Genomic DNA, 256,353 nt, shown 5'->3' with positions numbered 1-256,353 from the left:
GATGGAAGATCCAGTAACATAAATAATTCCGATTTCACATGTTTAAGATGCTCTTCATAAATTCTGACACTCATTGAAAGTCCCACCGCTTATATACTATCGCACTTCACTACAAAAAAATAAAGTATTTTGGGACAAAATTAAGGACGAATTTTTTAAAAAAAATTGTTGCAAAAAATTTAGGGGCAAAATTTGGTACGAAAATTTTTTCGTCCCAAAATGGTTGATGCCAACTTTTGGAACGAATTATGGATTGTTACAAATTTGGGAACGAATTTGGGGACGAATTTGGCGACGAATAAAATTTTCGTCCCCAAATTCGTTGCAAAAAAGTATACAAATTTGCAACGAAATTTTTTTTTGTTGCAAACTTAGGAACCAATTTGGGGACGAATTCACATAAATTTTCCGCCAAATATATCTCTATTTTTGCAACAAAATTGGGAAACGAATTTGGTGACAAATTATATTTTGTTGCCAAGTTTGTCCCTAATATTGCAACAAATTTGGGGACCAATTCGGTGACAAAAATTTTTTTGTTGTCATTTTTGTTCCTAAGTTTGCAACGAATAATAAATTTGTTGCAAAACTGGCAACGAATTTGGCAACAAAGACTTGCCAAATTCTTTGATAATCATAAGATAAATTTTCATCCCAGAATTCGTCCCAGAATTTGGGACGAATTTTGTAGATTCGTCCCAGAATTCGTCCCAGATTCTGGGACGAATTTTGTGGATTCGTCCCAAAATTCGTCCCAGAATCTGGGACGAATTCTGGGACGAAAATAATTTAGTCCCAAATTACGATAGAATTGGGACAAATCATTTTCGTTGCCAAATTCGTCCCTATATCAAATATTTTTTTCCAGCTTCAATTTATTTCTGCAATACCATCTAAATACATAAAAACCAAATTCAAATAACAAATAATATGCATTCAACACATCCTAATTTAACATTCAACACATCAACTCATAATTCAAGAAATATAAAGATTTCAACAAAGTTTACAAGATCCATCTTGTTCAACAAAGTTTACAAATTCAACAACCCAATGTTTTATATGTCCATCATCCATCCAACAACACTAAGAATACATATAATCATCTTCGTGTGCCACAAAATCTTTGATCCCCATCAAATCTCCTTTGCCTACATAACAACAAACAAATAAACTAGATTATGTGTAACAAGAAAGATTGTAAATATTATACGATATGGCCATGTAAAAAGAATAATTGGAAACAAAACATAAATGTGAAATTCCTTAAACATTCTAATAAAAGCTCTAATTCTAATAAAAGTCATATTTACCAATGATATGAATCATCCATGTCATAGCAACGGTAAATAAAATTATAAGCATTATTTTGAAGCTAAGTACATGTATCGTAACTATGATGCAACCTAATATAATTGGCACATCATATAGAGAGAAAGAGAGAGAGATCTTGTGAAGTATGGTATTAGGGTTCAAATTTTCTCACTTAGTTAACTTTATTTTTCATTTTAATTTGATGAATTTATAGTTTTGTCTTTGGTTGGTATTTAATGTAAACTAAAGGATGTTTAAAATAATTATTCCTTTCATTGTGTTAGAGCATCCACATCAGTTTCCCTATCACTATATCTAAAATTTAGAGTAAATAGTGTTAGGATCGTTCGTACTCGGCTAGAGAGGGGGGTGTGAATAGCCGACCCCAATCTTTCGCGTTTCTTCCTACGATTAGGTTAGTGCAGCGGAAATACAACGTAGAAAGAAAACAGGAGAAGAAAGACAAACCATATAACGAGGTTCGGAGATGAACTCCTACTCCTCGGCGTGTCCGTAAGGTGGACGAAGCCTACCAATCCGTCGGTGGATGAGTCCCCGGAAACCCGGCTAATAGATACTCCTTGTGGGTGGAGAAACCTCGCCACAATAACTCGCAACAGCAAGATAGAATACAAGGAATACAAGAAGTAAATACAATAAATGTAACAATACAAGCTTGCCTTCTTGTCGTCGACTGAAGTCCTGGAAGCAACAACTTCACGGACGAATGCCAACAAGCAGCTCAGCCGGGAGAAGCTGCGGGGCTTCGAAGTGAGCTCAACAAAGCTCGGTCGAAGCTGAAACTTCAGCAGGAAAAAGAAAGAGTTCTACACAGAAGATGCCCTCGTCTCCTTATACTGCGAAGAGACAGTGAAGAAACTAGCCGTTGCGTACCACGTAGAAGATCTGTGTAGCGTTTGTGGTCCTTCCGATCGTTCCGAACGCTTTAGTATATTCCGCTACACAAACTAACCTTGTCGAGAAGAAATCTCAATTGGGGGCAGCCTAGCTATCCATCCTCTCTTCTAGTTGGCCATCGATCTCCTACCGATGAGTCTCATCTACCTCATCCACACTTGTCGATCGGTCACTGATCGGTCACCAGACCGATCAGATGAGCCATGTATCATTGGATCGGTCTGCAGCCCGATCCAAACTTCTCAGCCCTAAACCTAAGGCTTCCACACCAACATCCGGTCAACCTTGACCTGTTGGTACATCATGCCTAGCATCCGGTCACTCCCTTGACCTGCTAGCACTCCCCGCTAAGTGTCCGGTCAATCCCTTTGACCCACTTAGACTTTTCCACACCAGATGTCCGATCATCCCTGATCCATCTGGATTTTCCTCTTCGTGCCAAGTATCCGATCATTCCCTTGACCTACTTGGACTTTCCAACACCAGAAGTCCGATCATCCCTGATCCATCTGGATTTTCCCTTGCCTGGGTTCACTCACCAGGACTTTCACCTAGCTTCACTCACTAGGGTTTTCACACTGCCTAACATCCCAGTTAGGACTTTCTCACTGCCTGGCTTCACTCACCAGGACTTTCCAACTGCCTAACATCCCAGTTAGGACTTTCCCACTGCCTGGCTTCACTCACCGGGACTTTCCAACTGCCTAACATCCCAGTTAGGACTTTCTCACTGCCTGGCTTCACTCACCAGGACTTTCCAACTGCCTAACATCCCAGTTAGGACTTTCCCACTGCCTGACTTCACTCACCAGGACTTTCCAACTGCCTAACATCCCAGTTAGGACTTTCCCACTACCTGGCTTCACTCACCAGGACTTTCCAACTGCCTAACATTCCAGTTAGGACTTTCCCTCGTGCCAAGCTCCCTGCTTGGACTTTTCCCGTGCCAAGCTCCCTGCTTGGACTTCTCCAGTGCCAAGTCTCCATACTTGGACTTTTCGCGTGCCAAGCTCCCTGCTTAGACTTTTCCAGTGCCAAGTCTCCATACTTGGACTTTTCAGGTCAACAAGGTCAACCTTGACCTAGGGTTGCACCAATAATCTCCCAACCATCTATTCTTGTCTCACATCAAGAATAGAATTCTCTCACGAGTGTCAAACATCAACATGCAACTCAACTAGGTCAACCTTGACCTAAGGTTGCACCGACAATCTTCCCAAGTCAAACATCAAAATACAACTCGAGTCAAGTCACCTCGAGTCGGGTCAACCTTGACCTAAGGTTGCACCAACAAATAGCTCACTATATTAAATTTAGACAATCACTTTTCACTACACACTACATCAACTACCCTAAAATTTCCATTATCTTCAATTTTTTATTATTTTCTTCTCTTTCTTCTATTTTTTATTACTATATTTATAGAATGAGTGGAAGGAGAGAGAATGAGTGAAAGGAGAGAGATTGAAAAGAAATATTATTATATATTTAGGGTAGAGTTTTCATTCCCTAAATTTAGAGAATCACTATTCATCAAATCTAAATTTAGGGAATAGATAGGGTAGCTGATGCAAAGGTTTTTTAGCTACCCTATCCAAAATTTAAGGTAAAATCTTTAGATAGGGTAGCTAATGTAGATGCTCTTAACTAGTTGACAATTTCATATGAATAACTTTAGCACATTTTTAACAACTCTTTGCAAAATATTAAGGTAGGAGGATGCATCGTTATCTAGTAAAGAATTTTAGAATAGTGTGATATAATTCTAGATGAAATATAGAACTTTTATGTATCTATATAGTTTTGAGACTGTACATAGATCAAATTCAGAACTTTTATGCATCATTATCATTGAAGACAAAACAAGAAAGAGCAGCTTATCAAAAAGAAGGAACACAATTAAACAACTATTTAAAGCTAACTTTAACATAATTATTTAAAGTTAACTTTATATAATTAAACAATTATAACATAATTATTTAAAGCTAACTGTATATATAGATCAGTAAATGCATATTAATGAACTTAGGAATACCGAAAAGAGGTGAACAAATACAGCTGTCTTCAACTACAGTGAGATCACACCAAATTGAGACCTGCACAAACAATATTATCAAATCAGGATAAAAATAAAGTTAGAGTATTAGAGACTCCATTCATATTGCCTAGTTATGCTTTAATTTTGTTACTGGTACACAACTAAGAATCATATAGATTAGTCTACGTCAAAGATAAGTCATCTCATACATTGACAGTGGAACAGTGCAAGAAGGCAATAGACTTAACCTACAAATGGCATAGTTGAAAAGTTAAAAAACCATTGATTAATGTGTAAAGCAGTAAACATGAGAAAAAAAAAATCATCATACATTATTAAAATCATCAAAAATCATCACCGCCATCATCGTTATCATCGTAGGCATCATCATCGTCGTCATTGGGAGGATTTTGACTTTGAGCGGAGCTCAACTGAAGGTGTTTCATGATTAATTCTTGTTGTCGGCGCATATCTCTAATATCTTTCTCCAAATTAGCTCGTTCTAGGTCTCTTTGCACCCTTTCTTGGTCTCTTTGCGATATTATTTCCTTCAGATGGCTAACCTCATCAGTCAAGGTATTTATTTGGGTCGTAAGTGCTGATGTGGAGGAAGAAGTTCCAACTAATCTTTGGGTTCTACTCAAGGAACCCATCCCCAATATTCTTCCCCCTTTTGGTCCTCCATTGGCCTCTAACCATAAACTCAAATTATTGCCAACAGACTCCTCAGACCCCTGACTATCGATACCAGCTTGTGAGCATGTTTGAGCTAACTCGAGTTGATCATATTTTTCCTGTTTTGTAAAACACATACGATATTGATTAGATATAATAGAAACACATATAATATTAAGACAATAATGGTAGGTAACTAATTAAATTTAAACCATATATTAAGGTAAAATAAATATTACCTTGACTGCTTTTGCTCTCGCCCCACTCCATGTGTTATATTTTTTTTAAAAAGTGCGAGTGAAAGTATCAATGAAAGAAGGCTCCTTCCCTGTCTCCCTGGTCTAAAAAAACATTATTTCAAATAATGAAATAATTTGATATATATTAAATATTTGTGAAAGAGTGAAACAATTACCATTCTCCGTTTATGCTCATCTATGTTAATGGAGCCTCCCGCATATATAGCACTTGAGTCACCAGAATTGTGAGATTGATTCATTCTATTCAGGTCACTCCTTTGTTTACTTTCCTCCGTTGCCCAAAATATAGTGATCCTCTCCCAATTTTCTTCAGTGATGAAATTTGGCTTTTTCCCCCGACTCTTTGCGTGACTTAATACATGTCTAATGTGATCGCCACATTTCTTTTTAAATATTCTTCGTATCTCCATTTTGTCATTCGGGTCCCAATTATTTAAGCGCTGAAATAGAAATTTATTTTATTATATAATCACTGTAAAATTGAAGTAAACTCAAGAAAATATACTTTGAACTCGCTCCACCAAAGTTGTTTTGCGGCTGGTGGAGTGCTTGAATATGTCAAAGAATCCCCTCCCCAATGGTTGTTCACGATTCTATTTATTTCTCGAATAACTTGTACCGGATTTTCAAAGCTGCATTAAATTACAAAATAACGATGTTAAATAATTAAGATAGGTCTAAAAATAAAATATTTTATAGTACTTACGAATCACCAATGGGGACTAATGGAGCTCTATCATTCCTAAACTCAGCAAATGAGTTTCTTGCTGAGTCAGGAGGATCTGAGTGGACAGGTAACTGCTCTGGGTAAGGTTCTTGTGGCGGTGAATATGAAACCGGTGCAGAAGGTACATGAGATGGGCCCGGCTGATGAAGGGGTGGCATAGGTACACTGGCAGGGGAATATGATGCCGGTGGAGAAGACACATGGGATGGGCCTGCCTAAGTAGGGGGTGGCATAGGTTCACTGGCAGGTGATGGATGTGTCTGGTCCTGTGGTCGCCGTCTACGTCCACCACGTCGAAATATATGCTGGAAATTTCAATAATTTAATAAAATTAATTACAGATCTGATACATAACAAAGGATAATTAAAAACTTACCATTTTTATGTAAATATTATGGAAAAGGGTGGAGGGGAAATTTATGAAATGTGACCTCTGATGACCTGTAGGACAAATAAAATGTGTTAACAGAGAAAGTAAATCAAATTATAAAAGAGACAGTATATACAATAAAATATGGGAAATTTCTTTAAATAAGCTAACAAAACTTACCCATCATCAAAAATCAAAGTCATCATTGTCATTATCATCTTCCTCTTCCTCTTCCTCCTCCTCCTCCTCTTCCTCCTCCTCTCCTTCCTCCTCCTCCTCCTCCTCATCATCATCAATTTCACTTCTATCTACGTTGATTACTACACCTTTGGGATCTCGTAAAGTTGGAATAATATATTCCTCAGTCTGAAAGATGTTTGAAACTTCCTCTTGTTGATATGCAATGTTTTCCCAACGTGCCTTAATTTTTTTTCGTGCTTTAGTTTTACAAACAGCCCACCAATCAATCTTATCGCGTTTCAAACTCGGATATGAAGAATAGAATACTTGAATTGCTTGTTGTGCCAACACAAATGGTTCATATCTCTTATAAAATCTCTTATGATTTATTTCAACTAAATTATAATGTGGATGCACTTTCATCCCTCTAACAGGGTCAAACCAGCGACACATAAATAATATAACTTGCATTTGTGGTCCTGGGTATTCTACTTCTATAATTTCATCCAACAAACCATAAAAATCATTGCTTGCACCTCCTTCATTGGATGACGATACGCACACCCCACTATTCATGGTATTCTTGCCCATTCCATAGTCTTGAGTATGAAAATTATATCCATTTATGAAATATGCTGGCCAAGTGCGTACGCATGAATTTGGACCCCATGACAGATGGATTAGCCATTCTTGCTCAAGGTGAGCTTGATTAGCTTGAACCTAAGGTCAAAACACAAATTGTTAAAAGTATGCATATGTATCAACAAAATATAGATTTTTTACTTACATATGATTTGAACCATGCAGCAAATTCTTCTTCACAAAATCGATCGAACTCTTGTGTCGATAATTCAGAATATAAGTTGGTAAATATCCTACTCAAAAAAACATATTGTTACACAAATAATTGAAAAAATAAAAAAATAAAAATAAAAATATATACTTACTAGTAATGTGATGATACTTCTGGATAATTTAGTAAAATATATGTTTGGGCTACCCGCCATTCTTTACCAGTTAAGTATCTTTGTTTACATGGTCCACTTGGTCGACCAAGGTAGTTAAAAATTTATTTATTAAAAAAAAAAAAAAATTGGACGCCTTAAATACGGACCTAGAGATATCGGAATTTGATGAAACAAGTTTCTATGCGCTCGTATCATTGTCCTGATCGTAAATCTATCAATAAAAATATTTTTTACCAAATATATATATTTTTGGAATTTTTTAATCCCAATTTGACCTAATTTGGTGTTAAAAATTCCAATCACTGAAAATATTAATTAAAAATTATGGATGATGACGTATTTACGATCAACTCAATGATACAGACGCATAGAAACTTATTTCATCAAATTCTGATGTCTCTAGGTCCATATTTAAGCTTTCGGACACTAATTTACAACAGTTCATTACACAACACCTTTTTAATTAGTTTCAACCTATATATGTTTTAAAAATTACATACCTAGAGACATCGGAATTTGATGAAACAAGTTTCTATGCGCTCGTATCATTATCCTGATCATAAATCTATCAATAAAAATATTTTTTACCAAATATATTTATTTTTAGAATTTTTTAATCCCAATTTAACCTAATTGGGTGTTAAAAATTCAAATCATTGAAAATATTAATTGAAAATTATGGATGATGACATATTTAGGATCAGCTCAACGATACGGATGCATAGAAACTTGTTTCATCAAATTCCGATGTCTCTAGATCCATATTTAAGCCTTAGGTGTTTGATTTTATTTATTTAAAAATATTTCCAGTTTTGGGACGAATCCAGGATTCGTCACAAATTTTGGGACGAATCCAGGAATTCGTCCCAAATTTTGGGACAAATCCAGAGATTCGTCCCAAAAAAATTTTTATTAAAAAATAAAAATAAAAATTGGACGCCTTAAATACGGACCTAAAGACATCGGAATTTGATGAAACAAGTTTCTATGCGCTTGTATCATTATCCTGATCGTAAATCTATCAATAAAAATATTTTTTACTAAATATATTTATTTTTAGAATTTTTTAATCCCAATTTAACCTAATTGGGTGTTAAAAATTCAAATCACTAAAAATATTAATTAAAAATTATGGATCATGACGTATTTACGATTAGCTCAACGATACGGACGCATAGAAACTTGTTTCATCAAATTCCGATGTCTCTAGATCCATATTTAAGCCTTAGGTGTTTGATTTTATTTATATAAAAATATTTTCAGTTTTGGGACGAATCCAGGAATTCGTCCCAAAGATTGGGATGAATCCAGAGATTTGTCCCAAAAATTTATTTATTAAAAAAAAAACAAAATTAGACGCCTTAAATACGGATCTAGAGACATCGGAATTTGATGAAACAAGTTTCTATGCGCTCGTATCATTGTCCTGATCGTAAATCTATCAATAAAAATATTTTTTACCAAATATATATATTTTTGGAATTTTTTAATCCCAATTTGACCTAATTTGGTGTTAAAAATTCTAATCACTGAAAATATTAATTAAAAATTATGGATGATGACGTATTTACGATCAGCTCAACGATACGGACGCATAGAAACTTATTTCATCAAATTATGATGTATCTAGATCCATATTTAAGCTTTCGTACACTAATTTACAACCGTTCATTACACAACACCTTTTTAATTAGTTTCAACCTATATATGTTATAAAAATTATATACCTAGAGACATCGGAATTTGATGAAACAAGTTTCTATGCGCTCGTATCGTTATCGTGATCGTAACTCTATCAATAAAAATATTTTTTACCAAATATATTTATTTTTAGAATTTTTTAATCCCAATTTGACCTAATTGGGTGTTAAAAATTCAAATCACTGAAAATATTAATTAAAAATTATGGATGATGACGTATTTAGGATCAGCTCAACGATACGGACGCATAGAAACTTGTTTCATCAAATTCCGATGTCCCTAGGTCCATATTTAAGCCTTAGGTGTTTGATTTTATTTATTTAAAAATATTTTCAGTTTTGGGACGAATCCAGAGATTCGTCCCAAAAAATTTTTTATTAAAAAAAATATAATAAAATTGGAAGCCTTAAATACGGACCTAGAGACATCAGAATTTGATGAAGCAAGTTTCTATGCGCTCGTATCATTGTCCTAATCGTAAATCTATCAATAAAAATATTTTTTACCAAATATATATCTTTTTGGAATTTTTTAATCCCAATTTGACCTAATTTGGTGTTAAAAATTCAAATCACTGAAAATATTAATTAAAAATTATGGATGATGACGTATTTAGGATCAGCTCAACGATACGGACGCATAGAAACTTGTTTCATCAAATTCCGATGTCTCTAGGTCCATATTTAAGCCTAAGGTGTTTGATTTTATTTATATAAAAATATTTTCAGTTTTGGGACGAATCCAGGAATTCGTCCCAAAAATTTTTTTATTAAAAAAAATAATAATAAAATTGGACGCCTTAAATACGGACCTAGAGACATCGGAATTTGATGAAACAAATTTTTATGCGCTCGTATCATTGTCCTGATCGTAAATCTATCAATAAAAATATTTTTTACCAAATATATATATTTTTGGAATTTTTTAATCCCAATTTGACCTAATTTGGTGTTAAAAATTCAAATCACTGAAAATATTAATTAAAAATTATGGATGATGACGTATTTATGATCAGCTCAACGATACGGACGCATAGAAACTTATTTCATCAAATTCTGATGTCTCTAGGTCCATATTTAAGCTTTCGGGCACTAATTTACAACCGTTCATTACACAACACCTTTTTAGTTAGTTTCAACCTATATATGTTTTAAAAATTATATACCTAGAGACATCAGAATTTGATGAAACAAGTTTCTATATGTTCGTATCATTGCCTTGATTGTAAATACATAAATAAAAATATTTTTGACCAAATAAATTTATTTTTATAATTTTTTAATCCCAATTTGACCTAATTGGGTGTTAAAAATTCAAATCACTGAAAATATTAATTAAAAATGATGGATGATGACGTATTTAGGATCAGCTCAACGATACGGACGCATAGAAACTTGTTTCATTAAATTCCGATGTCTCTAGGTCCATATTTAAGCCTTAGGTGTTTGATTTTATTTATTTAAAAATATTTTCAGTTTTGGGACGAATCCTGGATTCGTCCCAAAAATTTTTTTATTAAAAAAAAAAAAAATTTGGACGCCTTAAATACGGACCTAGAGACATCGGAATTTGATGAAACAAGTTTTTATGCGCTCGTATCATTGTCCTGATTGTAAATCTATCAATAAAAATATTTTTTACCAAATATATATATATTTGGAATTTTTTAATCCCAATTTGACCTAATTTGGTGTTAAAAATTCAAATCACAGAAAATATTAATTAAAAATTATGGATGATGACGTATTTAGGATCAGCTCAACGATACGGACGCATAGAAACTTGTTTCATCAAATTCTGATGTCTCTAGGTCCATATTTAAGCCTTAGGTGTTTGATTTTATTTATATAAAAATATTTTCAGTTTTAGGATGAATCCTGGATTCGTCCCAAATTTTGGGACGAATCCAGGAATTCGTCCCAAAGTTTGGGACGAATCTCTGGATTCGTCCCAAAATTTTATTTATTAAAAAAAAAAACAAAATTGGGCGCCTTAAATACGGACCTAGAGACATCAGAATTTGATGAAACAAGTTTCTATGCGCTCGTATCATTGTCCTGATCGTAAATCTATCAATAAAAATATTTTTTACCAAATATATATTTTTCTAGAATTTTTTAATCCTAATTTGACCTAATTTGGTGTTAAAAATTCAAATCACTGAAAATATTAATTAAAAATTATGGATGATGATGTATTTACGATCAGCTCAACGATACGGACGCATAGAAACTTATTTTATCAAATTCTGATGTCTCTAGGTCCATATTTAAGTTTTCGGACACTAATTTACAACCGTTCATTACATAACACCTTTTTAATTAGTTTCAACCTATATATGTTTTAAAAATTATATACCTAGAGACATCGGAATTTGATGAAACAAGTTTCTATACGTTCGTATCATTACCCTGATTGTAAATACATAAATAAAATTTTTTTTGACAAAATATATTTATTTTTAGAATTTTTTAATCCCAATTTGACCTAATTGGGTGTTTAAAATTCAAATCACTGAAAATATTAATTAAAAATTATGGATGATGATGTATTTAGGATCAGCTCAATGATAAGGACGCATAGAAACTTGTTTCATCAAATTCCAATGTCTCTAGGTCCATATTTAAGCCTTAGGTGTTTGATTTTATTTATTTAAAAATATTTTCAGTTTCAGGACGAATCCTGGATTCGTCCCAAATTTTGCGACGAATCCAGGAATTCGTCCCAAATTTTGGGACAAATCCAGAGATTCGTCCCAAAAATTTATTTATTAAAAAAAAAAAACAAAATTAGACGCCTTAAATACGGACCCAGAGACATCGGAATTTGATGAAACAAGTTTCTATGTGCTCGTATCATTATCCTGATCGTAAATCTATCAATAAAAATATTTTTTACCAAATATATATATTTTTGGAATTTTTTAATCCCAATTTGACCTAATTTGGTGTTAAAAATTCAAATCACTGAAAATATTAATTAAAAATTATGGATGATGACGTATTTACGATCAACTCAACGATACGGACGCATAGAAACTTGTTTCATCAAATTCTGATGTCTCTAGGTCCATATTTAAGCTTTCGGACACTAATTTACAACCGTTCATTACACAACACCTTTTTAATTAGTTTCAACCTATATATGTTTTAAAAATTATATATCTAGAGACATCGGAATTTGATGAAATAAGTTTCTATGCGTTCGTATCATTGCCCTGATTGTAAATACATAAATAAAAATATTTTTGACCAAATATATTTATTTTTAGAATTTTTTAATCCCAATTTGACCTAATTGGGTGTTTAAAATTCAAATCACTGAAAATATTAATTAAAAATTATGGATGATGACGTATTTAGGATCAGCTCAATGATACGGACGCATAGAAACTTGTTTCATCAAATTCCAATGTCTCTAGGTCCATATTTAAGCCTTAGGTGTTAATTTTATTTATTTAAAAATATTTTCAGTTTTGGGATGAATCCAGGAATTCATCCCAAATTTTGGGACGAATCTCTAGATTCGTCCCAAAAATTTATTTATTAAAAAAAAAACAAAATTGGACGCCTTAAATACGGATCTAGAGACATCGGAATTTAATGAAACAAGTTTCTATGTGCTCGTATCATTATCCTGATCGTAAATCTTTCAATAAAAATATTTTTTACCAAATATATATATTTTTGGAATTTTTTAATCCCAATTTGACCTAATTTGGTGTTAAAAATTCAAATCACTGAAAATATTATTTAAAAATTATGGATGATGACGTATTTAGGATCAGCTCAACGATACGGACGCATAGAAACTTGTTTCATCAAATTCCGATGTCTCTAGATCCATATTTAAGCCTTAGGTATTTGATTTTATTTATATAAAAATATTTTCATTTTGGGACGAATCCAGGAATTCGTCCCAAAATTTGGGACGAATTCTCGATTCGTTCCCAAATCTGGGACGAATTCTCGATTCGTTCCCAAATCTGGGACGAATCAAGGATTTGTCCCTAAATTTGGGACAAATTTTTAATTCGTTCCAGATTTTGGGACGAATTTAGCAACGAATTTTTTTTATATTGCAAACTTGAAACGAAATTTATTTGTTGCAAGTTTTGTTGGTTATTTGGGTCGAAATTTATTTTCGACCCTAAATTTTTCCCAATTTTGGGATGAATTATTTTCGTTCCAAACTTTTGTCCCCAAAGTTATGTTTTTTTGTAGTGCTTATGATAATAAATTTTTAAAATCTAATTCATTAGAGATAAAAAAAAAAAAAAGGTGATATCATCCATTCCAAATAATATAGTATTATTGATCCCACGGCAAGATACAATCACATAAATTACAAAAGACATTTTATCTTAGTACAGCGGCTCTTTGTATGAGAGAGGTGAGACACCCAATGAAATATTTTGTATCCGTTGAAAATTAACCCTAAGATTTATTGGAGCAAACAATCATACATGTACGTGAACCCATGGAGACCTTAAAATTTAATTCATTGAAGCAAAATATGATAACATTCACCCCAAGCAACCTAGTATCATCGGCCTCCCGACTACATACAGATAGATAAATCACAGAGAGCATTTTGTCCTAACACAATGGTTCTTTACATGGTGGAGATCAAACATCCAACTAGACATTTTGTAATTTAAAAATTGACTTCAAGATCTATTTGTCCAACCTCTCATGTAGTTACGTGTTAATTCACGGGCCATTAAAATCTAATTAATAAAAATAATAATAATCCTAGTCAGTCTCATTGACTATCCATAGAATGATTGGTCTGGTCCTACGAAAATTTTCCACTGACCACGAGGATAAATCTAGAAATACACACGACGGCCAGTAGAAGCCCAAGATGATATCTGAGTGACAATTTAGATGTCCTACCACGACACTATAACCCAGGAATAAAAATCTAATTTATTGTGGCAAAAGGAGATTCGTCATTGTAGTTTAGTTGTATCTTATTTTAGCCTTAGAAATCACTATTCTTACACATTTTAATATGATAGACATTATTTTGAGGGTAAAATAGTTCAAACGAACTATTCTTTAAAATCCCAATTCTTCTTTTATCATAATTAGTTTTCCATTTGAACTAAAATAATGTATTTTTAAACTAATATTTTAACTAAAATATTAAATAATGTCTGATTGTCTGTACTTAAGCTAAGCTCAATAAAAAAAAACTTAAACAAATTTAATAAGATAATGAATAAAAGATGTGCATTGAAAAGTCCATCGAAAGGAAATGGCAGATTTGTTTCACAGAAGAAGGAAACTGACAAACCTAAAATCAAGTGGCATTATAATTACTATCCTCACCGAGAATTAAATGGAGCTCATAATAATAATGAATCTATACAAGAAAGTAGCTCAAATTGTTAAGTTGTTAGATCACTTTTACAACTACCCAAATGCATAGCCAGCAGTGGAGCAGAGTTTAATAAAGGAAGCTTTGATTCCTTCCATTCCCTGCAGTGGAGCAGAGTTTAATACCGTAAGCTTTGATCCCTTCCATTCCCTGCAAGCAATAATTTACAGTTGAAGTGAATCAATCTCAGCAAGTTCCAAGCGATAGTTTGCAGGAGACTGAGCTTGTCTTGAGATGATTTCAGTATTAATTGGACAAGCTGAAACAAAGAAAACCCCAGGGCTTTAGTATTGAATACAGGAAAGTATCAGAATAAAATTTATATATGGTAGGAAATGAATATACCAGCGGATCCACCGAGTCAATCACTTCATCATTGTCAGATGTAAATATGTCAACAGATGCCAGAATTGCAGTTTTGCAGACAGCACTTCTTGAACTTTTCAGTGACTTCACAATCAATAGAATCACAGATCCTCAATCATATAAGATAAGGAAAAAGAAAATAATAAAGAAGATGACTACTGTCACTTGAGAAATGTCTACTAACTTAATTACACAAAACAAAATCACTGTAGTCTAATAATACTTGTAAAAAAAATTGAGTAAATGACCCACAATTGGCGCACATTATTAAGGGCTTCACATACTGAAACCCAGTCCTTGGAGTCTAGCATAGCTAAAAGAGTCTACATAATAATAAAACGTGTACTTCATTAGGTGTATGATAAATGCACTAGTAAGAACACAGGAAAAGGATGAAAACATACATCAAAGCTGGCATTGACATCAGGTAAATCGACCAGATTTTCTGATTCTATATACTCTACTTCTGAATTTCCCATCTCTGTTCCATTGCTCACCACAACATCACCATAAATAGATGGAATAGGAAAGCAGGAAAGACTTTTCTTCTGTATCTCAGACTCATTGTCAGTGATATTCTCATTAAATGACTGTTAAATTTCCTTTGCCATCAATTTTCTTTTACAATCCCAAAGATACATATATATTGTGATCCCTGAGAGCTTTGGTCGATATTACATCTACCAATTCAGAAAAAAAGATGATAAGATGAAGATGACACAAAACCAAAATCAAATATGGTATTTGATGCGGTGCATAATGGTAGGGTCCGGTCGTCAGAAGTCAAGGAAGTGTGACAGTCAGAAGTCAAGGGGGTGTGACAGTCAAAAGTCAAGAGAACATGACAATCAGAAGTCAAGGGAGTGTGGCAGTTAACATACAGAGTAGGACCACCTAGGGCCATCCGGCGTATAAATCCAGGACAGGGTCGACTGGTCAAAAGATCAGGTCTGCGGCATGACGCGTGATCAAGGAGAAGCCTGACCTATCTTCACCGATCGGGTTTTCCTTAAGCTAGCCCGCGTAAATAGACTTGTCATTCTCGGTCGAGTCTGCATCATAAAGGCAGGAAGAGATGGACTCCGATCGCACCCCTCCATCTATCCAGTCTGAGCATCAACACTTAGCGGATCGACCCAAGTTGTCCCGAGCACACCCGGGCAGGATTAGGATAGAAGGCGCTACGCGACAACGGGGCAGAGAATCGTAACCACCTGTCAGAGAATAGTTGTTGCATGTCAGAGAATATTTCAACAGTTGGAGTCATCTACAAATAGAACATTCCTCCAGTCTATATGAGAAGACCACGTGTCCTCCACCGACAAAGTCTTGACACCCAACACCCTCTGGCAGGAGTCAGTCTCCAGAAGGTACGCACTGTCATATAAAAAGGGGTGTCCTCTCCCTTGCGCAGGTATGCTCTCTCGCACATTCGCACTTGTCTGTTACTTTTTTTCTTCTTCGTACACTGTTATTCTGAGGAAAAAGTATCTGACTTGAACGTCAAAGGGTCTATTCCGAAGACTTTTTCCCTGGTTCTCGGCCTCTAACATTCCGAGTGCTTGTCTGAGTGTCGCGGAGTCCTAATATCGCCGGCTCAGGCCCAGCAGTCCTTCAGGACCACATGGGGGTCCATTCTCTAAAGCCCATGTGATCACAACATCATAGTCTCCTCCCCCTCAACGCCTACAACACTTCATTCGACAGGTTCAATATTCATTGAATAATGTGGAATCATTGAAATATACACATCTATTAAAATTTGTGTCTAATGTAGGCCTATAGAAGCATTATCAGCTACGGACTTCATTGGACATACAACTAAATATGTATAAGAATAACTGAATTTATTGAAACAACAATGAGACAAGTTTAAATTCCCAACATCATGGATAGACAGTGATACATTGATGAGGAGAGGCCTCACCCCACTATCACGGTGGAGGACAATGGAGGTCAGAATCAAAACTGTCAACGAACGGATGGTCTTAGCTGGTCGGGTGGGGCATATCCCGATCGGGGTTAAGCATCGACCCACCATCTCTGACACGGAGTAATCAAACCGATGCTCAAGGGACGTGTAGAAGCCAAGCCGAGTGGCTCTCTCGCTCGGCACAACGGTGGGCGACACAGACTGAGGACTTTTAGCCGAGCGGCTCTCTTGCTCGGCGTGACAGTGGGTTTCCGGCCGAACGACCATCCTGCTCGGCCTACCAATGGACGACACTACGACACTTGGACCGAGCGGCTATCTCACTCGGTGTGGTAGGGATATCAGTCCTGGCCGAGCGGCCATTCCTCTCGGCCCAAACAACGGACACAGCGAGGTGTCCTTCGACATCCTTTTGGGAGATGTGCCGCTGACAGGCGGCATGGTCAGACAGACGATCGTACAGCGGAAGCTTCCACTGTCACTTCAGAGATATGCTTGACCCATTAAAGTAATGTGTCAGGGACACTTTACTGAAATGTCTCTTCAGGAGAAACTTGGGATAGCGTGCTCGCTTTAAGAAGCGTGCACACATGCTATAGAAGTCCTATATAAAGGAGGGTCTAGGCATCGGAGGAGGTATGCTTTTCTCGTGATTTTTACTATTACGCTACAGTTCTCTTTGCTTCTTGCCTCGCTGGAAACTAACTTGACCATCGGAGGAACATCACAGGGGACCTCTTCCCTGGCTCAACACTGATGTCGTTTATGTTGCAGGCGAGCATGAAGTTCATAGGAGGTCAGCAAGAGCGCCACGATCCCAACATTCGTCTCTTCGACTTTCGGACAGGATCATATTTCGCGCCATCTGTGGGAACATCACATGAATCCGAGCCGAGGAAATGGAAGACGTTGGACAGCTAACCACCGTGGCACTCACTCAAGAGGAGTTGGAGATGCTCGTGCAAGTACCGGCGGCAAAAATGATGGAGCAACAATAACAACAAGTGATAGTCAATCGGCTAGCACCGTAACCTGCGACCTCAACGGTCGATAGGCGAGTGGGGTAAGAGAACCGAGCGGAGCAACTCTCCGTATGAGTGTTGGGACCAAATATGGAGCTAAAGGGGGGGGGGGGGGGGGGAATAGCTCGTCGCGTGCTCGTGGTCAGCGTTGTTTGTTTCTTCAAAGATGTGCAGTGGAAATAAACAAGAAACAACACACACAACGCTAACAAGTAGATTTACTTGGTATCCACCTCCAAAGGAGGTGACTAGTCCAAGGATCCACACACTCACGCACCCTCCACTATGAATAACATTCCTTTATGGTAACTACCAAAGTCGGAGAAGCCCTACAGTCTCTCAACACAAGAAGAAACCAAGGGAAAAACAAATACAATAAATCTTACAGGTTTCACAGCTGAAAACCCTAACCCTAGCATTTCCTTCTTGTTGTGTTCTCGCCTCTTGACTTGGATGTCTCTCCAAGATCCTTCAAGAACTGGCGATCTGAACCTCAAGAGATGCTGTGGAGTCGCTGGTGAAGATCAGAGATGAAACGTGTAAGCTCTGCTGAAGTTCTACCGATGGAATCAAACGCTTGCAGCTATAAACGACGCCAACGGTCGGATCCCGATCTATTGGATTGCTCCCAATCGATCGGGGAGGCTTTGGATCGATCGGCTGATCGATCCAGAGCGCCTCTGTGCTCTCAAGAATTGCTTGGATCGATCGGTTGATCGATCCAAGGCTTATCGTGCGAAGATCGCACTCCCCAATCGATCCAGGGATGTTCAGTGCGATCGTGCACTCGTCCCAATCGATCCACTGATCGATTGGGAGGAGGCTTGTTGCGAAGACTCCCCAATCGATCGGTCGATCGATTGGGCATGATCTAATCGATCGGCTGATCGATCCAGATCTTGATTTTTGCCCAAAACCAAGTCCAAAGCCCCCTTAACCAACATCCAGTCAACCATGAGTTGTTGGTACATAAAACCTAGCATCCGGTCACCCTTGACCAGCTAGGACTCTCTCACCAAGTGTCTGGTCAATCCCTTTGACCCACTTGGGCTTTTCTCTTCTTGCCAAGTATCCGGTCAATCCCCTTTGACCTACTTGGACTTTTCTTCCTCGTGCCAAGTATCCGGTCAATCCCTTTGACCTACTTGGACTCTCACCAGATGTCTGGTCAACCCTGACCCATCTGGATTTCCCCTGCTTGGCTTCACTCACCAGGACTTTCCCAATTGCCTAGCTTCACTCACTAGGTCTTTCACCTGGCTTCACTCACCAGAATTTTCCTCCTGCCTAGCTTCACTCACTAGGACTTTCATCTGCCTGGCTTCACTCACCAGGACTTTCGCCTAGCTTCACTCACTAGGGTTTCCTTCTGCCTGGCTTCACTCACAAGGACTTTCACCTAGCTTCACTCACTAGGATTTCCTTCTGCCTTGCTTCACTCACCAGGACTTTCACCTAGCTTCACTCACTAGGATTTCCTTCTGCCTTGCTTCACTCATCAGGACTTTCACCTAGCTTCACTCACTAGGATTTTCAGTCAAGTATCCAATCAATCTTGACCTACTTGACTCTCCTTCACAATCTTCCCATATGAATAATTGCACCTGCAATCTTCATGTGTTGTCTACAAGTATTGTCAAACATCGAAACTCAGTCATCAAGACTCAAGCTTGACTCACTTCAAGCCCAGTCAAACAGGTCAACCTTGACCTAGGGAATATTGCACCAACAATCTCCCCCTTTTTGATGTTTGACAATACCACTTGTTAAGTTAGGAAATTAGGCTAATCCCATAGTCTCAACTCCCTTCATGCCAATATGTGAATGATGGTTCCTTTCATTCTCCTCCTTTTCTAGAGGGCAAACTCCCCCTTTAGGTATTGAAGGCCTAACTTAACCATGCATTCTCCCCCTATTGGCACACATCACAAACATGCCCCCATCTTTGAGCATACATCAAAAATAAACTCTCCTCCTGAAGAGTTACTCAACGTTGTTCACAACTTCACTCGTTGTGATCAACCCGATAACGAAGGTCTCATACCCTTCATTATCATTAAATGATCATCCTTGAGCATTAATCACTTGAATAACCCAAATGAAGGTCTCATACCCTTCATTTGTATCGAATGCTCATCCATGAGCAAACACCACTTAAACAATAAGAATATCCACTCCCCATTAAATCCTAATGCCCAACCTTGAGCATTTTCTCTAAAAGAAGGTTAACCACCTTCCAAGGTGTATGAAAAATAATTTTCATGTCCTTAAAGAATTCCTCCCCCTAAAAACATGATCGTACCTTCTGTCATTGCACCAACAATGACTTGGAATCCCTAAACCTTTAGGAAACCCAAATTCAGAAGTTTAGAGGTTCAAATGTTCAAAATTTTAGGCAAACCTCAACCTAAACTTCAATTTAGTCTTCCTCAACTAATCCATCCTTGTTTTCAACATGAAAACACCTTGTTTATGTATACAAATGTATTTCGAGGGGTTAGGAATGACTTCCTAGACTAAACAAGGGTAAAACCACTGAAAATCAGCTTTCCCAGCTGAAATCAGGTTCCCCAATCGATTGGAGTTGGGTCTCAATCGATTACACTGCCTTGAATCGATCCACTGATCGATTCAGCCAGGCTGGATCGATCGACTGATCGATCCAGCGAGCTTCTGCTCGTGAGAATGACCTTCTCAATCGATCGTCCGATCGATTGAGGCACTCCAATCGATCGGGTGATCGATTGGAGTTCTGATAGTTGCTGAAATATCATTTCAATCAACTTCAAAAATCCCTAGAAAATTCTACAAAAATTCAAAAATTTTGAAAATCGTTGTAGACATTATTTAGGGCATAAAGTATCATGGAAAAAATAGTTTTATAAGAAAATACATCATATTTTCAAAGATTGACACAAACTTGAAAACTTGTAAAAACTTTAGTGTTTTCTTCAAGTTTGTGCTCAATTATTCAATGGTGATTACTATCAAAAGATAGCCTTCACCAAGGTTTTCCAAAAACATTTTAAAATTAGTTTTCAAAACCAATGTCCCACCATGTTCCTTGGGCTTAATGCACATGACTTATACATTAGCTTTCCCAATGATGGGAAAACACATACTTATGTGTTTTGATGAACTTAAAACTCAAAAGAATGCACTAAATCAACATCTTGAGTTTTGTTCATCTCCCTAACATCTCACTTGTATCTAATGTGTACGAAAACACATACAAGGCACCTTATAGTTCATTGTGAGATGTAGACTTTGGTTTTGCCCTAATCTAGGGATCATGCATATTTATCTAGGCATTTTTGAATAATAGACATCCACCAAGGATGTTACTTGTTAATTAATGTCATTAGTCCTTAATAAAACAAGGAATTAACTGTTGGTGCGGTTACGGTCCTACATTAACATGACGCATGATGATGTTATGGCATACATTAACATGAAATAATTTTCAAAAGAAAATTTCCTATAGCTATATGATGTATGGATGACATGACATGGTATTTTATATTTTTCATAATAAGGCATGAGTGCGAACACAATTAAATAAATATGATGTCATGACATTTGATGGGCAAGCAAAGCATGGCAAGTTAGCATAAATAAAATACCTAGATTACCTACCTAAGTATCCTTAACCCTTAGCTAACTTAAGAATTTAAACCCTAGATTGTCTCATTTCCCAAGAAAATGTCAAAAACCAAATTTGACATTTCTTTTGTTTTTCCTAATTTGTGCCAATTTAAATTAAGCATATTCCTCAAATTTTTGGCACAATTCACTCTTTCAAAGAGTAATCATTTGAGTTAAGGCTTAAATTTGCCTTTAACTTCCTAAGAACATACCAAAATCCCAACTTGGTAGTTCTTATGATTTTCTCAAATTGTGTCATTTAAACTTTCATCCAAATTCTCAAAATATGACACATTTTACTCTTTCCAAGAGTAAACCTTTTATCTTTTTCATTTTCAAATGTTAATAATAACCTTGAAAATGCTCCTTGAGTGTCAACTTTATCATGATTGGGTTAACTACCTTTCCACTTAGAGTTGACACTCTCTTACCCATCTATGGGGTAGAGAAGATGCTCCTAGGAACCCAAAACCTATTGGTGCTCCTTGGATGTTCTAGATACTCACTAGGGATAACTTCCCTAGATACCTTCCTAGTGACCTTGTTTGGCTTCTTAGAAGCCTTTGTCACCTTTTCTAGGTCAACCCTAGGGATTGCTTCCCTTGTGACCTTCTTAGTGACTTTCTTAGACTTCTTAAAAGTCTTAGTCACATTTGTTACAAAAATACTCTTAGGGATGACCTCCCTAGTATTCATGACTTGATCACTAGACCTAGGGTTGGTTCCATAACTATATGAAACCCTATGGTAAGAAATTACATCCTTCTTGGTTTTAGGTTTGTATCCCAAACCCTTATGACCATTGGATGACTTTGATACTTCTAGACCTAGGTTTTGACTCTTTGATCCTTGTGTCATATTTGTTATTTTTCGAAGAGTCCTCTCTAATTTGTCAAGTTTTGACCTCAAGACTTGATTTTCCTTCCATAATTCTTCAACCTTAGGTTTTTCACTAAAACCTTGATTTTTCATCTTCTTAGACAAATACCTAGAATCCTTAGGGTTCTTGCCTAAAATCCTATCTACCTTTCTAAACCTAGGTTGAGAGGTTTTAGCATGATAAGCTACATGATTTTCCTTAACCTTATCATTGTTAGGATCTCTTCGTACGGCTAGAGAGGGGGTGTGAATAGCCGACCCCAATTGCTCGCGTTTCTTTCTACAATCTAGGGTTAGCGCAGCGGAAACTAAATGCAGAAAGAAGACAGGAGAAGAAATCAAACCTCAACGCAAGGATGTAACGAGGTTCGGAGATGATACTCCTACTCCTCGGCGTGTCCGTAAGGTGGACGAGCCCTATCAATCCGTCGGTGGATGAGTCCCCGGAGAACCGGCTAATATCAACTCCTTGTGGGTGGAGAAACCTCGCCACAATCACTTGCAACCGCAAGCTAAGAGTACAAGAGAATACAAGAAGTAAATACAATGAATGTAACAATACAAGGTTGCCTTCTTGTCGTCGACTGAAGTCCTGGAAGCAACAACTTCACGGACGAATGCCAACAAGCAACTCAGCCGAAAGAAGCTCACGCGGGGCTTCGGAAGTGAGCTCAACAAAGCTCAGTCGAAGCTTAAACTTCAGCAGCAGAACAGAAGTTCTAAGGAGGAAAAAGGAAGAGTTACCTGCACAGAAGATGCCCTCGTCTCCTTATACCTGCGAAGAAGACAGCGAAGAAACTAGCCGTTGCGTCGCAACGGCTAGAACCCTGATCGGTCTGTGGACCGATCAGGGAAGAAGCCTTCGCTTCTGTTCCGTCCCTGATCGGTCCATGAACCTCCTGATCGGTCCACAGACCGATCAGGAAACTTCCTGATCGGTCTGGGGACCGATCAGGCTTTGTGTTGATCGGTCCCCTGACCGATCAGCCCCTCTTGCGCCTCGCTCCTGTTCGGCTTCTGATCGACTCCTGGTCGGTCACTAGACCGATCAGTTATCACACAGTATGCTACTGATGTGTTACTGATCGGTCACCAGACCGATCAGAATATTCGTGGTATCACTGGATCGATCACCAGATCGATCTAGCTCATGGTTTTCGCCCAAACCAAGTCCAAACCAACATCCGGTCAATCTTGACCTGTTGGTACATTGCGCCTAGCATCCGGTCACTCCCTTGACCTGCTAGGACTCCCCGCTAAGTGTCCGGTCAATCCCTTTGACCCACTTAGACTTTTCTCTCCGTACCAAGTATCCGGTCACTCCTATGACCTACTTGGACTTCCCATCACCAGATGTCCGATCACCCTTGATCCATCTGGATTTTTCCCTTGCTCGGCTTCACTCACCAGGACTTTCCATACTGCCTAACATCCCAGTTAGGACTTTCTCACTGCCTGGCTTCACTCACCAGGACTTCCCAACTGCCTAACATCCCAGTTAGGACTTTCTCATTGCCTGGCTTCACTCACCAGGACTTTCCACACTGCCTAACATCCCAGTTAGGACTTTCCCACTGCCTGGCTTCACTCACCAGGACTTTCCAACTGCCTAACATCCCAGTTAGGACTTTCCCTCGTGCCAAGCTCCCTGCTTGGACTTCTCCGTGCCAAGTCTCCATACTTGGACTTTTCCAGTGCCAAGTCTCCATACTTGGACTTTTCCAGTGCCAAGTCTCCATACTTGGACTTTTCGCGTGCCAAGCTCCCTGCTTGGACTTTTCCAGTGCCAAGTCTCCATACTTGGACTTTTCCAGTGCCAAGCTCCCTGCTTAGACTTTTCCGTTGCCAAGTCTCCATACTTGGACTTTTCGCGTGCCAAGCTCCCTGCTTGGACTTTTCCCGAATCAGGTCAACCAGGTCAACCTTGACCTAAGGTTGCACCTACAATCTCCCAAACACCTATTCTTGTCAAACATCAAGAATACAACTCTCTCACGAGTGTCAAACATCAACATGCAACTCAACTAGGTCAACCTTGACCTAAGGTTGCACCGACAATCTTCCCAAGTCAAACATCAAAATACAACTCGAGTCAAGTCACCTCGAGTCGGGTCAACCAGGTCAACCTTGACCTAAGGTTGCACCAACAATCATGCCTCCTATTTTCATGGTAAATAGCATTGAAATGATATAAATTAGAACTATCATGCTTTTTACCATTATTTAAGGGGATATGTTCAATGAATGATACCTTCCTTTTTACCTTGGAGGCTCCCCCTTGAGTTGTGCTTCCTCCTTGAGCCTTGACCGCCTTCCTCCCCTTGGGACATTGACTCCGGTAATATCCCTTTTGATTGCACAAAAAGCACACAATGTGCTCCTTGCTCCTTTTTGTTCTAGGAGCGGTCTCCTTGGGCTTCTCCTTGCCCTTTTGTGCCGCTTGGCCCTTCTTCTTGGCCAATTTAGGGCATTTACTTTTGTAATGCCCGTGTTCCCTAAATTCAAAGCATATGATATGATTTTTATTGTTAATTGACATATTTATACCTTCATGTGTAGGGATGACACTTTCTCCTTTTGATCCGGGGGATAGAGACTTCCTCTTAATCCGAAATTGATTTCCCTCCTATTGATTTGTCTTGACTTGTGGAGGTAGAAGCTTCTTCATCCTCTTCTTCTCTTAACCCGGATGTGGAGACTTCTCCTTCTTCTTGATCCGGTGTCACTAAAGGTTGCTCCTCCTTAATCCTAGAGGTGGAGGCTTCCTCATCCTCATCTTGTACATGGAACAAAGAGTATGCTCCCTCTTTGTTCCCTTCATTGCATTCCCTCGAAGATGAAGCTTCTTCTTGGACTTCTTCTTCGGAAGTTGAGCATCTCTCAGCTTCGGAATTCTCCTCCTCTTGGTCTTGCTCCAATGAGTCACCTTCTTTGGATTTTTCTTGGATTGATACAGTGGAGGGGATCTCATGAATGGTTGTCAATTTGCTCCAAAGCTCCTTGGCATCTTTGAATTGTCCAATTTTGCATAGAATTGTGCTAGGCAATAAATTAACCAATAGTTTGGTTACCTTGTCATTTGCTTCGCACCTTTGGACTTGCTCCGGGCTCCATTTGCTTTTCTTGAGGACTTTGCCCTTGGAGTTTGTTGGAGCTTCGAAGCCTTCCATAAGAGCAAACCATTGCTCTATCTCCACCATCAAGAAATTCTCGATCCTTGATTTCTAAAGATCGAAGCTTATAGATGTATACGGTGGAGCCACCCTTGTGTCAAATCCAAGTCCATCTTGGAATTGCATCTTGAAATTGAGCTTCTTGAATTCTTTGACTTTGATAATTTTGCTCCAACTTCTTCACCCTCTAGCTCTTCTTGTTATGTTTGCCCCTTCCGACGATGATTCCGGTGAAGAGCGGCCTCGCTCTGATACCACTTGTTGAGACCAAATATGGAGCTAGAGAGGGGGGGGTGAATAGCTCGTCGCGTGCTCGTGGTCAGCGTTGCTTGTTTCTTCAAAGATGTGCAGCGGAAATAAACAAGAAACAACACACACAACGCTAACAAGTAGATTTACTTGGTATCCACCTCCAAAGGAGGTGACTAGTCCAAGGATCCACACACTCACGCACCCTCCACTATGAATAACACTCCTTTATGGTAACTACCAAAGGCGGAGAAGCCCTACAGTCTCTCAATACAAGAAGAAAGCAAAGGGAAAAACAAATACAATAAATCTTACAGGTTTCACAGCTGAAAACCCTAACCCTAGCATTTCCTTCTTGTTGTGTTCTCGCCTCTTGACTTGGATGTCTCTCCAAGATCCTTCAAGAACTGGCGATCTGAACCTCAAGAGATGCTGTGGAGTCGCTGGTGAAGATCAGAGATGAAACGTGTAAGCTCTGCTGAAGTTCTACCGATGGAATCAAACGCTTGCAGCTATAAACGACGTCAACGGTCGGATCCCGATCGATTGGATTGCTCCCAATCGATCGGGGAGGCTTTGGATCGATCGGCTGGTCGATCCAGAGCGCCTCTGTGCTCTCAAGAATTGCTTGGATCGATCGGTTGATCGATCCAAAGCTTATCGTGCGAAGATCGCACTCCCCAATCGATCCACTGATCGATTGGGGGCCCTGGATCGATCAACTGATCGATCCAGGGATGTTCAGTGCGATCGTGCACTCGTCCCAATCGATCCACTGATCGATTGGGAGGAGGCTTGTTGCAAAGACTCCCCAATCGATCGGTCGATCGATTGGGCATGATCTAATCGATCGGCTGATCGATCCAGATCTTGATTTTTGCCCAAAACCAAGTCCAAAGCCCCCTTAACCAACATCCAGTCAACCATGAGTTGTTGGTACATAAAACCTAGCATCCGGTCACCCTTGACCAGCTAGGACTCTCTCACCAAGTGTCTGGTCAATCCCTTTGACCCACTTGGGCTTTTCTCTTCTTGCCAAGTATCCGGTCAATCCCCTTTGACCTACTTGGACTTTTCTTCCTCGTGCCAAGTATCCGGTCAATCCCTTTGACCTACTTGGACTCTCACCAGATGTCTGGTCAACCCTGACCCATCTGGATTTCCCCTGCTTGGCTTCACTCACCAGGACTTTCCCAATTGCCTAGCTTCACTCACTAGGTCTTTCACCTGGCTTCACTCACCAGAATTTTCCTCCTGCCTAGCTTCACTCACTAGGACTTTCATCTGCCTGGCTTCACTCACCAGGAATTTCGCCTAGCTTCACTCACTAGGGTTTCCTTCTGCCTGGCTTCACTCACAAGGACTTTCACCTAGCTTCACTCACTAGGATTTCCTTCTGCCTTGCTTCACTCACCAGGACTTTCACCTAGCTTCACTCACTAGGATTTTCAGTCAAGTATCCAGTCAACCTTGACCTACTTGACTCTCCTTCACAATCTTCCCACATGAACAATTGCACCTGCAATCTTCATGTGTTGTCTACAAGTATTGTCAAACATCGAAACCCAGTCATCAAGACTCGAGCTTGACTCACTTCAAGCCCAGTCAAACATGTCAACCTTGACCTAGAGAATATTACACCAACAATGAGGACAGAATCGTTGGCCGACTAGTACTTAAGGGAAAGCGTCGTCCGTGTTGATCCTCTTCCACTGGACTCTGTTCAAAATCATTAAGTCACAAATCATTGTAATTCCTTTATTAATTCAACATTAAGAGAATATAGCAAATACTTTATTATTGATTCAACGTATTTCAATGTCAGAGAATATAGCAAATACTTTATTATTGATTCAACGTATTTCAATGTCAGAGAATATAGCAAATACTTTATTGATTCAACATTAAGCCAGATCCATGACCCATCTATTTGATCTGGCAAAAGGTGTTTCGTTAGCTCTAGTGTTCCTATCATTCTATTTTTAGGTCAACATAGAAGAGGTAAATTATGGATGACTATTAGTCATTAGTGTAAGTGGTAAGACATGGGGAGGAGGCATGTTCGGACGCGTCAAGTTTCAACCCCAATACCTCATGTGGTAATATCCCATGTCTTAATCATCGCATCGCCCCGAGGAGATCAGACCCACCTTTCTGAGCTCATGCTTCTGGTTACCAAATCAATGTGATTCCTTCTCTATTGCCTTAGATCTTCTGGACATCAAATGATTGTGATTCCTTCTCCAGATTTTCATCAACTCTATATAAAACTACATCTTTCTTGTAACTTGCTTTTGTCCGCTTCCTGGATATCGAAACTTCCTCGTTCCATGTCAATTTCATATTGGACTTCCGACCGCTAAGTATCCGATTACTTTTTGACCCACTTAGACTTTTCAATTTGTCTAACTCTATTAGGATTTCTTCATCAAGCGTTCGGTCCACTTTTGATCTACTTGGATTTTTCCATTGTCTAATCCTGCTAGAATTTTCATTGCCTAGTTCTCAACTAGGTCTTCAACCTCTTAACCTCGTTAGGACTTTCATTGCCTAATTCCCAACTAAGCTTTCAACGGCCTAGTTCCGCTAGGACTTTTACTACCTAGTTTCCAACTAAGTCTTCAACCGCCTAGCCTCGCTAGGATTTTCATCATCTAGTTCCCAACTAGATTTTCCACTACCTAGCTCCACTAGGATTTCTTGTTGCTTAACCTCCAGTTAAGACTTTCTAGATAAGTATTCAGTCTTCCCTTGATCTACTTAACTTCTTTTTCATATATTGTTAAGTATCAAAACTTAAGCTCGAGTCAATCTGAGCTTAGCGAACTTAGTCAACCTTGACCAAGAATGATTGCACCAACAGCGGTGTCAAGGAGATGGGACGTCAAGAGGTTGAGGGCGCCAAGAAGATGAGAGCTCTTTGGAGTCACGGCACCATGGAGTTGGGGCATCATGAATGCTCCGGGATCATAATCGATTCAACTTTTCTCCTCATCACTTCAACTAGACTACTAATCTCTATTATCTAGATGGTACTCTTTTATTACCTCTCAGGATTAGAAGCAAAAATCAAAAAGGAGAAACAGAGAAGGTAAGAACCAGAGTGGTGTTTAGACTCATTTTGTCTATTGAGCTCTGCCACTTAGAGGTGGGCATGCAACCCAATAAACCAAACTGAATTACCAAATTAAAAAATTCACCTTTTTCAATTTATCAATTTGGTTTTGGATTGGAAAGTAATCAATCATTTTAAGTTTGGTTTGATTTTAGTTTGGGCCAGACACAATTGATTAGCTATAAAGTTCCTGTCTTGATCTTGTGCATAGGGCTGTAAACGATCCGAGGTCTAGGCTCTGTTGACTTATTTTCAACTAGCTTCATCTGTTTTATTTTAATTGGGTTTAATGACTTCAACTGGATTCAACGGGGTTTAAGATTTGGCCTTCATGGATGCAATGAGTTAGTTTTATTGATTTGGATTGATCTCGTGCTCAATTTAGGTTCAGTCTCAGCTTCTACCTGGGGTTGAGGTACTATTCTAAATTAAGCTTGGATAAGTTATTCACAGATGGTTAATTTTGATTTAGTTAATAGGGATGGAGAATCTGATTGATCAACTGCGCTCTTTGTTTTATTTATTTATTTTTTCCACTGCATCCATATAAGATCTAGTGAGAGACAATCATCACATGGCATCAAATGGTGAGAGTTGGAGGAGATGGTCAATGCCTTTTTGTTCTTCACTTATTTATTGGTTTATGGATAAAAATTATAAGATGACGAAGAAGATTTAACCACCTCGAACTCCTTTTTTGGCACAATATATTTCATACTACAATTCTTAGAAAGATCAATGAAAATTCATAAAGTAAATAGTTTTCACAGAAACCACTACACGATTAAGTCATAAAATAAAATAATTTCAACAGAGAATTTCATGTTTAGACCCTACAAAATTGAGAAATTGAAAGGTACTTGATCAAACAATGTAAATAACAAACATGTAAATTTCTAGTAAATGCAAAGGAATCCACGGAAAAAAAGTACTTTTAGCACGCCCTGATCGAAGTTAAAGATCACATTCTATCCTCTCTTTTTCGCGGAGCACAAGTTATGATCTCATCAACCCTTAATATCATCTCGGCTGCCTCAGTTGCCGACAACAGAACAGCTTGCTTTACTTTGAATGACTCTGATATCCCTAGCTTCTCCATATCACCAACCTGAAACCCAGCCAAAAATTTCAAGAGGAAAATTTCAGTAAATAAAAAGTATCATTGGGAGAGTTTATCCTCTACTTACACCACCAGATATGACATCAATTCCAGCATTAGTTATTTCCTTGTGATGCTCAGCTCGAAGCTGAGAGATCAGCTCAGCACTGTCCAACCCAGCATTGTCCGCTATGATCGTGGGTATCGCTTGGAGTGCATGAGAGAAAGCTTCAATGGCATGAGATCTCTTTCCAGGAGTCTTGCGAGCAAGTTCGTCAACCTCCTTGGACATTATCATCTCAGGCCATCCACCACCAAACAAGACCCTACTATCATTCACTGTCTGGGACAGCACACACAGGGCATCGTGCAAGGATCTCTCCGCTTCATCAAGCACATGAGAACTAGAGATAAATCAGCAAAAAATTAACAATCATTGTTTCTATAAGATAATGATCTCCCAAAATTTCAGCTTCTGGTGAAACAAACGTACAGATACAAAAACCTAGCAGAAATTAGATAAATCTTCCATGAAACTTAAGCTTAAATCACAACTATAACATAAATCCTAAAACAAAGATGGAAAGGGTGGGGGCATGAGCAGGACAAGCAAGAATAACAATATATCAATTCTTGTATACAGAAGGGTGAATGAAAGGACATGCAATGATTCATAGAAGAGGGCATAAGAAATCCAAATTACTACCTTATCGGTAAGCACGGATGAAACCTATAACTTTATGAATATAACTGAAACAAGATAGTTTATTTGAGAATCTACCTATAAATACAATGGCAATCATAAATTAAGACTAATAATAGGTAAAGATCCATTTCCTCCAAAGATGAAAAAGTGGAGGGATGAAAAGTGAGAAAAAATGAGTAAGGATGCAAATAAAAAAAAAGAATATTCTGTATACATCCTCTCATTTTCTCACGTTTAAAATGATATGGACATGTACTTAGGCGACCAATAGATACCCCAATTAAACAATGTAAGACCATGACAAATCTGCATATTAAGAGGAAGATACCAAAGAAGGCTTGATTACCAACAATAAAATAGAATAAAATCAATTTAAATATAAATGATAATATAGTATTGGATCAAGTCCAATGGCATAGAGAGATACATAAATGCGACCCCATTTAGTGGGACAAAGACTTAATTGTTGTTGTATGAAAATATCTAAACCAATTTTATGCAAGAAATAAGGATGGATGAAATCACAATGAAAAATATTTAAGTTCCTAATTTTTAAATGAAAAATATATAATAGCACCAATACATTAGCTTTTTCCATTGTTACCTTTAATTTATTAAAAAACAAACTATGAAAATATCTGAATCAATTTAATGCAAGGAATAAGGATAGATGAAATTTTCCTATTACAATGGGAAATATTTGAATTTCTAATTTTTTAAATAATGACCATATAATAGCATAAATACGTAAACATATTTCTTGTATATTTTTATTTGATCTCATCTATTTTTTCATATCCTAAGGATATATATGGATTTTTTTTTCTTTTCTACCTTTTCCGGTGGAAGACATTTGATTTCCTAATTTATAAATGTTAAATATATACTAACCCCATCGAATTTATATAGTTCTTGTGGCTATTTCCTCTATATTTTTTGAGTCAAGGTTTTCTCATTAATGCCTTATTTCGTAGGTTTGAGTTTGTCTTTAGATTTATTTATTTTTTTCCATTTTATTACATGTCAATATGTTATACCAAAAAACATCAACACAAGCTTTTCAGTAACTTTTAGGTTTCTTGTGCATACCAAACACTTGAGTGTAAGATTATTAATAATTTTTATGGCAATCTATCTGCATGATAATCCATACTAATACAAGATAATCTACCAATGAAGCAAACAGAAAGAAGAAAGCATGAACAACAACAAAGATGTCATTGAAATGTGGTAAAGGGAAAAAGTGTACCAATTGATAATGTAGAGAACAAACATCAAAACAAGAATTAAACACGGCATCAAATCACACTAGCACAAATTAATCATGCACAGTAAACATCTACAATTTCAAGAATAATACAAACAAGAATGAAAAAACATAACTTTCTCAAAAGCAGTTAATCAGAAAGAAAAGCAGCAAAACAAATTCAAAATGCCAACCAGAAGGTTGGATTAAATGCAGTGGAAAGATAGAAAAGATCATTATACTGGTTAAGTCCAAAGACATACCTAGCACCTCTTAGAACAATTGTACATGCCTGACCCATTTCGACCCCAGAAAAATGAATCAATTTGTCTTCCCCAATCATAATTTCCTCAATGAGCTTGCAATGTCCAAGCTTAACAGACTCAGGGTTGTCAAAAGTTGATGCAATCTCACCTCCGGTCACTAAAGCTAACCGTTCAATTCCATCAAAATCAGCATGCTCAATGGCAAGAACACCAGCATCAGCAAAAAGTTCCTCAGGGAAGTTGTAAATCAACTGCCTGTTGACAAAACAATTTATGCCATGATTAATGATTTTCTGCACTTTATCTTTCATTTTATCCTTCTCAGCTCCTTCAATCTCTGCAACTTTAGCCATAGAATCAACACGAACTCGAGCCCCATATATTTTAACTTTATCTGTGTCCATAGCAGTGTTTGCCACAAGAATCTTTGCATTTTCAATACGTTTAGGTTGGCCAATTCCTATTTTCTTGTCAAGTATAAATCTGTCAAGAGTAACAAGAGATTTCATGTTAAGATATAACAAGTAACGCCTCAAGATTCAGGGCTAGAAGTCTGAGATTTAAAATGTTTGTGAATATAGTACCTCGTACACACAAGGAGCCACAAATTATATATAAACAGGACTAAGAGCATACCATATAGTCAACCATACAGATATTTAATTGTGTAAAAAAATAGAATAAAGCATTTTCAAGAATGTTGAAGTATATAGAAACTTTTAAAGAGCATTGGAGAATCCCCGAACTGGGATAATCCTTTGTTTTATGGTTAGATACAGCATAATGGAATGCATAAAAAAGATTTTGCTAAACACCTAGTACAATTTTCTCACTTCTTACCAGAGGGGTCATTTGGAGTAGCATATTGAAAATCTCAACCCAGATAGACCATGACAGAACTTGGATAGAAGACCCCGATGTGCTCTAGAGTATGACACTAGACCACTTTGCAAAACTATACCGCACGGAGATGTGCAGAAGAAGGGAGAAGCTAGAAGCTGAGTTTCTAGCTTAGAGGAGCAAGCATTATCCTAGATAACAAGCCGGCCAATGATGAAGAGATCACGGAAAAGCATGGGGCAGCTCGAGGCCCTGAGTCTGATGGATTTTAGTTATTTTCCAACAACAAATTTGGGGAATAGTAGGGCTAGAAATTATCAGTTTCATCAAAAAGATGTTAAGATGTTTAGAGGCAATGATAGTTTGAAAGCCATAAATCAAACGCTCACACGGGCTGAAACTAAGGTTGATCAATTTGCGCAATGTTACTTACAAATTGATTGTGAAGGTTATAGCGCAGTGCCGAGCGTCATTGCTTTGTGAGTTAATTTCCCCAAGTTATTCTAGTTTCATTCCAAGACAAAATATACAAAATAGCATCATCATCATGAAAGAGGTCATGCACCCGTTCAAGTTAATGAAAGAGCAAAGGGCTTTCTAAAGATGGATTTTGATTGAATTGAGAATTCTTGAAGGAAACACTAGAACTTGCAAAAATACAGAACCTAATCTGCAACCTAGCCATGAAGTGTCTAACTACAACATCCTTCCAAATCTTATGGAATGGGAAGATACCAAAGAGATCAAGAGTTCTAGAGGGTTTAGATAAGGATGCTCATTGTTACCCTATGTCTTCATCCTTTCCCTATAAAGGCTTTCTCACTTGATCCAAATGGCTGTGGATGAAGGAAGTAGAAGACTTAAATTTGGGAGAGCAGGAGTTGTGACCCACATATTCTTTGCTCATGATATAGTCTAATTGGAGAAGCCAATGTAAACCAGATCAAAACCATGCTGGAAACTCTGTGTGGTTTCTCAGATTCTTATGAACAAAAAATCAGTATCTACCGGTCAGAGATCATCTTTTCAAAAAAAAAAAAAAAGGTGAAGCTGAAGTGAAGCAAAGGGAATTAGGGTATTTGGAACTTTTGGGCTCAAGGAAATGGAAAGCACCATCAGGTACTTGGGAACCTATGTGAACAAAGGAAAAATCCTATGGAGCAGTGCACTGAGATGCTAGCAAGATGAGGAGAAAAATGGCGGGATGGTCATCCAACTCTCTTTCACATCTCCAAAGACAATGATAATTTTGCAGGAAATTTATTTGGAGTGATTCAGGTAAAGAGCTTAAGTGTCATACTATCAAAAGGGAAGTTATGACATGGTAGATGGAGGATTTGTAATGTCCAGAACTTTGCACTCAAGTTTTCTAGTCTTCCCTCCTGTTGGTGATGGAAGCACCAGCTAATCAAACTTGTGTTTTGATATTGGCAAAGGTTCAAAGTTAAGTTGTGTTGTTTGTCTAACAAGTTGAACTGAGTATGCAGGAAAAGTCCTAACTGATCTCAAGTAAAGAAAAGTACAAGTTGATGCTAGGCAGGTGGAAAACCCTAACTGCGATTAGGCAACGAAGTCCTGATCCGGAGGACTAGGCGAAGTCTTGATGGATCAAGGACTTTGGATGAAATCCTACAATCAAAGATGCTAGATGAAAATCCTGGAAGTAAACTTCAGGTGAAAGATTGGACAAGTCGTGGATCGGACGTCTAGCATGAAGACCTAAAATCTCGGACGCTGAGCAAAAATCCAGACGGTATGGAGGACCGGTCTGGCAAAAGGTAAACTCTCATGAGAAGAGTTTGTGAGGATGCGTTTCCCGAAGAGAGTAGTAGGCGTCGGTCTGACCTAGAGTTTCAATGAAACTCAGAGTCATGACCGAACAGTCTGAAGACTGTCAAAACTTATTACTCTATATATTATTGCATGGACTAATCATATTTTGCAGAAAGGAGTTGGCAAAAAAGTGGTCGGGGCGCCCGGAGGGGTTCCGAGCGCTCGAAGGGGGTCCAGGCGTCTGAAGTTACTCCAGGCGACCTGCAACCTTCGGTGAAGCAGCACCCCTAGGTGGGTGCCTGGGCAGGCACCCTAGTGGTCCGAGCGCCCGGAGATGCTCAAGGCGCCTGGACGGCCAAAAGTGATCGGCACACTAAGCTGGAGCACGACGACTGGCTGATCCACGTCTACAGTCCAAACGCCCGGACGTAGATAAACTTCAGGGATGAAATTTCAACAAGAGCTCACCATGTCAGCACGGTCTAGGCGCCCAGGAGGAGATCCAGGGGTTGGACGAGGTTATAAAAGAAGACTTCGACCAGCAGCTTCATTACAACTTCCGAATATCTTCCGCTTCTACGCGCTACTCCGAAAAGGTCTCTACGACACCCAAAAGCTGCTCCAACAACGACTACACTGAAGATCTGATTCTCCAAATCGTCAGTGTTGTTTTTATTCAAATTACTTATACTAAAATTGTAATCATTCTCATAATCTTCGAATTGATTAGTATTTGTCCACCGAAAGCACTCTCACGTGCGGGCCTGTAGGAGTTGTCACAGGTTCTGAACCAAGTAATTCTTGGTCGTGTTAGCATTGTTTCTTTCTTCCTATCTTTATTCTGCTGTCGTTATTCTCAAGTTTTAAAACGAACGTGAAAATCACGAGCACTATTCAACCCCCCCCCCCTTAGCGCAACGATCCTACGCCTCCGGTCTTTCATATGCTTGTGGCGAGCTGAAGTGTGATTCTTTTAGCCCCAAATGGTCAGAATTGGAGAGGAAGTGAGGCCCTTATGTGAAGGGAAGCATCCCTACTAAAAGAGCTAATCATTTCGGGAGGTTTGGGACTGACAACAATCACTACGTGCATGGTATTCAGCCACTGCATTCTACAAAAGTTCCTGATATTATATTATTTGAAAAACAGATTTTCTAGACCTCTTTTAATTACATTATGCTCAATTCTGTTTAGTCTCACTTTTAGTCCTTACCCAATACCTTAAATTTTAATTGATTTTTTGGTATGAAAATTTATAACAGAGTTGAATGCATAAGAATCTTTGGTAATGGATTAACTATTGCAGATTTCAATATGTAATGCATAAAAATAAAGGAATGTAATGAAATGAATACCCTTCATCCAGAAATGAATCTTTAAGGGAACCTCCAACCTTCTTAATTATATGGATCGACTCCAGGTTAGTGCTTCCCTGAAATTATCACAATATGAAATATTTAGGTAATAAGTTTAACTAGGAATTACTTATAATCCTTTATATGTTTACAAATTATCAAAAAGTGGAGGAAAAAAAATAGAGAACTATCAAGCATTACTCACCAAATAAATCACTGTCACATACTAATCTTTTGCCATTATCATTTTACTTATATGTATAATGCTGGATTAGCACTGAGCCACAGTTGCTATGATAACATTTTTTTAACTAAATTATAAAGACAGTCTTGTCTCTTGTTGAGCTTGGTAAAGCTCAATAAGCTATTCAATAGCCATGGTTGAACCCAAAATACTGAGCTAGATTAATATTGAGTTTGGCTCAAGATCATTTAGCTTAGCTCGGCTTGGCATCCCTAACAATCCTCACGACAAAACTGGAATATACTTTCCATGTCGGATCTTGAGGTATACTATCTACCTGGTATATACTAGCCATGTTGGATCCTTTATAACAGTTTGCCCAAGTGCGATACCTAAGAGATCCGGTAACCCATCTTGTATAAAATTTTACAAAAGCATGTGAGCAATTGACATAGCAAGCATATTACCAATTGTTTAGTTCTCTGTAAAATTAACAAAGTTGAGCATCAATAATTGTCATCAATGACAGGCATTTTATGTTTATGCATACAAGTAGAATTATAAGATTGAAAATTCAAGCTCCACTTGATATTAAGATTGAGAATTCAAGCTCGATTTGATATTAAGCTTGAGAATTCAAGCTCACTTGGATACTTTTAGCAACTTACCCAAATAAATACGACTAAATTAATTTCAATCTGCAAAAAGTACTGTTATTACTTCAGCAATCAGCAAACAACAAGAAATCTTAATTTCTTTTTTCAAGTTCCTTATATTCTGAATCCTCCTAAATTCATGGTTAACCAAATGCTATTACCTGGAAAATAATCTAACGCCAACACCAAACATATAAGAAACCAGATGTTCATCATTCTTATATTCCCCTCCCCTGAGCACACACAATTCGATACATAAAATACTTGACAATGAAAATCATCAAATAACGAAGAAACGTTTAACCATCTTAGGCTAAAAAAAAAAATCTACAATATAATCCCAAAAAGTCAAATTGATTCAATCGTGTTCTGGCACAATGACAGTGTCTCAAAGAAAATGCTGCCACTGTTCACTTGATTAGAATAAAAAGAAAAGTATATTACCTTCAGCCTTAGCACAGCATCCACTGCTAGTTTAGCAAATTGTTCTTTGTCCATAGAGAGAATTTTTGAGCTCAAGGTTGTCATAGCAATTTTCATCAAATCTGACTTGAATGTATCTGTATCATACAAGAAAAATGATTATATAGATTGGACACAAATTCATCACTCAACGTAAGAGTTGTATTTTGATTTAACCATTGATTTGAATAAAGCTAATGGGAGAACCTCAACCAATACATATGCTCCACATCAAAACTAGCACCGCCCGCATAAACAGAAGCACAGAAATAAAAATATACATATTTGTTCTAAGTTGCACATGCACGACTGCAGGTATTAAAAATATCCAATACCTGGATCTTGTTTGTTATCCTTTGCCTTCTGCAGCAATGCACTACGTGCACACTCAGCAGCCATTCTATATCCTACAAAATCACAGGGGCATTATATAGATAGTACAACTAAAAGCCTGTCATTCAATTAATCAATTTGTATTCAAAAATAACAAGTGAACTTCCAGATTGTAGGACACCATCAATAATTGTCCTGTAACCTGACAGTGTAAATAAAAACATAATAATTAAAAAAAAAAAGGTAGCCCGGTGCACGAAGCTCCAGCTATACGGGATCCCGGGGAAGGATCCATTGTACGCAGTCTTACCCTGCTTTTTTCCAAAAGGTTGTTTCTAGGATTCAAATCTGTGACCTTTTGGTCACAAAGCAACAACTTTACCGTTGTGCCAAGGCTCCCCTTTGAAAATAAAAACAATAACAAATACTGATTTATAAATTGTTGACCAATCCGACGAACAATAGTTTAATCTATGATATCCCACATTATTGCATCCTCAAATTTAAAAGAATACTAAAAAGCACTACCTGCAATGATCGTCATTGGATGAATTTTTTGATTTACTAATTTTTCAGCCTCTCTGAGAAGTTCTCCAGCTAAAACAACAACAGAGGTTGTTCCATCACCAACTTCATCATCTTGCACTTTGGAAATATCTGAATGGAGAGTAAAAGAGTTCCTTTCTATAACATAACTGACCAAGAGATATTAACTTTAGACATTGGGAGGTCAATTACAGAATACAGGAGAGAAACATGCATAGGATGTTCCTAAAATAGAGGAAAATAAAAATAATAAAACATGCTGAAGGATACCAACAAGGACCTTAGCAGCTGGATTGTCAATATGAAGTGACTTCAAAATTGTGGCACCATCATTAGTAACGGTGACACTATGTCCTCTACCAGTTGACTGCAATATCTTATCCTACACAGATCCCCAGATAAATTTCTAAGAGGATTCAAGAAAAGACAAGTAAATAAACAGACAAATAACCCACCATTCCTTTGGGGCCTAAAGTTGTCTTGACGAGATCTGCAATTGCCATAGCACCAACAAATGATGCCTGCAAAACATAAAAAGTTAAGCCACCAACCAGCAAAAGAATAGTTTTGTTAAAAAGATTATATGAACATGCATTGTACAAAGAATTGATCTTCGCTGGTCTCGAACAAGTAATCACACTTCCAGCTTCAATCAATTAATGAGTAAAACGAAAATAGATTGCCATTGTCCCGAGGTTTATATGCTCATCTACTCGTGATAATGCCAAAAAACTTAACATCACATGCTTGGTTGCAGGAGCTATTTGGAAAAAGGTTTCCATCCTCATCAACATAGTTCCACTGAAATGTGCCACGAGTTGTTACAACAACAACAATAAGCCATGTAATTACTGACTGAGGAGATAAGACAAAAGATGCTGATTTTACTAAATTTAAAATGCAAAAAATTCTAAAAGTTCGTAGCGCCAATAGTCAAGCTCAAACTGAGGTTCATAAGCATACAGCAAAACATCAAAGAAAGAACATATCAAAGCTGTAGAGTAAGCTCGGCCACACAAATTGAGACTATCGTCAATATCACTGATTTTTTTTCTACTGATTAAACCGAGCCCGTACCATTCTCGCACGATCTCCTTTCTCCTCGGTAGCTTCATCTTTAAGCAGTCTCGCATTCTGAACATCACGATAAACACCAGAGGATAAGATCGAAAAAATAAAGAGGGCAATCTTATCATCAGCAACCGTAACTGATATTACAAAGAAAAGAAGAAGAAAAAAAACAGAAACTCAACGTACCACCATTATGCTAGACCGATGAATCCGAGAAATCCAGCCAAAGTGTAAATGCGGAGGGAAAAAAAAACACCAAGATGGGTCAAATGGACTGGCGATTACACACACTTAGGTTCCTTGGCGACTTCACGAAGAGTGGGATCAAAAACCCTAGGAGCGACGAGCGGGATTCTAGATTCTTCCAGAGGAGGAAACGAAGGCCCGAGCCATAACTGAGCTATAAATGAATAGGCCGAAAGCCCATTTTTGTGGCTTACAGTGTGCTTCCAATGCAACATGAAAATCGTGCAGTGAAATTTTAGAGATTAATTTTTGAGTAATTTTACTGTAGTCTTTATTAACAAATAAATCTTTACATGCAATCTCTATTCATGAAAATTTTTGTTTTTACTCCCCAATCAAACATCTTTATCTAATTATCCATAATTTTTTTAGGTACAAAAAGTCTAAAAATCAGTATAAATCCTCTTAAATTGAGTATATTAACTTAGAATCTAGTATATTTTCTATCAAATTGAGTATGATTCTTTTTTCATCTCAAAATATACTCGATTTTAGTTTAATGTGCTGAATTTAATATGAATTATACTCATTTTTAGACTATTTGTACCGAAAAATATGAGGGTTAATTTTGATAGAAAATATACTCGATCCTAGTATAGAGTACTAGATTATAGTGTAAAGTGTTGAATTTAACATGAATTATACTTATTTTTAGATTTTTTATACCTAAAAAATAAGAGGGACAATTTTGATAGAAAATATACTCGATTTTTAATATAAAATACTGACTTTAAGAAGAATTATACTAATTTTTGAACTTTTTGTACTCAATTTTGAAATTTTTGTACCTAAAAAATCTAAGGGGCAATTTAGGTATCAATATTTGCATGAGAGAGTTGAAACAAGTAATATTTTGCATGTAAGGAGTGGAAATAAAATTTTTTGGACATGAAATCGCATGCAAAATTAACATTGTGATTGGAGATTTTTCTCTAATTTATCGTTAATTTTTACAAATTGTATTTTAAATTTAACTAACTAAAAAAACATATAAACTTATTTATTAATTTATATACAAATTAATCATATTTTTAAATTTTTCATCAAAAATATAGTAATTTATAAAATTATGTAATTTAAAAGTATTTATAATAGATTAAAAATAAAATTTAATATAAGTTTTATATATTAAATAATAAAAAATTAACCTAATTTATAACTAGAATAATACGATTGGTCGAATATAACTCTAATAAAATTTGTAATAAATAATTTTGAACAAACTCCATATAACTGGATAAGTAAATAAAATAAATTTGAATCAAGTTAAGTTCAGCTAGAAGGGACTAATGGATTAGTTTATGAATTACAAAACGTTTGTCCAGTTAAGGTTAAGGTTAGGAATCGGTTGCTTCTTTGGTTTGTAGAAGCAGAGCTCATCAAGTAGGTCGCGAGTGACCCTTATCGAGTCAGATCATACATGGGGATGGATCTCATTTATTAAATAGGTAGAATCCATCTACATCAATTAATGAATGTAGTGGCCACCGACCTTCTACTCCGAGTGTCTCATCGAGCTCGGTTCAAATAAGATCATGGTTGTCCGAGTGTCTCGTCGAGCTCGGATCTCAAGTCCGGCAAGCTTAACTCGAGCTCGATCATGAGTCGGAGTGGCTTGATCCGAATTTAGTCAAAATTGACCTGACTTCGCAGCAACTGAGTCTTAGACCTCCAGTGCCACGTGGCCCTAACAGTCCCTGCCATCAAAAGCTTTTAGGGAAGTAGAAGCATCCGCCTGCACTCTGCAAGAACAAGAGCAAGTGCAAACACAAAGATAGCAGCGCTCATTATTCTTGATCGTGCTCGAAAAGACTGGCAACGGGAAGCATCGAAGAAACCATCCGCAGAGAATCTCAACCTTCGCAAAACACCAAAAAGGAAGCCCGAAAACCAGATGAAAACATCTCATTGTTACAGATCATAATCAGAAATAAATATAATCCCTCCACTTCAGTTATCCAGATCTTTCACTGCTTATCCAGATTTCGGCCATCTTAGATGTCACTTGTGACTTCAGCGTGCGCAACAAGACGACAGGTAGACTTGGAAATCCATGATTAAATCCCTCCTCAAAACCTGGAATTATTTTCGTTCCTTTCACCTTGAACCCTCGATCACAAAATCGAGAATCCTTTTTAATGGCGTCCCTTTTGCTTGTGCTCCTAAAGAACATCTTTTACCAAAAGAGAAAAAGCGAAGTCGCCATCACCGTAACCTAAATTTTTCTCTTTTTTTATTATAAAAAAGACATGTCAAAGCAGAGCATAGGAAGCTTGAGTCCAGTTCACGCTACTTTGCCGTCGCCCTCTGCCGTTCTTTTGCTATAAAGAACAGTTCCCTTTCCCCCACTCTCAAGCAACCCGGAACTTCAGTCTCCTCCATTAATGGCGAGGCAGAGGAGGACCTGTGAAGCTTGAGGTCGAGGAGGAAATGGAGACTAAAAGGCCGATTAGTTTCATCAGAAATGGAATAGTGAGGCTGCCTCCCGGGTTCAGGTTCCACCCTACTGATGAGGAACTGGTGGTGCAGTACCTCAAAAGGAAGGCCTTTTCCTGCTCATTGCCTGCCGCAGTCATTCCCGAGATCAATCTCTGCAACTTCGATCCCTGGGATTTGCCAGGTGACAGCAATACATATTTGATTTAGCAAGGTTAAATCTAATCTGTTTGATATAATTCAGGTGAGGGCGAAGGAGAGAGATACTTTTTCAATCTGGTAGATAGATCCGCCTTCCACCGCAGCATTAGAGCTACAGGCTCCGGGTACTGGAAGGCCGCCGGAAAGCCGAAGCCGGTGGTGGCGACGGCGAGCAGAGAGCTGGTGGGGGTGAAGAGGGTGCTCGTTTTCCACAAGGGAAAACCACTGCGTGGCTCGGCGACCGATTGGGTCATGCACGAGTACTGCCTCCCTTCGAATCTCGCACAGAGATCGAATTCAATCCGTGTAAGAGAAATGAATTCTATCCATCGTAATTACACATGTATAAATGCGGTGATTCAGTAGTGTTTCGTGGAGCAGAGCAAAGATTGGGTGGTCTGTCGCATATTTGAGAGGAGGACGGATGGAGTAGCAGAGAATAGAAGAAGGAGGAAAAGAAGGTTCGGCAATGGCAGAGTCGAGCTCGATCCTTCCTGTTCTTCTTCCTCAAGCTGCGTGACTGATCTCGAGGAGGAGGAGGAGGGAGAAGAAGGCGATGAAGGCAGCAGCAAAGCGATCGATTCGCCTGATCATGTTTAAATCTTGTCTTAGAGTTCTACAACGTTAAATCTGGAGGTAGTGAGTGATCTCTGCACCATGTTGGTTACCTCCTCTACTGCCTTGTTCTTGCTGGTTTAGTTTTATCAATCAAGAAAGCGATCGAACTTTCGTTTCCATAGAAATCCGAAGGGGAGAGAGAGAGAGTCCAATGATTTAAAATGATAAGGCAACACTTTGTGTGGTTTATGATAAAACAAGATAAGGTTGAGCAAGGGAGTGGCCTCGGGGTCCCCCGACAAGAACCCAAATTTAGGCAACAAAATCTAGGGAAGATCTCGATCCGTGTCGGTTGCTCCGCAGCTGTTCTCCGTGTTCATATTTTGGCGGTTTGACGACTGGTATGTGGATACAAGGAGTAGTGTTGAATGATCGAGACGTGGACTTTGGTGGAAGGAATTAAGGGGAGTTGAACGAGAGTGCCTTTGTCAATGTTTACCCGCCATGGATTCCTTATCCGAAGCTCCTCTGCACTGATTGGTTGGTGCAAGCAACATGATCGCCGAACAGTGTTGATCTCTTGTCATTTAGCCGTCTGGTCCAAGATTCCTTTTGGTTCAAGGAAAAAAAAAAATTAACATGAATTGATTGGCCTAGTTCCCTGACGTTGAATAAGTGAACCGAGAAGAAATGGAAGAGAAAAAAAAATCTATTATGAATTGAACTTTAGTCTCATATTAAAAGTTTTAAAGTATTTTTGTTGATTTATATTGATTCATATATATTGAGAATATGAATAAATGTAGGGGGAGAGGTTCTCTTTCATGCGTGAGTACGTAGGGGTGGAAATCTAGGGGCTTAGATTGCACTGAACCAAGTTGACCCGTGTGCAAATGCGACTTGCGCATACGAATGTCGAACCGATTGGGGTAAAATTTGCCCAAGTGGAACAATCAATATTTAAACGGACTTGTAAGGCTCGAAGCACAGCCGGAGGTGACAAACTTCTCTGCCCGCTCGGGATCTTCGTCCGGCCTGTCTGCTCGACCCGACCGACCTATCTGACAGCCCGACCTGCTTGCTTCACTCAGCTTGTCTGCTCGACCCGACCGACCTCTCTGACAGCTTGACCTGTCTGTCGCCCGATCTATCTGCTCGACCCGATCGGCCTCTCCTGTTAGGTCTGTCTGTCTCGTCCGACTGGCCTCTTTGATCGGATGCTCTACTCACTCAGTCACTCTGAGGTTGACACTTGGATAAAAATCAACCTCTGCTGGCAGTCTGAGATCATCTACTCAGGCTGGCTCAACTGTAAGTTGAATTTAAATTCTGTGTAATTTTAAATTCAACTAAGTCGTCTACAAATCTCCGGCAACAGATTATTTGTATTCCAATACTTAAGGTGAATCGTGAATCGAACAGTGGTGATTTTGAATTTTAAACTATAACCATTAAAGATTAAAGATCGATTTGTTAGAAATCGTCTAACTGTCTATTTCGAACCGTAGTCGGATCTATATCTACTTAATATTTTGCTCGTTACTCAACTCTATATGAACTTAATGCTCAATGAATAATCAATCCAAAATGGCCTAACTACATAAATTATTTTGTACCCTCTAATCTTGTCGCGTTGGTCGTCCGATAGGAAAGCCAAGTTTGATACGACATGAGTTTAGAAGACTAATCAATGTTCTAAGAAACTCTATTTTATGTTTAACTCTTATAACCTCCTTCGGAACCCGTAATTATGTATTGGCATCAAAGATTAGCACATGTTTTCTCTTTGTAATTTTACCTACCAAGTCATTTTAAAACTTCTCTTAACAAATAATTTTACAAGTTCAAATGGGCTTTTCAATCATGGGAGATTCTGAATTTTCTTATTCTGGTTGGCATGATGATGACTTCCATGATCTCACACTTGACCAGATTTAGCATCTCCCTCATCATTCAAAGTCTCATTGATTTGTTCCAATCTTACTTTAATTTTAGACCATCAAGTGCTCCAAATTTTTTTAAAATATTATAAAAAAGAGAGCAAAAATAAACACTATTCCTATTTGATCACCAAATTATTCCTCCATCATTTTCATGGTGTTTCTGTGCAAAATTAAGGAATGATTGGGTTTGAATAAGGCGGTTTACTGGATTCCAACCTACTATTTCATGGGGAAGTCTGATGCTGATGCCTGAATAAGAGGAAAGGATTTGATTAGGGTTCATTGGCAGTCAATATTTCATTAAAAAAAGAGGATGATGACAGCCCACCTATCTAATGATTTAAGAGATTCACAAGTGCTCATGCCTTTAATAATTATCCATTTAAAAAAAGTTAACCATCAATCTGCAGGTTGATGGTAAGCAATCTAGCGATAATAAGTAAATATAATTTGAAAGAGTTTTGACTTATTTTTCTAAATAAAGATTAAATTAAGTGGAAAAAATTACGTTTTTAGTTCTGTAACTTATATTTTTTTCAATTTTAATCCTATTATGAGTCAATTTATATTTTTAGTCTTGTAACTTATAATATTTTTCAATTTCAATCTTTTTTCCTCTAAAATTAAAATTTTTCAATGGAAAATAATGAATTGTAAATTGAATTTGAGGATTTTGATTTTTTATGACTCATGTGTTTTTTATATTCCAACCATAAACTACATTTTACGTTGAAAATTTTCAATTTTGAAGGAAAAATAATTGAAATTGGAAAATATTACAAGTTACAAGACTAAAAACGTAAATTAACTCATAACAAGATTAAAATTGAAAAATATACAAGTTACAGAACTGAAAATGTAATTTTCTCAAAATAAGTACTAGTAACCCGGTATTTTTATTCGATTGTTGTAGAGCATATTTTTATTTATTTATTATTTTACGATAACCCATGTATTTAATTTTTACGATCTAATTAATTCTAAAGAATATATCACTCTGAACGGCTGAACCCATAAAAATTTTCTATCAATAGAAGAATTATAATAAACTGTCGGTAGCTGATCCTCACAGTTTTTACCATTTCTGTAAGAATATTGGGGAGAACTCAAAATTTAGGATTGTTTTTTAATTATATTTTATTAACAAGTAGTTTTCATGGACAATTGAATTATATATCGACAAAAAAAAAAGTGTTCATCAGCCTTAAAAGAGTAAAAATGATCTTTCACATATAAAAAAAAAATAGTTTTTCCTAAACTCACCAACACAAATTGATCAAACAAAATCATCCCAATAAATAAATGTGGTTGGTTTGATTCAATCAACTCAGTTTCTCATGAGTTGAGCTAATCATCTAAGTCAATGTTAATTAGCTTTAATATTTAGGTTCCCCAGGACCACATACCCAAGCATCACGCAGGCATCCTGCCTAGGAGTGTAATCGAAACGAGAACAATTAGAAGGCTCGAGCTCGAGCTTAGTTCTTTTTACTTAAGTTTAAGTTCGGCTCGAGATTTATTCAAGTTTTAATCCTTAAGCATGAGTTTGGTTTATAATAAAATTAAATAGTTCACAAATAATTCGAGCAAAATTTTGAAAATGACTCATTTAAAATTTAAATGAGGCTAGTTTAAACTCAGTTTGAAAATGACTCGTTTAATTTAAAAGTTAAATGAGCTTACTCTAAACTCAGCTCATTAATATATAATATTTATAATTCATGTTTTATACATGTAGGCCTTATCTTACGGAGTCGTCCGAACTTGACTCGGGGTGTCTGAAATTGATCCAGGCTCCCGTGCATATACTAGTACAGGTGTCTATAATGAATATAGACGCCCCGATTCATTACAATAAGTTTTTTTTATTTTTTTTTTTCTTGTTTTAAGGTATATTATATTATTTAAGGTTCAAGATTTTAGGATTTAAAAGTTGGGTTATAATGAGTTTGAGAAAATAAGATTTTTCATCTAGGATTCAAACCTCCCTCTGGATTATAATGTTTAAGCTTAAAATTTAAAACTTGGGTTATACTTTATATATAGATAAGTAAGTAAAATAACTCTGTACAAATATAGCGGTTCGTGTTTTATTATCCACTTTAAACCTATGCCCTCATGACTTTACTCTTGGGCACTCTTCAAAAACCCTTATGCCAATGTGGGATTTTGATTAAACCCCAACAATCTTCCCCTGACATGCTCTGGGCCTCCCTACGAGCATCTGGTCACACCGACATGCTTTGGGCCTCCCCGCAAGCATCCGCACCCGATGACCTTGACCTACTTTGGGTCTCCCTGCAAGCATCCGGTCACCCTAATCTACTCGCCTCCCCGTGAGCATCTGGTTAACCTGACCTGCTCCAGGCCTCCCTGCGAATATCCAATCACCCTGATCTGCTCCAGGCCTCCCCGCGAGTATCCGATCACCCTAACCTGTTCCAGACCTCCCCGCAAGTATCTGGTCACCCTGACCTGCTTCGGGGCCTTTCCCACAAGCATCTAGTCATCCTGACCTGTTCCGAGCTATCCGTGAACATCCGACCACCTTGACCTGCTTTGGACCTCCCGAGGAGGCATCCAGTTATCCTTACCTACTCTGGGCCCACCCTGCAAAAAGATGTCCACATATCTCCACAATGGAAGATATTGTCCACTTTGAATCTAGACCCTCATGATTTTGCTCTTGGACTCTCCCCAAAAGGTCTCATGTCAATGGAGATATCATGAATCATTTTAACCCCATGATATTTATCAAATCTTTCTAACATGGGACTTTGATTGAACTCCATCAGATTTAAAATTATCATAGCAAATTTAGTGACCAAATTAATATCGATTGTTAAATTAATGACAGATTTAAAAATTTTATTATTTATTTATGATAGAATTTAAATTTTATCGCTAAGTTAATGATGGAATTAAAATTTTCGTCATTAATTTAAAAATGTTGTCGTTAATTTTATGATGAATTTAAATTACTATACTTAATATTTATAAAAATCTTTAAAGAATTACCATATTAATAACTATCAATATCAATATCAATACCAATGAAGTTCCCTCGGACTGTGCGATAGTTGTTGAGACATAGAGTGTTATCATATTAAGTCATGGGATAGAAATTTGACGTGTTCGAACATACCTTCCCTCATGTATTGGCCACTTGTATCAATGACTAGTAACCACCCATTATTTATATCATCCATATTGGCCTAGAGACAGGTTGATGGAGGTGCTAGGGGCAAACGAATCGCCTTTGCTATAATATCAATACCAATGAAGCCCGGGACAATAGTGCAATGGTTAGACCCTCGTATAGATAACTAATAAATCTTAGTCATAATGTGATCAAGCCTGTTACTTTCAATCTCACGGAGGAAAAAAAACCGATTAACATCCGAAATGATCCGTCTTTAAACTTTTAGTCGTTAATTTTATAGATAAAATTTAAATTCAGTCGTTAAAGTTAATGATTGAATTTAAATTTGATCCCGAATTTTAATTCGATCGTTAAATTAGCAATCATTATTAATTTGATCACTAAATTAACAATCGATATTAATGCATCCGTCGTTAATTTAACGACTGAATTTAAATTCGATCTTCCATCAACCATGTCATAACTTCATGTTTGATAGTATGCTACTTGTCTCTTCACCCGAATCACCCCAAATAAATTTCTTACGAAATTATCATTGTCTTTAGAGATGCAAAAGAGAGCTGGATGACCATCTCACTATTTTTCTCCTTATCTTGCTAGTGCACTGCTTCTTAGGATTTCTTCCTTTGTTTAGATAGGTTCCCAAGTACTTGATGGTGCTTTCCACTTCCAAATATCCTTTGATATGACTCAGAAGTGATATAGAAGTCAAAGTGAAAGTGAAAGTGAAAGTGAAAGTGAAGTGATAATTAAAATTAAAATAAGGTGGCAGTCAGCGTGTCATTTTCATCAGGGCTTAGCTTCTTACTCGACGCTAAGATCTTTGATATAATAACGGGCGGCTTAAAGGTCGATTGTAATTGAAGGATCTAGTGCTCTACTTGTGAACAACCGACAGGTACAAAGGTCTGTCAAAATCATGACATGTACCGCATAACTCTGTTATATATCTATCCGGCCCAAAAGTCAGCCGGTTATATTTAAGCTTAGTGTTCGCTCTCAATATATGGCTGAACGTCCATGGAGCCAAGTAGGCTTAATATACCTATCTCTCCATTCAGCGCCAAGACATACAGACAAAACCCGAATGATCCTACAGTCGATTAAACATATGGAGTTTAGTTCTCCACTTCTGTAATATTACTTTCAGCTTACAGATGTCGTCCCATAGTGCAATACAACCCTCAGTATAAATCAATCCGTCATAAGGTTAGTTGTACCTATAAGTCTGAGCACCTTGTTATCCACTAATTAGTTTGGAGTGTTGCCGTATTAAGTCATGGGACAGAAACTTGACGCGTTCGAGCATACCTTCCCTCGTGCCTTGGCCAGTTGCATCAATGATTAGTAGTCACCCATGATTTACCTCCCCCGTGTTGGCCTAGAGACATATTAGTGGGGGTGCTAGAGAGAATGAATCGCTTTTTGACACAATATTAACACCAATGAATCCTGAGGCATTAGTGCAATGGTTAGACCCTCTAATGAATAACCAATGGATCTCAATCATAAGATAATCGAGCGCCGCTTTCATTACTTTCAACCTCACATAGGAAAAAAAACTGATTAACATCCGAAATGATTAGTCTTTAAACTTTTGATCTTTAATTTTATAGACAAAATTTAAATTCGATCCTTAAAGTTAATGATTGAATTTAAATTTGATCTCTAAAATTAGTAGTCGAATTTTAATTTGATCGCTAAATTAGCAATCATTATTAATTCTATCACTAAATTAGCAATCGATATTAATGCATCCGTCGCTAATTTAACGACCAAATTTAAATTCGATCTTCCATCTACCATGTCATAACTTCACGTTTGATAGTATGCTACTTGTCTCTTCACCCAAATCACCCCAAATAAATTTCTTACGAAATTATCATTGCCTTTAGAGATGCAAAAGAGAGCTGGATGACCATCTCACCATTTTTCTCCTTATCTTGCTAGTGCACTGCTTCTTAGGATTTCTTCCTTTGTTTAGATAGGTTCCCAAGTACCTGATGGTGCTTTCCACTTCCAAATATCCTTTGCTTTACTTCAGCCTCAAACTTTTTTTTGGGAAAAATTATTTATAAGCGGTAGATACTGATCTTTTGTCCCAAAGCATTTGATAAATGATGCATTCTAATCTGGTTTAGAGAAGCTTATCCAAATAAGCTGTATCATTAGCAAAGGATACATGGGTATCCATTTCCATTTGGATCAAGCGAGAAAGCCTTTCTAGGCAAAGGATGAAGACATAGGGTGGCAATGAGCACCCTTATCTAAACCCTCTAGAACTCTTGATCTCTTTGGTGTCTTCCCCTTCCACAAGATTTGGAAGGATGTTGTAGTTAGACACTTCATGACTAGGTTGCAGATTAGGTTTACTTCAAGAATTCCCAATTCAATCAGAATCCATCTTTGCAATTAGGAAGCCCTTTACTCTTTCATCTCTGCAATACAATCATGTCTCCTCCAAGCTGTAAACTCAGCTCCTAGCTTCTCCCTTCCTCTGTACATCTTTGTGTTGTTGCAAAAGGTGGAATTGCCACCTTAGCAGCCCCCTGAGTCTGGCCCCACAGATATCCAGAGGGGGTAAATCACGGTTAAGCTAGTCAGGAGGGGTGACTGGGGGTCGAGTGGAATTTAAAGCGCAGCAGACCGAGATTTTACGCCCGTGTGAAACTAGCGACCCTCGACCCCTGAACCTCCGTTGCAAATGTCAGACACCCTTCCAGCTTCCAGCTGATCCAGCCCATGGGGGTTGTACATCTTTGTGTTGTGTAGTTTAGCAAAATGGTCCAGTGTTATATCAGGGTCTTCTATCTAAGTTCCCTCTTGAACGCTAAGGGTAGATTTTCAATATGTTACTCCAAATGACCGTTCTGAAAAGAAGTGAGAAAATTGTATTAGATGTTTAGCAGAATCTTTTTATGCACTCCATTATACTATATCTAACCATAAAACATAGGATTATCCTAGTTTGAGGATTCTCCAACACTCTTTACAAATTTCTATATACTTCCACATTTTTTAAAATATTTTATTCTATTTTTTTTACACAATTAACTATCTGTATGGTTGAATATTTGGGATGCTCTTAGTCCTGTTTATATATAATTTGTGTCTTCTTATGTATTTGAAGTACTATATATTCACAAACATTTTGAATCTCAGACTTCTAACCTTGAATCTTGAGGCATTTGTTATATCTTAAGGAACCTCTGGTTACTCTTGGCAGATTTATACTTTAGTAAAAATCAGATATAAAGATGACAATTAGGATTGTTATTTACATTTTTAGAGAATTTTAAATACAAAGAACCTATAATAAGATAGTTTATTAATAAACAATCAAATGAGGTACAAAGTCAACATATTTCAACTAATAATTAAATATATAAAATTTATGGATAAAAAATAACTGAGGATAGTTCTATATTTAGGTTAAGAAGTACCTTCGAATGAGTCTAATGACTAACATATGAAGTGTTGTCATCATGAAATCTGGGGTTTGAGTCTCGGTAAAGTCGAGATAGATGTCTCCCTTATGTGTTAGCCATTATTCCAAAGGTTAGTAGCCGTCTGTGATTTACTTCCTTCGTGTTGACCCTAGGATGAATTGACGGATACGTTAGGAATGAACGTATTTATCTTTTACCATCATATTTAGGCTAATTAAGAAGAATTATGATAAAAAATTTATTAGAACTACTGAATTTAGAATATAGTAAAATAGCTCTGAGCTAGATAACTACATCAATAATGAGAGTCGCTATCGTCCTATTTGTGATATTTCTATTTATTATTTTAAAATTTTATAATTTTTCCGTTTTACACCGACAATAGGAATTGACCAACCTAAACGTATTGAAAATGTAAAGATTCTTGTAGCAAACACTGCTATGGACATGGATAAAGTGAACATATATATGGGGCTCGAGTTCCTATTAATCATATGGCTAAAATTGCAGAATGAAATATAGAGTGCAGAAATCATTAATTATGACATAAACTGATTTGTCGACATGTAGTTGATTTATAACTTCCCTGAGATACTTTATACTGATGCTAGTGTTCTTGTCACTGATATGATACAACAATTGGCCATTATAGTTTTTGATATGATATAATAATTTGATAAACAACAAGAATATTATAAGATAATTAAATTTTTTTCATAAAAAGGCAGAAAATGAACTTTAAAAGATCTATCACTAATATTTTCCCTAGTTAGATCATTTTCTTTGTTGAAGGACATGTTTACTCTTGGATGTAGGACAATTGCAGGCGTAGCACATCAAGTGGGCTTCAATTGCTTCATAGGTCTGCCTTACACTATAAGAAAACAGAGCTTCAGATATCTCAAAGTCATTTTTTTCGTCTCTAAAGAAAATTTGAGATAAAATATTCCGTTTTAAAAATTTGTTAATGAAAACTCTGTGACTAATTTTAAGACAAAAATATTTCATCTCTAATATTAGAAACAAATATAAAATCCATTTTTAAATCCGTTATTAAATTGATCAAATTAAATTAATATCAAATATTAATTTTCTCTCTAATTTTGATTTTGTTTTAAGTTCGTTATGAATCCATCTCAAATGACATATCAAATATAATTTTAATCTATTTATAAATTCGTATACATTTCTATTTATAAATCTGTATATAATTTAATCTTTAAATTTATCACTAAATTGTTATTATATGCTATTTTTATATTTCTCATTTACATAATAATTCACAAGAAATCATCACACATTTCAAATAAATTAAAAATATTTAAAACAACTAATTTCTAATAAAAAAATACCATACAATTAACATCGAGATAAATAAATATTTACATCATCCAAATAAATTTAACTATTAATCAAACTATAAATAATTAATAAATTTTCAAATCTCACCATAAGTAATTTAATCTTTATTTCTTCTATCACGATGCTCACGGAGACCAAATCCTCCTTCATTATAACTCCGTTTGCTCATCACCTAAATGAGACCTAAACTCTGAAAGGTCAAATCAATTTGACTTCTTAATGTAGTTGTTCGAGCAACACCATCATCTATGTATGTACTTGGATATATGCTTTCAACTTTTGCATTAACTGACTTTGTGTGTACAAGAGAAAGCGGTTCAAACTTGAGATGAAATAGTTGCCAATCCATGGGAAGACGGGGAAGGTGTCCTTCCAGCTGCTACATTCTTCTTCATCTGAATGTAGAAATAACAAAATCCAAATACAATAAACATAATATTCATCGTGCTATAAAGGAAGCATTTTGAGGAAATCCTACAAACCTGAGCAAGTCCATCTCTAATATAAGTTCTAATTGCTTCACTCGCATTTTGGAGATGGGCAAATATATTTACCTATAAATAAAACCAGGAGTTTCAACATGCATACTACAACAAAATATGCAAATGAAAGGAACAATATTAGTAGTATTTGGAACAAGGAATTCACCTTGGGATAGAGTTGAGTAATTCTATAGAATTTATATAAGGTACGATCACTACCTTCAATTAAGCATGTTGAGAACCATATCAGCAGTGGTCAAAGGAGAGAACATGAAAGTACTAATGTATTCATAATTTATTTTGTTAGATATTACACTTCATATTTTGCATTAATTATGGAAACTAAAAATGACCACGGGAACAGAAAGTTTATAGTTGATTTTGAATGACATTGTATCAAAAAGAAATTGATTTCATTAGTATCTGATGAATACCTAGGTTCTAAAACTCTGCAACTTTGATAAGAGGATTATTACAATCAAGAAAAGTAAATCCAATCGATAATATGTAAGGGTTAATGATATACAGTATACAATAAACAAATGGGCATTGTTTTTATAGATGTAAGAAATTATATATCTTAAATGCTACATAGCCTGTCATATTCCTTTATCAATGAATATTTAAGATCATAAATATTACAAAATATACAGCTTTGTACGGGATCCACAGGTAACACATTGAAAGAGTGACATTCCATCATATTTATCCCCTAATCAATATGTACATCACAAGTTTTATAGAGCATGCAACTAATTGGATAGCTTAAAATGTGCAAAGATATAAATTTCATTAAATACATCAAAAGAACAAGCTCAAAATGTGCTTAGATTTAGTATTAGAGAGAAAAACATTGGGTATGCTGATAAAATTTTGGAACTTAGGAATTGCTTGCCTCGTTCAAGTAAGCTAGCTAGCCAATTAGTATTTGTATCGCAGGGGCATAAGATGAACCGTAGAAAAAGAGCACAATTTCATATATCTAAGACAAATAATACAAGAGAATAGAACAATATCGAATCTACCAAATCAAAGCGCTTTTAGAACAATACAAGGCATAGTCAACCCCATACTGTGGAAGGAATATAAATGTTCATCTAACCTCATCGGAAAAAAATAATAGACCATATAAATCAAGAAAAATTACCTTTATTCCGCTTCGACCCAATGTCGTTTCTATTGTCGGCATCTTGCCTCTCCCATCATTGTGATGGCGAGTGGATGTAAATCACTGACGATGCAATAGACTAGAGGAAAGCCGGCGATAGAAGAATGATTTAGAATCGATCAAAACCCTAATTAGGATTTGCATCAGAGAACAATGTACGTTACTTGCCCCGTGTGAGGCAGCTGCGGGCGTCCCCGTGGTTGAGGGAGGCGACCTCGGAGCCGCCGCGCGAGGCGGCCGGGGCGTCGTCGCCTCCACGCATAGGGTAGCGGGTCGGCCGTTGATGTCCTCACCAAAGCGTGAGGCGTGCGACCTCCGGATTCGGGAATGCTCTATGGGAGGAATTGAAGTTTAGGTTACGCAGAAGGGAATTAAGCTAAGAGAGAGAAAAAAATGTATTGGGAAAAGAAATTAAATAGGAGTAATAAGTTTAAAGAAAAAAATAAAATATTTATATTTATTTTTAAAAAATATATATGAAATATAATTTTAAATCTATTATATATATTTCATTTATTTTTTAGATATTATTTTTTAAATAAAATATGTTTGCATTTATATAGAAAATCTAACTCATATAAATCTTAAATAGTTTTAATCTCATATACGAATTAAATTTTATTTTATTTTTACAAAAAAAACAAACAATATCAATTTATTTTATAACCCACGTTTATTTTTATTTATAGAAATTTATATACAATTTCGTCTCAAATTTATTTCATATTCAATCTCAATTTTTTAAAATATTATATTTTATCAAAGTGAAATACACAACTAATACCATAGTAATTCATTTCTGATTTAGATTTTTTTTTTAAAAAAAAAACTTTCTCTAATTTATATAAATTTGAAAAAAAAATTCTGACATTTCAAATTCATCACTAATTTATATAAATTTGAAACATATTTTATTTTTATCTTAAAAATTTATCTCTAATTTATATAAATTTGAAACAATTTTTTCTGTCTCAAATTTTATTAAATGTTAGACATTTTTTTTTTATATATAAATTATATTGTTTCAAATTTCATTTGTAATATGTATTTATTTTTTTTATAAAAATGTATTTTCAATTTCGTTTCAAATTCATTTTAAATTCCATTTCAGATTCATCTCTTATTTCTATAAATTTGAAACAATTTTTTTTCGTCTCAAATTTTTATTAAATTTTAAACAGATTTTTTACAGAAATTATATTATTTCAAATTTGATTTATAATTTATATTTATTTTTACTTATAAAAAATTATTTATAATTTCGTCTCAAATTAATTTTAAATTTTGTTTCAAATTTCTTTTTCATAATATATTTTATTTAACTAAAACGGATTATCCATTTCTGATTTATTGAAATCTGAAACTGATTTTAATTCAGTTTCAGATATTTGTTTCTAAAACTCTATTTTCTTGTAGTGTTATTCTTTTATGGTGCCGCAAACGAAAAAAGCCCCGGTTATGGGTCGTTAAACTTTTTGTCATTAATTTTAATGATAGAATTTAAATTCGGTCATTAGAAGTACTAATTGAATTCAAATTGAGTCCCTAAAATAATGATTATATTTAAATTTGATCATTAAATTAGCGATCAATATTAATTTGGTGTCTAAATTAGCCGCCAATATTAATGTATTGGTTGCTAGAATTTAGTGATAGATTTAAAATTTTCATCGTTAATTTAGTTGCCGAATTAATTAAATTAATTAATATTAGTTGCTAAATAAAAGATATTTAAAATTTTTATCTCTAATTTAATTAAATTTCATCGCTAAATTAACTACTGATTTAAAATGTCTATCACTAATTTAGCACAGATTTTAAATTTTTATCGCTATGTTATAATAAATTTAATAGAGGATATAACTTAATATTTATAAAAACTTTACATAATTATAATATCAATGATAAATATCAACATCAGTAACAATCAAAATAATATTTATAGACTATTTTTGTATTTTAAATTATTCTTTAACCACGTGTTATATTTATAACAGGTGGAATATAGGCATATATGATGTTAACAACATGTTAATATTTGAGGATTGAGCATATATGATGTAATATTGGCTTTGGTAATTGATTCTCTGTTTGGTGTGAGTGTTATCCTTCTTATGCATTCAACTCTGCTATAAATTTTCATACTAAAAAATCAATTAAAATTTAAGGTATTAGATAGTGAGATCCAAGAGAATTGAGCATAATGTAATTAAAAGAGGTTGTTTTAAATAATATAGTAGGATGAATTTAAGGCAGAAAATGAGCTTAAGTTACTTTGCTTTGATTATTCTATGGGCAATGCGACTTCTATCATTTCCATCACTGCTGAGGAAAAATGATGATTAACATCCAAAATTATCAGTCGATAAACTTTTGGTCATTAATTTTAACGACGAAATTTAAATTCAGTCGCTAACTTAGTGATCGATATTAATTCGGTTGGTAAATTAGCAACCAATATTAATATATCAGTCACTAATTTAGCAACTGGATTTAGATTCAATCCGCCATCTACCATCTCAAAACTTCCCGTTTGATAGTATGTCACTTAGGTTCTTTACTCGGATCATCTCAAATAAACTTCTTGTAAAATTATCAATGTCTTTGGAGATGCAAAAGAGAGCTGGATAACTATCCAACCATTTTTCTAGCTCTTTATCTTGCTAGCACCTCAGCACTGCTTCTTAGAATTTCTTCCTTGGAATTTCTTCTTTGTTCAGATAGATTTCCAAGTACCTGATTGTGCTTTCCATTTCCAAATACAATTTGGTTCACTTTAGGTACACTTTATTTTTTGGAAAAGATGATCTCTGACCGGTAGATATTGATGTGTTGTTTAGAAGCATCTAAGAAATGATGTAGAGTTTCCAGTATGGTTCTGATCTGATTTAAGAGGCTTATCCAAATAAACTATATCTTGCCATTCTGCTCTCCCAAATTTAAGTCCTCTACTTCTCTCATCTACTTTCATTTGGATCACATGAGAAAACCTATCTTGGCAAAGGATGAAGACATAGGATGGCAATGAGCATCCTTATCTAAACCCTCTAGAACTCTCGATCTCTTTGATGTCTTCCAATTCCACATGATTTGAAAGGATTTTGTAGTTAGACACTTCATGGCTATGTTGCAAATTAAGTTCTGTTTTTTTTTTTTTGCAAGTTCTCATGTTTCCTTTAAGAATTCTTAATCCAATCAAAATCCATTTTTACAATTAAGGACATCTGTAGTGGGAGGTTTATAGCATATAATTTATAGTATAAACCTCTCAATATAAACTTCTCCCCCACTGCATAGGTGGGGTTTATAGTTTTTTTTATAAACCTGTATCAAAATATTAGGACCAGGTTTATAAAAAAAATAGCGGAGAGAGAATAGAGAAAGAATTTTAAAAGAAGTGGAGTTTTTAAAAGAGAGAGGTTTTATGATAATAGAGAATAGTTTTTAAAAGAAGTAATGTTTTTAACTTTTGATGTGACAATGATGTGACAGAGTATAAACCTTTTTAAAAGGTTTACGATTACGGATGCCCTAAGAAGTCCTTTGCTCTTTCATTTGATTGAACGTGTGCTTGACCTTTTTCATGGGAATGGTGCTATCTTGTATGTTCTAAGTTGGAATGAAACTAGATTGTATTGGGGAAATGTCCGTACCATGCCAGGGAAGGAGTCTTGGTGTTGATCCTCCGACGCTCAAGTTAATCATCGGAACAGTAGAATAAAGCAGAGTAACATTAAACACAAGCGTGAATAATGAATAGCGGGTGAAAGATCTCTCGGGAGAATCATGAAAGAGCTCTCAGTAGAGATGGGTGTCCGCTTCCTAGCGAGAGAAATTCCAACTTCTCTCTAGGATTTTCAATCATCTTCCGCACGGTGAGGTGAGTGATTTCTAGGCCATTTCTCCAACGACTTTGGGAGAACTCTCCTCGGGTTCTACTCTTCTCCTTAGTGGTGGTCATCCACTTGTGGTTGACGCCATTTCTCTGGAGGTTCTCGGGTGGAGTAAGAGGATGCAGAGAAGATATCCTGCTGGCTATATCGGAGTTTCTTCTCCGGTATAGAGGTTATCATCTCATTGGCGTTATCATACATCTCTCCGGTAAACCTGTTCCCCTCCCCTCCTCTTCTACTTCAATTTTTTCTTTTGATTTTCTTCGATTTTCTTCCTCTCCCATTTCCCCTCCTCTGTCCTAGTGCCTGAAGGAAAGCTATGATCGGTCAGAGTCATATTGCTTTACGCTTCACCAGTGGTTCGCCGGAGTTTCAAAATTCCGACTGGCACATTCCATAGAAGGCATCGTTTAGGCTCATCACTCAACATTAATGAGCATTAATTTAAGAGCTTATTGGCATTAATTGTGGTTCCCCCTATTTAGAAATCTTTGTTGGCATCCGATTTGATTTTGGCATGGATTAATTGGAGTCTTCTTGATTTGGAAGTCTTGGTTGGCATTTTGAAATTGACTTTGATATTGACTTGGACGACAAATCAATTTGGTGGCTGCATGTTGCTCTCCCATTTGACTTGTGTTTGACTTTGGCTTTGTATTTTTGGTTTTATAATTCCACGTGGATGCATCAAAATGGAAAAGAAAAAGAAAGACCTCAAATATTCTCCTTTAAGTCTAACCAAGGGGCCACATCTTATGTCATTCGAAAAAGATAGATTTGCTACTATGAAAGATACCTCACAATTGGCGAATGAAGATGAGGTGACAAATGAAGTATCCTATGTGGCAAGCGCATGTGGATAAGTGGGCAAACCGGACACTGCTGAGTTGGATGAACATGTTGATGTGGCTAAGGAATCTGATGATGTGTCAACCCCACAACGTGTAGAGGCTTCTCCTTAGCCACCACAAGCCCAAGGAAATCCTCCACTTTCACCACCACTAGTGGAGGAGGGGGAGACCTTGCCGGAGATGCAAGAACAGCAAGCTCCGGCGCCTACCAATCTACCGGACCGAAAGAATGATGCTGTGAACAAGGAGAGGACTGATCAACCACCAAAGAAGCAAGATTGGGCTGGACTCTTCAAAAACAACCGCAAAACTAAGCTTGCTATGGATTTAGACCAGTACGAAGCAAAAAGAGAAAGATTAGCTTTCCGTTTTGAAGACATAGACAATGTGGAGGATGCAGTGGGGTTTTGCTTGGTTGGATGCTTCATGGTTCGTCATCTGGCAAATATGGAGTCCGATACATTGGTTCTCAATGGAAGACACCTCACAAATTCTTTCTACACAAGAGTGGTTGGATAGTGTACAAGTTTGATAAAGAAGAAGACTGCCAAAAAGTTCCTCAAGGAGGACTTTACTTTGCCTCCGGTGTTCCGATATTCTTGAAGATTATGTCCAAATATTTTTTATTTAATTAAGATAGACGCTTTGTGTCGGCGTTGATAAAAATCCATGGCCTCCCACCGGATTGTTGGAGTCAATTTGTGCTAAGCAAGATTGGATCGAAAATTGGCAAACTGTTGTACACCGATAATTTGACTAGGACAAGGGAACGATTGGAGTATACAAGGCATATGGTGGAGATTCAACTATTAATGAATATATTCACGAAGTCCCCATCACCCTACCTGCTGGTGTTCAAGTGGATTTGAAAATCATATATGAAATGATCTCGGATTTTTGCCAGACATGCAACAAATTGGGTCATCGATCGGAGAATTACCGAGGAAAGACTACACCGGTTGGGCAACAGTGAAACAACCCCCACACTGATATAAATGTACAAGGATATGGGAGGGCAATATCTCAATCAACTAGATGTCGCGGGAGGACAAGAACAAGATATAGAAACCATACAAGCCAACAATAGAGGTCAAAGCAACAAGGACCAAATGTTGAGGTGTCGGTTGATCAACAAGAGCTTGCAATTATTGTTATGAACAACCCTATACCAATGAATATAATTCTTCCCAATTGTGAATATAAAGCCCACCACGGAGAGGATCAAATGCTACAACAACAACCCCCTCAAGAGGTGGAAACAAACGACGAGGTGCCTAGAGAAACCGAGCAAGTGCAGCCACCGAAAGTTGTCCAGAAGTCGACAATTCCAAGTGAAGGGAGCTCATCCTCCTCTACTTCTTCCTCCAGGGCATCACAAGAAGATAGGGCAGCAAGTGAGATGATTCATACGGTATCGAAGGCATCAACATCTTCCTCGTTGCCCACTATTACATCATCTATGAGTGGGGATACGACTAGTAGTATACCTGCCCTTATGATTGGTACAAGACAACGGGTGCGAGCAGCCCGTAATGGTCATAAATGAACGTTGCATCTTGGAATATTAGGGGCTTTCACAAGCCCCTAAAGCATGGAGGGGTGCAACATCTCCTTCAGCAAAAATACATTCAAGTTATGACATTTATGGAAACAAAACTCAATGAACACTCAATAAGTCCTGTATTACAAAGGAGGTTCTCAGGTATGGGGTATGCACATAATTTTAACTTATCTAATCATCGCCATATATTACTTCTTTAGGATTTACATAAGGTTGATTTAGATATTATTATGACTACAAATCAATATATACGTTGTCATATTCGATGTCGTATCTCTAGCAAGAACTTGTAACTTTTGTCTATGACCTTCATTCATTTGTCACAAGAAGACCTTTATGGGAGTCACTTGTAGATTTGGGAGATAATATTGCTGATGCTTGGGTGATTATGGGTGATTTCAACTTATTCTTATCTATTGATGAAAGGAAAGATGGTTCTTTTGTCATAAATCATTAGATGAGAGATATGCAGATTTTTACACAAACTTGTGGATTGGTGGATATCCGTTCTATTGGATGCCACTTTACATGGTCTAATGCAAGCTAGATAGAGCTTTGGTTAATTCTTTTTTATTAATGACAGATTTCGATGCATATGCGGAGTTTACGTCACCGGGGTGTCTCTCAGACCATTCATGTATTATTGTGTACACCTTGTCCAAAGACCAACCTCCGAATAGAGCTTTTAAATTTATCAACATGTGGGTATTGCATGAAGACTTTGAGAAGATAGTGAAGGACTCATGGGCAACCCCTATCTAAGGAAACACTTAATATGTTCTCAAGGCAAAGATGTTCCGCTTGAAAATGTGCTTGAGGGAGCTAAACAAGAATAAATTTGAGCACATCTCCGAGAAGACAAAGAGAGCAGAAGAAGAATTAGTGGAGGACCAAATAAACATTCTAGATGGTGGTCCAACTCCTATAGAGTACACTCACATAAGGAAGAAAGCAAATCTTTTAGCCGAAGCGGAAAGACAATTCTACCAACAAAGGGCCAAGAATGTATACTTGAAGAGTGTGGATAAATGCACAAAATTTTTCCATGATGTGGTAAATAGGAACAACAAGAGGAATGCAATCATCACACTCAAGAAATGCAATAGGGATTAAACCACAAGTATAAGTGAAGTTGCGGAAGAGTTTGTTGACTACTTTCATGGCTTACTTGGTAAAAAAGAGGCGTGCACATTTTTGGACAGCAGTGAGATCGTTAAAAGGAAGCTCACATTGGGGTAAACTGAGAATCTAATCATGTCGATAATGCTAGAAGAAATAAAAGCCACCTTGCATGATATTGGGTGTGGAAAAACCCCGGGTCCGAATGATTACGGTTCAAAATTTTTCACCTCATCTTGGGATATTATTGATAACAATTTTATTGTAGCTGTGCAGGAATTTTTCCAAAATGGAAAACTATTAAAGTAATAGAACCACTCCTTGATCTCACTTGTGTCAAAAAAAGACCATGCGGTGGGGGTAGCGGACTATAGACCGATTTTATGTTGTAATGTATTCTACAAAGTTATTTTCAAGATACTTATTGGCTGGTTATTGGAAGTTATAGATTTCTTATTAGATCTGGTTCAAGTAGCGTTTATAAAGGGGCATTCCATATGCGACAACATATATTTGACTTAAGAATTGTTCCGGAAATATGCAAGGAAAAAGGTTTATCTTAGATGCATGATCAAAGTTGATTTGAAAAAAGCTTTCGACATGGTGGATTGGGATTTTCTTATGTCGGCACTCGTTGATTTTGATTTCCCCCAACGATATTGCAATTGAATCAAGGAATGTGTCACAACGGTCTCTTACTCAATCTCTCTTAATGGTGGAGTTTATGATTTTTTTCAGTGGGCAAAGAGACCTTAGGCAAGGGGATCCCCTCTCTCCCCTATTGTTTGGATTTTGTATTGACGTGTTATCAAGAAAACTCAAAGTCACCTCTAGATTGTCATCATTTCATTTCCATCCAAAGTGCAAGGAGGTGGGCATCACCCACCTTATTTATGCAGATGATCTTATGTTATTTTGCCGAGCGGATACATCTTCTACACAACACTTAGCAGATTGCTTGGATTTATTCGGAAAGGCTTCGGGACTAAAGGCAAATCCACAAAAAACGTAGATTTTCATGGCCGGTGTAGAAGCAAGAGTGAAGGCCCAAATTCTTGATCTTTTGGGTTTTTAAGAAGGTTCTTTCCCCTTTTGATATTTGGGCATTCCATTGGTGGCGAAAAAATTGAGGATTGCTAATTATGGACCGCTCCTAGAGACTATCACAAAAAAGATAAATGTTTGGCCCAAACACACTTTGTCATATGTCGAAAGATTGGAATTGATAGGTACGGTTCTACAAGGAGTGGAATGCTTTTAGCTTTCAATGCTTCCAATTCCTAATGGAGTTGTAGACAAGATTAAAGCACTTTGCCGTATGTTTGTTTGGTCCTCCAAATGTCCTCCTATATCTTGGGAAAAAATTTGTCTACCAAAGCAAGATGGGGGATATGACCTTAGAGACCTACTTGCATGGAATGAGGCTTTGTTGAACAAAATCTTATGAGATATCAAGCCCAAAACAGATTCTTTATGGATAAATTGGGTACACCATCATTATATAGAAGGTGCAAAATTTTCGGCATGGGAAAGCAAAGCTTCGGACTCTCCTTTGATCAAGAGGCTTATAGAAATTCGGAACAAGATCTTGAGAACCTCAAATGGTGTTGAAAGTGCAAATATGAGGATGATGGATTGATTTGTTGGGATATAAAATGGAGTTAAAAATGCATACAATTTCTTCATGCCAAGGGGCTGGAAGTAACATGGAAATCTATGGTGTGGAAACCGGAAATCATGTCAAAGCACCGCTTCACATTATGGATGCTAGCTCATAGTAGGTTGAGGATCAAGGATAGAATGGAGTATGAGACAAACAAGGATTGTGTCATGTGCCAACAACAAGAAGAATTAAATCAACATGTCTTTTTTGAATGCCCGACGGCTTGTGAACTTTGGTACAAGGTGAAGCGATGGATGGAGATCAAGCACAACTTCAAATCCTTTGAGGAGTTACATCAAATTTTTGTGAGATATTACAAGGGTGGTGGTAGAAAGATGAAGGCCCGACATCTAGCCATCTCTAGCTCAATGTATTATATGTGGGAAGCCAGAAATAGGTACTGGTACCAAGGCATTATGCCGTATGTGGATTGACTATTTCAGAAGGTCCAAATATATATCCACCGGTTTGTGGACTTGGAACATCCTTAGTGCTCATCATTTGAAGTTGAATGCCACTATTGGTTGGTGTAGAAGGTGTCATGTTGACTGTACATGAAGGAAATGGAGGCTACAATGCTGTTGTTGCTATTTTTTGGAGCTCATTGTGCTTGTTGTCTGAAATTTGGAGTTCACTGTTTTTGATGTCCATGTTTTTGAAGAAGCCTCATCTACTATACGTGGTTTTGAAGCTTCATGGCTTGTGTGCACATGGAAATTATGATATGGATGGAGCAAAGTTTAAATCGGTGGCACAAGGGAGGATTGACCAGATTTCACATAGGTGGCACATGAAGATTGGTTTGTTATATTTTTGTTGTATATCTTTGTATTTATCTTTTGATTTTGCATGTGAGGCATGGGAGAGGATGATGGTGAATAGATTCACCATAATTGATCTATCTAGTCTGCAGCAAATGACTCGTGGTAAAGACAGTACCAAATCTGTTGATGGCTGGGGCTTTGCCAAAAAGCCCAAGAGAGTGAATAGATCCACCATAATGATTTATCTAGTCCGCAGCAAACGACTTGTGGTAAGGACAACACCAAATCCGTTGATGGCTGGGGCTTTGCCAAAAAGTCCAAGAGAGTTCATAGATACACCATAAGGATTTATCTAGTCCGCAGCAAACAGCTCATGGTAAAGACATGATAAATCTGTTGATAGATGACCACTTGCTAAAAGTAGGACGATGATCTATGGAGGGATACTTTCCATTTGGAGTTCACTGTTTCTTCCAATCCAAGATGTGCAGGGTGGCCTTTGCTTGAATCTGTAGATGGATGTGCTGTTGTCCGTGTTTTGAAGCCACTGTTCGTGCAATTGCTCCTGTCCGTGCTTTGCTATGATCGAGTATCACTTGCTCCACATCTTGGTTCTGCTTGTTGTCATTGTTTGATTGCCACACCACCTATTCATCATATGTAATCCATGTCATGGTGTTGTGTGATATTATGTGAGTGTGTGATTGATGGTTGGATCGACTTTGTTTTTGTTTGTGATTGTGTGAGTTGCATTAAGTGCATGATCATGTAAGTGAATTGTGTGATGATCAAGGGGTTTACGTCGACTATAGAGGATAAACTCCTAGCTATGATGTATATTTTGACATTCGGTTTGAGAGTCTTTACCTCTCAAATCAGTTTTTATATATATGTACTTATTTCCGTGAATAATGAATAGCGCGTACCTCCGCTGGTGCATGAATCCCTCTTATATAGTGCCCCGGTGGGTGATGTGCACTCTTCTCAAGGTACGGGCACGCTTTTACAACCATCCTATGAAAGAACATGTTAGATAAGTGTCTCTGACACCATACCTTAACAAGGTATGCAAATTCCTAATGAGACAGTAAAAGCTTTTGTCATATGATTCACCTGTTGGCCATGTTATGTTATTAGCGACATCGCATCTCAAAAGGATACTAAAAGATACGGGAAGGGTCCTATTGTTCGACTGAGTGAGGTGATCGATGAGTCGGGACTCCTCCGCTCTGTTGATCGATGACCGATGAGTTCAGTAGACCATTTCCGTTCGACCTGACAAGCGCTCTCGTCGCCCTAGCGTTCCTCCGATCTGAAATGAGCATATGATATTCTTGCCAAGTGTTCCTGGTTGCCTTAACTTTAACTTCTATGTTGAAGTCGGTAGTTGAAGTCGACCTCCGCTCGATCTATTTTTGGTGAGTCTGTTGATTCTCGAACGTTGATTACCTCAACTTCTACGTTGACTGTTATCTCTACCCTTAACCCACGCTAGATAAGATCCTTTTATCACCACATCATTGATTAAGTATAATGAGCATCTAATCTACAAATCAGTTCAAATTTTAAAAAATATTATCAGATTATTCTTAAACATTAAATAACAATCTACAAGTATCATGAATTAAATATTATAATTAATAAAAATCTACAAGTATCATGAATTAAATATTATAATTAATAAAAATCTTTGGAAATTAGTATGTTATGTCTAACTTTTCATTAAAAATATGAAGAATATGGAGTGATAATTTTTATTTATGTAAGAAAAAAATCAAGTTGATTTTTTTTTATAAAATTAATATTCTATTTTGCATCGAACGGATAAAGAACTCTTATCCCTTATTCTCATCAATAACCAAGAAAAAGAGCGAGCAATAAATATTACGAATGAGAGAGAGATTGACGTTCTTTGAGCAATAAATATTACGAATGAGGGAGAAGAGAGATATAGAATCACTAAAAAGGAAGAAAAAGAGTGCAGAACATGGGAAAAGATATGAGATCATTACTGAGGATCTATATTTTGACAGATTAAAAAGAGTTAATTAGGTTTTAAAAAGATAACACACATAATTAAAAATAATAATTACAAGATCATCTGAAATAAATAAAATTAAAATAATTTGGGATTAAAAGTGGATATGTTTTTTTAAAAAATATATAAAAATAATCTTAAATAATTAAGAATCATGGCAATCAGGACCCTAAGCATAACACTATCTTAAGTCCATTTAAAAATTTAATTTTAATTTTGATAAATTAACGGACGAATTTTGATTAATAGATGTGGAAATTATATTTCATATTTTTATTTGTTAGGAGAGAATTTCAACTGAGCATCGATTGAAAAAAAGTTTTTTTTCTATAAAAAATGGTTCCAAAATAAATGCTAAATTAATTTAATAATATCAAATTGTTCTTGAATAAAAATTAAATCAGTTCAGTAACACAGCTACCTCTGAATAAAAATTAATCAGAGGCTTCGAGGAACGCCTGCCGCCGCCGACCTGGTCCGCTGCACTCATCTACCGCGCGACGAGCGTGTCAACCCCCGTCGGATCCCGTTCTCTCGTCCTTCGATTCTTCTCGCAGGTGCACTTCTGCTCTTTCCCCACTTCTCCTTGTCCACATCTCAATCGGAAGACAAAGATCTGTGTTTTTGCTTCAACTAATGATCTTCTCTCTCCATGGCAACGCCAAAATTGTAGGTATCTCCTCTAAACCCTTCCCTTCGCAACACAATCTTTTCCTAAACTAATTGGGTTAGGGTCGTGGATTTGATTGGATGCATGTTCCTTTTTTGCACTTCTGCAGGATTAAGTAACTATGCTTCTCAGTTAGTATAAGCAATAGTTGGACATAGAATAGGGCATAAATTCACAGTCATTTATGGGTGAATAATAAGTTATTCAGGTTAATGCGTAGTAATGAATGGTGGATAGTGTGTTAGAATAGCCGCGTGATAAAAATTTCAAACTCCTGGTTATTTCCTCGTCACCTCTTGAAAACCCTAGTTTTGTACCTTGCAATTTAGATGTATTGAAGTCTGTAGAAGCTTACACAATTGAATGCTAGTTGAACTGCCTATTCTAGCATTTGCCCAGTATTTGGTATTAGTTAAGATCATCTTGACTGGATTCTTAGGACTAAGGATAGTTTTGATTCTTGGTAATGAAAAAAGAATTAGGAATATAATATTCAAGAAAAGTCAAGCCATTAAATGATAATTAAGCTACAAAACAAAATAAAAAAAATGTTTAAGCGAGCCACTTATCAAAGTTATCACAACAACATAGCATCATTTTGCTGATGTTGAAGACGATCATACATACAGCTAATTTGACCCTGTTACTGCTCTTACTAAAGAGAGTACGATAAGTCAGAATAAGTTTATTGAATAAAGAGGTGAAATTTTAGGTGGATTTTGGTTTGCAATTTTTTTTTTTTGTGGAGTTTTTTGTCTTTTGTTCTCAATTTTTGTGAACTTTTTTCCAGAAAGATGAAATTGTTCTGCAAAAATAAAAAATAGAAACGAAAAAATGTGGAAAATTTCATCAAACTATCCCCAAGAATAACTCTTTTTTTTAATCAGTTTGGACTGCCTTCCTAGATGTGCCATTGCATTTATTTTAATTATAGTCAAGACAAGTTATCTGTTAAAGGTAAGACTTTCTGAAGAAAGAGGTCATATTTATAAAACACTAAATTTAGTATAGTAATTGATGGGTAATTATTTAGCAACAAAACAAATTATAAAGTGAGATTTCAAATTCATAGGAAAATTCATTGTTAGCAATGAAACAACAAAAAATCTTGTTATTTGTGCAAGCTCGGATTTGGATAATTAAAGTAATGAAGAAAGCTGCAAAAGTTACTTGCTTTTTCTACCTTAGATCTTATTCCAGTGCACTTGGCTTTTTAAGTGGCTTCTCTAATTTGTTTCTCCTAAGAGAATAGCATATATTAGAGGATTTCAACTGATTCTAATCATAAGTTTACTACTGAACCATTTTTCTATAAAAATATTCTCAGGCTTTTTTGGAAATTTTTAGTCAAAGCATCTATAAGTTTCTTGACTATTGATGTGGTTTTTTTTGACTTGCACATCACATTTATGCTTCTTCTTCTATTTTATATATCCCCTTAAGTAACTTAGCTTTGAGGGAAGTACCTTGCTTAGTTTGAATCAATCTTTCTCCACAAAACTATCCAATCTTTTCACATAGAAATAATCCTTCTCACCATGAGAACATTTGGTTAGTCTAATGCTAAAAGTTCATTGTTTTTACCACTAAAACAACAACAACAACAACCAAGCCTTTTTCCACTAGAAAGAAAAAAAAAATACATAAGGGTGAGGTGGGGGAGAAGAAGAAGAAGGGGGGGGGGGGGTAGGTAAGGATAAAACTTAAAGAATGTCCTAGGAGATCGGTGTATACCTGGTAAATTTAATACGGTGATTATATTCAAATTCAAAGGTTTGTTTAAGCAGGGGATTTTTTTTTCTTCAATTGGGACTAGCTTCAATGTCTTCATTCCGGTGGATGAGTCACTAGAATTGATCTCGAGTTGCTTTCATGGTTAGGCACAATGTTTAAGACCCTTGGGCTCAAGGATCTTATTGCCTCCTTCCCCCACGGGTGTGGTGCAGTGGTAAAGTACTCAAGGGACGAATATTCTGGAGTCGGATTCTAAATGTGCATAAGTTGTGCTTCAGATTTATCCGATAGGTTAACCGGGGGAAAGGTCGTCTACCTTTAAGATTAGTAGGGAGAAAGCCTGGGATTATATAAAAAAAGGATCAGATTGCCTCCTATTTTCAATTATGGTATGAACCAAGATCCTTGAAGTGTTAATATGAGATGCTTCCCTTCCTTTAGGGTCTTTATTTGAGAGATTCAGTCCTATGCCTTCTGGTCATAGAAATACATATGATCTCATAATAAGCAAAATTTTTGCTTTATGTACACTCTTCGAGTTTTTTTTTCTCATTAAGAATTCTACCTTTTATTCTTAGTCATTATTAGGTGTGAGTCCACCTTGGCTATCGTTGTATCTCCATATGACAAAATTTTATTCTTCTATGGCATCATGTCTATGAGGATTGACTCTCAACCTTTATACTTTTGTCTCGTAAGTCATAACATAAATTCATGCTTTCTTTCTTCTTTTATAATGATTTTGGTTAAATTTCTTATATGTCGATTCTAATTTTTTTTTAGTGCATTATATTTACTTTTTAATTGATTATATTGAACTTTTAATGTATTTTCCTTTTTATTTTTAGAAGCATATAAAATATATATGTAAGAACCATACCATTTTGCATGTGGTTCATAATGTATCATGTGATATGAATTATGAATCATAAAATTTTGGCAACTATGGCATGCACATTAACTAGAGCTTGTTTTGTGGTGATTTATTGAAGATTGTTGTGAAATGACTGGGTAACATGGAATTTAGAACTTTCTTGATGGTTCTTTATTCTCCCCTCCCTGGCTTCAAGACTGGTATTTCTTTGATGTAGTGTTGTATGCTCAGTATTAGTTGTAAGTAAATGGGTAGTTTAAATACACTTTGGTACTTTCATCCTAATACTTTTTTTTTAAAATGATTATGCAATATGTCGTGAAGATGGAAAGGCATAATTCGGACGTGTCATCTGCAAATGCTGTGCTTCTAGGTGCATTAGCTTCTGGTGTTAATGTGTGTTCTAAAGCTAAATCACGGTTTATACTGAACTCTTTTTTTATTTATTCTACCTTAGTGAGGATTTGGCTTTTTTGGGATTCTCAACAATCTGTAGGTTCTAACAATCTGTTGCCATTTTGTGCTGGTATATAGGGGCCAACATGGTTTGTGGTCAAGGTTACCTTCTTGCTGCTTGGATTATGTCTTACAGCCATGCTTGCTTTGGCATTTTCATCAAGTGATTTCATTATCGTTGGCCATGTTCTTTTGCTTGTTACTATAGGAGTGGTTCTTTTTCTACTCATCGACAGGTAGTTCTCATTCTTTCTTATTTATTCTATTGATTTGAAGTCTTTTACTATTTTGACTTCTAAACCTTCATCTAAACTACTTTATGAAGTATGTTGGTTTTTTTGGGCTCACAAATTTTCATAAGACGCTGTCAAATTCTTGAACTTAATAGTTATGCCACACTTTGCAAATTAACTTGTTGCATTCAATTGCATTGTGCGTCAACTTTCATCTTATTTGAGCCTAGCATAAGATGGTTAGGTCTTGAAAATTGAGTCAGGTCAAATTTGCTTGGTATGATATATTTGCTAAATATCGTACAGAATTTTCAAAATGCAATTTCTCATAAAATTATTCTATGGTAGTTTGTATTGCTGCTACTTTTTCCCCCTAAATTCACATCAAATTGCCTTACCACCTTCTTTGGAGGTAGAGGGTGGGTTAGCTTTGCCATCAGATCACTCAATTCTGCAATCTGGGTTCAGTTTAAAACTCCTAATGCAACATTAATTTTTCTTTTTCATAATAGAAAATTTGATTCAAGTTTAAGGTGTGATGGGTAATGGCAGACCAAAGAGTTCTACTGAATATATTTAGGAGAGGTTGTAATAATTTAGGTAGACTTGTATGAAGCTCAATAATGGAATTAGATTCATATATCCTCACCCAACTAGTTGGGATACATTAATTTATTTCTGTTGTAGGGAACTGCATTTTGATCAGGGCGCAATCAAATATTAACTGGTGAATGGAAACCAACCGTGTGTTGGTCATGTTAGCTTTGTTCGTTACATAAGGAGGTTAGTAGCTCCCTGAGCCAATTTTTCTTTACTAATAACCATGGCTGTGAGAATCAATATCCTACCAAAGAATGCCGAGAATAATCTTATAGTATTAGATCATAGGACATAACATTTAATCCTACATATGTATTGACTTTCAACTCTTAGTATCATTATGAAAATTTGGTACTTCACATCATTCTATATTCTTGAAGCGGTTGAAGCATAATTAAAGGCTATTCATATATGCAAATATGTTTTAAGTTTGTATGTAGCAATTTACCTTTGTAAGACGAATGACAATAAGAGAAGTTAACTTTCTACTCATAAGTTGAAAATCTGCCCAAAATTTTTCATAGATGAAAAAGTATTTATTTAGATAATTTGGGTAATGCTAAGGTGTTTTCTAATTTCCAAGGTTATTTAGGAGATTCTCAGCATTTCCTACAAGATATTGGTAGACAAATTTAGTTTTTAGGACTTCCAAACTTAACTGTTGAACATAGGAATATAATATACCTGTCATTTAACAACTGAAATATTACCTTTATGGGATATAGGTGGTAGTTCTGATGAGAGAAATCATATCTGCAACGTGCAGCTCAGATTATAACCCACAACCTGTTCAATGTTTGCCCTAATAGTTTCATTAACTGTGTTCCTTCATTTAATTACAAAGCTACACGTGTCCTTTTCATGATTAGTGTCCACTAGAGAAGAAAACAGAAAGATGTAAATGAACTTTTTTAGGGTAATTTGATCTCGTTGCCTAGGTTGTTGGTATAATTAAAACCTTCTCTCTTCATTGATTGCCTTTTGATTTTCTTTAGATATGAGGCATTTATGGAAAACGTTATTCTCAAGAAGCTGACCAACAGTTTTCTGAATTTGTTTTGCAGATTTATAGCAGAGACTGGTCTGGTGTCAGTTGAGCAGCAGATGCACGAGATGGGTGTTTCAGTCAACAATGAACAAACTAAGAAAGACAAAAGAACATAATGGCATGTGCCTTATACTCAAACACCACTACTTAACATTGTTAAAAGCACTTTTACAAAGAGAATTTGCAACTAATAGCAACAACATGCTTCTTCTTACATGAGTTTGAAACTAATTGAATCTGCTGCAGTCATTTTTGCTTTGCTTCCTTCTCCTTGGGCTTGATCTTGGTGCTCTTCATGAAGCAGAAACACGAGCAGCATGGGCTCTGTACTAAGAACTTCATGGTTGGCTTCTTGATTCTCAGCTGAGCACTCTGAGGTGTGTAAAACCAAGTAGTCTTTATGTCTTGCAGATCTCTCCTATTTAACCTGCAATTGATTCCTTTTCTGTCGTTTCTTAAAGAAGATGTCTATTACCCAGCTCTAGTGTAACTGTGCTTTCTTAATTGACAACCATGTGCTTTGGTATTCTTTTCTTCTGTGGGGCCATGCTGGCCAATCAAATAAATAGGCTCCTGTTTCTCGTATAGAATTTTCTGGGAGTCTAGAAATCTTGTCCATCCTTATTTTTCTGTTCATGTCGGTCAAATAATTTTTTTTTCTTGGTATCCCTTTCTAGAGTTTTTTGGGTGGTAAAAAACATAATCCTTTCAAACTATTCCTGACGTCCTCTCGTGAGTGATCACTTTGAAGTCTTGCTGTTTGTTTACCCCTTTTGTTTGTGGACACTTTTTGGCTAAGTTTGCAAGTAGTAGGACAGAAGATGCGTCAAAAATTCAAGGAATGGGGCATTGGTAATTTGTAATTGTTCATGTGACATGTTCTGCTTGAAACTTTTTGATATGACAATCAAAATATCCTTCACTTGGTAAACTAGGTTAAATTTGGGCAGGACAAAGCATTGCTAGCTTTATTCTCGTCCGTTGTGAACGGGAAACCTAAATAGATCCCTCTTATTCTCGCTGCACTTAATCATGTGGGCTATGCTGTATCCGGCCCGATCTATTAGGCCGTCAGGCCGGTTGAGGGGCAGTTAGGCCTGACCCAGTCTTCGGGTCAGGCCGGGATGAGGGCAGTTCGGCTTACGGGCTGGGCCAATTATGATTCGGTCCTAAGCTATGTCAACCGTGTGCATGATTCAAAATAAAATTTTTATTTTAAAAAATAAAAAAATAATCATGTCAATAAAAGTATAAGTTTAATTGTAAATATACAGAATAAATTTATAGTAATAAGATAAAGTTTTTAATAAAATCATATTTCATTGAATTTTGAGGCAATATTTAGAAAAAAAAAAGTACAAATCCATGGACAGTGCACCCACCCTTTTGGCCCCACCATAAATTTCTAACAAAACTAATGCAGCTCATGATGGCAAGCCCATCTGGTTGTTCGTTTGTTCAAATCAATCTTTGAAGTGAAGCCAAGTCAAGCATTAAACTATCATTACTCCCTAACAAACATATCACCAAAGACACACAAGCTAATCACCTACTTTTTGACACCTACACCTTTCAATTTCACCAAACATTTAAGTCAACAATAAATAATCATCCACTGTTGTACTAATTAGCTTTCCAAACAGCAGAGTAATCTAAACCAAATCAATTAGCCTAGTTCATATGAAGGAATAATGGAGAGTTTCTTTTTCAATGAGTTACTTCATTATTCGGTTTTTCTTTAAAATATATTGATATCCATTTTGGTAAATTAGAGAAAAATTCTCAATCATAATGTTAACTTTGTATATAATTTTCATGTCCAAAAAATTTTGTTTCCACTCCCTGCATGCAAAGTATTACTTGTTTCAACTCTCTCATGCAAATATTGTTACCTAAATTGTCTCTCAGATTTTTTTAGGTACAAAAAGTCTAAAATTGAATACAAAAAGTCTAAAAACGAGTATAATTTTTCTTAAAGTCAGCACTTTATATTAAAATCGAGTATATTTTCTATCAAAATTGTCCCTCTTATTTTTTAGGTATAAAAAGTCTAAAAACAAGCATAATTCCTATTAAATTCAGCACTTTACACTAGAATCCAGCACTCTATACTAGAATAGAGTATATTTTCTATCGAAATTAACCCTCATATTTTTCGGTACAAATAGTCTAAAAATGAGTATAATTCATATTAAATTCAACACATTAAACTAAAATCGAGTATATTTTGAGGTGAAAAAAGAATCGTACTCAATTTGATAGAAAATATACTAGATTCTAATTTAATATACTGAATTTAAGAGGATTTATATTGATTTTTAAACTTTTTGTACCTAAAAATATCATGGGTAATTAGGTAAATATGTTTGACTGAGGAGTGAAAATAAAGATTTTTATGGATGAGGATTGCATGCAAAGATTTGTTTACCAATAGGGACTGCATGCAAAATTACCCTATCCATTTTGATTTAATTAATTTATTTTTGGGTTAATAACTTTAAGCCCCCCTGAATTTTATAGTGAGTTACATTTTGCCCCCTTCTATTTAAAAAACTGCACTCAACCCCCCTTTGACATGAAGTAAAAAAAAGAAAAAAAATAAATGACCAAAATAACCCTAACCTAAATCAGATTTTTAAGAAGAAAATGAAAAAAAAAAAAAAAAAAATCCCATAAGACCATTGAAAGCTTAACCTTAACCAAATCTGATTTATATATAGGTTCAAAATTTTACTTGTTTCTAGAAAAAATATCTTAACAAAATTCATACATGCACCAGTATAAATTTACCTCTTTCGTGTTGGCCATGAGACGGGTTGGCGGGGGTGCTGGGGGCGAGCGCATTCGCCTTTTTCTTATGCCACAATACATGCACCAGTATAAACAACAGAAAAACAACAACTCTAAAGTGATAATCAATCAAAAACTCATTTTACCAAATAAAAAAGAGCTAAAATTCTAAATTAATGAATCAAAGTTAAATGAAGATGGAACAAAATTTATCATTAAAAAATTAAAATGAAGACCCTTTACGATTTAGAAAAAAATCACTCTTTTAATTTTTGTCCAAATGTAAATTTTCATTTCAAAGCAGCTAAAAATACTTTTCGTTTCAAAAAGCTGTTGTTTTGAAATGAAAATTTACTTTTGGGTAAAAATTAAAAGGATGATTTTTTTCTAAATCATAAATGGTCTTCATTTTTTATTTTTAATGATAAATTTTGTTCTATTTTTATTTAATTTTGATTCATTAATTTAGAATTCAGAGTTACTATTTTTCTGTTATTTATGTTAGTACATATATGAATTTTATGAGGATATTTTTCTAGGAACAAGTGAGATTTTGAACTTATATTTGAGTTAAGGTTAATCTTTTAACGATTTTATAAGATTTTTATTTTTATTTTTCATTTTCTTTTTAGAAGTCATTTAGGTTAGGGTTATTTTGGTCATTTATTTTTTTTCTTTTTTTTTACTTCATGTCAAAAGGGGGTTGAATGTAGTTTTTTAAATAGAGGAGGGTAAAATATAACTCGCTATAAAATTTAGGGAGGCTTAAAGTTATTAATCCTTTATTTTTTTCATAGAAAAACAATGCCGGAATGACGTCACGATCTTACGCTCTCTCTCTCTCTCAGTCGGACTTGAACCAGCCAACTAATTTAGTGTTATACTCACCGACGGTAGCCGCATCCACTACAGCGTAAACATCGCTCTCCTTCCGCGCGTCGAGTGCTTCGCTGCCGCGCTACATTTCCCCGTGCTCGAGCCCTCTCCGCTTCCGCGGCGGTGGGAGAAGGCGGCTCGATGAACCGGGAGGTGGCGATGGAGCGCCTGCGTGCGGGGAGCCCCGTGTACGGACGGCCGCCGAGCGGGGTGCCGAACAACGCCGCCTCCTCGTCTCCTGGGATGTCCCCCGCGCACCGCCGCTCGCCCTCGGCATCGGGCTTCTCCGCCGTGAGGCGGACGCAGAACGTCGCGGCGAGGGCAGCCGCCGCGCGCCTCGCGCAGGTCATGGCCTCGCAGAGCGCAGCCGCCGAGGAGGAAGAGGACGAGGAGCTGGAGGATGAGATCCCGTCCGCTGGGGGAATGGGGTTCCGGAACGGCGCCTCCCGACCGGCGGCAGGTAGCAATGAGAGCGCGCCCGCCGGCGGGACTTCCTTATTGGCGAGGTCGAATAGATCTCCTTCGCCTGCGGTAATTTCCAGAATGCCAAGTGAGCTTTTTGTTGATTTGACGTATTTGGTTGCTATGAAAGGAGGCGAAGATTTTTCTTATTCGTAAATGTGCAATAGACCAACTTCCTGGAGAAACAACCAGATTCTTTTTCAGTTTGAATTTAAGATATTGGAGCTAATTATATTAAATTGACCTTGTTTGGGCAAATCACAATGGATAGTGAAATCTGCTAATTGTATTAGACCTCGATTAGGACTGTTGACGAGGGTACGCTGAGATGAGAGGAGCTAGTTCGAGGTAACTATGGAGTCAACTTGTCTTGGTTGAGCTGCTAGAATCTCTGAAAATGGAGTGAAATCGTCCAAGTTGGTTAAGGTGAATAGGGGTTGGGTTGAATTTTGGTCTTGGGGTTTGTTTTGTAGGTCGAATCTACACTTCAATACTGAGGTGGAATGGAGTAAAATAATGGAAAGACCCGTTATTCTGAAATAGAAATAACAAGGAAGACAAGCATGAACCAAAGTGGTCACGGTGACAACTTGTCATTTGGGAATATCATCTGGAGCCCTTATTGTCACCATAGCAAGTCTCTGAAAATTCCCTTCAATGTTGCCCTCGGTACCCTTTTGTAGGTCTTTGCTGAGTGCCTAACATATGGTAGAGCTCCACATGACTCAGCATCCAGGTGGACCTTGGCCATTGGTCCGCTTGATTGGACACGAGGCTCCTTCTGAATTGCAACTCAAGCCCTCGGATTAAACCCCATTCACATTGTTAACATCCCAGCTGTGCATTGAGTTATGTGGGTAATTTTAACTGCAACTGATTGACATCTTGATTGTGAAGATTATCTTGAATGCCTTTTAGGAGGTGTTTGGTTCAAGTTATCATGTGTAATCTTAGTTATGTAATTACCAAGTAATTATATAACCAAAGTTATGGGAAATAAAATATAACCAAATGTTGTTTGGTTTAACCCAGGTAATGCAACAAAAACTTGTTTGTTTGAAGGTTTTAATGAATAACCTAGTTTAATATTTTACCATGTTACCCTCAGTTATAAAACCAATCATATATATATATATATATATATATATATAATTGTTATGCTACGGACTCTATCCTGGTGGATGCTTACGGACTGACTGCCATGTCATATTATTTTATTTTTTTAATATAATATTTTCTCTTTCTTTTTTTTTTCTTGCTTCTTCGTTATCGCTGCATGCTCACCGCGCCTCGCTGCACCTCGTCACCGCCGGCCACCCGCTAGGCCGCTGACCACCCGCCCGGCCACCGACCGTCTAACCACTGCTGAACTATGGGAAAGTAATCGCGTCCGTGGTGGTGCTCACCGCGCCTCGCTGCGCCTCGTCACCGCCGGCCACCTGCTAGGCCGCTGACCACCCGCCCGGCCACCGACCGTCTAACCACTACTGAACTATGGGAAAGTAATCGCGTCCGTGGTGGGTAGGCGACCGGATTCCGGCCGCCTGCCCAACACAGGCGCGGTTGCGTCGGATTCTGACGTGGTCGCGTTTGGATTCCAGCGCGGTCGCGTCCGGATTCCGACACGATCGCGTCAGGATTCCGGTCGCCTGCCCAACACGGACGCGATCGTGTTGAATTCTGGCGCGGTCGCGTCCGGAATTCGTCGTGATCATCGCATGCCCAACACGGCCGCTATCACGCCGGATCGCGGCTGTAATCGAGGCGCGGCCTGGCGGGTGACCGGCAACCGGGTGGGTGGCCAACAGTGACGAGGCGCGACGAGGCGCGGTGAGCATGTAGCGAGAACGAAGAAGCAGAAGAGAAAAAAAGGAGAAAATATTGTATTAAAAAAATAAAATAATATGACATGACAGTCGGTCCATAAGAATCCGTAGGATAGAGTCCGTAGCATAACAATTCTCTCTTTCTCTTTATATATATTATTTACCCTCTACGTTTTTTTCACTTTTTTCTTTATTTTTATGTGTTTTTTAATTTTTTTGACCTTTTTTTTAAAATTTTTTTTACATTTTTTTTTTTTAATGTTTTTTAATTTTCCCCTTTTTTTTCTACTTTTCCAATTTTTTTTTTTAAAATTTTTTTTATGTTTTTTCTATTATTATTATTATTATTATTTTTTAATGTTTTTTACATTTTTCTTTTTTATCACATTCTTTTAATATCCGAAGGTATTTTGGGTAAAAAAATTTCGTTAACCCCGGAATCAAGAAAAACCTCCGTTTTCCGATTCCAGATTGCATACCCCTTTTGCTGACGTGTCGGACATGGAACATTACTCGGGAATCATCGATTACCTAAACCAAACAGAGTTTCGTTGATAACCTTGGAGGGATAACTAAAGTTATCAAGGATAACCTCCAATCAAACGCGCCCTTAAAGTTAATAAACAAAGTTGCTATCTGACAAAAATGATTTTTGCAATTTTGTGCTCTGTGATTCCTACTAATCTGCTATCACACTAGCGTTTAGAGTTAACAATTGATTGATTCAAACTGCAAGGTTTGGCGAATTAAACAAATAATAACTTTGTTATAGAAAGTGTGATTCATTTGCAAGCACATAATCATATGCCATTTGATTTAATATGAATATTCTTGTGTAGATACATATAGCTTTTTAATTTAGATGATTTCCCAAAAAAAAAAAAAACAGAAAGAAAGTGTGATAAGTATACAGGAAGAATTATTTGATGAGTTTTTACATATATTTAAACATTTGGTTGATATTTACATTCTGTTAACCATGTTATATGTGTAAATTTCTTTTATGTATTTTATTTTGATTAAACACATAAATAAGTAACATCTAATCAGAACTTGTGCTATCATTGTTAAGATTTTTTTTTTTTCAAATAATATCACATGTTTCTGTATATATGTTTGTATAATGCATATATTATGTGGTGACTTGGCCTCATACTGCTGGCATGCATGTTTTATTCTTATGTTTTTCCTAGTCTCTTTTACTATTTTTGGGATTTGCTCACAATAAATTTATTTTTGGCAGTCACTTTATTATTGCCTATTCAAATTTGGAGCATTTTTTCTTTGTCACTTCTTTCCCATCCTAACAATAATAGCTTTATTTATTTATTTTGGCATACAGAATCTTGATTCTTTATCTCTCTTGCCAGTTAAACATTGTCTTGTAGCTTTTGAAAAGTTAATAGGCAGTCTTTTCTTCTCTTATTCGTGAGTATGTATCAATTTACTCTATAGTGGAAAGTTCTTTAGGAATTCCAGTTAATTCTTCCTCTTTTTTTGATTAGTTAGGTCAGAACTTTGCAGATCATACTCCTTCAGTCTGTGCGTCTTCAGCTGGAAGACCATCAATTTCTGTTCATCCAGTGCCCTTGGTGCCTCCTAGTAAAACAACCTTTGCGACCCAAACACCTATTCCACCAACTGAACCTCCTGTAGACATGTGCAGCGAGAAAAGGTGGTGACATTTCTTGACATATTACATATGTTTTCATGTCATAACATTCGAAACTCTATTTCTATTCATCCACCAGAAATTTAACTTCTTGTTCTGAGGGTAACTAAATAATTCATGAACATGATGCTCCTTCATTGCATAATTTTGAACAATCTGCCACCTTTTATATAATTTGATGATTGTGTATTTGGTTGGATACATCACAGTAGTATTCTTTAACATGGTCTAGACATTGCGATCAGTTATTTCTCACCATCAGTTCTGCGTGCCTTGGACTTGATGAATAACTCATTAGAAAGGATCAAAGGTGTGCAGAAGAGAGAAGATGGGAGGACAGGGAGGAGGAATGAATTCTCCAATTTGAGGAAGTCAAAAATCATAATTAATGATGGAGAGGAATGTACCAAATTGTGGATAAATTTTCGTACGCTTTTTTAAATAAGCTTCCAGACAAAAAGAGAAAATCCTTGTTGCAAGTGACTGACCAGAAGGGTTACCTTTTACTTTGGGTGCAAAGTGTCTTCATGCTTTGATATTTTGGTGAATTTCTGCATTCCTTTTTGAAAATTTCAATATGGTTAAGGACACAACTTTAAGTGTTGTTGGAAATTGGTTAACATGGTGGACACATGTTTATTCTTATCGTTGATCAATACTGATATGTAATGGCATGGGTAAATTTCACATTGCTTCTGGTGCCGATATAAATCAATTGGTATTGGCCTTCCATGATGCGTCATGTCCCTCTATTTCTTTTGTTGTTCATAAGGAGAGATGAAACAGTATAAAAATAGGGTAGAAGAGAGGAAGCACCAATTGAAGCACTAACAATAGTAAAGAGGAATGACATTTAAGTTAGAAAAATTTGAGATATATCCATATTTTGTACCTCTTTGTACATTCTAATTATGTCAGTGTAACTCTTAGTGATTAACCATCGTATATTAATAAAAATGTGGAAAATAAGTACCAAGGCTAGATGTCTTAGAAGCATTATTTAATTAAGTCTTACAAAATTATGAGAACAACATCACTAGAATGCTCTATTATAACTAATGGTCTTATAGATATAGTTATTTTGGTATAAGGTATAAATCATTCGTTGAGATGCTTGTTATAAAATTTCATGACCTGGTGCTTAAATTTTTTAATATAATTGGATTGTTATTGGTATAGGTTTATATTTTTAAGTAAACAATCTAAGTGGAAGTGATTTGTAAGATTAAAATTCACTTGAGTTACTCTCGGCACACCTTAAAATGTGTTGGTTGTCGAGTGTTGGCTTGGCATAGTACCAAACCCGAACTATTTCCTATTAGAGAACTTTAGCATAAAATGATACTTATAAACCTCGATTAAGAATATGAGTGTTAAATCGGTTCCTTTCCTATAGGTCTGCTTTTGAGATGAGTAGTTAGCTAGTTTAACCATTATATCACAGAAGGATATCATACATTTAATGAATGTATCAATTAGATGGCCCTGGATAAATTAAGTTCACATGAGGCTATTCCATTCAATTTATTGGTGCACTAGTGGGAATGCTAAGACTATACATATATAAATTGATCAGTTTCGTGATAGTTTAAACCCTGGATTATATTTTTCAGTAAGTATTGCCTGATATGAGTGATACTGATATGTATCAGACAATGGATCAAGACAAAAAACCAAGTTTTACCTATATAGCCTCACCGCTTTAAATTAGTCTTGTATCACTTCTGTTGAGATATACTGGCATCCGTCTGTCCATAGTGGGCAAGACGGTGAGACATATTCCAATATCTAGTGGTTGTTTGACTTAATGACTATTACCAATAAGCTAAGCATAATACTACAGAAAGAGAAGCAATATCATTATGGAATTCAATTATTATCAATAAACAAAACAAAATCGTGTAATATTAAAGAAAGAGAAGCACTATCATATTCTATCAGATTTTCAATTTTTGATATTTAATTATTGACTCTGCTTCTTATAGACATTCCCACTAACTATTTCTGAGGGATACAGAATACTACATGTCAGGAAGTCACAATTGACACTACACAATTATGTAGAATCCTATGTAACCATAAAGAAACTAGAATTTCTGCATGCTTCTAGCAATTTAGCAAACTGATTAATAATTTGCCTATCCAAGTTTTGCACCAAATTAAAATTAAATTGAATTTTGAATTTGAGTCTGATCTGATTGAATCTCCTTAGTCAATATCTAGCCCCCGTAAGCCGACATCAAAAGGAACTAAAAATGATGTTACTGGAGTTCCTTATTAGCACCATTTGAGGTTGTAAAACCAACAAATGACAAAGTAAAGTAAAAAGACACTGTATTCCTGATGTTACTAGGTAGGCCATTAGGTTGTCTGAAGGGCCTATGGTAGAAATTACTTAGAAATTATTTAATGAATAATCATGTAGATATTGCTTCTAAAAAGAATAGGTGGATACACCCAAGAAGTAAATAGACTAGGTTGATATGATATAACCTGTATCAACTCCTATCATGTTTCTGTGTAAGCTGACATCTATACTTTATTATTCCAAATTCAGATTGGAACGGTGTTGACATCAAAATTTTAATCCTTGGCTTGTGCTATGGCAACAATACCTTACTATTCCAGCCCGAGATTGGAAACAGTATCAACGTCGAAATATTGGTCTTTTGCTTGAACTATTGACTATGTTGACATAGTCTGACCCATGCCAAACCATATCATGTGTCTATATGGGTTGACACCTATTCTCACTATTTCAACTCATGTATAAGCTGTTTGAAATATATTGCAGATTTCCATCAGATATGAAACATTTGAACCCGAGGGGAACAGGAATTCATCGACAAGCTTCTTCACTTCAGGATGAGGTATCATAGTATTGTCATACTGTTTTCCTTTGATATAATCAACTCTCAAAAGTGTACTTAACTCTTCAAGAGAAAGGAGACTGATTTTGCTTATTGTACAGTTAGATATGCTCCAAGAAGAAAATGAGAATATTATTGAGAAGGTATGCTTCTTTAATATCACCATAAAAGAAAAAGATTTAATGTTCTTTTGGTTCCATTAAACTGCTAATTTTTTTTTCATCCAGTTGCGACTTGTTGAAGAGAGACGTGAGGAAGCTGAGGCCCGGGCAAAAGAGCTTGAGAAGCAGGTCAGCATTGTTAAAGTTAATGTGTTGACCATCATTATGAGGAAGTTGGACCATCACTCTTCCATCGTGCATGCAATTGTTGTATGAATCAAAGAGTCACCTTGATAAGCTAAACGGTTACTTACCCTCTAAGTTTCTTTCAAGTCTATATAATGGCTTTGTAATCAAAAGTTTAAAATATAGAAGACAAAATATCTCTTTTTCCTCAAGAGTTCTACCAAAATACTTCAATAGTTACTCCAGGTTCTACCAATCCAAATCCATGGCCAGCTCGAGCTTAACAAACATCAACCATCTCATCCCAGAGTTTAATGGCGAAGACTATGATTTCTAGTACGTAAAGATGAAGACCATCTTTCGATCTCTTAACCAATGGGAGATTGTGGAGAATGGAGTGCAAGAGCCCGAGGAAACCACTGCCCTCAACGAAGCCGGTCTGAAGAAATTAGAGAAGTCTCGACAAGCCGACGCAAGTGCTCTCTCAATCCTTCAAAGAGCCGTCACTAAGGCTATATTTCCCAGAATCATGCGTGCCGACACTGCTAAAGAAGCATGGGAGATCTTGCAGAGCGAATTTCAAGGAGATGTGAAAGTGAGAGCGATTAAGCTCCAATCACTACTCAAGGAATTCGAAAATGCCAAGATGCAGGAGAAAGAAACACTCATGGAATTCTCAACCAGAATCTTTGATTTGGTCAACATAATGAAATCTCATGGTGAAGATATTACAGAGACTGGTACGAAAGATTCTCATCTGTCTTCCTGAGAAATATGATCCCATTGTTGCCGTCATTGAAGAAACAAAGGAGCTAACAACACTCACAGTTCAAGAAGTGATGGCGTCCCTAAAATCGTTCGAGCAAAGATTGTCCAGACATTCTGAAAAGCCAATAGAGGGTGCATTCCAATCAAAGCTCAAAATTGGTAACAACGAACGAGAGGGCCAATCACGAGGTGGATGGAAATCAAGAGGACGAGGTGGACGTAACTCAAAAGGAAGAGGAAAAGATAACTCATCGATTTGCAGCAACTGCAATAAGCCAAATCACTCCGAGAAGGACTGTTGGTTCAAAGGTCAATCGAGATGCAAAATATGCAATCGATTTGGTCACCTCGCCAAAGATTGCCGAAGTAGGAACTCTTATCAGGCAAATCAGGTTGGAGAAAATCAAACAGCTGAGGAGACACATGGAACATTCTATGTATGTCACACAGCCACCAACAAGGAGCAAGGAAAATGGTTGCTAGACAGCGGATGAAACCCTGAGGTTGATCTACATACACTTCTTCCTTCAATTCACCATTGAGAAATGCTGACTTGACATTAAGCTGATAAAGTTTCCACCCTTTGCTGGCGGCGAATGCAATTATAGCTCGGATTGTGTCAAGCCGAGCTACTGGGGCAAACGTCTCCAGCAAAGGGTGGAAACTTTATCAGCTTGATGTCAAGTCAACATTTCTCAATGGTGAATTGAAGGAAGAAGTGTATGTAAATCAACCTCAGGGTTTCATCCTAAAAGGAAAAGAAGGAAAAGTCTACAAACAGCTTTCTTAAGTTTGTAGACTTTTCCTTCTTTTCCTTTTAGGATGAAACCCTGAGGTTGATCTACATACACTTCTTCCTTCAATTCACCATTAAGAAATGCTGACTTGACATCAAGCTGATAAAGTTTCCACCCTTTGCTGGAGACGTTTGCCCCAGTAGCTCGGCTTGACACAATCCGAGCTATAATTGCATTCGCCGCCAGCAAAGGGTGGAAACTTTATCAGCTTGATGTCAAGTCAGCATTTCTCAATGGTGAATTGAAGGAAGAAGTGTATGTAGATCAACCTCAGGGTTTCATCCTAAAAGGAAAAGAAGGAAAAGTCTACAAACTTAAGAAAGCGCTATATGGACTTAAACAATCTCCTCGCGCTTGGTACAGTGAGATCGACAACTATTTCAACCAAACAAAATTCGAGAAGAGCAAGAGTGAACCAACTTTGTATGTCAAGGAGCAAGGTAATGATGTTCTTATAGTCACTCTTTATGTTGATGATCTAATTTTCACGGGAAGCAACAAGAAGATGATCGAAGAGTTCAAAAATGACATGACTCAAAAGTATGAAATGAGCGATATGGGTCTACTTCGACATTTCTTGGGCATGGAGATCTACCAAGAAGAAGAGATAGTATTTATCTGCCAAAAGATATATGCAAAAAAGATTCTGAAGAAATTCAACATGCTGGGATGCAATCCTGTCTCTACACCACTCATTTTGGGGGAGAAATTGAAAAAGGAAGATGGAGGAAAAGCAGCGGATGTCACTCATTACCGTAGCCTCATTGGTAATTTGTTATACTTCACAGCAACTAGACCTGATCTCATGTATGCTGCAAGTCTACTCTCAAGATTTATGCAGAGTCCGAGCCATTTTCATCTCGGTGCAGCAAAGCACGTGTTACGATATGTTCAAGGGACAACGGTCTAAGCTATCAAAAGAATCACGCACTTAACCTTGTCGGTTATTGTGACAGTGATCTTGGTGGATCCTTAGACGACATAAAAAGCACCTCGGGGTACTGTTTCTCTTTTGGTTCAGCAATATTCTCATGGTTGTTCAAGAAACAACAAAGTGTTGCACAATCGTCTGCGGAAGCCGAGTACATCTCAGCATCAGTAGCCACTTCACAAGCAATTTGGCTTCGAAGAATCTTAGCTGATCTCGGTCATCATCAGATTGAAGGAACCGTGCTATACTGCGACAACAAATCTGCAATCGCTATGGCTAAGAACCCAGTTCACCACAGCCGAACTCGACATATAGCACTCAAGCATCATTTCATTCGACAGGCAATTGAAGATAAAGAAATTCAACTTGAGTTCTGTCGATCTGAGGAGCAATTGTCTGACATCTTCACAAAAGCACTTCCGAGAGAAAGATTTGAACAACTCCGAGCCAAACTTGGAATCCGACAACACATTAAGGGGGAGTGTTAAAGTTAATGTGTTGACCATCATTATGAGGAAGTTGGACCATCACTCTTCCATCGTGCATGCAATTGTTGTATGAATCAAAGAGTCACCTTGATAAGCTAAACGGTTACTTAGCATTTAAGCTTACTTACCCTCTAAGTTTCTTTCAAGTCTATATAATGGCTTTGTAATCAAAAGTTTAAAATATAGAAGACAAAATATCTCTTTCTCCTCAAGAGTTCTACCAAAATACTTCAATAAGCATTCATGGAGTTTAGCTGTAGTTTTCTAGTTTGTTATGTCTGTCAACCTATACAAATTTGCAACTCCTTGATCCTAGGATGCTAGCAACCTAATTTCAATTGTTTTTTTGCTTTAGACCATGATCGATCCAACCACCAGGATGCATGTCCTAAATGCATAAAGCATAATGCTAATTCGTAAGCCAAACAATTAGGCTTCTTTTGCTACCTCAATGACAGAATTCAATATCTGAACATTTTCAATCTTTAAGATCTTTGTTGAACATTTGGTTAATCTTCAATTATATTCATACATAAAAATGGAAATTTCCTTTTGCATTTTGTCTTTGCAGGTTGCTGCCCTTGGAGAAGGTGTATCTTTGGAAGCACGATTATTGAACAGGTAGTAACAGCCTTTTCTCACATCATAACCAAGTTCTCTATGTCGAAACTATAATCTTCAGCTGATTATTGGCAGAAAGGAAGCAGCACTCCAACAAAGAGAGGTGACTTTATAGCATTAGCTTCATTGCCATTACATCAAAATTCTGTCATATTGCTTTGCTATTATAGATTTCAAGGAAATATTTGTGTTTAATTGCCTAGTAAGTCCCTTCTACCTACATATATATATTATTCATCAATTTAATCTTACATCTAGGCCCTTGTAATATATGTTATTTACAAATAGATCCATATAACCATATCAAAGTCTCTAACACTTTCCCTCAGGTTGACTTAAAAATAACATGAAGATTAAGCTTATCATAAATATACTTGATCCTAGGACCTCTTAGGAGTTGGTGCAACGATGTTCCTAAGTCATCAGGTTTGTACATCTTGTTTTGATGTGGCTAACAAAAATTTTAAGTTAAGTTTTTCTATGGTACTAATATATGCATCAAATTTACAAAGAACTGACAGAGTGCACATGAAGCTTGCAGAGCTCGTGACTTGATGTAGTCAAGTCGGTTGGATTTATGCTTAATGGTTCAAAGGTCCAAAACAAGGTGGAATCAGAGGTGATTAGAGAAGAATTGTATGGACATTTGAATGATAAAAATTTCCTTGTGAGGTGGGCTCTAGGATGAGGAGCATGAAAAAGTTGAAGATCTAGAGAGTAAAAATCTTTAGGCAACATCATTGAGGATAATATGCAGGATAAAGATTTGGATGCTGGTGAGTTGTCAGAGATTACTAGTGATTGTAATTCTGGGGTTCACCATTTTAGGCAACGTCATTGAGAGATGATGTGTATGGCTGGCTAGGTAGAGGCTGCTTAGAGACTTATAGAGAGTTCTGAGTCTTCTGACCATGGAATAATAGATTTCTGGTTATAGTTGGCACTGGACTTTGATCTCAAGCTTTGCATAGGCTTATGAGAGTAAAAGCTGAGTGAAGTTGATATCTCCAAGTATATTCAGTCGACTTTATGTGAGCCTTAACAGGCAATTAAAAACTCTCTGTTAGAATAATATAATGTTTCTATTCTGACTCCAATTAACTGGACCAGTGATCAGTTGTCTGTTGGAAGGATCTCTAGTCGATTGGAAGCCTTTCTAGTTGACTGACTAAAAGACCATTGGCTATGCAAATGTCTGAAAAAGTTTGATCGGTCAACTGAAGCATATTTTAGTTGACTGGTGAGTTCAAAAATTAACCATTGAAGCTGGTTCTATATACCTTGATGGTTTTTTTCTGTACATGTACTGCATGAATTCCCTTGTAATTTGCATGATCTGGTCCTCAAGTTAAACGTCTAAGGGCTCGAAAATCGAAGGGAATGTCATTCTCTATGAGCTCTTGATAACTCTTCTCATCTTTTTGTATTTGCATATATCTTTTGTTAGAGAAGAAATTCTTCTGAGGCTTTCTTGACTCTATGGAAAGGAGTGAGTTTTGGGAGTCATTCATCTGATGAATCACTATACCTTGGAGTAGGAGTGGGATCCAGAACTTGTTATTTCTCTGCATATGCAGCTATTATTTTTAAGAAATAGCTTCAATTAAACTTTATCTACAAAGTAAATCACAGAAGGCACAAACAAGCAAATTTGGGAGATTCATGTGATGAATCACTATACCTTGGAGTAGGAGTGGGATCCAGAACTTGTTATTTCTCCGCATATGTAGCTATTATTTTTAAGAAATAGCTTCAATTAAACTTTATCTACAAAGTAAATCACAGAAGGCACAAAAAAGCAGATTGCCTTCACATTTATCACAGTGCAAGCACTAAAATGAAAACACCAACTAAATCTGATTCAATCAGATCAATTAGTGGGTTAGATTTCATGGGGATGCAATCTAATTAAAATGATCTGGGTCTTCTGCTGTCCGGAGGAAAAATGTAGAAAAGGGGAAGAAACTGGAAAAAGAAATTTATCACTCAGGAGAAGAGGCTGAAGGATCAACCACCCAGAGATGCTGGATGAGGTGGCAGTGATAGTCTTATGATGCTTATCCAGTTCTCTGCCTGATCATTTGCGAGGAGGATGACAAAGTCGACAGTAATGGAGGAGAAGAACGCTGTAGGCTTCACAAGAATGCTGTAGTAGAATGCAAACTGCAGAGAGAAGGGATCAACAACACAGAGTGAAATTGATGATGTTGTTGTGATCAAACAGAACAAAGAGTTTGTCAACCTTTGGTGGCTCTGATACCATATAGATTTTAGGGAAATATTAAAGCTTAATTGCCCTGGTAGTCCCATATAGATTATCCAATGCATTCTTACATCTAGGCCCTTGTAATATATGTTATTTACAAATGGATCCATATAACCACATCAAGTTCCCTAACACTAATCAATGAGACCATTAGGCGAGAACTGTTTAGTTAGTCTGTTAGTGTAACTGATGTTGGCTAAGGTGATTAATAACTTGTTTATAATTGTAGACAACTTGTTATTATATGATTCTCACGTCAAAAAGTTCAGTATACTAAGAGAACATTGATGAAAATTATTGAGCGAGGCATGGGTTTAACATTGGAACAAATATTGATAATCTTGATTAGACCATCAAATTTGATTTACTTCCATGTGGATAGAGGCATATGCCACTGTATGTTTCCTGTTATATTCTGCTGTTTCAAAATATCTATTTCATCCCAGGCTGCACTCGAAGCTACCAGGAAAAATAAAGATGGGAAAAATGAAGAAATAGCAGCAATGAGGAAAGAAGTAGAGGTGTTATTGTCAATTTCATTCATCGCTTGTTTTAGGTGTTCTTGAGTTGATGTGTAGCTGCTAGATGGTTTGCTAATCAATTCTTTTTTCCTTGGCTTACATGTCGTGAGTAGTCTGCTAAGGAAGAAGTTGTAATAGCAAAAGAACAGCTCAGGAAAGCTGAGTTAGAAGCAAAGTCTCTTCAGTTAATGACACAAAGGGTGATTTTATCCCAGGAGGAGATGGTGTGCTTTCCCTGATAGGAATATTGGCAATCTCTTTTATTTTTTCACTTATGAAAATCATTGCAAGCATGTGTGGTCATCATGGTTGCTTGTGTAATGATATCTTATGTCAATATACATGTTCGATGTCTGCAGGAACAAGTTGTCTTGAAAAGATGTTGGCTTGCTCGCTACTGGGGCTTAGCAGTTTATTATGGTAAATCAGTTTGTGTATTTGCAATTATAAATATATTTTATTTTGACTTTCAATTGTATGGCTTGTTTCCTCTATCCTGCAGAATAGCAGCCAGGCTAGATGGATCTTTTTAGATTCTCCACATTATTCTTCTGTTGATACAGTGTTTCATACTTATCATTCCATATTTTGTTTTCCTGATAATGTGATTCTTGTTTGGCATCTTAAATTTCCAATTTCCCCATAAAACATCATAATTGTTTGCACTTATCATCTGTGATCAACTTATGTTTCAATAGACTATGATAATTTACAATTAAGGAGGTATTGTTACTCCAAAAATAAGATTGTAATAATATGTTTATCGAGCTTTGAAGAATCATCATCATTGTGTAACCACATTTGTCCCAATTATTTAAGAATGATCTCATGAATTCTATTCCTTTATTGAGCTCTATTGAAGGCTTATATCAACAGTAGTATTTTAATCAATTAAATCATTTTTTTTAGTATTTTGACGTTTTTTAGTCTCTTGCATCTTATATGTTTGGATATGTTCTGTAGGATATTTATGTTGGTAAAATAGTTGAATAAAGAAAAGTGAGAAATTTTTAAAGTAGTGGCCATTAACTAAGTTAAATATTATCTTGATGGCATACACTTCTATCTTGAAGACGTGAATCAATCCAGGTTGTAGTATTTAGTCACGAGCTACAAGTTGATGATCTGTGTTTGTTTTCTGCATAAGTAGGCCAATGGTGTTTTGCTAGATGACAATTGGCAAAGAGAAACACTCCAAGGATGCATCAATCATTAACATTTGTCAAACATGCATGAGATCATCACTGTCGGCAAGCATGTATCGCTAATTTTTTTCTGTAAGTCCAACCATGAAAGGATGTGGAGAACAAAGAGGTTTCATTCTTATATTGATCCCCAGTACCTTATTCATACCTTTTAAATCTGAAACTTTTAAAACTTACTTTTTCTTGTGTGCATTATGAATTCTATAAATAACTTCCTGCTTGATTCATTCCTATGATTTTATTGCTGATATAATGATCTTAGGATTCTACCCGGAGATTGCTGTTTCAAAATATGAGTATTGGTCTTCATTAGCGCCGCTTCCTCTTGAGGTTGTTATTTCTGCTGGTCAAAAGTCCATGGAAGAATCATATAACCAAGGCAAGAAATATGCTAAAAGGATTCTACTGATGTAATTTTAACTTGTTTTACATGACCCGAATTTGTTGGTTAGTGTTTCTCAGATTTTGGTTGTTTGATAGGTATCCATGAATCTGAACGAAGGAAGCTTGTACATGATGCAAATGATATTACTGGGGAAGGCGACATAGAGAGCATGCTTTCAGTTGAAAAGGGCCTATTGGAACTAACATCTTTGAAGGTCTTGTATTATCTTTTGCTGCTAAAGTTGTTCTTTTAACACTTTCTTTTCTTCCAACTTCCAAGATGTTCTTTCTGAATTTGCATCAAATAGATTCTATATCTTTTTGCTTGTAGTCTTTTCCTTTGAGCTGTTTATAGTTAACCATCTATTGATGTTTTGTCATTACTAACTTCAAGGTTGAGGATGCTGTTGTCCTTGCATTATCTCAACACCAACGACCAAACTTTGTTCGTCAATTTTTGTCAGGTTTGTACACTACTGGACATGGTAAAATGTACTCTTCATTTTGCTTCTAGTGAATAATCAATTCTACTGAGTTACTGCCACACTTTGTCTTCTATTTGATCAAGTTGGTTCAGTTTATCTTTACCCTTGCCTTATGGTGGATATTTGTACAGCTATTTTCCTTCTGAGCATCCCTATGCCCATGGAGTATCTAAATATCTTTTCCGTGTGAAAAGGATTGTGTATCTCATGATCTAAATGCTAAATTCTGAAATTGCAATCTCAGCTCTTAGGTCTTTAGAAAAATAGAGGAAATGAGAACCTAAACCACTTCATATTTTTCTTTAAATATTTTGACAGATTTTAAAGCACCTGGAGAACCAAAGTTTATGGAGTCATTTGGTAATTACAATTCTTATATGTACTTACTGCATTGTTTTGTTCGTTGCTAATTTGAAGTCTAATGACTTTCTGTACTGTTCTTGTATATGAGAATAATGTAATTTCAAATTCATGTATTATTGTGCTAATAACTTGATGACTTGATGCTATTGCAGAACTGAGCCAAGAGGAGATAGAAGATGTCACTTTCAAGCAGGTCTTTTTCAGTTCTTTATGATAGATTGTTAGTTGGTTTTGATGATTGTGTTTCTCCTGGTCGGATAGATGGTTTCTCTTTCTCTTCCTATATATGGAAGAAAGTTTCTCATCATGCATTGTTGTGGTTGGCAGACAAGGATGAAAGTTGAAAACATGGTTGGCAGAAGGTCGATTCTGATCTGGATCAGCCGTGTTAGATCAGCAATGCTGATCCAATTCTGAATGTGAAATCAGAAACCCTTACAAGATTAATAAAATCTAGATTAATCAGGCTAAAAACTAAATTCATGAGATAATCAGTTGAGATGGGCAGAAATTAAAGCCAAATTGGAGTGAAATAACTGGGTTTCACTGATTGTTCCAATTCCTACTTGGGAATCTTTTTCGATGGACATAGATGGGAGTGCAAATGGTCTAGAGTTGTATTGTGGGCAGTCATTGTGTTAGTGATAGAGAGAATGAATCTAAATCGTGATTCAAGCATTTGAGAGGAAGAGTAATCAAGGTGAAACTTCAGCGTCATGCAAAGGCAGAGAGGTCATGGAGAGGCAAATAGGCAAAGGCGGGTCTATTGATGTTAACAAATTTCAGCATCATTTGGACTTCAGATGGGGAGGTAGATACATTGCAATGTCAGCGTGAGGTAAAAGATGATGGCTCCCTCTTCTTCTTGTCTTCTTTAGGCTTCTAACATTCTCGAGGAGGAAGGAGGAAGACAAAACATGCCTTCGTCTTTGCTCCAGTATGATATAGAGTGACAAATCACGAGCTCTTGTGAATCATGCTATAAGAGATCTATTCTGACAACAATTCTCGTAGTAGTTTGGATTCTTGCATTGAACACCGTTTTACTAGTTGAGCAATTTGAGTCGCCTAGAAGACTAAATCTTATGGACTTCAAAAAAATTTGCAAACCAAATTCAATTACTAATTTGACTTGGTTAGCCTCTGAATTTAGCTTAACTTTTGTAGGCATGGTTGATATATTTCTGGAGAAGAGCCAAAGACCATGGTATAGAAGAAGATATTGCTGATGAGCGGCTACAATTTTGGCATGGTCGAATTAGACAATCTCCTAGTTCTCATGATTTTATTGATGGTAAATAACACTTCTCTTTTTCTGCATATCATCATTCAATGACTTGCTGGCCTATCTTTCTAACTCCTTCAGAGAATTTAAATTTTTTAACACAATCAGAGATGAAGAGGCTTCTAATATTTTTGTCAAATATTTTCTCCTCTTTATTTTTATTTTCGCTCTATTAGTTCAACATGTGCCTCGTTTAGACAAACTTAACCTATTATCTCCATCTGGTTATTTATACACCTGATTTCTCAAAGCCGCCTATCGATTCATAATATTCTTATGTCTAGGATATCAATGGATTTATATTTGTTGCCTTTAAATTGCGTGATACTTTCCATAAAGCATGGTGGATTGCGACATCGTAGATGAAAATTTCAAAGTTGTAGTAGTTACACAAGACCATCGAATTATAACCACTCAATTTTCATCTATGAATTACATTCTTCCATTACACGAGACCCTAAACTTCTTTGCTTAGTTACCTATGTTGGTCTTAGTCGGATGGAAGTAGTTCTATTTATCAAACGGTTTCTTTATTACAATATTGCAGTTGAGAGAGGCTTGACAGAACTCAACAAGCTGGGCATCGAACAGCAATTATGGGAAGCATCGCGAAAAGAAATAGAGCAGGAGCCTTAAACCAAGCAGCAAAAACAAATGCAAGCGGATTGATAAATAGAATGCAATTTGCATATCGTTCTGTGCACAGGGGCAATGTTTTATTTTGGCGCAAACATGGTTAGTCCTGTCATTCACGATTTCACGCAGATGCTATGCTTTATGATTTTATATTTTCCATTAACGATTGGATAGGGGGACGGATTCTCTGGTTCGCAATTTGTGGATAAGGGGGTGGTCCACTATTGTAGATCCTTAATTTGGATGGACCTTACCAATTTAAAAGTGGACTCTATCCAAATCAATGGTCCTTGTACAGTGGACCATCCCCTGGTCCGTAAATTGCGGACCAGAGGATCCGGCCCCATTGGATAGTAGACATGAAATGGATCATTTCAAATCAAATAACATATAGTTTAGTCATTTCTTTTCTCCATGAAATATAATTTCCATTTTCACGGCTTCTTAAGTCCTAGTGATAGAATCATGATAATTATGAAATTAGTCGAACGGGACAATCATCCTATGAATTCTTTGTTACAGTATATATAACTCATTATTGGCATGTAACAGGACGTTGTGAAAATCTAGCTGTGTTGTAAATTATCTGGTTATGAATGTAGCGAAATAACATTTTTTGTCATCTAGTGTTCTACATAAAATACGGTAGGATTATTAAAAAAGAAAGAGAGCATTATTAACTGTTTTCTGTGCTCTTAATTTTCTTTTTAAAATTTAAAAGTAAGTTTTATAAAATGACAATTATATCTTAAGGGCTGAACCCACGAATAAAAGATAAAAGTTATATAGATGAGAATATTAAAATGAAGATGTGGATGTGAATAAAAATAAAGTTAAAGAAGATACAATGAATTAAGATAGAATTTATTTAAATATATATAATATATTAGGTGATAAAATTTAATGGTATAAGAGGAATTATATGTTCAATCCTGTCTAGTGGGATAATATGTAATTGTTAGGATGTCTAAAAGTTAAAATTTTGATGGAAACTTAGAATTATATAACTAACCGGATAAAAAAAATATATCAAAAGATTGATCTCAATATCGAAAATTATTTTGTGATTTTGAAAACTTACCGTTATTGTTTCCTAACTTTATCAAGGTTCTGCTCCTCTCCTAGAAGTTAGGAATTTCTTCTCCACGATCATCAACTTCTATGATAAGGTATACTATTTAACAATAATACATCAAGACTAATTAGATTTATCATATTATCTTTTAACAATAATTATTTTATTCTTATCATATTGTGGAATGAAATAGGTTTTTTTTTTTAATTTAATTTTGTAAATTTTTTCACGGAATTGATATTTTTCTATTTAACGGTAAAAAAGGTAGCACGAGTTCATGAGCACTGAGTTTATTTGGACTAAGTGTTTTTTCGTGCGACCAAATTACATTTTGGATCGTCATTGATGATCTTTCCTTTCATATTTAATCTGATCGTGTCTTAAAATCATGAAAAAAGTTGGCTGGAGATATGACTTTTGGGTTAACTGTGTATAGATCTCACTCTATCATGTAACATAAAAACGTTAGTATCAAGTCAAGGAAGGGGTCCTGGCGTTGACCTTCTAATGCTCAAATCAATTACCGAAAAGATGGAAGGAAACGGAGCAACAACAATCACAGAATAGTGAATAATGCGTACCTCCGCCGGTGCATCGACCTCCTTTTATATAGCGCCCCAACGGGCGACATGCACGCTCCTTAAGGCGTGAGCACGTTCTTCAAATTGTTTTATAAAAGGACATGTCAGAAAAGTGACTCTAACACCTTACCTTAACAGGGTACGTAAATCTCTGACAAAACAATAAAAACTTCTATCGTACGATTCGTCTGTTGACCATGCCTCGTTGTCAGTGGCATTATCCCAAAGGGGGATATTAGTGGATATGAGAGGGGTCCCACCGTTTGGCTGAGTGGGGGAGACGCTCGACCGGGGATCCCCGCCTTGTCGATCTGCGCTGTTCTTCTCCGTAATCCCGTAGCTCATTTGATTGCTTCCGCCCAACTGGACCCGCGCTTTGATCGCCTAACCGTTCCTCCGCTTTGTGATGAACATATGATGTTCTTGTCGTAGTGCTCTTGGCTGTAGGGAGTTCTACTCGAACAAGCAATTTACCGATCAGACACTTCATGCCCATCGACAATTGCTGGAGACCTCCTCTCGATCCACCTTTGATGAATCCATTGGTTCCCTGAGATTTACTGTATTGACTTTGACCTTCACGTCGACCTTATGCTACCTTTATCCTTGACCCATATTTAGTGGGGCCTCTCATCATAATATCATAATCGATTTACATAGTTTGATTATGTCAATACTAATTATTATTACTATTGGAATCATGGTTCTCATTTATAATGACAATTATATGTTCATGATCAAGATATACCAATCAATGCTATTATACTAGTGTATATCTAAAAATGATAGTATCATGTCAATAATGGCATATATCATTAGCATGTTGGCATGGTAAAGTGTTGTATTGCTCGAATTCATAGAAATTCATTGTTCCAAAACAACAAACAATGAGGCTAAACACAACTCGACGTCTAATCAAGAAACAAATATAAGGTATTTATCAACATTGTTAATTTCTCCATTACAATATCCTAGTGGATACCAAATTTCCACAGCAACAAAATTTTTCCCATTGGAAGCATGTTTCAACAAGTAGTGCTAAACCTACTTATCTATTTTAGTTATCGGATAGTTGATGATAGTTTTTATATAAACTTCATGCTTTAACCAAATAGTTACAAAATTAACCAATTTTTTTCCCCTTTTCAACGAAGTTCCAACTCAAGTGAAATCTCTCCCATGAATGAACATGTTTCGATTTTCATTTCTAATTTTGCAGTTATTTAGGTTACCTCAATAAATTCGCATACACAACAAAATAAACTTTGCTCAGGTATAGTCAAAGTGTTGAGATGGCCGAGTTGGTCTAAGGCGCCAGATTAAGGTTCTGGTCCGAAAGGGCGTGGGTTCAAATCCCACTCTCAACATATCTGTTTCTTTTTATTTTTTTATTTCTTTAAAAAATATAAAATCAAATCAAAAGCTTGTTCTCAGCTCACCGATCTGGATTAACCTTCTTCTCTATTGAAAGCGCAGGATCGGAAAATCCCTCTGAAAGAATTCCGGCATTGATTAAGCTGACACTGTTTTTGTCTAAAAATGAAAATGACCAACCTTCCCCAGTTCGGGAAGGGATAAGGGAGCGGGAATGAGGGCAGGCAACTACTTGCTCTCTGTCCCGAACTCGGTAGCTAATAAGTAGAACTGCTTCCTATGATCACTCGACTCTACCCCAAGAGCGAACTACTCATTGCTATCTTGCCTCGCTTCTGTCTTAGCTTAGGATAGTGATCTAGTCCGGTCTTTTTTATATAAAAGCAGTCAGTCCCCGGTTACTCGCTTGAAAGCGGCCTCCTTACCCCGCAAAGAACTAGAGCATTAATAACAGAACAAAGGACCGGCTGCTTTAACACTCGAGACAGGGAAGGTAGTCTATATAGCCGCTCCTTACTATTGCGGTCCTCCTGCGCGTCCGAGCTTTCTTGTCATATAGAGGTACGGATAATAGGTCTTGATAGAAATTGGCTTGGAAAGGAGACTGAGTTCAGGTGAGAGCAGCCCACGGAGCGGTAAGAAGAGGGTCAATTTTCGCATGTATTCTTTTCTCTTTCTTTTTATTTTTTATTTCTTTAAAAAATATAAAATCAAATCAAAAGTTTGTTCTCAGCTCACCGATCTGGTCATGGGCAGCGCGGCGCATTCGTTCTGACATGGAACAGGATGATAGCTGGGTTTCCATCCAGATCAAGGGAAAGGAAGCCTGGATCTCATGGAGAAGCCGAGAGTTTTTGTTTTTTAGTCGCAATGTATTCATGTCCTCGTGAAAAAAATCTCTTTCATCTCTTAATCAATTTGATAGTCAACTATAAATTAATTTCATGATTTATTTTGGGACGTACAATTGCCAAGCTTCCTTCTAAATCCCTGACCATTCTCATCTTTGCGGTCAAGTGTCACTACGATCTAACTTCAGTCTGTAATTTGGAACTTTCTTTGCCATGTTTGATGCCAACCGAATATATTAAAGGCTTTGCTATGTTTGATGGATATTTGAATGATGAATCTTATACCGCAAGGTATGGTTCCTATTATGAAATCATTTTTTTATATACGCGTCTTAAAATGAAATGAATGATGAGACATTTCGTAACAATTGCTTTTGACAATCAGACATTTATGATCCAACTCTCCTTTTTATTGTTCCCTTAGATTCTCGACAATGTTGAGTAGTTTGAAGAGAGGAAGATAAGGACATGTGTGAAGAGAGGAAGCTAAGAATGTTTTCAACATCATTAAATTATCACCATTGACTCCACTTTCAATATTAACTTTTATATAACTCTAAGTAACTCCATTTATTCCATCTTATTATCTGCGTATCTATATTTACCTCCCTTCATATTCGTGGGATCGATACTATAGGGACCGTTAAAGTAACAGATCTATTTTTTTTTAATCTTTGACTTATCCTTAGTTAATTAAAAGATGATAAATTCATTTTAATGAGATATTAATAAATTCTCGATGGGCGCATACTTTAAAAAAAAAAAAAATTCCACCCTTAATTACTTGATGATCAACCAATAATTAATCTTATAATTAATCTTTTTTATATAATCTGAGCAGAAACTAAGGACATGAGATGAGCAAAATCACCTCCCATTTAAATCTTTGACTTGACAATATTTGTTTTTGTCTAAGTAACCGTTGATTGTCCATTACAGTCTTATAATTCATAGACAGTCAACCAAGCATAATTATTTTCTGCAGATTAGTAAGGTTAATTTTTTAAAAAAGTAACTCTCCTGCAATAATTTTATAACGTATAACCAATAACCCGGGGCCCATTCGATTCCCAAAATATAATAGAGAAGGAATAGAATATTAAAATTAATTGATGGCAACGTACAGCAGTCCGAAAAAAAGAAAGATACATGAAGAAAAAGGAATATTTTCATTTATATGGGCTGATTTGAACACATTACGAGGGCAAATGGTGGCCTCATATTCAACATAATCTACATTTCTATTTGACTAAAAACTTTGAAACAAAATCCTTGGGAGCATTGACTATGCTATCTATGGTATCGAAACCAGCAGCTCGCGGAAAAATCGCACTGATGAGGGAGGTTGTCGAAATCTCAAGTGTCTTGCATTCGGCTATTTGTGCTATCATGCCACTGCTATATTAAATTTAGTACTGATATATTTTGTCTATCAAACTTTCATGTCCTTATCAGTGAAGAAAAACATTTCATCTTGCACCGCCTATTAATCCTCCTCATCAGCGAGTAACTTAAAGGAGAAAGGCCTGAATTTGTAGCCATCGCCATGGTAGAACTTGCCCATGAACTCAACCCAATGAAGACGCAAAGCATGAAGGAGCGCACTTAGGGTTTCCATCATCAGCAAAACGAATGCTGTTGCAAAAGCGAAGACAACAAGACCTGTTATCCGGATGACTATGCTATCGTACCTGTACAAATGGTAGTTAAATGTCATATAATCACATTGGAAAATTCTGGCCACATTTTGCAGCAGCATTGTTGAAATTGTAGAATAAATATAAATCAGTATATGTGGTGTAAGGGACTACTGAAGCAACCCATGCTGAAACTTGATTGGATAAATTTAGTTTGCCATTGAAAGAGTTGGAACAAGCGACAGACTAAATTATTCAAGTTTGTTCACTCACCCCCAAGCAAGGAGTAATACTTTCTCATAGAAAACTGTCGACAACTCTGAGTGTGCTAAGCTGAATGCCAATATAAACAAGTGAACTCAGTAAAACAACAATTGGCTTAGATTGGTAGAACTTAAACCCTATCTAATGTGACACTTACCTAAGGGCCCAAAGGCGGAGGTAGGATGCTGTGTTGGAGACTGCACCTAGGACAAACTCAATAGAATGTATCATTTGATGAACAAATACCTCGCTGAAATTGAAATCTTCATGATGCTGATGCCTTGCAGAATCTGGTTCATGATCAACATCCATTTCAGATGTTCCAAGAATGCCATAGGTCCGTCCTTGGAATCGCTATTCAAGGACATCACACACACACACACAGTAAATATCATCTAAAAATTATAGCTATTGCTAAGTCTCAAAACTGATAAGATATGTAAACATAAAGTATCAAGTAAAATAGAAACAGCACTGGACTGCAATTTCTTGAAAAGCAAATATAGATTCAACAAGCTTACTACAGACATGCTCCATAATAAACAAAACTAAAAAAGTTACTAGTAAGCTCAATGTGAAAAATTCAATAAACCGAATAGTAGATTTATTCAAATAAACATGTTATTATAGAAGAAAAACAAAAGAATCAAGTCATGGAGTGTAGAATTCACAATGAGTTTTCTTGAGCATCCGAAACTACTTTTCTCGGAGATCATCCATGAATAGTCACAGTGAACTTAAGTTTAAAATTCTACCTCTGTCTGTTGTCTCTTCAAGATAAATGGTTTTGGAAAAAGCATCCAAGGAACTGCCACTATCGCCAGAATCAATAATAATATCTGCATACAGAATCAAGCAAACTTCAATTACGACCAGAACCAATAATAATATCTGCATACAGAATCAAGCAAACTTCAATTATGGCCAGAACCAATAATAATATCTGCATATAGAATCAAGCAAACTTCTGTTGTGGAGCACATAGAAAACACGTCCATCTCTCTGTAAAGAAGATGAATGCAAAGAGTGACCTGCAATTCTTTCTGGCCCCAAAACAATTGATTCTCTCCAAGATTGCCAAATGGTTCAAGGAACATATAAATCATTACATGATACAAGTCAGCTTGAGATCCTGTGCACCATTTGATGACAATAAGAAGTGCAAGATAACCAAAGAGACTGTTGAGAAATATCATCTGCGGAATAAACTGATACCTGAAAAGTGAGTAAAGGAATTCATATTTCAGAACCTTGGTTGAAGAGTAGATAGACAATATTCAAGCATAATTATGACATACTGTATATCAAGGGGGTTTGCATGAAATTTGGCGTCGAAGTAACTCAATATGATTCCTAAGTTCATCTGAGATACACCTAGCAATATTGACATCTTCATTTTGAGTGAGTTCAAAAAAGGCAATTCAGAGCGACTCCCACGCCATTTAGGATCCACCCCAAATGGGTATGGATCTCGGTACTTAATAAGGCCAACAGTATGCACATCACTGAAACAATAGTTAAGAAAAAAGAAGAAGAAAAATCAGACATATAAAGAAAAAAAGTTGCATAAATGTGGAGAAATCAGGAAAATGATTTTTTGAAGGCATGAGATCTAAGAGTTAGAGAAAAAGTCCAATCCTCTGTGAGCCACGAGTATTCTACAACAACAGAGTTGCTATACTACATATGATTTTGAAATTTGAGCTAAGGATGTGTCAAGCATCAATATAGTTGGCAATGAATGAACAACTATGTTGGCATTAAATGAATCAGTTAATATTGACTCTTACCATAATTTGTGGAAGTTTCAGTAGCTATATAAACTAACTTACAAATGAATTTAACAATGGGCGGCATTGTATGCATGTTGTAACACAGAAAACATAGAAATAAGTCTAGGATAATCCAGCAAGCTATTGTGGACAGTATCTTATACAATCTTTTTTTGAATGATGTATAATTTTGAAACCTAATAATGAACTTAAGTCAGAGCCGCGTGGCTGTCAACTATGCCATTGAAATTCAGGAAGTATGCTCCAAATCCTCTTTGCACGCTCAACCTCTTCAATCAAAAGGTAATTTTCAGTGTCATATGGTTCTAGGCATGTTTCAACTATTATGGAACAAAGAGAAGCTGCTAAGAGTCAAACATTAGAATAAAATCTAGCATATGCAATGGTACCCAAATTTTAAACCCTTGTTTCAAGCCAGAGTTTTAGTCCCTAGTCAAAATGAAATTGTTGTGTGTCATCATAGCCGCGCCAACAAAGGGTGGCAATCGCTCCAATGAGGAGGGGAAAGAAGAAGAATACGAGGAATTTGTCTAGAGGAGGTGTTGCCAACGCTGGAGAAACATGAGCTGCAATACACCTTAGATCTCCCTCGTGAACCAATATTGTAAAAGGAGAAAGCTTAACTAGGGTTTCAACGTAGAGGAGGAGATTTGGCACAACTTTCTGCGATGAGCGATGGACAAATTGGAGCTTATCGCAGCAAATGATTCAGAGCTTCTCAAGGGAGATGCTGCTAAAGGAATGAAATGACTCCAAAGGATTGAGTGATTCAAAGGCTCAGAGTTTCTTATGGAAGATGTTGATCCAGGATTGAGTGATTTGGAGGCTTGGAGCTTTTCACAATGAAGGCAACCACTAAGTTTCTCTCATGTAGTGGGGACTTTGGAGCTTCTTGTATGCTGGTCAGCAGACAGAATGAAAATTTTTGCCCATGTCGACCGGCATAGCTCATGATTTTAATCATGGATGGTACATGCATGCATAAAATTTCTAGTGACATCTCAGTGACTACTTTCATACTAGGACAAACAATAGCAATAGAAGGATAGCATTCTTAAAGAAATGAAGGGGCAAATAGTGTGCCAAACATCTAATAGTTGCAAAATTGGATGCAACTGCAATTTGTTCTGAGGAATCACAAGTCATTGGATTAGATCATCATGAATCAAGCCATTAAGGTGCCAAGATATTCTGTTAGTTCATTCAAGATAAATAAGGGGAAAACCCCAAGTAATTGCCTTTTTATAAAAACCAAAGACCTTATTTTGGAAACTTCCTATCAACCCCATAAACCATTCCAATTTTTAATCCTTAAACAATGTTGACCAACACATTATTGTATAAAAGTCATGTAGAGTGTCTTGGTTAAACTGTTGCTCTGGGGATGTTTAGGAACATGAGGTATTTGGAAGTAGGAGCCTCATACAAGTGTTCAAGCAGAAAAGGACCTAAACGGTGCATTTGCCCAAGAAATAAAGATCTGGACCACGTAGACCTTACAGATATGATGTTCTTCTAAGTGCAGAATTTCAAATCCGGACACATTAAAACTAGACTTGCACAGGGTCTAACAGGATTTGATTCAGAAGATTTTCCTTTGCCTATAGTAGAAAGCATAAGATTCTAGCTTGGGATGTGTAAAGCAAAGAAATAGTATCATAATTACCATCTCCAAGCAAATATATTAACAGATACTTGCAAAACTTAACAATATGCATCTGTCTTATATTAACTACAGTGTTCTAATAATGTGCAAAAAAACATAAAATCCACTGAACCAAATGGCTATTATGCAGTGACAAGCTAAGGCTATTTGTGCATCATCAGATAATAGTATGCACAGTTGAATGGTTTATCCTTTACCTGCAATCAGCATTACGGCATTTGTATGCAGATTCACCAAAGATATAGAAGGGAACAGAGAAGAACTCATTGTATAATAGTCCACAATAAATTGAAAATAAGGCCATCAACAGTAGTACATAGCGCCCTCCATATGCCATCTCCATAAAACTGCCAAGTTTCTGGGAAGCAGTTGATATGCACGGTCAAAAAAAAAATTATCTTAGATCATCATGACAGTTACAACAGAAAAATTGACCAAACCAGTGGGTCATAAAATCATCAAAAACATAGTTTACCTGCTTTCTAAGTTAATAGATCATGCAAAATAAATAATTACAATTGACAAAAGAAGCTGAAAGGAATTATCAGGTCAAATGCTTTAGCTTACTATGGGAGTGTATCACACTGTATGAGAAAGGAAATAAGAATCTAAAATTTCCCAGATCCAGAATTTCTATTCTAGCGAATGCCACAATAAGAATTAATGTACTAAATGATCATTCACATATAATGTAAACTCCTATTATTAGCATAAACTTTCATAATGTGATATGTCCGCCAATGAAGTTATTCTAAACATCAAAAGAGATATAAAGAAACAACAGGGATGGGATTAAAATATGAGCTATAGTCAAATTGCATGTCAAATAATAAAGATTCGTACTAGTTCACCCCTATGGGTTGATAAGGATAAAGAGTGTGTGGAGGATGGAATTGCAATAAAATAAGGCTTAGTTAAAAATACACAAACCTTGGGTATGAATGTAAAATGCCAATAATGATAATCAATATTATAACAGAGGGGACAGCCTAAGGAAAAAAATTCCAAATAATGTCCTCAATTAAGATAGCGATAAAAGAATGGGCGAAGAATCTTTGGTATGCTGCTCGCATAAGCTTTAAAAACCCATACAAATAGAGCTTAGATCATATCACAACGATTTGTTAGTCAACAAACTATATACAACTGTGGAACTTCTTATTGGGTTTCTTTCCTAGCTGATGGATGATAAATGCCATGATACTTAAAAACTGGTATTTTACTGAACTGTGTAAACAAGTTTCGGTATTACCTGAATTTTTATAATACTCAAATCACGTACTATATTCTAGAAATACCCCTTCTCTTTCTCTATAGGTCCATCAACCAATTTCGTCCGATATTGACTGATGGATTTAGAAAACTCCAAATCACTTCGAACCAAAACCAATGTACTCTTAGAAACCTCATTAATGTTTTATGTTCTCATATCTAAATTTAATAGCATAAATTGAAAGCAGTGAATTAAATTGAGCGCACATCTCCAAACTTTTACTCTACTAATGCAAAAATTCATTGCTCTCAATTTATGCTATCAAATTCAGTTCTGAGGGCACAAATATTTTAAGGAGGTCTTTAGGAGTATATTGATTTTAGTTTGAAGTGCTTCGGAGTTCTCAAAGTCCATCAGCCAATTGATGGACTTATATCATTTGAAAATTCAAAAGTTAGATAATTTTTAAATCAAGGGAGTTCTAGGAAACCACTGGTGGTGTTGGTTAGTGAGTATCATTGTCCTAAGCCTTATAATGAACTTATGATAAATTTTATCAAGCTTTTGTAAGTTTAAAAATTAACTGCTCTCAATTTACGGTATCAAATTTAGATTCAAGGACATAAATACATTAAAGAAGTTTTTAGGAGTACATTGGTTTTGGTTTAAAGTGATTTGGAGTTCTCTAGGTGCATAAAGAGGGATATTTCGGGAATATGGTACGTGATTTGGGTATTATGAAAGTTGGATACGTGATTTAGGTAATACTGAAACTTGCTTACGTGGTTTTGTAAAATGCCACTTAAAAATTGTTTTGCACTGTCCTTTTGAATCAGATGTCAAATCATTACTATGTAACCTAGAAATGTGCAAGTTTTTTTAAAAGGATATGAGTTGCAAGTTAGGTAAAAGTTTTCCAACATTTCTTAGGGAGAGAAAAGCTTGCATTTCTAACCCAATAAAACCATCAACCATCTACCATCTACCTACACTTGGGATTCCATGTTTTTGTGAGGGCTAGAAACCAAAAATATTAACCCCCTTACTTGGAAAGATGAAAATAAAAACTAAGGAAAGTTTTCCATGAGGAAAATTTTCTGCCATTTATTTTGTGAAACAGAATGGACTACTCATCCTTTCCGTTATTTACCTATTATAAAATAATGGACAGATGGATTTAATAATCCATATGTGGATCATTTTTTTTGATATTTTTTTTATTGCCCAAATCAAACGAAACAAACTTTCCTTCCTCTTCACATTTTTTTTTGTTTTTCTCACACTCGTGACTACGGGGCCTTGCACAGCCATGGGGGGCCTTGAAAGGCCGTTGTAGGCGGCCCTGCATGAGTCGCCAATCCACACCTCGAAGTAAATAGAGCATAAATTATTCCCTTCATAGTGGTGCTTGAACAAGCACTAAAATGAGGTTCAAAAGCAGAAGTGGATGGTAGAAATAGACTAGAGATGCTGTGGCAAGTAGAAATAGATTAGAGATGTTGACCACTGGCATGGATAGAAGAAAAAGAATTGACCTCGCAACTCAATAGTAAGGCATGATAGTGTTATTTGAATGTTGAATATATTAACGATATACTGAAAGTGAGTGCAAATCAAACAAAAAATATTTAACAATATTGGATGTTAGAGTAGGTTTGGACGGTAGAAGAGCCCAAAAATAAGAACTATACATCATAGGCTAAATAGTCGGTGTTCACAATTTGTCATTGTTGTTATTATTTTTCATTGAACATGTGCAGCACATGGAATAATGAGATTGAAGCTCAACAATAGGAAGACTACAAGAATGGATCCATCAGAAGCAAAGAACATAATGCAAATTCTATCTACCAATACTAAAATAAATGCAATAATTTCTCAAAATTCTTAATGAAGCAGGCTCATAATCTAGATTTAAGATTTCTTAAACACAGGATGGAACAACTCGGAGCCAAACTGTATTAGATAATTAGGCCATCCTAATATGGCTCTAACCAATTACATCATAATAGAGACAGCTGAAATGTTCACCCATCCATTTATAAAATTGAAAATTTATAGCATCTTATGATATGAAATAACAAAGGATTGCAAATTTAGTATGTTCTCATGCAGGATACATAGGACATGTAGGCACAAATTTCTATTCTATAGGGAATATAAGAAACTAACTTCCAAGGAAGAGTGAAGATGCATTACAAAAGATTCAAAAACAAAACATTTCACAAGGTAAATACCATGTCTGATTTCAGTGGCATTTAACTTGGAAACCCTTGACAAATTTGTAGTCAAGAACATACAAAGAAATTCTCAAAAAGTCGAAGGATGATAACAACCTGAGATCCTAGCTTTTTCTCATGCAGGATAAGAACCAGTGATCCCAACAGCAAGCATAAACCGTGGCCCCAGTCACCAAACATCACAGCAAATAAAAATGGAAAGGTAATGACTGAATAAACAGCAGGATTTGATTCTTGGAATCTAGCAACACTGCGTATGAACAAGAACTGCGTATCATAAATATGAAATTACTGAAATGTGATTTCAAAAATTTATCAAGAAATATTCTTCAACTTATTAGTTAATTCTTGCGAAATCTCTTCACAGAGGACCAACAAGTTAATTATTTTCAAGCTTGTTTCCTTTTCATTGCCTGAGAAAGACTTTTAATAATTATAGAAACCATTCAAAACAATCTTCCATGATATTTCTTATTAGGTGATGGCACTATTTTGATCAAAAACTGACTTGAAATATACTCTTAGACATTGAAAGCTTTCAACAACTGGTAATGTTTCAAAAATGGCCATACTTGTTGCAGCCACACCAAAGTAAATAGCATCCTATTCAAATAGTTGTAGGAATTGAAATTTTATATGGACAAACTAACAGGATAAATGATGATGAAGATATTCTAGCTCACTAAGTTTAGGAAGGAAACATAAATGATGTCTTAAAGACAGATGACATTCACTGACTGAAATTCATGCAATCATTGTCCATTCAACATGATTTGGTAAACCAAGTTATTTACCAATAGCCAAAATTAAGTTATTTACCCATATGCATCCACAATTTCCTGAAATGCATTTGTAAACCGATTTGTTCTGAAGTATGTTGGGGGAGATTCAGAAGAATCCATATCATGGAATATTATCCCCACTTGAGAATTGCTATGAATTGTTGCATGATGCAAAGCCTCCTTGATCTGTGGCATCAAAAGATCATTTAAAATAATTATAAACAATCACTATATTAACTATCCTGCCATGATATAAACACTTTTATATACTATAATTTCACCTAAGATAATAATGCTATCAATTAATTTATCACCTGTGGTTTAGCAAATGTTGGGCACCATCCTTCTCCAACAAGGCACTTTTTTGTGACATCAAAGTTAAGCATATTCAATGTGTCATATACAGCTTTTTCTTTTTTTACCTAAAAATAGAATGAAATCAATAATGCACATCTTGTCCATATGAATCACTATGCGTACATGTATTGCTGGAAAAAATTTCATCAATAAGACTGATATTCAAATCAAACTAGTAGAAGAAGGATCGGATAGTAACTAGTTATACCATGATAGTCCAGTTCCAAAGTTGAGAACCAATTGAAGCCAACGCCTTATTTCTATGGCGCATTCCAGCGTCTAATGTTGCTTCTAATTCAGACAGGCGCAATGAAACCTAGATGAGCATAATGAAACACAATATCAAATTAGTTATTATAGATTTCTTATGGATCACAGCAATGATGTGAACTCCCCTGCTTCAACCACAAAGGCACAACATAGCGACAAGTTCCCAAAAACCCAAACAGTTAAATGACTTACCTGCAGATACAAAAATGTTCTAGAATATAGCAAAAATGGATGTCATAGTAAGTGTGATTGGCATCTATCATAAGACTACCAACCAACTAGAAAAGCTAAGTTTTTGAGAGAAGGGTAGAATACAGACATAAATAATTTAATTAAAACATCAACCAATGTATTTATAACAATATAATAACATTATTCTCCCTATTTTAAAATTCTTTCATAAATGCGTGAATACTAAAAAAAATTATCTAACACTTGACTCTTCAAAATAACTTCACAACAACGTTAGTTTAAGAGAATGAGAAGATCAAAGGCTTAAAACTTACCACCATCTCAGAAGATTATGAAGTATCAGATAGATAATGCATAACCTAAAGTTTCTTCAAGGAGAAGGACAAAAGGGAAAATTCATTTCAGAGAGTATTGATATGCCATGGTAGAGAGAACAAGCAGAAGATAATCATAATTAGTTCATAATTGTAGAATATCTGCTAACTCATATAATATTCCCAATAAGCTTCAGAATAAAATCTTAATCACTGCAAGAGGTAATAACTGAATGTGAAAATTCTTGTGCACATACTGAAATCTAAATGATCAGTTAAAGTGTCTTAAGACACAATGCATCACATGATGAACTGAGTAGGAAACAGCATACCTCATGAGCCAGTTGTTTCTGTTTGCTGTTCTCTTCTGGTACAGGATAGCAACTTGCCCCAAAAGCTTGACAGATTTTCAGTATTTTGCTCTTAGCCTGCTCTCCAGAGAAGAAAACTACAAATACCGTCTTGTGTACCTACATAATATGAGCACAAATATACTTAATGTCATTAAAAAAAACATAAACATTGGTCTAGAGGCATGGGGAAAAGGAAATTGAGCTAGGTTATTAGTTTTCTTTGTCAGGAAATTTTAAAATGTTCTGAAATCCTTAAGAAAATAAATGGTATCAAGAATCAATATGGCTTATGTTAGAAAAAAAGTGAGGGAAGGATACTCTTACCATTTCACCAGACACTGGATCCATGACCTGCTCCCCTGCAGGTGCTTGATTGAAGAACATATTACCCCGGGTGGCCCGGAAGAGCATCCTCTCAAATGCTAGCTCTTTTGACTGGCATATAATCCCACTGATGAATCTCAAGCCAGCCATATTTGAAGGCTCGGGCTGAATAGACTTTTAATGATATTCTTGTTTCAGTAACCAAATGACTAAACAACATACTTACTACAGTTAACAAGGAGAGGCAATAAAACCTGCTCAAGCAAAGATAACCCGTCCTCATCTTTCATAGAGTAGTTGTTTTCAATTAACTCAGTCTCTGCCATGACTGCATGATTTTGAGCTGAGCCAAGAAATCTACCTGCCTGGAATAAAACATAAGTGCAGATCCACTGAAGCAGCCTATCATAAATATGGAAATGCCTCAAAGAATGCATTTCCATAGTGTCAATAAATGCAAGAAACAGTATAAGAGGAATTCCCTTTGTGTTCAAAGAATATAGTTGGCAACTTGAAAGCCCACAAGACTGTGTAGTTCTTTTTTTTTTTTTTTTTTGAAGAGTTTTTTGCATGATCATAAGAAAGTCATCAAATGTGATTTCTCCTATTTGTACTGGGATACCTCATACTTCAATAAACCTGTATCACTAAGCCTAAAGCTTTTAGTAATTGGTTAATTGCATAACCCGAAGCAATTCCATATGAATTAACTTTGACCTAATTTGATATGGAAAGTTTTTTTTATCATACCAAGAGATCCAATAGCAAATATAACCAAAACGTGTTTTGTTATGTTTCATAAGATTTTATGGATCTAGAATCTATTTAATTGGAATAATTAGTGTGAATAGAAATATTTTTTTCTATTGTAACATAAATTCACAACATCTTTGGTATACCACAACAGATATAGTATTCAATAAGATATAATTTGTGAGTTTGTTTGGCTGATTGGAATATGAGTAATTTGATGGTTGATTTACACATTAATGAAAGTGTAGTCAAGAAAATATTGAATTTTATATTGCTTTATATTTAAAATTAGATGATGTACATTTGAGTTACATTACAAATATATTGATATTTAGCATAAAGTGAAGTACTTAGAGCATCCACATCAGTTATCCTCTGCATCAGTTACCCTATCCATTTCTTAAATTTATATTTGATGAATAGTGATTCTCTAAATTTAGGGAATGAAACCTCTACCCTAAAAATAAAATAATATTTCTTTTTAATCTCTCTTCTTCCACTCATTCCATAAATAAAATAATAAAAAATAGAAGAAAGAGAAGAAAATAATAAAAAAATTAAGGATGATGGAAATTTTAAGGTATTTGATGTAGTATGTAGTGAAAAGTGATTATCTAAATTTAGGTCATTTACCCTAAATTTTAAATATAGTAATAGAGAAATTGATGTGGATGCTCTTAGTTTTGTGTTATTGATACTAATATGTAAATAATAAGAAATAAAAATATTCATTATTATTTTTATATTATAGGTTGGAGTGTTGACCTATTAGGAGACATTAACAACACAAACAATAAGTAAATGTAGTAAAGATAAAAATTTTAGGTGGATCAAAATATTAACATTTGAGAACAATTAAGTGTATCCCCAATGGATGATAAAATAAGAGAAAATAGGTTGAGATGATATAGATATATTCAAAGACATTGAATATATTGTCCACCAACAAGAGTTGAATCTAATGGAACGAAAGGTGTATGGAGTAGAGGAAGACCAAATATTAGACAATGTAATAAAAATGATAAAAAAAGATTTTTAAGTAATTGAATACAGCTAATGATGACTCTTGACTAGAAACAATACAAAATACAAGTTGACGCCTGCATAAGTAGGGGTGGAGACACGGCGCAGGGCGCGATGGCGGTAGGGAGTGAAAGAGAGGCGAATGGGAGGCAACGACACAGTCGCCTCCCCTCAATGTAAACACATACATTTCGCCCCCTCGATATGAAATTTCTGGCTCCATCGCATAACCATATCGACTTATTTTTGTATGAATTTACATTTTATACATTCATATAAACAGCTTAGAAAGGATGATATTTGAAAATGGGAATTAAGATTATGTTCATATTGTTAGGTCAAAATTTCTCTATCCTAATGCCATACAAGTTATATATAGTCAAGTAACAGATAATTAAAGAATGTCTTCCTAAATTGGTCTTTCTTATAACTTTTCTTTCTAAACCATGCATGTATGTTAGGCTCAATGCTTTTGTTATATTTCACACTCTTTCTCTTTTTGAATTTCGTATCAAATTTGTACCGTTTGAATCAGGAACAGTGATGGCCATACTGAGCAGTATAGGCAAAAATATCAAGCATCCTCAGCAAATATATTTTTTAGCACATTTATAGTTTTCTCACGGGTTCAAATCCTGGAAATAACCTCTTGCAAAAAGTAAGATAAGGCTACGTACAATGGATCCTTCCCCGGGACCCCGCATAGCGAGAGCTTCGTGAACGGGCTGCCCTTTTTTTTATAGTTTTCTCATAGATTATAAATGTGAACAGTGGAAGACATAGATATACAATAAATTTTTCTCATGCTTAGGCTACCATCCAGATTTAGTCACCCAAACTCATGAATAAATACATCAAAAGATGTGCATTGTGCAAGGCTAGCTAAATCCACAAGTCAATATCATGACCAAATAAATATAGGCTCTGGGAGGAAAATTTCAATAAGAATACTTGAATTTTCACAGACAAATTAGATATTACAGACAAATTTCAAGCACAAAATGAACATGTAGAACTTTGCAAATGGGTTTAGGAAAGAAAATAGTTAAACTCCAGTTTCTATTTCAAGAATCATCAGTAATAAATTAAGATATTCTTGCACCAAAATACATGAAAGTAACTAGAAAATTACCTTTAATAACACCAGCTTAAATTCAAGTAGCTCATTATATGTTTGTTGCAATTTCTCACTGTTTCTATTCATTTCTAGAAGTTCAACCTCATGTTCGCTCAATCTTATCTAAAACAAGAGAATATCAATGTTATTAGTAACATTATGATTATGAAAAACAAAAGATTACAAGACAATAAGTCTACTGAGAAAAGCAACATACCTCAAGTTGCTCCAAGTCAATCACTTCTTCTGAAGCAGAATCTGGATAAGTTGTAACGCCGGCCTTGCTTATCTGATCAGCAAAAAACCTTAATTTTCTTGACATCTCGCCACACCTCTTTACCTTTCAGAGTAGAAGAAAATTAATATCAGACAATATAATGATTGATCCAGATGCACAAAGGCACAACCTACTATAGCCTAAAGTAGTAAGAAATAGAAGCAAAAGTATCAAAAACAATAATAAGATGGTAAATGGAGCAAATAACCATCAGATATTCAGCACAGCACAGAAAACATAGCTGTATTTCCTACAGTAGGACTGACAAAAGGAAATGAACTTGTTGATTTTGTCCAAGGAAATGGTAGGACAAAAGGAAGTGGCTTTTAAATGTTTCCCTGGCACATAAACAGACCTCTTCCAGACAAACTGGGTAGAAGCAATATTGTGCACAATTTTGAAAGGAAAATCTCGTCAAAATAGCAATTATTATTTTTTGAAAGCTATTAAATTAATCAATATTTAATAAATAATCAAATTTCAAATTAACTTTCCTGCCCTCTTTTCGTCCCTCCAATGGGATTACAAACTAGGAAAATCATTCCCTCCAATATTTTTTTCCTCAGCTCCTTTCAAATCCTAGTTATTTCCCTCCTTGTAGGAAACTGTCCTTTAGATTGCAAAATTCAAACTGATCATTTGGATGACACCGTTTAAGTTTCCCAATGTACCATTCTATTAAGAAAGATGAACAGATACACAAGCCTTCAAGACAAGTAGAAATCACATAAATACTGTACACAATATTGAAGTGCATCAATCATTTGCACATTGTAATTGCATCTGTCAATCACTGTATGGAGTTCTAATAGATGCAAAGTGTGAACTATCTGATGGATGCAAGGTGTGGACTATGTCAAATTTGCAACATGATGTCTGATAGAGTATTAAGGATTTAAGGTGCTGACAAGGTCACGACACAGCAGGCAGCAGGGTAATTAAGGTGCCTCTTTGGTTAGGTAGAGTATGATATGACACCAAAAGGGAAATAGATGTGTAATTGTCTTGAAACTAAATCATCCTATTTTAATGTAATAGTTTAGTTACCTTTTAAATGTTGTTATTCCAGCAATGAACACTGTTGTCAAAATTTTAATTTATAAAATGCAACAGTACTATATCATGACTTTAGCCCTACCAAACGTGAGTTTTTCAAATAAGGAAGAACAAAGGCCTTCCAGCCAAGTAACTAAGATAAATGAAGCAGAAAGCTGGAAAGCTGATAGAAATAACAAATAATGTCTAGATCAACTAAGAAAACCTTACTTAGAGTCTGTAGACTTCTATGGCCCAACACCTATTAACCTCAAAGAATTAGAATGTTGACTATGACAGGTTATTCTTCTGTTTAACCTTGCATTAAAGTTCAAAAAATCTTTCTATGTTCACCATTTCTGATCCTATTCTAACTCATTCCAACTGTGTAGGATTGAAACGAATGAGTGTGTTTTCAACGTGGGACTTTGTTTGCAACTTTGAAACCCCAACAAATTGTTCATCTGGATCAGTATGCCAAAAATGTCATATGCTTGTGTGCCTGACTCATCATGTGAATGACAGCAATAGGTCTCCAAGTGCTGACATTACATTCCTGCCAACTCGTAACTAAACCAAATGAATAGTCCAGAACTGTAGGTAACTGGTCAGCTAGTCCTAGGGCAAGCCAATGGCAGCAACTAACAACATTACCTTTATTTTAATATTTCAAACATAACATAATAGGAGATTGATTATATTCTTAACAAATTGGAAATAACATTTGTTTCATACTACCATCTTGATAAAAAATCTCATGTTATGAAAAATAATAATAATATACTGATTTGTTTAGATTGAACTCAAAGTTTCGTGCTATTATATCTTATTATTCATATTCAATAAGGTGAAGTCATAATTTTTCTTTTTTTCTAAATAAAAAATCATTGGTTCTAAACATGAGGGAATGCTAGATGTTTGGTAATTTTTCCTCTGATCAAGATGAACGATGTGATTGAAGTGGCTATTCCCACACATATTATGCACGCTATACTTTTACTTAGTATGATATCACTTGCAAGTCACCAACAGTTCAGTTCAACTCCTATGAAATTCAGGGTTACTAGTTAGATTAAAAGAAACCTAAAAGAAGTCTAATTAAGTATATACCTGATTAACAAATGTTCGCTGAAAAGGACTTTTCTCTTCATTTAACTGCACAGAAAAAAGAGGAATGTTAGTTGAATTATGCAAATAGAGGTTGCAACATTCAGGACTATCTATTAGCAAGATAATATGAGAATTAGACAATGCTTCAAAATGTCACTAGATCCATAACTTATGTATGGTTGTTTGCAATACTAAGACGATCCAATTGAGTAAAATGACCAGTGATGCTGATAGACACATCAACTCAGGTTAATATGTATGACATAAGTAAAAAAATGCAAAGTCTCAAGGAGTATGTTAAGCAGCATTTGCAATAAAAAAAAGTCACACCAGTACATATTTTGGCTTACAACTGCCAACACGACATAATATGAAACAGGAAAAATTACACCCTTTTGTAATAAGTGTCACCATAATAGCAAGTGAGAATGTGAGAGTAACCTAAAATGTTGATGTTTGTAAAAGTCAACAAATCAAGTTAAGGAGTTAACCTAAAATTACGAATGATTTGTCAAAAAGGATACCTTTCCCTACTCTGAATTGCATGGAAGATCAAGCTCGATGTCAGTCTCTCATATATGAATCATTAGACTTTGATACTTAAAAATTCTTATTAATTCCGAATTTATTTTTAAATATTTGAAAAAGGGTATGCTTTTAATTTTAAATTAATCTAATTGGTAGTAGACCAGTTATTTGTTTGACCCATGATTAAGATTGATCCAGATAGCTTGCCACTGATCACGCAGACTTAATCAAGGAATCCATGTGCCAAGTCTTAGACTTTATGCACAATTATGATTGATTGTTATTGGTTATAATACTGAGATACCTTATTGGTAATATCCAAACTTGCTTTGCCTAGGCCACAGAATTTTTCTCTTCTATTTAAGAAAGGTGGATCATTCTATCAACTTCTAGTCTTGGGACTAATATCAGTCACCTTTAGATTCTTATAATGGACCAAACCCACCTTTGCCTTTGTTGAACTACAAAGAAGGTCTAGCTCAATTTCAATTTATCATATATGAATAATGGACATGAGTAATGAAGAGAAATTAGGTTTGACCACCAACTCACAAACAAATAAATGTATATGTGCATAAGTGTCTGTCATGTTAGCGAAGATGTGAGAGAAATGCTACTCAACTACGTTGATAGGGAGATAGCTTCTTATCAGATAAAAGTATATCGTCATGCTATATGTTATCGCAGATCTGCAATGAAAACAGGAGTGGACATGGTTATATTGCTGATCGCTTCATGATCTTAAAATAGGAATTAGGAACTCTGCTCGTGAGTCTTCCATATTCTCAAGAACATAAAACTATCAGAAGTTGTAAAAGGTAAAAAGGAATAATCAAGTGAAAGCAAATGCTCCGTAAGTTAACAGCATCAAAATTTTAGAACAACAAAATACGAGACCCCAAACTGATCGCACTCGACTATTGAACAATCTCCGATATTTGCGTTTGCAATCTGGCAACTAATGATTCGTCGAGATTTAGTTGCATGAGAAATGTTTTCCCTTTTCTAGTCGAGTTAGTCCTGTGGGGTATCCGTGGTGGAATTTGAAACATATAATATTCAGTACCAAACGCATCAGTGCAAGGAAGGAAAAAAGAAAATAAATTTCAAACGAAAAGTCCAGTCGAAACAATAAGATAAAAAAAAGGATAAAGGCAAATGCATCCAGCTAGATTCAGGGATCAGATCTGGAAGTTTAGGGCTGCTCACGTCTTTGAATTGGAGGAGGCCGATCTCGCCGAGGTAGGAGACGGCGAGTTGAGCGGATTCGACGGGCATGATGAGCTGAACGAGGCTCATGTCCTCGGATCGAAAGTGATCCATCGGCGGCAAATCGTCGAAGAATTTCATCGCAGCTCGAACCGATCGAATCTATGCAACCACAAGAAGGAATGCGGAGATCGAGCAAGCGCGCGTCAGATCTGGGACGATGGGTTCCGCTTCTGCTCTCGCCTCATGCGATTCGCAACCGCCATTTGTCGTGGAAGGTTCCGAGCGCGTTCGAAGCTCAAGGAGAGAGATGTGTTCCGAGTTTGGGAAAGAAATAAGAACCCAAAAACGCCCTTCATTATTGGAGAAATGGCGAGCATATCGACACACAAATACCTGGAAGTCCGATAGCCCGAATCCGCTAAGTAAATTGGTCGCCGTTGACTTTGTGATCAAGAGAATACTCCTTTTAATTGGTTGTCGTTGAGTACAATTGAAAAATAAAAAATATATTTTCTTTTCAACTTTATTCACTTGAGTTGCGTGGGTTTAATATCTCCTTATTTACTTCCCAAAATAAAGAATCTAAGTAAGACATTCTGTATTTTATGATTAAATAGATGAAAGATCATTATCAATTCAAAAACGGTTTAAATTCACTTTAAATGAACAATTAAGAAATAATTTTTTCTTTTAAAATATTTGTTTTAATTATCATATGACATTTAATTAAGGATAAATTATAAATTATATATATACCCCCTCTAATTTATTGTTATTTTATCTACATTTAATGTTTTGAGGAGCAAATAAATTATTTGGTGGATTGAAGGGATGTAATGAAAAAAAAATACTAAATTATAAATGTGTTCTTTTTTAATATACTTTTAAAAATAATTTATAAAAAAAATTGGGTAGATATAGCTGAAATCATAAATTTGAATTACAATAACAATCAAGTCTTATTTCACTAAATGGGATCAGGTATATAAATCCTTTTAGGTCATTAAGATTTATCCTCTACTATATAATTATTTATACTTAAATATATTTTATCTTATTTTATTATTATTCACCAAGTATTTTTAGGTATTCCTCTTACTCGTTTGATATTTGTATTTGTCATAGTTTCAAGTCGCTTAACTGTAGAATTTATTGGTCATCTAAGTATATACTCGTATAATCTTAAATATGTTTTCAGAGTCTTCCCTCAATAAATACAACTCTGACTTTCTCTTTTATACTCTCATTTCTTATTCTATCTATTATCGTATGTCCATACATCCACTTTAACATCCTTATTTCTGCAACTCTCATCGTCTACTCATGTGCTTGAGTCATAGTCTAACATTTAACTCCATATAACATAACATGTTTAACTACAATTTTGTAAAACTTTCTTTTAAGTTTTAGAGGTACTTTACAATCACAAAAAAACACTTAACGCTCTCCTACATTTCAATCATCTTACTTGCATTCTATGTAAGATATCATTTTATAAAAATGATCCTAACTATTTAAAACTCTCATAGACAATTCATTATTTCTTATTTTAATAATTATCTCATTACGTTTAATAGTATTAAACTTAAATTTCATATATTATATTTTTATTCTATTAAATCTAAAACCTTTTCCTTTTATATTTCCTACTAAAATTTTAATTTAACATTTACTCTGCCTAACTTTTGATTAATGGGTTATAAATGTATATATATATATATATTTTGTGGAACATTTAATGACATAGAGCATGGATTAAGTGGTGGATGTTTGAAGATTCACCTATCTAAATTAAGAGGGTTGAAGACTCAGTGACATAAGGGTATGAGAGATTATGAGAGTGAATGATTTTTAAAATTTATTATTATTATTTTTACTTTTAAACATCATTATAATGTTATGTAATCAGTCATGTAATATGTGAGTAACTTAGGGCTTGATTGTGAAAGCCATCACCTAAGGTTTAATATCCCAAGTCATAGTTTATTACATCTGGATCGGAGTCTTATGACTTAGAGCATCTATATTGGTATTAATGTGTAGGTGTTATAACACTTAGAACATGTTATAATCAATTTGAGTGTGTTTTTCTGTTGGTATAGTTAATATCAATGGTCAAACTCAGATTTTGATTAATGATAAATAGATTAAAGTTATATATTATGTTTGTTTAACCTCTTTACCGAGTGTACAGAAATTGACGGGTCTAGAGGACTTGACACCAGACTGAAGCCTAGTAGGTTTGAGGACATGATAACTGACACAAATACCAGATAGGTCAATGTGTGACTTAATATCTGGCAAGAAGTCCAATTGGATTTGCGAGACCTGACAGTTGACTGAAGTTCAATTGAGTTTGCATACTTGACAACTGACAGAAAAAACCTAGTGGGTCAAGAAGCAAGTCAAGTAACTACAACTCGTAAGTGAGGTAAGTTATTAGAGGAGAGAGATCCAATGAGGATAAGTCCCAGTTGGATTATAGGTGTTGGTCCAGCATAAAGTCATTTTAGAAGTTTAAGCTGAGAATCATGACTAGATCCTAGTTTTGATAAGACATAATATAATTAATAATCATTTTATTTTATATTGTGTTAATTTTGTTTTGTAAGTTATACTTAGTTGTACTAATTATCTTGTGATGTAGGAAATTAGATGGCTGAAAAAAGGCTCCATGCACTTGGACCGTGTCCGTGCACCTAGAGGTCCGAACACCCAGAGTTGGTCTAAGCGCCCCAAAAAGGGGTCGAACAGGCGACTAACTGAGTTGAGGTGGCAAACTCTGATAAGCCAGCATACGTCAGGGTGGGTCCATGCACTCAGACTGGTCCGGGCGCCCGGAGATGGATGAAGTTTCAGAGATAGAGCTTCGACGAGGTGCGGACATGTTAGCGGTCCGAGGGCCTGATTGTGTCCAAGTGCCCGAACATGGATAAGTCAGCGAAGTCCCAGGATCGGATAGACCTCGTTGAAGGTGTTCGGGTGCCTAAAAAAGCCTATAAAAAGGACTTCGACCAGAAACTTCAGAACATCATCCACTCCGACTTTTGTACTCGTGCATTGCTCTGAGAAGACTTCTACAACACCGAAACGTTGCTCCGACAATCAATGACCAGACTCCTACTTCTTTCTATTATCGGAAGACTTTAATTTTACTGCATTGTACTTAAATTTATGTAATCATTTTGAGTTTATAGTGATTGCCCAACAGAAGTACTCAACGAGTGTGGGTCTTAGAGTAGAAGTCATCGAAGACTCCGAGCTAAGTAAAACAAACTTGTGTTAGTGTTTGTTTTCCTTTTTCATCTCACTTCCTTTTTCACACTTAGTTACATTTCCACTGCGAACTCGATTTCAAAATCGTAAAGAAATATTTTTAAATACATATGATTCACCCCTCTCTCTCATGTGCATCAATCCTATAGTTATAACACCAACACATTAACAATGTTCAATTCTTTAAACATTCTTAATGAATATATTTAAATTAAAAAAAATAATAATAAGCAAATTAATTGTGGGTATAAAAAATAAGGATTAATGAATAGATAGTGGAACTCACAAAATGAACGTTAATATTAAAATGAATATATGGATGTGTATTAATATTAACATGTAATTGTTATTACACTCAAATAGTATTACAATCAATGTTAGTAAGTGTTTTAACACACACATCAACATTTAATTCTTTGAATATAGTTAATGTATTTATTTATTTAATATAAAATTTAAAGAAAAAGGAATGAGTGGGCAGTGAGACTCACAAATAATATGTATTAATGTTAAAATAAATGTGAGTGTGTGTTAATAAGGGGGTGTATTAATATAATGAATATGTGACATGTGAGTCCTATTTTTTTTCCTTTTTGAAAAGGTGGTATATATTAATGTTCAAACTAATACAAATGCCCTTACAACACCCACATTTAGGGATGACAATAGGATAGGTTCGGATCGAATTTCATATCCTTTATTCTCATACCCATCAGGGATCGGATATCCATCTTTATACTCATTAAAATATCAGATATCTTTTATACTAATAATTTTTATTCTTTCCATCCAACTATTATCGTTCAAAAAAAATATATTAGAATTATCATACTAGAAACATATATATAATTAAAAAAATAATAAATTAAACATATATATAACCAACTTCTAATATCAACAAAAATAGTTAATGGATTTTGGAAAAAAAAATTAATATATATATAAGATCAGGTATTCAAGTTGGATATCAGATATTGATAGTCTCTCCATACCCTCCTCCATTCAGGTCAAATATCAGATCTTCCATCAGATTCAGAGAAAATTATCATCCCTACCCACATTGATGTTAATGTGTAAGTGTTATAACACTTAAATGATATTATAATCAATATTGATGGGTGTATAACACCCACAACCTATACACATGTCAACATTCAATTCTTTAAACACAGTTAATGTATTTATCTATTTAATATAAAATAAGAATAAAGATGAATTAGTGGATAGTAAGACTATAAATAATGAGTGTTAATATTAAAATGAATATAAATATACGTTAATAAAAGAAATATGTTAATATACTAAGTATGTGACATAGAGACGTGGGTCACTTTTTGAAAAAGTGACATATATAAATATTCAAACCATACAGATGCCCTTATAGTGAGAATCCGGATGAGCTTCTCATGACCAGTCCAATCACGCCATAAACTTACCCGGGGATAGTGCCAGACTTGGCTTGGCTTGATTTAGTCTACAAGTTTGACTATACAAGTAACAGATGGTGTATAATAAAGAATTTAACACATTTTTAGACCTCATGGATGAATTAAGTAATGTTAAAGATGAGATTTTCGATGATGACTTTGTTGATGCAATCAACCTTTAGGATTTCGATGTTTGACAATATACCAATGTAGTTGACTAAGGATTGATCTAATTGGAAGAGAGAAGTCAAGTCAGGACTAGATGACTAGCAAGGAAAAGTCCTAATAGGAGGTTAGATAAGGATAAGTCTTAACTGGAGGATAGACAAGTAAAAAGTCTACTAAGTGACTAGTTCTAACTGGAAGTTAGGTAAGGGAAAATCCTGTGAGTGAAGGCAGGCAATGAGGCCCTAGTGAGTGAAGCTAGATCCTAGTAAGTGAAACTAGGCAGTGGAAGTCCTCGTGAGTGAAGATATACCCTAGTGAGTGAAGCTAGGTAGTGGAAGTCTAGGTAAGTGAAGTCAAGCCCTAGTGAGTGAAGTTAGGCAGTGAAAGTCTCGGTAAGTGAAGACAATGGAAATCCTAGCGAGTGAAACTAGACCCTAGTGAATGAATTTAGATGGTGAAAGTCCTGATAAGTAAAGTCAGACAATGGAAGTCATAGTGAGTGAAGCTAGATAAACATAGGGGTAATCTTAGGTAATGAAAAGTCTTGGAGGAGTAAACTCCAAGCATGTGTGACCAATTGGTTTCAGATCGACCGCATGCGGTTGATCAGACCAGCAAATCTTGAATACTGCTAACATTATTTTACCTTAGTATTTTATATCTATTGTGCCAACTCAGTATTACAGGTAAACCTTAGTAGATCAGGTTGAACAGACACTAAGAGGGACCAGAGAAAGTCCGAGCAGATCTGGAGGACTAGATGTTTGGCAGGTAAGGTCAGGTAAATAACTGGAGGAAAGATCTAGTGAGGACGAGTCCTGATGGGACTTTAGGCGCTTGTCCAGTTTAGATCCATTTTTGAAGCTTAAATTGTGACTATGACTAGATCTTAATCTTGGAAAGACATGATCTAATTAATAATTTTTTATATTTAATTGTGCTAACATTATTTTACAGGGTATAATTTATTATTTGGACTAACACTGTTTGCATGGGAGAAAATCTATTTTTAGCCACAGATAATCAGTGTTGGAGGGGCATTAGATTGATTGAAGTCACCCTCGTGCATTGGGTGAAGGTGCCCTCGAGCATTGGTTGAAGACCCCTCGCTTAAGGGCACAAAGGTTTCTCCCATGTGGTTGGAGACACCTTGGAGCATGGCGTGGAGGCACCTCTCAGGGTCTGGAAGGCGTCTTTGAGTAGATAGAGGCTGCAATCCACTCCACTTATCGCGACTAAAGTGTAAGGGATCATATTTGAGGTTGGAGGTGCCTTAGATGATATTGGAGGCACCCTCAATGCTCAATAAAAGAGTTGTTCAGCCAACAGAAGCTACAGAACTAATTATCGAGCTAATACGACTCTTTTACTACTCTGAACAAGCTGTACTACTGCTGCACTATTACTTTGAGACATCTAACTACTATCGGTAGACCGACACCGACACACGAGCCTGTTCAGATTCTACATTTCTAAAATGTTGTTAACGATTTAATATTCTTGTAATTCTTTTATACTTACAAAAGGAAAATGTGGGTTGTTACACTTTTTCATTTTTCGTACTTGTATTTGATTCTCTCTTCCGGCTGTTCCAAAAGAGGTTTATAGTGGATTGTCTGTCGATGTGATCCGAGAGATCGTGGGTCTTGGAGTAGGAGTCGCCGAAACTTCTGAGCTAAGTAACTTCTTGTGTTTACATTCTGTTTTTTTACTAATTATTTTTTCGCTAAGCACTATATATATATATCAATTGATGACTTAATCTCACAAGTAATGGATATAAGATATCAAGTTGACACATGAGTATATATTAGAGAATGTGTACTGAATTGACCCATTATGAGAATATTTCATAGATCGTTACATTCTCATAGTGATTATTGGTATGAATAGTTCTTAGACTTGAAGTTACTACGGTTCTTTACATAAGGAGTTGTTTACTTTGGTATCAGCAAACGTCACTTGTAATAAGGTCGACTATAAAGCGATCACTAGTATGCAATTGCAGGATTGTTACACATAAGAGGAGGGGGTGAATCACGCGTATTTTAAAACTTTTTTTTTCATCTTTTTAAAACTGGGTGCGCAGAAGAATATAACTAAGTATAAAAGTAAAAAACAGAACACAGTCGATTTTTACTTGGTTTGGAGCCTTCGACGACTCCTACTCCAATACTCAGACCCTTTGGATCTATCGATGAGTAATTCACTATATAGTTGTAATTACACAAATCGGAGAAAAAAGTGTAACAACATCTACATTTTTCTTTATACAATAATTAAATATAAACAAAATGTTACTTAAGACTTAGATAGAGATCTGAATGTACTCGTGCGTTGGTGTTGGTCTGTCTACAGTAGTCGGGTGTAGCAGCATCGTAGCATAGCAGTAGGACGATTCAAGGATTAATGTAAAAGATTGATGTATTTTTCTTGGACATCTAACCTCCTTTTATAAATGAACTTGTTATTATCAGATTTATTGAATTTGGGATAAACTTTTTGACTTTAGATATTACTGATAATTCTGTAGAAAAAACTAATTAAATAATTAAGATCTTATCCATTGCTTCGGTTCAGTCTGATTTAGTTTAGTTTGGTTAGGTCCGGTCCAATTCGGTCCGGTTCGATTCACTCCATCCACTAGAGGCGCCTCCAATCACTATTCAACATAACAATCTTCCAAAGGCCATATATTTTAACTCCGAACTCTGAATCATGCTCTATTAGTGGCCACGCGTGCAGAATTTGAAGATCTGCGTATGTATCTACAACATAGAGTTAGAAAAATATATGCACCAATAGTTTATTTATGAGTTAGATCCTGCCTTATTAAGATTAGAACTTAGTCATGGTCTCAACTTAGACTTCCAAAATGGATCCAAGATGGACTAGTGCCTATAGTCCCACTAGGACTCATCCTCACTGAATCATTCTCCTCTAGTTGACTTAACTCACTTACCATTTGCAATCTCTTGACTTGCCTCTCGACTCACTAGGTCTTCTTGCCTAAATCACATATCTAAACTTCAGCCAATAGTCTGGAATCAAATGTCTCGATTGAACTTCAACCAGCTGTCAGGTTCTCTAGACTTTCTATCATAATTGCACGTCTAGACTTCAGTCTGGTGTCAGGTCCTCTAGACCCGTCAATTCATGCACACTCAGTAAAGAGGTTAAACAAACATAATATCTAACTTTAAACCATTTTCTATTCATCAAAATCTGAGTTTGACCATCGGTGCTAACTACACCAACAACAATAAGTTATGCGAAGGGATATGAGTGATGTAGATGAGATCTATTCCTTCTATACGACGAAAATGATATTTGTAGACCCCTTGATTAAGTAGGATATAAGAATACATGATCATGCTCAAATAAGTCAATATGAGATATTGAACTTATTTGATTAAGTAAGTCTAATTGAAGATCAAAAAAAATATAAAGATTAATAAGACGATGTCACAGTCTATGTCTCATGGATCAATCTAGATATCAAGAATAGAATGACTAAGTTGTACAAGATAATAGACATAGAAAAGTTATGTCAGATCTCAACATTCTCATCCTTTGGGTAGTAATGATGCATTGCTAGATGTCACTCATTGTCTATGTATCTAAAAATATTTTAAAATCATTATCAACATTATGAGAACTTATTGTGTCACACACATAGAGAACATGTTGATTTGGAGATAGGTCTATTTTAGTTCGACTAAAATACTATAGACCTTAAGATTAGTGAGTTAATCTAAATGAATCCAGATTAGACTCAAATGAATTTGGATTAGAATAATTAGATTAATGAGTTAGACTCATTACTTTATTGAGTTAATGACTTATTGGGTTAATAGTTAATCTAATATATTAACTTTCAACCCATTAAAGAAGATTAATGGTGATTAGCAGAGATTAATAAGCATTGATGGAAGAAGACCAAAATGCTTCCCTTTGGTATTTCATGGATGAATACAAAAAAAAATCCAAGTAACCTTTTGGTGATTGTCATCCTTTTCGTTTTTGCTTTTATTCCTCTTCTTCTCTTGGCCAAAATAACCTTGTGTAGTTGTAAACACGATGAAGGTTGTTCTTCTCCGAATGTTGAGTTTATGAGACGAATGAAGGACATGTTTGTGTTCATACTAAAAAGGTGCGACCACTCTTATCGCATTGAGATTTGCTGAAGCAAAATTACTGTCAAGATTGTACCGTTCACGCAACAAAGATAATCACTCTATCAAAACATGTATTTTGTATTTGTATGGATATTTGGAGTGATCGATTTTTCCGATGCATATATTTATTATTGTTCACAAAAGATCCATACAGATCTTACAATCCAGTTAATCATGGGATAAACGACAAGCCTCACATTCTGCCCATCAAATAAATCAGGAAGTACTTGTGATTGTCCTTCCAGAACAACTAGCGTCTTTAGGTTTGTCATTATATAGGAGAAAAAGTACCTACAATGCACCATAATTGATAATTGAGATTTAAATTTTAAGTATTTAATTGTTAGGACCGAAGGATATCACACATTTCCATAATGACATGATATTATCCACTTTGGCTTAAGCCCTTATGACTTTTCTCTTGAGATTTCTCCAAAAGATCTCATGTCAATAGAGATATCTTACATCATTTTAAACCCATGATATTTTTCAAATCTTTCCAATATGGGACTTTGATTGAATCCCAATAATCCTTCCTGTTGGGTCCCTTGTCGATCGGCTAGAGGGGGTGAATAGTCTGCATAATAAAAACAAACCCTTCTCGACTTTATAGCTATATTAACATAAACACTTATACAAAAGAAAACTAATCAAAGAAAGAAGAAGCTCAGAGATTTTACTTGGTTACAATCGGGGAGGTTATTAATCCAAGGAAGATGAAAAACTCACTAAACAATCTCTTTTGGATGAATAAACCTCTTACAGCAATTGAAACACTCAATTACAGAACGAAACTAAAGAATAATCAATTATAAGTGTTGTTATCACCTTCTGAGACCAAGGCTGTATTTATAGCCCTAGTCGGGGTGTCTGGAAGGGTTTCAGGCGCCTGGAGGGGGATAAACTTTTATCCCTGTCACAACGGCTCACGACACCAGGCGTGCCAATAACTTTTTCAGTCCGGGCGTCTGGACCAATTTCGGCCGCTCAGACCGGGTTAAACCCGCTCCGCGAAACCGCTGAAACAAGGCGCCCCTGGGCTGTCCCGTAGGGTCCGGGCACCTGGACCAAAAATTCAACTTGGTGTTGATTTTTTAGTCCAGGTCTTCTACTCTGCTTCCACTCGCATTGGTCCGGATCTTTCACTCTGATTCCACTCACTTTGGTGATTTCAACCATTCAGAATAAGGCTCACTTGAACTGAACTTCCGACCTTCTCGAGCAAACTTCCACTCGGCTTCTCATCCCTCAGAGAACACCGCGTGCCTCCTTCTTGTCTGTCTGCGTACTCTTCGGTAGCACCTCATACCTCGGACGCACCTAGTCCTTCGGCTCTCTCTTGTATCATCTTTCTCGCTATCTGAGTCTTTCACTCGACTTCCTGTGCTCCTAAGTTCCTGCACACTTAGACACAAGAGTTAAATACCAACAGAACCTGACCTGACTTGGTTGATTACATCAAAATTACCTTGGGGGTACTAATACTCCCCTCAAACGAAGGACCACAATTATTCTCATGGTCCGGGCCTCCCCGCAAGCATCCGGTCACACCTACTCTAGGCCTCCCCGCAAGTATCTGCGTCTGGTCACTCTTGACCTACTCCGGGTCTCCCTGCGAGCATCTAGTTATCCTGACTTGTTCCGGGCATCTCCGCAAGCATCCACATCCGGTCACTCTTGTCTTGCTCCAAGCCTCTTCGCGAACATTCGGTTACCCTGACCTGATCCATGCCTCTCCGCGAGCATTCGATCACTCTGACTTGTTCTGAGGCCTCCCCATGAATATTTGATTACCCTGACATGTTTCGGGCCTTCCCACGAACATCTGATCACTCTGACTTATTTCGGGGCCTCCTAGCGATTATCCGGTCACCCTGCCTTGCTCCGGACCTACCCTCAACTTTGTTCAAGGTCACCCCATATGACATCTGGTTTGTGTCATGACTCTGATACCATTTATTAGGATCACATATCTACACAATGACATGATATTGTCCACTTTGGGTTTATGACCTCATGATTTTACTCTTGGGCTCTCCCCAAAAGGCATTATACCAATGAAGATATCTTATATCTTTTTTAAACCCATGATTTTTTCTAAATCTTTACAATGTGAGATTCAATCAAAGTCTCATATTGGAAAGATTTAGAAAAGATCATGAGTTTAAAAGTATGTAAGATATTTCCATTAACATGAGGTCTTTTGGGAAGAGCTCAAGAGCAAAGTCATGAGTGTCTAGGCCCAAAGTGGACAATATCAAGTCATTATAGAGATATGTAGATATCCTTTTGCATAACAAATGGTATCAGAGTCATGGTCCAGATCAAATGTCATGTGGGGTGACCTTGAACGAAGTTGAGGGTAGGTCTGTAGCAGGTAAGGTTGACCGGATGCTCATTGGGGGGGTCTTAGAGTAGGTCAGGGTGACCAGATGCTCGTAGAGAGGTCTGAGAGTGGGTCAGGATGATTGGATGCTAGTAGAGATGCTCGGAGTAGGTTAAGAGTGACTGAACGTGGATGCTCACAGGGAGGCCTGGAGTAGGTCAGGATGATCGAATATTTACGGAGAGGTCCAGAGTAGATCAGGGTGACCGGATACTACGGAGAGGCCCGAAACATATTCGGGTGACTAAATGCTCATGGGTAAGCTCGAAGCAAGTCAAGAGTGACCGAATGCTCGCGGAGAGACTCAAACTATGAGAGTAATTGTGGTCTTTCGTTTGAAAGGAAGGTGGTTGGGATTCAATTAAAGTCTCACATTAGAAATATTTGAAAAAGATCATGAGTTTAAATAGATATAAGATATCTCCATTGACATAAGATATTTTGAGAAGAATTTAAAAATAAAACCATAAGGGTCTATATCCAAAATAAATAATATCATATCATCATATAATATATAAGTATCATTTTTATAATATTAATTAACCACATGAGTATTTGATCGTTGCACACAAACTCCCAAGATGAAGTTATACTTATTCAGAAAATAATTTGTCATTGTAAATTTTAATAAAAGATATCCTGATAAGGCGGAATAAGAAAGGACAATTACAGAGGAGAGCATGGCAACACATAATCGGACCTAAATTTAAAAATCTTTAGAAATATTTAATGTTATAAGTGTAAAATATATGATAAAAAAATTATTTTGAAAATGAAAGGTCGTATTTAAATTTAACTTCTGCGCTGTACATTTGGATTAAGAGGAAATCGTTTAACACATTTGATGAAGTTTGAGATATCACTGTGTGGAGAGCATGACGTTGGCTAATGGAGCATAAGATCACTCGGGATATAGATGAGTTTTGTCTAAAAAATAAAAAATTATTTTATTTACAAAATGAGTTAAATTATAAGCGAATTATCAATATCCCATGTTTTTTACCTTTGTCTTCTTATTATTTAAATTAATTAAATATTAAAATATTATATTATATTAATTAATAAGGCTATATATATATTATTAGATTTTGTTCGAATTGGAAGACGTTGTCGAATTAATTAATGCTTGATGGTATTCCCAGTTAAGTTGGTTTACTGACACGTTGCTGGTTTTAGCATCGCGTCCTCCGGCCAACCAAATGACGACACGATTCCACTCTAGCGGTGAGAGTTAAATAACCTCACCGGAAACGGACCGAACCCGACCTCGTTAGAAGGAGTAGCCCCATCCGTTTTGCCCGTTTCGACGTTCGACGCCAAACACGGGCGGTTACCTGATCCGACGGCGTCAAGGCATCGAGAGAGATGAAAAAAAGAAAAAGAAAAAGAAAAAGGAAAATAATAATAATAAAAAAAGGGATAGAGCGAGGAGCGGAATGGCATCTGCCTCATCCTTAAAAACGGCAACGCAAGCGATGGTGACAGCTCAAAGGGGGCGAGGCCCGAGAGGCGAAGGCAGGCTGGTGGAGGCGGGATATCCTGCCCTTCCTGCCAAAGTGGGGCCCCGGCGGACAGCGCCGCGAGCGTGGCCGCGAGCGGAGGCTTCCTCTACGTCTTCCGATCTCCGAGCCGAGATCTGATCCCACTCTCGCCCGATAGAAGGGGTAAAGGAGGTGGGGCGAGGTTAAAAAAGTTCTCTTCGGTCTTTGACGTGATCTTTCCGCCAGACCTCGTTCGTTGGATCTCTTTTACTCTTAGCACCGTGTGGAAGAAAGCGAGGACCTTTTCGGTTGTTGCTTCTGCCATTTCGCCGTTAGTGTAGTTAGGTAATCGTGGTTGGAAAACTTCTCATTTATTGCTACAATTTTGATTCCCCTTTTCATTCGACCTCCCGGTTTCTGTTTCCTCTTGGTTGATGTTCCTGATTTAATCCTTTTTGTGCTGCTGATCCTTCTCAGCAGTTGAAAGAGAAATACAGAAAGCAAATCCTTTTTGGGTTGATGGGACCTCCTTGTTCTTCATTTGTTTTTTTATACCTATAGTTGATTTTTTGGTTGAAATGTGTTTTTTGGCAAAGGTGTGTCCTTGAACTAAAAATTGTCATTTGGTTTTTAGCTCTGTTCTAGTTCTTTTGCACCCCCTCCTCTCTCTCTCTCGCTATCTCTTTCTTTGTAAGGTTTTACTATTATAAAAAATTAATTTCGTTGAATAAAGTGGCTAAGGCAAAAAACATTCTTTTCACCTAGATGCTCTTCATAGTCTTCTGATAATTTTATACGTTGTAACAAGTCCAAACTTTGTGGTTGAACATGGGTGCGTGATGTTATGATTTCTTCTTGCGTGTTGGTTTATTTCTTCTTATCCTCTGCAGTTCCATTCACAAGAGTGATTTAGCTAAGTTGAAAATCGCTCAGGAGAAAGAAAGTGGACATGGGCATAAAAGGAAAGTGGTTTAGTGCTGTCAAGAGGGCCTTCATTCCGCAGTGTTGTCAAGGAGATCCTAAGGAGAGTCTTGATTATTCCAAGGTTTCCGATTCACTCCCTATAAAAGAAGTGGAAACTACTGCTGTCGGTGCTGCTCAACTGTTGCTACCAGCACCTCTTCAGGAGGCTAAGCTGATCGAGAATGGAAATGAACAGAATAAGCATGCCTACTCGGTGGCGCTCGCTAGTGCTGTTGCTGCAGAGGCTGCAGCTGTCGCAGCACAGGCTGCTGCAGAGGTTGTTCGCCTGGCCACTTCTGCAACTAGGCATGCTGGTGAATCAAGCGAAGTGATTGCTGCCATCAAGATTCAGTCTGCCTACCGAGGTTACCAGGTAATGTTTCTATTTTATTCTTTTCCCACCTTCCTCTTTATGTTTGGTTAAAAATCCATGGTGAAAATGCTTGGTATTTCGGCCCTCTAACTGGTGGCATGCAGATATGACATGAAACTGTCATCCCGTTCACCATTTTTTAAGAGAAATGGGTTGCTCCATGAATTCTCAGAGGGCATATAAAAACTGTTCTGCACAAGTTCTTTATGCAAGCAATTCGGTCTGGTTTGGGTGTGAGTTGATCGGTCATTGGTTATGCTAGAATCTTAGTGCTCTAGCCTGCCTATTGTGTTTTTTCATTTGTTCCATAATTTTCCTTTTAAAAAATGATTATTATTTTTTACTTGGTGGCAGTTGGCCATATACATTTGTTAAGCCACTTTCTGTTTGTTTGGCTTCTTTTAACCAAACAAAGGTGAAACAATTGGGTAGTATTGTGAGATGATAAAGCAAGCAACTCTGTTCTTGTTTTGACTGTTGGGACACTCTCGGAGCTAGGGGGGATGATCTTGTAGCGGAAAACCAAAGCGAATACTCCACCAATGCTAACACAAAGGATTTACTTGGTATCCACCTCAACGAGGTGACTAATCCAAGGATCCACACATGAGCACATTCTCCACTATCAAAAACACTCCTCAGAAACATTCCGGAGGTGGAGAAACCTCGTACAACACTCTCAACACACTCAACAAGAATACAATACAATGCAAAAAGTAAATACAAGATTACAAGTGAAAAACCTCTTCTTGCTTAGTTTCTTGTTGATGTAGAAGCCTCTTTAAGCTAGGAAATATAGCAGCACTTCAACCCTGAGCTCCCAAGAACTGGCGATGAGTCGTCGTGAAGAAATAGAGAGGAGAACTGCTGAATAATGGTCACGAAAAACCTTTTCTAGGGCTTCTTTGGGTGCTGTAATCGATTAGGCATTCTCCTAATCGCTTACCACGTCAGCAGCTCGATCTGAACCTGCAGAATGACTATGTTTTCGAACCTTAAGTGATACCCCAATTGCTTAAGTAGGGCGTACTTGATTACTCTAATTGATTACGCCTTTTTATGTTCGATTGCTAAAAGGACCGTAAGCGATTAAGCAACTTTACTTAATCGCTTACCAACCTTTCTGTTTCTTCACATAAAGGACCTTAAGCAATCACCCTAATCGCTTAAGAAGGGTGGAATCTATTAGTCTGATTGATTTCACTCCCTTCTTCTCGATCACGAGAAACGTTGTAAGCGATTAAGCTTCCCTGTTTAATCGCTTACCCTAGCTTTTGTTTTGAACATACGGTTTCTTAAGCGATTACCTTAATCGCTTAAGGTCTGCTGAATTGCTTACCCTAAGCGATTCAGTACCCTTCTGTTCTTGTGATTTTGAGCCTTAAGCAATTAAGCTAGAGCTTAATCACTTAAGTTCTGCCAAATCGATTATCCTAATCGATTTGACAACCTTAGCTCCTAAACCTGAGTCCTGAGGTTCTTTGCTCAACATCCGGTCAACCGTGACCTATTGGAACTTCTCATTGCCTAACATCTAGTCACTCTTTCTCCACCAAGTGTTCGATCAATCCTTTGACCCACTTGGACTTTTCTCCTCGTGCCAAGTGTCTGTTCAACCTTTGATCTACTTAGATTTTTAACTGTCTAGCTTCACTCACCTGGACTTTCTAGCTGCCAGGCCTCACTCATCAGGACTTTCCAACTACTAGGTTTCACTCACTTGAACTTTCCAACTACCCGACTTTACTTATCAGAACTTTCCATACCAAATATTTGATCCTCCACGACTCATTTAGTTTTTTTTCTTTTGTTGGCCATCTCGTTGGTCTTGCCCTTGTCTAACCTCCCGTTAGGACTTTCCCAGTCAAGTATTTAGTTAATCTTAACCTACTTGACTTCTGGTCAACCTTTGATTGTCAATCTCCCAGATGGATAATTGCACCAGCAATCTCCATATATTGTCAAACATCAAAACTCAAATATCAAGATTCAAGCTTGAGTCAACTTGGTCAACTTTGACCCAGGAGAAATTGCACCAACATAGACAACCAAAAGTAAGAGTACCAAACCACTAAATCATTAATGATACTTTGTCAAATTGATATAGTAAGCATATGCCGCTGATTTAAAGTAGGGGAACATTGTTATTTGTAATTTCTGTGATCCCATTACTGAGAGCAGTAATATAATTTGTGCTATTTTTTGTTTAGTGGTGGACGCCATCTTTTGCTTTACACTATTTTTAGAAGTTTTAATCTGGTTGTGTGCATGCACTAAGCTACTTATGCTGTGAAGAGTAACCTTTTAATGAAACCTATGTGTTTAATTATGAGAAAGCTTGTCAGGAGATGAAGTGTATGAGTTGCTGCATTTATTGTCTTGAAGCTTCTTATACGATAAGATTGTCTCACTGAAAACTTTGTGAAGGCAAGAAGAACATTTAGAACTTTGCGGAGGCTTAATAGGCTGAAGAGAGTGCTGGATGGAAATGCGGTCAAATCTCAAACTACAAACACTTTGCAGTGCATGCAAACAATGGCAAGAGTGCAGGCACAGATACATTCAAGACGGGTCAGAATGACAGAGGAAAACCAGGCTCTACAGAGGCATCTACAGCGGAAACTTGAAAAAGAACTAGAGAAAGTAAAGGTATGTATGCAATTTATGTCATCATCTGCAACATTATTTTACACATGGCTTGAAACTCAGAATCAGGGAAGGCTAAACTAAAACTACTAGAAAAAAAATATTATACAACATTAACTTTGATTAGCGGCAGATGCTTTAAAGGTCATTGGAACCTGTTTGATGTGGATGGGATGTGCTGTAATGAAGCTTACTAGATTTTTTCTTTAAAAATGCTATGCTGAACTAATAGTTCAATACATTTCACAATCTTTGAAGTGATTTTCATTCATGAAAACAGTAGTTAATTCCAAATTCTCTCTCTCTCTCTCTCAATTAAGAACTATTGTTGCTACTCCATTCTATTGTACAACTTGTAGATGGAAGAATGGTATGATGCACCCTGTTGAATCACTATTTTAAATGAATTTTCTTCTACACTGAACATATGGACATAGATGATGTTTTTGACTTACATGGTTTATTGTGTAGGAAAATTTGATCTTGTGACCGCCTGATCCTTTTCAAGTCCCATCTTGAGAGTCGAGTGTTCATGCTGTCATAGGGATTGATGGGTCATTGCCTTAACTTGATACCAACCTGTTCGAATCTAATGGCCTTATTTATTAAATTTTTGTGCCTTTTTTCCCAACTGGCCTTGTTGATTTTCCAGATTCGTATAATTTCTCCTAGCTTTATGACTGTTCATGATACCTGATTACTCTTTAATACCATCATTTCTGATAAGTTTCAGTTCAGAGAAAATTGTTGTTTATATTGAGCTTGGAGTTATCTGTTATCTTTATGGGACCACATATTACTTATACAAAGTTTGGTCCTGATCCTTTACTCTGCATGCTCAATTGTTATGCTTGTCAATTAATTATTATTATTTTCACATTTATATATGTTTCCAGCAAGCAACATCTCCATATATGAATAATAATATACTTCTGTATTATCATATATATATATATATATATATATATATATATATATATTGTAGTGAGAATGGAGCAGCATTTGTATTGGTTTATATGGATTGAAAAGATTATTATTTTGATTGATATTTAACCTCTTTGGAACGCATGATTTAGGTTTTTGGTCTTTCTACCTTGAATTCTACTTTAGTTCTCATTCAAGAGTTTCATATAATGTCTTGCTAGTTTTGGATTGTTCATGATGATCTAATTTACCCTTATTGTCTTACGATACCATTCATGTTCATTTTAGATTGGACATGCATCTGTTTGTTATTTATTCATGCTTGCCTCATCTTTTCTTCCAAATTGAACTTTGCCTATGGTAGACTAATATTCAATATTTGATGACAGATTGCGGATGAATGGGATGATAGCCTTCAGCCCAAAGAGAAAATTGAAGCTAAACTGCTGAATAAACAGGAAGCCACTATAAGAAGAGAAAGAGCTCTAGCTTATGCATTTTCACATCAGGTAGTGGGCATTTTCCATTGCACTAGATTACTGCTTACTTTGAACTAGCGATTGTTACATTTTTTTATACTTTTATTTTTTTTACTTCCAAAATATTATTTTGAGTTTTCCTGTTTCAGTGGAGGAGCTCATCCAGATCCCTGACTCCAGTATTCACCGACCCAAGCAATACCGAATGGGGATGGAGCTGGCTGGGGCGCTGGATGGCAGCGAGGCCATGGGAGAATCAAAGCACAAAGGAAGATCATGCCTCCGTAAAGAACACTAGCCGCAGTTTCATTGTGCGCACAACAAAACACTGTGATACTAGTTCAGAATGCACTCCATCAGCATCTCAGAAGCGAAGTCGGCCTTCCGGTCTTCACTCACCCGCAACCCCACGCACCAGGACTTCATCTGTTGTGAGCAGAAAGAAATCAGAAAGCCCAAGAGGCCGCCGGTGCTCCATCGATGATGATTCGAGGAGCACGTTCAGCATGCAATCTGAGCGGCGAAGGAGGTACAGCATTGGAGGATCATCAATGGGCGATGATGAAAGCCTCAGCTCCTCAACTCTTCCTAGCTACATGGCATCTACGGAGGCAGCTAGAGCCAGGTCCCGACTCCACAGCCCAGTTTGTGATAGCATTCGAACACCTGAGAAGGGGTCAGCTTTCTCAGCAACCAAACGCCTCTCCTTTCCTTCAATGGACAGAAGCAGTATTCCATCCGCCGCAAACCTTAGGCGCCTTTCAGGGCCCCCAAAGGTAGACATTTCTCCAGCCAAGGTTGTAGCTCCGACTGGTAAAGAGCAAATATCAAAAAACTGAGTGTGCTTAGCTGATCTAACAGCAGTTGAGATGTCTTGGATGATGTATTCTAGTAAGCTTAGCTACTAATTTAATTGAGTTGTTGAATTGGCTTGTTAATTATGCGCTCTTCCCATATGTATGAGAATGATTGTTCAAATGGGAATCTGAGCTGATGGTGTGCCTAAATTTGTTGTGAAACGTTTATGACGTGTTTGGTGTTTATCTGTCTACAGATTTCATTTCACTATTATATATTGATAAGAAACCTTGGTATCATGGCCACCCAAGGTGGGATTTCACCATGGCATTTGGTCTGGTCCAGATGAGTACAGTGAACATCTCCGGATCAACTATATTTTGTTCAGTTTAGGGAACATTGGGCTCCGCTTGTTGCAAAAGGAGACGAAGCTTCATGCTCAAGAACATCATGAACCTGCACTGAGCCAGCAGAAAGCAAGCCAAAAGGGTGGAAAGTCACAAAATATGTTGTAAAGCCATTCCAGGCTTTTAAAAGTCATCAACCACCTTTCAGAAAAGGTGGATTATATATACATTATGGTAATCATCTTGTAAATCGAATTCTGCTAAAATGGGAAACACAATGAATATTTTTGCCACTTTCTCAAAGAGACACCCACTTGATGTTAATCCACATTCATTGTTAACATAATTTCAAGGAAAGAAAGTTAATTACATGTTTACAATATATAGTACTGATATTTAACTACTATGAACATTTCGAATCTAACATTTACCTACGCTATAGATTCGACATAATCTTTGAATGATGCAACGTGATAATGAATTAGATTTATGTAGTCAACCATAAGCAATTAACAAGGGTGACGCCACCCAAATAATAGTTGTGTAAATGGAAATCTAGTCATGCACTAGATCTCCCACAAACTGCAGCAGCATCTGGGCAGCTAGATTCTGCATGTTAGAACTAGTGAGCAACTCGAGAATAACTGAAATAACTCACTCGTACCTGTAGGAAAATTTACCAATTAATTAACATCACTAGCTAGCTCGTCTTTGCAAGGAATAGTGTTGTGCAGGGCACAGCTGTTGAAGAGTTAAATACGTTCGTAATGTCTCTGTCAATCTATCTCAGGATCAACACGGAAAATTTGAATCACGGATAATTATTAATCTTTGGAATAATGACCACTAACTACAAGACCCTACCGAAAGAGCCATTCACAGACACACATGTCACCTGTGTGACTGTCACATAGTACTGTACAGTGATGAGTACTAATTGAGTGGTGGTGCCAAAGGGAAAAAGGATCTTCCATTTTTCTTGCCCACAGTTGCTGCATGTTCTTCTCCAGTCTCCATGATCAGGATCTTGAGGTGACCGCAATGGAGCAAGTGTGCTTACTGCAGTCACCAATTAGGAAAAATGGAACCTAGGGTTTCTGCATTGTGTGCAGTGAAGCACTGAGAATGATTTTGTACCAAGCATATTCTTCCTTGCACGGGAGAATTTTGTCTTCTCGTTACTATGATGGCTCCCTTGAATCTTATAATTCACCGCCCGCATGCAGTTTCAATGTGTTCATGGAAGGATAAGGGTCACCCGGATATTTTCTTAATTTTTTAAACATCTAGATATCGAATCTCAATTTCAATAAATTAATTTATTATAATGGATATTTGATATAAAAATATTAAGCTGATGGTCAAATTTTTCAATTTATCATCCATAAAAAAATTTTATACATGACTTAAATTAGGCACCAACTAAAAATAATTTTTTTTAAAAAAAATGAAAGGATATGGGTGGCATTTTAGCCAATGAGAAGACGACAACTTCTCAAAAAGGGGACGAAATAGATAGATCTTTGCATGATTAGCCGAATCTAGCTAGCGAGTTTTATGGCTAGATACACTGGCAAATCTTACATATAGTGCTACTGGATTTTTTTTTTTTCTCCCAAGTTCAATTTTTAAAATCATAATAATATTTAACTCCAACCAAATAAATAAATTTTAAATTATACAAGCATTTTAAAAAGAACATATTAATATATATATTAAAAGGTTATTTTTTTTATATAATAAAGTATTTAATAACTATTGATTCATTATTTAGGTTTTTAAAAGTGTGTAATGTCAATGATGGATGTTAAGATAACGTCGGTGAGTCAAATGAAATGGAACTTCATCATCAATCAAAGATGGACTTGTTACTCATATGAGTTGGTATAATTGGTGTTTATACAGAGTATTTGCTTTAATATATCGTAAATCCGGATTAATTTTTAATTAATATAAAATATCTCATTAAATGTTTGTACTAGGATAAAATATTTTTCATGATTTACATACTTATATTTTATCATAAAATCATCGATACTAAACTAAATAAAAATATCATTTTTGCTCCCAAAGAAATAATGTGGCCATAAATCCTCACTAATGGAAAACAAGCGAGTAGCTATCATGAGAAATGACACAAGCAATTGTCACATATCTAACATGGGAAATGAATACGATCACATATTATTAATTAATTAATTAGGTGCATAAAAATTTATTAAGAGCAAATAAATTATTTTATTAAAAAACTTGTTTTATATATTTTGAATTTTTAATAAATTCAACATACTCTTTATATTTATACTATACTCATTATATAAATATTTCAAAAATAACAATTTTTTTTTTCAAAATAAATTGTTAAGATTGTTTCATATTAGGGTTTATATGGTCATGGTCTTGTCATGTTAGCGTCAACTGTGTGGAGAGATAGAAATAGCGATCGGTTAAAAAGGTCTTGAGAGGGAGGAAATAATATATACATTTAATTGTAAAAATGGTCCCCCAAGTCAATTTCAAGAATCTTGGATTCTAAAGAAGGTAGAAATGGAAATGTATTTGGTGGATGACAATGTCAAGATTCCTATTCGCTTTACCATCGCCACATCACACCTTTTATAGGGAATGGAAGGAAAGAAATGAAGTGTGACATCAAAAGAAAAATATTCAATTTTTGTTTATATATTCTTACAGTAAATTTTATTGGTCAGAATCTGGCCAGTTAGAAATCTGTATCACTCAATTATAATGCATACATGTGCATGCATGTAATTAATATACACATCTGATATTACTAAAATACCCTTGAATATGCATGTATGTATACATTCTAGCTGGCCAGATTCTGACCATTTAGCACTATCCATATTCTTATTCACTCGTTTTTCTCATTATCAAAGTTTGTGAAATTGAAAAATATAATTAAAAAGTAACATAAGACTACTTTACTACAATTTTATCTAATGCATGGCACCTATACATTATAACATAAATTTTAAATAAATAGTATATATTTTCTATAATATCATCTTAAATTTTCTCTATTACAATGTAGGGTTTTTTTAATATAAGCCTCATATTTTAAAAATAATGTCTCAATCTTAACCGTTCTACGAGTAAGATTCAACTTCCTCCTCAAATTTCTTCTAGTTCAGATCCTTTATTTTCAAATTTCTCTGTCCCTGTGTCCCCGTGTCGATTAGACGAATCAGATTACATCTCAAGGATGCCTTACACATCACGAGGATACTGCACACATCTTAAAGATGTCATGATATCTTGAGATGTAATCTGGTCTGTCCAATCGACAGGGGACACGGGCCAGAAAAATTTAGGGACAGTGAATCTGAACTGAATTTCTTCCCACTCTCTATATAAAATTTTTTCTATGCTTCAACTTCTGCTTCAACTTCCTAATGCATGTTTTATTTAATTATCCTCAATTTTTTAATAAAAAATTTAAATTGAAACATAATTCTTTTTAAATTTTACACATTTAAATTAAAATCTAATATATTTTTTATAAAATTAAGCACGAGTCTTTTTTCAATTGATTAATCAATTGATATACTCAATTTTTAAAAAAATTATATTATTATTTTTATATAATAAATATTACATTAATTTTTATAAGTACATAATAGTCAAAATGAGGTATGATTTCTCCTCATTTCAATATTATTTAATTAGAATCAAATATATTAATCAATTGGTTAGATGTATAATAAATTGTGCTAAATTTAATAAAAAATATATTAAATTCTAATTTAAATATATTATATTTATGAAAAATTATATCTTATTTTAGATATTTTATATTTAAAAGTATAAAATAATTAGATAAATCTCTGTGTATTAAAGGGTTGAAAGAGAGTTTAAAAGTAAAGAAAAGTTTCAATTAATCGGGAGGAAATTGAATTTACTATTATAAATTATATGAGTTGCTTTAATTTATCAAAGAATTTATTTTTTTTATGGACTAAAATAGCTAATATTTTAGTAGAAAGGGACAGGTGAGGCCGCCGTCCGCATGGTTGGGATCTAGCCGTAGATTTTGTCGTTAAATGATTTAATTTCAGTGTGTCACGATATCAAAACAGTTAAATCAGATCCTTCACTTTTTCGTGGGCCGCCGCCGGAAGCCGCCGCCTCCTCCACCGGTCCCCAGTGCCCACCCGCAGCAGCAGCCATCAGCATTAACCCACTTGCCCCACCCAAAGATTTACGCAAAAAGCAGCAGCAACAGGCGATGGATGGGACGTCAGCGAATTCTTCCTTTCACGGCGAGCAAGTCAGCCAAGAGGAGGAGGAGGACGACGACGCGTGGGTCCGTCGGCATCTGTGCTCTCCTCTCTGCCCCGATCGTCTCTTTTTCTCTCCCTTTCGTCTTTTGCCCCCAACTAGATCACAGAGCGCGCTCCTAGGAGAAGTACTGCCACCAAGTGTTTGTCATATTTCCTGTGCGAAACTCCATTTCCTCCCATTTCCCGTTCCTCTTTTTCCTCTGCCCTTCTGGTTGCGTTCCAGCTTCCGGTTGGACCATGAATTGTTTGCCTATTTATTGGAGAGCGTATTACGGTTTGCGTAGGAGTCTCTCGGGAATTTAACATCGGCAAAAGATGGCTTTTTTACTCGGGTTCTCTGTTGTTTAGTGGTATATGATCCTTGACAGCGGCTTGGATGCCGACGCCGGTTGATAACGCGCGCGCTTGCCTCGCGGCCGAAGCCGCTGCCGCCCTCGACGACGCTGCGGGCGTCGCCCGTCGCCGCGCGCACGTCCAGACCACTTCCCTCCATGTCGTTTACGCCCTTCTGGCCTCTTCTTCATCCTCTCCTGGCGGAAGAGGATCGGGCGGTGGCGGCTCGCCTGCTACGTGTTCGATTCTCCGTGACGCGCTGTCGCGGACGCGGAGCTCGGCGTACTCCCCCAGGCTGCAGTTCAACGCGCTGGAGCTCTGGTTCGGGTTGGCGCTAGACCGGCTGCCATCGACTTCTACGACGGCGAGTCGGCAGGCGGCGGAAGGGGGTGAGGAGCCGCCGGTGTCCAACTCGCTCATGGCGGCGATCAAGCGGTCGCAAGCGAACCAGCGAAGGAACCCGGACACGTTCCACCTGTATCAGCAGCAACAGAGCGCTTCCGCGGCTGGCGGTGCATCGTCGTTCTCCGGTGTGAAGGTGGAGCTCCAGCATCTAGTGCTTGCGATCTTGGATGACCCCGTGGTTAGCCGGGTGTTCGGAGATGCCGGGTTCCGTAGCACGGACGTAAAGCTAGCCATCCTCCGCCGTCCGTCGCCCATCCTCCGCTCTCCCCGCGCCGCAAGGTGCCCACCGCTGTTCCTGTGTAATTTCTCCTCAGGGGATGGGTTCGAGGCGCCGTTCACCTCCGGGGGGCTCGTTTTCCCCTTCGCCGCAGCGACGCAGCTCTGCTCCGACGGCAGTGAGGAGAACTGCAGGAGGCTAGGGGAGATACTTACCCGAAAGATCAGCGGACGGAACCCTGTGCTGGTCGGTGTAGGCGCGGGCGAGGCAGCTCGGGACTTTGCCCGGGCCGTCGACCGGCAGAACTGGGCCATTCTACCGGCGGAGCTCCATGGTATAAAGTTTATTAGCATCGAAAAGGAGGTGGCCGAGCTCGGAAGCTGTGGCTTTGAGCAGTTGACCATTGCCACCCAATTGGAGGAGTTGGACGAGAAGGCAGAGTCGTCAGGGGTGGTCTTGAACATTGGGGACTTGAAAGGAATTGTGGAAGGCAGCGCTGAATGCGAAGAACAGGAAAGTTGTTTAGTCTCGGAGCTAACAAGGTTGCTGGAGGAATACCACGGGAGGTTATGGGTGATGGGATGGTCGGCAACATATGAAACATACATGAAGTTCTTGTCCAAGCATCCAATGCTTGATAAAGATTGGGATTTGCAGTTGTTGCCAATTACTTCAGTTGGGACTTCGATGGGTGGATCACTTCCTAGATCTCCAATGTATGTGAATCCTAACTCTTATTTTCCAATCTTTGTTGGTAGCCATGGTGATAAACTTAGGTTCATATTTTCAGCTGTCTTTTTCTCAGTCTGAAACTGAACATGCATCGTTGACCATTCTTCTTCTTCTGGATTGTTTGTGTTGATATCACTGGGAATAAGTTCTTGACATGTGGAAGCCTTTTAGTCCTATAATTTGGAGATTAGCATGCTTACACTATAAGTATAACAGGGAATATCAATGACTTTTTAATATCTTAGTATATATTTAATTGCACTCATATCTTGTCATGAAGTTATATTTTACCTATGATGTTTCATTCATTCAAAGACAAATTATGAATCCATAGCCAAATCAAGATACCTTTTAAAAAGAAACTTTGAGCTCTTAACTGTTGCCACTTATTGTTATATGTGCAATTAATTTTTTCTTCAGTTAATAGATCGGTCATGCTTCTCATTCACTTAGACGATGTTTACCTGTGGTTTCATATGTTCGAAAACAGTCATGGATACATAGACAAATCAAGAGAGGCCTTTGAGCTTATAACTATTGCCACTTTCCTTCTTGTTATTATATGCGCAACAAATTTTGTCTTCAGATAATAGACTAGAAAACAAATACTAGTCTTTTTAGGAAGATAATAAATGACCAAACAAAGCAATAAACTCATTTGTAAAAGAGTTTGTTCAGTATTCTTTTATCTATGTTTCATAAATGAGCTAACAAAACAATAAATGGTTTTATTGAAGAGTTCATTCATGAATGATATACACGCATAAACAATTTTCTTATATTTTCACAAATGAGCTAACAGGACAATAAATGTGTTCATGAACTGTTCATAGATTTTGTTCGTAAACAGTGACAAGCTAAGCTCACAAATATTCAAACATATTTATCTTCCTACATGATGTTAGATATAAGTTGAAGCTGTTTACTTCATATTGAGCAAATATAAAGAATTTCTATCAAGTACTGACCTTGTTCTCGAAAACTTGGTTTATTTACTACCCAATTCTCACCACTAATATCTATATTTATTGACAATTTAAATTGCAATGTCAGTTCATTTGAAGCATAATGCAACGAAAGCAGAAAATATCCTTCATTATGTAGTTTTCTTAAATTATGTTTTTCTTATGATAGTGCAGTTTGTATAGTACTCATAGGCCCTTACCTGCTATATTTTTTTTTTGCATTGTGTTGTGTGAAAGATTGTCTGGCTTTTTAGAGTTGTCTTTTCATCGCCTGACCGTATTTTGATACACTCCTAGTTTTTGTAGAGGGATTTTCCCCACAGCATATGGGTCAAAAGGTCTGCTCAGCAGTGTGTATCCATCGATGTTCCACTACGAGCATTGTTATGATTTTGACAAATATGAACTTGAAGTTGTAAATAGTAATAACTATCCATCTTCAGTTGATAATGAAGAAAATGGAAGCATGCCCTCATGGCTGCACAAAGCTTCTAAGGTTAACTTGAATGATGGACAAGATACAGCAAAGGTGCGCCCTCTAATAATTGCATTTAGTTTGATAGTTCCAGTAATAAGTTTAGATAAGCTGATTGCCTCTTCAAATGATCCATAAGCTTTTGTTGAACCATCATATGGTTCCATGTTTACCCTTGGTAAAATGTGGCAGCGATTACATCTTTAACTTTTGTTTTATTTTATTTATTTTTTCAGGCTAAAGATGATAAGACAGTTTTTGATGTTAAATCTCTTGGTCTTCAAAAACTGTGGAATAATAATTGCGAAAGTCTCCATTCTGATTGTCAGAAAACCAATATTGAAGATTATTCCACTGTTCCTTGTTCTGTTATTGTTTCTGGCACTGAGAAGATTTGCAATGAGAATATGGAAAATTCTGATGTTGCTTCAAGTCAAAAGGGGTTGGAAATTTCATTTCCTATTTCTGTATGTGTGGACAAAATCACCATTGTAAATAAGAGTACGACAATACCTTCACTTGTGTTATTGGGAGATGAGGATTCATCGAGATTACCAGGCAGACGCTCGAGAAGTGGACAATTCCAGAGAGATGGCTTCCTATCTCAACAAGATGATGACCATTCTTCACCTTCCACTGCAACATCAGTTATGACAGATTTGGTTTTGGGGATGCCCCATGAGACTATTAACAATTCTGAAGAGATCTCTGGTTGTCTGACATCAATGAAACCTCAATTGCTCAAAGAAAGTGGAACAGATTTGAAACCGCAACAAGATCATTTCAAGTTCTCTAGCTGTTTGCCAATAGTTGAAGTTGATATGGTCAAAGGAAATGATTTAAATTTTCCTGTTGAATCTTTTTATTGTTCTGCCCATCAGGATTCCCAAGCAAAGGGCACCAACCCACTTGTTACTCATCCATTCTCACAGATCTCAGGTGATTTTATTTCTTTATATGATAAACCCTTACTCATCTCGTCGGGTACATGGCTGACGCTTGGCTTGAGTAATTACAAATCATTTTGTACTAGTCTCATGAAAAAAGTTGGCCGACAAGAAGAAGCAGTTCGTGCTGTTAGTCAAGCTATAGTCTGCTACAAGACTAGCGAAAGGCGCCGTGGAGCAATCCTGAGAGGAGATGTTTGGCTCAGTTTTGGTGGTCCAGACAAGATTGGAAAGAGAAAAATGGCAATGGCTCTTGCAGAAATGCTATTTGGAAGCAAAGAAACTTGTGTGTGCATTGACCTAAATTGCCATGATATTATTCCCCGTGCCAGAACCATCTTTTCACAGCAAGATGTCAAGGGGAATGCACACCATAGAGGAAAAGTGAATGTAGATTTTATCGCGCAAGAACTAAGCAGGAAACCACAATCTGTTTTGTTCCTTGAAAATGTGGATAAAGCTGACTTGCTTGTTCAGAACAGCTTGTCTCTGGCTTTACGAACTGGCAAGTTTCCTGATTCCCATGGAAGGCAATTTAGTGTAAATAATGTTGTATTTGTCTTGGCTTCGTCGATAACTCAAGGTAATACCTCTGAGAGGAAAGATTACACTAGTATTTCCGAAGATGCTATTCTGGATGCTTGCTGTTGGCAGATGAAAATTCACTTAGAACCTTCCCAAGAGGCTACTCACAGTTCAAAAACTAGTATGCTCTCCTCTGCGACAAGTCCAAAACTAAAGAGTAGTCAAGTATACATAAATTCACACTTGTTTTCTGTAAGTAAGCGCAAGCTGAACGTCTCTGACAGCTTCATGACCCAGCATGGAACCTTGATGTCTGCAAAAAGGGTGAACAAAAGGCTGTTTTTAGACTTGAATGTGTCTGTAGAAGAGCTTAAAGCCCATGATGACAATTTCACCAGTCATGAGTCTTTCAGATTAGAAACTTCTCATGGCTGGATGGAAGACTTGCTCGAACTAGTTGACTTAGTGGTGGACTTCAAGCCCATTGATTTTGATGCCCTTGCCGATAGCATATTGCAGGATGTAAGCAAGATCTTTCAGAGTGTTTTTGGCTCAGATTGCTTGTTGGAGATAGATCCCAAGGTTATGGAGGAGATAATTGCAGCAGTATGGTCGTCGGAGGACAAAGGAGCTTTGAATAACTGGTTCGATCAGGTTCTTGGCAAGAGTTTCACTGAGGCAAGGTGCAGGTATAACCTGGCAAATCATAGTATTCTCAGACTTGTTGCTTGTGAAAATGCATTTGTTGAGAAGCATGTACCCGGAATTCGCCTTCCTTCAACAATTATCCTAAATTGACAGTTGATAGTTATGTAGCATTAAATGATTTGTGAAATAACTGTAATGCCATTAGTCCCATTGCTTCTGGAGATTGCCAGGTTAGCTTGTGTTGTGTACATTAATATTTTGCAGTTAAGAAAAGTTTGCTGCATTTGCTCTGATAAACTAATCAGTCTTTTCTGTGACTTTTTTTTCATGAGAAACAGAGAAGTTATTGCAGTCTCTCATCAGAATGTTTGTATCTAAAATGATTGCCTTCTTGTTCTGTGAATGCTTTGTGTTCTTCATTTCCACAATGAAAAAACACCATATAGGTGAGAAAGGAGGCTAAGTGATCTTACTTAGCATCTAAACATGGAGTTTGCATCTAAACAATGAGGAAGAAGATGATCTTACTAAGTTGATTAGATTAACATGGAGTTTGGAGGACCAACAAGGAAGGCAATTCTAACATGACAAAAAGATTTAACATTAGGAATACCTGACTAAATATTTTCTTTATTTATTTTTAATGATTGTCAATGAAGAGATAAAAGATTTATGTGATAGATATGGTTTTAGCACATGAAGTGTTGTGGAGTTCGAATCTCGGCGAGGTAAATACCTTAATTATGTACTAGTCATTATTCCAAAGGCTAGTAATCATCTGTAATTTACCTCCTCCGTGTTGATTCTGGGATGAATTAACAGAGGCGTGAGACGAACGTATTCACCTTTTGTCATTATGTCGTGAGCGGTGAACTTTCCGTATCAATCTTGTATTCTTATTGAATTTGGTTTTTGACCGTTGAGATCACGTGCGTAGCACATGTGCAATGATGACGTCCCAATATCCCCTCCGACGTCGACATAATCAAATGGCTAAGGATCTTTTGGGATGGATCGGACGGTTGATCTAGATCCGTATATGAATTCTCCATGCGCCCCATAACGTTTGGGCATATGGTACTTAAACCCTAATAGCTGTGCACAGATTTCCTCTGGTCGATCGTACTTCCATGGCGATCGATTCACCTGATCGCGAGGACGTGGCCTCCACTGCCGGCGAGGACGAGGACACCGGCGCCCAGATCACTCCCATCGTCACCCTTAGGTAGGCCGCTGTCGCTACTGGAGAGGAGGAAGAGGACGTCCTGCTCGACCTGTAAGCATTTCCTTCTTCCCGAACTCGATGTGTCTGTTTGCCTACTCTTCTCATGCTGCTAGACGGTGATCTGATCAGAAAAGCGAAACTTGTTCGATAAAGACGGAAACCAGGGGAAGGAGCGGGGTACAGGAAGCGTAAAACTTTTGAAGCACCAGGGGACTGGAATTCTGGAAAGGTGCGGCTGGTGATGCGCCAGGTCAAGACCCTCAAGATTTGTGCCAACCATCTTCGTAAAACACTTATTTTCTACTCGAATTTGGTTCCTCCATATTGAAAGATGAAATGCTCTCATTTTTTTGTGGGGAAAAAAAAATCTCCTGTATCAGTTGTCCCGTCGTTCAAGCTTCAAGAGCATGCAGGGAGTGATAAGTCCTGTGTTTGGCATGCATCAGATTTTGCTGACGGGGAGTTGAAAGAGGAGCTCTTCTGCATTCGTTTTGGTTCTGTAGAAAGTGAGTATTTTTTTCCCTTTGTTATCGTTTATAAGTATACAACCCTACCTACATCTTACATATCGTAGTTGATGAGAACTTATGTTTTTTTGCCAACTGCATATCAATCATGTCTCCTATTTAGATGTTAGCTACAAATACAATATATTCTATTCTTCTGGTTATGGCTTTTAGTGATTTTAGCCTCTAAATTATTGCATTATCCTCATTTATGTGTAAACGTGGTCACAGAAATAAGAGACAAGAAATGTGAAATTCCTTTCAGGGTTCATTTTTTTCTTGAAATAGTGGCATAATTTTGTATCCAATCTGTATCCATTACTGGTAACTTTTCACCCCATTGGCCTTCACATGTTTATCATATCACGGTCTTTTTGAGTTAATGCAGACTTGGTGGTTATTTCAAAAGTAATGAGTGTGCTCAAGGATTGAAAGTGAAATATATCTTTTAATTGGAGATTTCTTGTATAGTTTGCATGCTTATATATGTAGGAGTTTATGTCTATATAGTGTATATATTTAATAATTCTATTTTTTTAATTATTCCAGTCCATCTGGTGAAAATATGAGGTCTTCTTGAAGGAATCCTCCTTCATGGGAGAATTTAATTATTTCTGGGGATGGTTGAATAAGAAATGTTTAAAAATATACAGATGAATTGTGCTAATGCACAATTTTTTGAAAGTTGAACCAATAAATAATTTCATCTTCAGTGTTATAGATTGTTTTCAATGGTTTGGGACGAATGATCCATGAGGTCAAACTTGGCAAATATGGCATACTTATAGCAAACTAGCATCTACCTTTAACATGCTTGGAGAATGTACGAGTCAGTTGATTCCTATAGTGGCATCTCTACAACTGCTTTTGTGGAACATAGCTGGCAACTGACTTGCTTCGGGAATCAGTCTTAAAAGTGGTCGGTAGTTACCAAAATCTTTTCCCCCTTTATTAAGACCATGGAATTACAAAATTAGCCATGCCAAATGGTTTGAACAGACAAGACTACGATTGGCCTCATAAACTATTGTGTTTTATTAAAATGCAGTCAGTGATATCATAAAGTATAAGGTTATTCCAATATTACTCAATCATATGCTTCCAATTATTTTAAAGTTAGGACATCTGGCATTAAATATATCAGTAAAAATGTCAAATGCATAATATGATAGCATAGAACCCATCCAATACTAATACAAATTGGTTGAGTTTGGTCAGTCTTGACAAAGGCTGATATGATCTTTTCCTATGAATCAGGCAGTACAAGAAAATTGACAAAGGAGTTAAAAAAAGTAGAGAACTGAAGAAATTTGTTAAAAATTAGTTTTCACCCATATATGGAAGGGATCGGTAAAATTGCTTTGAATTGAAATGATTTTGGGAACTCATCAGTCTAGTGGGTTTTTTTTATCCCAACTTGAACTAGAAATGTTGATGAATAGGTGGAGAGATTTTTCATCACTCCTATGAATCCCACCATGAGCACAAAATTTGCGATGAGCTCAGGAATCCATGTTCAGCTCTACTAATGCTTGCTATCCGTCGCTTGCTAAACCGACTACCTCTTCCATCACTCTCATATATAGATCAAGTGAAAGATTATTCTCAATTGAGAGATGGCACAACCTTTCTCTCTCGACAATGGCCTCAGCCTGCCTCATCCTTTATAAAACCTATTCAGATGTAACGGAGTGAAGAACCATACTAATCCTATAACATGGATTATTAATCAATAATTGGTTTAATAAATAATGGATTAACTATTGATATTAGTTTTTGGTATTATATATTATTTTATTTACTTTTTCAGCATACATAGTGTGCATATTAATAAACAAAATCTAATCTTATTTGATTATTCTATGATATGAACCTTATAATACTATCATGATATTTTATGTGATTAATCAAAATTTATTACTTGTTATATTTGGTGTGTGAGCATTGGTATTTGATGAATCATGCATCTCTACTAGGTTTTTGAATATTTTTTTGTTGTCTTATACAAAATGTTCTCATGTTGGTTTTTCTATTGATTCTGATTTCACTAATCTTGTTGATTAAATACAATGAATATTTGTATTTAAATTTTGTAGATTGTGTTCTAATCATTAATGCTAAATTTTGTATACCATGTTTGTCCACCCACTCCTTGATCCATCTACACTTAGGCACATCGAAAGTAAGTATGCCTTGCCATCCATCTCCTCGGCCATCCACCCAAATAGCTTTATAGGGTTATGAGAGAGCATTCCAAAGTGCTTTTAGGTGTGTTCAGAATTTCTCTTGGAAGGAAAATGAGGGGAGAGTAATTTAAAGAGACTGAGGGGAAGGGAAAGAGGAGTCTCCAAAGGAGTGAAGTGAATGACTTAATGATAGGGGAAAATATGGATGGGTTATCATGTAAAATACTAACTGATTGCTTTCTTTCCTTCATCGTTTCCAGATTTGGAGGGTTGAAAAAAATGAGGGGTATCGATTACTGACCTCTTATATTTATGACTCTAAATAATGGATCACACTCTACCACATTGTTTACTCTATTTTAAGTTGATCCCAATAGGCATTAGCTTTTTTTTTTTTAAAACAAGATGTTTATCGAGTGTGTGATCATTCATTTTGCAAATGCTACTAGCTCCCAATCTGAAAGTTATTTTTTCTAATATAATTGCTGCTACATCACTTAAGCTGTTTTTCTGAAATATAACTAGAAAATATTAGTTAGACAAATTGAATCGAGCAAATATTTTGGATGTGATTGCCTTGCATAAATCTGAATTTAATATTGAGATAAAATATAATGTTACAAACACCAAGGGGTAAGGCCCACAACTTGTTATTGTTGCAGTATAATATATTTAAGAATATTATATTACATAATTTCATGCTATTGTAATAATAAAAACATTTACAATCATATGTAATTAATAAAATATATGAATTAGTTAAACAAATTGAGAAAATAATATTTAAATTTCTATATATTTGTCAACTTTATAGCATTCAAGGTTTTGTATTAGTTTATTGAATATGTGATACTAAATTATTAAATCAATATTTAAGTATTTGAGTATGATTTCCAGATTAAGTAAACACTTTCAAGGTGCCAGTGGATTAATTACTTATTTTTATTTTATGTGGATTGTAAATATGTTTTAGTATTTTCTGTTCAATAACACTTTATTTAAAATGGTTTCATTGAAGTTCCATTTCTACCTTTAGTCGTGTAAGATCATTGATGAACTAGTTCAGATGTATGATCCTGTTAATATTAAAACAATATGAATGTGATTGTCTAAAAGGCTGAATTAGTACTGTGCATAGCACAAGAGAGAAATATTCCACATGTGGAAATGATTCCATCATCTGTTCAAGGGAGATATCTAACAAAAAGTTTTATCCATACTTTGAATTAATGCTTAATTTTGTTCTCTCTCCACCAATTCTCATCTTTTGGTTCTTATGCTTTGCTCGATCACTGCAGACTGCAAGAAATCCATGCAGATGGTTGAAGGCATCACTGAGTTGTCTGGTAAAGAAGGAAAAAATAGCAAGGATGTGTCAGATGCTACTGGACAATTAGGCAAATTAAGCGTGGATGTAACTGAAGCTGAAACTGCTTCTGTTGCTGTTGCGAAGTCAGAAGAAAAAACAGGAAACAGAGACTTGATATGCCTTGATCAGAAAATATGAAAGTTATTTTGATTTTGCTCTCTTTTACAAGTTTCTTCATTCATTCAAAGTAAATTTGTGTCATTGGTTTTTTGGTATGCTTTTGACATTGATGAATTTGTATCAGCGAGGAATGTGTAATGTCGATAGTTTGGTAAATGTCTTTCTCAATGGTACACTTGAATTTTTGAGATAGATCTATATATTTGAAGGAACCAGACGCCTACTTATTGTCCTTTGTGCAAGTGTTGATTTTCTTACTCTTACTACTGTTCTTGTTGGTGACACAAACATGTTGACGTGAACATTGTCTTCACGATAGAGTTCTCTTGCTAATGTCACCTTTCCTTTATTTTCCGTGTTCCATTTGATCTACTCTACTGGCTTAAGAGATTGGTCGTCATTTTCTTCATTGTGACAATCGTTGCCTACAACATTTGACTTTGATACGCACAAGTTTCTCATCATATTCTTATGCTATTTTAGTATTTTTTACAACTCAGTGACCTATCTTCTATGAGGTTTTCCAATGTTATTATTGTGATCAGCAATCTAATTTCTTTTTATGATGATTAGGGACATCACAACTATTGATACAATTAATTTGGCCTATGGGGTATACTCTATTTGATTAAGAAAATCAACCCATTAGATATTAATAGTTGATAGAATATAGATAGGCCATACCATCAACTTATATTTTGTGGATAGTGTTGTTTATATAATGGCTAGTGAAATTACGACACGAGGTGTTATATAGAAATCGAAGATATATAATATGAGGCAAAGTGTCATTAACTAATTAGATCCATATTAAGAGAGTTATATATGACAATGTTTAATAATGGAGCATTCGAACACACTGCGTGACCTTTTGCATGAGTTGGTCAAGATTGGGGAGAAAGGTCTCAAATGATGACTTGGCATCGAGATTCATTATTTAATTGTGTGGCTTGTTTGATCTTTTTATGGAGATGTGAGATGACTTTATACGAGATAATAAATAAAATTATTCTATAACATAAGAAGGGGAGGTTCGATTTAATTATAAAATTATTATCTTAAAACTATGAGTTTAGAGATGACTCGTTTTAGGATTGTACATCGAAATCATGTTACCTTGCAATGCACAATTGATAATAAAATTTAGATGGATATTTAGTTGATTAGAAGGTGATAGATTTACTATAATAAAATAAAGATTTAATCTTGGCGGGCATATGCTTGGGAAAAATTTCTTCTGCCTTTTAGTCATTTAAGTATTGGTTATAAGTTGATATGATAATTTATCTTTTTTTATATAACTATAGGGATGAACTATGAGAAAAGTATGAAATAAACGTAATCATCTATTATTATAAGTACGAAATCCACGTGTTGTGACGTGATATGATTAACATGTGCCAAACATTGTAGTGGACTTAAAAAACTAAAAGGAGAACTAAATAGTACTAAAATAAAATTCGTATTTTAATTTCAGTCATTAGTTTGACAACGGTTAAAATTTGTTATTAATTAGCGATCAATTTTAATTTTGGCTAGTTTAACAATGGATTTTAAAATTCGTTGTTAATAAATGATCTATTATAATTTCAATAGCTAATTAGGAAAGAGTTGGAAGGAAGAGAAAGTAAAGAACAATGAGAAAGTAACTTTTTAGCATCCGAATTTATTTTCGATCATTATTCTATTGTTAATTAATGATTAAATTTTAATTTAATTGCTAAATAATGGTTAAAATTTAATTCGGTCACTTATTAGAGATCAAAATTTTATTCAGTTGTTAATTTACAATTAAAAATTATATTCGATCTTTAATTCATGATCGAATAATTAATTGACAATTTTATTGTAGTAGTAAAGTAGAGAACCAGATCACTAACAATATTTATTAAAGTAAAGATTTTACTTATCATTGTCTTTTTTTATTTATTTAATAATTTAAATTTATTTATCTTTGTATAAAATTAATTGAGAGAATCAATTAGGATAGAATTTTTTTTCTTTTCTATCTTCAAAACAAATTTTATTCATCGCACCTGTGTATATATTTACAATGGTGTAATTAAATGTGAATATGCAGAAAAAATTTCATCTATTTTTTTTACCATTAAAATTTTCAATATTGCAATGGATAATACCAAAAAAAAAATTAAAGTTTGAGACGATTTTTGTGATGATGATTAGAATTTCATAATGACTATAAATTTCTAGTGTGTTTAGAGGTTGGGAAGACTAAGAGACTAGCCGACAAAAACATTTTCTTTTTAAATCTTTTATATTTTATAGAAAATAATAGTTAGAGGAGAATTGCTTTTAGCTTTTCTTCAATAATATCAAAAGGAGAGAAGTTTAGAAAAGATTAATGAGTTTATTTGATTTTTACTGTAATTAAATTTTCTCAAGGTACAAATTAAATCTTTTATATATATATATATATATATATATATATATATATATATATATATATAGATTGAACTGATGCATTTATAGTTCTAATCAATCTATTTTATTCCTTCAAATGACTAATATAGAATAGTAATTCATAAGATAGATTTATCAAATTAAGTGATTTCTAAATCTCCTTAACTTTGTCCATAAATTAACTAATCAGTACTATTCCAAAGGTTAGTAGTCACTCGTACCTTCTCCGTATTGACCCTGAGACGGATTGACGAGAACACTGAGAACGAACGTATTCATCTTTTGCCACAATAAATTAACTAATCAGGATACATACCAAAACTTAAATATGTCATGCAAAATACATAAACATGGATGACCTAAACAAAAAGTGTAATATAACTGACGTGAATTAATTTATAGAAACAAATACTTCTATAATATCATAATTATTATCCTAGAAACAAACTTCACCTAATTGAACCGACAATTTGACCACAAACAAATCAGGAAAAATGCACAACAAAATCAAAAACAAATTTAATTAAGGACCAATCAACAATTAGTCAATCTTCTTAACAACTACATGCATGGCACATAATCTTAAGGAGAAAAGAACTAAATTAACATAATATTTATTTACATCTCATCAATTTCATGCCATTTAATTCATACTCGTACACAGGCAGTTGATCTATCTGTTATCCTATTGTAATGCACAATATACATAAATTCAAGTTAAAAGAAGTAAAGTACTAAGCATCTCATAGCATTGCATGATCATGCAGTCAGATCCATAGTACTTGCTACTCATTCAACCTCTAATTAATTAATTAATTAATTAATTAATTAATCTCTTCTCCTAACCTGCTGAGTCAGGTTTGGATTCCTTGGCATGGCCACCTGTTTTGAAGAAGATGAAGTAAACAAAGAGAGTGCTAACTTGCTATGATCTCTAGCTGTCTCTTCTTCGAAAGTTTTGGGTCTTTTATCCTTCTCTGATAATCCAATACTTAGAGACAGAGTGAGATCAGGCTCCTGGCTTCCCTCTTGAGCATGTTGGGAAATGGTTTCTCTGTCTTTTTTGGCACAATTAGCAGCATCACTCATGGCTCTTCCCAGGATTTGGTTTTGGAATATCCAATACCTGTAGTGAAAAGCATCATTCTGAATTATCCTGGAAATTTATCTGATCACTAGAGTTATGCTTGAATTTTGTTTCAGGAGCTAGTTTTTAAGTTGTACCTCGAGTTGTTATAGCAAGTATGCAGAACTGGAGAGTGATTGAAAGTGCCTTGTAGCATAATTTGTGGATGCTCCATGACTGGAATTAACATCAATTTAATCAACCAGAATAGACTATATATATATATATATATATATATATAAAGAAGAAAGAAGATGTTTACCTTGATCGTAATCATCCAGCTTCTGGCTTCTATACATCTGTAAATTAAGAAGCAAATGATTTAAAGAAACAATTTGATTATTAATTGTTGATATAATAATGATAGAAAGAAGAAAGAAGAAAAAGAAACCTGCAGATGACTCTTGATATGAGCTATGCTGAGGCCCTTTACATTCATCAGTTGAAGAACCAGCTTTGGTGTTGCTCCTATGCATGCACGCTTGATTAATTAATTAATTAACAGGATCAAATCAGAGTTTGCATGGATTTAGGGCAAGAAACCGATGGAATTGAAGAACTCACTGGCTTTGCCACCGAGCCTCTCGACTGCGCGAACGAAGCAAAGGTGCAAATCGGGCGTCCACCGGAGCCTCGGGTTCTTTGACCTGACGTATACTGCCGCACTCCGGCGATCCTCCGATGGCGATCGCTCTCCTCGACCGTGCTGTTACTCGAGCTCCCTCCGTTTTCTTCATGGTCATCACCTCTTCCTCCTCCAAGCTCGTCCATGACAGACGTCTCCTCTCCACTACTTGCCATGGCAGCTCTTCCTTCCTGTAATTCCCCTCAGAGAATTATAATTAGGTTAACCACTAACAGAGAGAGGGCCTTCTTTACTTGAATTATTCTTGATGGCAAGGCGAATACGTTCGTCCAGTCTCCGTCAATTCATTCCAGAGTCAATACGGAAGAGGTAAATCACTGACTATTACTAATTTTTAGAATAATGATTAATACATAAAAAAAAAAAAAAAGATATTTACCTCAATTAACTAAGATTTGAATTTTAGATCTCATAATAATACCTTGCTTGAATTATTGTTGTTAGAATAGAAGGAATTAAAAGGAGTGAGGTCATCATGCATGCAGGGTGCTGAAATTAATTCCACGGGTTTGTGAGACAGGTGGAGTGAAAGAAACAGATTGGAAGCAGATTGGAAGCTGCAGAAACAACCTAACCCTAGAACAAGTTAACTTGTTTAATTAATAGGGCGAAGGGCGTCTAGATTAACTATCTTTTGTTACAATTGATGATGCATATGTGTGATCATGCATGCGAGGGCAGAATTAAGATTAAAGAGGCTAATTCTTCTTGTCCTCTTGAAGGGGACCTCGATATAAAACGCATGCAGAGTTTTTGATCATGTGTTGGTGATTGATCATTGGAACACTGATGACCTCTCTCTCTCTCCTGAAAGTGAGTTTTTGGTCAAATATATGGACTCTTGGAGAGAACTCATGAAGGGCAGTGGACCACAGACAGTGGGTTTCAACTTGCTTGACTTTCAGGGCCTTGTTTGATAGCTTTAAACCTAACTTATATAGCCTCTAGATTTAAGAAAAGGGTATTTTATGATGCCCCTTTGTCAAACATCCAACTGCAATGGGAAACTTTTATGAGAAGGGATATTATTGCAAATTAGCGTGACAGAAATAATTGCATGGATCGGGGGCTCGGAGAGGGGCCCAAGTCAATCTTGGGCCGGCCAACTGGCCCAGCGCGCGAACAGTGGCAGATTCTGAGGCAAAATCTTAATTAGATTCTGACTGAATCGGATTAACTCTTACGTAGATATGATGCTTTATTTGGAAGAATATCTATCCGTCATCACGAGGGTTGCTCGCGCACACTGTGGCCGAGCAGTGGCGCGAGGATGGTGATGCGGTGGAGGCACTGTGCGGAACAGATAGCACATCGGCATCGGGACAGGGAGGGAGGGAGGGGGATTTCCATGCTGCTTCATGCGTCACTTCAAGGGGAGACTACGGCGCTGCTGGCTGCTTTTAGATTGAGTGACCAGAAGAAAAGATTGCGGATCGTCGTACTCGTGAAGTGACAAGGGTGACGATGCGCAGCAGGAACAGGGCTGTGGATGTGGACGTCGGGATTAACTCGGACGTGATTGTTCGTGCAGTGGGACGACGACTTTTCGCCGATGGGAGGTGAATGATTTGGATTGGAGTAGAGGTAGAGTAGAGTGGTGTGCGTCGGCAAGCTAGCTGGCTTTTTACGGTATAGATCTAAGTGGGAGTCAAGAAGCATTTACGACGATCTTTAAGTGCGTGCGTTAGTTTTTCTCGAACACTTTCGTACCTAATATTAAAGAACTGAACCACAAAGTACGATTAAAAATAAAAAAAAAAAAAAACAAAAAACAGGATTCTCGCGTTATATATTGAAGTAGCTTGAAGTAACTGATTGATCCAAGTAAAAAATAAAACTAAACTAAACTAAAAAAACAAAAAGATATTTTTTAATTGAAATAGTTTTAAAAGTACTTTTTTTATTTATTAACAAAAGAGTATTCATCCCACCTTTAATTATTTACTTTTCAAAATTATTCGTATTTTTTAAATTATTATAACTATAATATCTTAACAATCTTACAGCGGTTATAAAATTATTTAAATTATAATAATTGTTATCATAAATTGATTATTAATACATATGATCAAGATACGAAAAAAGACATGTTCGAAACATATCGAATTTCGACCCAAAAACTCATATCTTAATCATCACAACACCTTGAGGAAATAGTAATTAAAATATTTATATTAAAATAGTTATAGTTCATAACATTACAACATAATATTATAATAGCTATCAAATTAATTAATCATATTTTCTAAAAAAATAACAAATTAAACTGATAAAATATCAATTAAATCAATTTTTATCAAATTAATTAAATTAATTCAAAAAATTCAGCCCACACTAATTTCAATTTTTAAAAATCAACATCATGATAATACTAATTTTTGAAAATAACCTGTAGTATTAATTTAAAAATAAACATCAAAGCAAATCAATTACTGTGCTGATTTTAAAATCAATACCACATTAATTTGCAAAATAGAATTTATTTAGTATTTCGATATCTATTGAAAATGATAAATCTCATATCGATATTAATATTAAATTTTCGATATTAATATTAGAAAATTTAGTATGATATAATGTCATATTAATATAAACATTGTATAATGATCCATCAGAAATTTTGATATTTTTTTCACCCCTATCTTCACATAATATAACAATTATATTGTTAAAATGAATTTTTGCACACACATTTTACAGATGTAAAATTAAAAAAGGGTACATTCACATTTACATATTTAATTAATTTTAAATATAAATTAGTAGCATAGTTAATGCAGTTAATAATACTATTGATATAAATGATATTATTTTTAAAAAACTAGTACCTATTGATATAAATCATATTATTTTTAAAAAAACTAGTACATAATGTTAGTATATTTATTTATAGCAAAAGTTTGTTTACACTTACAAAAATAAATCAATCAGACATTAAATATTTTATGTTCAATTTTCTCATATAACTAACAATAATTATTAATTTTTATTTATTTACTTTAATTACCTTGATAAATATGAATAAAGGAAAATTAAATAAAGAAAATGAAACCTCTTTGAGCGTGGTAGGTATTCATATTTTGCCTTCATTTGACATTTTTGGGTACCAATGCTACCATAGTCAAAGATTTCAAAAACATTAAAAAGACTTTATTTTTGTACATAGTCTATACAAATAAATGAGCTCATGTTTGATTATCTTGCAAGACATATATAGAGAGTGTTTAAACTTTATTAGTATGCAAATTATTTTATGATTTTAATGAATTGGGATCATTAGAAATGTCAAATGAGAGAAAGGATGAATTAGAAAGTTCAAATGAACAAATTATTACTTGCATTTTCGACACCATCAATTTTAGGCGGAGGTTGACATTCAGCCTTGAGATCTTTTTCTCCAATGAATATATAATCTGACATTTTTCAGAGTTACGGCCATTATAAAAAATTAGAGATTCAACTACATCTAATTGATAACGATTTTTTTCTTAAGATTTAACCACGCCTAATGGATAATGATTTTTCAAAAAATCATTATCTTTTTTCATTTAACAACGATTTTTAATAAAATCGTTGTTGTTTTGTAAATTTTGTTTCAAAAGACAATAATTTTTTTTAAAAAAGCCGTTGTCTATGAACTTTATTTTTTGGGCACAATGATTTTAATCGATCATTGTCTATTAATATTTCTTGCATGGTAATAGACAACAATTTTATTAAATTGTTGTGCGAGTTTAGCCTATTCGATCACATCATATATGGGTACATGCTCATATCCTACTTTCGTAACTAAAGAGTCGATGGCTTTATTAGAACGCCTTGTTCTATATTTATGCCCGTGCTAGGTATGTCTGATGCAAGGCTCATAAGAAAAATTGAATTCGATTTTTTTCTTCTCTTTTGGATGTTTTTTTTTTCGGAAGGGACCAAATCGTAGAACTTCTTATTCCCTTTCGCGGGACTTTATGTATGGTATATCAAATTTTTATCATATATTATATTAAAAATTTTGATATAAAGAAAAATATACTAATACCATATTAAAAATTGAGAATATTAGATCTTGTATAAATTTCATATAAATTTTTTTAAACTAATTGAATCGAATTTTTTTCAAATTAATCGGATTAATCAAATTTTTGAAAAAAAAAAACTAACAAATTAACTGTGAAATATCAATTAATTTAGTTTTTGATCAAATTATTCAAAAAATTCAACACACACTACTGTGGTGATTTTTAAAAATCAACACCATTATAATACTGATTTTTGAAAATCAATGATAGTGCTAATTTAAAAATCAGCATCGAAGCAAATAGTTATGGTGCTTATTTTGAAATCAACACCACAATCATTTTTAAAAGAAAATTTATTCAGTATTTCAATATATATCGAAAATGATAAATCTTATATCGATATTGATATCAAAAAGTTTGGTACAATATAATATCGTATCGAAGTTTTTGGTATTATGAAGTTTTCGATATGAACATTATACATTGGTATTGGTATGGTATATGTGATATATCTAAATTTTTGATATTTTTTCTATCCCTATAATATAACAATTATATTATCAAAATGAATTTTTGCACCCACATTTTTCAAATGTAAAATGAAATTTATACATTCACATTTACATATAAATGATACTTAATTATTCTAAATATAAATTAGTACATACAATATGATAATTAATGCAGTTAATAATACTATTGATATAAATCATATTATTTTTTTTAAAAAAAAACTAATATATAAATCATATTATTTTTAAAACAAAACTAGTACACTTGCTGTTAGTATGTTTATTTATGGCAAAAGTTTGGGCAACAATAAATTTTACTGTTACAAAAATAAATCCATCTAATTTTTCTGTGTGCAATTTTCTCATATAACTAACAATAATTATTAATTTTCATTTATTTACATAAATTACCTTAATAAATATGAATAAAGGCAAGTTCAAAAATATAAAACCTATAATTGTAGGGATTCATATTTTGACTTCAACATTTTTGGTACCAATTCTACCATCCTCTGAGCTTTCGAAAGCATTAATAAGACGCTTTATTTTTGTACATAGTCTATACAAATAAATGAGCAAATGTTTGATAATCTTGCAAAGCATGCATAGAGAGTGTTAAAACTTTGTTAGTATGCAAATTAATTTATGATTTTAGTGGATTGAGATCATTATTGTCAAAAGAAATGCCAAATGAGATGGAGAGGATGAATTAGAAATGTCAAATCATCAAATTATGACTTGCATTTTGGACATCATCAATTTTAGGTGGAGGTTGGCATGCATCCTTGTGATCTTGCCTCCAATGAATAATCTGACATTTTAGGATTCAACTACACTGAACATATACTGATTTTTTAAAAAATCATTGACTTTTTTCATTTAACAATAATTTTATTGAAAATCGTTGTTATTGATCATTTTTTATTAAAGACAATGATTTTTAAAAAATCATTGTCAAAAATCGTTGTCTTATGTGTGTCAAAGACAACAGTTTGAAAATGAGCTTATTTTTTTGGGACCTATCACAACGATTTTAATAAACCATTGTCTATTAGCATTGCTTACATAGTAATGGATAACGATTTTATTAAATTTGTTTTTTACAACCGCTATTTTTAAAATAACGGTTATTTTTTTACTCATAAATTAGCTTGCAATGTTTCATTTTTTTTCCAACAACAATAGTAATCCACCTCTGCTTTTATTTTGATCCTATCATCGTAATTTTTATCTAAAATGGATGAAAATTACAATAATTCTTTTATGAATTATTTGAATTCTTCAAATATTGAAGGAAGATCATCTTCTCAAAATTCCACTGTTCGTCCTACGCAATACGTTCAAAATTTCTCAAATACTCTATACGTACCACAACGTCCTCAAAATGCCCCTCGAGCTCAATTTTATATATATCCTCATGAATATATTTCGATGACGGGCAATCAATTTTTCATGCCGCCCTCTCCTTATGCATGGATTTCATCCTCCAAATGTAGCTACATTCCCTTTAGACGAATCAAGAAAGGTCGGCAGCGACAAGGATCCTGCAACGTCTTCTGTACCAGAGTCTTTGTTTCCGCCACATTCATCGTCTTTTGGGCTAGAAAACATTACCATCGATAAGGATACAGAGACATGTTGGAAATAGGGATAGTGGGGAACGTGACCCATGTTCCCCACTACTCATAATGGAAAAAGTCCATTATACCCCTGATTTATTTCCCTATATAAAGGAGATGCGTCCAAGGATCAGAGGACAATCAGGGTGCGTTGGAGAGAGTAAGAGGAGAACATTTGAGGCGGTGAGATTTGGTTTGTGAAATTGCGGAGGGCTTTCCGATCCTGTGATCGCTCTTTCGACAGCGAGTTTCACCATTGCCGATTGCGGATCTGCGGGAGATCGCTGTAAGTTTTTACCACATTTATTTTATTCGTCTATCATGCATTTAGAATATATAAATCTACATTGGTATCAGAGCGCGTAGTTATTTCTAAATGCTTATAGACGAATTATGAAATTGTCGTTCGAATGTTTCCTCGTTTTGTCATTTCCCGTCGTTGTTTTGCACGACTAGTGTGTCGTAGCATACACGTTGCGCCAAATTTGTAAAATCAAGACCGCTGGATTTGCCGGCGACGACAGTCCGTGGTCGTCATTGGCGTCCTGGCTGGCCGGCTATGTGTTGGTGGCTAGGACAGGCAGAACCACTGCCGGCGATCTCGTCGAGCCTAAAATTGACTGGTTTTTGATGCTGGAAAGAACCGGCTACCACCGGCAGAGGCTGGCGATAACTTCCAGTTGGCCGGCGAAGTGATCATGGCCACCTCTCGTTGCAACCCGTGTTCGTCGCGGGGAAGGTGGCGTGCACAGCATACACGGTGTGCACAGTGTATGTGGCGTGCGTGCATGGGGTCGTGGTAGCGAAGAAAACGGCAAAAGATAAATATGAAATTTCTGTTTTGAATTTTTCTCAAAACAAAAACGAAAATAAAAAAAAAAAAGAAAAACAAGACAGTACTGTGATGTTCACAGAATTGTCGCATGCAATTATTTTTTTTATGCATTTTTTTAACACAATGTAAAAAAAAAATACATATATATGCATGTTGAAATTAATTAATTAAAATTAAGTTTATTGGTTAATTTTAATTAATCAGGTGGGTTTAAATTGGTTGGTCCAATTAGATCCGGTTTATATTAAACCATTGAGTTTAATTAAACCAATTTGATCCAACCCCAAATTAATTTGGGTTGAGTAATTAGACTTGGACCAAATATGATCAAATGACCAGATTTGTTCTAATAGGTCAGATTTGATCAAAATAATTAGATTTGTTCTAATTGGTCGGACTTAAACCAATGGGCATTGGTTTGATCAAACGGATCTGAGTTTGATCAATAAGTCTGAAATTGGTTGAAATGGACTTAGAGAAAAAGTAACAGAACATAGGTACAAAATCCCTGTCCAATTAGATTAGTTCTAATTATGGACAATGGACCAAGCTTAGAATCTGGATCTCTTATCAACCGATCCAATGGGTCTGACCAATTAGATTAGTTCTAATTGCCGACTTAAACTCCTGAAAATCGAGAAGATTTATTTTTATTGATTTATTATGTTGGTACTATGCCTGTATAAATTGAAATAAGACGGTTTTGTACTGGTTAGTCGGTTTTGTACTGACTTATTTATTTTTAATTTTTCAGATGGCACGGACGATTACCACATTCACTCGTTGCGAAGTGCGACGAAATCAGCTCTGGGAGGAGATTCAGGAGATAGAGTATAACTCTACTTATGGAGTCGACGGACACATTGGACGGCTTAATGATCTGTTTTGGAAACTTGAGCGAGAAGAGTTTCCAGTCCTGGATGTTAGGACCTTCGGATGGCTAGAGAGGGGGGTGTGAATAGCCTCCACTAAAAACTCAATCAATTTCCTCACAAAACTTTGTTAGCATAGCGGAAATAAACAAAACAAAAACTGATGCAAGGAAAGAAAACCAACCCACAGCTTACACAAGTATATACGAGGTTCGGGGATAACTTGCCCCTACTCCTCGGCGTGTCCGTAAGGTGGACGATCCCTTGATCTTTCGGTAGATCACACCCCGGACAAATTCCGGCTAAGTATTTCTCCTTCTCGGTGGAGTAACCTCTCCACAAAAGTCACATAATATATTTGAAAATAAAGCACAATGACTTACAGAGTTCAGTGGCTAAAGGATTGAGCAAATGAACTTACAGCCACGAAGTGAAAAATACAAAGACAGAAGGAAGTTTCAGCCAAGAGCTCAACAACACAGCCTCTTGCTTGATCGACAGAGAGTTTTTCCAGAACCTTAGCAAACCTCTCTTCTTCCTTCTTCTTATTCTGCTTTCTCACTGTCCCGAATCACTGTCACTTGTGTCGAATCGCTGCAACCAACTCAGGCGTAGCCAATCACTCTTCCTCCTCATCTGGTTCTCTGAACTCACACCAATACCATCCATGGTCTTCACTGGTGTCTCTGAGCTCGAACCAATGAGCAAGAGTCAAGCTGTTGCCAACTGATCGCAGCCAGTGAACGTTGACGCTCGAATTGCACCACTTGCAGTGAAACACAGCAGAAAGGGCATTTGTTCTCATTCTTCTGATGGAGCTTAATTTGAAATTAAGCACTGGCACGACACCTGCAACCTGTAACTCAAAAATCTCACAGCAGATGATTTGATCAGGTGAATCAGAAGTGAATCAAAAATATCATAGAAGCAGCAGAAACAAACGACATTGTTATGGATCGGTCAACAGACCGATCCATAGCCTTCTGGACCGATCAGGACACACCCTGATCGGTCTGGGATTATGCTGATCGGTCTGTGGACCGATCAGCCTATGGGTGGATCGGTCCACAGACCGATCCCCTATGGTTCTGAGTCTTAGTTGCTCGTTACTGATCGGTCCAGGTTCCGATCTGATAGCCCACAGATCGCTTCTGTGTGGTTACTGATCGGTCACGAGACCGATTAGATAATCCACAGATTGTTTCTGTGTGGTTACTGATCGGTCACGAGACCGATCAGTTCACTTGAGGTATCACTGGATCGGTCTGTCGACCGATCCAGTCAACCGAAGTATCACTGGATCGGCCAACAGACCGATCCAATGTCTCTGTGTTAGTTTTAGAGTCTTCCAGCCCTAAACCCTAACGTCTTCCTGGTCTAGAGAACGAGCTACCAAGCCCTCTCTGACCTAGTCCGGAGAATGAGCTACCGAGCCCTCTCCGACTTCGTCCGGTCCAGAGAACGAGCTACTGAGCCCTCTCTGACCTACTTCGTCCGGTCCAGAGAACGAGCTACCGAGCCCTCTCCGGCTTCACGTGCCAAGTATCCGTACTTGGACTTTTCCTCTCCACATGATCAACCTTGATCATTAATCAGTCTGAGTCTGATTAATATCTGATACAAACTTAAATTTGTGTCAACATCAAAACAACAGCCAGGTCAGACTGTATCAACAATCTCCCCTTTTTTGTTGTTTAACAACACGATTTAAGTTTAGATCAGAAATGTTCATATTTCAATTTTAGGGGAATCAAGATCCTCCCCCTAAAGCCAAACCTCCATTTATTTCTAAACTTAGTTATTCTCTCCCCCTTTGTCAAACACCGAAAAGGTGCAAATTAGGTAAGAAAACGTTAACGGACTCCCCCTTAACCCATACTGTCTTTTTCTTAATCCACCGAAAATGCCCTCTAAGTGTATTAGAAGACAGTAATAAAGAGATAAGAGACATACAAGACATGGCATATGAACAGCAAATTAATAGCCAATAGGAAGTGAAACATAAAGAAAAACAAGAAAATGAACAACATAAATAGATGAAATCAGCAAGCATCCAGGTCAGACATAAATATCCAACAAACAACATCCAGAACATAGACAGTCAAAATGACATCATAGAACAATGTATATCAATCAGCCTCCTCATCATGAGGAGCATCAGCATCATCAACGGGAGGAGTGGGTCCCTGAGGTGGCATGCCGCCGCTCGAGGATGGATAGCCTGGGAAATCCTGCGGAGGTGGGTATCTGGCCATCCATCCCATAATCGCCTGATGTGTCGCCAGCTGCTGACTGCGTAAATCATCGTAACGCTGGTTAATCCGAACGCGCAGCCCGTGGAGCTCAGCAACCAGCAGCTCATCGTGCCGATCAAAGCGACTCTCCAGCTCGGCGATCTGCCAGCGCAGATCAGGATCTACCTCTCCATCGTCAGCAGCAGCAACAGGAGCAGCCGCAACCTGTCGTGGAGGTCCCTGTGGTAACTCACCTAGAGCTCTCCCATCCTTCCACCAAACATCCCCATTTTGTCCTATGATGCTAGACTTGGAAAATGCCCGCTTCCCAAATCTGCAGTCCTGCCTGACCATCTTGACTATTCTACCCTTAGAGACATCAATCTGAAGGGTCTCGAGCCAATCTGTAATTATATGCCCATAAGGCATATAAACAGTGAAGCTGTTTGGCTCACTATAGGAGATGATCGAAGAGTAGATGCTGGACATGATGTCAAAGTCGAGACGCCGACGCAATCCATAAAGCATCAGGCAATGATATGGTCGGATTTCATACAAGGGTTTAGATGTGATTGACAAAAGGCAGTTTGTAACAATTTTAAAAAGAATGTAATCTTGAGGAGATAATCTCAAGGCTGCAAAAGTAGGAAAATCAACATCTAATTCATCTAGCCCACCTGGTGTAGGATGTCTAAAGAAATACTCATAAATAGAGTCAGATGTGACATCAAAAGGTGAAGGTAAGGGGTCTGGTAAGTCAGGATATATCGAAAAGATATTTCCGGAACACCTCCGGCAACCTAGATAGTCAAAGAAGGCTGAGAAACTGAAATCAAGAGTCCGCTTAGCAACCTTTGTTTTATAACTTACATCATTAGTTTGATGAAGATTGTTATAAAACTCAGATACTAAGTCATAATTGATATCTCGTTCTAAATAGACAAGAGTATCAAGTTTGTAGTAGGCAATGATTTCTGACACAGTTGGACAAAATTCGTCCATGAATTTTCGATCTACAAACCTACAAGGGAGTAATTTAAAGGTTCTTTGTCTAAAAGCTTCCTCAAATTGGTGGTTTGGAAATCTCCCGGAGACAGATGGTTGACGTCGAGAGGGAGCCTTAGACTTAGACTTCTCAGGTGACTTAGAGGTCCCCTCACCCACTGGTTTCTTCCTAAGGTGTAACAATGTGATATAATGGGTCAAGTAAGTGAGCACCGGAGCCACCAACCCCCGAAACAAAAAAAACACACATATATGATGAGAAATGAAACCGAAATGCCAAGTTCTAGAGAAGTATGGAGTTACCTTGGTGCCATTGAAGTGTCTTTTGGCTAGGGCTTTGGCTAGGGTTCTGGCGTGCAAAGAGAAGAGAAGAGGTGAGGTGTAGGAAAGAGTCGGCTAGGGCTTCTGCGTGAAAAGGGAAAATAAAGGATCGGGAAGTTTTAAGGGAGATGATGGGTGTACAGATGATGAAATGATCGGACGGCTGTCCGATCAGGAGGTATCAGGAGCCTCCTGATCAGTCCATGGACCGATCCAGGAACACCCTGATCGGTTCGTAGACCGATCAAGAGACAATCAGTAGTCGCTGATTGGTCCCTGGACCGATCAGGGAACCTTCTGATCGGTCTGTAGACCGATCAGAAGGCCATCAGTAGCCCTCTGCGTACCAGATTGACCTGATCGGTCCCCGGACCGATCAGGGGACTACCTGATCGGTCTGTAGACCGATCAGAGTACACACAGAAGGGTGGAGAGATCGGTCCGTAGACCGATCAGTGTCTGATACTTAAATTTTTCCAGTAATTTCAGTATCTGAAATTCGTAGAGCTGTTCGATAATTCGTAGAAGTGTCTCCAGGAAAACTTCCAAGTTCAGTACCTAGAACCTGGAGGATCTACAAGCATAACTATTTCCTAAAAATTATGGTCTGAAATTGTTTATAGCCCTAAAGTTGCAGATATTTAGAAAACAGACAACTTAAGGTCTGAAAACTGAAATTTCGACCTATGTTATGTTCAGTTTCAAGTTTGTCAAAATATAACCAACTTGCTATCATTTTTTCAAGGACTTGTCCTAGTATCAATCAAAATCATGAAAAGCATCGTTCAAATGTATCAAACAGTTCATCAACCAAGGTTACATAATTTCTAGGTAAAGGTCCAACCAAGTTTCCTTGGTTGGAATATATGAGTAAGATCTAGGAACCAAATACACATGAATTATGTAATGGTCTTCCCCATACTCAATTTATGTCTCTTCAACCTAATTATTCAAGGGATGCATGATACATTTTGAATAATTCGGCTGATCCTAGCATCTCACCCCATTTCTAGCAAACAAAAATAATTTGTTAAACCTTATAGTTTGTGTGAGATGTCCCCAAGTTGCCCAAATTAATTTCCCTATTTCTCTTGTTGTTTTAATTGTCCTTATTGATCATGATGGGGTCCTAATTGCCTATTGAGCCAAACACATTCCCAATTCTCTCCTCAAATGACTAAATTCATTTTCCGGAAGAGGTTTGGTGAAGATATCGGCTAGGTTTGACTTTGACTCAACATATGTGAGTGCAATGTCTCCCCTAGCTACGTGCTCTCTAATGAAGTGATGACGCACTTCAATATGTTTGGTCCTTGAATGATGGACTGGATTTTTTGTTAGGTTTATTGTGTTGATGTTGTCACACAACACTTGCACTCCTTTATATGAAAGCCCATAATCTTCTAGGGTGTGTATCATCCACAACAATTGTGATACACTCTCTCCCATGGCAATGTATTCAGCTTCGGTCGTGGAGAGAGCAACGCAATGTTGCTTCCGACTTGACCAACTAACCAATGATGAACCTAAAAATTGGCAACCTCCACTAGTAATTTTTCGATCCAATTTGCACCCAGCATAATCGGAGTCGGTATAACCTATCAAGTCAAAAGACTCCGTACGAGGGTACCATAGACCTACTCGAATTGTGCCCTTAAGGTATCTCAAAATTCTCTTAACTGCAATTAAATGAGATTCCTTGGCACAGACTTGATATCTAGCGCACATGCCCACAGCAAAAAGTATGTCCGGTCGACTAGTTGTGAGATATAGAAGACTTCCAATCATGCTTCTATATTGCGTTAGATCAACTGATTTTCCATTCTCATCATTGTCAAGGCGAGTGTTAGTCGCCATTGGAGTGGATACTTCCTTAGAGTCACTCATTTTGAATTTCTTGAGCATCTCTTGAGTGCATTTTGTTTGATGGACATAAATGCCATCTCGAGTTTGTTTGATTTCAAGTCCAAGGAAGAATGTCAATTCTCCCACTAGACTCATCTCAAACTCACTTTCCATGTGAGTGATAAATTCATTCAAATAGCCCTTGTTATTTGAGCCACAAATTATGTCATCGACATACACCTGGGCTACAAATATGTTTTCACCATCTCTACGCAGAAATAGTGTTGGGTCTATTTGACCTCTTACAAAACCCTTTTCTAATAAGTAAGTTGACAACCTTTCGTACCATGCTCGAGGTGTTTGTTTAAGCCCATAAAGAGCTTTCTTGAGCTTGTACACGTGGTTTGGAACTTCGGTATTCACAAACCCCGATGGTTGTTCAACATAGACCTCTTCTTTAATGAAACCATTTAAGAAGGCCGATTTAACGTCCATTTGATAGAGCTTGAAGCCTCTATGTGCAGCAAAAGCTAGCATTAAACGAATGGACTCTAATCGAGCCACGGGAGCATAAGTCTCATCATAATCGAGGCCTTCGACTTGACTATATAGCCCTTGGCTACAAGTCTTTCCTTGTTTCTTACTACTTCTCCCTTTGGTTTAACTTATTTTTGAAGACCCATTTGGTTCCAATAATGGTGGTCTTCTTAGGTTTAGGAACTAAGTCCCACACTTGGCTCCTTTCAAATTGACCTAACTCTTCTTGCATAGCTATGATTCAATCAGGATCGTGCAATGCCTCATCAACTAATTTTGGTTCGATTTCTGATATCAGGGCGACCTCATTAGACTCATTTATAAAGAATGATCTAGTCCTAACCCCTTGTTGAATGTCTCCCACAATATGGTCTTGGGGATGACTAGAGGCTATCATAGATTGCCTTGGTGTTGATGCCTCATGAGTTATCTCACTAGACATAGGCAGGGGCTCAGTATCAGGTAAAGGATCAGACTGAGCTCTCTCTTGCCTTTGCTCATCGTCATCGGAGTCAACTTCGACTCTCTCTATGTTTTGATCATTTAAACTTAGATTTCTAAGTTCAAATTGAATTTCTCCTACATCCTTTGATTGATCATTTGATTTAGGGATTTCTTCAAATGCTACATCCGAGGACTCTTCAATCAACTTAGTCCTATTGTTGTAGACTCAATAGGCTTTGCTGGTGAGAGAGTATTCGACTAGTATCCCTTCGTCAGCCTTAGCCGTGAACTTTCCAAGATGATCCTTGGTGTTCAAGATAAACACCTTACAACCAAACACCCTAAGATGTTTAATTGTAGGGGGTTTCCCAAACCAAAGTTCATGGGGAGTCTTTCCTAAAAACCTATGTATCAAGACTCGATTTTGCACATAGCAAGCGGTATTTACCGCTTCAGCCCATAAGTAGCTTGGTAGTCAGTACTCATTGAGCATGCTTTGTGCAGCCTCTTGCAAGACTCGGTTCTTTCTCTCCACAACCCCATTTTGTTGTAGAGTCCTTGGAGTAGAGAACTCATGCCAATATCCTTTTATTTGACAAAATTCTAAAAATCTATGGTTTTGAAATTCTCCACCATGATCACTTCTAATTGTTTTAATTGTTGTTGATTTTTCATTTTCAGTTATTCTACAAAAAGAAACAAAAACATCTATGGTTTGATCCTTATTTTTCAAAAAGAAAGTCCATGTATATCTAGTAAAATCATCAATGATCACTAAGCAGTATCTACTTCCATTCAATGAAATAACATTACTACAATCAAACAAATCCATATGCAATAAATCTAAAGCAGTAGATGTACTTACAGCGCTTTTACCTTTATGAGCCGCTTTTGTTTGCTTACCCTTTTGACATGCATCACATAATTTTGTCTTTTGGTACTTGATGCTTGGTAAGTCACGCACTAATCCTTTGTTGGCCAGCTTTCGAATGTTCTTCATGTTTACGTGGGCCAACCTTCTATGCCACAACCATGATTCTTCTTCTTTTGACATGAAACACTTAGCAGAGGCATTAGTAGCACTTTTAAAAAATACTTGGTAAATGTTATCTACCCTTGTGCCTACTAGTACCGTGTCAAGTGTGTCAATGTGTTTGACCAGACATTGACTTGAATGAAACTCAATTGTGTAACCCGTATCATACAATTGGCTGACACTTAGGAGATTAAAAGTCATCCCCTTGACTAGAAGGACATTTTTGATTTAGAGACATTCGGATATTTGAATATCTCCAACTCCTATAACCTTAAGGCTACCATTATTACCAAAAGACACATTACCTTTATTTTTGTTTTGAAGGGTAGTAAAGAGTGACTTGTCCCCGGTCATGTGCTTGGAGCATCCACTATCAACAAACCAAGTTGATAGATGCTCTCCCTTGACAAATGCCTACAAAACACGAAAGATAGATGTTTTAGGTACCCAAATCTTGGGACCTAATGCATCTACAATGAAAGACCTAGGAACCCATGCCTTGGTCACACCCTTCCTAGTCTCATGAACCCTAGAAGCATGTGATTTATGAAATTGAGTTCTAGACACTAAGGAAACGAAACTAGACTCCTTAGGTTGATATCCTAATCCAGCCTTGTTATAGACCGCCCTTTGGGCATTTAGAATCATATCTAAGGTCTTAGAACTAGTTGAGAATTTCTCAAGTATTTTCTTGAGTTTCTCAACTTCACTCTTTAGAGCTTTGTTTTCATCCTCAAGAAGCTCTTGATGAAGGTCATCAACCTCATCTTCCCTAAGAGTCTTCAAGTGTTCTACTTCTTCTTTTAATAATTTGATTTCAGTTTTTGATTTCTTAAGCAAAGTTGATAAATATGCAATAGTTTTATAGCATTTTTCTAAATGTGGAGAAGTTACCTCTTCATCATCTGAAGATAATGAAGCCGCGACTGATGTATCACTTCCAGACTCCGATTCCTCCCTTGCCATGAGTGCTAATTGACGAGTAGTTTTCTCCTTCTCTTCCTCAGATGAGCTTGAGGAGGATTCATCCCAAGAGGCTTTGAGAGCCTTCTTCTTCTTGGTCCTTTCTTTCTTCTTCTTGAGTTTTGGACACTCGCTCCGATAGTGTCCTTTCTTGCTACACTCATAACATGTAACGTTAGTCTTATCAATATTTTGATCAATAGACTTACCTTTCCCTTTGTATCTCTGGCTCCTTCTCATGATTCTTCTCACGAAGTTGGCCATCTCGCTTGATGATGATCCTCCTTCATCATCGGATTCGGAAGAGGATGAGGATGTAGGAATCTCTTTCTCCTTCTTCTTTTCTTTCTTCCTTCTTCCATCCTTGCTCTTTTCTCCTACAACTAAAGCAATACCTTTCTCCTTTTGACCCTTGTTAGCAAGTTCATGAAGTTCCATTTCACAAAAGAATTCATCTAACTTAACAATTGAAAGGTTCTTGGAGACCTTGTAGGCATCTACCATAGATGACCACAAGGCAATCCTCGGAAAGGCTTTGAGAGCGTACCTTACAAGATCGTGATTTTCTACGCGTTCATCTACGGAGTGAAGACCATTGATGATCTCTTTGAACCTTCCGTGTAGTTCACTTACCGTTTCGCTCTCCTTCATGGTGAGATTTTGTAGTTGGTTTAGGAACAAGTCTCTCTTGGCGATCCGAGAGTCTCGTGTTCCTTCTTGGAGCTCAATGAGCTTGTTCCACAAATCTTTTGCACTTACAAATGGACCTACCTTGACAAGTTGATTTTTGGCTATCCCACATTGTAGAGTGACCACTGCCTTGGCATCGGCTTGTCCTTTGCGAGTTTGCTCGGCGGACCACCTCGACGATTCTAGTTCCTTACCTTCTTCGTCCTTCGGAGGTGTGAATCCTTCCTTGACCAAGAACCACATGGAGATGTCGGTCTTGAGATAATACTCCATACGTCTATTCTAATATTGGAAGTCCGCTCCGTCGAAGTAGGGTGGACGATTGGCGCTGAAACCTTCCTTCATAGCCATCTTCTTGCTCTTTAGGGTGTTAATCCGGATGAAGAGCGCCTTGCTCTGATACCACTTGTTAGGACCTTCGGATGGCTAGAGAGGGGGTGTGAATAGCCTCCACTAAAAACTCAATCAATTTCCTCACAAAACTTTGTTAGCACAACGGAAATAAACAAAACAAAAACTGATGCAAGGAAAGAAAACCAACCCACAGCTTACACAAGTATATACGAGGTTCGGGGATAACTTGCCCCTACTTCTCGGCGTGTCCGTAAGGTGGACGATCCCTTGATCTTTCGGTAGATCACACCCCGGACAAATTCCGGCTAAGTATTTCTCTTTCTCGGTGGAGTAACCTCTCCACAAAAGTCACAGAATATATTTGAAAATAAAGCACAATGACTTATAGAGTTCAGCGGCTAAAGGATTGAGCAAATGAACTTACAACCACGAAGTGAAAAATGCAAAGACAGAAGGAAGCTTCAGCCAAGAGCTCAACAACACAGCCTCTTGCTTGATCGACAGAGAGTTTTTCTAGAACCTTAGCAAACCTCTCTTCTTCCTTCTTCTTATTCTGCTTTCTCACTGTCCTGAATCACTGTCACCTGTGTCGAATCGCTGCAACCAACTCAGGCGTCGCCAATCACTCTTCCTCCTCATCTGGTTCTCTGAACTCACACCAATACCATCCATAGTCTTCACTGGTGTCTCGAGCTCGAACTAATGAGCAAGAGTCAAGTTGCCGATCGACCGGTGAGCGTTGGCTGCACCACTTGCGGTGAAACACAGCAGAAAGGGCATTTGTTCTCATTCTTCGATAGAGCTTAATTTGAAATTAAGCATTGGACTCGCAACTCAGTAACTCAAAAATCTCACAAAGTGATTTGATCCGGTGAATCGAAGTGAATCAAAAATATCATAGAAGCAGCAGAACAAACGACATTGTTATGGATCGGTCAACAGATCCATGGCTCTCTGGACCGATCGGGACACACCGATCGATGCAGGATATCTGATCGATGCGTGGACCGATCGGCCTATGGGTGGATCGGTCCGCACCGATCCCTATGGTTCGAGTCTTCGTTGCTCGTTCTTGATCGGTCCGAGTTCCGATCGATAGCCTGATCGCTTACGTAGTTCCCGATCGGTCACGAGACCGATCGGATAATCCATGATTGTTTGTGGTTACCGATCGGTCACGAGACCGATCAGTTCACTGGTATCCGATCGATCAGGCCGATCCGATCCAATATCCTTGGATCGGTCAACAGTCCGATCCAATGTCCTTGTGTTAGTTTTAGAGCCTTCCAGCCCTAAACCCTAATGTCTTCCTGGTCCAGAGAACGAGCTACCAAGCCCTCTCTGACCTAGTCCGGAGAACGAGCTACCGAGCCCTCTCCGACTTCGTCCGGTCCAGAGAACGAGCTACCGAGCCCTCTCTAACCTACTTCGTCCAGTCCAGAGAACGAGCTATCGAGCCCTCTCTGACCTACTTCGTCCGGTCCAGAGAACGAGCTACCGAGCCCTCTCTGACCTACTTCGTCCGGTCCAGAGAACGAGCTACCGAGCCCTCTCCGACTTCGCGTGCCAAGTATCCGTACTTGGACTTTTCCTCTCCACATGATCAACCTTGATCATTAATCAGTCTGAGTCTGATTAATATCTGATACAAATTTAAATCTGTGTCAACATCAAAACAACAGCCAGGTCAGACTGCATCAACACTGGACAGTTATAGGATTTGGGCTTTGATGCAATGATTGTCAGAAAATCCTAGGATGATAGCAGACTATATTTGGGGGCGTCATCAAGGATGCGTCACATATTCTGTATTATGTGAGGAGCTGCTTCATCATATGACTGAAGAGGATCTGGGAGAGTGTGTGTGGGATCCAATTGAAAATCTTGAAGTTGTCCTGCTTGTGATTACCGCTCATGAGTCCAGGTTGAGAGGGATTATTTTGGCCATTATACTAGTGTCTGTCCTAGTGGGAGTGGTAGTTGCCTATCTAGTTTATTAGAGTTCTGTTATTTTTATTGTCGTTTTGTATGAACAATAGTGAGTCTATTTCATTCATGTCAGTTAGTTATATGTTAACAATATACAACATAATTTTATGTTAATGATGTGTTCATTTATTTATGCTGTTTGCTTGACATGATGTATGATTAGTTCATGATGTATTAAATGATTAGTTCATTTAATTAAAAAAAAATATGATATATTAAATGATTAGTTCATTTAATGATATTATAAATGATTAGTTTATTTGTTGGGATGTATGTAATAGAATTGATTAATATTAATTTGATTGGTCATACGGATGATGAGTGAAAACATAGTTGTCACTTGATTTTGTAAACCAACTCAAAGTAATATTAAGTCAATCATAAATTACATACATATGATATACACTGAATATTAAATAATATGTTTATTTATGATAGATTATGACAACCAAAAACATAATAGCTGAACTCAACAAAGGTGAAAAACTTAATGGGGATAACTATAAGATCTGGCACCTCAGGATACAATATGTACACTACAAGAATTCGGACTTTTAACTACGCATTTTAGCGTCGCCATATGTACGTAAAATGCGTCGCAGAACATTTTGCGACGCAAACATGCGTCGCCAGCATGCGTCGCAATTGGTTCGTATGCAAATGTCAAAATGATCTTTGGCGACGTATTAAGGCACACGTCGCCAAAGGGTACAACATTTCGCGACGCAAGTATTGGCGACACCTTCTTTTATTACGTCGTCAAATGACGTCGCCAAAGGTGATGTCATTTCGCAACGATAATATTGGCGACACCTTCTTTTATGCGTCGCGAATAGGTTCTAACATGTCACGACACATGAAATGCGTCGCGAAATGTATTTTTGCTATATTTTTTTTCTTTTATTATTTGTGACGCAATCTATACATTACAAAATATATTGCTCATTCAGTCACAACATTATAATGCGTCTAAAATACATCATAAAAGTGCAATTTACTATTAATTAATCAAATATTTTTAAAACATGAACACTGCAACTAGCTGTCAAATATTATCCAAAAGAACATATAAGTAGTGAAATGTGCATTACATAATGTTGCAAAATAAAAAACTACATAGTCGATGATGGAGGCGGGGGAGGTGGTGGAGGAGGTCGAATTGAAGAGCATGTTGGTGGAGGCTGGAATGAGAAGCCAGGAATGACCTGTTGAAGTTGGTGCAATAATGCTTCAAATTTTTGATGCTGTTCACGTATAGTCAGATTCTGTTCATCGATTGTTTTCTGCATAGTTGTAAATTTTCCATAATCATCATGATGCCTTGAACTGATGTTTGTGGCTCTAGAACCACCCACTACAGATAGTTTAGGTAATGGACCTAAACCCTTCACGTAACGAGACCGTGAGCCTAAGACTTGTGTCATGATATTGACATCCTTTGGCTGGCGTACATTATCAACCGTAGAGGTGAACTCTTCACTTTCTGATTGAGTCAATCGAAGATCTACCATTTCAGCCTAAAAAAAAAAATATTAGTATGAAAAATAATGGATTAATGAATTTAAATTTTATGAACAAATACAACAACAATATGTAAAAAAATTATAAACAAATTAATCATCGAATATCCAAATAAATAATCAAATGCTATTTTATTTTACATTAATTCGATGAAGCAGAAGGATGTATCAATGATGCTTAAGCTATGTAAGTTTATATGTCCAAGATACGATAATTACATTAACAATTACCAAAATTACTTGCAGGTGAAGCATGCACGTTACCTGTAATTTTTGTAAAATACTTCAGTGAACAAATTAGTTAATCAAGCTTGAAGGAAGATAAAACAAAGCCAACATTTGACGGGAAATGTCTTTTGAACGTCAATCTTCATACATCTATAGCTAGTTACAGTTAGACAAGTTTCCAAACCTATTCCATAGCCATTAAATTAGAGAATTCAACAATAGGCATTACATATAGTACAGTAGCTTAGTAGGAGTATACATTTTTCAGTAAACCATGTTATGGCCTTTTATGATTGAAATTATGTCTCATCTACTTGAGTTGCACTAAGTAATAATAATAATCAGAGAGGATATCTAAATATAGCTTCAACTCGAATGTATTAAATACTTACATGTTTTTGTGCAGCCCAATCATTCTTCCATTGTCCTCCTTTGTGAAAAAATTTCTCGAAGGTGTCAACCACACTCGGAAGCTCTCCCGTCACAGGATCAGCCTTAAAAAATGAAACAATTTATTATCATATAAATTATAATAAGAAATTTTATTTTCAAATAGAACTTACAGCTATGTGATAATGTTGCACCAAAGTTTTCGATCCATGTGCACCTTCAAGTGGCCTATTAAAACGATTATTAGTATTCTTTTCAGATATTTCCTATAAAAAAAAGATAATATTAGTGCAAGTAACAATAAAAAAATATTTATCAACTAAATTTAACTATTACTAACCATTTGTTTTTTTGTGCCAAAATAATTACAAAGAAAATCCCAATCATCTTGGCTTACTCCCTTGTACGGCTTCCTTTTTGGTGAATCTTTATTTCCAAGTCCCCCGAGTTGTTTCCAATGCCTCCTCATCTTACACCTTCCTTCTCGAATAGCTCTCATGGCAAGACGCTCTACCTCCGCAATCACCAAGTTCGTCTTTTCATATTCAAATTTGTTCTGCCAAAAAAATTCATAAATGCATAAATTATTATAATAATAAGAACATAATACATTAAAGAACATAATGTAATTTCCCAATCTTACATCAAGACGGTCAAATATGAGTTGTTTTTCGGCCAAAGAGACATCCTCCCAATTCGTAATACGAGGAGATATTGTGTCTCGAACTATTTGAGCTATCAAGTTATTAAACCATTTTCCATTTTCTCCAAGACTACCTCCAGTATGCTCTTCAAATTCAACCTTCAATTTATCTTTTTTTTGCTTTTTTAATGCCTTCTCGAGAACTCTACTACAAGATTGTTGTCTCCATGTCGTTTGTTTACCTCTTCCATCACCTCCTGATCCACCTTCATTAGCACCTGAACTACTACCATCCAAACTAGACATCCTGTAAAAAAAATAATAATAACATGAATAAATGAATGCATTGATAAATCATGAATAAATGGACTATATATACAACATGAATAGAATAAACAAATATTAATTCATATAAATATATTTCTTACTTCTTCTTCTGAAGTTACGCCATTAGTTTCAATGTCAATATTATCATCATCGTCAATTTCAACAGTACTGTCATCTTCTTCATCATATTCTTCTAATGTGTCATCTTCAAAATCATCGTCATCAACTACAAAATCACCTATATTTTGCTGCAACTGATCGATATTGATAACCTCGGTTGGTTCGATATCATCACGATAGAAGCTGACGTTCTCTAACTCTGGTAATTCTACCACTAGTTGCAATGGTTGCGAATTAAGTTCTTGCACTACGTGAGCATCAGTAGTAGTTTTGTCAACATCATTTTCAACTTCAATATTTGGATAGTCCCACACATTATGTGGGGCATAAGCTTGCACCAATTTCCACATTGGACCATTCTTGATATCATTCAAGTAATACACTGATTTTGCTTGCGATGCAAGTATAAATGGATCATTCTTGTACCATTCTGCCCCAGTATAGATGCTCGTGAATCTGTTGTCTTCTTGAATTCTTCTTCTCCTAGGATCAGTGTCAAACCATTTGCACTTGAATATCAATACTTTACAATCTTTTAAATAACACAACTCTATCACGTCTTGAAGAACGCCATAATAGTTCTGCCCTCCTATGCCAGGTACAAGAATACCACTATTTTGTGTGGTTCGTCTAACATCTCGTTGTTCCACAAGAAACTTAACACCATTGATAATAGCACCAGAGTATGAATACACAGTAAAATTGGATCTATTAGCTAATGCATATAATTCATCTGTGGCCTCAGATGATCCAACTGCTCGCATTTCATTAACCTACAGAATTTTTGGAGAAGTATTACATATAAATTTAATTTGATTTCTAAGATTATTTAGAATTTAACCATTTATCGTACTAATGTAAATAGGTCTTTTTACTTGCCTTATCTTTAAACCACAATGGAAATTCAACTTCTTGTTGTTGCTCCAAATTATGCACTCCCCTTGCCAGTAGACCATTTCGATGCTCTCTACATGATATTTAAAATAATATTATCAGCTAAAAATATGCATTTAGGTAAAGGCAATAATTGAAAAAGTTACATATGACTTACTCAAGGTATTTTTCAACTTCTTGGCAATTATTTAGCACATACCACTCTGCCTTAATCCGTAACGAAGGTTCAAGAACCATGACCTCTTTCTTGCCCAAAGGTCGACCAACATGCTTGAATACAGAAATAATTCGAGACGGACAAGTGTTCACCCTATCATCATTTCTTTCAGGGCGATTATATCGGGTTTCGATATCTCGAAAATACATTGAGCAAAAGGTTAGAGCCTCATTAACAATGTAAGCTTCGGCAATTGACCCCTCTGGACGTGCTCGATTGTTAACATATTGTTTGTAGATACCCATAGATCGTTCAATGGAATACATCCATCTAAAATACACAGGACCACCCATCATTGCCTCTTGTGGTAAATGAAGAATCAAGTGAACCATAATATCAAAAAACGCCGGAGGGAATATTCTTTCCAACTTGCACAAAATAAGAACAACATTTGTCTCCAACAATTTAAGATCACTCACATTCAATGTCTTGGCACATATTTGTTGAAAGAAATTACACAACTCAATAATAGTTTCACGAACTTCTTTGTTCAAGAATGACCTAATTCCTGCTGGCAATAAACGCTGGAGCAAAACATGATAGTCATGAGACTTAAGTCCCAAAATTTTACCAGTGGCCTCATTGACATTTTTTGCTAAGTTGGCGGCAAAACCATCTGGAAATTTCACTGATTTGATAAATTGACAAAATAATCTTCTCTCTTGAGAACTTAATGTATATGTTGCTGGTGGCTTCTTCCATTTATTTCCATCTTTGTAGAGATGCAACTCTTTCCGAATCCCCATGTCTTGAAGATCTAGTCTTGCCTTTTCCGTGTCTTTTGATTTTCCTTCTATATTCAACAGCGTACTGAGAATACTATCACTTACATTCTTCTCGATGTGCATTACATCTAAGTTATGCCGAAGTGGTAAGTGTTGCCAATATTCAAGCTGAAAAAATATGCTCTTTTTTGACCAATTAAGCTCGATGGGAGAACGCTTGCGCTTTATACCTCCATATTGCTTATGTTTTCCCGGAATACCAACATGCACATGTTCTAACTGAGCTAATATTTCTTTAGCAGTTATTTCACTAGGAGGAGATTTCCTTTCCGTCTGACCATCAAACTGTTTGCTTCGTCTCATTGGATCATTTAGAGGAAGAAAACGTCTATGTCCAATATAAGCTATCTTACTCCTTATGCCTTTTGAAGGAGTTTCTTCATTACAAGTTGGGCATGCTTTATACCCTTTTGTGCTCCATCCAGACATTAAAGCATAGGCAGGGAAATCATTGATGGTCCACAAAACAGCTGCACGCATTAAGAAAGTATCACTAGTTACTGCATCTCGAGTATTCACACCTTCCCACAATTTTTTTAACTCCTCTATAAGTGGCTGAAGGAACACATCCATGTCTTTTCCAGGAGATGTCGGTCCCGGTATTAATAAAGACAACATCATGTTTTCAGACTTCATACACTTCCAAGGTGGCATGTTATATGGGACAACTATAACAGGCCACATACTGTAAGTAGTGTTCATGTTGCCAAATGGATTAAAACCGTCAGTTGCCAAACCAAGACGCACATTTCTAGGATCCATGCCAAATAATGGAAATTTATTATCAAACATCTTCCAAGCAGAACCATCTGCGGGGTGTCTTAAAACACCATTCTCTTTTGGTCGCTCAACATCATGCCATCTCATATCTTTTGCGGTATGCCTAGAACTATACAAACGCTTTAATCTAGGAGTTAGGGGAAAATATCGCATCACCTTTTTTGGTACCTTTTTCCCTTTTGCATTTTTGTCAACCCATCTACTCGAGCCACATATAGGACAATTCTCAAACCCAACATTTTCTTTCCAGAAAAGAGCACAATCATGTTCACAGACATGGATTGACTCGTACCCTAGTCCCAATTCACGGAGCTTTCTCTTTGCCTCATAGTGTGAGTCGGGTAATGTTGCTTGGGGAAATGCTTGTTTCATTAACTTAAGTAACATATCAAAAGACTTGTTACTCCACTTGTTGAGTACTTTCACATGCATTAATTTTACCAAGAAATTAAGTGCTGAGAAATTTACACATCCAGGATATAGTTCTTTTTCAATTTCCTCCAACATATCATCGAAATTCTCAGTTTGGAAACCTTCTTGTTGAATAGGCTCACTGGATTCTCCAATCTCTACTGGTCCTGTCAAATCAGCTAGAACATTTGTCATTTCATCTGGGGCATCAGTATCAGATAAATCTTCATGCTCTATTGGTGGATGTTCATATTGCTCACCATGATAATCCCACACTTTGTATGACTGTTGTATGCCATATCGTACTAGGTGTATCTCTACTAAGCCCGGTGGATGTAGCCGATGATTCAAACAATTATTACATGGACATCTTATTTTCCCCTCTTCATTGATGTACTCAACAGCATGTGCTACAAACATCTTAACACCATTTTTATATTCACGAGAGATTCGATTCGTCAAACTCATCCAACTTTTGTCAATCGTCATTTTGTAAAACTGGAGTCAATTCAAAATATATAAAACAATTAAAAAATGTTAAGATGCGGGTAGCATCTAATATGTACACAAGCATGTTCATTAAAGGATAAAATAAAATGAAATTTATTAAAGAGAAAATCCTATAAAAGAAAATTACTTTCTATGAATAATTTTTGATAAAATAATATCAAACAAAATGAAAAACTTAAAGGATCGGTTTGACTCAGCTTCTAAATAGGTTGACAAATTAATCATTTAAGTTAAAATCTATAAAAGCTTAAAGGCAGACGCATATTCTTTTCTAGATGAAAATAACAATAGATTAGAATTTAGGCAATTCTCTTAGTTTTTGTTTGTCATCGTTCCTCAGTTCATTGAAGAACTTTAATTAGAATCATTGTTTAGACATCGATTAAAAGCAAAAGAAAAGAAAGGACAAGAATAAATAGAGCATAGAGCTTTACAATGACATGGATGTCTTAGAATTGCAGAAACTAGGGACGCCATGGAGTATCATGAACAGGGGAGAAGAAATCGCGGCAATAGTGAGAAGCAATAATAAAGAAATCGACAGGCGAGAAGGCTTACCTGTTGAGAGGGAGCAGGAGATCCTCGGCGACTCGGCGACTCGGCGACTCGGCGAGCAAGACGGCGACTCGGCGACTCGGCGAGCAAGATGCACAGGAGAACGAAGAAATCAGCACGAAGAAATCGGCGCGAAGAAATCTGCAGAAATCGGCGTGCAGAAATCGGCAGAAATCGGCAGGTTTACCGTACGTGAACAAAAAGGGTAGGGTTTTAAAGCATTAAAATAAAATAAAATAAGAATTAGTTTGAATTATTTTAAAATGATATTTAATTTGATTGATAACTTTGTTAAAAGAGAATACGTTAATTTATTAAAATAAATTAACATATTAATTATTTAATAATTTGTTTGATTTATTTTAAAATGATATTTAATTTGATTGATAACTTTGTTAAAAGAGAATACGTTAATTTATTAAAATAAATTAAAATATTAATTATTTAATAATTTATTTGATCTATTTTTAAATAATATTTATTTTGATTTATAATTTTGTTAAAAGAGAACAGTTAATTTATTGAAACAAAATAAAATATTAATTATTTAATAAATTTCTTTTTAATGTGTTTTCAAATAATATTTATTTTTATTTATAATTTATAAAATTTTTAATCTCGAATTTTTTTTAGCGACGGTTAATGTATCTACGTCGCCAAATAACAATAATTTGAGGTAGGAAAATTTTCCACTACTATTAGTGACGTTGAGTGCAGACTGCGTCGCCATAGTGTCACATTTGACGACGTGCTTTCTATGTCGTGTCGCCAAATGATCCAAGTAAAATTTGCACTATCTTTTAGCGACGTGGAGTGATATGCGTGTCGCCAAAGGCCTTCATTTGACGACGCATATTGTTTAATGCGTCGCTAAATGATATAAAATAAATGTGGGAAAATTTCCTCCTAATGTTCTATCTTTTAGCGACGCGAAACATTCCACGCATCGCTAAAAGGTCATATTTTGCGACGTTGACCGTGCTATGCGTCGCTAAAAGTCCGAATTCTTGTAGTGGTACTTGAGGAACAAGAAGTTCTAGAAGCTATAAATCAGGTTATGGAAGTACCTGTAGATGGTTCCACTGCACAATACAGACGAGATCTTGATGCCTATAAGGATGGAAGAAAAAGGACTCCACTGCAAAGGGTATATTGATTAGTTCAATGGTAGACGACCTAGCTTTTGAATATGAGTCATATCTTACTGCTCATGAAGTCTGGGTTGCCCTTAAAGATAAAAATAGTGGAGTAAGTCTGAGCAAGCTTCGCCAGCTGACAATCAAGTTTGACAGTTGCAAAAAGCGTCCAAATGTATCAATGGTTCAACAGCTCAGGGAGATGTCGAACATGATTCGGGAGCTTAAAACTACTGGTCATGAGTTGACTGATGAACAACAGGTTCAAGCAGTTATTCGTTCACTTCCAAATTCTTGGGAGACCATGAAGCAGACCTTAACTCACAGTGAGAGTATCAAGACTTTCACTAATGTCTCACGCCATGTAGAATTGGTGGCGGAGAGAGTTGAATCCGCAAGGATTTCTGGACAAGCTTATGTGGCTGTAGGTTCTGCAGGATCATATGGATCCAAGAAGAAATGGTTCAAGAAAGGGAAGGGAAATAAGAGGGAAGCTGCTAGTGTGGGACAAGGCCCAATCAAGAAGATAGTCAAGAAGACTGGAAAGCAACCTAAAAACAAGTTGACTTGTTTTAACTGTGGCAAAAAGGGCCACTTTGCTTGGGAGTGCACTGAGCCGAAAAAGGTAAATCCAAGTGTGTCTTCTTTTCAAGAGCATTTTGTTGCTAGTTCAGTGTTGTTAGCTGATTCTTATCCTTTGTGGATTATAGATTCGGGAGCAACCAACCATGTAGCTCGGGAACGAGTTACATTTGTTGAGTACCGTCGGGTACCAGCTGGCAACAAGTGGATCTATGTGGGAAATAATGCAAGAGTTGAAGTCAAAGGAGTCGGCACTTGCAAACTCAACCTACGTGGTGGTAGACTTTTATTTCTACATGATGTCTTGTATGCTCCTGAAATTTAACAGAATCTTGTTTCCGTTACGTATCTTCTTGATTTAAGGTATTGTATTAATTTTTACAGTCGCTTTGTTGAACTTAAGATTGACTCAGTGTCAATCGGATATGGTTTTTTAACAAATGGTTTTATGGTTCTTGATGTAGAACCAGATGTCAATTATGCTATTGATGGTTGTTTTTCAAACATTGCTTTAACTAGTGATGCAGATATAACTGATGAGGTTTGACATGCTAGATTAGGACACATAGGACAAGAACGTATGAATCGATTAGGTAGAGAGGGTCTATTGGGCACTCGAGCTAAGATTCAATTGTCTATATGTGAGCATTGTCTTGCTGGAAAAGTAACTAGGAAATCATTTGGTAAGGCTATTAGATTTGAATCAACATTGCAGTTAATTCATTCGGACATTTGTGGTCCAATGAATGTGAAGGCTAGACATGGAGCTTCCTATTTCATTATATTTATTGATGATTTCTCTAGGTTCGGTCATGTGTATTTGATTTCTCACAAATCTGAAGCATTAGATTGCTTCATTCATTATATGAACGAAGTTGAGAATCAAACGGAACGTAAAGTTAAGGCTTTACGCACTCGCCGTGGAGGGGAGTATTTGTCTGATATGTTCAAGACAATATGTAATGATAGAGGGATTATTAGACCGTTAACAATCTCTGGAACTCCACAGCAAAATGGGGTAGCTGAAAGAAGAAATAGGACTCTTCTTGAAATGGTTAGGTCTATGATGGCACAAGCTAATTTGCCAATCTCTTATTGGGGAGATGCATTATTAACTGCAGCCTATATACTTAACAAAGTGCCTTCAAAGTCAGTTCCATCTACCCCATATGAACGTTGGACAGGCAGAAAACCAGATTTGAGTAATCTGAGATCCTGGGGGTCAGCTGCTTATGTTCATGATAGTTCTCACAAGTATGGAAAACTAGGGCCTAGAGGTAAGAAATGTATCTTTATAAGATATCATGAGACCTCCAAAGGTTATGTTTTTATAGGTGAGTAACTAGATGGAACTATCTCCGAAATAGACTCGAGAGATGCGACTTTTCTCGAAACAGAGTTCCCAATCAGAGGTGATGTTGATAAAAATGTTCCTCTATTTGAGGAGGATGAGATATTATCAACGAGAGAGGTGTCAAAAGGGATACATGAGTCTAGTCAACCGAGTGAGAGTGATATGCCGAGTCATGAGTTGACTTCTCAACAGCCCAACTTACGGAGAAGTGTTCGTAAGATCAAACCTAAGAAGATGTTTGATATTGAGAATGAGGCGTTGGTTCCAATTGACGATGACGAACCTCAATCCATTGAGGAAGCATTGGGATGTAGAGTTAGAGAAAAATGGAAAGCTGCAATGGTTGAAGAAATGGAGTCCATGATTCAAAATCATGTTTGGGACTTAGTCGATCTTCCTCCGGGCCGAAGGGTTATTGGGAATAAATGAATTATCAAAATACAGAGGAAAGCAGATGGATCGATTAACAGATACAAAGCTCGTTTAGTTGCAAAAGGATATACCCAAATGGAGGGTATTGACTTTGAAGAGACATTTTCTCATGTAGTAAAATTTGTATCAATAAGAGTTATTTTGGCCTTTGTTGGCACATTATGACTTGGAATTACATCAAATGGATGTAAAAATCGCCTTCCTTAATGGTGATCTTGATGAAGAAATCTATATGGTTCAACTAGAAGGTTTCATTGCTGAAGGTCAAGAGCAAAAAGTATGTAGACTTAGAAAGTCTATATATGGGCTAAAGCAAGCGTCAAGACAATGGAACATAAGATTTAACGAAGTCGTTTTATCTTATGGTTTCGAGATGATCAATGAGGATCATTGTGTTTTCTTGAAAAGAGAAAAAGGAAAGTATGTCATTTTATCATTATATGTTGATGATATGCTTATAGCTGGAAATGACATAGGATATGTGAATGAAGTCAAGAAGTGGCTGTCGTCACAGTTTGATACAATAGATATGGGAGAAGCTGAATACATCTTAGGAGTGAAGATCCTAAGAGATCATCATAAAAGACTTTTGGGTCTGTCACAAGAGTCTTATATAAATAAGATGTTACATCATTTCAGCATGTCTAATTGCAACATAGAACATACACCTATTGTGAAAGGTACTGTGTTGAGCAAGAGTATGTGTCCTAAAACTCCAAAGGAAATAGCTGAGATGAATAAAAAATCATATGCCAGTGCTATTGGTAGTTTGATGTACACTATGTTGTGTACACGTCCCGATATCAGCTATGTTGTGGGCTTGGTCAGTCGCTTCCAGTCAAACCTAGAACCGAGACACTGGAAGGCAGTAAAAAGGATATTCAGATATCTGAAGGTGACAACAGATTATTGTCTCTGTTTTCAAGGATCAGATATTAATCTGAAAGGTTATTCAGATGCAGATTGGGCTGGAGACCTGGATGATAGAAAATCCACATCAAGCTATGCATTCTTGCTGAATGGTGGCGCCATCTTCTGGAACAGCAAGAAACAAGCTTGTGTAGCTTTGTCGACTATGGAAGCTGAATATGTGGCATGTTCAGCAGCTGTGCAAGAAGCAGTCTGGTTGAGAAGGTTTCTGGAGCATATGAAAATTGCTGAGGATAGTGGGAGTCCAGTAACTGTCTACTGTAACAATCAAGCTGCAATAGCTTTTTCCAAGTATCCCAAATATCATAGCAAAGGCAAGCATATAGAAATTAAATATAATTTTGTAAGGGATATTGTGGCTAAAAGAAAAGTCATTCTTGAGTATGTCCCTACACGTGTTATGCTTGCAGATCCTTTTACTAAGCCAATGACTAAAGAGTCATTTAAAGAACATGTAAAGTCTTTGGGACTTCGTAGAATGTAACAATATTGAAATAACAATCAGAATTTGTGTTATGATTGTATAATTTGCCATAATTTATTCAGTGTATATGTTGTATTTGTTACATTCATATAAGATCTCGGTGAGCATGTTGGCAGGTGGAGATTGGTCCACTCACATGGACAATCATCTCTGTTTGTTAAGTACAAATAGGGGTAAGACCGTTACTTATGAAACAACTTACGTAGCTGAAATTATGAAATTAGAGACAGATTCATAAGTTGAGGTCGCCTTGATAATTGTGTCAAGATGAGATCATTTATGTGTAAATAATGATCTAAGTAAATGAACCCACCATTTACTGAACCTGTTGAAGGCCAGATTAGAATTCATATGTTGAATTTCGGATTAGATGTTAAGTATGTCTAGATCAAAATCTGTACGATGTTAAATTTGAAGACAACATGCGCTCTTTTTAGTAAAAAGAATAACATCGTAGCATGTGATTCATACCACATGTGCTATTGCGACAATAAAGGTAGTAGGAGAATGAATCCCTGTTTCTCTACTATGTGAGACCTTTGAGATTATATGTTAATCTCAATTTTTGCCTTAGTGACTATTTAGCTGTTTACTTGAAGTTTTAATCAGTGTCTGCTACTTTAGCGTGTATCCTATGACTATGGATGATTCGGTCTATGGAGTATAACTAGGAAAGCGACTGATTAAAATGAATTGATTCTAGCTAAAAAGGAAGATTAAATATATTTACATCTTTTGTTGTTATTCACTGGTCGACCCATTTCTGTTATGTACGGAAATGAATGTGAATATTGGATATGGAATATGCTCATGACATAATGGTCATTATAAGGGATTAGAGATGTTCATATCGATGTAAATGAAAATTATTTAATCTGGGTAAATAGCAAGACATGGATATCTTCAAAATAATGACTGTGTGTCACTTGAAGATTGGATGTATTCTGGATAAAGGCTATGTGCCATCAGGAAAGAGGCTATGTGCCATGAAGAGTGTGTCTCTAATTTATTTGAGCAGCTAAACAAAGTGTAACAACTTTATTAGCATTGATTGCTCAACGAGCGGCTAAGTCAAGGTGTAACAATCTTCTTAGCAACTATCGCTCAGTGTGCTTGCTGTCGCACGAACCATTTTCTCTAAGTATGGATTGGATGTTCTCATATGGTCTATGTGACTAAACTCTCTAATAGTCTATGTGACTTATTAAGTCTTTGTGACTTACCTGAATGAACTAGTCTTAGTGACTTACCTTGGACGAGTGGGAGATGTTGGAAATGGGGATAGTGGGGAACGTGGCCCATGTTCCCCACTACTCATAATGGAAAATGTCCATTATGCCCCTGGTTTATTTCCCTATATAAAGGAGATGCGTCCAAGGATCAGAGGACAATCAGGGTGCGTTGGAGACGAGAGTAAGAGGAGAACATCTGAGGCGGTGGGATTTGGTTTGTGAAATTGCGGAGGGCTTTCCGATCCTGTGATCGCTCTTCCGACAGCGAGTTTCGCCATTGCCGATTGCGGATCTGCGGGAGATCGCTGTAAGTTTTTTCCGCATTTATTTTATTCGTCTATCATGCATTTAGAATATATAAATATACAAGACAGGCTATGACGATGATGCGAAGAAGAAGAAGATAGCTTGGTCACTAGAAGAGGACAAGGTGCTTGCAAGGTCATGGATCTCTGTAAGCACCGATCCAGTGATTGGCAATGCACAGAAGGAGGAAGCTTTCTGGAAATGTATCATAGAGGAGTACAACGGACATCGGCCTGCTAGTAATGTGGAGAGACAATGAAGCAGGTAAAATCACATTTCTTTAACTTCCAAAGGTTGGTGAGCGAGTTTAGTGGAATCTATAATAAGTGGCATAGTAACCGTGCAAGCGGTTGGAGTGACGATGTGATGTGCGTAGATTATATACTCTTTTATGCATGTTTTTACGCACATTTACATACTTTGAGCATGCTTGATCTATGCATTTTTATACTTCCAGCTTTCCTTTTAGCATATTTACTCTTTTGGTTCGGAGATATGCTTTTTGTGCATTTTCTGTACACAGGAGTCGATTTGGTGAAGAATCTACATCTTTGGGCATGCATTGGAGGAAGCGAAGGGAGTACCTCACACGGCCATGCACTGGATGGAGCTCGGGCCGTGTGGAGTTTGGCACCAAGAAGAGGAAGATGACATGGCCGTGTGAACCTCACTGCCGTGTGAAGCCAACCAGAGCAGAAGCCTTACATGGCCGTGTGGATCTACACGGCAGTGTGAGACTTCCAGAGACCAAGCAGTGTGGCGTGTGCACCACTAGTGTAACATTCCAGAGACCAAGCGGGTGTGGTGTGCACCACAGTGTAACATTTCGAGAGCGAAGGGTTACGGCGTGTGGGGTCACACTGCAGTGCAGATTGGCAGGAAGGGAATGGACATGGCGTGTGAATCTCACACGGTCACGGGGCCGTGTGGCGCCCGATTCCCTCCTCTATTTAAACCCTTCTTCATGAATTGAAAGGGGATCTCTCCCCCTTTGGGAGAAAGCAAGATTTGGTGGTTTCCTCCCATTCTTGGGAGGATTTCTGGGCGATTCTAAGGGAGATCTCGATGATTTCGACTCCGGAGCGTGGATTGGATCCGAAGACGAAGCTTCTTTGTAGATAAGTTTTCTCTTTCTCCCTTTTCTTGGTTTCTTGGATTGGGAGATTCAAGGAATGCTTGTAATCTCTATTTCTTCGGGTTTTCTTCCTCGATTCATGGAGTAGATCTTGTATTATAGGATTAAGGGAGTATTTGTATGATGGATTGATGTAATCTCTTATGGATTTGCCATTTTCTTGTTTCAATGACATTATCTTGCTTGTATCAATTAGATCTTGAATGATTGATGGTGGTTTGTGCTTAATTCTCATTCTTGATTGATTGTTTGGATTTTTTATGGACTTGGTAAAGATAAACTCTCACTCGATCATCCGAGGGATCCACGTGACAGGTGCAAGCCCGTGTAAGGACGTTTGAGAGATAATCTTGAAGAGGAAATAGGAATATTCAAGAGAGTAGGATGGATTCTATGATTAGCTTCTTGTATCTTTATAGATTAATAAGTTGTGGGCTTCTATGTTGATATCCGAGGAAGGCATAGTAATAGGTGCGCTTCTATGTAAGGACAACGTATGTTCATGTCTAATTAATCCTATTTAGATACATTTCTCAGTCCTTAGCCGGTTGTCTATTGCAAGAGGGAACCGACAACTTTCTACATGTTTGGAAATTGAGGAATAAGAATTGGTGAACCATTTACATTCAAGAAATCTTACAAAGAAACCGAAACTCCTAGAATCTCCCTTTATCATAACCCAAAACACTAAACTCTTGTTTGTTGATCTCTAATATTAGATTTGTTTACCTTTACTTTGCTTTTGAAACGATTGGATAGTTGTTTAGCTAATTCGCATTGAGACATTTCTAGTGCTTATTCTAGTCCCTGTGGATACGATAATCTTTTATATTACTTGCAACATTTCCGTACACTTGCGGAGCGTAACACGATGACATACTAACAAAGGCACACGAAGAGTGGATGAGTAATAAAAAGAACAAGTCTTTCAAGTACGAACATGTGTGGAGAATTCTTAGAGAATGCGAAAAGTATGCTCCACAATCAAGTGATAATCGGTATGGAAAAAAGGCAAGGACATCTGAATCAGGAGCATACACATCATCTTCTAATCCAAATACGAGTATTGATGTGGAAGACTACGAAGTCCACACTCGTCTAAATGGCCAAAAGGAATCTAAGAGGAAGGGTAAAACCAAATCTACAATATTCGAAGATCTTAAAGAAAAGATGGAGAAAACATTAGAAAAATTTATAGAGTACAATCAGTGAAAATTAGAGACTTTGGATACTGCTAATGAAAATAAGAAATCGGAAGCCTTCCAACGTGAGTATGAAATTCTTATGAAAGATATCGTAGGAATGACGGAGGAGCAACTTCGTATACATAGTCATGCTTGTCAAATGATTAAAATGAAATGGGGTCTGGAGTAGACTTATATTTTTATTTTGTATGTTATTTTTTAATTGCACTATCTTATGTAATGTTATTTTATCAAATTATGTAATTTAGTTTTCATTAAATTGACTTTTAAATTATCTGTTATTGCATGACCCATGGAATTAATTATATAGCCGTTGTTTTCAAACGGCTAGTAAAATAATAATTAGTATTTTATATAGCCGTTATATTTTTTCCTTTTAAATACAAGGTTCAACTCCTCATTTTTATTATCAATTGTACTCATTTTTCTCTAATAATTTTATTGCCTTCATTTTTTTTTCATTCTCTATTACAATATGTCTTATGATCCAAATCACTTCAATAGCAATATGATCAATAAACTCTTTGAAGAAGAGTTGATGGACGATACGGATCAGGAAATGATGTTATTGATACTTGAACAACAACAAATGCTACTTGAGTGAGCTCAAAGTACTTTCAGCGGAAGACATAAAAGAAGGTATTTGGATCGAGATCGTGAAGCCGGGCATACTCGTCTTGTTGATGATTACTTCACTGATGCACCGATATTTCATAGCGAAGTATTCCGGCGTCGATTCCGCATGCGAAGAGAGTTATTCCTTCGTATAGTCGAAGCTTTGCAAAATCATTCTGAATATTTCCAGTTGAGGGTCGATGCAACTGGCAAAAAAGGTTTATCGCCACTTCAAAAATGTACAGCTGCTATCCGTCAATTGGCGTATGGAGCCCTTGCCGACCATTATGATGAGTACCTACGAGTTGCTGAAAAAACTTTCATCGAATACTTGTTCAACTTCTGTCGATGTGTAATTGATGTATTTGGGGCACGATACTTGAGAAGACTCAATGCTACTGACATTCAACGTTTGCTCCAAATGCATGAACAGAGACATGGTTTCCCTGGTATGTTAGGTAGCCTTGATTGTATGCATTGGGAATGGAAAAATTGTCCGGTTGCTTGGAAATGTCAGTTTACTCGAGGCGATCATGGAGTCCCAACAATTATTCTTGAAGCAGTTGCATCGGCAGACTTGTGGATATGACATTTTTTTTTTGGGGTGCAGGATCGCGAAATGATATCAACGTGCTTAACGAATCACCTTTATTTAACAATATATTACAAGGAAATGCAACAGAGGTTAATTTTACAATAAATGACATACAATATACGAAAGGATATTATCTAACAGACGAGATCTATCCGCAATTGGCTACTTTCGTCAAGAGCTTTCCCTGTCCCCAAGATCCCAAGAGAGAGAAGTTCAAGGAAAGACAGGAGGCTACAAGAAACGATGTCGAGCAGGCATTTAGGGTGCTCCAATCTCGTTGGGCGATAGTCAGAGGTCCTTGTCGATTTTGGTACAAGAGTAACTTGAAGGATATCATGCTTACGTGTATAATTTTGGATAACATGATAGTTGAGGACGAGGGGGATGCAGTAAGAAATTGGTCAGATGAAGATAGTAATGATCCTCTTACACAGATAAATCAAGGTTCGACAGAAGAATTCCGAGAGTACATAAGGAAAAATTGCGAGCTACGTGATAATCAAGTGCATCATCAACTTCGAGTTGACTTAGTTGAGCACATATGGACACACTATGACTGCGATGAATAAAGAGTAATTTATTAATTTTGAAGCACTTAATTATCTAATGTTTTATTTTATACAATATTTTGTAATACATCATGAAACTCTTAATCTTGCACCACTTCTCTTTACTACATGATTAATCAATTTTTTTATTTATTTTTATCAAATTATTATTTTTACATAAATAAATGTAAAAAAATTAAAATACTAATAAAATTATAAATTAAATTAAAATATTAATTATTATTATATATATAGAGTAAATGAAATTATAAATACAGATATGTGAAAAATAAAAATAAAAATAAAAACATTGATAGTGGGGTTATAAAAAGTATTGGAGAGGTTTATGATAGTGGGGAGAGGTTTTTAAAATGAGTACAGGTTTTTAATATGACAATGATGTGGCAGAAAATAAATTTCCTCAAGAGGTTTACGACTAGGAGTCGATGGCTCTACCAGAATGTGTTGTGCTCTATTCCTACCCGCATGAGATGCGCCTGATGCAAGACTCTCAGATATTGGTAAGTTCTTCTTCTTCCTTCTTCAATGTTTTTTTTTTTTTTTTTTTTTTGCATAAGGTATCACTGTATTCCCTGGAACTTTTTCCTGTGCTGCAAGATTCTAGTCCCCACTGTATTCTCTTTCACTCGCAGAACTCGTGTCTCCAAATTGATAAGAATCTAGAAAAATTCCCTCATCTTGCCCTCCAATCCCTTTCAATCTTTCGTGTAAAGCAACCTCTCTGCATTCGGTGAGTGTTTATGTTTCCTTTTTATTTTTATTCTACCCGATGTTGTTTCCCCTAAGCTTCCTTATGTTGTATGTTCGACGCATGGAGGAGTTGGTTTCAAAACCCCTAAATTCCGTTTTGATTTCTTCATTCTATTGCAATGCATTTGGGGCTTCTAATGTTTTTTCGGCTCGTAAATTTCTTGTGTTTTTTAATGTTTCACATCAGAACTATGCTTGGTGTTTGATTCTTCGACCCCTAGCTTGTTTTGGTGTTGATAATTTTCAATGCTAAGGTGAAAACTTTGGCATGTTAGGTTTTGAAGAAGATGATATCATAACTGTATCTTTTCTTGTTGTTCAATGCCTAGAGGATTCAATTTTAAAACTGTCTGACTTTTTCTTTGAGTCAATTGATTTTATCCATTGTTTTGATGAGTAATTAATTGGTATTTCTTTTGTTGGTTGATTCTGGAAAATATGTACTATGGCTATATAACTTTGTGGCCAAGTAGTGAGACCAGTGTCATATCTCTCGATATCTTTTTGGGAGATAGTGTCGCTCATGTCTACAAGCATATCGTACGGTGGAAACTCCTACTGTTTTGTCAAGGATATGCATGTCCTTTTAAGATATGATGTCAGAGGTACTTTCCTGAAATGTTCTTTCATATGACACATTGGAGAACGTGTCCACATCTCGAGGAGCGTCCACGTCGTCCACCAGGGCTCTATATAAAGGAGGTCCAAGTGCTGACGAAAGTATGCGTTATTCATTGTTTGCGCTAGGGTTACTGTTGCTCCACTTTATTCCACTATTCCGGTAACTAACTTGAGCGTCGGAGGGCCAACGTCAGAACCTCTTCTCTAGCTCGGCACTGACGTTACTTGTTTTATAGATCGGAGCGAGATTTACAGCAAGTCAGCGAAGTCGCTACATCCTCAATTTTCCACCTTCCTATTTTCGGACAGGATCATTACCTGTTGAGAAGATACTTACTTGGAGTTCAAGAAAAATACAGCGCTACCTATAGCTCTCGATCACCGTCTCCCATAGACATTGAATCTCCTGTCCCCTCAGGGCGGTGCGATGGTTAAGGCATGGACTGTTGCCATATGAGGTCTTGGGGTTGAAACTTGGCGTGACCTAGCATAACCTCCCCCATGTCTTGGCCATTTGCACTAATGGCTAGTAGTCACCCGTGATTTACCTCCTCTGTGTTGACCTAAAGACGAGTTGACGGGGACGCTGGGGACGAGCGAATCACCTTTTACCACATGAATCTCCACCGCAAGCAGACAGTGACCTTTTGGTGTGATGTACGGTATAAAAATGGGTTGCAGAATTGATTTTTTACTGTAGGATTGGAACAAGATGGGTAGAATCGGAATAGAATCTCATACTGATTTTTACACCACATTGATTTTTAAAAGAAAATTTATTCAATATTTTGGTATATATCAAAATCCCAAAAATAATAAATCAATCATTCAAATGATACCAAATAGTTAGGTACGATATAATACTTATCAAAATTTTTAATATACTAAATTTTTGATATAAATAGTATATATTGGTATATGTTATGTACCAAAAATTTTGGTATTATGAGATTGAAATTTTGTAAAAATTCAAACTAAATCTACTTGATTTATCATTTACATTTCATGACTTTAATTTTTCAACCATCTCACCAATTACAAACTCTTAATTTAAATTATATTGTTAAATCATTAGCATATCAGTAAATATGAATTCTTCACTTAAAACACAGTCATCAAATAAGGGATAATCTTATGAAATCATTTTATTTTTATTACGAGGATATAATTTTAAAAGTGTAATAAAAAAAGGAAAAAGCTTTTTACTACAAGTATAAAAGACGTCTAAACCAGAACTATCCAAAGGACATCCAAGCACAAAAGACGTCTAACACCGTATCATTTTGAATTTTTAAAAATCAAAATAACATTCTATATATAATTTTCTACACTCCACCTTAAAACTATTATAATTAATATTAAGACAGTGAGTTATTTTGGTTGGGTTTTAGTTAGTTAAACAGTTTGAGTCGTTTTTGTACAAAGTAGTTGCCATGTTTTATACAAAACAAATCTAAAATAAAGTAAAGTAGTTATTTTAGATATAAAATTAAAACTGTAATATTATTTTAATATTTTTTAAGAAAATATCTTTTGATGATACCAAATAAATAAAAAAAACGATGTTGTTTTAATTATTCTGGTAAATCATATAATAAACCGTTTTCATTCTTTATCTTTGTTGTTTGTCTTTCAACTTTTGTTTTTGTGTATTCTATAAGTTTTGTTTTTTTGTTTTTATTTCTCTAGTCTGTCTATTAAAAGATAGAATTTATCATCCAACAACTCCATACGATTGACCCTATAATTATCTATGAAAAAATAAATTAATAAATTATAATTTATTAATAAGAAAAATATTTTTTAAAATTTTATTAAAATTCGAAATTTTAATTTATCTTAAAATAATAACTCTACTTCGTACTCATCAACTCAACCTAACTTTTATTTCTGATCTGTGATTCATTTTAATTTGTCCCATAATTTGGGGGCACCCATCCAGCATTGTTTGTTGGTTCGAAACGGACGACCATCCATCCTCCTTTCCTGTTCCCTTTTTCCTTTTATTATTATTATTATTAATTATTATTATTATTATTATTAATTTATTACTTTGCCATCTCCTCCCTACAGCGGTGACTATTCCACCGCTCCTCTCGTCTGAGGCCTGTGTCCCCCAGGGCCACCACGTGAACCACTACTCCCACCTCCCTCCTCCTGTTGCTGCTGTTCTTCCTCCTCCTCCTCCTCTTCCTCTTCCTCCTTCTGCTGCTATTTTTTGCTTTTTAATTCCACCTCTAAAGAACAGCTTTAAGCAGCCGCCGGTGTCGGAGAAGCTAAGAGCATGGACTCGGCGGGCGGAGAGGGCGGTGCGACGTCGTCAGGAGGTCAGGCGGCGGCGGCGGCGGCGGCGGGGCAGCAGCCGAGTCGGTACGAGTCGCAGAAGCGGCGGGACTGGAACACGTTCCTGACGTACCTGCGGAACCACAAGCCGCCGCTGGCGCTGGCGCGGTGCAGCGGCGCGCACGTCATCGAGTTCCTGCGGTACCTGGACCAGTTCGGGAAGACGAAGGTGCACGGCGCCGGCTGCGCCTTCTACGGCCACCCGAACCCGCCGGGCCCCTGCGCCTGCCCGCTCCGCCAGGCCTGGGGCTCCCTCGACGCCCTCATCGGCCGCCTCCGCGCCGCCTACGAGGAGTCCGGCGGCACCCCGGAGACCAACCCCTTCGCCGCCCGCGCCGTCCGCATCTTCCTCCGCGACGTCCGCGAGACCCAGGCCAAGGCCCGAGGCATCCCCTACGAGAAGAAGAAGCGCAAACGCCCCCCGCCGGCCTCATCCTCCGCCGCCGCCGCCTCATCCTCCGCCGCCACCAGCCGCGGCGGCGAGTCTTCCTCTTCCGCCGCTCTCAGCGGCGGAAGCTCCGGCGACGGTTCCGGCCCCGCCGCTCCCCCGGTGAGAGGCTCCTCCACTCCTCCTTGATCACCACTCCTCACTCTGTTAGTTAGCTAGCTAGTATTTGACGACTCTTAAATCTTAATCTCCGGATTGAATTGAATGTAATTACTTATGATCTGTTCATCTATTACACTCTTCCGATCCTCATTTAAACTACCAAAAGAGGACAAGCAAAGCATTGCAGCCGACACCTTCATAAGTTAATTAGGGTTCTTCTTCAATGAAGTACTAGGTTTGGTTTCCATAATGCTGCTGCTGCTGCTGCGGCGTTGGGAGAGATCGAGAAGAAATCCATCATGTCTTGGTCCCCCTACAAATATATATATTTATATATAAATAATGCGGCCGAATCTGAACCTGCAAGTCTTCCTCAGAACCCACACGTGCTCTCGTCTTCCTCCTCTTCCTCTCAGCTTCTGCATGCCCACTGAAAAGAAACATAAAAGAAGTAGTCTTTGGACAAACGGCAGGCCTCCCTCTTATTCTATACCTTCTTCTTCTCCTTCAATTCTTCTCTCTCTCTCTCACTCACTCACTGTCTCTTTCCACACTGGCTCTGTTTAATTTAATGCCCTTTTTTAGTAACATCCCTGAACCATTCTTGTGCTTCTGTCCAAATCCACCAACTGCTCTCACTTCACTTCCTCATACTTTTCCACAGCTCAACTCAGCTGAGCTGATCGTAGTGATGAAGCCAAGAACTACAGTGGCGTCTAAAACTTGTTTGGAAGTGCCTTTCCACTGCTACTTCTCAGCTCATCAAAACCTAAATACTAGTCCAAAGTGGAGCAAGCCTGTAGTTCCAGTCTCGGTGGGGTACGAACTACGAGATAGAGATTGTGAGAGGAATGGAGCGACGCTAGCTGGTCTTGTCTTGTCGAAGCTTAGAGTACTGCTTCCTTGAAAGGAAGATGGACATGTCTTGAATATGGGGGGATATTTCTTTACCATATCAACGTAATAGATCACAATCTTGTGGTGTGTCGGGGATTAATTGATGTGATCAATGATCCATCAGTTGCTATAATTAACTTGATTAAAGGATGTTACAATTATAAAGTTGAAAATTTTATACAATCAATCATTCATATATGGTACTGTGACTTTAACATGCTATCTAAGTATGACCCTCGCATTCCATTACATGCATAAAATAATATACATAATTAATTTGTAAATAGATTATATTGAAGTTGGTCTTTTAGTTTGATAATGACTCTTTTAGTTTGAAGTAAAAATAGATTGACTCTTTATGACTCAATCTGTTTAACCTAAATTCAAATCTTGTCGCATATGTAGACAAGTCATTCAACCTTTTATGAGTGTATAGGAGCGTTATACCTAATTAAATACAGGATTACAATTAATGGCCTTCCTATATATCACCATGGCCTTAACATTGGTAGGAGCATGGTGCTAAAGGATTTTCTTCCTTTGAGATTTAGATGTGTTTTGAGTCTCCTAGTTTCTTTGGACCTCCCCCCCTATTTGCATTGGTGGCACTATCATTGGGTTCTTTGCACAAAGATTGCACCCACCTAGTAGGTTGTTATACTAAATCTTCATTTGTCCATAGGTTCACTATATTGATTATTGAATAATGTTCTTGCGTGTGTTTGATGTTTGAGTGTACACATTCTAAATTCTTTTGGAAGTGTGTTATGTTTGATGTTTTAGTATGTGCATGTGCCCTTGGTCCTCATGTAGGGTTATTATATTGAGTGTTCTTATGTAACCTTAGTCCATAAGGTTATTTTATCGGTTCATTATATGGAATGTTTTTGTATGTATACGCATGCATGTCCTGGGTCCATAAAGTTATTATATTAAATATTGTTCTTCCATATTTGTGAATGTTAGTGTGTGTGTGTCTACATATATGTGTATATATGTTGTTGGTTTATAGTATTATTGTATTGAATGTTATTTTGTGTTTGTGTTTTTGATCTATATTGATTGTTTTTGTCTATAGAATTATTATACTAAATGTTCTAGTGTTATAATTTTGGCCTATAGAATTATTGGCCTATTGAATTATAATTTTGAGTTGTGGAGTTTTCATTTGTGGAAATTATCCTCGCTATATTTAGGTATAGTGAGAGTAATTAACAAAGCTCATATCATATCCCGCATCTTTACTTTCTCCTCTAATATGATGATGAAGAGGGGTCCCATTAAAGACAAGTCAAAGTAAGAAAGATCGGTTGACAAGGAGGTCAAAGTCAAGCAAAGTGTCAAAATCGGCCGAGCGGATCAGTTATGGCCGCATGGACGGCATGGCAGAACAGATGAGCGAGGGCAAGTGGATAGCATAAGATTAAGAGACAAATAGACAGTGCTTTTTCCAGTAGTCGTCCTTGTTGAGCGGTTGACATGTCCATCTGAGTAAAAGGTGGCCTTCCACTGAATGAAGAAGCCGAGTTGGGGGAGATTGCTCTATTCAGCATGACTGAGCGAGGGTGTCCTAGTAGAGCGGACGTTGATCAACACAATGAGATTCACCTATGTATCTTCTCGTATTTTTTTGGAGGTTTGTGTCATTGACTGTTGGATCGTAAAGTTTGCTAGAGGGAGGGGAGAGAGGTAAATAGCGATCGTCGAAAATCATAAATTAGTACGCAGCGGAAGAGAAAAATTGAAGCAACGCTAATAAATTAATTTTACTTGGTTCGGAGCCTTCGTCGATTCTTATTCCAAAGTTCGCACGTGAGTGTTTTCGTTGGGCAATCACTAATAATTCGTAAAAAAATTATTACACAGTTTAGTACACAAACTATAAAAAATATCGACAACAAGGAAAATGAAACCGAGTCGTAGGTTGTCGGAGGAGCTTTGTAGCGTTGCAGGAGTGTTTTTGGAGCAGCGCGCAATAGAGCAATCATTGAAGTTGTCTTTCATGCTCTGGCGGAAGGCTTCTTATATAGGTAGATCCGGGTGTTTGGATCCCTTCCGGATGCCTGGATTGTGATGTCGACCCAATCCATCAGCGTGCTCCACGTTTGCGACGAGATTGACTTTTGGATTTCGGGCGCCCGGACCAGTTTCGAGCTCCCGGATCATTTTTCTAGCAAAATTTTTTCCTGCAAGAAAAGATTAGTTTGAGATAATAAACATTTTACTATCCTACAAAATAAAAGTCAGCACAATTTATAAAAACAGAGTAGTAATTAGATTTTGTCTCCTTGATATTAGAATTTAGTCAAGATCTCAATTTAGATTTTCGAAATCGATCTAAGTTGGATCGACGCCTAATGTTCCCTCAACGGGGAACATGTCCTCACAAAGTCACTCTCTTCCATTGATTTACCTTAACTTACCATCTTGCCAGACATCCGGTCAGCCTGTCGATTTGTCTAGATTTCATGTCAGTTATCCGATTGGTTCGTTGACCTAGTTGGGTTTCCCTGCAACACTGAGTTAGTACAATAGATAAAACAGTAAAGTAAGACAGTATTAACAGATTTCAAGATTCGCTGATTTGGTCGATCACGTGCGGTCGATCGGGAATCAGTCGGTCACATACCTCCCCTAGGACTGCCCATCTTCACTCACTAGGACTTCGATTGCTTGATTTCAATCACCAAGACTTCCACAACCTACCTTCACTCACTAGGGTCCAACTTCACTCATCAGGACTTCCACTATCTAACTTCACTCACTAGAGTCCGACTTCATTCACCAGGACTTTCACCACTTAGCTTCACTCATTAGGGTCCGACTTCATTTATCAGGACTTCCACCACTTAGTTTCATTCACCAGGACTTCCACTTTACCTAACCTCTAGTTTGGACTAGTCATGCAATAGATTTCTCACCTGCTTATTCTTTGATTAGAATTTACCTTTGCTAGTTATTTAGTCTGACTAGATTTCTCTCTTTCAAACATCAAGTCCTGTTTGGATTAATTTTTGATCAAATTGGTCAATCTTATGTATATTGTCAAACATCGAAACCCTAGAGGTCGATTGCACCAACACTGACAATAGAACATGTTCTATAGATAAATCATATTTCGGAAGCTTTCAGCTTATTTTTATTAGAGATATGCATGCTCACTTTAAAAAAAGGTATCAGGGATATTTTTGACTTATCTTTTCATAAGATGTTTGGGAAAATGTGTGCACGTTTTGATATACGTGTACAAATATTATAGTGGCACTAGAAAAGGGATTTCAAATCTGCATACGTAGGTATGCACAACTTTGTTATTATAAATGTTTTTGCTATAGTTTTTTATTATTCTCTATATTATCGAAAATTGATTTGAACGTCGGAGGGTCCTTCTCAGCACTAATACTTTTGTGTTGTAGGATCATATGAAATCTTCACCTCGTCAAACTTCTATCCACATCTTCACTTTGTCATCTTTTGCATTTTGAGATAGGAACATCTTTTTTATTATTCCCAATTAATTTACTTTGCCACCAACATCCTATTTTGTTAACAATTTTTGTATTAGTATAATAGTATCATCCCCATGAGTAGCCGAGCTGTCACTTGGATAGTAGATTGTCACGATACAGCATCTTACCCTTGCATCTTGTGATGTTGCCATTAATGTTAAGCATTTTTTTCATAGGAAAGCTTAATTTTCTTCTTGCGTACTATTACTCTATTCATGACTATGAGTGATGAATAGGTCACTCATCTTTAAGTTAGATTCCTGATTCCTCTCCTGTACCTATACAATCATTTTGTTGGTCAGGATAATAGAATAATGGAATTATATTTTCATCTAAAAGGAATACCAAATTGTGACCAAGAGATGCATTCATGAAATCGATGTTTTAGGTGGCAAATTACGTGGTGTTATTCGGTGTACCTATATTTATAGATGGAGAAATCACGTGGTGTTATTTAGTGTATAGATAGAGAACTTTTATAATGTTACTATTTGCTTGTGTATAAATTTTAAAGCGTTTTAAAAAAAGATAGATCAAAAGATGTTTTTACATCATTTTTAAAATGGATCCGTAATTTCGATGTTTAGCATAGAAAGTTTTTAATGTACAATTTATATGTAGAATTTTTTTTATCTTTCACGATACAAGATATTAAAAAGGAAATGAGATCGTTGGATTGAGGGACCAATAAAATGTTTACATGGTAAGCCGATTGAGTTTCTCCTGTTACTTGATCGATAATTGCTTGTAAGGACAATTTGATTGGATTTATAAAGTGTTGTCAGGGACTCATCTCTTACTCGATCTATTTGTTTAATCAAAGAATTCAATCGGACCGGACGTTCATTATGTCCGATTAGATTATAGTTTTAATTGGTCGAACTACTTGACTAAGCTAGTTACTTGTACTATCTTCAAGTGGCAAAAGAATTTTGACTCTGGAGAGTATTGATTTAATCTTGAGTTATTCATCAATGGTGAGGGATTCGATGTTCAATTGTTCTAATGGTTTGGTCGGGTAATCTCTTGATAGTGATGATTGATTGCGTTGGTTTTAAGGGTTGATTTTTTTTTTTTTTCTTATTTTGACTTTCATATCAGTTGACTTTCTAGACTCTTACCTACCTAACTTGGGGCATCTATCTCAATAGCCGTATCATTATTCAAGTTAATAAATATATGAGATTAACATAAAATTAATTGTATATTTTTTGAAAAATATGATGTATATTAATAAACTTTCTACTTAATTTAGTCATGATATAATGAACTATTAATGTTTAATAAAATTGATTTGACTAATAACAAACTTGATTAACACTCATTTGTGAATTGATCGACTTAATTCCAAAAATACAAATTTTATTATTAAACTTGGTATTGTATTTAAGTTTGATTGAATAGCAATGTGTTAATAGGAAAAAAAGATCAATCTATATTTATATTTATACGATAGACAGTGTGCGATGGAATGGAAATATATTTATAAGAAATCTTTTTTTTTAAAAAAAAATTATATTTTGCTAATCTGGCGGCCTTATTAGTATAACGCCTTTCATATTTGATACGTATTGGTATCAGATCGGCTCATGTAACGGGCGACACAAACAAGCAGGCAGCCTTCCATTCCGGCGCAGTTGCTGCGGGCGCAGCGCGAAACGAAGTCCGGGGAGGGCGTCGGACCACACGCGTGTGGGATCCGATTCTTCACCCTTTGACGCCGTGTCATCTCAGTCTCCGACACGGAAATCTACGAGGGCGCTCCTCATCGTCCTCGCCTCACTGTGTGCGCACGCTGCCTGTGGAAACAACTGGGCTCATCCATTATTTAAAACGAAGCGATAAACAGAGTTGCTATTCTTTTTTATCTGTTTCGAATTTTTCATGTCCAATCAAGAGAATCACTAAACTATTTTGCCACGAAGATTCTGCATTTTGCACTCATCAAATGAAGCACATAATAATTGAGCTTGAGAGTACACGCATCAACAGTGCGGTCAATGACAAATGTTTAAATAGCTGTAACGCAAGAAGGCAACCAAAAGAGCTGTCTCATTGTCGAACGACTGAACATATATGATATGCATTTAAATTATTCAAGTAAATACTGAAATGGAACGAAACAGAAACAATTCACTGGATGCAATAAGTCCTGTGCAAATTTCTGTATAGCCAGTCACTCACCGTCAATCGAAAAACAGATCAGCATACTGCGTCGCTGATGTGAATGCTTCAGCAACATTAGTTGCGCGTCCTTGACCAGGAAGATGAAGATGCCCTCGGAGCACCAAAGGATGGTCGACGGTCATCACTTCGCCATCGATCATTGCCAGATTGGGGAGGGCGATCATCCTGCCTCGACCACCTATCAGGCTCAGGAGCAAGAGTGGGCGCTGTCTTTTGTCCCTCGCTTCTCTCACGGAGAAACCTTGGCACATACTTACCAGCAGCAGGTGAAGCAGGAAGAGACTCAGAAGATAGAGGACCAGGAGCAGGGTCAGTTGGCCGAGGCAGAGGCTCTTGTTTTCTAAGAAGTGATTCTCTTCTCAGTTGTTCCTTCTCTTCTAATTCTCTTTCTCGCTGTCTCTGCTTCTCAGCAATTGCATCCAACTTTGCTTTCCGCTCAGCCTCTTCTTTCTTGCGCGTCTCTTCTTCTGCAAAATTTTGATACGAGAAATATAACTTGTACGAGACTTTTGGTATTATGAATGTCGTGCTCGTCACAAGTTGTTTAGAAGAAAGACAACAAACTGAGATTGTTGTGCCTTCAACACAGGCTAACTTAAACCGCTAGAAAAAATCGAAGAGTCATGGCATGGTACTAGAGCCAACTCAAAGTACAATTGAGGATTAAAAAAAAAATTACCTTCACGCTTTCTAGTTTCCTCGGCTTCCCGTTCCCTTGTCAAACGCTCTTCTTCAGACTTAAGATAATAGAGAAGTTTTCTCTTCATCGCCCGTTCATGCTTCCGCATTGTTACAATCTGCTTAATTTTATCTTCTCTTTCTGTCTTCAGTCGGTTATGCTCTGCTTCACGATGGCTAACTATTCTTTGTTGAAATATGTGCTGAAGAAATAATGAATAGAGCACATCAGAAGAAGCATGTTATCCATGATATAGTTTTTTGCCTGTTTTGTATCAAACTATCAGAAATTCCAAAAAATTCCAGAACACCAATAAATTGAAAGACCAGAAATGTTTGGAAGACAGGACGATAAAAATTTGGAAATCTCACATCAAGTATATATTCAAGATATAAAACAGACGTGCCGGTCTACAAACTAACTGCTTACAGCAGCTAAATGAAACAAATTGGAAGATATTTCAAGCAATAAAGAAATTTAAATAGTTTTAAAAATAACTAATAAAAAAAAAAGATAAATCTTAACCTTGTGATCCAACATTCTGGCAAGTCTATTCTTCTCTTGGAGATCACCAGCATGGTGCTTCCTGCTGAGCTCTATCTCTTTCTGAGAAAAAAAACAATATATATATATTCAAAATTATCAAAAAGAAAATAAGCTTTAAAAGAAGATTTAAGGGGTATCAAACCAGTTGTTCACGTTCATGAAGAATTTCCTCCTCCGCCAAGCGATGTTTGAAGGCTTGCTCAATGAGTTGGGTCTCTTCTTCTCTCTTTGCCCGTTCCATGTAATCCATCGTTTTGGCAAGTCTCACCAACTTCTTCTCCGACTCTTGTCTTTCCTTCAATTGCTCACTTAAAGCCATCTCAATCAATGTCTGCTTCGTGACCTTCTCCTGACACACAGAAATACATGATAGTGCAATCTAAGAGACGATAATAGCAATAATAAACAGATAAAAAAAATGTCATCATGACAGTAGAGAACTCCAACTATCAGGTTTAAAAAATAAAGAAAGAAACCGAGTAAATGACTTTAGACGATACTAAAATGTAGATCATACAATCTATTGCTAAAACAATGGCAGTTCTACAATTGTTGTGCCTTCTTTCCAACAAATCAATCATTTAAATTTTCTCTATTATCTCTAAAAGATTAATCAATTAGTGCAATTAATCAGAAACACTCGTCAAACTTCAGAGAAGCTTACCCCTTCAAGCAGAGGTTTCTTTCCTTTCTTTTTGGTACCCTTTTGCGCTTCAAGAAGCAATGCTTGAGCTTCTTGAAGCTCTCTCTCCTCTATTTCATGGTGAATACGCAACACCTCCCTTCGATGATATTCTTCAGCTAGACGCTTCTGTTCAGCCTCCTCAGTTACCTTCTGAAGTTTTAATCTCTTGGATTCTTCTTCTCGCTCCTTCAATAATTAAAATAACAAGTCCAATGTCAAACTCGAACAGAGAATTATCCTCAGGAAAAGGGGCATACTGAAAATACCCTTTCTAGCATCTGGCGTTCATGCTCTTCCTTGCGTTTCTCAATGATGGATTTCCTAGCAAGAAGCCGCTTATGTTCCTTGTCAATTATTTCCACAAGATTATATTTTATACCCAATTTATACTCTTTGTTTACAGGTGGTGAGATCATATTCCACGCTTTATTAAGAGAAACAGCAAGAATGCAAAGATGGTCAGAGAGCTTCTCAGATTCAATGTCCTGTGAACAAAACGACATTTTGATACATGAAGCATCCATCAGAAGAATCATATAGCATAGCATTAAGTAACAGGAAACATGATACTAAATACAAGATGCAGATAATGCTGTCTCATTGAAATAGCTACTGTCAGTTTTTGATGAGAAATGGCCAAAAAAAAAAAGGAGAAAGAGAGAGAGAAAAAAAAAAATCAATGTCAAAAAATAGCAAACATAATATTGCGAGTAAATACAACGTGCAAGACAATAACTAGTGCATATATCATTGTTCAACATACTCCATAAATTAACTAACAAAAAGGTATTAACATATGCATCATCAGCATCAACCCTGACAATCAATGAATCTGAAGATACAGGGACCGGCATTAATCATGTTAACCAACTAAGCTTACAGAGAATAAATTAAAAAATGCTGGACCTCATGAAAACTCGCCAACTGACTTGGACAATGTGTATTTCATTCATTTTGGCAGACAAATCATATGAAAACACAAACAAGATAATGAGTATTTCATTCATCTCAATGGACAAGTCATCAAAAGCATGGGCCTGCCATCAAAAGTATGGGCATGTTTCAGTTAAATCTTTAACAAATTGTTAAACATTAAACCTCAATATATCCTAGGAAAAAAGAGGCACTGTGATTATGCAAACCAGATATAAGATTATAAGGCAAGTAAAGAAATTCCTTTGCATGAAAAGTAGGATAAGGAAATTATGGTAAAACACAACAATATGGTATACAGAATTGCAGTTTGCTTGATCAACCTTCTTTAAAAATCTGCTCATCTGCATACATACATGCCAGCAACAATATGCATAAGTTTGCATAATATCTACTCATAGTGCAAATAAGCCATGGTATGCGGAGGAAAATGAGTAAATTCCCTAAGAAAACATACAAATGTCAAAAGCATGGACAACATACCACATTACCAAAATGGAAGGTGCCCTTCAGATGATCAACTTTCATAGCTAGAAAATTGTATTTGACTGAATCAACAGATATCTTCTCAATGAGAGAGAAGTCATAAAATGGTATCATCTTCAACAAAGACTCAATTTTTATGGACTGATATACCTGAGAAGTCTGCAAGGCAGGAAGTGAAAAATAAACAAATCTATGAGATTATATATATATATATATATATCAGGAAAACATTATGTAAATAAAAGAAACTAGATGTATGAAGAGAAAATTGTTAAAATCACACCTGTTGAAGCACTCTTAAAGCGGTCAGCTTTTCAAGACAAGGAATGTATTTTGAGAGTTGCACTTCTGGAACTGATGAGGCTGATGCTAGTTTACCCCCAAGCTTTGAAATCTTAGCAAGTAAAGGCTGGACCCTTGAAGCAAGGTCTAAAGGAAGGAACTCATTTTCCAAAAGATGGTAGATATCCTTCACTTCTTGAGAAACACAAGCTATTAAACCTTTGTTGTTCTGTGACATAACTTTCCAGAATTAAAACCCTATACTTTCAATGTCTAGTATGCATAGAAAAAAAGAGTTAAAAATATCTTTGTAAATAATATAGATGCAGCTCAGTATAGTGTATTCCAGTCGAGACATCATATCCAAGTTCAGACTACACACAATTTCAGCTTTTGGTAAATAATGGAAGATATCTGTTGTCAACAGCATATGAACTCTTAAAATGGGTACAATCTGAAGGTTTAAGTATGTTTCTTCAGTGGAAACAGATCGGAAAAAACCAAGGCTAGTGAAAGACATGTAGGGATTAGGGAAACCAATTCCCTGTTTCTTTTGGTGGTGGAGAACAACCGACCATAGTAGCATGCTAAAGTCAGTCACAATCTCAAGAAGCATGCAAGTTACTTCCTCAATCAATACATGCTCTGGCAAACTTACAAACAGGACCAGATACCATGTCTAGGTGAAAGGTTATCAATTCACTAGGCTATTGAATCATAGAAAACATACTCCATGACAGAGAAGGAAGTTTTAGCAGATGTAAAGTGATCCAATCCCATTTCAAAATCTTTACACATTTTTTAAACTGGTATATTCAGTAAAAAAAAATTCTTAGAAGAAGAAAAGTAAGTCAAGCCATAAAATCAACAAAAGCGAAACATTTTCTGCTTGTGAGATCATTAGCCTGAGAGTCTAGAGATCTTTTATCAAACACAATGGCAAAAAAGGAGTATGCTGATGAAAAAATGTAACTGCAGCACACAAATAAAAGTTCATATGAAAAATGTGTAATCAAAAACAGATTTGTAGAAAGCATAAAATTAAGAATGTAAATATGAATACAAAAAGTAATTTATTTTGCTCGGAGCACAAATAGTTGAAAATAATACTGAAGAAGTAGTCCATGCCATACCAATTCTGCAAGCAATGATCCACGTGAAAGCTGCAAAATAAAAACGAGGCATCAGGACAAACTTTCATGTTAGGATCTTCAGGCAATCAGCACAAACATACCACTTCTCTACTCTCCGTATTAGGATCAAGAGTAAAATTGATAAGGCCAGCAATTCGCATATTGCGTTCTTTTTCATTTTCAAGCTCCAAATGGGATGCCCTATACTTCTGGTCATATGGAGTCACTGAAATGGTAGCCAATAAAACAGATGATGCTATCAACTGCAGATCCTTCTGTGATAAGTTCTTATTATAGCTTTTCTGCAAAGTGAAAAGCTTCAACCATGCATATGCATGATAAAGATGACTATTTGAGACCCAAAAAATATCTGTTAACTTTGCATAGTATACCACCATCAATGATGGCTTCGGACTCTTCTTCACCATACTCATCAAACCATGGATATCTTCAACTGAGCGGAATGCTTCCTGTAAAAATAAGCAATAAAAAAGAATAAAGAACTAAAAAGAGAACATCAAGGTTTGTGATAAAATTATATAGTCTCAACAAGCAAAAGGAAATGCAGAAGGGAAGACAAACCTGCCACAGCTCCAGATCAGTTGATACCTTCAGTTGCTCAATCCTAGTGTCCAAATAAAGCTGCAAACTCTCTGGAGCCGTCAGATCTGGCCGATCTCTTTGGTCCCTATACTTGTTTAAATTAGCAAGATGATTCCGTATAATCTCACAAAGCCTACGAAATTCCGTGGTCCGCTTGTATTTTTTACAGAATTGGAAAGCCCGATGTGCTGTCATCTGAATATTAAAATAAAGGAATAATGAAAAATAGCATTGTCATCTTGGATTCACGTATTTGGTTTACTTTTATATTTGGTTTACTTTGATTCTAAAAAATGTACCCAAGACTTATTAGCTAGGATTGTTTTTTAAAAAAAAATAGTTATAAGAAGTTGATAAGCAAAATCATAAACTTCTCAGGTAGAACTACACAATAAAGCAGTGAGAATTGAAACAAGCACTTTTATAGTCTCACCAATAGAGGTTAGTTGGGACAAATTTTATAGGGTAGTTGCTAAAAGGACTTGATAATGTCAAGCAAGAATAAAATTTGTATGTATTTTCCATGAATCATTTCCATTATGAATCTTTGGTGTTGAGAGCATATACTCAATAAGCATTGCTAAGAATAAATTACCGTAAAAAGAATAGTCAAACCACAAGAACAGAAAGACATAAGTTACAACAAAAAAGGTAGACAAACTCAGCAATTTCATAGAATATTATCTATGGATATTACAAATTACCATCAGCTAGAAAATCAAGAGAATCACAAAGGATTCAGACATCATGATATTTTGAGTGAAATTTAATAAAAATATTTTAAATGATGAAATGTTTGACATCTTTAATTAGTCTCTTGACTGAGTTAATGGCCTTAACTATTGTCTTGACAAGTAAATGAACCAAATGTATACTAGTTCTTCCCTAAAGCATCCTTTGTCTCCCACTTTGTTGTCTTCTCTGTCTAAAGCTAGCGCTTCTAATAGTTTTTAGACCATAGAATATACGCATGTATATGAATATGCCTAGTGAACAAGACATATTTCAAAACTGAAATTTATTCATTGATTTAAACATCAAACCATTCCCAATGGTTAAATAGATTTCTCCAAAATGATTTGACTCTTTCCTCTATCACAGCCACTTAGAATATCTAATTTGTTTAAAATGCTTTAATTCAAAATCCTTATTTAAAATATTTAAGAGATTAAGAATATTTCAACTATATATTTTCGTTGCAAAGTGAATGAAAACCTAATCTAATTCATTTCTTTAAATGCATAACTTTCATTTGTCTAATTATAGTTACAGTTTTATATATTTGGTGAAAGAAAATGCTGTCAAAAGATTAAGGCTCCATTTACTTGAGTGGAAAATGAGGGGGAAGGGGAGGAGAGAAAAGGCAACATAAAATTGGATATAAATGATTCCAAGATGAGTAATATTGTGATCTTTTTACTGTCATCTCCCTTGACACCTTTCTGTCAAATTAGCACTAAGTCCAAAAGGTAACAAATATATGCATCAAGGGAACAAATAGTTATGCAGCAAAATAAGCAAGCAATGTCAATGATAATGAGATGTGTCTGACTTTAAAAATTTGCTTCAAAACCAACAAAATAACTTCAATATGTACATGGCAGGATCTGAACTAGGGCAGTTGAGCAAGTATAACTTGTATAAACAAGTGATTGTACAAGGAAAAGGTATGAGAATTTAAAGCACAAGGTTTCAACTCAAGACATCAGTCAGAATACTAGTGTCTGTTAATTTACTACAAAGCTTCTTGCAAAGAGAAACAAATAACTAGTTTTTACATTCAATAGAATGACAAAGTTCTTATATTACTACAATAACCTATGAATGAAGAAAAATAAATTTTCTACCATTGAAGATTTTAGGATGTCAAACAGTAGCTGTGAAACTAAACATAATTTAAATAAAAGAGGAGACAAACTCATAACTTCAAAAAGAAAGAATTTTATCCGTCAATAACAGATAGGATTTATAGATGGCTTACAGCATACAGCGATTCCAACTTGGAATTGTTGCGCAAAATCTCAAGCACTGTTCTGTAGGTTTCCCACAAGAATTTGAACCATGGAGTCACAAGCTCCCTATCTGATCTATCCTTACCCTTCTCCCCACTGACATAGCTTAGCATTAAATCCTCAGGTCTCTTATCAGCTTCAAGATCTTCCACGTCCAAGGCATCTTCCAAGGCTTTTGCCTGAGTCCTAACCTTCTCAGCTCTCTCTGTTGAAAGCTGCATGAAGTGTTTTATCACTTCCTCTAGTGAACTTATATTTACTTGTTGACATATAATTCGATATTGGATAAGACCATCCTTGGCAAATCGGCCTTTCCGCATGTCCACACAGAGTTCTACATATTTGAACATAATTCTCTCTAGGGCCTTCTGCCATGCTCTGTATCTTTTTGAAGTAATTAGATCATGCAGTGCTTGTAAGGCAGCTTGCTTTTGTCCAACATTAATGAACTCTGAATCAAAAGAATAAAAAGGGGGAAACATGCCCATTTTAGTTGATCAAACATATATTAAAAAGAAAATGTTGCATTATCGATGACAGCATTAATGGGCAAGGCAAAATAATCTGTGTAAAGCTACAGAAGATGAAAGACTAGAAGATGGATTGTGAATTCTTATTCTAATCGCACAAAATTTTCAGAAAATAAAGGCATAGTCCTCGATACAAAGAATTCTTATTCTAAATTGAAGAATACATAATATACAGGCAGTTTGTATATGAAGGTGTTTCATCATGTTTGTCTGCGTGTATTCAAGCAAAGCAATGACAACACAACTATTGAGGAAGAACTATTACCCTCTGCCCGTTTTAGAGCATTCTCTGGCTTAGCAAAGGTCGCCATTTTCAGCAGAAAGAAATGGTTGAAGCCTGCTTCTCACCACGAAGCAGGTTTAATGCTGCTTAAAAAGAAAGATAAGTATGTTCAATCCATATGTACAACAGAGACGAAATGGGGTTTACAAGAATGGCTAGTTCACAATAGTAAATATAATTCTTGTAGGAGAAACAGAATCTTATTTTTATATAAAAAAGGATTAAGAGATCTAGAAAACAAATAAATAGATACATGAGTTCATTAATTAAATAAATATTGAAACATCCAAATTGTTTAGCTCTAGTAGATGATAAAATGAATGAAAATAGGTTAAGATATTATGATTCTATCAAAAGATGAATAGATTCTGCAGGTAGGCAAGTTAAATGGTGATAAAAGGCGAATACGTTCGCCCCCAGCGCCCCCACTAACCCGTCTCGGGCTAACATGGAGGAGGTAAATCATAGACGGCTACTAGCCTTTGGAATAGTGACTAGCACATAAGGGAGGCATTTACCTCGGCTATGCCGAGATTCGAACCCCAGACCTCATGGTGATAATACCTCATGCGCTAGCCACTAGACCATCCCAAGTTAAATAATTAGAGTTAAAGTTGTACAAGGCAGAGAGATCAACGAAAGCTCCAGTTAATGTGAATAAAAGTGAGTAGCTAGATCCAAATATTATCAACGATGCAAACTTCACAGTGTCTAAAGGAGAACAAGACCTGTGTATCCAACCTCAAATGTTTCTTTACACAAAAATTCACTCATATAACTTGTCACAGAAAAATAATCATCGGATGATCCAACAACCAAAACAACCTAACTGCCTAACCATGCACTAAAATACTTTATAATCTACACTTCATTCCATGAACCAAAGAATAATCAAAACAACAAAGATAAACATAAAAAATCAATAAAAAAAATCAATGCATATGCCATGAGATTAAAAAAACAAAAAACCCAGAAAAGTTCTTCTCGTCCATGTAGATATGTGTTCCCAAAACCTTAGACTAAACTTAATGAGATAAAATTAAAGGCAAATTGGAAAAGTTGAAGCAGTCACACTTGTAGGGTCAATGCGTGTTGATAGAGGATAATGATGTGGAAAGGAAGGAGGTGAGTGGGAGGTCCCCTTTGATTACAAACACACTGTGCATAGATAAAATTAAAATAAAATAAAGACATAGCATGGGCATACAGAAATAAATATTACAAACCCGATTTGGGTTGAGAGAAATCAAACTTTATTTGATATGGATGTTCTATGCAAAAACAACGATTGATAACATGATTAGCCTTTCTAAAAACCATATTATTGGTCTGATTGAACCAAAAGAATCAAGATCAAGAAAACAAAAACTTTAAACTAGAAACACAAATTCAAAAAAGTTCTGATTTAACTCTAACTTGAGTTGGGTCAAATTACAAATCTAGTCCCATACAAAATCTTCACATTCTAGCAAAGGACAATTCGGTGCACGAAGCTTCCGTCATTGCGGGGTCTCAGGGAAGGGACGAACCATATTGGATCTATTGTTCGCAGCCTCCTTGCATTTTGCAAGAGGCTGTTTCTGTATCTCGAACTCGTGACATCACATGGCAGCGACTTTATCGTTGCGCTAAGGCTCCCCTTCAAATCTTCACAGTCTAGTAATTAGATAGATTGCAAACGTCAAATTTAATATTTTACAATGCCCCTATAATGAAATTGGACCTCTCCTCCATCTTTTCCACACCATCATATTAACAAATGTGGCTTCTTCAAATTGCTAATCATGACTGTGTTCCTTCTATACTCTCTGAATTGTGAACCTATGTTTACATTACATTAAGCTTAGTCAAGTAATCTTGTAGGACCATTTTCTTTCTTTGCAAGTTTATGACTTTCTTTCCAAGATTTCAAGCTTGGGTGAAATTCATATTTAAGCTTCAAATGCTTAACATTTGGAACAAAAGCATTTTTAAAATTTTTTGTTGTTCTTTTATATTCTTCTAACTTATGAATTGAAGAAAAAAATAATAAATGAATTGTTTTCATTGTATGGTTCATTGGATAAAACTTAGGTTGTTAAAGATTATGGCGTTTGAATTAGTTTATTTTAGTAGAAAATTTCATATACGAGTGAGACACATAAAAGTAGTGTTCGACAAGATAAATCAAAATGCAGATCCATTATCAAAGTCTAATGATGATGCTTTATGCATGTGCAATGTACTACAATGGTATAGGGAGATGTTAGTATTTTATTCACGATTGTCTGTTGAAGAGGAGCCTTGACATAACGGTAAAGTTGTTGCCGTGTGACTTTGTGATCATGGGTCCAAGTCGCGAAAACAACCTTTTGCAATGTAGGGTAAGGCTGCATACAAGAGACCCAATGTAATTCGACCCTTTCTCGGGATCCTGCATTGATAGGAGCTTTGAGCACCGGGCTACCCTTTATTCACGATTGTCTATTAATCCTTTGTGCGAATATAATTGAATTAATAGTTTTCCAAATTTCTAAAAAAAAATCTGTGATCAAATATGTAATCTTGTTTCAGTTATGAGGATAGTGTTCCAGCATAATTTAGAGGTAGCTAACAAACTAATTTGTTGCGTTGGCAAACATATAGAAGAGAAAAACGTAGGATTGCAATGAAGCATACAAAGTTATTAAAAAAAACAGAGATTCAAAGAATAGATCTAAGAATAAACAAATGAAGCTAGAGAGATCATCATAACAAACATTTCATCAGCCATGCTGAGTTCAAAAGAGGACAACAAATTACGAGGGCAGAAACATACATAAACAAACAAAAAGACAAGCAAGCACGAGTCCCAACTCTCCAGGATAAGCTACAGGGTTTTCATTTGTCATTAAACTTTAAGTAAGGCGATAGGCAATAACGCAACCATCCATTTTCTATGTTATTTACGAAATAATGTCAAACCTCAGTAAAAATTCAACAGACTTCAATAATTATACATCCAACAAAACCCTCATGCTCAATTGAGGCGAAGAATTTAAGATTAAAAAATTTGGTAAAAGTGAGCCTCTGTTAGAACAGAAGCAAAGTGGGAAAAAATAGAAATATGAACTGATAATTCAACAAGCATCTGATCAGAAGAAAACAGAAGCCCGTCAAGAAAAATTGATGAGCTAACAACAACACCAATAGATGAATGACATACTTCGATTTTATTCTTGTATTTATGAAGTCGTTCATCGAGAACATTTCAAATCACAACCAACAGCAGAGAGACAAGTTTAAGGGGCGAACAAACCGATCACTAAATCGATTCAAGGTTAGGCAACGCCAATGGCATATTAATCCAGTGGACGAAATATAAAACGCATCGGATCACAGAAGATTACCTCAGTGTAAAGAAAGAGCACGGACAGGGAGGAAGGAGACTGAAAACAACGTCGGAGAATCTCTCCGAATCCGCTACGCTTCGTTGTTGAGGCGAAAGGTCTGGTGAGATAGCGGCGCACCCGCATCGGCCTGACGAGGCGAGCGTAACGGCGACGTCTAGGTCGGAGACGAGGCCGCGCGGACTAAAGGAACGATGCGTTCTCGGTGAGCGTCAGTGTAATTTTAGGGCTGGGGAGAACACATTGTAACGTCATGTAGTTAGGGTTTTAAAAAGACAAAATTGCACGTGCATTAACACACAATCCAATTTACTTATTTAATGTATTGAATTAGGATATTGTCCCTTGTAAAAAAAATATATAGATTCATTATATTAATGATTTTTTTTAGTATTGATTCCATGAATATGAAAAGAGATATATATAGATATATAAGTATCATATATATGGTAGGATAAATTCTAGATCGTAAAATTGACACATGATCATTACGTTAAAGATATCATGCGCCCATCGTCAGTGCTATATTCTCGGGACATGATATTATTCCTTGAGATGATGTTGAAATATAGAGTATTATTTAAAGTTGAAACTTAATATATGTGAGTAAATCCTCTCTTATGCCTTGATTACTAGCTACTCGCATTTTGATTGCTTTACTTTTTAAAAAATATTATTTTAATCAAATTAATATTAAAATAAAATTAAAATAATATAAAATTATTATAGAAACTAACGGCTAACTTCTTCCCATATAAAACTAATACCTACCTTCTACAATTAATGATCAAATAACATAACAATATTTTAGACCGTTAAATTAATTAAATAAGCCGTTCATTTAACTTTAATTAGAAATAGATGCTCATAAGCAAAGTGAAGTTTTTTATAAATGTTGAGTGTGTGTACATATATATAGTAAAATAGATAATTATTTCTATGCTTATTTAATATGTGAAATAATATTTGAATGCCAAAAGATGGTTTTAACAAAACAAATAGAAAGTGAAAAAAAGAGGACAAGCATTCTGTTGGGTTTTAATTTAAACTATTTCAACATAATTTTAATTTAAACTATTTCTTTACTTATTGTAATGTATAGATGTATGTATTTAGTCTCATATTGTTAAGCAAAGAAAAGTTGGAAGACCTTATATATGGAGCTCTTCCATCCTTGCTTAGCAAAGTTAAGGGAACCTACACGCATGCGCGGGTCGAGCCAAAATCAAGTGGTTTCGGGGGGTTCGAGCCGGAAATCAATAAACCGGGTGCGACGCAGGCGATCATCGCACGCAGGGGGGTGCAAATCCCCCGCTCGTGGCCCCGCGTGTCAGGAAATGGAAGCAAAGAAGCGACGCACCCGCGCGTCAGGAAGCGGAAGCAAAGACGCCTCTGTTCCTGGTTAAACACACACTCAAGCCTTTCTGCTTTCTGCTTCCCTCTCTAGTGCGTGCACTGCCTTCTTCTTCTCTTCCGAGTTTTTCCTTGTTCTGAGTCTTGGTTCCACGATCTGAGGTTGAGTCCGAGTGCGACGTTCGTCTTGGAGTGCACCTACGGACGACACGAGTGGTTGTCGGATTTTGGGAGAATTTTGCCGGAGAGCCTCTGTACCGTGGGCGGCAATAAATTATCTAAAGACAGTCGACACGCCGACGCTTCAACTGGAGATACATTTTCTCGACCTCTCTTTTATTTACCTGTTTACTGCATGCTTGCTGTTTTAGTACAATTTTACTACTGCTAGTGCTCTCCTATCAACAACACATTCCACTTAACCTATAGTTGATGGTTATAGTATTCCAACCTCTTCCTCATCATATTGTAATATATTGTAATAGTTATTCATCTTCTTAAACTCTCTCTCTCTAAAGATTTATGAGTTGCCAAAAGAAAGAGGACAAGTGATACTAAAGGTTTGCATTTGGAGGAGGTTAGTAGGTATATTTAGGGATAGATCTAAGAATTTAATTTTGAGAGGACCATATATTAAGTGATGAAAATAATTATTATACGTTATATTTTAAGGTCGTGCGCCTTAGATGGTGGAAGAGGAGGCAAAAGATGCTGATGAGTAGGCGGACAGAGCCAATGACGTAGTTGGGGAGGTATCGATTGCTAGAGGCATTGAACTCAATGAACATTGTATGGATTTACATGTGGTTTGAGGGCAATTTGACTAAATTTAGCGACGAAAATTTAATTTCGTCGTTAAGTTAGAGAGTGATATTTTAAGTCCATAGTTAATTTAGTGATGAAATTAATTTTTCATCTCTAAATTTAGCCATAGAATTTAAATTAGTGATGAAAATTTAATTCCATGGCTAAATACATTAGCGACAAAAAAAAATTAGCGATTGGATTCGAAAGTTGCCTGGAGTCCCTTCTGCTGTTGAAGTTTTTGTGTCAGCTAGAGAGGTTTCAAAGTTAATTCTGATGTTGCTTGATTTCCTTCATGATGGTTGTGCTTGAAGTAGTAGCTCCTCTTTTATTTCTTTTAGACACACATGATCACATAATGTTTGTTCCTTCTATATTCTTTCAAGATATGCGTAGTTACGGAATGATCAGTGTTATGTTCCTCATGAAAAGTTTCCATCCAAGTATTGTTTATGTATAATTGCAAAGTATGATATGTGAGGGTCATGTTCATAGCGTAGGGATAATGGATGGATATGTACAGGTGTGGTGATAGTATGAGATGAGTATCCTGGGATGAGCTTCGAAGAGGGTCCTTCCAAACTTGATTGATAATGTAATTTATGTTAGCTTCGGCTAAATAACTGCATGATCTCCTAAAAGATATATCTAAGGTCATGATTATGGATTGAATGACTAGTTCAAATGGTGATTATCATATGTGTATGACATCCTCACCCTTAACATTTGTGTAGACTCTTTTACCTATTGTGCTTTACTTTATACAACATTTTAGTTCATCTTCTATACTTCCTAGCTGTTATTTCTACTCTTATGGATGTTATACTTTACATATTGGATGCACTTGCTGGGTTCATAGACTCATGATGTATATATGATATAAGTGAGGGAGATACCTCCCAAGATTTGATGGAAGGCATGCGGATGAAATATGCGAGGAGGCTAGATGGATGCATGACACACTATCCGGATATCCTTAGGAGTGTTGTGAGGGCTCTTGTGTTCCTTATGGGTTTTTTCTTTATTTGTATGAGATGATGTGTTGGTGCTTTCATGTCCCTTTTGCTAACCTTCTTGGGCTTTGATGTACTGCTTACATTGGGTATGGAGGTTTATGTACGATAAGATTCCTATCATAGCTCCTTAATAGTAAAGTTTAGAAGTTTGTTCTTGAGTAAACATGTGTCTGTAAGTGATTAGTAAAGGCTTAAAATTTTGTTACGGTTCCAGGTAATTGGAGGAAGTCTATGAATATTTCAATCATGTATTTAAAAATTTATTTTGGGTCACAAAATCTTGTTTAATATAAATAAATGATTATGTATAGGAATATTAATTTTACTTAAAAAATTAAGTTCAAATGCATACTGTTGTTAGCATATATTACTGAATTTTTTTTTTCTATTTTTTGAATGAAAAATCTCTAAGTGTTAAACTTTTTAGAATTTTTATAGATTAATTTTTTTTGAATTTTTAATTTAAAAATTATAATTTAAAATTTAAAATTAAAATTCTTCCGATAAGTATTCTTAAAAACACCTGATTTTTCAAAAAAATTATCATTATATTTTGAATAAAGATAAAAATCAACCTGATTTTTAGCTTAATAAAACTATTTTTAAAATTTGTTTTTTTTTAAAAATCACATATGTTCAAAGTACTTTTTTACCATCTTTTTAATTACTTGAAATTTTTATCCAAATTTATTTTTAATAGAATCATTGAATTTCTATTTGAAAATAATTTGTTATAAATTTTTGATTAATAATAAATTTTCTATGCATTATTTATCGAAAATTTTATTTTTAAAATTAAAAAGTCTTTAAAAATTTATTCTTGAAAATTTTAATTTTTTGTTAGTTGTGAATTTTATTTTCAATACTTAGAAAAAATTGGAGATTTATTTGAAAGAAATTGAAATTTTTAAATTTAACTTGTAAAAACTATATTTTTGTATAAAATAATTTCTTTGTGCTAAAATACTTATAAATTTTCTGTGAAAATTTTTCTACATACATATATATTTCTGTTGAACTTTAAGAAATTTTTTAAAAATTTTATAAAATGTTAAACTTATTTTTAAATTAAATTTACTAATATTATTATTAAATGGTAGAAATTTAGATTTTTTTAAAAATATTTTATAAAGTTTATTTTAACTTTGAATTTTGTTGCCTTAACCCTTAGAAAAAGTTTCAATTTTTTTAACTTTAATTTTTCCCGACTTTATTTTTATTGTGATCAAAGGAGGAAAATGAGAGATGAGAGCTTAAATCTATGGGAGGTTATGTTTGTAATTTTATAGTGTGCAAAATTCTAGTTTTGATTGTCATTTTATTAGAACTATGTTTTTTTACCCTAACATTAACTCGGATTGATGCACATTAAAAAGGGAGAGAGTGTAGAGACCCCGAGGTAATTTTGATGTGGTCAACTGAGTTAAGTTAGGTCCTGTGTGTATTTGATGCTTTGTGTCTAAGTGTACAGGAACTTATGAGCATAAGAAATCAAGTGAAAGCGAGCTCAATGCGTTCGAAGGACGAGATGCTGTGGAAGAGTATGCTAGTGGATGAGAAGGGGGCACGCGACGTTTCCGAGGGACGAGAAGCCGAAGCAAAAGTTTGCTCAAGGAGAAGGCCGAAAAATGAATTCGGATAAGTCCTATTCCGGATGGCGGAAATCATCCAAACAAATAGAGGAGAAATCGGACAGTTAACAAGAAGTTGACTGTCAAGGCACCTGGACCAAGTCCAGCCGCTCAGACTGCCCTGGGCACTTCCTCGACGCACCCTTGTTGAAGGCGATCCGAGCACCCAGAGCTATTCCAGATACTCGGACCAGATAAGTTTTTATCAACGCGAGTCATTGCGACGTGGATAAAATTTTATCCACACCCAGGTGCTTGAGCCCTTCCAGACACGCGGAGTTGCCACATCAACAAACGGTCAGATTCGACTAGAATGTTATAAATAGAACTCTGATCTTAATAGTTCACGATAACACTTTCTGTACTTCGAACTACATCCTTGTTTTCAAGTTCCGTGCTTCCAATGCTTGTAAAAACTTCTCCGCCTATGACGAAAGGAAAATTTGATTAGTGCTTTCAACGTCTTTAATTAACAATCTCCCTCGATTGTAACCATGTAAAAATCAATAACTTCTTTTAATTTATACATTTTAGTTTAGTCTAATAAAGTGGTTCTCTTAATAAAACTCTAAATTTCGAGAAAAGTCTATTTCCTTTGTTAGGACAATTCACCTCTTTTACCGACAGAGGACTATAAAAAATGAGCCTAATTCCTTCTAAATTTAGCACATTTAAAATTGAATTAAGTATATTTTCTATTAAATTGAACATATCTTTTTTCCTGTTTAATATAATTTCTTCTAAATTTAATATCATTTAGAAAAAATCTAATATATTTTTCATTAAATTGAGCATCATTTAAAAAGAATTTAATATATTTTCTATCTAACTTAAAATTATATAAAGAGTCGTACATAATTTGATAGAAAATATACTAAATTTAATTTAATGTATTAAATTTAACAACGATTATATTTTATTTTAAACTTTTTATATCTGAAAAAAATGAAAGACAATTAAGATAAATTGATATCCATTATGTTTGGATAATAAGTGGAAATAAAATTATTATAAATTTTAAAACAATTTACAGTGCATTAAGTGTTTTCAAATTTAATAAAAAATTAACTAAAAATTAAATATTATTTAGTTGTAATAGATATATTTAATTTTATAAAAATTAATTAAAATATAGATACTTTCATTTAGTTATATTATATCCTTTTATGCTATCCATAACCTATGCAACTCGAATGTCAAGGGCAAAAAGACAGGATTTCATAGCCTTGCCTACGACGGCAGCAAAGTTTCTCTTTTCTGTGTTTGATCAGACTTGAGAGATCAAACAGGTTTAAGCAGATCCGTAATGAAAGGAACAAGAGACAGATTTCTAAGCTCTGAGATTGATAAACAATCAGAGCAACAGCAACAACAACAAGAATGTTGATTGGTGACTGCTTGATCTTCCAAAGTTGGAAGCTTTAGCAATGTAGCTCCAGAACAAGTAACATGACAAGACCTGCAATTTTAGCTTGAAAATCTCGTTGAATTCGTTTGGTTACAATCAAACACTTTATAGATTACATACCATAAGTGCTAAGGACTCGAGTAAATATAACACCAACAACGGCGACCGCACTATCACCGCCGGCGAGCGCCTTCGAACAGCTGGTTGATCCTGGCCTCCACGTCCTCTACGCTGTACTTCACATGGCGATCTGCCTGCTTTCCGGCTTCCGCGGTCGTACGCAGCCGGCCGATGAAGTTGCGGTACGCCGGCAGTACCATCGTCGCCACCGCCAACCGCAGATCCGTCTGGAGCTGCTCGTCCGCCACTACCCACCCGCTCTGCACCCTCCATATGTCCTCCACGTAGTTGTTGAACACGCGCAGACGCTCCCGCAACGCCTTCCCGGCCGTGGCCGAAGACGACGCGGCCGCAGCGCTAACGCCGTCCATACGCAGCACCGCGACCACCTTGGTCCACGTCGCCCGCAGGTAGTCGTTGCTCCACCGACGTACCATTGCTATCTGCCGCCGGATCCAGTCGTCCCCCAAAAGCGCCCCCAGCTCGTTGCCCCTAGCCTTCTGGGTCATGTAGCGGCCGTTGTTCATCAGGAAGATGTAGCTGAGGGGTGCCTCCGGGTATACCTTCGACTTGGCCTCAAGGTTGGACTGGAGCACGTCCATGATCCACGCGACCTGAAGAGCCAAGGAGGACGAGGGTGGGTGGTGATCGGGGAGGATGCCAGCACCAGCAGCATCCTCGTCCATGACTTCTTCGAGGGTCCGCCGGGAGACGCACGCCGCGCGGAGGTAGTTCATGACGTACCGAGTGATCGGGTGAAGACCGCCCCCTGGGACGGCGGCTTTGGCTGGGTCACGACGGATAAGGTTCTCTAGCTCGACGAATATACCCCGGATCGCGGCTCCCAGAGCCCTGTGTGCGGAGGCAACCTCCGCGCGGAGAGTGACAGAGTATTGCTCGGAGAGGAGGTGGTCGAGTTCGGGGAGGAGATCGCGGAGGGTCTCGTACATGTCCACAAGGCGGAAAATACGCTCGGGTTCACGTGGGCCGACCGCGACAGCATCTGCGAAGGATAGGAGGCTGGCGGCTGCAGGGCGGCAGGTGGCGGCGAAAGCAAGGTCCGCAAAGGGAGGTAATGAGGCAAAAACGCGTTCGCAGAGGCGGCGCTCGCTGGGGACTAGAATTAGGAAGGCCATTTTCGCAGCCTTGACCCAGCGGGCGATCTCGTCCTCAAGCCCAGACCATGGAGTGGTCTGGACCTCATCGGCAGGGCGGGGGCGAAGGCCTAGCCGGGCGACGGACTCGTCAACGAATCCTCGTCGGGAAACTCCATAGGCTTCCGCACACTCGCTGCCGAATCCGGCGACCACCATCCGGCGGGCGATGGCGTGGAGATCAGCAACAGAGCCGGGGGGCAGGGCATCGATGACGAGATTGTAGTCGTCAACGGGGGCAGCGACCGGGATGCGGTCATCATCCACGTCAGCGCCATCGGAGTCAGAGTCATGAGATGGTGGCGTAGAGATACCGGCGCCATCCGAACGGTCAAGGATAGCACGAAACTCTTCTTCGAGGCGGAGCATGCACCGCTGAAGCAGATCATCGGCGCGATCAAGAAGGGGTTTATCGGCTGGCGCGGCGAGAGAGTCGAGTTCGCGGATGGTCGCGAGTAGGTCATCAACAGCCTCAAGGAAAGCGGCCGCGTCCCCAGCATCAGACCAGATGAAGCTATTGGAGGAAACGAAGCGTGAGATCTGACGGTCGAGTGTGCGGACGGTGCGCTCCAGGGAGAGCGGTCGATGGTCGTCCGCCTCCCGTCGCACGCCGGCAACCGCGGCAGCATCCGGAGGAGAATCGGCGGGAGGGCGGCGGTGAGGGAGAGGACGGTCGGAGGAGATCTTGTCGAGGGAGAAGCGGCCATCGAAAGCGGAGAAGACCTGGAGGATGTCATCGGCCATGGTCTCGGTCCGGCCCAGCGTCTTGGCGATGTGCCGGACGGCGGCGAGCAGCTTCTCCTCGCCGTTGTCCTCCATGTTCGTGGCCTCTCAACCTTTCGCTTCGCGTTTTGTGACCTAACGGCTCGGAGTCGCGGTCATGGGAATCGGAAGGAGTCGGAATCGAAGCCGACGGAGTGGATTAGGGTTTGTGTGGAAACGGAAGGAGGCGGAGAGGGGGGAGGGGCTGGGTCGCATAAAAAAGAGAGGAGGAGACGCGTAAAGAGCTGAGCGACACGTCACATTCAGTCTCGTGATAACGGGACGAGCTCGGGAGACGGGAAAGCGCGACGCTACTTCGCGTGATTGGTCGCATAAAGCGAGCGGAAGAGATAGAACATTAAAAATTAGTTCCTACCCAACTGGGTCCCACTCAGAAACCCGGCCGATGGCCAATCACGAGGCAGTTCCGCAATATTCTAAAAGGAGAGGTGACGTGAATTTAATCGGAGTTGAATGCGCCGCACAAAGTTTCTGAACATAAAGCAGCGGCCAAGCAGAAGAGTCCGGAGACGCGCGACTCGATCGGCATCCGATGGCCGACGCCGCGTTTGACATTTCGACGAACTTCTTTTGGATTTGGTGCGGACGGTTGGATGGAGCCTGGCAGCTGTCCTAATTAGTATCATCACCGTACACTGGATTTGCAGAAGACAACATCTGGTCCATATGAAACTTAGCTCATTTTCCAAGGTTGTGCACTCTCTCGCATGTTACCCTACGAATGCATTGCAGTGGCGATGCAAATCGTCAATTGACTGTTTCACCTTTAGCCATAGATGAAAGAAGAAAGATGACGAACTAATGGACATGATCTTTGACCAACACAGTGAAATCAAACTCTTTATTATGAAATATTTGCTCCCTCTTCATTTTTGCGAGAAGAGTGGATAAATGATGGATCATAAGTTAATTCTTCAAGCACGCATTTCCTCTGATTGCTTCTTCCAGATTTCACTTGGTTCCAGTTCAACAAGGTAAGGAAAAAATCTTCAAGAGGAGTGGCGTTTCACTTTTATTAGACCTCCACATGCCAACAAAGCAGCTGCCAAACCATTTGGTGTTAGTCATGTTCTGAAGGCAGCTGACACTTGCGAGTGCTAGGAGTCCCGCATTTGTTACTGAGCAATACGACAAATTTATCTGGCAAATGGCACGATCGTGCAGAGTTAGACCACATTCTTGATGGCGATACGCACGGGTCAAGAAATACATCTCTTAAATGCCTGGTGAAGATTTTGAGAAAAGCGTGCAAGACCAAACATTGCAGCATCATTCACATAATAGCATTTCTTGATGTCAAGCTTTATGAGTGTAGGGCAACCCATAGCAATAGCTGCAATACTTGCAGAGGAGACTCGAGGGGAACCTCTAATTTCCAGAGGCATTTATCAAAAGATGTATGTGATATAATGTATTTATCAAAAGATGTATTATCGTTTTGTATATACCAAAAGATGTAGATAAGTGATGTGTAATATTCAATATAATCCTCTCGTCAATTTCCTCTATTCAGTAGTCAAGTTCCCAGGCATCCGAATCACTTTTTGAATAACTTTGATTTTAAAAAAAATAACTTCGATCATTTGTCTACCTCCCTCCTTCATAACATGCGAGTGCAGATTCAATTCTGTGGAGAAATCTTCTCTCTTGTAAAACCCTAGTTTAGTGACCTCAAGTATTTTTCAAGCGGCATCAAGCATTTCGGTGCCAAAAACCATGACCGTTCGCGAGACGCCAGTGAAGGGTTCTAGGGTTTACGTCAATCATCTCGTCTTATAATAGCCCAAAAAAGTCGATCGGGTGTATAATCCTCTACACATCAATTAGCTGTAAAGGTATCATTTTACAAACTCTGTGATTTTGAGAAGCTCAACTAGTATGATTAAAATGTTTTAATTTTTATAAAGTGTAGGGTTCAGTTGACGTTGGACATAAACTGCATTGGAACCGTGTCCTAGGTCACTTTAAAAGTTTTTTTCAACCATCTACGAAGAAAGGAACGCATCAAGGGTCTGTTATTTTACATGACCAACACATAGCGTTGATCAAACAGTCACCCTTTAGTATTTTTTTGGACATAGAAGATATGCAGTATATCCATGGGATTTTGGCCAATATATTTCAAAATTGGGATTCAAGTAATCAAACCTTTAGATTTTCAGGTACAATATATAATTTCGTATTTTAATCACAAAGTAGTTGTATGGTAAAATTAAATCTTTGGATAAAGGTGGACCTGATACGATATCACATCAGGCCCATCGTGGGCCTGATACGATGCCATATCAGGCCCAACGTGGGCCTGATACGATGCCATATCAGGCCCAACGTGGGCCTGATACGATACAATAGTAGGCCTAACATGTGCTTCATATGGCATCGTATCAGACCCACGTTGGGCCTGATACTTTTGTATTTGTTGGTAGAAATTTAATAATCATTTAACTTGGTCAGGTGTTCCGGTTGACTTCACAAGAAGAGACGTTTCATTACTGCTTGGTATTACAGACCGAGGAGCTTCAATTTCGATGAATTCAACTAAAGCATCCGATGACCTCTTTCTAACATACTTCTCAAACCAAAAAAAAACTATTAGATCAAGAATTGAGGAGTTGCTTAAATTTTATGATAATCGTGTTGAAGGAGAAGATGATGTTTTATTATTTTGCAAATTCTATATTTTGTATATATTTGTTTGTGTCTTATTTTCTTCCAGTACATATAAGGTCCCTTTATGTCTTATAGATATAGTAGATAATTTTGAGAATCTTACTAGATTCAACTGGGTTGAAGCCATCCATGAATTTATGGCTCCACAATTACCTAAGATTGGAGACATATTTTCATCAACTGGGGTAAAACAATCTAACACCAACCTCCCTTACCTAAAAGGATTTCCTGGTCTTTTGGCAGTAAGTTTATAATTTATGTGAAATTTATTAATATTTTGCGGACATTTATAAATAACTAACCCTTGTGATGGTGAATCAGGCATGATTTTTGGAGCATGTTCTAATCCAAAAATCATACAAAATAAAAGGAGCAAGAATAAATTAGTGGAGAAATATTCCTTCACATATTAGTAAGGTGAGGAAATTGTTTGATCAAAAATTTTGAATACTTTGACTATAGTTTGGTTAAAAATTCTTGTTTTAACATGTGTTTTAATATTGTTACAGGTTTTGATTGACCTAATCCTTACCTAATATGAAAATTCATTGGTTGAAAACTTTGTTGGCTTTGATGACAGTCTACATGCAATGGAGACGTCACAAATTGAAGTCACTGAAGGAGGAAGTAAAATTAATGAGTGTTGTAATTGCATTATTCAAGCAAACAAAATTAAAGAGCTAACAATGGAGAACATGCAATTGAATGAGAGGGTGAAAACATTACTTAAAATAGTTGAAAATAAAGGCATGGAATTTCAATATAGCGAGCTTATAGACGATCCTCAATTTGAACCTGTAGGTGTTACAAAAAAAAGTAGGAGAGGACGTGACAGAAGTCGCTATGATACAGGGATACTCCAATTGATAGTCCATTGTGACTCAAAATTTTACCTAAGAGGCGGCGTAGAAATATACATATAAGTGAGTCTGCGGAAAAAGTTCCAAGTCCAGGAGATGGGAAAAAAATTGTAAAAGAACCTGATGTTGTGGGGAAGGGGAAAGGAAAATTTGATGTGGATGAAATGGAAGAAGAAAGAGATATTGTACAATTGATGGAAGACAAATCTGATGAAGAGGCAGAGAAGGATGCAGATATGTTTGGCAAATATGACAAAATGAGGAAACAAGCTATTGTTGTAACACGATATCTACAAATTTCATTGTAATTTGTTAGATTTAATTGATTATCTAAATGTCTTTTATGTTTATGCGCATAGTATGTGAAGAAGCAGTTTAAGACTTCCAAGAAAAAAAACAAGACAAAGAGGTGGCGTACTTATTAAAAGCGTTGGAGAAACTAAAGTATGTGAAATACATAGTTGACCAGTCAAGACAATTATATGCTTGCTTCTCTAATTACATAGTTGATATATGGTTCTCAAAATTAAATTTGTAAAAATAATCATTGATTTGTTTACTTTATAGGTTTACAAATGATTTAGTTTGGGAGGAACCACCCTTTTGTTTAGATGTGTATTCTCTGTTATCTGGTGTGAATGGAGAGATGTTGACAAGAGAGAACGTAATCGACATGTATTGTAAAATTCTATTTAAGGGGCATTCTCGTCTAGAAGGACATACAACAAGTCTATATATTGTTCAACATTATTCGCAGTAAGAAATTTATTTGAGAATAGTAAAAATTAGAATTCATTTTATTATTCACAGTAAGGACTTTATATCGTCTAGCTTTCTTCCTCCTTGATTTTATTTCTTTGGTAGCATGAGGTGTCAACACAACATACCATTTCAACACTTCCTCCCTAGGGTTAAAGAACCATTGAGTAACCTTTCTTCTGGTATTATCAATTAATCTGTTTATGGGGAGTTCACACGTCTCCTTGAACAAAGCATTTAAACTCTCTACACAATTGGTTGTTAGCATTGTGTACCTTTTGCCACTAAAGTGTGCATTAGCCCATCTTTTAGGGTCAATGTTCTGAAGCTGAGAAGACGAACCTGCCGGTGTGACGTGTCTGGAAGGTTGACCGCATCCCCATGACCCGGCTGAAGAGCTGTCTCCCGTGTTGACCGAGTCTTCAGAAATCCTCCGGTCAACCGCACCTGCAGCCAGCGACCAGGTTGCTCCGGTCTCTGGTACCTCGATGCTCGAGGTGAATTCCACGAATATATAAGCAGCTGAATACTAATAACAGAATAGTGAAATAAATGCAGGAAAAGCATAGTAACGTACCCTGGCCCCGGGGGGCGCCCTCGGATGGATCGGTGAGCCGGTCGTGGTGCTGATCGAGTCATCGTATGGTGACATAGGATCTAATGCAGCAAGGGTCCCAAGAGACGGCTCGTAGGCCGGATATGATAGCGGCTCGTAGGCCGGCACACGGCCCGCAGGCCGGATAATACAAATGACTCGCAAGCATAATAATGGTGCTAAGAATGAAACACAACGGCACGATGGCCGAATCCACATCGGCTCACAAGCCGAACATAATCTTGGCGCGAAGGCCGGAATATATAAACCTGAGCCCGTCAGATGACGGCTGCTCGGATGGTGATGACGGCTGCCCGGAGGTGTCGGTGGCTGCGGCAGTGGCTACCGGAGGTGACGGTGCTGGACGCCGGAGGCGCCGGCCGCCGGAGGTGCTGTCCGTCGGAGGCGCTGTGGCGCTGCTGGAAGAAACAGTACCTGCTGCCGGAGACGCCGCCGGAAGAGGAGGTGGCGCTGGACAGCGGGAGAGGCTGCGGTGGTCGCTACACACGACGGTGGTGGCTGCCGGACTCGGCGGCTGGACGCTGTGGCTATGAGTGGCGTTGCGAGGAGGTGGAGCAGCGGAAATGTTGCTGCCAGCAGCAAAGTAGGCTGCGTCCGGAGCCCCTCGCCGGCAGTAGTGGCGCCGACACCTGTAATACCTCGGCGGAGGAAGGGATGAAGGCTAGGAGTGGCGACACCCGTGATGTGGGCGGTGGCAGGGAAAGGCCGCATGTGGGGAGCTCCGATTGGTGGCAACAGCGGCGGCGGCATCCGGAAGGAAATGATAGCGGCGGCGCGGTGCCTACGTCGCGAGGAGGAGGAGAGGAAGCTAAGCGGCGGCGGCCTGCGATGGCCCCGGCTGATACGGTTAGTGATGGAGGGGCCCAAGAGGAAAGGATTAGAAAAGTCCAGGCTATGTGGCGGTCAAAAGTTACGAGGAGGTGGCGGTCAATAGTCATGGCGACTTGGCGTTAAAAAAGGGCAGGCTGACAGGGCAGTCAGGGCTCAACAAAGTGCAAGACGCAAGTCGAGGTCGGCAGAGCTGAGCAGAGGCCAAGAACTGGAGGTACAGGCCAACGAGTCAGAATCGGCAGAGCTGAGCGGAGTCAGCCCGAGCTACAGATCTGCGGTGGAGGGCTAGGAAGTACAAAGTGCAGGACGCAAGTTGAGGGCGACAGAGCTAAGCAGAGGCCAAGAACTGGAAGTATAAGCCAACGGGCCGGGAGCGGCAGAGCTGATCAGAAGCAGCCCGAGCTACAGACCTGCGGTGGAGGGCCAGAAAGTACAAAGCGCAGGATGCAGGGTGAAGATCAGCATAGCTAGGTCTAGACAGTTAGGGCTGCAGGTTTGCGAGTTGGAGGCCTGGAAGTGCGAACCACTGGTGCAGGCTGGTGCGCAGACACAATGAATCGGAGGAGCTAAGTGATAAGGAAGCGGAGAATCCCAACGGCCCGTCAGTGGTAATCATTACATACTAACAATGCGAGTGAAGGCGAAGGTTCCTGAAACGAAAAGATGCCCTCATAGCCAGTAGTAGCCTGCCAACTGTCCCTCATTACAGGACAAAACCCAAGTGCGAAGGCGGAGGTTCCTAACAGAAAGATGCTCTCACAAACAAATAGCAACGCGACAGGTGTCCTAGGCTAGCAAACAAAGCCGGGCGTCTAACGTTTTCTGACAGGAGGGCAGGTTCTGGCAGGAGGACGCATAAAAGGGAGAAATCCCTCGTATGCAGGTAGGCGCACACATTCCCTCGTCACTTTTTTCCACAACTGTTTTCCTTTTCTTCTTCTGTCTGTTTTTTTCTGGGGAAAAAGGACCTGACTTGAGCGTCGGAGGGCCTGATCCGGGGACTTTTTCCCTGGGTTTTGGTCTCTAACGTGAGAGGGGGGATGGTCTGAGTGTGCGCAGGGTCCTGCAGCCGCAGCAGCCACCAGTGGGGAGCCTGCACCGCCGGCGACTTTCCGTCAACGCCCAATCCACCGCGGCCGGCCTTCGTCCGACTCAGCCTCCGGACGGGATCAAATTTGGCGCCGTCTGTGGGAACACAAGAACCTGTTCCGGAGCGTGAAGATGGAGGACTCCGGTCGAAGCTCTAGCCGGAGGATCAACGTGACTATGACTGCGGGGGAATACGAGCTTTTCAAGGAGGTTAGGAAGCAAGCCGCCTCCGAAAGACAAGGCACAGTTTCACGACCCCGCCTAGCCCCTGAAGCGTCCAAGGAACTAGCTCCCGCTTCCGACAGGAGCTCAAAGAGGAAGCAGCCGGAAGAACTTCCGCGTGCTTCATTCCGAGAGCCCCGCCGCGATTATCATCGGGCAGGACCTCGCGGGCGTAGTCCAAAGAAGGAGGAGCCGCCAGCCTCAGTTGCGGAAAGCTCTCTGCACCCGCCTCGAGATTCAGGAAAGGGGAAGGCCGTGATCCTGGCTGAAGAGCTGCCCGAAGATCCTGACGATAAGGTACCTTTCTCTGCCCATATCTTGAAAGAAAGCCTGCCGCGAGGTTACCGAGCCCCGAACATTGGAGAATATGATGGGAGCAAGGACCCAGAAGAGCACTTGAGAAAATTCAAGAACGCGGCTATATTGTATCAATATAGCGATGCCGTCAAATGCCGAGTCTTCCTGCACACTCTGTCTAGATCGGCGCAAAAGTGGTTCGATGGATTGCCCCCAGAATCCATCAGCCGCTTCAGGGATTTCAAAACGGCCTTCCTGCGCCGTTTCGCCAGTAGTCGTAAGTACCAGAAAACCGACCACTGTCTTTTTGCTCTCAAGCAGGAGTCAACAGAGCCCCTGCGAAGCTACATTAATCGATTCAGTCAAGTGGCCAACGACGTCCCTTCTGCCACTTCTGAAATACTGATGAGCGCCTTCTCCCACGGATTGCGGGAAGGGGAATTCTTCAGGGATCTCATCAAAAACCCCGCCCAGAGTTTTGATGATATGGTAGAGAAAGCTTCGTGCTACATCAAAGTGGAAGAAACGCAGGCCGCCAGGCGGAAAGCCGAGAAGACGGTGGCACCAGGCAACCGACCTGAAAGGAGAGCACCACAGCCAGCCCCGCCCTTCCAGCGCATTCAACCCAGGCCTGCCCCCCAGCCCGTTCAGGGAGCCAGGCCAGCTCCGCGAGTCGCCGCTATACAAGTGCCCAGGCCTGGACCAAGGGGAACACCATATTGCACATATCATCGGTCCAGGACGCACGATCTCAGCAACTGCTTCCAATTCGCCCGGGATTCCAGACGAGCTGCGGAGCAAGGCTTGCCTCCCCCGGCGCTGGCGCCTCAAATACAGAGAATGGAGGAAGAACGGGCTGCAGCTGGACGTGCTCGGCAGGCCCAGCCCGACCTAGCCGGCCCATCTAGCCAAGCTGGCCCCGGCGAAGATCGAAGAGAAGCCGGAGAATTGGATAACCGGGGCAACGTGGCTGTGCGAGAGATCGGTATGATCTCAGGAGGGCCCACTGACGGGGACTCAGGCCGGGCTCGTAAAGCGCACAGCCGGCGACTATATGTGGGGGGCCGTAGGATGCAGCTACGAGCAGGCATCTGGTCCTGTCCTCAGCTTCGGGCCCCAAGACTTGGAGGGTTTAGAGCTGCCCCACGATGACGCCCTCATAATCAGGGCCGTTATTGCTAATAGCCGAGTGGCTCGGGTCTTTGTGGATACCGGGAGCTCGGTCAATATTTTATTCAGGGTCGCGTTTGAGGAGATGCAGATTGACGCCGCTGAGCTCCAGCCTGTAACCACTTCCTTGTACGGATTCACAGGTAATGAAGTCAAACCCATGGGGCAGATCAAGCTGGCCATTTCCATGGGCACTGAGCCATTGGTGCGCACGCGGAGGAGCACTTTCATTGTGGTGGATTCATCTTCCTCCTACAACGTCATCTTGGGAAGGCTAGCCCTGCATGAGTTCCGGGCTGCCGTTTCCACCTTTCACCAGAAGATCAAGTTCCCGGTCGGCGAGCAGGTCGGGGAGGTCAAAGGGGAGCAGAAAGTATCTCGTAGCTGCTACATAGACATGGTCCGAGTAGAGGCGCGCAAAAATCGGAGGACGCAAGACGGGGAAGTACACGCTATCCAAGAGGAACCGCTACATATTACTGAAGAACCGATCTCTTGGGAGGAGGTCCAGCTACACCCCGACAGATCAGAGAGCATCACTCGCATCGCCATTGACTTACCTCCGGAGCTTAAAGCAGAGCTGATACAGTGCCTGAGCCGCAATCGAGACGTCTTTGCTTGGTCGCCAGAGGAGTTGCCCGGGGTCAGACCAGAAGTAGCCGAGCACAAATTGCATATTATACCCGACGTTAAGCGGTCAAGAAGAGAAACTTCCTGCGAAGCGAATAAAATTATCCGAGTGAGTAGAACGACTCTGAAGGACACGTCAGGAGGTGCAATTCCGTCTTGGCTCTCTAACGTCGTGTTGGTAAAGAAGCCAAACAACAAGTGGAGGTGTGCATAGACTTTCGCGACCTCAACAAAGCCACTCCCAAAGATTGTTATCCTCTCTGTCAGGTGGTGGACTCCACGGCTGGATGTGAAAGGATATGCATGATGGACGCTTATCAAGGATATCATCAAATACCCTTAGCTCGGGAAGACCGGAGAAGGTCAGTTTCTGACGGTACTTTCTGCTATACCGTCATGCCATTCGGACTCAGGAACGCTACCTACCCAAGGATGATGGACAAAGTCTTTCGGGCTTAGATCGGGCGGAACGTGAGGTTTATGTTGATGACATCCTGATCAAGTCCCCCGCATCCATCGATAAAGATGTAGAAGAAACCTGCGGGACTTTGAGGCAATATGGGGTGAACCTTGAAATGTCCATTCGGGGCCAAAGGAGGGAAGTTTGGGCCATCGGTGGACCGAACGAGGATGAGGCCAACCACGAGAAGGTGCAAGTGCTTGAACATCTGAGTCCTCGAGAATCGAAGGAGGCAGGTCGGCGGGATATGACCACTGTCCCGATTTATCTCCAGATCCGCAGATAGAGCGGCGCCCTTCTTCAAAGTGCTCAGAAAAGCGGCCAAGTTTCAGTGGACGGAAGAATGCACACAGACCTTTGAAGAGCTGAAGCAGTACCTGGAGTCTTTGCCATCACTGTTCAAGCCTGTTGCGGGAGAGCCCCTTTGGGTCTATTTGTCAGCCACCCCTGAGGCCGTGGGGGCCGTGCTAGTTAAGGAGCAGGATAATGTACAACGACCGGTGTATTTTTTCAGTCATTTATTGAAGGGGGCCGAGTCTTGGTATACGGCCCTGGAAAAGTTGGTCTATGGATTTTTTCTCATGGCTCGGTGTCTCCGACCGTATTTCTTAGCGCACCCCATTACAGTCTTGACGAACAGTACAATGGGCCGAGCTCTCACCAAGGTAGAAGTGGCGGGTCGGCTTATCAAGTGGGCAACTGAGCTAGGGGAGTATGACATACAATATCAGCCTCGGACCGCAATCAAGGCACAGGCTCTGGCAGATTTCCTGACAGAAGTATACCCAGTGGACTCAGAAGAGGTCTGGAAAATCTACGTGGACGGGTCGGCTACCCATCGGGGGAGTGGCGTAGGGGCACTGCTCATATCCCCACAGGGAGATATCATGCAGTTGGTCGTACGGTTAAATTTCAGAGCCACCAACAATGAGGCAGAATATGAAGCTCTACTAACAGGCCTGCAAGCAGCTTGGCATGTGGGGGCAAGCCGAGTCATCATATATTCCGATTCCCAACTGGTAACGCAGCAGACAACCGGGCAATTTGGGGTGAATAGCGAGAGGATGCAAGTTTATAAGGAGGCTTATGAAAAGATGAAGGGAGAATTCAAGGAGGTCACAGTCACGAAGATTCCTAGAGCTGAAAACGAAAGAGCGGATGAGTTGGCTAAAATGGCTAGTTCCCTGAGTACATGGACGCTCGACCGATCTATAGCGCAGACCTTCCTGGTAGCCCAGATAGATTTACAGAATAACGCGGGAGAAGTAATTGATTGGAGAGCGCCCATAATGAGCTTTCTTCAGCAAGGAGCCATACCCACCAGCCCTGAGGAAGCGCGTATGATCAGGAGACAAGCCCACTCTTATGCAATGATTGGGGATCAGATGTACAAAAAGTCTTTCTCCAGACCTCTACTCAAGTGCCTGAATATGGAGGAAGCGGACCAGGCCTTGCGAGAGATACATTCGGGGTGCTGTGGTAATCACGCTGGGGGAAGAACGCTGGCTCGGAAGGTATTGCTGGCTGGTTATTTCTGGCCTACCTTGCAGAAGGACGCACAGAGGTTGGTGAATACTTGTCTTTCATGCCAGAAGTACCAGAGCCTGACGCACAGGCCTACAGAGCTGCTGAGAACTTCTACAGTATCCTGCCCTTTCGACCAATGGGGCATGGATATCGTGGGGCCTTTCCCGATGGCTACCGGGCAGAGGCGCTTCTTGTTGGTAGCAGTAGACTACTTCTCTAAGTGGGTAGAAGCTGAAGCTTAATCACTGAAGATGCGGTGATCCAGTTCCTATGGAAAAATATCTTTTGCAGATTTGGCTTACCCCATAAGTTAGTGTCGGATAATGGCCGACAATTTCAGGGACACAGGATACAGAATTGGTGCAAGGGGTTCGGCATAACTCAGGCCTTCACCTCAGTGGCTCATCCTCAAAGTAATGGTCAGACCGAGGTGGTCAATCGGGAGATAGTACGTGGGCTTAAAGTCAAGCTGGATCACATGGGAGGCAGCTGGGTAGATGAGCTCCCGGGCATTTTGTGGGCCTACCGTACGACGCCCCGAGAGAGCACAGGTCTGACACCATTCCATCTGGTCTACGGTAATGAAGCGGTGGTTCCTCTGGAAGTCGGGATACCGTCTGTGAGAAGGATGATGTACGACGAAGAGAACACCGAGCGACGGCTGGCTGAACTGGATTTCATCAGCGAAATTCGTGAGCAAACAGCTGCCAGGTTGGAAGCCTACAGACAGAGGATGAGACAGAATTATAATAGGAAGGTGATCCCCCGGTTCTTCGGAGAAGGTGATTTGGTCTGGAAGCAGATAAAGCCCTTAGGGGAAGTGACGAAGTTGGCTCCTCAATGGGATGGACCGTACAAGGTTATCAAGAGATTGGCATCAGGAGCCTATTATTTACAAGACGCTCAAGGAAGGAAGTTGGATCGACCTTGGAGTGCTAATTATCTGCGGCCCTATCGAGTTTGAAGGGGCGGGCTTTATGGACGTAGGCTGGATCAAAGAGGGGCGTAGAAGCAGTAAGATATGCAAGTGAAAACTCGAAAAGATATATGTACATGTAACGATTTCCCAGTTTAAGTGGCTAGTACAGATCATTTGAAAGGAGCAAAAACCTCATCCGGAAGGCCTTGAATGATTAGGTTGTGATTCAAGAAATCTGCCGCGGGGATGGAGCTCAAGAAGCCCTGCGCGTTCAGTTGCCTGATAACTCCCGCCGCCGTGTATGGCACGGTCAGGGCAAAGCGTGCCCCAGCCTGGGATAGAAATTCAGAAGAAGTCAGATACGACATTCGACTTCGCAGGCAACGAGCTTCTTCTCCCTCTTGATAGGCTGACAAGGCGGCAGACACTCCCGCCAGAGTCGCCCGAGACTGGGACAGTTCCTCCCTTAGGACCTGCAGCTCTGCTTCCTGGGCTGCCAACGTAACCGCCTGAGCCTCCAGCTTATTGTCCTTCTCCCGGAGCAGGGTATCTCTGGACTGAATCTCCCCAACCTGGTGGGCAAGCTGTTGCTGATGTCCCGCCTCTTGTGCAGTTCTTTCTTCACACACAGCTCGGAGCTCATCTCTGACCTGCGTCAGAGACCTTTTTTGCCGCTCAGTCTGGCTGGTTAGAGCTCGAATCTCAGCTCGCAAGGCGTGGCTGGCTTGATCAGGATCATTCAGTTGTAGCTCTAGTTCAGAGACTTTGTCCCGGAGGTCTTTGCTTTCATGATGGAGGGTGTGGAAGGATTGGTTCAACACCAGGGACTCTGCATGAGTCTGGACCACGAATAACAACCCTCAGTTAAAACAAGCTCGCATTCAGGAAAAGGAACAAGGTACTTACTTTAGCCCAAGACTTCGAGAACCTATCCATTTGAGCTAAGGACGACAAGCTACCCATTTGATTCATGCTCTCTCCCCACAAGCTGCCAAGGCAGCCTTTCATCGCCAAGACGCTAGTAGAGACATCATGTCGTCGAGCCTGAGCTGCTTCAGAGGGGATAGTGGTCCTATAACAATGACGGGCAGGTTGAGAAGGGCCTGCGTCCGAGCCGGGAGGAGCAGGAGGCGGCTCGGGAGTGGGTTCGTTTGGTGCCATGCCACGTTGCTGACCGGGGCTGTCATCCTCCTGCGGAAGCGGGGCAGAACGAAATGCAGAGGGTCTTCCCCTGTAAGGGTTGGGGGAGGCTGCCGTGGAAATAACACAACAATAACAAGAGGAAAAGATATTATAACCAGCCAGGATGATGGTAGGGGACACTGCAGTGATAAGGGAACAGCATCGAGTCCGCAAAAGGTCAGACCTGGTCTTCGGCGCCGTCTTTGAAGTTGGGGCTGACCATCAGAGCCAGAGTCGTCAGAACGCGGTAAGCCCTGAGAGGGGGCCATGGCATTGCCACCCGCATGACGAAGAGCTGCGCGACCCCGTCGAGAGGCCCGGGGGGCTCCTCGGAAGACCCGCCTAGCTTGGTGGCTAGCCTGAGCGTGACCCGGATTCCCACTCAGGGCGACCTGTGGAGGAGGAGCTTCGTGCGCAGTGGGGGCGGAAACGGGTTGGACTGCTACTCCAGGCGAAATGGGGCCAGGATAAGGGCGTAGCCTCCTCTCCAAGATTACTCGGCCACGCCGCATTATCTCCAGATCGTCTAGGGGCAGGGGCAGAACCTCGGAGGCACGATACAGGGCCTCCGCTGTAGGCGTCGACACGGAAGGTTATCTTTGCAGATAAAACAAGCGTAAACAGGAGAGAAGAGCCAAGCGCGGATTTACCCAATGAGCGCGGCGCCCCAGAGAAGGAGGGATTCAGACGGAAAAAAGAAAGCATGTCTTCAGATAACAGTCTCGTCAGATCCAGGCGCCAAAGCTCCATTCTTGTCGCCGCTGCAGCATAGGAGAGGTCCATATGATATTCTTCCAACGCCGGGGGCGGAGGAAGTTCGGGTCGCCAACACATAGGCCAGCCTGTCTCTTCAGGAAACCGGAGAAAGAAGAATTTTTTCCTCCAGTTGGCGTGAGGAGGAGGAAGACGGGAGAAAAAGGCAGTTTGACTGCGAGCTTGAAATTCAAAAAGGCCATCGGCACGCCGAGCGAGGGCAAAGAAGCAATGAAAGAGGGGAGCAGACCAGGAAACTTCGCAAACCTCACAGAGTATCACGAAGCCGCATAAAATCTATATGGAGTCGGGAGTTACCTGACCTAAGGGGATGTTGAAGTAGCGGCACACTCCAGATAGGAAAGGATGTGCAGGTAGACGAAGGCCAGAGACAAATTGCTCAGTGAAGAAAGTACACGAGCCAGACGGGGGATCAAAGTAAAGGTTTGCGACAGTGGGGATGATAGGGCGGAAGCTTGCCGGGATTTCATAAGTGTACCGTAGGTCATCCCAATCTAACTCGGTGAAGTTTGAAACGCCTGGGAAATGTTCCGCCAACAGAGAGGCCCAGGAAGGAGAGGCCATGGAGGAAGATAACACCTTAGAGGGTGGAGAGGACAATCGCCAAGGAACGCCGAAGGAGAATGGACGGATTACAGCAAGGTCTCGGAGGAAATTAGTCGGTGGCGGCGACGTTTGAGTGCTCTACTGCGAGGGTGAAAGAAAGAGTCAGACGATACTTATAGGTATGGTGGGTGCAGGACATTTTCGTAAGTCAGCAACAGACGGTAGATACAGGGTTGAAGCAGACGAGGAATGCTCTGTGATGAGCTTCGAGAAGATAAACAAGGGGCATTAAGGGAACGACAAGGGCTCGATATACGAAGTGCCTCCCTAGGAAGTTGTTCCAAACGAGACAGAAGTGTACGGAGGGTTCACCAGAAGGCGGATAAGTCAGAACCAGCGAGCTGCACGGACACGCGAGGTAGCCTTTAGCCCTGGCCAGCTCAGTAGAAGGGCAGCGATGGGGGGAGAGGCTACGTAGCGAAGGAAAATAGACAAGGGAAAACTGATCGTCAGAGCTCGGCCGAAATCAACGAACGACTGGCCACAGAAAACAAGCTACGAGCACGCGAAGGGGACGCGTCACAGTTGTAAGATCACAGAGGAAAGCGGAGATAAACAGACCGAGGTCAGTACGATTACACAAATACCACCAAAGAAGAGCCGGTAGCCACGCGTCAAAAGGCAAGCGGCATAACATAGTTTTAGTTACACTATATTCGGAGAAGGAAGAGACGAGTTATCAGGAGCCAACCGAGGAGAAGCCGGGTCAGTTGGTTCAGCAGAAGGAAGGGCAAGGGCTTCAGAAGCTTCGAGGAGGGCGGCAGGAAGACCCTGGGGAGACACCCCTACGGGGGTTGGAGCGGCAGCAGGAGGAAGAACAGCCTGGAAGAAGAGCCCGTCATCCACCTCAAAGGAGGGGAAGGTGTCCTGCGGCAATTCCCGGGCCAGGCGAGCAGTATCCAAGAAAGTGGCGGGGGGCGCTGCGCGCAGATACCCTTGCTCGAAAGCTTGCCTCACCCCGCCAGCAGCCCCGTAACTCAGCAGCAGGACCATCCAACGCCCCAACTTCTGAAGGAAAAAGGAAGAACGCACATAGGCCAAGCGGTAGGCCTTCAGCCGCCCGAGCTCTCCCGCCAGGTACTCTGCCAGGGCGTCCTTGTCCTGGGTAGCCTCCGCGCGAGCTGCAGCCAGGTCACTCTGACCCTGAGACACTGCCTCCTGGGCCCGCAAAAGCTCCGCCTGCAAAGATTGAAGCTGGGCCTGGCAAGCTTCCCACTGAGCTCGCAGGGTGGTTTCCCGACCCACAGCAGCACTGGACACGGTTTATGTTGGTTGCTACTCGGAAAACCTATAGGTTCCACTGTACAAAAATTTTGTACAAAGGTCTGAACCTTTTCCTAGCTACCATGTGTTCTTTTAAATTAAATTTTGGATCGCCTGCGGAACTTAACACGTTTGATCCAAAACTTAATCTATTTGTTCTTTTAGGTTTTGACTTGGATCTCCTGCGGAACTTAACACGTTCGACCCAAGTCTCCTTAAGTTATTAATTCCATTAAATATTAATTTCCATAAAAGGTTCCCAGTACTGACGTGGCGAGGCACATGGCCTTCTTGGATATGGGAGCAACCACCACCGACTAGACAAAACCTTTAATAGAAAGCTAATATTTAATTTCCTAAAATAACTTTAGGTTAACCAAAGAGAGCAATCAAATCACAAGGAAAAGAAAGAAACAAAAGAACACAACTTCGAAAAAACATATTCGAAATTCTAGAACGTAAGCCTCTTGTATTTGGTATTATTTCCATAAATAACTAGCATGATGCGGAAATAGAAATTACTAGTTATACCTTGTAGAAAAACCTCTTGATCTTCTACCGTATTCCTCTTCTAACCTCGGACGTTGTGTGGGCAACGATCTACCAAGATGAGAAACCACCAACCACCTTCTTCTTCTCCAAGCAAGGTTCGCCACAAAGGAAGAACTTTACCAAAGAAGAAAATCAAAATACTAACCAAGCTCCAAGAGATGCTAGCTTTCTCTCCTTCTTCTTCTTCTTCTCCAAGTAGTATCCGGCCACCACAAGAGCTCCAAGGGGAGAGAGAGGTTCGGCCACCACAAGAGGAAGAGAGGGAGAGGATGATGGCCGGCCACACCAAGGAACAAAAGAGGGAGAGAAATAATAGAGGTTGTATCTCATGAAGGCACCCTCACCCCTTCTTTTATATTCCTTGGCCTAGGCAAATTAGGAAATTTAATTACAATAAAATTTCCTTAATTTCCTTGACATGATTTAATTGAGAAAAATAAAATAAAATTTCCCCAATTAAATTCTAATGGTCGGCCACATCATGAAATCAAATTAGACAAGTTTCAATCAACAATTAAAACTTCCTAATTTGTTTCCAGAAATTTTAACATTAAAATTTCTCTTAAAAATCTCTTCATGGTTAATAAAAGGAAATATCTATAATTTTAATTTTATTAACATGTGAATAATTTTAAAGAGAAAATAAAAATCTCTCCAATCTACAAATAAGGAAAGAGATCTAATCTCTTTCTTTAATCTTTGTAAATCTTTTACAAGAGAGATTTTTAATTTTAATTCTCTTTAAATTATATCTTCCACATAATAATAAAATCTAAAATTAAATTTCTTTTTATTTAATTATGGCCGGCCCTACTAGCTTGGGTTCAAGCTAGGGCCGCCACCTTAAGGCCGGCCCTAGCTTGGTTCCCAAGCTAGCTTGGCCGGCCCCTTTAGGTGGGTATAGAAGGTGGGTATATGTGGGTATAGTACTCTATAAATAAGAGGCTACGATAGGGACCGAGAGGAGGAATTGGTTTTGGTCTCCGATAAAATTAAGCATCCCATGTTCGCCCAGAACACACAACTTAATTTTATCAATGATAATTCATTCCACTAGAGAACTATCATTGAACTACCGCACCAATCCCAAATTACATTTTGGGCTCCTTCTTATTATGAGTGTGTTAGTCTCCTGCGTTTAAGATATCGAATGTCCACTAATTAAGTGAGTTACCGACAACTCATTTAATTAATATCTAAGTCCAAGAGTAGTACCACTCAACCTTATTATCATGTCGGACTAAGTCCACGCGCAGGGTTTAACATGACAATCTTTATGAGCTCCTCTTGAGGACATTATCAACCTAGTATCACTAGGACACGTTTCCTTCTATAATCAACAACACACACTATGAGTGATACCATTTCCCAATTTATCGGGTTTATTGATTCATCGAACTAAATCTCACCCATTGATAAATTAAAGAAATAAATATCAAACATATGTGCTTGTTATTATATTAGGATTAAGAGCACACACTTCCATAATAACTGAGGTCTTTGTTCCTTTATAAAGTCAGTATAAAAGGAACGACCTCAAATGGTCCTACTCAATACACTCTGAGTGTACTAGTGTAATTATATAGTCAAGATAAACTAATACCTAATTACACTACGACTTTCTAATGGTTTGTTCCTTTCCATTCTGGTCGTGGGCTACTGTTTATAATTTATAAGGTACTGATAACATCATCTTCTGTATGTGACACCACATACTATGTTATCTACAATATAAATTAAATGAACAACTACAAACAAATGTAGATAATTAGACCAAATGTGATTCTTTATATATAATGAATGTTTACAAAGCTTAGGCTTTCAGTATACACTCCAACAATCTCCCACTTATACTAATGACTAAGCTGCCATATCTTCTACCATACATCTGATTCCCATTCCCTCCACATGCCGATCGAAAGCTTTCTGGGAAGGGCCTTAGTGAAAGGATCGCCAGGTTTGATGCAATCTTGGCGATGACGACTTCTCCTCGCTTCACGATATCTCGTAGGTGGTACTTGCGCTTTATATGTTTACTCGCCTTATGAGCTCGTGGTTCCTTCGAGTTTCAATCAGCATCGCTATTATCACAATAAATTGTGATGATCTTGGGCAAACCAGAATCACATCTAAGTCCATTAGAAAGTTCCCGAGCCATACTGCTTCTTTAGCCTCGGAGGCTGCTACATACTCGACTTCCATGGTTGAGTCCGAAGCGTTTCTGCTAACACTCCTCCATGAAATGGCTCCACTTCCTAAAGTAAACACATAGCCCGATGTAGACTTCATATCCCTATCGATTGGAAATCAAGTGTAACCCAGGGAGCAAATCATCCGCTTGGTAAACTAGCATATAATCCCTAGTCCTTCTCGGTACTTTAATATATGCTTTACCAAAGTCCAATGTCCTTGATATCTGCTAATCATGCCCATGGCAAAGCAGATATCCGGTCTCGTACTAAGCATTGCATACATTAGGCTTCCTACGGTATAAGGAAAGAGCGCTTTCATGTCCTCTATCTCTTTTGATGTCTTTGGAGACATCTCTTTAGATAGAGCTACTCCATGTCTAAAAGGTAAGAAACCTTTCTTGGAGTCTTGCATGCTAAAACGAGCAAGGATTGTATCTATATATGAAGCTTGGGATAGACACAACATTCTTTTCTTGCGATCCTTATAACTTTGATCCCAAGAATGTGTGCACATTCTCCTAAGTCCTTCATATCAAATTGTTTGGACAACCATACCCTTACGTCGATAATACCTTGACATTGTTGCCAATTAACAAAATATCATCTACGTATAGTACAAGAAATACCACCACGTTTAGTTACACTTCTTATATACACAAGACTCATCCGGACTTTGAATAAATCCATATGATGGATTACTTCATTAAACCGGATGTTCCAAGACTGAAGCTTGCTTCATCCATAAATGGACCGATTGAGCTTGCATACTAGATGCTCTTTGCCTTTTCAATAAATCCTACGGTTGCTTCATATGGATGTTCTCTTCAAGACTTCCATTAAGGAAAGTCATCTTGACATCCATTTGCCAAATCTCATAATCCATATGAAAGAATGGATAAGAGTATCCGGATAGACTTAAGCATGGCTACCGGTGAAAAGGTTTCCTCATAATCGATTCCCTCTTTCGAGTGTACCCTTTCGCAACAAGCCTAGCTTTGAAGGTTTCTACCTTCCGTCATCCCTCTTTTCCTTTTGTAAATCCACTTGCATCCAACGGCTTTTACACCATCGGTGGTTCTACAAGCTCCGGACCTTATTAGAGTACATGGACTCTATTTCGAATTCATTGCCTTTTGCCAAGATGCGATCTATATCTTGGAGTGCTTCATTATATGATGGGATCGGGTTCATGTTTACCCGGATCAAGTCCAAGACTCTCCCAAAACATGAATCTTTCAGTTTGCATTACAACCCTACGACGAGGCACTGTCGTGGTTGTGTATCATGTGTGACACGTGTTGCGTCTCTTGTGGTACTTCATCTTGTCTTGTTGACTGAAGTAGACATGTCCTCTCTAAGTTCTTCTAAAACAACTTTACTCTGGGCTTGTGATCCATTATATAGTCTTCTTCTAAAAGCGGGCATTGGTGCTAACAATGACCTTGGTCTTTAGGACTATAAAATAAACCACCTTTCGTTCCTTTGGGATATCCTACAAACACGCGAACTTCATACGAGATTCTAACTTATCAAGATCTGGTTTCAGCACATGTGCTGGACTACCCCATATCCGAATGTGTCTTAGACCGGGTTTTCGCCCATTCCACAATTCTATGGGAGTAGAAGAAACTGATTTAGAAGGTACTAAGTTCAAAATATACACTGCTGTTTCCAGAGCATATCCCCAAAACGAATTTGGTAATTCTGAATAACTCATCATTGATCTAACCATCTCCATAAGAGTCCTATTCCTTCGTTCTGCTACACCATTCTGTTGGGGTGTTCCAGGTGCAGACAATTGGGATTGAATCCCGGCCTCTGATAAATAATTCCTAAACTCTCCTAAGAGGTATTCGCCACCACGATCTGACCGTAGTGTCTTGATACTTTTACCTAGTCGTTTCTCCACATCAGCCTTGTATTCTTTGAACTTATCAAAGCACTCGGACTTGCGGCGCATTAGGTAAATGTATCCATATCTTGAATAATCGTCTATGAAAGAGACAAAATATTCAAAACCTCCTCTTGCCTGGACAGACATAGGACCACACAAATCAGAGTGAACCAACTTGTTAATAAAATCTCTTCATGGTTAATCTCTTCATGGTTAATCGCTCAGAGTGAAATTTTAAAAAATAAAATTTCTCTTTAAAAATCTCTTCATGGTTAATAAAAGGAAATATCTATAATTTTAATTTTATTAACATGTGAATAATTTTAAAGAGAAAATAAAAATCTCTCCAATCTACAAATAAGGAAAGAGATCTAATCTCTTTCTTTAATCTTTTGTAAATCTTTTACAAGAGAGATTTTTTAATTTTAATTCTCTTTAAATTATATCTTCCACATAATAATAAAATCTAAAATTAAATTTCTTTTTTATTTAATTATGGCCGGCCCTACTAGCTTGGGTTCAAGCTAGGGCCGGCCACCTTAAACCCAAGCTTAGGCCGGCCCTAGCTTGGTTCCCAAGCTAGCTTGGCCGGCCCCCTTTAGGTGGGTATAGAAGGTGGGTATATGTGGGTATAGTACTCTATAAATAAGAGGCTACGATAGGGACCGAGAGGAGGAATTGGTTTTGGTCTCCCGATAAAATTAAGCATCCCATGTTCGCCCCGAACACACAACTTAATTTCATCAATAATAATTCATTCCACTAAAGAACTATTATTGAACTACCGCACCAATCCCAAATTACATTTTGGACTCCTTCTTATTATGAGCGTGTTAGTCTCCCTGTGTTTAAGATATCGAATGTCCACTAATTAAGTGAGTTACTGACAACTCATTTAATTAATATCTAAGTCCAAGAGTAGTACCACTCAACCTTATTATCATGTCGGACTAAGTCCACCTGCAGGGTTTAACATGACAATCCTTATGAGCTCCTCTTGAGGACATTATCAACCTAGTATCTCTAGGACACAGTTTCCTTCTATAATCAACAACACACACTATAAGTGATACCATTTCCCAACTTATCGGGTTTATTGATTTATCGAACTAAATCTCACCCATTGATAAATTAAAGAAATAAATATCAAATATATGTGCTTGTTATTATATTAGGATTAAGAGCACACACTTCCATAATAACTGAGGTCTTTATTCTTTTATAAAGTCAGTATAAAAGGAACGACCTCAAATGGTCCTACTCAATACACTCTAAGTGTACTAGTGTAATCATATAGTTAAGATAAACTAATACCTAATTACACTACGACCTTCCAATGGTTTGTTCCTTTCCATCTTGGTCATGAGCTACTGCTTATAATTTATAAGGAACCGATAACATGATCTTCTGTATGTGATACCACACACCATGTTATCTACAATATAAATTAATTGAGCAACTACATTTATCATAAATGTAGACATTTGACCAATGCGATTCTTATTTCTAGATTAATGTTTATACCAAAAGCTAGGCTTTTAGTATACACTCTAACAGAGGGGGCAGCCGGCACGTTCGCCGGGTCAGTCGCCGAAGGAAGCCTCCAGAGGGCTCTGAAGGCCCAGTCCGGGGAGTGCTGTTCAGAAATAGGCACGGCCGGGCTCGTTGGCATCAGAGGGGAGGAGGCTGGAGGAGTCAACGAACTCGGGGGTTGGCCACCAGAAGGTGAAGGCGGGGCAGGTAGCACGCTCGGGGGTGGCGCCGTAGTAAGTCGATCTGATGGCGGGCTTACCACCTCTAGGTCATAGGCCTGTTCCTGGCCCGAGCTCGGCTCCTGAGCCGAGCTCGTGCCCGAAGACTTGGAAGGGGAAGAAAGAACCACCACGCGTTTGCGCTGTGAAGGTGGAGGAGAAGTAGCAGTAACCGGGGCCGTCCGTTTGCTATTCCGCGTCACACGCAGCCGCAGAGTAGAGCGGAGAGGAGGAGCCTGTCTAGTGGGAGAGGAAGCGGTCGCCGGTTGATCGGAGGTGTGGGACAATGCTGGGTCTGCAGCGCTGGGGGAAGGTAGCACTGAGAGCGGCGGGACAATCACAACATCAGAGGTCGGGGGTGCTGGAAGTTGAGGTCCGAGGGCAGCAGCTGGATCGGAAGGTAGGCCTGGTGTCAGCTCCTGATGCAGGGCTTCAAGGACAGCAACTGCGGGCGTCTCTTGGCAGGCGAAGGAACGAAGGATAGCGGCCACTACAAGAATAAAAGAGAAAAAGCACCTCAGTTAGCGAAGAGCGGCATGCAAGAAGAGACAACTTACCAAAGGGAGCACCGATTTCTGCAGGGACGGGACTAAGATCGAAGGTGTATAAGACGCCTTCCAGCATCAACACAGACAAGCGAACCAGAACGCCGGTCAACTTGTCCGCAGCTGTAAAGCAGGCAGATTCATGAACGTGTGGGGGAAAAGCCGGGAGGGGTGCCACTGAGAAGGCCAGGCTAAAGGGGAAGGCGGTTTAAGGAAGAAAAAGCGGGACCGCCAGCCCTTATTAGAAGAAGGTAGGCCGTCAAAGAACTTAAAGCCTGGCTTGGCCTGAACGTTGAATATCCCCGCCTCGGCTCGCCGGAAAGAATAGAAGTGCTGGAATAGGTGAGGCGTCAAAGGAATCCGATAGATACGGCATAAGATGACGGTTCCACAGATAGCTCGAAATACATTGGGAGCAAATTGGGAGACGTCGATGCCACAATACTGGCACAAATCTGAAATAAAGGGATGCAAAGGAAAGCGAAGACCGCCCATAATCTGATCTTTAAAGACAGTGATACAGCCTTCAGGAGGGGACGAAGGATGTTCATTAGGTGATGGGAGTCGAAGCTCATAGGAGGGATCCAATCGCAGAAGGGATTGTACTACCGACAGGTCATGGAGGTCTAAATCCGAAAGATAGCATGAATACCAGGGGAGGTCCTTACCATCCATCGTCGCGGGGAAGAAGCAAGCAAGAAGGGTTGAGGTGAGAAGGATCACAGGCCAGGAACGATCAGAAGAGCAGAGGGGGCGCGAGCTTAGGCCGGAAGATGGCAAGTTGCACTAACAAAGACGAGCACGGAGGAGGAGAGGGGGAGAACGAAGCGTTGGAAAGGAAGCAGCAGATGACCTTTAGGGTTTATAAAGCCCATTCAGGCCTAGGAAGCATCGAGAATCGGGCCGAGTATCTTTTTAGGTAACCCGCCCCGCACCGTCTAAGGAGAAGTAAGCACGGATGCGTACGAAAAAGGTATGGAAACTGACGTCAGGAAGCGTAGACCATAAATGCAACAGGCAGGTGTCAGCATAAGAATAAACCTATTAAAGATGAGCGTGGCGGGGTAATCATGGCAAGGTGTGGTTCTGAAAAAGAAGCATCCCTCGGTAGCGTCAAGCGGGATATTTTACAGAGCTGCAAAAGCCAGGTAATCCGGTAGAGGTCGCGCAGGGAACAGGGCTGATCAGCGAACGTTAGGAAGACACGTGTTGGCAATCGGGAGAGTTGCTTACTCGAAGTAGCTAGGCAAGCATCTCGGTGGAAACAGCCCTCAGGCCGTTTCGTTAACCACACCAGCATGCAAAGGCACGCGAAGATCCCACAAGCTAGAAGAGCGTCGCGTACCCAGGGCCGAATAAGGTTCATGTTCCTTCTCTCCCGCCCACGTCCTATATTATGCGTGAAATGCTTGCAGGAAGACGAGGGACACAGCAGAGCGAGCGCAAAACTGGCAAATCACGCCCGGTAAAAGCAATTAAGGCGGTTCGGATGGGGCAGATGGAGGATGAAGAGAGCATCACATCTGTCTTACTGGCGAGGAGGGTCCAGCGGGTCTCGGACTAGCGCCATCGCCACCGGTCTCGGACCGGAGTATCATTACTGGTCTCGGACCAGCGCCATCGCCACCGGTCTCGGACCGGAGTATCCAGACTCTCGCCCCAGTACGAGTTATAAGTGAGCTCTGCTCTCACGCCCAACGACCTTTTTAGGTCGGCTCCCATGCGAGAATTAAAAGTGAGCCCCGTGCTCACGCCCAACGACCTTTTAGGTCGGTAGTCCCAGACTCTCGCCCCAGTGCGAGTTATAAGTGAGCTCTGCTCTCACGCCCAACGACCTTTTTAGGTCGGCTCCCATGCGAGAATTAAAAGTGAGCCCTGTGCTCACGCCCAACGACCTTTTAGGTCGGTGATCCCAGACTCTCGCCCCAGCGCGAGTTATAAGTGAGCTCTGCTCTCACGCCCAACGACCTTTTTAGGTCATCTCCCATGCGAGAATTAAAAGTGAGCTCTGTGCTCACGCCCAATGACCTCTCGCCCCAGTGCGAGTTATAAGTGAGCTCTGCTCTCACGCCCAACGACCTTTTTAGGTCGGCTCCCATGCGAGAATTAAAAGTGAGCTCTGTGCTCACGCCCAACGACCTTTTAGGTCGGTGATCCCAGACTCTCGCCCCAGTGCGAGTTATAAGTGAGCTCCGCTCTCACGCCCAACGACCTTTTTAGGTCGGCTCCCATGCGAGAATTAAAAGTGAGCCCTGTGCTCACGCCCAACGACCTTTTAGGTCGGTGATCCCAGACTCTCGCCCCAGTGCAAGTTATAAGTGAGCTCTGCTCTCACGCCCAACGACCTTTCAGGTCGGCCCCATGCGTGAACCAAAACTCAGCCCCTCTGCGAAAACCATAAGCGAACTCGGTGCATATGTCTAACTAACTTTCCGAGAGATGTGCCTCACCTTGGGCAGAACTTTTTCCGTAATCAGGTCAGCTGTATCTGGAATTATTTTATGCAAATTGCAAATATGCAGCAAATACAAAGGGCAAGAGGCGTGAAAGGCCATCTATCCTACTCCTACAGCGCCAATATTGACTACGAAATCAGGCTCCTACACAGGGGCCAATTTCTAAAGACGTGTTTGCTAGATGAAAATTGAGCAGGAGAAACTGGGCCAAAAGGGGACGGATCGACGAGCGCAGCAACGTCGTTCAGCAAGGGATGGATACGGCCTAGGCCACAAGCAGAAGCGCCATTTGGCAAAGGAGCCACCGTGACAACTATTCCCCAGGCCAGCTTGAACTCGGGGAAAAGATGGGCCCTGGGGAATGAGCACTTCCGCGTGAAGACCTGTCAGGAGACTCGGGGGCGTTCACAGCTTGAGCCAGCTCCGCGCGCAAAGAGCTGATGACAGCTTGCTGCTGAGTGATAGTACGTTGCTTATCCTCAAGACCTGAACGGAGGAGAGATAACTCTGTCTCATGCTCTCGTTGCAAACGGTCTTGGCGGCTAATTTGGTGCTGCAGATCAAACTGGTATTCGTCTTTCATCGCCTTTTCTGCATGCACACGAGATTTTGTGAGACGATACAGGGCGTCCATGTTATGCAAAGCAGCCAACAAACGAGCCCGATCCTGGGACAGGCGCTCCAGTTCGCGTTCTTTCTCGGCAAGTTGCGAGGTGAGCTGATCTATCCGCATTTGGGAAGGTAGTTGAGTAACTTCGTCCAAGGAAGGAGAATGCATTCCGGAGGAAAGAAGCAGGTAAAGTGCGGGTGAGCAAGAGATAGTAGGGAAGCAGGAATGAAGAAGGATAGAGCGAAGAAGTGACCGTGAGGCTCTTTATAAAGAAGGCGGGGGGCCAAGTCAAAGCAAAGGCATGGGCGTGACACCCCAAGCGACTGGTAAAGTAAGGGAGAAGGCATGGTATCCCAAGCAACGTGACACAAAAGCTGATGCGTGGCGTAGGAAGCAGGGTGCGCAGAGATATGCTGAGATCATAGAGATACGCGGAGGCAGATACACAGAGATCTGCTGAGATCACAAAGATAGGCCAAAGTCACAGAAGGGTGCAGAGGTCTAGTCAGTCAGACTGTCGTCCTCCTTCGACTAGACTTGTGGGGGAGGCTTGTGATACGGTTAGTGATGGAGGGGCCCAAGAGGAAAGGATTAGAAAAGTCCGGGCTATGTGGCGGTCAAAAGTTACGAGGAGGTGGCGGTCAATAGTCATGGTGACTTGGCGTTAAAAAAAGTGCAGGCTGACAGGGCAGTCAGGGCTCAACAAAGTGCAAGACGCAAGTCGAGGTCGGCAGAGCTGAGCAGAGGCCAAGAACTGGAGGTACAGGCCAACGAGTCAGAATCGGCAGAGCTGAGCGGAGTCAGCCCGAGCTACAGATCTGCGGTGGAGGGCTAGGAAGTACAAAGTGCGGGACGCAAGTTGAGGGCGACAGAGCTAAGCAGAGGCCAAGAACTGGAAGTATAAGCCAACGGGCCGGGAGCGGCAGAGCTGATCAGAAGCAGCCCGAGCTACAGACCTGCGGTGGAGGGCCAGAAAGTACAAAGCGCAGGATGCAGGGTGAAGATCAGCATAGCTAGGTCTAGACAGTTAGGGCTGCAGGTTTGCGAGTTGGAGGCCTGGAAGTGCGAACCACTGGTGCAGGCTGGTGCGCAGACACAATGAATCAGAGGAGCTAAGTGATAAGGAAGCGGAGAATCCCAACGGCCCGTCAGTGGTAATCATTACATACTAACAATGCGGGTGAAGGCGAAGGTTCCTGAAACAAAAAGATGCCCTCATAGCCAGTAGTAGCCTGCCAGCTGTTCCTCATTACAGGACAAAACCCAAGTGCGACGGCGGAGGTTCCTAACAGAAAGATGCTCTCACAAACAAATAGCAACGCGACAGGTGTCCTAGGCTAGCGGACAAAGCCGGGCGTCTAACGTTTTCTGACAGGAGGGCAGGTTCTGGCAGGAGGACGCATAAAAGGGAGAAATCCCTCGTATGCAGGTACGCGCACACATTCCCTCGTCACTTTTTTCCACAACTGTTTTCCTTTTCTTCTTCTGTCTGCTTTTTTCTGGGGAAAAAGGACCTGACTTGAGCGTCGGAGGGCCTGATCCGGGGACTTTTTCCCTGGGTTTTGGTCTCTAACGTGAGAGGGGGGATGGTCTGAGTGTGCGCAGGGTCCTGCAGCCGCAGCAGCCACCCGTGGGGAGCCTGCACCGCCCGCGACTTTCCGTCAACGCCCAATCCACCGCGGCCGGCCTTCGTCCGACTCAGCCTCCGGACGGGATCACCGGCAAACAGTGCAAGATGGGGAGGAAGAAGACCTCCCTTCCTTCATGCTGGCGAGAGACGCGAGGACGAGGAAGAAGCCTCTCCTCTCTGCGATGTTGCGGCTTACTCGGCTCCGGCGAAGGGCATGGGCGGGAGAGAACTCCCCCTCCTTGGCGGCGCTCCCCTCAACCACGAGAAAACTCTCCCCCACACCTGGTGAACCGTGCCACCTTTAAAGTCAAAACCTATTTAATGTAAAATGTCCAAAATGCCCTCTTCTCTTTACCGTATCAGATTGCATTATGAGATCATATTGGAGTGTTGTGTTTGCTCGAGCTGCTGCCCAAAACAAGCCTAAACTTGACATACTGCCAGTATCTATTACCATATTGCAAGACATGTGATGACAACAAAAAACATGATGGGTGGTAGGGTAGACTTTCCTAACTGCTGATATAATGTCGTGATATCTATATGATACTATAGTCATTGACTCTGGATCAACATCAAAGAATCTCTTCGTATGATCCAAAAACCACTCCGATGCAGATCCACATTCAACTTCAGCGATTCCAAAGGCTACTGGGAGGACATTGTCATTAGCATAAATTGATGTAGTCATCAACAACACCCCCGGATATTTGCCTCTTAGGTGTGTGACATCAATTCCAATCAATTTGCGAAGATAAGACCTGAATACTCTTCTACAAGCTCCAAAACCCCAAAAATAGCGTTGGAACTGATTATCCCCATTCCTGTGTAGTGCCACATAGGTTTTAGGATCCCTAACTCTTAACTCACGCAGATATAGTGGAAGATCTCTATATGCTTCGTCATAATCTCCAACAACTTTCATCATCGCTTTCTCTCGAGCTATGTATGCTTTTCTGTATGATATGGTCACTCCAAACCTAGCTTTTATATCTGCTATAATCATACTTGACTTATATTGCTCATTAGCAAGAAATTGCTCTTCAACAAAAGAAGCTACAAAGGATGAAGAGCATGTTTGATGATCAGCACTTTCCCTAATGGTGCCACATTGGTGTTCCTTTATATATTTCGTAACAATGAACTCTACATCCCTCGGGCAACTACTCTCCATTTACATGGTTGATTGAAGCAAATAACTTTTACTTTATTTTTTTGAGTGTCAACTGATTATATCTCATATGTTTAACCATGACATGCTTCACAAGTGCATTCTTGAACTCTTGTCGAGATAAAAAAATCCGTCCAACAAAAAATTCATGCTCATCTGTTGCCTCTTCAATTGACCTTTGGAGCAATCGAGAATTTAGAATATATGGATCATCAACTATTAGAAACTCCTCCTCTAAGTCACTGTACTGCTCTGGAGATATTTCATTTTGTTCAATCTGCATATCATCAGCTAAGAATTCTTGTACATCTGTATTACATTGCAATTCTTCTCCAATTAGGTTATAATACTCTTCCTCCTCCCTCCAAGTAGGCTCAAAGTAATCATCAAGTGTTATACAAGGATTCAGAACTTCATCTTCTTGAATACTAGCTTCTTCATTTAGATCAAATGTTAAATTACTGCTTGTATTTCTATTTGTCTTAGGCACACAACTATACTGCGAAGATGATGGAATATTTGTTCTGGATACTTCTCCTACATTAGCTCCATTGTCCAATGCTAGAATTTATATCAAGTGTATTCCATATCTCAGAGAGAATTTCTTCAGTTATATGATCGTCCCTGATAAATAAATTTAAACTAATTTAGTAAATTTGCAACTACATAATCAACTGTTGTCGTTAATTTATAATTTTGCTCAATTGAAACCACTACGAAGGGTTGAGCGAGGAAAAGATCTATATGATGTAAAATCAAATTTTTAACCAAAGATCACGTTGGGCCTAATATCGATGATATCAGGCACGTGTTGGGTCTGATATCGATGATATCAGGCCCCTCCTGAAGTAGACAATTCTTGTAAACTATGACCACCATTGACTAAACTCTAAACCCTAAATAAAAATGGTTAGCCAAACTTAACTATCAACCTCAGAAACTAACAAGGCTTAAATCGATTAAGTATTCTATTACATTATATTGCAGGTGTTGTTGAATATTTATTTCCCATACAACCAAAATAAACCATAACAATCATTTTTTCCACCACCCTTTGCTACAATACTGCAATTTTTATTTACCATCACTACCCTAATTTACAGTAATAAATCTATACAAACATGTCTAAATCTTTAAATGTATTCTTCTACTAATTTCTCTCTTGCAAGAAGTTTGTCCTTCTCGGCTGACGTTCTTAACTGCAGTTGTCCTTTGGTCTCCTCTTGAAACTCTTACGCCAATATCTCGAAAACCTAACTGGTCTATTGCAATCCCGCCAACCAGCACGAGCAGTAATGGTAAGCGCAGGGCTTATATTTTTTTCATGTTTATAACACCACGCAGAAGGATGGAGGGAGAGAGTCGGTGAGATGATGTGCATCCGAACCACAAATTAATTTTTAATTCGATTTGTACCTTGGATGCTTGGAAAATGGTGATTGAAAAACGTGGTTGCTAGGTAGCCAGAGGGGTAATCTGGGAATTGAATTTGTTACACTGCGCCCTTTGGTAAATACCAACCTACGATGCGTCTTTTGATAAATACAATATCCAAACAACGCCCTTTGGTAAATTGCCGAATTTCCTTCAAATCTGAGTATTTTGATAAGGCTTTTAGTGAAGCATCTGTTATCCAAGTGCAATATGCTAGATTGATCGTCTGAAGTATTGGGCAGCCATGAGCAATTGCCTTAATACCTGCATCCTTTATTCCTACAGATTGGAAGCTTTAAAATTCAAATAAGTTAAATCGAATCAAATAAAGATACACTAACCTTACATAATAAAGCTAATATAAAAAACTAGCAACAGATAACTTCTGAATGGAAGTCTATATTTGTAGATAGTTAAACTGAATTATCAGGTTTAGAGATTATTGATATGATCATATTCGACTGGTTTTGATTATATTGAACAAAACTGTCATCCCATTTCTACTAAACGTTATATTGACATCAAGATGGAAAGACTGGCAAATTAACCTGACCAACCTGTACAAATCAAGCTCTTGGAGCTTTGGACAACTTTTTGCAATGCAAATAAGACCTTCATCACTAATTTTCAAGCATATGCCAATTTTTAAGATAGAAAGTTTGTGACCGCCTGTAAAATAATAATGAGAAAACTAAACAGCCAAAAGTAGCAAATTCACATAGTTTAGATTTATATACCTTCATCATCCAATTGATTATATGTGAGATCAAGATGGTAAAAGACGAATACATTCGCCCCTAATATTCTTGTTATTAGTATTTGGAATAGTAACTAGCACATAAAAGAGATATTTACCTCGATTTTTTTGAGATTCGAACCTCAAACCTCATGGTGGCAGCACCTCATGTGCTAGCCACTAGACTGCTCTGAGGGAATTGATTGTTTGTGAGATCAATCAATAGTAACTAGCACATAAGAGGCTACGATAGGGACCGAGAGGAGGAATTGGTTTTGGTCTCCCGATAAAATTAAACTTCCCGTGTTCGCCCCGAACACCTAACTTAATTTCATCAATAATAATTCATACCACTAAAGAATTATTATTGAATTACCGCATCAATCCCAAATTACATTTTGGGCTCCTTCTTATCATGAGTGTGTTAATCTCCCTGTGTTTAAGATGTCGGATGCCCACTAATTAATTGAGTTACTGACAACTCATTTTAATTAATATCTTAGTCCAAAAGTAGTACCACTCAACCTTATTGTCGTGTCGGACTAAATCCACCTGCAGGGTTTAACATGACAATCCTTATGAGCTCCTCTTGGGGACATTATCAACCTAAATTACTAGGACACAGTTTCCTTCTATAATCAACAATACACACTATAAGTAATATCATTTCCCAACTTATCGGGTTTGTTGATTTATCGAGCTAAATCTCACCCTTTGCTAAGTCAAAGAAATAAATACTAAATATATGTGCTTGTTATTATATTAGGATTAAGAGCGCACACTTCCATAATAACTAAGATCTTGTTCTTTTATTAAGTCAGTATAAAAGGAACTTACCTTAAATGGTCCTGCTCAATACACTCAGAGTGTACTAGTGTAATTTATCAGTCAAGATAAACTAATACCTAATTACACTACGACTATACCAATGGTTTGTTCCTTTCCATCTCAGTCATGAGCTACTGTTTATAATTTATAAGAAATTGATAACATTATCTTCTGTGTGTGATACCACACACCATGTTATCTACAATATAAATTAATTGAACAACTATACTTAGCATAAATGTAGATAATTTGACCAATGTGATTCTTTATTTCAAAATAAATATTTACAAAAAGTTAGGCTTTTAGTATACACTCTAACAATTGAGACCTTGAGGCCCGCTCGAGGGGGGGTGAATAGTGTCTCACCCAAATCGTCACTTTCTACACTTGTTAGTACGCAGCGAAAAATAAAATACAAACTAACAAAAAGAAAGCTAAACCCTATAAACAATAAGGAAAGATAATAAGCCAAAACAAACCGTAACACAAGGCGTTTACATGGTTCGGAGATTAGGGTTCCTACTCTATGACTATCTGTAAGGTGGACGATCCCAATCCGTCGATGGATAACTCTCCGGAAACCTCCGGCTAGCTCAAATCTTCTTCTCGGTGGAGAAACCTCACCACAACCTTGATCCAAACACTCTTAGATCACAAGAAGAGCATTGAGGCGTTGGAAGACTACTAATAGGGGTTAACCACATTTATTTCGTCAACTTTAACCAATCTTCCAATGCTTGATTATATAGGTCACGAGTTGGAAAATCCCGCCTACCAGTCGACTGTCAAAACCATCAGTCGACTGCCCTCTATGGAGATTTGACCATTACAACCCAACGGCTCGATTTCAGTCGACTGATACTTCCATCAATCGACTGGTCCATACTAAGCGAATGAACATAAGCATTATGTTCGCTCCTAGTCGGCTGCCCGATCGACTACATCAATCGATTGATGAAAATACCAGTTGACTGCTACAGTAACGCTGCGGTAAACCCCTAATCCTAGGGTTTAATCCCCGAGTACATTCACTCAGCACTCGTCCTCGCCCGACCAACCTAGACCTAGCCTTCTAGCCTCCTCCATCAGTCTTGCATCCCTCGGATACCTCCCCATCCTTCACGTCTTACCTTCTGGAGCTTCCATCGGCCTTGTCATTGTTGTCGAGTCTTCCTTTGCCAAGAGGTCGCGCCTCCGGGACTTCATCCATTGCCAAGTCATACTTGGACTTACGTTGCCAAGACTACATGCTTGGACTTACACCGCCAAGACTCATCCTTGGACTTCCTCCTTTGCCAAGATCACCCTTGGACTTTACTTGTTGTACCTATATCCTGCACACTCACAATGCATATCAAATACAACAATAAACCCAACTTAAATCTTTGCCGAAACATCAAAACCTAGGGTACCCAGATTGCTCCAACATACTCTTCTGTAGTTTCTCGTTCTTTAGATGCACCAAGCCCGCCAGCCCACTTCCTGTGTCATCCTTCTCATTCTCTACGTCTTCTGCTCGACTTCTTGTATTTGTACAGTCCTGCGCATTTAGACACAAGGCATCACAATGACATAGGACCTAACATGGCTTGATTAACCACATCAAAATCAACTTGGGATACTTACATGAGACACCTCAAATTAGAATGGAGGTGCCTCGAATGTCCCGTCGAGCAGTTGCTACGGAAGAGACTTGAGGTGCCTCAATTGACTGGAGGCACCTCGAATGAACAATAGTCGAGGCACCTTAGGAGGCATCTTCAATGAAGCAGAATGTTGCAATGTGGATAAGAAGCGGGAATCTGCATCAGTGCAACTGGGGTGCCTTCGACTTATTCGAGGCGCCTCCAAACAGCCAAAATAGAAATGAACGTTGTGTGGATCAAACTTATCCAGTTGAAGGTGCCCTAGACCACTAGAGGTGCCTTAAACCGTCACGTCAGTAAAATAGTCACTTTGACCGTGAAGCTATAAATAACACCTTCACTACAATATTTTTTATTTTTGGCAACGCCTCTCATTGCAACGGCTTAAAAATCGTTCTCTTAAAGTACATTAGGCAACGATTTTTAATAGTGTTAGTTTAATAAATTTTTTTAATATGCAACGATTAAAAATCGTTCTCTAAAATACATTTATTAAAAAAAAATTATACTAAATAGATTAGGCAACGGTTTTTAATATTTTTTTTAAAATATTGTTGCGCTACATTAGGCAACGGTTTAAACTACAATATTCTTTATTTTTTGCAACGCCTCTCATTGCAACAATTTAAAAACCGTTCTTTTAAAATACATTAGGCAACGGTTTTTTTTTAATTTTTTTGCAACGATTAAAAACCGTTCTCTT

General features: G+C 37.9%; 13 protein-coding genes, 1 long non-coding RNA gene, 1 other non-coding gene and 1 pseudogene across 24 annotated transcripts; 9 read left to right on the top strand and 7 right to left on the bottom strand.

The window, feature by feature from the left end:
• Positions 1–29,644: 29,644 nt before the first annotated feature.
• On the bottom strand, positions 29,645–39,842 carry LOC121974352 (T-complex protein 1 subunit beta-like). Its single transcript, XM_042525369.1, has 11 exons — positions 39,642–39,842; positions 39,462–39,518; positions 38,840–38,905; positions 38,655–38,766; positions 38,367–38,495; positions 37,841–37,912; positions 37,488–37,603; positions 36,204–36,280; positions 32,233–32,718; positions 30,106–30,421; positions 29,645–30,026 (listed from the first exon to the last, which is right to left on the bottom strand). The coding sequence occupies exons 1-11, from the start codon at positions 39,645–39,647 to the stop codon at positions 29,880–29,882; spliced, it is 1,584 nt and encodes a 527-aa protein (XP_042381303.1). The 5' UTR covers positions 39,648–39,842; the 3' UTR covers positions 29,645–29,879.
• Positions 39,843–41,958: 2,116 nt separating this feature from the next.
• On the top strand, positions 41,959–43,073 carry LOC121974351 (NAC domain-containing protein 83-like). Of its 2 annotated transcripts, none has more exons than XM_042525367.1 (3): positions 41,959–42,321; positions 42,382–42,644; positions 42,705–43,073. In XM_042525367.1, exons 1-3 carry the CDS (start codon positions 42,132–42,134, stop codon positions 42,936–42,938), a joined length of 687 nt encoding a protein of 228 aa, XP_042381301.1. In that variant the 5' UTR covers positions 41,959–42,131; the 3' UTR covers positions 42,939–43,073. The 2 variants fall into 2 exon arrangements, with proteins under 2 accessions (XP_042381301.1, XP_042381302.1); XM_042525368.1 differs by having other exon boundaries at positions 41,962–42,321; positions 42,720–43,073.
• Positions 43,074–52,814: 9,741 nt separating this feature from the next.
• On the bottom strand, positions 52,815–54,838 carry LOC121977291. The gene is made up of 3 exons (XR_006110773.1): positions 54,443–54,838; positions 53,296–53,367; positions 52,815–53,208 (listed from the first exon to the last, which is right to left on the bottom strand). It is a non-coding gene; the product is annotated as an uncharacterized LOC121977291 (long non-coding RNA).
• An 11,932-nt stretch (positions 54,839–66,770) lies between these two features.
• Positions 66,771–72,496, top strand: LOC121974350. 3 transcript variants are annotated; one of them, XM_042525364.1, is made up of 5 exons: positions 66,771–67,025; positions 69,955–70,026; positions 70,165–70,322; positions 71,984–72,085; positions 72,214–72,496. In XM_042525364.1, the coding sequence occupies exons 2-4, from the start codon at positions 69,955–69,957 to the stop codon at positions 72,081–72,083; spliced, it is 330 nt and encodes a 109-aa protein (XP_042381298.1). In that variant the 5' UTR covers positions 66,771–67,025; the 3' UTR covers positions 72,084–72,085; positions 72,214–72,496. The 3 variants fall into 3 exon arrangements, with proteins under 3 accessions (XP_042381298.1, XP_042381299.1, XP_042381297.1); XM_042525365.1 differs by having other exon boundaries at positions 66,772–66,909; positions 72,272–72,496; XM_042525363.1 differs by having other exon boundaries at positions 66,772–66,909.
• Positions 72,497–75,649: 3,153 nt separating this feature from the next.
• On the top strand, positions 75,650–93,648 carry LOC121974349 (coiled-coil domain-containing protein SCD2-like). The gene is made up of 17 exons (XM_042525362.1): positions 75,650–76,164; positions 79,427–79,596; positions 82,388–82,463; positions 82,565–82,606; positions 82,691–82,753; positions 86,306–86,355; positions 86,431–86,458; positions 89,068–89,142; positions 89,256–89,366; positions 89,502–89,562; positions 90,610–90,726; positions 90,828–90,946; positions 91,126–91,195; positions 91,535–91,576; positions 91,732–91,772; positions 92,747–92,873; positions 93,412–93,648. Exons 1-17 carry the CDS (start codon positions 75,775–75,777, stop codon positions 93,498–93,500), a joined length of 1,671 nt encoding a protein of 556 aa, XP_042381296.1. The 5' UTR covers positions 75,650–75,774; the 3' UTR covers positions 93,501–93,648.
• Positions 93,649–96,442: 2,794 nt separating this feature from the next.
• On the top strand, positions 96,443–96,523 carry TRNAL-AAG. The gene has a single exon. It is a non-coding gene; the product is annotated as a tRNA-Leu (tRNA).
• Positions 96,524–98,531: 2,008 nt separating this feature from the next.
• On the bottom strand, positions 98,532–116,184 carry LOC121974346 (V-type proton ATPase subunit a1-like). 5 transcript variants are annotated; one of them, XM_042525358.1, is made up of 18 exons: positions 115,839–116,184; positions 114,102–114,146; positions 111,897–112,019; positions 111,695–111,802; positions 109,041–109,151; positions 108,787–108,951; positions 108,442–108,579; positions 107,542–107,649; positions 107,291–107,398; positions 107,014–107,162; positions 106,291–106,444; positions 102,939–103,099; positions 100,581–100,787; positions 100,314–100,497; positions 100,038–100,121; positions 99,440–99,636; positions 99,292–99,351; positions 98,532–99,072 (listed from the first exon to the last, which is right to left on the bottom strand). In XM_042525358.1, the coding sequence occupies exons 1-18, from the start codon at positions 115,977–115,979 to the stop codon at positions 98,868–98,870; spliced, it is 2,448 nt and encodes an 815-aa protein (XP_042381292.1). In that variant the 5' UTR covers positions 115,980–116,184; the 3' UTR covers positions 98,532–98,867. The 5 variants fall into 5 exon arrangements, with proteins under 5 accessions (XP_042381292.1, XP_042381291.1, XP_042381294.1 ...); XM_042525357.1 differs by having other exon boundaries at positions 108,787–108,960; positions 115,839–116,183; XM_042525359.1 differs by lacking the exons at positions 98,532–99,072; positions 99,292–99,351 and having other exon boundaries at positions 99,449–99,636; positions 100,214–100,497; positions 108,787–108,960.
• A 12,557-nt stretch (positions 116,185–128,741) lies between these two features.
• LOC121974345 (protein IQ-DOMAIN 3-like) lies at positions 128,742–135,187 on the top strand. Of its 2 annotated transcripts, none has more exons than XM_042525356.1 (5): positions 128,742–128,949; positions 129,648–130,093; positions 132,521–132,742; positions 134,053–134,172; positions 134,292–135,187. In XM_042525356.1, the coding sequence occupies exons 2-5, from the start codon at positions 129,707–129,709 to the stop codon at positions 134,979–134,981; spliced, it is 1,419 nt and encodes a 472-aa protein (XP_042381290.1). In that variant the 5' UTR covers positions 128,742–128,949; positions 129,648–129,706; the 3' UTR covers positions 134,982–135,187. The 2 variants fall into 2 exon arrangements, with proteins under 2 accessions (XP_042381290.1, XP_042381289.1); XM_042525355.1 differs by having other exon boundaries at positions 128,742–129,102.
• A 4,188-nt stretch (positions 135,188–139,375) lies between these two features.
• On the top strand, positions 139,376–145,152 carry LOC121974344 (protein DWARF 53-LIKE-like). Of its 2 annotated transcripts, none has more exons than XM_042525354.1 (3): positions 139,376–141,262; positions 142,550–142,772; positions 142,955–145,152. In XM_042525354.1, the coding sequence occupies exons 1-3, from the start codon at positions 139,968–139,970 to the stop codon at positions 144,986–144,988; spliced, it is 3,552 nt and encodes a 1,183-aa protein (XP_042381288.1). In that variant the 5' UTR covers positions 139,376–139,967; the 3' UTR covers positions 144,989–145,152. The 2 variants fall into 2 exon arrangements, with proteins under 2 accessions (XP_042381288.1, XP_042381287.1); XM_042525353.1 differs by having other exon boundaries at positions 142,541–142,772.
• A 762-nt stretch (positions 145,153–145,914) lies between these two features.
• LOC121974343 lies at positions 145,915–150,476 on the top strand (annotated as a pseudogene).
• A 2,791-nt stretch (positions 150,477–153,267) lies between these two features.
• LOC121977290 lies at positions 153,268–154,874 on the bottom strand. Its single transcript, XM_042529879.1, has 5 exons — positions 154,356–154,874; positions 154,183–154,272; positions 154,054–154,090; positions 153,890–153,968; positions 153,268–153,791 (listed from the first exon to the last, which is right to left on the bottom strand). Exons 1-5 carry the CDS (start codon positions 154,590–154,592, stop codon positions 153,494–153,496), a joined length of 741 nt encoding a protein of 246 aa, XP_042385813.1. The 5' UTR covers positions 154,593–154,874; the 3' UTR covers positions 153,268–153,493.
• Positions 154,875–174,759: 19,885 nt separating this feature from the next.
• Positions 174,760–181,277, bottom strand: LOC121977289. Its single transcript, XM_042529878.1, has 6 exons — positions 181,093–181,277; positions 176,491–176,797; positions 176,188–176,403; positions 176,021–176,113; positions 175,850–175,951; positions 174,760–175,226 (listed from the first exon to the last, which is right to left on the bottom strand). Exons 2-6 carry the CDS (start codon positions 176,794–176,796, stop codon positions 174,822–174,824), a joined length of 1,122 nt encoding a protein of 373 aa, XP_042385812.1. The 5' UTR covers position 176,797; positions 181,093–181,277; the 3' UTR covers positions 174,760–174,821.
• Positions 181,278–190,627: 9,350 nt separating this feature from the next.
• On the top strand, positions 190,628–191,664 carry LOC121977233. Its single transcript, XM_042529824.1, has 2 exons — positions 190,628–190,949; positions 191,111–191,664. The coding sequence occupies exons 1-2, from the start codon at positions 190,628–190,630 to the stop codon at positions 191,662–191,664; spliced, it is 876 nt and encodes a 291-aa protein (XP_042385758.1).
• Positions 191,665–195,124: 3,460 nt separating this feature from the next.
• LOC121977288 (protein G1-like7) lies at positions 195,125–196,078 on the top strand. The gene has a single exon (XM_042529877.1). The coding sequence runs from the start codon at positions 195,320–195,322 to the stop codon at positions 195,953–195,955; it is 636 nt and encodes a 211-aa protein (XP_042385811.1). The 5' UTR covers positions 195,125–195,319; the 3' UTR covers positions 195,956–196,078.
• A 6,311-nt stretch (positions 196,079–202,389) lies between these two features.
• LOC121974342 (eukaryotic translation initiation factor 3 subunit A-like) lies at positions 202,390–214,297 on the bottom strand. Its single transcript, XM_042525351.1, has 14 exons — positions 214,062–214,297; positions 210,676–210,776; positions 209,850–210,331; positions 207,848–208,063; positions 207,367–207,735; positions 207,266–207,295; positions 206,134–206,361; positions 205,848–206,009; positions 204,698–204,916; positions 204,411–204,617; positions 203,889–204,095; positions 203,726–203,806; positions 203,201–203,402; positions 202,390–202,988 (listed from the first exon to the last, which is right to left on the bottom strand). Exons 2-14 carry the CDS (start codon positions 210,719–210,721, stop codon positions 202,576–202,578), a joined length of 2,862 nt encoding a protein of 953 aa, XP_042381285.1. The 5' UTR covers positions 210,722–210,776; positions 214,062–214,297; the 3' UTR covers positions 202,390–202,575.
• A 6,033-nt stretch (positions 214,298–220,330) lies between these two features.
• Positions 220,331–222,522, bottom strand: LOC121974341 (exocyst complex component EXO70B1-like). The gene has a single exon (XM_042525350.1). It carries the CDS (start codon positions 222,364–222,366, stop codon positions 220,447–220,449), a length of 1,920 nt encoding a protein of 639 aa, XP_042381284.1. The 5' UTR covers positions 222,367–222,522; the 3' UTR covers positions 220,331–220,446.
• Between the last annotated feature and the right edge of the window lie 33,831 nt (positions 222,523–256,353).

The sequence above is a fragment of the Zingiber officinale genome, chromosome 4B, assembly GCF_018446385.1.
Source record: "Zingiber officinale cultivar Zhangliang chromosome 4B, Zo_v1.1, whole genome shotgun sequence".
Taxonomy (NCBI): Eukaryota; Viridiplantae; Streptophyta; class Magnoliopsida; order Zingiberales; family Zingiberaceae; genus Zingiber; species Zingiber officinale.
The sequence above is the reverse complement of the archived record's forward strand: the minus strand, read 5'-3'. Positions and strand labels throughout refer to the sequence as shown.

Bases quoted from the DNA above. Each gene is read 5' to 3' on its own strand.
- LOC121974346 (XM_042525357.1), bottom strand. From the start codon at position 115,979: ATGAAATTCTTCGACGATTTGCCGCCGATGGATCACTTTCGATCCGAG. The intron at 103,100-106,290 runs GTTGTTATCATC...ACTGCTTCCCAG, and splicing joins AGAAAAAGCTAGGATCTCAG to AAACTTGGCAGTTTTATGGA. The intron at 99,637-100,037 runs GTAGAATTTTAA...GTCCTTGAATAG, and splicing joins TGAAGAGACAACAGACAGAG to CGATTCCAAGGACGGACCTA.
- LOC121974342 (XM_042525351.1), bottom strand. From the start codon at position 210,721: ATGGCGACCTTTGCTAAGCCAGAGAATGCTCTAAAACGGGCAGAGG. The intron at 210,332-210,675 runs GTAATAGTTCTT...CTTTTGATTCAG, and splicing joins TGCTCTAAAACGGGCAGAGG to AGTTCATTAATGTTGGACAA. The intron at 204,096-204,410 runs GTAAGCTTCTCT...TCTGTGTGTCAG, and splicing joins AGAAACCTCTGCTTGAAGGG to GAGAAGGTCACGAAGCAGAC.
- LOC121974345 (XM_042525356.1), top strand. From the start codon at position 129,707: ATGGGCATAAAAGGAAAGTGGTTTAGTGCTGTCAAGAGGGCCTTCATT. The intron at 130,094-132,520 runs GTAATGTTTCTA...AACTTTGTGAAG, and splicing joins CTGCCTACCGAGGTTACCAG to GCAAGAAGAACATTTAGAAC. The intron at 134,173-134,291 runs GTAGTGGGCATT...TTCCTGTTTCAG, and splicing joins CTTATGCATTTTCACATCAG to TGGAGGAGCTCATCCAGATC.
- LOC121977290 (XM_042529879.1), bottom strand. From the start codon at position 154,592: ATGGCAAGTAGTGGAGAGGAGACGTCTGTCATGGACGAGCTTGGAGGA. The intron at 153,969-154,053 runs GTAAACATCTTC...TGTTAATTCCAG, and splicing joins GCTGGATGATTACGATCAAG to TCATGGAGCATCCACAAATT. The intron at 153,792-153,889 runs GTACAACTTAAA...TTTTCACTACAG, and splicing joins ACTTGCTATAACAACTCGAG to GTATTGGATATTCCAAAACC.
- LOC121974341 (XM_042525350.1), bottom strand. From the start codon at position 222,366: ATGGAGGACAACGGCGAGGAGAAGCTGCTCGCCGCCGTCCGGCACATC.
- LOC121977288 (XM_042529877.1), top strand. From the start codon at position 195,320: ATGGACTCGGCGGGCGGAGAGGGCGGTGCGACGTCGTCAGGAGGTCAG.
- LOC121974344 (XM_042525353.1), top strand. From the start codon at position 139,968: ATGCCGACGCCGGTTGATAACGCGCGCGCTTGCCTCGCGGCCGAAGCC. The intron at 141,263-142,540 runs GTATGTGAATCC...ATACACTCCTAG, and splicing joins TCACTTCCTAGATCTCCAAT to TTTTTGTAGAGGGATTTTCC. The intron at 142,773-142,954 runs GTGCGCCCTCTA...TTATTTTTTCAG, and splicing joins ATGGACAAGATACAGCAAAG to GCTAAAGATGATAAGACAGT.
- LOC121974352 (XM_042525369.1), bottom strand. The intron at 38,767-38,839 runs GTGGGTTATTTG...GGATCTGTGTAG, and splicing joins CTTTAGGCCCCAAAGGAATG to GATAAGATATTGCAGTCAAC. The intron at 30,027-30,105 runs GTAAGTAGAGGA...GCTGGGTTTCAG, and splicing joins TTGATGTCATATCTGGTGGT to GTTGGTGATATGGAGAAGCT.
- LOC121977289 (XM_042529878.1), bottom strand. From the start codon at position 176,796: ATGTCTAGTTTGGATGGTAGTAGTTCAGGTGCTAATGAAGGTGGATCA. The intron at 176,404-176,490 runs GTAAGATTGGGA...TTTTTTTGGCAG, and splicing joins TCATATTTGACCGTCTTGAT to AACAAATTTGAATATGAAAA. The intron at 175,227-175,849 runs GTAAGTATTTAA...TTTTTTTTTTAG, and splicing joins ATTGGGCTGCACAAAAACAT to GCTGAAATGGTAGATCTTCG.
- LOC121974349 (XM_042525362.1), top strand. From the start codon at position 75,775: ATGAACCGGGAGGTGGCGATGGAGCGCCTGCGTGCGGGGAGCCCCGTG. The intron at 90,727-90,827 runs GCAAGAAATATG...GTTGTTTGATAG, and splicing joins GGAAGAATCATATAACCAAG to GTATCCATGAATCTGAACGA. The intron at 90,947-91,125 runs GTCTTGTATTAT...ACTAACTTCAAG, and splicing joins TGGAACTAACATCTTTGAAG to GTTGAGGATGCTGTTGTCCT.
- LOC121974351 (XM_042525367.1), top strand. From the start codon at position 42,132: ATGGAGACTAAAAGGCCGATTAGTTTCATCAGAAATGGAATAGTGAGG. The intron at 42,322-42,381 runs GTGACAGCAATA...GATATAATTCAG, and splicing joins CGATCCCTGGGATTTGCCAG to GTGAGGGCGAAGGAGAGAGA. The intron at 42,645-42,704 runs GTAAGAGAAATG...GTGATTCAGTAG, and splicing joins AGAGATCGAATTCAATCCGT to TGTTTCGTGGAGCAGAGCAA.
- LOC121974350 (XM_042525364.1), top strand. From the start codon at position 69,955: ATGGAAAGGCATAATTCGGACGTGTCATCTGCAAATGCTGTGCTTCTA. The intron at 70,027-70,164 runs GTGTGTTCTAAA...GCTGGTATATAG, and splicing joins CATTAGCTTCTGGTGTTAAT to GGGCCAACATGGTTTGTGGT. The intron at 70,323-71,983 runs GTAGTTCTCATT...TTTGTTTTGCAG, and splicing joins CTTTTTCTACTCATCGACAG to ATTTATAGCAGAGACTGGTC.
- LOC121977233 (XM_042529824.1), top strand. From the start codon at position 190,628: ATGCGAAGAGAGTTATTCCTTCGTATAGTCGAAGCTTTGCAAAATCAT. The intron at 190,950-191,110 runs GTATGTTAGGTA...TTTGGGGTGCAG, and splicing joins ACAGAGACATGGTTTCCCTG to GATCGCGAAATGATATCAAC.